Source organism: Leuresthes tenuis, unplaced genomic scaffold, assembly GCF_036924035.1.
Source record: "Leuresthes tenuis unplaced genomic scaffold, fLeuTen1.0.hap1 SCAF_22, whole genome shotgun sequence".
In the NCBI taxonomy this organism is placed as follows: domain Eukaryota; kingdom Metazoa; phylum Chordata; class Actinopteri; order Atheriniformes; family Atherinopsidae; genus Leuresthes; species Leuresthes tenuis.
The window spans coordinates 9,295,713-9,584,070 of NW_027325376.1; the positions used below are offsets into that span (position 1 = coordinate 9,295,713).

The 288,358-nt window shown below is 39.7% G+C and overlaps 5 protein-coding genes across 12 annotated transcripts; 2 read left to right on the top strand and 3 right to left on the bottom strand.

Moving 5' to 3' along the window:
* Window positions 1-225: 225 nt before the first annotated feature.
* On the bottom strand, window positions 226-19,676 carry synpo2a (synaptopodin 2a). Of its 2 annotated transcripts, XM_072376240.1 has the most exons (5): window positions 19,475-19,676; window positions 12,928-13,079; window positions 10,869-11,653; window positions 6,185-9,111; window positions 226-2,285 (listed from the first exon to the last, which is right to left on the bottom strand). In XM_072376240.1, exons 1-5 carry the CDS (start codon window positions 19,580-19,582, stop codon window positions 1,701-1,703), a joined length of 4,557 nt encoding a protein of 1,518 aa, XP_072232341.1. In that variant the 5' UTR covers window positions 19,583-19,676; the 3' UTR covers window positions 226-1,700. The 2 variants fall into 2 exon arrangements, with proteins under 2 accessions (XP_072232341.1, XP_072232340.1); XM_072376239.1 differs by lacking the exon at window positions 226-2,285 and having other exon boundaries at window positions 4,433-9,111.
* A 1,037-nt stretch (window positions 19,677-20,713) lies between these two features.
* On the top strand, window positions 20,714-38,677 carry sec24d (SEC24 homolog D, COPII coat complex component). Its single transcript, XM_072376354.1, has 23 exons — window positions 20,714-20,815; window positions 21,919-22,118; window positions 22,672-22,774; window positions 22,941-23,077; window positions 23,844-24,332; window positions 25,360-25,481; window positions 25,643-25,754; window positions 26,727-26,854; window positions 28,613-28,751; window positions 28,848-28,963; window positions 29,832-29,956; window positions 31,163-31,354; window positions 31,720-31,813; window positions 32,523-32,639; window positions 33,026-33,196; window positions 33,676-33,772; window positions 33,877-34,022; window positions 34,112-34,250; window positions 34,923-35,041; window positions 35,140-35,319; window positions 35,404-35,595; window positions 35,828-35,917; window positions 37,617-38,677. The coding sequence occupies exons 2-23, from the start codon at window positions 21,968-21,970 to the stop codon at window positions 37,755-37,757; spliced, it is 3,300 nt and encodes a 1,099-aa protein (XP_072232455.1). The 5' UTR covers window positions 20,714-20,815; window positions 21,919-21,967; the 3' UTR covers window positions 37,758-38,677.
* Window positions 38,678-39,119: 442 nt separating this feature from the next.
* Window positions 39,120-166,803, bottom strand: kcnip4a (potassium voltage-gated channel interacting protein 4a). Of its 7 annotated transcripts, none has more exons than XM_072376356.1 (9): window positions 150,886-151,224; window positions 150,104-150,255; window positions 46,561-46,685; window positions 43,623-43,692; window positions 43,066-43,136; window positions 42,352-42,459; window positions 41,467-41,571; window positions 41,312-41,374; window positions 39,120-41,226 (listed from the first exon to the last, which is right to left on the bottom strand). In XM_072376356.1, exons 2-9 carry the CDS (start codon window positions 150,240-150,242, stop codon window positions 41,179-41,181), a joined length of 729 nt encoding a protein of 242 aa, XP_072232457.1. In that variant the 5' UTR covers window positions 150,243-150,255; window positions 150,886-151,224; the 3' UTR covers window positions 39,120-41,178. The 7 variants fall into 7 exon arrangements, with proteins under 7 accessions (XP_072232457.1, XP_072232456.1, XP_072232462.1 ...); XM_072376355.1 differs by having other exon boundaries at window positions 150,104-150,258; XM_072376361.1 differs by lacking the exons at window positions 150,104-150,255; window positions 150,886-151,224 and adding exons at window positions 88,960-89,096; window positions 89,209-89,476.
* Window positions 166,804-173,797: 6,994 nt separating this feature from the next.
* On the bottom strand, window positions 173,798-202,328 carry adgra3 (adhesion G protein-coupled receptor A3). Its single transcript, XM_072376353.1, has 19 exons — window positions 201,366-202,328; window positions 194,280-194,351; window positions 189,070-189,141; window positions 183,000-183,071; window positions 182,850-182,921; window positions 182,493-182,653; window positions 181,743-181,956; window positions 181,473-181,637; window positions 180,851-181,052; window positions 180,559-180,708; window positions 180,078-180,236; window positions 179,248-179,415; window positions 178,836-179,043; window positions 178,514-178,722; window positions 178,126-178,250; window positions 177,430-177,553; window positions 176,697-176,842; window positions 176,123-176,218; window positions 173,798-175,552 (listed from the first exon to the last, which is right to left on the bottom strand). The coding sequence occupies exons 1-19, from the start codon at window positions 201,563-201,565 to the stop codon at window positions 174,106-174,108; spliced, it is 4,062 nt and encodes a 1,353-aa protein (XP_072232454.1). The 5' UTR covers window positions 201,566-202,328; the 3' UTR covers window positions 173,798-174,105.
* Window positions 202,329-207,880: 5,552 nt separating this feature from the next.
* Window positions 207,881-213,015, top strand: gba3 (glucosidase, beta, acid 3). Its single transcript, XM_072376307.1, has 5 exons — window positions 207,881-208,036; window positions 208,555-208,779; window positions 208,875-209,677; window positions 210,184-210,307; window positions 211,805-213,015. Exons 1-5 carry the CDS (start codon window positions 207,982-207,984, stop codon window positions 212,008-212,010), a joined length of 1,413 nt encoding a protein of 470 aa, XP_072232408.1. The 5' UTR covers window positions 207,881-207,981; the 3' UTR covers window positions 212,011-213,015.
* The last annotated feature ends 75,343 nt before the right edge of the window (window positions 213,016-288,358 follow it).

Below are 288,358 nucleotides of genomic sequence, written 5' to 3' on the forward strand. Positions count from 1 at the left end.
CCAAGCTTGCAGTAGAAAACACAAACACACAGTGTGGTTTGAGATACTGTAGTATTTAGTGGTGTTTATTTTGTGAAATGCTGAAGGTGAATCAATGTCTTAATGACTTTGAAGCAGAGATTAAATCCCAATATGTGTTGTTTGACTAGAAGCAGTACATGGAAATTGTCACAGATATGCTACAGCACATAAGGTCGTCAAATGAGCCAGTTCAACACAATGCAGTGTGATGAATCTTATTTATGTTTGTGAATTTCTTGGTGAGAATCAGATTAAGACATTATGCACACCCTGTGGACAAAAAAAACAAAACAACCAAGCTTCAGTTAGGATTACATTCTAGCAAAAGCCGAAACCATATATAACTCTCAAACCAGTGACATACTGTATGCAACTTTTTTACTCCCAGCAAACCTTCCATGTACCAAAACAACCATTTTTGTTGGATTTGTTAATGTTTACCTGTCAACTTTCACTGCCAAACTAAACTCCATTATCCGTCTGAATGCTATAATTTACAGTGTACTCTAAAGCAACAATTCACCTATCTTTTTCCTGGTAACCAAACAGAGGTGTTGGAAATTTCAACCATCTCTTCCTTTCATAAAATAGAGTGGCCACATGTTAATGCAATAATGAAAATGCAGGTAAGTAAGCTCACTTATGAGAGATTACAAAACATGTCCGCCCGCAACATGTTGAGATATAGTGCTGACCTTTCTCCAAGTTTAAAGCGTTTTATTCTTTTGCACCACTAAATGCTTTCCCATGTTATCCCAAATCCCATCTTCCATAGATGAACATAGAATAACCAAGCAAAAAAAAAATGCAATGATGCCAAGAAACAGCATGCCAGATGCAAACCAGGATAAACTGCAAAATCCACAATCTCCAAAGCAATAAAGAAACAATCTTAACTTGTACCTTATCACGTGATGGTCTTTTTCTTCCTCAGCATCCGCATTTCTTTCATAAAACAGGGTGATTTAAAAAAATATACATTATAAGAAAAACTCACCCTAAAAAGAGTTGCATGCATAGGTGACAGCTCAACAAAAGTTTCTTAAAACTTGTTGTGAGCAATATTTCACCGAATTATGGCGTCAGAGAAATAAACAGGTTCATACTGATTTTCTTCTCAGGTTCTCCAGAAAGCAGCTACAGTTACCACTAGGTAGACTGGTAATGCACAACTGATCACATCCTTTCCAAAATTCACAGCTCCAGTGACTTTTGATGGGATACAGAAGATGCATAGCTGATGGATGTCATTCACAGTCACATCCACTCTAAACACATATAAATTTCCTCACTGAACGTACTACCATAGACCCCTTCAGTGTGTTAACCAATCTAGAAAATTTTCACCTATGTCCCTAATATTTTTAAGTTCACATAAATTGTTGAGCTAGATAACCTTTTTCTCACGTGACCATTGCATGCAAAGTAAATTAATACATCTAAAACCTTGAACTAAATATGACAGCAAAACAGGGCAATGCTGTTTATAATATGGAAAAGAAAAAACAGAACTCCAACTATCTTTCCTAAGCTCCAAGCAGAAATAAGCTTGTTTTCCTTAAATTCTATTGTTTTATGCTACTGATCAGTTAAAAGAAATGTTCTAACTGCAGATTAATGTGTTGGGGGATCTAAGAGAAATAGGATTTTCCTCATTAACCCATGGACTGAGCTGTATCCTATCGCCTCCAACTATAGATGTTGCTGGTGTACACAGACTTGTAAGGTTGCTTGTTCCACTCAGACAAAGATGCCGAGGGCCTCAGGTGTGCCTCTGCCACATACTTCTGAGGCTGCCACTGTCTGGGCAGGGACCTGTAACCAGCCTGATTCCTGACAGGAGAGGAAACAGGGCTCCTTGTTGGGGGCATGAACGATGGAAGTGGAGCTCGACTCTGACTTTGGCTTCGGCTCCAAGTCTGGCTGCTTATTTTCTGCGGGGCTTGGTAAGAAACCCTGGCCCTCCACTCTGCTGGCACCTCGGGAAGCATTTTACGCTGGGCTGCCAAGTGAACATTTGAAACGAGAGATTGCTGGAGATTCTGAAAAGAAAATGCCTCGTCTACCAGGCCCAGGGGATGCCGGGAGGCAGCCTCCCAGGGGGTGAGGGGTTTGAAGCCTTTTTCCAGCCAGGGTGTCTGCTTTGCTGGGGGAGCTGTGAAGGCTCGGGTTGGAGCCTTGGGAGAAGAAGAAGCAGAAGCTGATTTCTGGCCTGTGGATAGTACCCTGGCTGGTGGAGAAAGGGAGTAGCTCCTGCCAAATGCCTGTAAAGAAGGATCCAGACATGTTTATTTTAGTAAGGGCTCATTTTTGTTTGGCTGACTTGCAAATCGGCTTAGGAAACACGGTCAACTGAGTAGTTCTTTGTAAACAAAATTTTTTTAAGTGCTGTTTTTCATTATTTAAAATATGCTGTTTTATTTTCTTTGAGTATGAATATACAAATGCATGATAAAATTTCAAATACCAAGCAAAATAAATTAACTTCAGAAGCACTAAAGTTTATGCAACTTGTAATTCTTGAATATTTTTCTAGAGTTAGTCATCTATTCCACAGTAAGCCTCTTTAACCCAGCGCTTTAGAATTCATCCAAACAGAGTGGTCTGAGCTCTTATTTCTTAGAATGTCTGACTCATGAGAGTTCATAAACAAGCCCCATTCGGCTTGTTTTCTCTGGATCTCGTTCTATAGACAACAACAATATACTCCTGACTTCCAAATGTTTGATACCCGAGTTTTCCCTTATTTATCCAGAAAACCAAGGCTTATATGGAGTTAAAAAAAACCAACTGTGTTATTGATGGTCTCTGACTGGACAATTACAATGTGTTCTTTTGAGTACAGCACACACAGAAAGGGCAGTGCTGCCATCCTCTGGTGAGAGAAGTGTACAATCGGCAGGTCAGAAAAAGTTAGCAAAAAATGACAGATGAAAAGATGATGGAAAGTGCAGTCGTATGAAAATCAAACAAGGAATTAAATACGAATTAAATATCATGAAAACTCAAAACGGTGTCTCTCGGGGATAAAATAATTGAACAGTCCTATCCATTTTTGAATTTTCTAATCTTAACATATTGCATCTAAGAAATGGAGTAGAGCAGGCCTAAAGAGCTGACGTACATAATTGTACATCACCCATTTAATCTGAGAGCGATGTTCAAAATACACAACGTAGATTTACTATAAAGCTAAGTTTTTTCTTTATTTCAATCAGTGTACAATAACATTAGAGTTATATGAGCTATCCTCTGGCCATCTGTCTGGTCTTATGCTGATTAAACGTTTGGTACAACTTAGAATACAATACGGCACTAGATGACTAGAATTAAATCGCATTATTGTCACATGAATTTAACAATGTAGCTGAAATATTAATAAGTGGGTTTCAAACATAGAATGAAGTTTTTGTTGTCTTCATATAAATATATATATATATATATATATATAAAGAAAAAGCATTAAAATGTAAGACAGTATTTCAGAGAGATGTAGGCCAGATAATTATGCTGCCTTTTTAGATTTTGAGTTAAGTAGACTTTGTTGGATTTCTTGCTCCTGCAACTCCTTGCTCCTTCTTATTTATCATTTTATTACCTTGTTTATGACTGTAAAGCACTTTGGCCGAATCCTGTTGTTTTTAAATGTGCTATGTAATTATACTTGACCTTGACCCATAGTTTTTGTCATTTTCAGAAAGTTTTTAAAGTGAATTTACAGCTGCCTGCCTGTGAGTCTGCATGTGGATCCTTAACTACATACAACTGTGGCAGCATGATGCAATGTGCAAATACATTTCAACAGCAGCCTGTTCATTTTACGTCCAGAATTACCCCATGAGATCACAGTGAAGTCCCCAGTCTAATAATATCCTTCAGATATGCATCATCACGTAGTTGAATGTAGTAGCAGGAATGTGCTTTCTAAGCATTCACCTAAACTCTTAAAAAAGCAGGTTATTTGGATAATGAGACAAATTTAGCTGATACTAACCAAGCTCTTTTTAGGGTTCACATTATAGTTTGATGAACTGCTTAAAACTGAGTCCCCTTTTGTTTTTGGTTGTTATAAACAACTGCATTTGTTGTACAGTCGGAAAAGTGAAGATTAACAGAAAAGACAGTAAACATTGAAGCAAACATAAAAGTATGATCCAAAGAAAAAGGAAAGGAAACCGAACAAGGATAAAATACAGTTTAATGGCACTGCAGTGATTGATACAGAAAGTGCACAAAGAAGAAAAACACAGCAAGAAAAAGGAAAAAGAAAAGAATATGAAGGAAAAAAGCAGCCCTATGCCAAAAATACATTTGTGGTCATTATTTTGCTGGTAACTCTATCAGTGTTTCTCATTTGTATATAATTTATGATGTGTTCTTATTCATTTATATATATATACATCTATATATATATATATATATATCAAACAATGTCTGAAGATGCATGAAAAAAAAAAACATGACAAAGGTCTGAAACAGCAACTTTCTTTGGCTTTAGTTGAAATCTAAGCCTACTCGGTGAGACTCAGAACTGATCCTCTCATGAGGCAGGTTGAAAATAGTATTGAATGTGATGCAACAGCTGATGAAAGGCCTAAAATAAAACTAACTCACTTGGGTAGGTTCTATGTAAAAGAAACTGGAGAAAAACACTAAAGGAAAAAAAAACTACATTTATAATCAAAAATGTTATGTTTAACCAAGCCTTTGTTCATTATAACAAAGGAAATAGCTGTATTCTATGACCTGAAAGTGGCCTTAAACTCCAGAGTTATTACATAATGTCTGAACGTAAAATCCCTGACACTGCAGATTTAGCCATATCATTACACCCCACAAACTCCACCCTTTGCTCACACATCCCCCTCCATTACTTTGATTGTATTTTTTACTTTTTTCATCTATTTATTTGTTTATCCTATAATTAGAACCATTTAGCATGACTTATTTTCAAAAATAATGTTCTTTCTTTCACCATCTGAAACTGTTCACTCTGATTTCTCCATTTCTCTCAGCTTTTCTTTAATTTTATGCTGACCTTACCGCTTCCCTACATTCTTATACTGTCATCCTTTAATCATTTACACAAATTGTTAATAAAAATCCCAACTTTTTGCCATTTATACAAAAAGAGATATTTTTACTTCTATGAATCTAACTTACAGCCTGTTCTTATTCTTACATTCCTAATGATGCCTTTCAAATTAGTTCTGAAAATGTGTAAACCATCAAGCTCAGCTCTATGAAAATATTAAGAGCAGGTGAGGTGAAGATAGTCGTTATAAAGGCAAGTGTACAATATGTGGTCAACATATTCCACTTGGCAGTGTATTACAAGAGCCCAAAGGCTCTGATCCAAGCACGCAATAAGCCTAAAATAATTCTATGAGAATCACTCTTTTTCAACTGTATTAGGTTTCCACACTTGAGCTGAGCTCTTGTTTGCTGTAAACTTAGGCTTAGGAGCAGCCATAGTGCTGCCACCGGATACAGATTCAGGCCGAGCAGCCATGGAGAAACTGGGAGCAATGTAGCTTCCAGTAGGTTGAGGCTCATAAGGCACAGAGGGAGTTGCCAGATAGGGAGGGCTATTGGCTGGCTGGTAAGCAGCCTGTAGTGGCTGTTGATAGGTAGGGTTTAAAGACTGGGGGGCTTGGGGATGAAAAACTGGTGGGACAGGTTGATGATACATTTGGTTATATTCTTGTTGGTATGGACCACCTGGAGGCTGCTGATAAGGATAAACATTAGCTTGAGTTTGCTGATAGTGGCCATCATGCATTACAGGCTGCATAGGCACCCCATAGGCTTGTTGGGGATATGGGGCACTAAAAGGTCCAGTTTGCTGGATAGGGGCTACCTGCTCATATCTAATTGGTTGGTTATCAGTGGGTGGATTAGGTGGTGAACAACTGGGCTTTTGTGGAGGGGGCTTTACAGCCTCTGCTCCTTGGCCAAAGATAAAGAGTGAGGAATCTAACTGATAAGGTTGATGCTTCATAACATCTATAACATTGAGAGGTTTAGGGGCAGGCTTCTGTTTCCCTTGGTCTTTTTTCTTTCCTTTGGTTGAAGGACTACTCGAAGGAGGCTGCTTTGATGCTGCGGGGGGATAAGATGGAGACTGAATAGGATTATATGCCAGTGGGGGTGGAGCACGTACATTGGAAGTATATTTCCATTCATTCGGTAAGGAAGCAGCTGGTGATGTTGACCGGCTTGCCTTGTTTGCTTCCACGGTCTCAGAGTCCACAACAAACTTCTCCATACGAGACTGCCTCTTGGCGAACATGTCAGCTCCTTTTCCTTTGACGACTGGCATCTCAAAAGCTGGACCGGGGGATGCTTTAGGATTTAAGACAGTGGCCATTGGGTTGATAGGCGATGAAGATCTTTGACCAACAGTGAAAGAGTGCATTCGCCGAGGCGGAGGAGGAGGAATCTGGTTTTGAGGTGGATTTTGTGGTGGATGCCAGGGTTTAGGAGATGGATGTGTGTTTACTATAGATGCAGAAACATTCACAGGTGTATGTTGTGACTGTGGTGTCCAGGTGGTGACAGGTGTCTGAGGCTGTGCCTGAGTTGAAGGCCATGTATTTACTTCTTGTTGTTGTGGTGGAGTGTTTGAAGTTGGCTGTTGCCAGTTTGACTGCTGTGTGGGCTGGGGTGGAGCTGACTGAGCCCAAGGTGGTTCATGTTGAGCCTGATTTTGCTCCTGGTTCCAAGAAATCATCTGGTTCTGACCATGTTCTGAAGGATGCTGAACCCAAGAGGGTTTGGACTGGGCCTGGACAGTCACTGGTGCCCATGGGTTGAGATTAGCTTGAGGCTGTGCTTGTGATTGTGGTTGTGCTACATGGCTCCAGGGTGGCTGAGCTTGGGCTTGACCTTGTGAGGGGTCCCATGCATTAGGTTGTTGTTGAGGCTGAGCTGAGACCCAGGGTGGTTGAGATTGACCTGGTGCTTGGGCCTGTGGCCATGTTGGTTGCAAAGCTTGATGTTGTGGTTGCTGAATCCATGGGGGTTGTGGCTGGGATTCTGGCTGAACCTGTTGAACCCAAGGAGGTTGTACTTGGGATGTTTTCGGAGGTTGATGCACCCATGGTGGCTGCTGCTGAGAGTCCATTTGTGACTGCAGTGGCCACTGGCTTTGGGGTTTTGGCTGCACTGGTTGTTGGGCTTGACCCCAGGTAGGCTGTATTTGCTGTAGGTGTGGCTGTTCATTTGAGTGAACCCAGGTTGGTTGAACCTGTGGTTGAGCCTGTGGTTGCTCTTGAGGCTGGGCCCAGGGTGGCTGAGCATGTGTCTGGCCTTGTGCTTGCTCTTGAGGCTGAGTCCAGGATGGCTGACTTTGAGGGGTCCAAGTATTTATGCTGGGTTGAGGTTGTGCTTGATTCTGAATAGGCTGACGTGTAACCCATGGTGGCTGTGGTGGGGACTGACTTGGAGGTGGGTCTTGGGGCTGCACCTGAGCTGGATGCCAAGAACTGGAGGATACCTGCTGTTGAGCTTGTGTTTGTGCTGCACCCCAGGTGGTCAGATGGGAGGACTCAGCCTGATGAGAAGAATTCATCTGAACATTTGCTTCCTGAGCTGTCGCTTGAAGAGGCTGCTGTTGAGATCGTGGCTCCTGGAGAGTCCATGTATGCGGTTCTGCTGTGTTGGGGTTCACAGGAGTCTCCTTGGGGACAGGAGGGGGAGAAGGCTCAGAGGCAGGTGCAGGCATTGGCTCTAGTTCTAGAGTAGGGGCAGTCTCTGCAGCGGGGGCAACAGCAGGTGTGGACAGGCTATTTTCAGCACACTGAGGCATGTCCTGGTTGGCTGCTTCTGTCTGTGGTGACCAAGGAAGAGAGCTGGGGTTGATCATAGGCTTTGGGGCAACTGGTGGAGGAATCTTGGGTTTAACTCGTTGAGACTGGAGGAAATTGCAAGCTTCAGCCCCAAGGCTAAGGTAGTCTTCCTCGGGTCCTGACTCAAAACCCAATTTTTTATCACTTCTGTTGAGGAGGTTTAGCAAAGCTGGGTTTGGGGATATTTTGGGGGCCTCTTTAAATGTGAACATAGGCTTGCCAGTATTTCTTCTCCTTGTATCCAACAGAATGCCTGTCTTAATTGCAGGAGTAGAAATCCGCTCATCACGGGAAGCTATCTGCTCCCCTTGACCCATAGCATCTTGATTGGTCCCACTCACTGCATGAGAATAAGGAGTTACTGTCATGTTCTCTGTTGTGAAAGGCTTTGCTGTACGATTGCTGAAAGAACTCTGGATTTCATTGGTTTGGTGCTGTTCCATGCCATTGATATTTGTAGTATAGTGCTGCATTTGCTGTTGTTGCTCTTGATGATATTCTTGCTGTTGCTGATACATTTGCTGTTGTTGGTACTGCCTTTGTTCATACTGCTGCTGCTGCTGATACTGTTGATATTGTTGTTGTTGCTCATAGTATTGTTGTTCTTGATATTGCTGATACTGTTGTTGGCTTTGTTGGTGCATATTTACATCCATGTAAGCATGGCCGTCCATTGTAGATTGCACATATGACTGCTCCATTACCTTTTTCTCTGTCTCCTGCACCCCTTCAACTGGTATCCCTTGGCGTCTCAGCTCCTCATGTTCAGCGGAAATCTCATCCATTCTGTGTCGCCGTTGAGCAAACATTAGGGCACCCTTGCCTTTAGTTTCAGGCAAACATTCCATCTCTCCTTGGTTGTTTAAGTTTCTCTCAATTTCACAGAGACTCTTGTCCAGCTTAAAAGTTAGTGCCCCTTTGCAACTTGTGGCATCAGTGAGAAAAGGCTTGTCTGCCTCAGAATCGATAGAAGCCAAAAAGGTAAATTCACCAGTTGCTATTTCTTGTTTGTCGTCACTGTTTGACTCGTCTTCTTCGTCGCTGTACTCTGGTTCGTCTTCTCCCGTGCCGTAGCTCACGAGTGTGTATTTCTTGGCCCTCTGACGATGTTTCTTGAACATCAATACCCCCTTGTTATTGGGGTTCGGTGGTGCAGCCGTAAGAAGTAGAGCAATACGCTTACATTTGGACTTGGCCTCCTTCACCTGTTTCTCAGTCAGACTCTCATTACGCCTGAGCCCTGTATAGAGAAGAAAAATAAAGTTCTGAGCTTAGAATGAGTTAAGAAAAGGGTAAAACATTGAATGAACTTTTTTTTAAAGTGTTTTTTTAAAGAATTTATCTTGAAATTTTGGCTACTATTACCTTACAGTAAAGTAATAAAACAATAAAACATTAAAATTGCTTGAATAATGAAAGAATAAAATATATTAAAAGAGCTTACTGCACACCAGGCCTAAATTAATAAAGGTTCTATTTGCACTTTTTATCTCTTTGATAAATAAATCTAGGAAAGGTTTAAGGTGGTACTTGAAAACTGCATCTGCATCAGTGATTGAAATTTAGTTATTGAAATGACTTCAAGTCATGAAAGCTTTTTTTGTCTCATGTATATTTTACCATTGAAATATTATCTTAGTGTTGCGCTCATTTGAAAAGTTTCTCAAGGTGAAAGGGAATACACTTCAGTTCTGAAACAAGGACAACCGAGAAAGCAATTAATTTCAGCTCGTAACATGACACTGATGATGACATTCTGTAAAACATGGTTTCAAACTATATCTAGTGCTTACAGAAGGAGCGCAAACGTAGATCACAATAAACTATTATTACCTCATGTACTGTCTTTGAACTTGCCCAAGCATGCAACAGATTGTTAAAAAAGCAAATGACTGATGTCAGAACATAACAAATAATTATGTATATTCTTAGAAGATGCATATATTCTTATTTATATGCATATAGCTATTTACTTAAACATTTGTGGTTCTATTAAACCAATGTGCTCATTCAGCTTCACATAAAACATCAACCAATAAAGCAGCAATTAAATCCTCTGACCCATGTCTGATATTCTCATTTGTTAACAGAGAATGCACAACATTAAATTAGTTGTTTATTACATTAATCAAGCCAAGACCATGAGCTGGAAAAATAGCCTACATGCAATCAGTTTTACCAGGATCAGAGGGTCTTAAAAAGCCCTTGTTTATAAGCTGACAAGTTCTCCACAAAAAGTCTATCACATTAGCCAACACCTAAGACAGCAACATACACCATGTGACAAAGACACTCTCTAACAATTCAATAATGCAAAGCTGGAGCAAAAAACCCAAACAGGCAAACTTTTCAATATGTCTGCAGGACTAACCTTAAGGTTGAGGAGACAACGGGAGTGAGCAACAGGCTCACTTTTTCAGCTCACTTAAAGCACCCAGTTTGAAAGGATCAGGTAACAGTTTAGGGGAGCACATGCTGGTGTCTGTCAAAAGGCCACTTCTGCAGGCATCATCAGCGTGCTGGTGTTATATTTATGTCTTCCACACAGCTCAGAGGAACGCCTCGGTATTCATATTCACCATCATGACAGTTTCACATGGATAGTTTTAAGATGTTTTATAAGGAGCAGCACTCTCTCATATACATATATATTTATATATCTCATAAGCATATATAAATGCTTAGTTCAATGTCTCTTTATCTAATTAGTTTCGGTTGTTATTTAGTTTCGTTGACTGTTCTATGTACATTTTGAATCTGACTATTTCTGCTTTCATTCAAAGGAATGGGAACCCTCCTCAAACTGCCGTAAGAGAAATACTATTTTGAGGGTTACTCACACAGTACATCAGGCTTCGGAATGCACACATGTTGACAAATGTTGTTTAGTGCCACAAATTACTCTTTAAAGATCTGTTGAGCTCACACACACAGAAAAACAATGCACATCATGATAATACTCACTGGGACAAATAAAAATGGTTTATAGTTACTTACTAGCGTGCTTTGCCCGATGCTTGTTGGGTTTGTCTTGATCCCCCTCAGAATCAGAACCCTGCTCCTCAGCTGGTGTCCCCTCTACTGATGGAATTTCAAATGAGACAGTAAAAGACTTAGAATCAGCCTCGAAGTGCCCTCCTCCCTCCTCTCCTTCACTTTGGGATCCAACGCTTTCACTGACCCTAGGGCCACCCACACTCAGGATGCCCCTCCCTGCGCCTGATGCTGCTGGCTGCTGAAAAATTACCTCCACCTGCCCCAGCATAGAAGGGGAGCTGACCACCACTCCATGCTGACTGAGAGGCTGCCTGACAGGGCATGGCATGCAGTGTGATGGTGTAGTGGTGAGAATTGTCCCCACTGCTTCTCTGTTTGAGAGTTCCCCTTCAATCCCATGAGCACTCCCAAGAGAGGCGCAGCCCACATCATGCAAGGTTTGCTCAGACAGGGACACCTGGAGCTCCACTATGTCCCTGGTGGAAAAGCACCGCTGCACTCCCCCATCATCTTCTTTTAAAACCAGTTCACCGCCTCCGCCATCATCATGAGTGGAAAGAGGCTGGGGTCTCTTTCCACTCAATTCCAATTCTTTGTCGCTGTCCAGCTCCTCATAGCAGGTCTTGCCTTGGCACTCAGACATGTACAGCTCTCTAGGGGTTTGCGACCTGTGCTTTGGTGAGAGGATGTGAAGGGTAGTGCTTTCTAAAGCCTCGCCTGAAGAGGCTGTCTCGCCACAGTATGTCCCTTCAGATTCACAATCCTCAGGAGTGATGAAGAGGTATCTTTTAGAGAAGAGCAGAAAAAAGCAATGAGTGATAGAGCAAAGATTACATAATATAATTGATCATATCGTAGGATACATTATATTCTGTTTGCAAGGCACAGGCGAATTTCTTTGGACATGTGCATTCAAAGATGAATAAAGTGTTTGAACACAATGGGAATCTTTTTTCCTTTCAAACCACCTAAATTTAAATCTGTAATTTATTCCTTTGCTTTTTTTTTTGTTTAAAAGACTCAAGAATGTTCACAAAAATCTATTTTGAACATTGATGAACAATGCAATTTTAACCACTGAGATAGTCCGCTAGATGACAGTGGACTGAAGCCAGCCTGTACTACATAAGCTGTCAAAGCAATCAGATTGATCTGATCTTCAAGCAGCAAGTTAATAAAAAGGTCAGGCCACCGAAGTGGAAAGTAATCACATTTAAATATCGCTTTGTCTAATTTCCACTTTCAAGGTTAGCCCGAAAGAGCATTGCAGGATGTCATAATCTCACAGGAGTTATGCAAGAAGAAGATATAAAGATGAGTCTTTATGCTCAAATGGGAAAAACTGTTGTATCTTTGTATGTTTTTAACAACCACAATTTGAGGAAATGGTTCTGTATGCTTCTGTATGGTTTGTACAGCCAAGTTTAGGAAAAGCAATATGCAAATTACACTTTACAAATATACAAAAACATTACAAAAAACATTTACAAAATATAAAAAACTTTTTTTTTCACAGCAGGCATTTTGTCTTGTCACAGAAAGAAGAACACCAGTGTAATTAGTAATCTTAGTGGTAGTGGTGTTTAATACACCTTTGCATTTCCTGCCTTGACATGTCAAAATATCTGCTATAAAACAAGGTCCATGCCAGCTGAGTTACAGCTCAGCAGCTTTATTGCAGTGAAATATACAAATCTGTAACACCACAGCTAAACCAGCTGGAAAGCCAGCATGGCTGACACATATTTCCTCATTAAAACACATACAGACATAGATGCACATGCATGGTGCAAAAGGGCACAGGTCATAAAAGAACATGCTATCTAAATGCTAATATAATGGGACAACTATCAGTTTGTATCACTCGTCTGAACACCAAGGACCTACAGTGCTGCATACTGTAATTATCTGTATATCCTCAAAGACATACACTATTTCATAGTTTAAAACAAAGTTTAAAACATGGCATTCCATGAGTATGACAATATGGCATATAAAAACATTTAGAGAACAACATTTTATTCTTACCACACAGCAGATGACTGACATGTAAAACTACCTTTTGAGAAGTAACTGCAGACACTCAAGAGATGTGTCAATGAGTGCAAACGCTTGTAAAAGGGTGAGATCAGCACATGGCTCCCCATTGATTGACACCACCTCATCACCATCCCGTACTCCAGCCAGGGAAGCTTGACCACCCTCCTCTACCTGTGGAGTATAAAATTGTAGAGAAAATAGAGAGAGAAAATGTGTAGAGATCACATGGATCTGTGCCACCATAGGTGAATTTATTTGTGAGAGGGGCAGCTTGGGTTCATAAGGTCAACGATAGCAGGTGACTCCAAGAAAAGGGAAAGATGCAAGCTCAGAAAAAGAACAGCGACACAGCGAAGATGCCCCAAGAGGGAGAAATGTTGTCAAAAGATCAAAGAAACAAAGCCAAAAATTTCATTTTGGCTGTCTGAAAAAAAATAAGAAACCAATACCCAGGTAAGTAAACACATTTAAACTAAGAAAGAGGACTGGAGTATTTTAGCAATATTTCAGTTTCAAAAAGGAAAAAAAGGAAGCATTTTTACTATGACATAAGTATTATTTTAAGATGCAACAAATCTAAGGACATGACTGCCCAACACAAGTCAGATCGCAAATAATAACAATGTGGGTTTAATATAGCTTAAACTTAAATAAGGTTAATACAAGGCTTAGTGTATTGTTGAGGGACTCCTTCCATAATTCTAAGGATTCGCCAGAGCCCTTTGATGTTCAAGGCAGGCCAGAATGACAATCCATGTAAAGGGATTCATTTATATTTTAGAAATATCAAATGAGCATAAATTTCCACAAATGATACAGTATGTAGTTACTATAGGGGTCAACAATTTTCATAATTCATGCTACAGTGTTAAAAAGCTTACACTGTAATGTAAGATATTAGTTTGGTGTTGCGTAACAGCATCCATTCCATCTTTAATTTCAACTGTGCTGCTGTGTATTATAGCTGTAGGCCAGCACAGCGCAGATCCATTTAAAGGTCACTTCTTTACTCGGTTAACCAGTGACTGATGATTTCATTTTCTTGTAATTGGTTCCTGCAGCCTAAAGGTTCATCAATAAGAGAATTTAACATATCCTATAAATTCTACACAAAAGGCCAATTATGCTAGGGGAATGAGTTGTCTTTTGTGTTATGAAAATATTGTAAATATCTGCTCTTGAAAATGTTTACTAAAAAATATGAACTAAATATATGTAGCCTACTTCTCTGATTCATTTTGAGATTTGAAACCACTTGACTGAAAATATGATTTCCAGTTCCATAATCTTCTCACTTTCTCCCCTCTAAAATATCAGATGAGAGAAAAATGCCTTAAAATAATCTAGAAAACTCAATTTTCTTCAATACAACGAAGTCACGTACCTTAAATTACAAAACGCCCCAGTTGATTCTCCTAAAGATTTATCAATGTGGCTACAGAGATTCGTCTTTGACATTAGAATCGATATAGTTTAATTACTGACACTAAATATGAGTGAGTGGCCATGGTAAGAGAAAATCAATGACTGTCTTTAGTCAAGAGGTAGCAATCTGAGTTATTCTGTCACCCGCCATTTTGCGGTTTCCTGTAATAACATTACTAAAAGCAACCATGGTATTTATGCATATATTTCCCAGTTTATTTAAACAATGCATCACACAAAAATGATAAGATTCCTAAATATGCTACTGTCACAAGGAAAGTATAAGACAAAATCTATGGAAAGGTGCCGATGATAGTAAACAGCAAATAGCTCCTTATAATCACAAGTGCACTCTCTGGTGGAAGTAAACAAAGTGAATAGCTGCAGAAAATCACAATTTTCCTAGTATTCCTGTGGGATCGCTGTACTAAAATCGATAAACTTTACAATGACTATTAACTTTATCACGATGCTGTACATGCTGAAAAACATTTTAGCGACTTGCAGTGAAAACAGTTTGTCACTAGATGGTGTTGCAAATTCATGTTTTATCTGTGAAGAAGAGAGCGAGGACCGAACATGTATAATGTCCCAAGCATTCAATGATAGAAATCCCAAAAGACAAAGCTGCTTTGTGCTCCAGCTGCAGAGCAGATTAAAAAAAGCCCTTCTAAAACCATAATGTATAAGATTTTCCATTGCTTTTGGTTTTGTCGCCAGTTTTCCTTCTTGATTTACACTACAGTTAAATAACAACTCTTCACAATCACAACTTTTGCAAACACTATGTGCAATAAATGTGACTCTCCATCTAATGTAAACAACATCCAGGACAATATAAGGAATCTACTTTGCTATATACACAAAGTTTTACAACCCCCCCTCCCCCCCCACACACACACACACTATCCTTGCTCCAGTTTTTAAGAGTTACGAGTGTGTAAACAAGCCCAATAAGGTAGTCAGTGTGCCTGTCTATCGGGACTCACACCTCATTGCAGGGAGCATGGATTTGTGTGGAATGTCTCAGCAACCAATCCATACTCCAAAAAAGGAGGGGAAACGTTCGTTGTCATCTTTCCTCGTAACTCAAACATACACAGTCAGGTAATGTGAAAAGGAGATACAGTTCACTGTCTCAATCCTGTCTGAAATGTGCTGAACTTTTAAAGAGGAGCTAATTGTCCTGAAGAGGATAACAGGTACACACTGTTAAATATGTCAGTAAATCATAAAAGGTGTTTTTCTCTCCAAAATATGATTCAAGCTATAAAATGTGTGTGTGTGTGTGTGGGTGGGGGATTAAACAACACTGTGTGGCAGCAGACAACTTTCAGATAATCCATTTAACGGGCTAAAACTTTTAGACTGCATGGTGTTGCTGCGTAGCTCAAGGCAGTTCCTGCCTTTCACAGCTTTGAGCAATCATGTTTTTTACACTTTTGGACAGTACTTTCTAGCTGCCTTGCAGGTAACACACATGTGGGAAGATTTAATGTCTACATTCACTCATTGTTCCTCTCTTGTTGTAGCACTTAAATAGTTTTTCCCCTGGCAGGCCAGAAACTGCTGATACAGACATGTAATGTTAAACATCAGTATCCTGTCGGCACTATAGAGCAACTTTCATGAATGGACTCCCCCTTTGTATGCCTGAGGTTTCACAAAATTTCCCTTTCACTGTGCACCGCTGGCCAGTAACCACAATGTGACAACAAATGCAGAAGAGCAGAAGATTTAAACTGTTAGAATATCTTTAAAAAATGTCTATGAAAACATGAGGGAAAGGGGCAGTTTGTTTGTTAGACCTCAAATGAACAAACTTCTTTTGTGAGAAACGTTGAATGTAACTTTAACATTGTAGATGTAATGTAAATAGTGATTAAAATGACTAAATGCTTCAATTAAATTCTACTCGCAGGTAGATTCTTTAAACTCTGATTTAAGGTGAACAAGCAATACTTTCTATACTCAGCAAAAAAAAAAGAAAAATACCAATATTTAAATTGATTTAGCACAAAAAAAGTCAAACATCCAAGAGAGGCTGCAATGACCCGCAACACATTTTTGGGAAACAACACTATTTACAGTCGATTGTAATCAAATAATTTGACAGATATCACTCACCACTTACTTTTATCATTGCAATAATGTGCTGTGAATACAGTATGTCCAGCTAAATGCCTGCAGCACTTTAAGAAAAAACCACACACCACTGCACTTCAGAACAATAACTTTTTCTACCATCATCAGATACGTCCTATCAAAGTTACATCTGGCTTCATTTAGGGTGGCACTAACCACCAGCAACTAGTACCACTGCAACTCCAACAGTATCATCCAGTTAAAACTGCTGGAGCTTTGGCCTGAATTTTTAGATGCTATGAAATAGAAAAGCAGAAAACAAGTACAGTTATAATCTGAGGTCTCTTGTACTTAAAACATGCATTGCCTTTACTCTCAGTTTAGAATTACTTGTAGAGCACTAGGAAACACTACTGAATGACTGAGGCAATGGCATTCGGTCGATTGCTTGACAGTTTAATAAGATTCCCATGGTGTGCTATTAGGGCTGAAACATCAGCAACAAGAGGCCTCTATGGCTCTGTAAATGTTATAATAATCCTGGAAAAGAGGATAATTCACCCAAGCTTTTAATTTGATTTCATGGAATGGGGATTATTTAACATTTTATATACTCAGGAAAGTTCTCTAAAGCTAGAAACTTTGCAGACTTGCATTAAAGGTAAAACTGCTTTGCTATTCAGTGTTCCATATCTGACCTGATATATGTTGACGTTCTAAATACCAAGATGGAATACCTCAGTAATTAGGCCAAAATCTGTCTCAGGTTGGTTGGTGTAGTAACTTTCTCTTTCAGAGTATCTATCAAGTACTAATATTCTCCATGTTTACTGTGATATCAACACCACAAAGTACATCTTAAGGAATGTTGTGGAAAAGTTCAAAATTGTATTCTGCTGTTTCTGTAGCTTTAAAACTAAAGTGACCTAATCAGTTTCATATCCAGGCCAGGCCTCCAAATAAGAAGAAAAACAAACCTCCCTTATATGGAGAGAACCTTTTAAGCGTGGATACCCCCGTGCCCTCTCACTGTACTGCCTGTCAGTGCACTGAACAATCACTTTCTCTCAAGAAATAAAAAACAGATTTCACAACATTCAACAGAAGCTTTGTTAAAAAAAAAAAGAAAAAAAAGGCATTCTATCAGAAGAGAGCCTCGAAACTGAAGAGTTTTTGTCATGATGTTGGTACGTTTATTTCTTTAACTTTTAACGAACAGACCTAGCCCTCTGTCCTTTCCACAAGAAGAGTTTGAAGGTATGTTAAAAGTTATGCCTTCCAGATGAGGTTGACAGAAACCCCCAGATGTCCTAGATGGAAGCAAATGCATCACATGTGACTACTTCACTTTAATAAGCCCACACTTAAAACCAATGTATTTGAAGGACTCTTATGCAACACATGAGAACATTTTAGAGGCTGTAATACGTTAAAATCCACATTTCGGTCTAAATTTAGACTGCGAAGTTTCACAAGAAAATTAAAATTTGAACAGGCATTAGAAGTAGGGAGCATTCCTCTGCATGGGGGCCTGGAAAATCTGGCTGAAGTTGTTGTTTTTGGCACAGCATTTTGCATGATAGTGTGCAGCATTGTGGCCTGTATTTGTTGATGAGCATGATTTGGCTTTGATTGGATTTTGAATTTAGCTCATCTCTGAGAGTTTGTCTTTAAGTTGTTGAGTTTATACATTTCAATAAATCCTTTTCAGAATGTAGTGTTTTCATTCTGATATCATCTAGCTCTGATATGAACTTATTGGTTCAGACGCCTACGTTAAAGAGAAAGGGATTGTTGCACGATGAGAAAGGTGCAAATATTATATATAATCCAACAGAAATCACCATAAAAGTCAATTATAAACTTCCTTATCGTTGGAAGCGCAGTTATTGGAAACAGGTTGGGCATATGTCACTGAATTGATCGATTGATGCTTTTAGAGCCGGTGAAGCTTTCTTCTAGTGGACCTTTGATGTCCCTGGAATGCAGTTTAAGAAAAACATTTACATGTTCACGATTTGGATGACAAATTGACAAGGGATCTGTGCAGTTTGTGAGCATGCATTACAACACCATATATAGAGTGTCAGCAGCTTTTAAAAGTAAAAGCACCTGGCTTCACTGTTTTCAGTGACTAAAAACATACACATCACCGCAGAGTAGTCTTGAATTAGCCCTTTCCTTATTTCCACTTGTTTGATTTTTCATTTGACTATTTTACACATACAAGACCAAAGCCATACCTTTCAGGAAAACAGGGTGCATGTGATTAATCCAGCAAAGATTGGTTCTTATATACTGAACAAATTCACACGTTTATCTAACAAGTGATGAAAGTAGCCTTATTTAAGGCACCTGGAAGGTCATATTGTGATAAACTTATAAAGACACAAAAAACTGATTAAAAATGCCTTAAGAACCACCTCAGTATGTAAAACAATGTCTGTTACACAGAAAAGTGGCTTTACCAGTGGGCACAAGCGCAGATAAAAACCTCAACCTATAAGTTTTATTGCCCCATTATCAAGCTTAATTTGCCTACCCTCCTCCATTTGAATGTTCTTTTTCAGAGATATCTGCAGGATCATGTTTTAGTTTCAGCTGGACCTGGATGACTTTTTGTTTGCTTTCATTAGCATTCAGGCATCATGCACGTACTTTTCCCCTTCTCAGATAAAAAATGATTCTAAATAATGTTTTGCTTTCAGGCTGAAGCCCCTGAAACCGATGACAGATCACATTGCCCTGAGCTTCAAAAACTCTCTTAGCCTTGACCATATAAGGGTGCTGAGGAATCTCTCACCAAAACACGGCCAACGCACACAAAAATGCAGACACATGCACCACTCTGAATAAATTCTCTCCAGCCATAGACTTCAGATTTTTTAAAATGTCATTTGATCTAATTTAAAATTCTCAACACAAATGATTATTAAAATAATTATTATTCAGAGTGGATGATTAGCAGGATCGACAAAAACATTTCACTTATAAAAACGTTCAGAAGTATTTGACTCATCGCTGAGGACTAACAAGATAGATAGATAGATAGATACCTGGGATACGAGAAAAGGTCTGTAAGTGTCCCCCTCTCCCTCTTCTAAAGTGAATCCCCAGGGTGCACCACCACGCAGGGTTATGCAGATGTAATCCCCGGTGCCCATGCTGCGCACAGCTCCTCAGCCAAACTTCCACAGTGCGCTCATCGAACTGTCAGCCAGAGCAGCAGCACTTCACAAAAACCACCTCCACCACACCACTGTGTAATCCCCATCATTTGAGCTTTCTCTGAGTCCAGCCCGCTTTTTAAAACGTCACGGCGCACGGACACGCCTGGAGGCGGCGAAAGCAAGTGGTGCTCTGGAAGTCTTGTGATTTATGAAACACTGCATCATTAGAGACTTGGGATGTGGCTTCAGATGTATGAAGATATCAAATAAACAATCATCTAATAAACAGCCTGGAGAATAATAATTTCATGACAAGTCGCATACTACCTCCGAGGAAGAAGAAACAAATCTATACATTCTCTAATTATGATACAATATTCCACACTCTTTTTCTTCATGTTTTAATTTGAGAACACATGCACAGACAATAAAAAGAAACGTTTTCCTAACTGTGTAGCCTTTAAATGCAAAAGTAAATCCCTCTTCAATTCTGTCAGATCTCAAAATTTCATTGACATAGCAATACCTAAGTGGTAAAAGTTTCATATTGTTTGCGCACTTAAACTCTTATTGTGTTGCTTTACTTTAACTTCTACCAAAATAAGAGCACATCTAATATTGTTTTCCTCTTTTTTGTCTAATGTTAAGCTCTTCATATCGATTCTGATATGACCTGAAGCTTCTTGTATCGTAGCTGGTAATGTTGTTATAGTCAGTGCTCAGGTGACGACAATACGCAGGGACCCTTCACGCTCACAACCCCTGTGCTGACGTGTATGGACGCCCTGGGTTTCACGCATGCGTACATCGCACGCAAGGAGTAAACCTGTCAAGGTAACTCTTAGCACGTTGCTAAAACCAGAAGCAAGACGTTCAACTCTTCGTCATAAAGCAGAATTTCAAGTTTTAAAGGAAAACATTGAATTAAAATACATGGTTGCTTTATTTATTTACAAAGGGAAAATTTAGTATATCTGGAGTCTTGATTTTGGTTAACTGTAATTTAATTTTGCGCCGTAAAAGTCCTGTAAGAACCGTTGTTTTCCGTTAATTGTTTTATTTTGAAATGGGTACCGGAAACTCTACATACGTATGAGGAGCCTTAAACAGAGGGGGAATTTTCGTCGCCACACCAACAGAGAGACCGGTGCTTTGGTTGAGTTTGACGTGGCACTCTGCTTTCACTGAGAGCAATAGACAGCGAAGAGGATTCTGCCCACTATTCAGGTAAATAATACGAACGAATTGCGGCCAGTACTGCTCACATTATTCTCTCAGATAGTTTTCTATCTGGGTTTTTATTTTTTTTACGTTTGACTTTAGTGTGCTTCAGTTGCAAATTAAAACTTTGTAATTTCCGTGTAGCTAGCAAGATGTATGTGGACATATGTGGTCATCAACGTGTTGTCATGTTTTTAATCAATACGCATTAGGCTTAATGTTATAACCAAAATGTTGCCCTAGCTATGAAGAGGCAAACTTGTGAGTCAAACTGGATCTGGATTAATGAGACGATGCTCCTTTTTTTTTAGCGTTCATAACGGTCTTTGACGTGGCATTTTTCGGAAGTTGCTGATGATCCTCACCACCAGCATTATATATCCCCCCCATGCTTTTTGGTTGCGTGAAAGGTGTCAAAATGCTTTTGTTGTGGTATTTAATGGTTTTTTTGTATATGTCAATACGCAGCTGTTGCATAGTTTTAAAAGTTTAGTGGTCTCAATCATTTTACGTCCCAAACGACAGTAGAAAATATCTCAAATTTTAAACATACAGCCAGAATAAATACAAATAGTTGGGGGAGCAATGCATCATGATTTAGGAAGTAATGTTTAAAATGCTGTTGTTGGAAATGGGCAAAGCATGTTGTTAGTCACTTGAACCAAAGATAGGCAGCTTTATCTCTCAATAAGCAATGTCAAAGGTCTGTTACACAGTGGTGTTGATTGCACAAGGTCGAATATCAGATATAGTTGGTGTGGCTTGTAAACATTTGAAACTGATTATAGAAATATAAACGCTTGGTGCTAACAATAAAATAATTGATCGGTACAGTGGAATACTAAAAGCAAATACTAAAAAAAAACTGATGAAGACAAAGATCCCAATATGTAAAAATATTCCATTTTAGAAAACCAAAGAGAAGATGCATCCAAATATCCTCTGGATTGGGTGCTGGAACTAATATTATTATTAGGCCCACCTCAGTAGGCAGAGGGACCCAGAGCTCGAAACGTCACAACAGCAAAATAAGATTCTTTATGGCAACTTTTTGGTGTGCAGATCCATTTGTTCTTTCTTCTTAAGCTTCAAGTGTTTCACCCCCACAGGTTGTCTGTCATCTTGGTATGAGAAGGCAGTGACTGCCATCCCATTAAGATGAGCCAACAGGGTTATGTAGCTGCACCCCCCTACTCCCAGGCCCAGCCAGGGATGGGGGGCTACCAAGGTGGATTTGGAGCTGGTTCTGCACCGCCCCTCTATGGACACTATGGAGGGCCCCCTCAGGCATTCAGTGCTCCACAGACAGGTACAGTGAAATTGTTCTCTCTGTCATTAGCTTGTTTGGCCCTCAGTTAACAACTTTAATATTTCAACCTAAATAATTAAATTCCAGCTCATGTCATTAGTATTAGCAAATAGCAATTTATCTCCTTTACATCAATCAACTACACAATTTCAATATGGCCTGATCTGATTATTTTCAAATAATAGGCACATAGTGTTTGTTTTTCGGAACATGAATGCTGACTCATTCTCTGCTAAATTTCTTTAATTTTAAATAATTACTGTGTTCTACCACTGAAACTGTCTGCATGTGCCAGATCAGCACAAATTTCTGGTTTCACTTTAAACGTGATGCTTGAGATAGCTACGCCTGATTGAAGTCCATGAACAAAAAACAAAAAGCTCCTCAGTAGATCTACTCATTTATTTTGGGTGTTCAGGCAAGAAGGCCAGGACAACATTGAAAATCACAATAATGCTTTCTTGACACCTACATGAAGATTCTTTATGACTAGCTGTTATTTTCAGTAGATCAACAAGTGTTGGCCTCCTGTAAAGTTTGTTTCTCACAACAGGTATGATGAAATCTCCAGTTTCCTCATCTGCTGGAATGCCACCGCCTCCGGCGTCCAGTCAGTACAGTCCAAATATCCAGCAAAATGGTGCTCATCCACAAAGGTAACAATCTACATAAAAAAAGGGGGGGGGGTGAAAGTTCACTGTGTCTGACTGCATAAAGTAAACAGTACAGATAATTGTAGCTTTCACACATCATGAAGAGTATTTACTGTTAAAGATGTACAGATTGTTGCAAAAATACTAACTGTGTTCTTATATTGCTTAGGTACCCTGCCCCACCAGCAGCGTCTGCTCCTTATGGTCAGCCCCCACACTCACCATTCAACAGCATGGCCTCGTCTGGACCTCCTCCAGCACAGCAGCTCACTAATCAGATGAGTGCTATGAACATGGGGAACTATGGTAAATTATCTATGTACTGATTTGTACTCTATGCAGATTATAAAATATGTTGATAGTTGGGGTGTGACGATCCACTCAGCTGACGAGACAAGACACGATATTGGGTTCACGGGAACAAGGCAAGATTTTAAGAAAACAAACTATATGACTGGACCAACAGACTTTTATTTAACCGAGTTGCACATGCATTTTGAAATGTTTTATTATAACTCTTTAAATGCATGATGTAAGCATTAGCTTTTAATCAACTTCTTCTTCCACAAATTGAAACTAAAACTAAAATTTAGAAAAGTTAAAACAAAATAAATAAAAAAAAATATTTCTTTCTTTTTTTTTTCAAGTGCAAACAATATTTGGTGGAAAACCAAATCAAAGTTCGACTCTGTGCAAATGGGAAAGTGCAAATAGAGCCTGACCAAGTATGTCACAACTATATTTAAGTATGACAACTGACAACTTATCAGTCACTCTACTGCCATTTATCATTTCCGCTGGGTACCCAAAAAGCTGTCAAACAAACGATTTGAAAGTGGTGGTGGCATCTTCATTGGTAATTGCTGCTTCCCATACTTCTCCTCCTCTTCTTATTTTCCTTCTCCTTCTTTAGGTTCTATCAGCCTAGACGTAGCAAAGGTGCATTACTGCCCCCACAGGTCACAAATAGAAATATGGAAAGCTCACAAATCTTGATCTCTGGAAAAAAAAAAGCCTTTTCTCACTACACTTCTTCCGTGGCATCTCCTAATTTCAGTTTTTGATTTTATAGCCCCAGGTCCCATGCAGAGCCCTCCTCCTCCAACTAGCCCTGTTGCCCAGCCGCATTTCCAAACACCACCTCCTCAAGCAATGGGTCAGCCTCCAGGGCCACAGTCACCTCCAGCAAGCATGTCGATGGCAGGTCCACCAATGGGAGTCCAGTCGATGGCAGGTCCTCCGATGGGGGGCCAGTCGATGGGGGGCCAGTCGATGGGAGGCCCTCCGATGGGGGGCCAGTCGATGGGGGGCCAGTCGATGGGAGGCCCTCCGATGGGGGGCCAGTCGATGGGGGGCCAGTCGATGGGAGGCCAGTCGATGGGAGGCCAGTCGATGGGAGGCCCTCCGATGGGAGGCCCTCCGATGGGAGGCCAGTCGATGGGAGGCCCTCCGATGACAGGCATGGGAAGACCTTTCTCTGGGCCATCACCTCCAGGCCCTGGAGGTTTTCAGCAGCCTGGTCCTGGACCTGCTGGTTCTCCAGGATATCCACAGCAAGCAGGTACAAAGTTTAAATGCTGTAGTCAAAGGTATCTGTTATGTGGAAACTCTATTTCTGAGATCATCTTCCATAACTCTCAAGTCAAATCGGTTTTATTTATTTAGACCAGTGTCATCAATGATTAAAGCAATCACCAAGGGAAAAAAAGAAGTCTCAAAATCACATGAGACACAAGTGCATGGCACCTGAGATGAGCATTTCCCTTCGATCTGAGAAGCTGGGGGTGTGTCTGCATGATGGCCTAATTGACAGATCTCAGATCAGCTCGAATTAAACACAATGCTCAAACACTGCAAACAGCTTAGATATGAAACTCCAAAATAACACTGCATATATTGGATATTTTGGTCACCTTCCAGCTTTGAAATAAGACACCAACATGTTTAAATTGTGCAACTTACTATTTTCATGGCGTGTAAATCCTGCTGAGCACTTAGCAGAGATATCAGGACAGTTTAAGCACACCAGCAGGGAAGGGAGAGCCTCAGTCCGCAGCAGCGTATTGGTGTATTTCTTCAAATTTGTTCAATTGCAGCTGATTTGTTAAACCCAAGATTTGTAAAACTACCAGTGGAAATATTAAACGGGTGTTGGTGGTGATTCTCACCTCTCTATCACTGTGGCTCTCCACAAAATCTGTCCACTGAGTGTCCACTCATCATAGTTACTACTGAAACTTCAGTTCTCTAAGTTGGACATCTACATCTACATCTCGGTACGGCCCAGTGGGAAGTTGTTTTGTTGGTGGACTTTATGTGAAAGTCTACATTCTTCACTTGTGGTGCCTGAAGGTTCGTATTACTGCCATCTGAAGTTATCACTAAGTTTTTATGGTCTACACGTCCTCCGGCCAAAGTTTGCAGCTCCCAAAGAAAAAAATAAAAATAAAAAAATCTAAAACCCCGCAGCAAAATTGGAAGATGAGACAGAATTACCAGTGTGTTTGTGGAGAAATACACCATCACTCATTTTTACTGGCTCAAGACATAATTGAGAGTGATAACTTTAGTATGCCTTTACTGTACAGGTCAGTTTGGGGGGCACATGGCTGGGCCCCAACCAGGCTTGCCAGGGTCCTTCCCTGGAATGCCAGGTGGACTGGCTGGCCCACCTCAGAAGAAACTGGATCCTGACTCTATCCCAAGCATAGTGAGTAGCCCATTAATCCTTCACCGACTGCCTACTTTCCCATATATTTCCCACATTTCCTGTCAGAGCCAACCCATTTATTCCTGGCAAAGTTATGAACACCTGTACATATATCTATTGTATTACCTGATTAGAATCTACACACAATGTTTCTGCTCTAGATCCAAGTTATCGAAGACGACAAAGCAAAGCAAGGGGGACAGGTCTTCAGCACAAACATCAGAGGACAGGTCCCGCCTCTCGTCACCACTGACTTCACAGTTCAGGATCAAGGTAAATGAAGAAAATGACGGAACTACTGTGAGAAGTTAAAATGTTTGTAGTTGATGAACATCTTTAACCATCAACAGGCTCATCTTCAGTTTTTTATGAAAGAAAATTTTGATACAGAGAAAAAGAAGCTCTGCTTTAACCTAATCAGCGCGGGGAAGTTATTTCAGAAATTTACGTTGCCTGTTGAGGCGTTCATTTGCAAAATTCTGACCTTGATTGTTGTGGTGAGGATGCAAAGGCTTTCTATTAATGAGTCATATTTGAGAAGGTGTGGCTTCCTCTCATTTCTCTACCTTGTTAGTCCCATATTCTGCTAAATCATCCTGAAGTATTTTTTTTTGTCTTTTTCTTTTGCAGCCAAACAGGGACTTTGATTAGCCTTTTTAGAGCTATGCCTTAAGGAGTTCTCTCAGAAGGTTTTTAGTCTTCCAGGTCAACTCGTCCTGCTTCACTCCTGTTAGCTGTCATGTCTCCTTCTTACATAATGAACTGGGAAAAAAGGCAACCTAAAAACGCACTGCGATCTTTTTTTACTGTCCTCTCTTGCTTTGTGGGCGTCCGTTATTTATGGTTTGAAAATATTTGGCAGCTGCATTGGAGAGCCTGTGGCTTCTGATGTTTGGTAGACAGTTTAAGGAGTCTGTCTATTAATGCCTATTGATTGATTATTATTGATTAACTGTTCATAAAAGAAGTTTGAAGTAAGGGTGCCTAAACTTCTTCAGGTCTTTTTGTGTCTGCAACCTGTGTGGTTATTGTCAAACGTATCATTGTTTTGTGCCAATCGTTGCACTATATGTCCTTAATATTTCCAGTGCATAGAGTTTCTTCACAGTTTTAAAGATCATCAATCTCTCGTAATTTAAAATGACTCTTTTACCTGTCTGTCTATCTGTCAAGGCTAATGGTTGATAGTAGAATTGTGCTCCGTCGTGATAAAAAGATTACCGATGCTTGTCTTTGTCACCGCAGGAAATGCCAGTCCCAGGTTCATGCGCTGCACCTCCTACTCACTACCGTGCACTGCTGAACTGGCCAAACAGTGCCAAGTGCCTCTGGCTTCCATCATTAAACCCTTTGCCAATTTGCCAAAAAATGAGGTAAGTCACGCTTTTGCTTTCAAGTTGCGTCATCGAAAGAACGAAAGTTTGGTTATATGAACGATGCAAAACGATGTGCCACGGCTCTGTAACCTGAAATAAAAGTCAAAGGCTGCTGTTATCTCTTCTGTCTCCCTCAGTGTTCGTGTTGGTCAACCATTCATCGCACGCTCAAGCATTTCTTTCCACAGATGACTCTGTGTTTTTCAGATATACATTGTCATCACAGCAGTGACTCATGAGACTGTTTTTATGTAGCAGGAGCACTAAGTTGCAGTATCTCCCATGAGGGGAGTTCTTTTTTTCCCTCATTTTATGAAGCCTCCGTTGGTTTTCTGTTCTAATGGCCTATGTGGCTATTGGATACACGTTGGAACTTGCTTTTATAAAACAAATATCAAAATGTAAAAATGCAGTGGTTTCATATACTTTGGAGTATATGGTTAGTCCCTCTGTGATAGAGGTCCCAGTGCGCCACAAAAGTTCATCTGTCTTGTGAATGACCTCCTTTTGGATCATGTGTGTTCCAAGACTCCTCCACTCGACGTTTCTCAGGCACCAGCTGGCCTTTTTAGGCAATGTTAGCTTTCTCTCATCTGGCTTTTAGACTAATTAGCTAATGTCAGATCTGCTGGGACCACTGAAGAAGATATGTGGTTTATACAAAAGGTATCAAACTTAAGAGCTCACATATCTGCACTAGAAATTTAAGAATCGGTGCTCTGAGTTTATACATGGCTCAGAAGAGCATACAGTAGTGAATAAATGTTATTTTATTGCTTTATAAAAATGCTTTTAATCTCCCTTCTGAAGTTTCCGGCCAAATAATAAACCTGCTTGCTCCCTCGCCTGGATGCAGTCGAGCTCATTTGAAGCGAATCTTTTCAGTTTATGTTGTTTCAAAGCCAGCAGAGAGCCTTAAACAGTGAAAAGAAAAGTCTCTGTCATCAGCAGGCCCTACATATGGTGCTCAGTTCCAGTAACCTGGCGTCCAAAACAGCTGCATGCGAATCATTTACATGCCACAGTAAATAATGTTCTGTATATATAAGTGCAGTGTGTATTGTTTGGGTGTCATGGAACCACAGAGGACTCAGACAGATGAAGGATATTGTAACAAGGGAGTGCATATGCGAGTGCAGCAGTTTTGGACTGTTGAAGATATGAGAGGCAGGATTTCTTGGACACTTAAAGTCTTCTAGAAAAGGAAATAAACCGTAACAGACTGTATATCATGTCAGAGCTGATGTTCAGACCTTATACAGTATCTACTGCAGTCACGCTACTCTACTGTCGGGATAGCAACTTGAATTATGTTGTTAAAAGCTTCACAGTATTCTTAAATATCTGGTTTTCTGAAGAATACAGTTAATCGGATACAATTAATCCAAAATTCTGCTGCACACAGGCTTACTAAGACCAATGGGAGCAGACGTTGCATCTTCAGTCTTTACACCAGTTACCTGCTGGATTTTGTATTAGTTTATCAGACTTTGATCAGACCACTCTGATCAGCCACCGCAACAGCGCCTTTTAGAGGATGTGAGAGTAGCTGAAATTACTGAGACTGTAAACACAAAATGATCATCTTATTTAAGAAATTGTTCTATTTTACCAAATCAAAAATGTGTCTGAAGGACACGTATGTCATCCTTACTATTTACATTGTATCAGTAAATATGATATTCCAATAATTACATTGTGTTCTATTAATCTTCATGCTGTTTGATTGGATTAACTTGATATGTCCTCGCGCAGACTCCTCTGTATGTCGTGAATCACGGTGAGACGGGTCCAGTCCGCTGCAATCGATGCAAGGCCTACATGTGTCCTTACATGCAGTTCATCGATGGCGGCCGTCGCTTCCAGTGCGCTTTCTGCAACTGCGTCAATGAAGGTATAGTATGAGGCGAAAAATGCTGAGATCCTGAAAGTAAGACAAATCCACTGTGTTCAGCCAGAGATGGAATTTCATTCAATTCTCCCACTGTAGTGCCCGTCTTCTACTTCCAACACCTTGACCACATGGGCCGGAGGGCGGACTTCTATGAGAAGCCTGAACTTTCCCTGGGGTCCTATGAGTTTGCTGCCACTCTGGACTACTGCAAGGTACATAATAACTTCTCATTCTTCCACCGGTATTAAAGGCACATTATACAGATAAGTTTAAGTTAACCAGAACAATAGAGACAAGAAGTTATATTCAGTGATTGTTTTTTCTGTGTATGGACGACCTGACTGATAGAGAAATTATAATTAATTTATCATAAATAGTGTGTTGCTTGAAGTGTGTTTGATACTGCATGAGATTTTTTTCTCCAGCACCGCAGGGCTTATTTTTCTCAGGGATCTCTGTTAAAAGGCACCCTGCATTATTCCGCCTGAGCTCATAACATCAAACCTTTTAGCTCCCTCAAAATTAGAGACATTGACAAGACAGAGATCCAAATCAGCTGTGTATCCATGTAAACAGCTGTGGAGTGTCATGTAAGTTGGCAAAGCTGTGTCACTCTACTGGCCTATTTCTGTTCTGTTTATGAGGGCTTATAAACAACCTCTGCAGGCAGGTTCATAAACCGAAATCCTGTGAGGTGAGTGTCTTGTCATGGATTGTAGCTGTGGAAACATAACAGTAACTGCCAAGCCCCCCACATGCTGTATTGCTATTGCTGTTTTTTTTTCTTTTTTTTTTTTTTTGAGGAATACATGCACTCTCTACAGCTGAAACGCATATGAACATGTATTTGGTGTTTCATATAAAATCATAGAAACTTGAAGTGAAAAACAGAAACTCTGACCCACAGTTGGTGCAAATCTCAATCTACGGTTAAGACCTTAAACTGAGAATGAATGAAGAAAAAAGTGTTGGCTCATCACTTCCACGAGGAGCTTTTTTTTTTTTTTTTCCTTGATTTATTTTTTTCTTTTTTGCCGTCACAGCAAGGAGAGATTAAAATGACCTTTTCCTCCCACACAGAACAACAAGATTCCGAATCCCCCTGCCTTCATCTTTATGATTGATGTGTCCTATCACAACATCAAAAGTGGCCTGGTCAAACTGATATGTAATGAGCTGAAGACTCTCCTGGAGAAGCTGCCCAGGTAAACATGATCAAAGAAAAGGGAAAAGTAATAGAAAGATGGTAAGTATCGGCCGTTATGACCTCCAGGGATCTGTGCAACTGGGCTCCTCCAGTATAATCACTTTCCCATACACATAACATTCTCAGCATATCCATCATGAGCTACAATCTGTTTAAAATGTAAAGCCATGAAACAAATCAGACGCAATATATTACTTCTAAAAATAGGGCGCTTCTAAAGTTCTAAAGATCAAAACCAACCATTTGGAGGGGGCCAAAAAAGTGAAAATGCTGGGAAACGGCACATCTAACAAAAACTTTGTTTGTGGTGAAAACACACTCTGGAGGCCAGGTTTTGATTTATCTCAGAGGAGAGGATGATGTACTTCACCTGGTTACTCCTAAAATAACTTTCCTCTCTCTATCTTGTTAGATCCATCAAAAATATATCCTTACTTGTGCGCTGCCATGACCTCATCCTTTAAAAACTTAGCGCGGTCCTACTCAAGATAAGTCCCCCTTCAGCTGTTTTTGACTCAACTTTTGTTTTGCGCAGGCATTAAATTAAACCTACTGGACACCTTGCATATTTTACATGGCCTGTGTAATTTGGTGGTTTTTGCCAAAATGTGTGTTTAATTCATCCAAGATTGAGCCTGAGCCCGGTTTAAGTAAATCCAGATGTCGACCAAGTCTTCACATGACATTATTTTCTTTTTAACCACTGCCTGGTTTGAGATGGAGCATGTAGAATATGCCCTTCTGAATCTGTTTCGTCCAACACCGCCTGTATCTCATGCTCACAGAGTTGAGTTTAACCAGCAGCAGAGTCTCTTTAAAAAGTTTTCGAAGTACGTGTTCTCAGTCACATCACATGCACTTTGGTCTGTCAGGAAGATTTAAGTAGAGAGACGTAGAAACGGCTGTTGGCACTGTCTGCGAGGTATGCTTTTAAATCACTAGCATGATGACAGGTTCAGTGTACCTATCAGTTCCTCACCTTAATCCTCAGTGTTCTAGTACATATCAGGAGATATTCTGACCTTCAACTCTCTATGTAGTACTTTTTGAGTATCTGCAGTGCCTGCAGATGAGCGACAGCGAGTCAACTGTAATAGTAAGAGAAAAGATGGAGAGAAGAATTGAACAAAGGAGGCAGGCGTGATGAGTCAACATGAAGTTTGTAAACCTGTAACACAAATTCATTCCTTTTTTTTCTCATCAGGGAGGAAGGTGTGGAAAGTTCAGCTATAAAAGTGGGATTTGTTACCTACAACAAGGTGCTCCACTTCTACAACGTGAAGAGCGCTTTGGCCCAGCCGCAGATGATGGTGGTGTCAGACACGGCTGAGATGTTCGTCCCACTGCTCGATGGCTTCCTTGTCAACTACCAGGAATCAAAGGCCGTCATCTACAAGTAAGAAGCATTTTAACGATGTGTGCAACGTGCCGTAACGGTTTGTGTGGTATGATGTGTGTTTTTTCCTTTGCCGTTTTAGTACTCCTTCATTTTCTTTTCTATGTAAGCCCTTTAGCACTGCTAGGATTTGATCCAGTTGTGCTGCACATGTGCAGTAACAATAGAGACGTATTCTGCAATCTTGCTTTCTTGCGGAGGGCAAATTATTTTATTTGGTTTAGAAGTTAACTTTGCTTCTGTGAAGACATTGAGGCATGTCTTTTTTCACCAGGACACGTGAAAAGAAAAACATTTTAGTTAGTTTAGGTGTAAGGACCTCAGACCAAACTAGAACTGTTTCCTTTTTTTTTTTCCCCCTCCAGCCTCCTGGATCAGATCCCCGACATGTTTGCAGACACCAACGAGAGTGAAACGGTCTTTGCCCCCGTCATCCAGGCCGGCATGGAGGCATTCAAGGTTAGCTGCAGGGGGACAGCTGTTAGCCTGTCATGAGAGACAGTGCAGCCTCCTGGAAACATATGTGGTTGCTTTGGGTTTGAAATGGACAAACGTGTGAAGAGTCGCATATCATTGCTCAGAAAGAGGCTTCTGTATTTGTCTCATGAGCAGTTTTTTATTTTATTTTAATCAATAAAAGTGTTCTATGAACTTAAGTGATTTGAATCTAAAACAAGGGGCTGCAGCAAACTCTGCAAGACAGTTTCCATTTTACAGTCTTCCAGATAAACAGCGTTGCTTTTGCCAACATTGGAAGTGAAGTCCATTTAGTTCAGAAAGTTGTTATCTTCCCAGTGTGTGTTTTGTTTACCCAAAGTCCAACAAGCCGTTCCTGTGATATGAGATCAGTGTTAAAGCTCACGACTCAGAGAAAGTTCACGCAACTTTTAATTGGAAGCAGTTGTAATATTACACAACAGCACATAGTCGGTGACTAATTTGTTTGTTCCTGCCTGTTTACGGTTAAATGTGCCACTTTTTGGGGTATTTTATGTAGTTGGAAAATAAGTAAGAAAGTAAAGCTTAGGTGAATAAAGTTCAGTATTAGAATATTTTTAGAGACTGAACTTTATTAAAAGATTGAAACGACACACCAGGAAGGAATGACGAATCACCTCAGTGAGATCCTCTTTGGAAATAGTTTTTGATTTTTTTTCTCTCCTTCTAGGCAGCGGAATGCAGCGGAAAGCTCTTCATCTTCCACTCGTCCATGCCAACCGCTGAGGCTCCGGGCAAACTGAAGAACAGAGATGACAAAAAGTTGGTCAACACTGACAAAGAGAAAGTGAGTGGCTCTTCGTGTTCATTTAGCTTGAGCTGTGCAGCTTTTTCTGAGCTGGCAGCTGTGGACTGAGGGAAAACATGCATGTCTGGGCTCAGCCTACTTACAGTAAGCACAGGGACTTGTTGCTTTTTTATGACATGATAAAATGCTAGTTACTTTTCTTTTTTGTGGGGAAGGTTGTATCAAAATGCTTCTTTATTTTTTTTTTTAAAATAAACGCCTATTAGCACAACAACCTGTAGTTCTCATCTGCAGTCTTGGATTATTCTGAAAGTGTGTCATAAAGTGCAGTAGGCGCTACCTTTAAGCTTCATCTAAAATCTGAGAATACTCCCAAAGGGGATTCCTGACTTATCTAAGACTGATTTCTCTTTATCTGTCCATAGACCCTGTTCCAGCCACAGAAGGGTGTGTTCGAGCAGCTTTCTAAAGAGTGTGTGGCACAGGGCTGTTGTGTGGATCTCTTCCTTTTCCCCAGCCAATATGTGGATTTGGCCACCATGGCTGATGTGCCTTCTCACACTGGAGGCTCTGTCTACAAGTACAACAACTTCCAGGTAGCTGCCATGCCAACTGGCATTTTGCATAGAGCTCTCTCACAAAGGTGATGTCATCAGCAAGCGCCACATGCTACATTTCATCTTTCATTGTCAAGTAATTTCCCAAAGAAGTCATAATTTAACACAGTTGCAGCCTAATAAAAGCGAGCCGGATCCGGAGTTTGAGAGAGCACATGCAGTCTAATATAGGACTGTCTCGAAGGAATAATGCAACAAGCATGGGAAGTTGCTCCAAACTGTACAGACCACAGACTAAAGCAACAGAGTTCCACACACAGTATAAGCCTACAGTAAATAACTTTATGAATATGTTTCTAAGACCCAGTCTTGTTTCTAGTATTTTATTTTTGCCTTATGTAGCATAATTCTAATAAATCGCCTCTCTTGGTGTTGCACAGAGTTAAGATGCACTCATTTACCACTTTTCCTTGACCTGAAACCAATCCGTGCCATTGCTGTTATTTGCTGGGTCACAGATGGAGGCAGATGGGGAGCATTTCCTGAGAGACCTGAGGAAAGACGTACAGAAGAGCATCGGATTTGATGCCATTATGCGTGTTCGTACCAGTACAGGTAAGAAACAAAACCCATATGTTCAGATGAAGCGGAAAGAGTTGGCTCCCAGGATTTTCCATTACAGTTTGTGTGTGTGTGTGTGTGTGTGTGCCATCCCTCAGGCTTCAGAGCCACAGACTTCTATGGTGCCATTCATATGAACAACACCACAGATATAGAGATGGCAGCTGTAGATTGTGACAAGGCCGTGACGGTAGAATTCAAGCATGATGACGCGCTCAGCGAGGAGACGGGGGCGCTCATTCAGGTACGTGTCGTTTCAACTTTGGGAAACAAAAACGTGTTTGCAATTGATTTATTTGATTAGCCCTCATGTTCTGACCCTTTTTTTCCCAGTGTGCCCTGCTGTACACCACCATCAGCGGGCAGCGACGACTCCGCATCCACAACCTCAGCCTGAACTGCAGTTCTCAGCTGTCTGAGTTGTACAAGAGCTGCGAGACTGACTCGCTCATCAACTTCTTTGCCAAATCAGGTAAGTTTCCACTTCCATTTTATTTTGGTAAACTTGAGAAGTATGGTGCAAAAGAACCCCAAAAAACAGACAAAATGAAAACTAATGAGGAGCCTGCGGAGGCTATTTCTTTGCCGAAGCGGGATGCTGTCTGGTCTGATCCGGAAACTGTGAGGTGGGAAATGAAGAGGGCCACGAACCGAGCAAACGACCACCTCAGCTGCTGTTTGAGCTGGGAGTTGGCAGGCTGAGGCTGTTTATGATCAGGCACTGTGGATTTTTTTTTAAATGGCGAAAATGGATCCTTTTTTGGATCTTCAACTGACGACATGACATTTAACATTAAGCAGTGCATGCAGGAACAAGCAACAAGGGAGTCATTCCATAGTTGATTATATAGCAGGGGAGCCGCATAGTTTGTTGACATACTCAACTATGAGCTGACCTTTGTTGAATTTACCACATGTATCTCCTAATATTCTATCAATGCTCAGGGAATTATAAGCAAAAATAACTTGTGGAAATAAGGACCACGTGTTTCACATGATACTGCTACTTCTCTCCTCCCTTTTAAGCCCTTTACTTTTGTCCTCACTGACCTTTTTTGTCTCCTTTTCATAAACCAGCTGCTTAGTCCTTCTGCTCACATTTCTTATTTTGTATTGTACTTACCTACTGTCCTCTCCACTTCAGCTTACCGTGCCATATTGAACCAGCCTGTGAAGAATGTCAGGGAAATCCTGGTCAACCAGACAGCCCACATGCTGGCCTGCTACAGGAAGAACTGTGCCAGCCCCTCAGCCGCCAGCCAGGTCTATATATATATAGATAGATATATATATAAATATGTATCCATATATGGGACTTTACATCGGTCAAAAATTAACAGTTCACTTTTGTCCATCCGTAGCTTATCCTTCCTGATGCCATGAAAGTGTTCCCAGTTTACATGAACAGCCTGATGAAAACGGCTCCTCTGGTGGGCAGCACAGAGCTCCCCACAGACGACAGGGCCCACCAAAGGCTGTCGGTCATGGGCATGGGGGTGGAGGACACGCAGCTGCAGCTATACCCGCGCCTAATTCCAATGGTAGGACGTGAATAGCACTAAATAAATAATAAGAACTCATCAGAACTGGCTAACTGAGCCCTGCACTGTACCTTCTTTCCCCAGCACAACTTGGACGTTAACAGCGAGGTGGCGCCTGTACCTGTGCGCTGCTCAGAGGAGCGTCTCGCAGACTCTGGCATGTTCCTGCTGGAGAACGGCCACGCCATGTTTCTGTGGCTGGGCCAAGCGTGCCCACCAGACCTCATCCAGAGCATCTTCAACCTGCCCTCCCTCGCACACTTGCAAGGACACATGGTCAGAATGAATTTGATCACACTGCAGATAAAATAGTTTCTGCTTGCAGAGATATCAGATGAGACGGTTAATCTCTTTGGTGCCTGGCAGAACTACATTATGCCAGGAGAATGTCTGTATGTCTATTTAGTTGTGTTTGATTTAGTGTTTAGTTTTTCTTACACTTCACACATGGTTTGAACCAATGTTACTGATTCTTTTGTTTAGATTTGACCCTTATTTTATTTTTCAGAGTACGTTGCCAGAGCTAGACAACCCCTTGTCGAAGAAGGTCAGATTGATCATCTGCGACCTTCTTGAGAAGCGGCCAAATTCTATGCAGGTAACATTTGTAACACAGCAACACCCTTTGAAAATCCTTTTGAAAAACCATTTTCCTTATTTGTTATAAGATGTTACTTGAAAAGAGAACACGCTGAAGCTTTTTTTGAGGTCTGCTGCCCTCTAGTGGAACTGATGAGGAAACGCACTGCCCCAAAACTGCCACAACATTACAGATACATAATTGCCGTGTATCTGCAGAGCGCGTTTAATCAACTCAAGAATGCAAACCCTATCACTGATTAATGGTCCTCTTACACTGCAGGACCACTGCTGCTGTGAAGTTAAAATCAAGCATACACAATTATTACAATAATAATATAATATATTCTGATTATTGAATGCTTTTTTTTAAGTTTGAGGACTTGAGTCCAAAAAAAAATTACTTTAAATAGTTAAGACAGTAAACTTAAACTGATATAACATTTACAGTTTAATTTTATTTATTTAATTCTGCATATTTGAGTTAAAATGAAGACAAAAAGACATTTTACTTTTATCTTGACATCTCAGACCTCGTTTTCAGGGCTTAAGGCTTGTCTGCTGTCATTACGACGAAAGGGATGGTGACGGATAGTTCATAGATTTGTAAAAGCTCTGATTCCATAACCATTTATCAACAATCTGCAGCCATTGGCTTGTATTGAGCTGGAGCCTGCCTCGTCCACTCTTGACAGGCCACCAGTCTGTTACAGAGCTAACGAGAAAGACTCAATCTTCTTCCTATGAGGTGACGGTGGTAATGACTGCAACACCATACCCTGCCTTACACGTATGAATAGAAGGCTGTAAGAAGATGGCACAAGCATTCTCAGTTAGCCGTGTCCTCACTTTGTAGAGAAGTCATTTAGAGCTAACTGGAACAGCAAGAGGTCAAGTTGAGAGAAGTGCTCAGAGGGTTATTGTTGGTTTTCCTGTGCAGTGACACACAAATGGCAACAGAGGAAAATGCTTTCATGTTTGCAAATGAATTTGCAACCAGCCTGAAGCATTTTTGAGGAAAAATGTGGATCGATGAGGTTAAAATAGAACTTTTTGGCTGCAGTGAGCAAAGATATGTTTAGAGAGGAGCAGGCGCTGAATTTGATTCTTAGACCACCTCAGCATGGGAGCGAATCGTGATTTTGGGGTTGTGTTGCAGCCGGATGAGGAAAGAATGGATTCAGTTAAATACAAAACCATTTCTGAAGCAGTCGCCAATAAAAGGCCGAGGATGAGACGCCTCAAAATCCATAACATCCAAGTTTAAGAGGCGATAGATCCAAACAGCTGTAAATCCAAGACCACCTGGGTTTCTCACAGAATTAAAAGCCTTTTTGGAGAAAGAAGGAGAATGTTATGTATTACCAAATAAGTGTTTACAAGCTGTGATCCCTGCCAAATGAGCTGTTAGCAAGCGTTGATCGTAGTGGGTGCGAACTTGTGCTCAGGGATGTTTCTTATATTGCAATTCCAAAGCTGTGAAAAACAGGAATATTTTGTTTTGCTAAAAATAATTAAGAAATGTTCCACATTTGATTTTATGCCCCACATTGTGTCCTGATGTTTGAATACCACTGTATTGTTCTAATTCCATGGATTAGCATGCAACTTAAAGCAAAGCAAAGTGAAGCTTAAAAAAACGGAAGAAGTTTGGAAGTCATTGTGCTGGAAGAAAATGTGAAACTTCACACTTTACCCTTTTATTCTGCCCTGCTCAGCTTCAGATTGTGAGGCAGAAAGACAAACCGGAGATGCTGTTCCGTCAGTTCTTGGTGGAGGATAAAGGCTTGCACGGCGGAGCTTCCTACATGGACTTCCTTTGCTACGTTCACAGAGAGATCAGGCAGCTGCTTTCTTAACCTGCCCTGCTTTGCCTCCGTTTCCTCCTCCCGACTGGCCTGGGAGGAAGACGGCATCTAATGGACCGTGCGTAGAGCTCACAGGGTCAGTCTCGGTAGGTTTGATTTAGATGTTAAAGATGATTCACACAGAGTTTCACAAAGACTTCTGAAAAGAAATCGAGTCGGTGAGAGCCTTTTCAGAATCCTTAGCCCAAAGCTGCCTTTGGCATCGTTTGATATAGACACGATATGATGCTCAAATGACCATTGTTCACTTAGGGAGCTTTCTAAGAAATCTGGGGCAATGAATTGGACAGCGTTTCCTGTTTATACACTTAGTGTGATGGACTGACTGGAAAGACTTCATTGCCTGAGGCTGAAAGAGATTTTGGCAATTGGCCTGTTGTCATGAGCAATACAAAATCCACTGTGTATTCGATTAGTTAAAATTTTCTCATTTTACTTACTCAGTACATTTATATGGTCTGGATTCCACAAAGGGTTATTTATGAGCTTACTGTAGGACTTCTTTGTTAACTTACAAGAAGACAAAGCATGTATGGAGTCTCCGTAAATAACTTTAAATGCTCAAAGAATACTAACCTATAAAAACACCGATATCACTCTTTTGGCTGGGGGTGCATTATCAAAAACGGTGAAGCAGACCACTGGCTGCAAGGACTGAAAATCGGTCCTGTTGTTACACCAAGAGTGTGCCAATGTGTCTGATTCACACATGCCCCCACCTAAAGTCAGATTCTTTGACCATTTATGGCCGAGTTTCTGTCTTCACGGTGATGCAGACAGCATTTTTGTTTTAATGTTCCGACTCCACAACAAAGTGAACACAGCTGCTGTTCAACTGTGGAACGACCAACTGTGTGTCCTGACGGAAGAAAAGGCAAACAAAGGACTGAATAAAACAAAAACAAAAGGCATCGGAAGAGAAAAGGTTTAGTTTTTTTCATTTGTTCAAGCATCAGTGATTCTCTCAACTGTCCGTCTGGAGCACTGCAACATTTTATTGGTAGGAATTAAAAGCAGTTCAACTTCATCAAAATGCCCAAAATCACACTTTGCCAAAGTGTAAATGAGATAATTACAATGATTAAACTGGATAATCTTTTAGTTAGCTCGTCTTCAGTGTGAAATAAGTTTACCGTTTGATCAGCACATTTCATCAAATCTTATGTAGGAGGATTATATTTAACATTTCTGTCACAAGTGTCAGTACTGTACAGTTATAGCATCATCCTGTAACACATTGCTTGTTTTTATACAGGTACCTTCTTCTGCTTAATTCATGTTATTCATCTGATAAATCTTGTGTCCGTGTAGCCGACAAAAAGTGTGTTTTTTTTTTTTTTTTTGTAAATGAAAAGTGCAACTTGTGTTTTCAAAATATTACCACCTGCCTTATTATTGGTATAATTATCTAAATGTTCGTGTCAGAGAGGTGCGGGACGAGCAGTTCTGTCCATTTGGTGTGTATGCAAACTTATCTCAGGTGATTCCATATCTTAACATTTCACTGTTGAAAGAAAGCGGCGACTTTGAATCAGACTGGGGAGACGGATGACCGCTTGTGGAGTAGTTTTGGTGCGAAATGTTCATTTCATCCTCAGCAAACTCTTCTCTAATCAAACATCTGACTGTTGGCATTATTATTTTCTCTTTGTTTCCATTACCATACTTCTATGTTCTGATCGACATTAAAATAAAGATTTGAGATTCATCATTTAGATGCAATTCTTTGTACATTGAATATGTATAATTGTACAAACAAAAGTAAAAAGGAAAGTTTAAATACTGCACAAATGCTGTCAGTGATTAATTTTAGTGATATAAAAGACCCCCTCCTATGTAATATCCTATTGTTACCACAGGGGGGCGTGAGTTTACTTATTTGGGATTATTCTTGTTCTACAGCATAATTTAACTTTGATGGCTCTTCTTCATTATGGTTCACTTAAATGGAGAAAGTTTATAATAAACAAAGTGGCATTAACTTTGTTTTTGCTCGACAGCTTATTTACAAAAGAAAGACGTTATAAATGCTTCGAGTTTCTGAATGAATGTTTTTTCCAAATGCTGAATCAAGACAAAATGGAAATGAAGAAAACGACTGCTTTGGTGCTTTTCTTAGTGGAAGTCAACAAGAACACACACACGCAGGAAAATGTCTGATCTACTTTACTAAATCAAACATGCCTCAATGAGATTTTGGATCTTTGTGAGCGGAACTCCCAGTGTTTTGACATTGCGTGTGAATACTTTTATAAACAACATGATAAAACTGTCAAATATTGTAAAATCTTCACCACAGACTGATTCTCAAGTAAAATGTTTTACTTCTGGTTAGTTTGACGAAACCTTCCTGTTTCTTAAAAAATAAAAAGTTACTGTGAGAAAGAAGAGTGACAAAGAAAAGGTCAGATGGAACCGTATTTAAAATATGATGTCCGGAGACTTCTTGAATCTGCCCGATAGTGAGTTTTCATTTAATACTGTACAGCTGACAGTCTTCTGTACAAGGACCATAATACCAAATAAATAACCTATAACAACTGCCCCGTGTGAAAACTCTTAAACATGCCAATAGATGGGTTCTTTACAGGAAATATACATACAGAAGGTTAAACAAAATACACTGAAAGCAGCGATTCTCTTCTGACAAAGATCTTGTCATCTAACGTGTTACTCTAGCTCCCGGTGTGCTTCAGTAGACAAATCATCAGGGTCCGATTTTGACATCAGTTTGACATACAATCCTTGTATTGTGTCTTCCTAGTTGGCAAGTAAACCGGAACAAAGTTGAAAAGTTTCTCATAGAATTCTTATCTAATGCTGTATCTATAATATATACAATTTAAAATGGTACAACGCGCTCTGAATGCTTCCTCCAAAGAGCAAAAACACAGACCACACTGGTTTGATACATGGGGTAAGAACACTCTGGAGCTCAAAGCCAGGCTGGGCTGTAAAAAGAACAAAGACGGATGTGAATCAAGCTCCGATCTTATTTTCAGGTTGCAGCGATGCTGTAAGAAGTCACAGTGATTTCACTTGGCCATGAATAACAAAAGCTGCAACAGAGACATTAATACAGAATTAAAATATTAAATTAACTATCCATTCCCTTAATTAGGGGTCTCTTTTTCAAATGTTTTATTCCAACCTCCAGTCAAATAGTGAAAACTTTAAAAACTCAATCTGTCCTTTCTGAAATTAATTTCAGTCATAAAGTGTTTAAAAGACAACTCGTTCCAGAGTGCTCCCACCATGCTGCCTACTCCTAATTGTGCCCCACAGTAATGAACGATATTTTATCTACGGTCAAAAGTCTGCATAGCACACTGTACACAGTATGAGTCCAAGTCAGTAATTGGGTCATACTAAAAGATTATGCTTTCTTCCAAAGCCTCGAGTCATCCAAAAGTTAGAGAACATTTTCAAAGAGGTGCATCGATCGCATGATGTTTTCATCCTGAGGATAAGAAGAGACAGTGTTACGAGTAACAGTTCATTCATGCCAGCAGTTCTAAGACAGATGTGTCAGGGATCCAGCTTACGTTTTGGCAGCAGTCAATGAACTCATCTATGGTTACCACTCCATCTTTGTTCTTATCCATCTTCTGTTGGTGACAGAGAAAAGAGATGAAAAACAAACTAAGAGGGATCTGTAATACCTCTGGCACTGTGCTATGAACACAAACCACACACATGCCTGAAAGAATACTTCTACGTGTTGACGCGGAGTCTCCTCTTTGAGGACAGGGTACGTGCATTTTCCCATCATGTCGTAAATGGCCTTCATGATGTCCAGCATCTCCTGAGACACACAGAAACGGGCCAAATCACAATGAATAACATGAAAAGTATGTTCACGAGTGAATTTGACATCATTTAGATTGAAACTACTTGCTCCTGGAAGGAATAGTGAGGTTTGTGGATTATCCAGAGCGGGGGGGGATGGGACACCCACCATTGCTCATCTTGTTATAATGCAAGGTTCTGCTGGGATAGACTGGATCCTGGCATTCACAAGATGCCCCTTTACACTTACCTAAAAATGTTTGCAGACCAGTTAAACCCTTCCACATGCTGACAGAAGCAGCCTCTCCTGGCAGGACAGCAATGGGCCCCGAAAAATGTTTGGAAGGGTTAAAAAAAAAAAACAGAAGAGTCTGAGGTGAACCGCTCCAGGACACGCTCAGATGTTTGTCGTCCCGCCTTGACTGGTCAGAGCTGTTTTCTGAAGACAGCCGACTCAACGCTGGGCAGATGCTCTTAATGTTGGGACAAATGTGACAGTGTTCCCTCTGTTTAACTCCTTCTGTTGAGTGCTATTCCTAACAGTATCCTTTAGTAAGCTGGAGATCAGGTGGGGTTTAATTGTTTTTTCATGTGTTGTGCTACATTCAATCTGCATAAAGAAGCGATACAAATGAAGTTCGAGTTTCAGTAATGGTTACAGACACTGATGTGAAGTGGTGGAAATGTTTTTAACTTTATTTGCAGTTGCATGAGTGACAACAAAAACGAAACTGAGGACATTTTGATGTTTCAGTCTTGTGGCCTTTTATTATTGACGGTGATCAACAACACATACCTCTTTTGTGATATAGCCATCTTTATTGATGTCATAAAGGTTGAAAGCCCAGATGAGTTTTTCCTGCACTGTGCCTCGCAGGAGGATAGAAAGGCCCATAACAAAATCCTGCAATGGAACCATGATTCACTTGCAATTCACTGTACATCTCGGTATAAACAAGAATGAAGATAACCGCCAGCTAAAAGTAACCAGTTTCATGCGTCAACATTTTTGCAAGCATACAGTACAGTACTAAGTCAGTTTAATTAATTAAAGATGAATGGTGAAACAGTAAAGAGCGCAGACGCTATAAATCCCAAATGCCTCATTATTCAAATGATTAGGAAGCTCATATTCTGTGTAGGCCCTCTGGGAATCCATGTGTTCTGAACAGAATGAACTGCACAGAAACCAGGGTTTAGTCTGGCATGATGACAGCTTTCCTGTCCTAATAAGCAAATATATGTCCCTCATAAATATTAATAAAATGAGTAACTTGGTTATGCTGAAAAAAATCTGGTTGTGGCCTCGTGTAACATGATGCTCAAGCAGAACGCCTCAGTAGTGTGCAGCCTCAGTCCTCCAATATTTAGTTTGGTGCATCTTTGTTGGTCAAAGATAGGTCTTTATTCATGAAGCACAGTTTCTTTACTTGTGTTGTCATACTTTAGCAGAACTTGAGGCAAATTAATTCCTTGTCTTTTGGACTAATTAAGCCAACACTCGACTTACCTCAAAACTCACAGAGCCGTTGTGATCTGTGTCGAATGCGTTGAACAGAAAATGTGCGTATGTTGAAGCATCTATGAAGAGAACAGACACAAAACCAGAAAAATGTGTGATCTGCAAACAAGAAAACTGTTCAAAGCAGAGTCTTTATGAAGCTTTTATGTGCAACTTCAAAGAAATTGGGCCCATGATAAGAGAGAAGAAAAAGAAATGCTTAGAGGTAAGTTTTATCTTCGTTTCCTTCATGGTGCGCCATTACGTTAACTGGGCTGCCTCTCTTTGGATAAATCAAAGCCTCCTAATGTTCTCTCTCTTTGTCATCAAGTAGAATTTTAGCATAATGATGAAAACTAACAGCGAGAAACTCAAGGCTGCATAAAAACAAACTTTTCTACCCGTGTTTCTTACTGCATTTCCTTTGATGGAAGGTCAATTTTAAGTAGTCCGGACTTGGTGCAGTTTTTGAGAGACAAAGACACTCCCTTTTAAGTCCAGCACAAAGAGTAGATGGGAAGGACTGGTGAGAGGGAACAGAGGCTGAAAAAGCATTGAGAACAGACCTCCTTGTGGGAAGAACTGTGAGTAGATGTCTTTAAAAGTGTCTTCATTGACAACTCCGCTGGGGCATTCCTGGAAGACAGAATGAGATAACACAGGTCATTTCTCACCTGTAACAGATTCCTTTTTTTGTTTCAGCTGTTGGCTTAAATTTAAGATGTGCCAGTCATCGTCAAGTGTTCGAGTGCTGGGACATCTATTCATCTGTTTAATCTCTATTTAGTCAAAAATTTAAAAATAATATCCAACACCAGGTAAAACTAACCTTAACCTACATTCAAAATATTCTTCCTGTGAGCAAAAGTGCTCTTCAGCTTCTTTGTGCATCACAGAGAGTGTTTTCTTTGTTGTTTACTGTTAATTAGCACTTTGTTCATGCTCAGCCACAGTCCAGTGCGTGGACTGTCAACATTTTGTTTGCAGCAGAGAAAGGAAAGTGCACACATAAGTTTGTGCATATTACACAACAGACATTTACAGCTGTCAACATTATTAACACTGCCATAATCAAACATCTGCTCAAATCAGCTGCTTCTCTACCTCCTTTGCTCATCCTCACAAACCAGAGGAAATCAGAAGGGAAACCGGGTCAATAATGATGACAGAACTCATCGGTGATTGTACTTCACCTTCTCTTTTCAGGGGAGACAGTTGTGTGTAATCTAGTTAGGATGCAGTGCCCTTGCGATTCAATTTGAAGTTCAAAGACATAAGTGCGCTGTGACTAACGACCACGTTAGGAAACATTTTGATTTCGCAAAGCAAATAGTCAGGACCTCATTCGCATGCAGAAGTTACTCTCTTCTTCTCCCTTCTTACCGTGTATGCATCAGTGAAACACTGATACATTAATACATTAATGACCTAACTGAGGATATGAAATACTTCATGAAATGCACATTCAGCGTAATTAAAATAATGGTTGAATAAATTTCCACCTAAATAAAGCTGCAAACAGCGGCATCGTGACTGATGGAATACGAAGTATAAGACCTTAATTTCATGCTTGAGTCACTGACCTCGGAGTGTGTACTGTGGAAGCCCAGAAGACCGAATCAAAACTAAAGGACAACGTTGTGCCTTTTATTGTTGCTCAGAGTAAAGGGTTTTATGAAACAATAAATTATCTCTTAACTGTGACCCACCAGAGATCTTGTTTTGGCTCCCATTCAGCATATTTCCAGATCTATGACAAAAATCTGCTTTAAACCACCTGCTATTCAGAGGACTGCCTCATAAAGTCTGTTGTCAGGACAAGTGTCCTCGTCCAACCACCTGCATTAGAGGCATTTGATGTGCTTCGAAACCCTGGACACCAAGGACAAAGGGCCAAACTTCTCATGATGGGAACTTTCAGTGTCCAGCTTTTATTAGTCTGGCTGGCCTTAAAAGCTTCCCTTCACTCTACCGATGCCACTGGCATGGAGCAAGATGAATAAGAGCTGTTTGACCCGAGTAGTAAGAAAACCAGCAACAACATGGACTCAAAGACAGACAAAACCTATTCAAATGCTGCTATTTAACTTCTACTTGATCCAATTTAGATTTCTCCCCAAAAACATCCAATTCCACAATAAAACTGAATACAGAATATTTTCTACTAAATATAATGAATAAAGGATGATGATGATGAAGAACTTGAGTATCTGTACAGTATGTGGGGCAGTCACATAGATTAAAATGTACTAAAGTATAAGCCTACTCATGAATTAATAATGCATGTAACCTTACACAGAATAACACTCATTTTTGGGAAATTAATACAGGAGCATATATTCCAAAAGACAATTTAACATGACAGGTATGCCATGCCACAGCAAAAGACGGGACTGCAATGAGATGATGCTATTAAAATAGCTTAAACTTGATAAAACAGCTGTTTTCAAACAGTTGACAAATGACAATCATAAAGACATGACCATGGTTATCTTTGATAATGTCATAATTGTCTATAATTGTGACAGGCCTATCTGCAATTCCAGCTCGTTCCAACTTTTGGGAAAGCTCAGTTATTAACTTATCCGGATTCATGAAGTCAGTTCAACTTGTGAGTCAGGTTTCGGGTGATTAAACCAACTGACCAATTAACAGGCAATTAACAGCCGTAGCTCTATAGATGACAGGCATTGCTACGCTGCCAACATATCTTAAAGGAAGTGTAAGATCTGTGTTAAAAAAGATTGGAAAGCGTCTGTAAACATCCAATACTGGAACCATAAATACTGGAAGACAGGCAGAGTGTGGAAAGCAAATCAAAAGCCTCATTAGTGCACTTCTTATCTCTTTCTTCTGTCCCCAGCAGAAGCAGACTAATGGGCAGACTTTTGCGAGGACTTGGCTGGAGCTCAGTGCAGGCTCAACAGAAAAGTAAAGCCCTATGGGAATTCCACTATCACAGGACTCTCACGATCCTCTTTCACTGGCATACGATCTGGGTTAAGTTAATTTTGGGTCATTTCATTGTGTGTCACACCAGAGGTGTCACTGAAGTGAAGTGGATTTACATGGACTGTTTTCCAGGACTTTGACCTGGAACGCTCATCAGTAATCCTCAATCATTTCTTTGAGGTATAGCCCAATTATCACTGAAAAATGTGGAGAAATTTCAACCTTCCGTGGTAAGCACCACTGACCATTTTAGCAGTTAGTGCAAATTGCAAATGATCCCATCAAGAATTCCCCTGATTCTACACAAGCAGAATGTGAGCTGAACAATGATTAGAACTGGAGGGAAATTAAGCCGTTAAAGGGGGGGTGGGGGGGTGGGGGGGACAACAACAACAGCTGCAGAGTAGGTTTTAATATAAAAAGTCAAAGGTAATCAAAGAAAAACAAGTTTATTTGATATCTAAGGAGGAGCAATGTTCATGAGCAAAGCGCAAAGTCCCCTGTTGTACATTATCTGAGGCTCTCTGGGTGCATGATGGGCGGGGCACTTACGTTCTTGAAGCCGCGGTAAAGGATCTGTAACTCCTTACGGGAGAAACGTGTCTGAGCTTCCAGCTGCTCCAGGCCCTCGGGGCGATGACGGACTGCAGACAGTTCAAGCTCATCTTCAACGCTGTCTGAAGAGGAAAAAGGAACAGAGTCAGACATGATCAGATGCGATCATATTTGTTTCATTGAGGCCAGAATTCATGATTTCACATTGTTATGGCCCTTGACTGCAGCATTTTCTGTTCTTTGTGCAGAAGTACTATGGACCAGTGCCTGTCTATAAGATGCCTAGTTCAGGTGCTAGTTCATCCTTTTTAAAACTCCTTTGCTGCTGCTCCCTACATGCCCTGCCGGCTTTCACTGATTGGACGGATACTCCAGCATATTTGGCCTATACTTGCTTCTTAGCTTGCACTGGTAGTTGCACAAAATTTCAATAACTTGCTCTTCTTTCTTGTATGTGATTTATTTTTTCCCCTACAGGCACACATTATTAGTAATTTACTATTCAGTTCTCATTAGTTTTAAGGATGCTACTCCCTTTGCAGTTATGTTTCATTAGTCTGACTCTATGCAGGTTTTTGTTAAGTTCCCATTAGCAAAGTTATGATTGGTTTGAATAACTTTCAGCTTCAGTCTCCATCTGTTTTATATCTGTTGCTTTGAGTAGCAGTTGTCGGGCCTCAGTTGCTTCCTTTTTCATGAGATTGTGCTCTGAAGGGCAGTTGTAGTGTTTCTCTTTATCTGTTTAAATTCTTATGCAGACTCTTTAGTCTTTTCAACATTGTCAGCAGGCTGCTATTTATGTTATCTCCCTTTATCCCTAGCTGAGATGGGTTGTAACACCGTTTAACTTTCAAAGTTGAGAGCTGACTAAGCATACAGATATAGACATTTGCAATACCTCTATCCTAAGAACCAATGTTGTGCCATAAATGGGCACATTCTGGTATGTAACATTGATTTAATCTATTCTGAAGTCTTGTTTTACCAAAAGTATATAATATATTATTTGGTCTTTCACAAAACCAAACAAAAATCTGTTTTCTTCTCTACAACAACTATGACATCAGAAGTAATTTGTAATGTTGTTAAGATCACAAAACAAGTCCTTGTGGCCTCTGCTTGAGAAAGAGAGTGCTGCTGAGACCTGTGGAATGTTTTAATGGGCCTGTAATAATGGCAGACACTGTCTGGGTACTGTCCTCGCAGCACAGCGTTTGACTCTCATTTACTTGTGTGACACACCGTCTAAGTGCCTCATTAGCACCAAGGGTTTTATTGCACATTTTCACAGCAAACCACATTTAACCTGACGTTATAGAGCTAATGCTGTGCATTCACAGGTGATGTTTTTGCTGCACATAAACAAAATTAACTTACAGCTGTGGAAGTGATTCATGTTTATCCAGCCTGTTAAACATCCAACAGTTCATTTGTGTGCTAAGCATAGAATCACGTTTTGCAAAACTGTTTTGAAATTGTAAAAGAATAAATTAAAACTACATATTAATCTATGTACTAAGCACATCATTTCACACATTCAACAACCATTTTTTACAACCGTTTAGCTCGTGGCTATCACCTTTTATCTTTTCAACCGAAAAAGCAAAATGTTTGGAAAGGACATTTGGAAAAGGTGAAAGACTTTTTCTGAGGGTTAAAATGCAGCTAAAGCAACCGTGTCTGAATAAAACGTATAGTGAGAAAGAGACACAAATTACTAGAAAAAAAGCCATGTAGAGAAAAAGCATCTCAGACAAAGGACAATATCTCCAGAGAGAAACAGAGAAGTAGCCACTTGCTTTGATTGCTTGAGGATGGCTTTTTGCTTGTGGAGCATGGAAAGAGCCTCATGAGTCGAGCTCTCAAACCGCGCTTGTGGACAATCTGAGGGTAACCTGGGAAATACAGCATCAGACCTTGTGGTTACCCAGGCAACAGCCTCTGTACATTCGAGGAAACTGGGCATGCAAGAGGTGAGGGTCTGTTTGACGTCATAAAGACAGGAGGCTATATCTTTGGTTCTTTAGGACAACAACACAGCATTTTGTGTATATTAATCATTAAAAGCTGCACTACTCATCCTGAAAAGGAGGAGAGAGATGACTTCTTGAGTTTGGCAAACGTAAAAAGACCAGGAATTTGTTCTATGGGAGCATGACAAGAGATTACAGCCACAGAAGCTCTTTTACATTGAAAACTAAAGCACAATGAACTCAATTACAAAATTAAAAAATTAAATCTCTTTGCAGTGATTAGCACCTTATTTCAGTCACTCGTGTGCTATACTTCTTTGTAATAAATCAACAGCTGCAAACACCAAACCAAAGATGCTGCTTGACACGATTGTTTCTCTCTGGTTAATAAAACAAAGCTTGGTACATGAATAACGCACCATAATATGGTGTATAGTTCGGTGTATAGTTCGGTGCATGAACAGTTAAGTAGAGTGGCACATTCAAAGTATGAATTGATGACCACAGTGTGGAAGTCATTAAGTAATAAGTACACTCCCTTGCCAAAAAGTGCACAAACTCATTTCCCTTCCCACTTGGGGCTATTCTGAAAGATTTAGTGAGAGTTTGATGGTAGCAGTGGGTGTGAGTATAAGTCCATTAGTACAGTAAACCATTCGTCAATCATGCAGCAACTAATCATAACTCTCTGCTCATGGGTAACAAGAGAGGCGACTATGTTTATAACTACTCAACCAAATGTCAGGACGGCTAATAGGGGTTGTGGGGGGCCTTTAGAAACTTGGGCTATAAAGGGACATAGCAGAGACAACTACATCATAGCACAGAAGTAGTGAAAATTGTGTCAAAAACTGTTGGAAAAGAGAAAATTTATGGTGGAAAAAGGCTGCTGGGCTTAAATAAAATTTCCTTTCCATTTTTCAAACCAGATATTTTATATTGATCGTGTGTCATGTGAGCAGGAAAGACCAGAATTCCTGCTGAAGGACAACCACTTTCACAATACCACGCTTCCCTCTAATGTGTTCCCCTCTTATAAGCTGCTTTTGATAAAGGTACCTGCTGCGAGGGCACATACTAAAGAGGGAGGACGAATGCAGCTTACCCAAACTTAGCCTAAGTCATGGTTTCTTATTGCAAATCTAGCTGAATGTCTGATAGATATGCCTAGATCTAATGTGAACATTGAACATTATATCAATGGGCTACAGGCAAATCAATCAGTGTTCATAACAACAAACATTATTGTGAAAAACAAAGTTCTCTGCCATGAAAGACTTGATCCTTTTTTCTGTTGAGGATCGGATAATATTGCCTTCATAACAACGCAATAAAACATAGATTTAGAGGATATAACTCTTATCCGTTTTTGTTACCTCCCTGCCATACACCTTCCTACCTTAGTGGAGACAAGCTGTCTGAGTGCTCTCAGCGAGACTGAACCAGACGTATCTTGGTTTTGTTATAAGATATATTGGTCTCGACAGCAGGTTGGCTTTTTTTGGAAGGATTACGGAACTACAGAGAGACATCCTTTCTACCTTGGAGCTCAAGGACAATGTGGTGGGACAATGCAACACTGGTAGAAACAGCTGAAAACATGGCTATTGGTGTGCCAATAAGGAGGCAATAAAACGGATTTATAAAGTGGGATAAGGCAGAACTTGAGTGACAAGGTTCTTAATTGTGCAGGAAAAGAGCATGCTTGCAGTCATGGCTGTCTGGTGAATGTTTGCCCTTTTATTTTATTGACAAAACTGATCCGACAGACTGTGTGTGAGAGCTGCTCATGTTGTGGCACATGCCCCTCCTCAAAATGTTTACCATTTGTTGCTTTTGCAACACTTTCATCTATTTATTAAATGCCCTTACGGGCCGTTGTTGTCCTGAAGAATCAAATGCATGAGCAAGTAGATTCTGTAAACTCTTAAACATGTTTCATTTCACTTTACGGTTATTACATGAACACACATATTGTCATGCAGAACTTTTGCCTTCTTTGAAAGAAAAAAAACTGACTATAGCAGCTTCTTGAGTGACAGCTGCTATAATTGGAGGCTTTCGCTGAGTGTACAGCTCATCAGAATTGTAATTCACAACCATCTCTTAAGTAACAAAGCTGGTGTTGCTGTTTTGCCTTGCAGCAATACAAGGAAATAAGACTGAGAGCCCTGTGAGGGTCTAAAACAAGGAAAAATCTCAATTCTCTATATCACAATCTAATTGCCATGGGACACAGCATAATTAGCTTTCTGTAGTATAGCAATAACATGGTCTACCATCTGGTATCTTCTTCATCAATAAGCCAACAAAGCTGCAAAGTCCTTTAACCCTTAACATGAATGTTGGAATATTAACGCTCACAATGAGTCTGTACTGATCAATCATGGCTCAGCTGCTTCACTCGCTGAAGGTACATAAATCAGTTTTAATTTATCTAAAAGGTAAGGTTAAGCTAGAGGGTAAAACCTCACAAGCCCTAAATCAATTGAATGAACAAAAAAAAAAAAGAGCTAATAAATAATTTATAAATCTACATCATGTACAAACTAAAATGTTTTCAGCTTCCCGCACATGCTGAGAATCAATAAATCTCAGGACAGTTCCTGTGCTGAAACATAGAGTTTGATGAACGGTGCTGCTGAGCTCGGGTTTCTTTGATGTGGCAAGAGGGTGCATATAAGTGCTGTATAAAGGATGGACTGTGACTGTGCAATAGCCCTTACTCAGTATGAGATCAAAATCCTAATTATCAAATGGATCTTGAATGGGGAGAACCTGTCTAATTTAGGTGAAACTAATCATGATAATCCCTGGACTTTGCTTTCACCCCAAAATAGTCAATCAAATTTTACTGAGCAAAATCTGTTTTTAAACAAGCTTCATAGATTTTTCCCAAAAGTTTCTGTTAGTTTGTTTCTGTATTTCTAAAGTTTAGGTCTAATACATTTAAAATCCAGTTCGTCACTGTGTCTTTATCACGGTGGTGATACAACGGCAGCACTCAGAAAACTAGGCCAGTAAGTATCATACTATATGTAGACACAGTACTGGCCAGTGGACCGTACATCAGTGGTGCTGCCATATTGACTGTGGCAACTTATCAGAACTTTCGGAGGACTAAATGGGGGACAGACGCCTGCAAGCTGGTCAAACCACGTCAGTATAAGACACCATCACACTATTCAAAGCAGATAGCTGAAGTCAAACAGAATTTGCAAATACAAAGCAAACAGTGCAATCAGACATCTTTCTCCTATCTGGGGAAAAAAGAAGCATAGAAAAGAAACCGCACATTTGACATGAATTTGACATGTTTTTTCTTAGAAAAAGAACACTCTTAAAGTATTTATCAGGGAAAAACAAATGCATTCTGACAAGCAGTAGTTTTAAATCTTCCACAACATGAATACTTTTTTGGCCACACTTTTGTTTGAATGCCATATTGTATTCTCATTTGCTCTCAGGCTGTCATTTGTATGAACAGACTGAATTCTATCTTGAAAATAGCGTTTCTACATTAAACCTGTAGGATCAGCCTCCAAACTCATCTCAGTTCATGTTTAGTCCTCATAACAAAATGCTAAACATATCTGTTACAACATTAAAACACATGTTTATTATCAATATATCCTAATGGCTCATAAAATCCATCGCATGACTCCATATAACAAAATTATAATAAAATGCATTTGTTCACTTTTATAAGTTAGCCATAAAAATATAACAAGGCAACAATGTTAATAAAAAGTGGTGATGGGAGAGCATTCCTCACAAGATGAGGCGCTAACATCCCAACACAGCATGATGTCTCTTCACATTATCTATACTTTGACTACTTTTTTGTACACAATAAACTCATCAGCTTTGAAATATAAAACCTGTAATATTTTCATTTTTACAGCTGTAAAAACATAACTCCTCATTCATTTGATATAGTTTAATAGCTGTCTTGCCACAGCCAATATGGTAGACACGATTGAGTCGCTGAATGGAGTCTACATGTTTATATGTCTATGAAGAGCACATCTTATCAATCGAAAGATAAGAGTTAGATAATGCTACAGGCAACAAGTGAGCTTGTGCAGCTTGCAATAGTTGTCTGACAATTTCAGACCATGAATGGGAAGCGGATTACAGTTGATGGCTGACTTTGTCTAAATGAATTAGTGCCAGTACCTCTCTTAATTTGAACTTGATGTCTAAAATAGAATGGATTGCTTAGCTCATCAGTGACATAGCTCATTCAAAACTGTTTCTCCACCCCAAAAGGTAAAACAAATATTAAATGTTCAGAAACCAAAACTTTCATTTACACCTAAACCTTCAAGCTAGCAGCAAGCTAGCTTCCCATGTCAGCATCTCTTTGTGGCTGCATTATACCAGCACTTTGGGTAAAATGCTAACATCTGCAATCTAACATGGTCACGATGATGCTGCTAACATGCTGATGTTTCGATATAATGTAGGTTTACTGTCATAACAGTCAGCATAAAAGAGCAAACTGCCAGCAAATATAAAAAGTAAAAATGTTTATCTGGTTGAGTTCCATGCCAATTAAAAAACATATTTTTGCTAAAACGCTTATTCTAAATCTGTGTTGAATTGCAACAGGTGAATAATACTAAAAGTTTTAACAGAGACAGACGCCTTGATAAGTGCCTGTCGTGTCCGATTGGGAGTTGTAGCCTAGGTGACCGATGAACATCACACACTATCAAAAGAAACTGCATAAATAATTCAGACCTCCTCACATGTATCAACTAAAAGACTATGAAGTTTGCCATAGATAAACACCGGATGACACCTCATTCCACTGTTGCTGACAGTTGCTCATTTTCCAAATACAGTCTGTTTAGTGTCCTGTTAATAAAACACTGCAAATAAAACGAACCAGCAATCTGAGGGTATCAAGTTCATAAAAAGACTGGTGTGTCTATGTCCATTTAGGGACAAAATATGGGAACACTGTGGTAAAACATATAGACGTAAATACAGTGGTTAAAAAGCTAGATATGATCTGAAAGTTAGCTTTGAGCTTTAAACTGTATCTGAATTCATCATTCAACAGAATCTCAATTGGAGATTTAAACCATTTTTTTTTAAATTGGCATAATAATTTCTTAAGGCACAATAAAGTTAGCAATTTTTTAAAAAATGTTCTATTCAGCTTGGTATTTTATGTATTAGTGGACACCATTGCTGCAGTCTCATCTCTCTGCATCTAAACAGCTGTTTTTAGATCAAGATTTCTAGAAGTAATTAATCACTCTGACATAGAGATTCAGTGATGCAAAATATCACCAAAGCATCCTTGTCTGCCCTACTTCTGAGGTGGATGATAGGACATTGCAATTTATGAGCATATTTATGAATCTGAATCCCACAGAGGTTAAATGGAAATTTATAGTCATGCAATTTGCTTTGGCAGATACTTTAAATTCTGTTTTAAGAAAACTTACCTAATATACTTAAAAGAGGTTGCTTTTCACATGGTAGTTAATGAGAACATTGGGACTGATTTTAACATAACTTGACTGAGCTAATGTGTTTTGTGCTGCCAATGGTATTTAGACTTTAACTGTCCTCACACCTGGTATCAAAGTCAGTATTTCCCAGGTGTTAATCTCTCAATCTCACCTGAATCTTTCTCCTGCAGACCTCAAGACAGATGGTATCAAAGACAAAATCAATGTGCAAGTGTCTATTCTGCCATCAAATAAAAAGAAATCATTGGAAATAAAACTCTCTCTGCAGGGTTATGGCTTCTTTTTTTATTTTTTCAAATACATCTTCATGCAATCAAATTAACAACATATTGTCAACAACATACAAAAGTAAATTTGCAGATTTAATTGATGGTCGTTAAGGAACAGATTATTTGATTTCATGATATTTAGGTTGAAGCTAATGAAAGGCTAGTGAATACCTTTTTTCGATTTTTGATTCTGACTCCCCCATCTCACTAAATGTCAGCTCAGAATTAGTAACTACACATGGAACATTTATAGAAGGTCATATTGTCATATAGTCAGCTGCACAAATGCTGAGGCAAAGCCGTTTGGCCCAATTATATCAACTAAAGCTACAGAGAGCCCATAAGAGACTTCTTTTAAGATCAGTATTCATTACAGGGTTTTACTCCCAAGGCTGTATGTTGTTTTTAAACAAAACAGGGACAAATGTGACACACGGCAGACAGTAATGAGCTGAAATTACACCCAGAGAGATAGAAGACGAGGACAGCAGATGAGCAGTGTCTGGCAGCCTGTGTTGGCATGACCGGAAGGCTTCCCGAAAAAAAAAAGGCAATTCAAGACGACCTGCTGGTCTGACGTTACACCAATGCTACAGGCGCAAGTCGTCTTCCAACAAAATTATAAAATGGATAAATTGTTGTATGTCTACTTTGGATTATTGCTTCCGTAAAGCCTCTGTCAACAGAAGTCTTAAACATGAAGCTGAAATTAAGCATAAGGCACTTCATATATGAATATATACTTTATACATTTACAAATTTCATCGGAAAATTATTAGTTTGCACTGACATGTTTCAAAAATACATACACTGCAACTTTGTCTAAAGTCGAGGACAATGAAGAATGTTGAGGTATAAAGCTTTACTTGCTCACATAAAGTTCGACTTTTAAGCTGTAATGAAGTCTGAATTGGATCACATTTAAATCTGGCTAAGCATGGAAATTTCATACAGATTCATGTCAGGAACAGCAGCTAACATCAAGTCACCTGGCTGTCCAAATACAGAAAAATAGGCTGTCATTTAAAATGAGGTGAGTGTGACAAGGTGAATGCAAGTGCGACAGTGCTGAAGATAAAACATCAGAATCCTTTGCAATGACTGATTTTCCATTTCCAAAACTGAAATGAATTCCCACTTGTAGCGGCTAATATTTTCTAATGCTCCAGAACAAATGATAGCAGACAAGAAGAGCACCAGTGCTGCCAAGAGAGGACATTACAATTCTGCTTTAGCAAGCGTTAGATCTGTAAGTTAATACGAGAAAAGTCATTTCAGCACAGTTCTCATTGTGTCATGAGAAAACTTCATTTTGCATCAGATAAATCAGATGAATGATGAGGGAGGTGGATACAGATCTGCTATATGTTCCCATTTGGTGGGCACAAATACAAATAACCTCTGCAGCTGCAGTCGGTAGAGCAATATGACATTGATGTTATTTAATAAAACAGCCTCGTATTCTTTGTGACAGGTAGAAAAAATGTAAATGGAACTGACTTACGGACATAAAAGATGGGAAGACAAGGTCAGTGTTTGGTTTGTTCTAAAACCAAAGACAAACCAAACACTGAAGTGCACAACAAAACAATACAAATATCAAGTGCCTGTGAAGCAGCCAAAAAAACTTTGAATTTGGGTGAGATATCTTATCTTGGGATACGACATCTAGTTTTTTGCCTTGCTCCCAATGAGACAAAAGGCAGAGAATGCAAAGAAAAGATCTGTGTTAACAGTGAAATGCTTTGAAGCTTTGAATATTCCCTTTAAGTTTTTGTTCAGACAGAACACAAAGAATCTTAAGAAAGTGCAACAAATTTAAATTAGTGAAACATATGTGTTTGTTTCCTCATATACCAACAGCAGTTCTGTTCAGTTTAAGAAAGCAAATGTGAACACTGACGACATTAAAGTCACATTTGTCCGGTTTATAATGGACATTAAACGCAAAGTTGTTCTCTGTTCCACATTAAATGTGACTGACTTTGCTGAACAATGGTTTGGGGACTAGATTCAGAAGTTCTTTATGAGGAAGAGTGGACTCTCACACTGGCCATAATGACACATCATCAGAGGGTTGAAGCATTTATTGGTATCTTGGGAAAATAACAGTTTATGGTTTTAATTGCAATCATTTGTCATTTGAAAGTGCTTCAATAATGGCCCATCTCTAAGAAAACCTTTCTGCAGCAATGGAAGAGAAAGTTCTTTGCCCTTTTTACAGCAATCATCTTTAAGATCTTAGGGAGGAAGAGGGAGTTTTATCACACTTCAGCTCCTCACTATAGACCTTTCATGCCAGTAGAAAATGAGACTTGAAGAGAAGTCTTCATGACTCACTTCCAAATGAGTCATCTCTGTCAGCTGTGGACAGGAAACTAACAGCAACTCCAGCAGTCACTCAGAAAAGCACATTCAAGGATTTTTTTTCTTTTTTTCTGACAGGATAAGGCAGTGGTTACACTTCACATCAACTATTTCCGATCCCAACCTTTAGAAGAACCTCCAAAGTGCCACAACACAGTGTTTGTGTGGAAAAACTTTCCCCATGAAAATCACAAGAAGCAAAACTAAATGGGCTGGACAGTTAATTACCCACTATTGTATGTAAACTGTCGCCTGTGAGGTGACATGATTTATGGCGTGCAACACCAGCCGATATCATTACAATGTTGTCTCTTTCTTTCTTTTGTATAGCCATTACTTGTGTATTCACCACGATCATCTTTGAGTTTTCGAAGACAGAAAATTACTAGAATAGGGGCAGGTGATTAATATATTTGGACAGACTCACTGTAAATGAGAATATTCACGATACAACACAACACTTTCTATCCCAGCTCTCTTCTCTTTACATTGAATTTGATCATAATTCCCACCATTTTCCTTTTGTAAGGAAAATGTTTTCTTAATGGAATGAGGAGCAAAAGCTCTAAAAAGCTAGTTAAAAATAAACAACAATAAACAACCAGAATTCATATTTAGCAAGACGGTTGGCAAAGAATCCGTGCGTTATGCATGAGGGACCTATGTCCTTGGTGTAATTATGGAGAATATCGTTGGTGGATTCATGTGGCAACATGATTATTCATTTTGTTAGCTAATTAAAGTCATGGACATGCTGAATAAGCATCATGGCTGTAGCCTTGGATGATAGAATATGCAGCTTCAAAGGTCTATAGATGCTTGAAGGTTTATCAAAGACGTCATTTGTCTTTTCCCTTAAAAAACACTTCAGAAGCAACTACCTACAGTTTTCCTTTAATAAGACCTTCACAATCTGTAGACACTGCTTTGGGAGATCTGAATTAACTAGAATCAAAGAAAAAAGGAAACATATTCATGTTTAATAACATCAGAGACTCTGCGCTTCAAAGATGGTGTTCATGAAACCGCATCCCTGAGCTACAAGTGTACAGTCCAGGTCCTTTAATTAAGTGTGTCTTTAAGAATATAATCTGGCTTCCAATCCCTCTGCCACCGGAAGGCTCCATGCACTGCAATTATCCACATCAGGTCCATGGCTCAGAAGCATTTGTCATGCCTTTTATATCAGTATTTATTATTTGTGATGTTTTAATCAAAACTGATTACTTGAGTGATACTTGGTTTCCTGACTTAAACTGACAGCCTGAGTCCTCTTCCTTTCAATTAGCTCTATTACCCCGCCTTATTCGCTAAAAACACCTGAGGGACCTGTAGCTAGGACAGTCAGGCAAAGGTCAAGTCAATCAAGTGACTCCCCAAATAGGCATCGTGGAAAACAGCCAAAGGGTTATTTAGCCTGTTGGTAGTTTTTTTATGTGGATTGGTAAGTGGATGAACAATTACAGGTTGCTGCTTGCAAAATATCTTTCACTTCCCCACCTGTACATTAGTCATTGGTGATTTCTCTTTTTTTTAATCTTTTAAAAGCTTGCATGAGCAAGATTTATCTCCACAATGGACATTGGCAATTAAATTTACTGAGCATATTGTAAAAGCCATTATCTGAAATATACTGAAAAAGATGGGAAACGCTTCTGCTGACTCAACTTTGATAACTGATTTGTGACTGAAAGAAAACAATCCCATAAAGATGCAGCACAGCACGCCATACCAATGAAACAGTTTGTGTGAACAAAACATACACACTCCACTTAACAAAATGAAGGACTTGCTTTCAATATTTCATGTTTGTCAGTGTTTTATAGCCGTCACTGGCTGCAAAGAAAGGCGACTAAGACCAATAGAGTTGTCGTCTTGATCCTGAAAATGAAGCTTTGACCATTTGTTTGGCCAACTTTATACGCAGATGATGCGATTGTCCATGGATGGTATGTCATGCCTGCTCGATTACAGTAAATACCACCAAACAGAGACAGAAAAGTTGTTCATGTTTCTTGAATAATCCGAAGACTTAAGGTTTTGTGATCAGCTTTACACCAAATATTTTAACATAGAAGTGCAGGATAACAGGGAAAATTGTGTCAAACACAGTGTATCTGAAACTTAACACAACTGAGCACATTTTAACCCTTAAAAACCTTCTGCATCAATTTTCTTTTAAAAATACAGTCTACAGGTAACTGCTGTGGGGATGTGTTTTGAGCTACTGTGATGCTAGTGAATTCACTAACATTTGAACATGAATATAACCTTAAACATGTCTAAATTAAAATTTTTTTTTAACAAAGATAAGATGCAGACATCCCAACTAAAGAACTCTGTACAAAGCTTCAACTCTCAGATGTTGCTGGGTTTCCTTCAATGAATTGCTCACTTCAAGTGTCTCCACAACATTTCTTACATTAACTTTGCAATGCAACATTAACTTTATTCTTTTTGAACCATGCTAATAGAACAACTTGTGTGCACGCCATATTTTCTCCTAAGATTAAGTTCACAGGCTGTGTCTGATTTTTTTCCCTTCTGAATTAGTAGTGGTGTGAGGAGGGGGACTCATGGTGTTTGTGGATATAAATCTACTCATTAGAAGGTTGTTAACATTTTTGTGCAAGTCTTTACTAATTAAGCAATGATTATGGATGTGTTTGAATATGGGGAAAACACTGAGTGAGTAACCAGTTGAGAAATACAACTTTAAAGTCTGTAAGTGCTTCAAACCAAAGGCTATATAGACAGATGTATCGAACCATTACAAGTAGTTCGTCCTTTGATCCAGTAGAGGACACACCGATGACAGCTTGACTTAATACATGCCCTGACAGTTCCTCAAAAAATAAACTAATGACATAATTGCTGTGTTGCAACAAAAATCATTTGTTATTCAGCAGTCAGCAAGCCCCTTCTCAGACGCTCCAATCACAGACGGATGAACATCGCTGGCCAAACATGTTATTATGGCACAAACAGCTCAGTGCTTTCACAATTTAATCAATGATAACAAGTCACCCCGGCCATGGTACATTAAAACAGTCTCAAACCACGGCACTCCCACGACCATGTTTTATAGATGAGTTATGGGATACAGTGTTTTCCTTTCTCCAAACAAAAAGCACAAAATTCAAGCCAGTATCTTCTCTTATAATTCCATCCAAATGTTTTTTTTTTTTTACAAAAAGCCCTCTCGATTGTCAAAATGATCTTGAGCCAGCTCCATACAGACAGTAGTTAGAGAGCAGCAACTATCTCCTCATAGATTGCCACATTTTCTTTGTTCAATGTTCTCCAGATGGTGGACTGATGTATACACAAGCACTTTGAATTGCCTTGTGTGCGTATTGTGCTCTACAAATAAACTTGCCTTGCCTTACATTGGCCAATAGAAAAAAGGCCTTCACTGATTTCGAAGTTACCTTCCTTTTTTGTCCTTGTTAATAATGCCACACCTTGCTCTTGTAGTAAAGTCACCAAAGTTATTGGAGAACATCAGAGTTGGACTAGATGTGAAAGCAATTCATGTAGCATCTGCTTGCATAAACTCCTGTGTTGACCGGATAATCACTTAAAACAGCAGTTTCGATCCTACTCATCACTACTCATCCTACTCATCACAACATTTGAATAATAATTCAAATAATGTTGACATGTTGCTGTATTTGAGAGCAAACCAAAACTGCAGACCATCGGCCAACTTAGTCTTTTGTGTCAGGAACGAATTTCTCAAGGATATGCAACTAATACAACTTAGACTTCAAGTAATAACGTTCTACTGACATTGTCCTTACATCACCACCAAATGTAATTTGTGCCTTGTCCCTGTCTCTATTGTACCAAGCTGACCCAACACAGTCATGAACAGTCCTTCACGGTAGATACCAAAACACTTTACAACAAGTGAAAAAAGACATTTGGCAGCAAAACAGTCGCAGGTCAGTGCTGACACTAACTCTCTCTGTTGCCAGGCCATAAATTCTTACCAAGGACACACACAGAGGATGAGAACCTTGTTAGATGAATATCAGTGTGAAGACACTCAGTGCCGCCAACCAATAATAGCAAACGACAAGCCTAAATTGACACAGTGCGCCATCCCTGTTTGGGTAATAACACACTTGTGAGTGTGTGTGTGACTGTGGGATTAAGGGGTTATGATTGCATCTGTTGCTGTCTACATCTGAACAAGAGAATAATCTATCATTGTGTGACATAATGATTAGCCTGCACCTTAGAGGCTTGGCTCAGCAATCTCTAATAATGTGCAGTGAATGTAAAAATGAATATATGTGGCAAAAGGAACTGGATATGTTTGAATGAGTGGAGAAAAGTTAAAATTGTTCCCTGTTATGCCTCAGTGCATCCAAGTGAATCACGCTTGGAGAAAGTCTAGACAAATTAAATACATTGGTGAAATAAAGGGGGGGGGTCATAAATCTAAATCTCTATAACAGTGAGCCAACCTCTGGGGGTTTCATTACATCATTTGAGCAAATGGCCAGTTGTAATGACATTTCATCATGAGTCTTTTGATTGGTAGAAAGAATACATGACATCATCCCCATTCTTCATTTTAATCAGAAGGGGCTGCTTTTATGCTGCTCACCAGACCTCATTCACGTTCACAGTAGAACGCTCTGGTGACTGCACAGTCTGATGCAATGATCCAGTTATATTTCTTTAAAAGGTGACAGCGTAACCCTGTTCGTGAACTATTTTTCCAGCCTATGGTTCTAACAATCTATGAAGTAGAAATGATCAGTGTGAAATCCCTGTAGGTTAGATGTAACCCTCTCCGCTTGCAATTTGTTTGTACTACCACTTGATTTTTACAACTGGTACAGCTTCTCTTAGTTGCCAGTGGAAACTGGAAATAGTGGAACAGTGTAAAACACATCCAGGGCATGTCCGCAGCTTACATTTTCTCCTGTAACTACAGTGTTGACAGTTCATATCTTCAGCCCAGCTGAGAAACTCCCTAAACATTTACCCCACAGAGATTTTAAAAGTAAGACCTTGATCCCCTCCTAATACCCCAGTGGAGCTGAACAGGAGGTTGAGAGTAAAAGGAGGTGATATTATTGGGCAGCTCCCAACTGTGAATATGTCTCACAGTTAAACAGAGCATGCACATTCAGTAAAATGGTGTCCTTGGAGGTCTGAAAAAAAAAAAGAAAAACAGCGAAACAATTTAGCTGTTGGGAGATAAAAGCTCCCACAAATTATTGTTGAGATTAAAAATGAAGTGCAGCAGCCAGAGTGACCAGATGTCCCGGTTTGTGCGGGACAGTCACCCATTTTCACTACTTTTCACACGTCCCGCAAATTGAGACATTGTCCCGCTTTTTTATCGACAGTCAGACTCCAGTTTTGAAATGCGTCTTTTATAATCTGGCATTTATCAAATGGCTATGTGGAGAAAGCAGGGAGGACGGAGCAGGCTGTTTGATCATGTCATTTAAACGGGAACACAGACTCAGGTTAAGGGCTCGCCCATCAACAAAAAAACAATGCAAATCAGGTCAGAACAGCACTGGCATGCAGCATGAGATATGCTTAGAAAGGGAGGACTGGGAAACCATCTATTTCTGGGTGCAACCAGTGCAAGGCGAGTCCGGTAAAGTTTGAGAAAACACAGGAAAACCATAACCGTATTAAAGCACTATAATTGACAGAACAAGGACAAGTCGTCCTGACTGTCTATTCTGTTTAATCGTACACAGTCAGGTGTGTTAACTTGAGAGGTACTGTGAAATACTATGAAAGCTCTGTGCTTACTATGTTTTCTTAAGTGAGAGAACTTAGGAAAGTTGTATTTTAATAAGATATATTTGTTATTTATTATTTATTTGTTGTTTTTATTTGCAGTTTGTGATGTGCTACTGAATCAACCAGGTGGCAAAGAACAGTAAACTAACAAGCTAAGGGGCAGAATAGAGATGTTTATTTTAGACTATCTCGATGCATTGGTATCCCACATTGTCCCACATTGACCTACACAAACAGAGTCTTTGTCCCACATCTGGTGAATTGGAATCTGGTCACCCGAGCAGCTGCAGTGTGCCGGACTGTCACTTTAAGTTGCATTATCAGCTGAATATTGATCTTCATAGTAGGTCTTGTACAGTGTAATTATTTTGCTCATCTTGGAAACATCAGGTTGATTTATTATTCAAATTTTCCTCTGAGTTTTGAAAAATGGAAAAACTAGCTGGGTTACATTTCCTCCACTTGAAAGATCACTACAGTTAATGTGAATAATTTGAATACGTCAACATGGCATTTCAGAAAACCTGCAATACAACTGAATTTAAATGAAGGGAATGTAATATCATTAATGCCTACAGGGAAATTGTATTGTTCCAGTATAATAAGACATAATAGCCATTCATCATTATGAAAAGTAATTGTGTATAGCTGTTGCTCTCGGCAGGAATGACCTCGTGCACCATTCTTTTCTGAAGCTAAAGCAGCCTTTGACTGAGCACATGAAAAAAAAAAAAAACAGTTTATTCACAATGTTGAAAACAGGTTTTGGAGTGTTGGCAATGAAAACAAGTATAATAAGTATGAGACAAGTATGAGAGAACAACACACGCCACAAAATTACACAGGAAAATACAATAAAGGTTTGTATCCATTCAAACAAGCGCATGTTTATTAATTGTAGGCTTGTGAGAATAGGGATGTTTTGAGTTTAGTCCTTAATGCTGACATAGTTGTAATGAACCACAGGTCAGAAGGGAGATTTTCATCATAATATTTGAAAACACCCTCTGCAGATGTGGATTTAATTCTGGGAACAACTAAAAGTACTGCATATAATGACCTCAGAAACCAGATCAGCTGACTCACAGTGAGCAACTCAATTACTGGGGGACCAAACTGATATTTGCTTTATGGAGTAGTAAGAGGATTTTAAAGGTGATTCTGTAATGAACACTCCAGTGAATTCTTGTGTTAGAATGACTCTAAAACTGTGTTCATGTTTCTGCGTTGTGAGAACTTTGGTTGGTGCAGTCTGAATTAACTGAAGTCGTCCTCCTGATCACAAGGATTATATGACAAATACAACTTTACAGTAAACCAACCTCCTGAATATGAATGCTGTCCATTATGTTTAGCATCTAGTGCAACTTTCACTTTTGCGCAGTCAGAGTGTGCAAAGTGACAAATTATTATTGTTTTGATGAAATGAAAGTGGAAATTTTCATGATGATCTATTACTTGAGAAATGTACCCACATCAATTGGATTACTATCCTTTTATTCTTAGCTGTCATTCAATGCATTAAACTCCCAGGGCATAACACCGTGTTCTGAACTTTAACTGCAACAATTCATATGTTGTTAAGTCACACACAAAAAAGCCTAAAGACAGAGAAATAACAAAATAAATGAGCCTAAAGTGATGTAGCGCTATTTAAATGTAAATTAAGACATATCAGCTTCGAGGTCAGGTTGAAGATTCATGGAGTATTACTGTCAAGGATAGTTAAAAATAGATGGAAGACAAGCTAATATATATGGTTTTGTGACATTAAAAGTCAAATATACCACCTTAGAGAAGCACTGCGTAGAAACTCCACTGCAAAGCACAGCCAGAATCGAACGTGAAAATTAATTAAGAGCCCTTCAAAAAGCTCTTTACTCTCGATATAAAGTCTATCATATAAAATATCAAATTTAAGTTCTATTTTTGAGGGAATATTCTAACCCAAAAAAGGTTATTCTGTGAAGGAAAGTCTAGAACTTTGCTTGTTTCAACAGAAACTCACAAGCGCAAACATGCATGTGCGTCTGGACTGGCTTTGAAAACAGACCTTTTCAGGAGAAAATTCAAAGCACAAATAGGGAGAGAGGTGGCACACAATAATAAACATCAGACACTGTTCTTCACGTAGCCAGTAGTTGTTTGCTGCTGCATGAATGTTTATATGATTGAATGGAATTTTGATTTATGCTTTAAACTTAACGCTTTAAAGTCACTGATTTGCCAACTTGTGTAAGAATTGCTCCGAGAAAGTAAACAGTAATTGATAATTGTTATCTAAAAATGAAAATTCTGCACAGCAGGTTTGGTTCTGACCATCATTTTGATTCTTAATGACCTTTTTTCTAATTGTTCAGTTTCCTCCCACCTTCACAAAAAAAAAATGCAGCATATGGGACTTTTAAGACTCAAAACTAACCCTAAGCTTTGAATGCAAGTGTAATAGTTTCAACAATATGAGAGATCATTCATTTTCAGAACAATTTGCCTTGTTGTGAAAAATCATTTCAACCTCATTTTCAAACCCTCTGTAATCTCTTTCTATTCCATGTCATTTTTCTTCACCTGATGACATGACTGCCAACACATTCAAACATCAATACCTGTATTGACTGCTTGTCAGGTTCCAAAAGTTCAGATAGCAGCCTGTAAGTAATTAGATTGTGAGACATGTTTGGGTAAAAGACATCACAACAGCAGGCAAACAGAACCAGAAAAGCAGGCTCTGTCGTCTGCATCATTTCACCATGTCAAATAATCAATATTATGGGGTGGCTACATTTGGAAACACAGAGAGAGGGAAAATCAGCTCGGAACTGTGTAGTGAAGCAAGTAAACGGTTGCGCTGAGCATGAGGTTCAATGTTCCCCCACATTAAAACACTGCTCCCATGTGCTTTTGAAAAAACACAGCCGCACTCTGCTCTCCATCAAGACACCTCTCCCAGGCCACAAAAGCGTTTTCCTGCTACGCACTATTGCATCCAACACTATCTCATCTCTGTTTACTTACTGTCTGAATAGTAATATGCATACAACTGCTAAAACTTTTGATTGATTATTCTAATTAGTAGATAAGGTATGTATATAAAGCAGTTGTCTGATGGATGGGGTGGTTTTGTATTCAGACTATTTACGATGCTGCTTGACTACATTTAATGAGATAACTGCAGTAGGTCTTAACTAAACAGTTTACATGTGGCTGACACATTCTGTGCATAGTTAACTTTATGGTGCCCCTACTTAGAGATGGGCTTCTTTGGAGTTTATATTGAAATGGATTTACAAAAAAAGAGATTGACAATTGCTACATTATTATAGATTTTCTGGCTTGAAAATAACAGAGGCAGTCTCTTTTTTCTGATTTGCATCTCAACTTCCACTCTCAAGTAACAACACAAGTACACAAAAACAGGATTTTTGTTCTATTTTCTACCTTATACATGAAATTAACAACATATAAAAGCATTTTTTTTCCATTTCAGCTTTTTGTCCACTGTCTCCTAAAGTTTCTCTCCTTCATTTCCTCAACCAGAGTCTTACCCTCCGAGAAGCTGATGAGCCCCAGAAGGTGCAGCAGTTTGATGGAAGCGAACACCAGCACCACAATGCCCACCGTCTGCAGCCCCTCTGTCTCCCAGATGGCACTCAGCATTTCTCCACCCTCTGCCCACTCCACACCACCATATCCCGATCCAAACCCGGACCCTGAGCCAGTCTCTTCAACCTCTGGACCACCGCCAGGACCAGGACCCACACTCCCACCTGGCCCCACACTCCAGTTCCCCTGCACCCACTCCAGCGCTATGCCAGCCCACAAGCACCGGCCGGGGGACTCCAAGCACCCGCCAACTGTTCGCTCGCTCCCTAAATCCAGTCTGAGTGTGGTTAAGAAGGGATGAGGTTAAAAGCAGGACAAGAGAGAGCTAGCTTCAGGTTTGTAACAAGCCCAAAGTCATTAATCTGTAGATCCCAAGAAGTCAGTGAGAGAAGATAACTGAAAGGGGAATAAAGTCCACAAATGCTCAACTCAACTCTTCCTTCTGCCTCTTTCTTTCTTCTACTCCAAAATGAAAAGGCATGTGGCAGATCTGTAAAAGCAGAGACCAAATTCTGCTCTTCTATGACAGTTTGTGGCTTTCCCCTGCTTTTTAATGTGCACAGGCTGCCTCTGCAAAGTAAAGGGAGGGAATATGAGAGGGAGTGGATATGAGTGAGGTAGTGAGAAGGGAGGGGGAGATGAGAGAGGCAGAGGGGAGGTGTGGTTGCTACAATTTGCACAACTGCTCTTGAGCTATATGTGAACATAATAACTTCAAACGCATTCTGAAATATGAAAAAAAAAAACTAAAATGGAGCTAAGATTTGCATGTACTGTAGTACTGATAAATCAAATGGTACGATTCTGTGGACATGAGAAGACTGAAGTAGCAGAGAGGTGTGGAAAAAAAAGAAAATTCTATTAATTTGAGGAATCCATCAGACAGCCAAAATCCCAAATGACTGATGTAATTTAATTTAAATGAACAGAACCTTTTACAATTGACAAGCTTACTCAGTAAAGTGGCATTTAAAAAGCCATTTCATTAAATAAGATACAAAAGTAAAGTCAGAGAACACCATTACATCTACATTTAAAACTAGAGGAAATACGGGATGTACTTTAATGGTAACAAAATTGAAAATTCCTAAAAATGGCCACCTGTTTGCCCTATGGCTGAATGTAAAGTTGCTAATAGAATTTAAATAAACAGAGATGTTGTGGACTTGTTAAGAAATGCAGTGTTTATGAAAGAGAGAGGGGTTGTGTTTAGTGTTTGTGGCAAATGAGTGAAGACACCACCATCTACTGGCACTGTGGAGGGTGTCCTAGTTATCATCATTCATAATGAGATTCATTCTTCCTCAAAAGATTCAGAAAAAAAAATAAAAATAAAACAATCATAAACTGAGTTTTATTTAGAAAAGAAAAAAGTAGTTATTTGCTGCTGCAAACGTAGTATTACTGAACTCCATTTGATTATTTGATCTGACTGCTGTGTTTCCCAGGCTGTGCCTCCATTTAAGATAAAATCAACCATACATCAATGATGCAAATGCACAAAGCCACCTTAATTGCAATCATCACTGCAGGATATCATTTTTGCACTGTGAAAGGAACCGTAACTCACCGCTTACTCAATTGCTCTGTGATAAATGGTCCAGTGATGGAAAAACTAACACACACACATTTACTTACACACTGTCATCTACTGTTACTCGTTGCTCATCGACAGAACGAGGAAAATAGGACACGTGATTCAGTTTTTTCTTTCAAATCTTTCTGAATAATTTAACATGGTGATACTGTCTGAAAAAAAAAGAAACCAGTGGACACATTCTGCATAATCTGATCATTCGCTAGTCCTGTGTCATGAGATTATGATAGGAATGTATCTAACATAATGACTTGCATTGAAAGACACAGCAAAAGCCAAATTTGTTAGCAGTCCGTGTTAGAGTGTGTTAATCATAAAATTAATCGACTTAAAAGGTTTAGTGAAAGCTTTGGTGGAAAGGACCTCAACTTCACTCAACAAATGCACAAATGCTTCACAAAGTTGGAAACTAGCATGGCAACATGATGGATCACTGAATACATATTTTCTCAACATTTGATGCAAATAAACAAATAACAATCGAGCTGATTTCATCATGTGGCCAGAGACTCAAATCAAACGAGTTTGGTTTTGCCTCTGCTGGATGTTTTAATAAGCAATCACAACTCGTCAAAGTCAATTCCTTTTGGAGAAATTGTAGGGTTGACTCCAAGCAGTCACATACAGTGCATGAAATACCAGCTGAACTAACAGTTGGACGCTTCAGTGTCTCCTGGGCAACAGCATCCAGCTCACAGCAGTGTTTACAAGAAGTCGGCACTGGCACCGCATCACAGAAGCCATAATCATATCTGAAGCCATTCAAATCACAAGCACAGGCTTAACTTCTTTCTTATGCTTCAAAGGGATGTATTAAACTCAGCCTTTTCCCAAACGGACCATGATAGATAAATAGTAAATACAACATGAATGTATGGTTGAAAAAAACCTTTGTCCAAAAAAGACAATACATAAAACGTTTAAATGTTGAAGCTGTGAGGTTTCTTGAGGATTGCATATATTTATACATACAGAAGAGGGATCATGCGGCAGAGAGCGTCCGTGCCTCATCTGATCCAAGATTCCATCAGCACAGCTGACAGATATAACACCCCATATCGTGCTCAATTAATGTCACAACAATTCCCTGCGATGTAATTGCCACCTAAGATTGTTTCAGCACTGGAGCTGACAGATGGAACAACTAAAAGTGAGACGTTTCATTCTTTTAGCACAGCACTTTTTTTTAAATTTCTATTTCCACCCTAAAAATATTGTGAGATTCAGCCAGTAACACTATTCTGAGGCCAAACTTAAAAACATTGGGCCCTAATAATAAAATAAACTTTTAATAGTAATTCTGAAATACTCTAAAGTCTCTTTAACAATTTACGTCTAAACTGTAACAGAAATGGAAAAATGTATAAAGTTCATGCTGTCAGGATTTGTGGAAAAGGACTTCTGTGGGGAGAAGCGTACAGGTGCCACTGAGAAATACATTTTACTCACATAAAGTTGGATTAAAATAACTGTCTTAAAGTCATAAAAGTGTTAGTGTTGATAAATATAAAAATATCTACTGTAGGAAGGTCATAACAGTGAGATGTATTGATTTAAATACAAGGGTGTACAGAACATTGTGGTCTCATGCTGACATAACTTCTCTAAATCCATTTATATCAGCAGGCATTTGAGCCTTTAAACTTGGAAAATTGTTCTCTTTGCATCTTCAACACAGCTCATTATCAGATGAATGTGCTAATAACAACAATTCATTCACTGAATAAGTTTCCTTTTGATAAAGTTTGATAGCTACACAAAAAGAATATATATTATGGCCCTCCATCATGATGGGACTAAAGAGTTTCACCAAGACCTCATCCAAGCTCCACAATCTTCAAATGATTCAAGCCTAAAATGTCAAGCTGCACGCAGGGCTAGCCTGCTGGCATTTCAGAGACCATGTCTGTTATCTTTGTAACAAGCAGGAGCAGTCTGAGTGACAAACCTGCAGCCTTTTTGTCTGTCTGCGCCTGTACTGACAGACACCGACCGATCTTGGAAGTGATTACCCATGTATTCTCATTCATTGTTCCCTCGTGTCCTGCCAGTATTCACAAGGGGTGTATCTTATCAAACTTTGGCTGCACACAGTGGACAAAGAGAACAAGGTCATCAGTGCAGATAAATTCATCAGCAACACAAACGGGAAGTAAGTTACATATAATAAATTCGAAGAACAACTGAGAATCCATCTTTCACACACCAACGAACTTCAAATGTTTTATCTACATCCAACAGTTAATACAGGGGATGCCTTTATTGTTTCCTTCAATTCCCTTTAAACTATTAAGTAGACTGTAGCGTAGTATTTCATGATTAAAAAAACAAATTGAACCCCCCATAACTTTTCTGCCATTGTAATAACCTGGAGCTTTATTAGTTTTTGCTTTGTTTCCACACACCGTCAGTGCATATCAAACAGCCCCTAAGAACAAAAATTCCATTAAGAGTTGGATAAGTGTTATCTTTCTTGAGGCCTCGGTGAACATATGAAACCAGCGCAACGGGACAGGGGGCTTTGCTGTAACCCTCATCAATCAAAGCGACACCGATCAGTGGATGGGGCAAAGAGGGCGAAGATGAGAATGCCCCACTGTTTACACATCAGCCTAAAGTACAAGTGGGCCATATAATTAGGTGACACCTGCAGGGATTTGCTCAGGCATGCAATGCAACATTGGAGTTTGGTTTGTGTTTTCCAAGGTACATTAAAATGAGCCTTGTCATGTTTACCAAGGTGGTGCCTGTGAGGGGGGAATGCAATTATGAGCCGTGAACCACGGCAGCCCTCAGTGACGCAGCATGTGCAATCAGCCATGGAGAGTCCCTGATTCTGACAACTTATTTATGGACTTTAGATCACCGACATTTGGCTGTGGACACATTTCTAAAAATTCAAAGCTTTTTGCCCTTCAACCTAGATACACTAATGATTGAAGAAAAGAGTTTTGTCATGCATGAACCATCTGTTTTATCAGATCATTCAGTCTAGTAAATGTTATCAAAGATACTAATGTGTATAATTGGTGAGTTACACACCCCGCATGGATTCCGTTTTCCATGTAAGCCAACCATGTTCATCCATTTATAAAGTTGCAAATGTGCAGTGGAAAAAGCCCCTGTTCATTCAGTAGCTACAATCAAAATATCAATCAGCAAGTCAAATGCATGAAATCCTAAAAAAAAGAAAACCCTAGAACCCTAATTTGTATCATTTTTCAGAAGAAGGGAATGTTTCTTTGGGCCAAAGGACATTGCAGAATATGGCCCAAAAGACAATTGTTAGATGAACGTACATCTAGAATGGTTAGTTTCATCCATGCAACTGTACCAAAAATTGTGGGTGGAAAGAAAATCCAGCACTGTTCAACTCAATAGTGAGATTGCTTAAAGTATCTCTTCGTTTGGCACCTGTTTGCTTAATAGCTGCTGAGCAACATATTTGACCCCTTTTTGGCAACAAGCATGTCATGGATGTCTGGGAACTACAGGAGATACAGTGGAAACAAAAACAGAATGTGGGACATCAGCTGCTCATTCAATTAAGGGTCATAAACCTCTGAAAAGGCCAAGAACTGAAGGCCATTCATCTTCACATGAAATGGCAGCCTACTTGCTGTAGCAAGTCCACCAGATTTCTATCATTCCAGATGATTAGTTCCAGTGTAAAAGGAAAACCCAGTGGCATTGTTAAATTGACAGTGACACAAAGCTAAGGGCAGTGTGCTGGGGCAGATAAGATTGACGTGCTTTTTCTCCCATCTCAGTCATAATAGAACGAGCACAGCTGTGTGGACAGCACATCGAAGCAAGGAGCGGGACATGGGCTTTCTTTGCACAGCCAGCCTGTCACCTGATTTATGGTGCTCTATTCTTCAGGAGCAAAGTGTCAGTCATGTTTTACCTTCAAGTGTAAAGGTCAATGAAAAACCTGCATTAACAGGGACAGTAAAAACAGAGAAGACAAGGATGAGATAAAATGGCAGACAGAAAACAGAATGGCTGGAGCCACTGTCCAGAGATGAAATATGGCAACCACAGTTCAGCAGCAGCAAAGGGATGCTGAGGGAAAAAAATAAAATAAAAATCAATGCAGGTGGTTATTTATTTGAAGAATCATAATTGAGGGTATAAAACAGTTTTAGAATTATATGGTACAGCAGTGGCTACATAACATAATTAATGTTACAACAATATCATTCTTGCAGTGATCTATCAAAGCACACAGAAAGTACTCAAAGCTTGGTTTTTGTTGAAGCTGCTTGTTTAAACACTCAAACATCTATTAAACTACTAAGTAAACCATGTTTGGATCTAAATCAAATGAAAACATGAGTAAAATCTGAATTAAATTTTGATTGCCATGTCCTCATTTTTCAGCTCTATTGTTTTCTTCAATATAATAGTCATATGAACTGGCTAAGATGAAAAGTGATACGTATTGCCGTGTTTGGTTCAGACTAACTCAGTTCAGTTGTGGCTGGTTTTAACACTGTGGCCCTCATTTTGTGCTAATCCAGTATTATTAAGACCAAAGGGCTCATCCATCCCTAAAAACTTCTCAAACTTCTCAAAACTCTACAAACATTTTGTAGAGTTTTTCTTTGTTTTTAGATTCTAATTGGATTTCTATTTCTTCCAATGTCTTTTTTCACATATTTTGGTCCTATTATTTATTTTTCTAATCAATTTCATAACTATTTCTTCGATTACAAGGATTGTTCGGGGGGCTCTTTCTCAGCCACGTCCTAGTTTCTATTGTTTTTCCTCCCTGCTCGTACACTTCGTCTTAGATGTGTGTCCTGATTTTTCAGCCGAGTTGGGACATTTTCTTTGAAAAAAGTCCCATGATGCATTAATACTGTATTGTTATGTCAAATAATTTTTCACTTGACAGTCCTATTGGTTTCCTTTATTTTTCCATATTTCCTCATAAAAAGACGTATTACATCATGTTTAGTCAATTAACATCTGTCATGTGCACGAGTCTTGATTAAAATGTTCACATTTAACAGAAATCCACACATTTTATCATCCCTCAGAAGGAGAAAATAAGTAGAAACTTCAAAAAACATGTCATCGACAGCAATTTGTATTCCAAATTTTTCAATTAGGAAAGAATAAAAATAATTACCCTTCAACCCTAGGATATGTGGTAAACAAACTGCATTGAATAAATTCTGCATCAAGTAATCTGCCTCAGCAAAGCGAACTCTGGGGCAATCTTTGGACAAGAAGTGATTAATCTCCCACTTATAAAATATTGCTTCATTTCTATTTAATTGTGTGGAGACATCCCTCGCCAAAACATTATTAAATCAGAGGAAATTATTTATTGTAGTAATTTGGTTAATCGATCTATGGAGTAGATCAGATAGCACTTAGACACAAAGCAGCCAGTAGAATAAAGTCAAGTTTGAATTTTTTTTTAAATTTTTTTTAAAGATGAGTAAATACCAGATGAGAGATTTAAAACCATTCCAATATACTCACTTTAAATGGAATAAACCTTGCAGCAGGGTAAGCTAAATTCATTGCCAAACAATTTCTTGAAATCTAAAGCCCATGTAAATTAAGCAGAGTCGAAGTAATGCACAGTCATTGTCAGTAGCTTGAGTTTCTACAAGAGAGGGAAATGTAACACCAAAGCTTGCTGTAATTAATAGCACCTTATTTTTGTGTGACACCTATTTTTGTCATGCAGGGAGGTGGCAAAAATTATGTGAGACTTTTACACAAATACAGAGACTGAGAGGACCTGAAAAAACAACAAACGCTCAGTAAGGCTGCACTTCCATGAGCTCATTCTTAGTTTGTCACATCAGTATCAAAAGGTCAAAACAAATCACCACAGCCATGATTCATTATATTTTTAGAGTAATCTCAGAGTGAACCCCATGATCTTATATCCAAAGCAATCATGGTGAATCATGGTGCTTCAGCATCACCTTGAGGGTAAATATGTAACCAATTTGTTGACATGCCAATATCATCTGTTGGAAAAGTAGACTCAACGTGTTTCTTAAACAAATGCATAACTGGGGTTCCCCAAAGATGCCATTTCCACACTCATGCTCACACGCAAAGAAAGTGTATTCCTCAAAACTATACTGGCAGCCTTTTTATGAACAGTCACTTTTTTCCTTCAATATATATTAAATATAATAGAAAACTAATAGTCTCCTCGAGCTTGTTCTGCCTCTGGCTGGAGATATATCAGGAGTAACAGGCTTGTTTTTATTGTGACAAGGTGCTGAATGCCGTCTCCTTTAGATTTTGTAGTGCTGAATGGGAAAAGTACCCCTGAAACTGTATGTCTGGCCAATCTGGGTGCAACAGCCTGTCCTTTGATTCTCGTGATAATGTTTTTTGGATAGTGGAAATTGGAGGAGTTGTCTCACAGGTAGGACATCTACATCCTCAAGGTTTAAAATATAAAGATTCTACAACTGTTATTTATTTGATGTCAACATAAAAATGGGATTTAATTTCCTCTTGAAGCATAGTCATAAACCAAGTAAATTGGTGCAAAGATGCATGCACAATACCCCTGGCCTGTGACACCTGTAGCGTAAATTGTTGTGTTGCTCTTTTTTAAACATTTTTCCAATTCTGTACTCAAAAGTATAAATAGGGCTTTTGCCCTGTATGTCATTTGATTCAGGACTCTGCACATGGTATTGGTCTCAAAGTAGTGAATTTGTCTGTGAGTGATGTCTTTTTAAACCACTTCTCCACACCAAACAACCTTGATCTGTGTTGACCTGCACTGTTTAAAAGGACTCCATTCTCAGGCAAATATTTGATAATCCACCAAATCTATATTGATTGCATTACACATGTGCAAATACAAGTTTGACAAACTACGTGCGGACAATGACTCATACCAACTTTCAGATTTTTGGAAACCATTGATCATATTTTTACATCAACTGGGTCATTCAAAATAAATAAGTATGTGATCCACTCTTTTCTCTGGTACTTTATGTATCAAAAAGTCCATTCTCATCAAAAATGACACCCAACCGAGTGCATTAAACAGAAGTAAACCTAGTCTTGGTAAAGGTTATTCATTTAAGGGATAAAGTAGTAGGTTCAGGCAGCACTTTCTGTATTAAACTCTCAGCTGGCAAGTTATCACAATAGCTGCTATTTTAACAAATGTGAGAACAGTTTAAGTAAGAGGTCTTCATAAAAACAACTGAGCATTAACAGAGCGTCCCTAGTCAGCTTCTTCTGAATGCGAAATAACCCTAACGATAACCCTAACTTTCAACATGTGAAGAGACTGAGGCTGTTCATACTAAAGAAGAAGAATTTTAAAGCTGAATTCAAAGAAGCACATTCATCAACTCATGTATCAAGTACACATGCTAAGTTGCTCAAATAACTCCAACTGCACAGGTTTCAAAATCAGCAAGTCTGCTTTCCGACACACGGTACATCTCAGCACCTCAGTTTCATTCTCTTTCACAAGAGTGCCCGCAGGAAGAACCTTGAACAAATTACAAAAATCACTCATTCAGTTTTCTTTTAGTCAGTCTCCAGTAGCTCCCTTACAGCTGTGATTAATGGCAGAGTAAAGATAATGCCGGTAGAATCAACACAAATCATGTTTAATTCAATGAAAAGCTATAAAACACCATAATACCTTTGTTATACCCGTCTGAAACTCATATTCTTTAATAAACCTTTGCTGAATAATGTTTAAAAGGTAGGAGCAAAGTAATAAAAAGCATATTACCTAAAGAGTTGAATTAGAAATTAGAATTATAATACAAATATTAAAAAGAGACAGATTGGTCTCATACTATTTCATTAAGGAGCATTACCATGACTCATTTTGTCAAGTTGATTAAGCTTGACAGCTTCCCTGTTATCTCCTCATTTCTATATTGAAACATTAAAGATCACTGAGGTGTAATTTCAAACTTTTTAAATTAGCTCTAACCTTTTGTGCACTATGAAGGTACGAGATCTCTAAACTGTGAAGAAATCTTTGTCGAAATTGTGAGGAAGCTCCAGTTCAGTTTAAACTATTCAGATCTGAGGAGACATATGCACACTTTAAGCTTTCGGGTCGCATCAACATTTTCAAGACATACAAGGAAAAAAAACAGCAACTAATTTTCCAATAAACTGTAAACTGTAACTGCAGAAGGATAGGAATGAGCTACATAATAAATGGCTAATGAATTGCACAGATTAAACTGAAAAACTGAATCTATTATGTGTAATAGTTTACAGATATTAAGTCTGATTTATATATTCAAAACAGCTAGCATTTATTTGGATTTCGTAAACTTTCACTTAAATACTGTAGTGGCAGCTGGTATTGCTGCTTGGAGCTGGCTGTAAGCTTTGCTGCCCTCTGCTGGCAAATCTGTTAACTGTGGTGTGCACCTGTGAAACAGAATGTTTGCAAAGCTTCAACCATACTGTAAGTCCATACTTGGATGAACAGGCAGCAGTAGTACTGAAAACCAACATTTTTATTTACTTTTCCTAATTTAATTCTAAACATTAAAATGAGCTCTTATCTTCAAGATGCAGTTCTAAACCTTTGATGGGTTGATACTTTGAGGTATTGTTGTGAATACATCAGAGTTTGATGTCATAAAGAAACAGTATCACTGGTAAGAGCTCTGGTATTTACCAAGAACGCTCTTTTAGGTGGTTGCTTTTTATTGTACTATGGGTTTTGATTGATCACCTTAAGACAGTTACTTGCATAAATTTGTCATTTATATCCACTGATCAACATACAAGTATCATGAAGAATGCATCGAATGAGGTATGTGGTCATCTTTTCTATTTCTAAGTGTCATGTAAATGTGTTTAATAACCTCAAGCAGAGGATCCACATGGATTGGGGAGGGCACTGTACTCTAACTGTACGTTGGATGCAAACATGGTACAGCAAAAAGTTCAGCTCCATTACTTGAAGTGATAACACAAATAGCAGTGTCCATTTGACCATTTATTAGGCACCATTTTGCCTTTAGCTGATAATAGCCATACCTTCAGCAGACTAGTTGGCTGCCCTGTCACATCCAAGGGAACAGGTGGCACATCACTGACAGTCACTGTCATACTACTAAAGAGCAGCACAGAGAGCACAGCACAGTTTCAAGTCTATTTTTATCCAAAAGCCATCAAGAGAGAGAGTACTACACAATAATAAGTAGATTCCACCTTATATTAATCAGCCTTATAAGTTACTGTTCAATCTTGACTTGTCTGTTTAGTTTTTGGAAATATCTCCTCTTTTAACTATAAAATAAAGTATCAGGCATTTTGAGTTGTCATCTTTACTTTTGTTGGGGCATTTGTACAGGAAATAATCCCTATCAAAATTAGACAAAATATTTTTGTTGTCCTGCTGCACTACTTGTTTTAGAAATGTAGTTTGAATACCAAAAAATAGCTTGGCAGTATCAAAGGTGTGTACTGTGCATTTATTTCCTAAAAAAAGAAAAAAATCAGTTCTGCACATCTGAAAAAAAGATTGGTTCAAAATGTTTCTTTTAAAATTGCCAGTTTTCACACAGAACATTTGTCTTCCCTCTCACAATCAGACTCACGACTGTCCTACACTTTCTAAATGACAGGAATATCACAAGCTGCCCCGTAGACAACAACATAAAAGGAGAGAATGGTTTTCAGCCAGAGGCACATTTTGTACAGAAAACACAAATGCCACACCAAAGTGTGTGGAAATGCCTGACAGTGTAACACCTGAGTCAGAAAAAGTTATATTTTCCCCTTAAAGAGCAGTGGTTTGAGACCAAATTTGACTGAATTTTCAATCTGAGCGAGCTAAAATGCTGCACTTAACATCACCATGGCAACCTCAACTGCCACATGGCTCCCGCAGCTGATTTAGATTTGATAAACAACAGCTTCTCTCATCACAGTTCTATTAACACACATTTTACTTTGACAGACTCAGTTTCACTTAATAACAGTGAGCAAGAAATTTTCTAAATGATCAAATCTAATCTAGTTTAGCATTTTATCTTGTCAGATGAAGGAGGGGGAGTCAAAGGTACATAAAGAACGTAGTTGCACAAGATTGTGGGTTTCTAAAAACATCAATTGCAATTTTGAAGAGGTGCACTTCTTCTTAATGCTGAACATGTAAATCCATCCAGACTGGGAGAATAACTTTTTTTCTTTTTTTATTTCCATCACCACATCTTGAACACAAGCAAAGCAAAATAGATGATTGAGGCTTTTGGGAGGACCAGAAATAGAGGTTGATGGAGAGGTGGAGGTGGTTGAGAAGTGCAGATGCCTGACAGTCTACCTGGACAGCAGACTAGACTGGAAATGCAAGACAACGGCTGTCTGCAAGGAAGGACACAACAGACTGTACTTTGATGAAATGCACCGAGATGTTGCATATCTTCAACAGATCTGTAGTGGAGGCAGTAAAATCAGAGCCTGAGACTCAAATAAACTTAATGTACTGATGGAGAAAGTTGGCTCTGTGCTGTGCTGCTTTGGAGCCTTGGAATTGTAAAAAGAGCCCACCTTATTATAAAAAGAGGAATGCTGTACAAGTTAATGAACATAAATAACAACACTGACCACCCTCTACAGAACATTGTGCTGAACAGACAGAGCAATCTGTATTAGGCTTCATCAACTAGGATGCAACACAGAGAGATACAGGAGGTTATTTCTGCCAGCAGCAAAAACAAAACATAATGATAGTTATATAAAATAAAAACACTGCAACAATATGATTTCCTTTTGGTATAAATAAAGATTTTTATTTATTTCATTTGTTTGTTTTTATTCCATTTCATTTCAACAATATATTGCAAAACCTCTGCATATAATACAACATCTAGCTAAATTGGCCTGCAGTCCAGACATCTCACCCACTTAAAAAAATTGGTACGAAGAATGCCCCTAACCACTGAATAGCTTAAATCCTGTACTATGAAAGAAAATGGGAAAACACTGAGCTTTCAAAACTTCAGCAACTGGCCTTCTCATAACACAACAGAAGAAGAGGTGATGCAACACAGTGGTAAACACGTCCGTCTCTTTTTATTTAAAAAAAGGTAGCTGGAATCCAATTTGAACTGAGCAAAGATGATTGCATGCCACTTGCACTTGCATTTTCCAAGCAATCCTGACTGTTGTGGAAAAAGGGTTGCAGAAATCATTCAGTAAACAAATATAGAGTCATCAAAGAAGCAACACTAAAAATGACTTCTTTCATTCAGGCTGGTTGGGGGATGTTTGTGAAGTCTAACCATAAGGCCAACAGCTTGGCAGCCTGTACAGAAAACACAGCTTATAAATAACAGGTGGTCTTCAGAGCCAGAGAGACCTAACTACTAAATATTAGATTCACACTTTGGTGAGAGAGGTGCAACATGGCACCTTGACAAATCTCCAGTGGGCACTGCTTCAATAATTGTTCCCTATTAAGCAACACAGAACAGCAACAGGATGCCAAAAAAATAAAAAATTCATCATGACGTAAAGGCATCTTTTAGCTAAAGCTCCTCTACAACTTTACAAATGATACAACTTTTCTCTTATCAACTTTTTCATCTTCAAAGTGAAAAACTGGGCAGCATACTACCCAATTTAATTTAAATGATAACCCTCTTCATTCTAAGTAATTTCCAAGGTCACAATATTCAAGTTGCTGTAAATGACATGTGACTCTAATTTGGATAAACAAGTAAGCCACAGCCTCATTTTAGTCTATATTCTAATAAGCTACATAAAGTTGAGCTCATCTGTTTTTACCCAAGTGTACAGAATGTAAAAGCGTGAAATAATGATCAACACCACAAAAAGTATGAAAAGCAGGATGTCAGATCATAACACAGTCATTTTAACTATTAAAGCAATTAGCAGCAAAATAAGGTGACTCAGAGAGATGCAATACTCTAAAGAGGTAAAAGTATAAAAAACTACTATGGTCAAATTTAGACCTTTTAATGCTCACATATAGCTTGTATCATGATGTAAATGATCAGAAAATTGACAAAAAGAGTGAGAAAGAAAGAAGAGTAAGAAAGGTGTCAGATGATCACCTCGACTGCCTCAGATAAAAACAGAAACAAAAGTCAGCTGTGTCAACACACCAAGCTCCTGCTTCTAGAAAACTGGTCTGTAACTATCACCAATTTTAAAAAAAAAAAAAAAAAAATACAACATTCATTTCAAACATAAAAATAGTTTGCCGTTTCCTTACCGTCATAACCAGACTCTAACAAACCAAACTGCTCCAGCACCTTAACGAACAAGACAATTACTGCCAGCACAGCAATCATTTCCAGTCCCTCCAAGTTCATAGTCAACATGTCGCACAGATCACAGACTGCCCATGGCCGACAACACAGAGCCCAGTGTGAAGCCCTGTCAGCAGGCCATTTAACTCCACTTAAGAGCCCCGCTTCTGTGGCTCTGATTAGAAATCGGCACAAGTCAGAGAGGGAGGGAGGGTAAGAAGAAGTGAGTGGAAGAGAAAGGAAGGAGGGGAAAAGATAAAAGACAAGGGGGGCGTGAGAAGAGAATGGATAAGTGTCAGGAGGGAGGAGAGGGGATAAACCTGATCACAGCGACAAAGACAGACAATGGAAAGAAAACTAAAAGAGAAGATGAATCCTGATGATGGATGGTGGCCTCCTGACTTTTCCTTTAGTGCCACCATGAGGTTCACCAATATCCTTTATATTTGATCTTTTTTAATTTATTTTTTTAAGTGGGTTAAAGGAACAACTTCGAGCCTATCCCTTAAAGCTGTTCATTTCAATGACCATGTAGCAAAAAGAGCAGGGGAGTCAGATTTCCAAGTCAGAGTTCTGCAGTTCTTTGGCACATAAAGTCATTCTATAAAAATCTTTTGAAAATTGATCAGGGTTTTGTTCATTTTAGTTATTTTTCATTTTAAATAAGTTAGCAATGATGTGTTTTGCACAATTTTACTCATATTACTGCTACAATTCATGATGTATAAATACATTACAAGAAAAATAATTTCTAAATAACATTTAGATAACATTTAACATAAAATTTTCATAACATTTCTGATATTTCCCACTATTTCAAATTAATCTGTGAGGGACCTACTCTAGCAAAGGCTATGATTGAAGTGACACTCCACAAAGAGGCTGAAGGATGATTGATCGGTGTAAAATGTCAGCCCGAAAAATAGCCCATATCTGGAACTTCACCATCACGGACTTTAAATGAAGCACAAAACCTTAAGGGAGGGATGAAGAAAGAGAGGTCAGGTAGAAAGACAACATGGTGGAGAGAAAAAGCCTTTGAGGTTCTGAGAGGAAATGGGGCAGCAGGTTGCTGTTAAAGATAAGGGAAGGATGTCATCTGGTGCCTCCTGACTCCTTGTTGAAGCAGCAGATTTTTTTTGTATTCTTCAATATACATTATGAATACATGTTAACATGATAAGATATTCCATTTTGAATTCAAACATTCCAAGACTAATCCCTTTACTATCCAACATCCTCATGACACCAAAAGAGTTGCTTCCAGAATGCGTAATGTGAACATACCTTCAACATGGGCTTCATCATTTCATAGTATCTTACTGCCAAAACCAGCTAAAGCTAAATATTATTTTTTTTTTGCTGAGAAGCAATGTCTTCTATTCTGGTACAGAAAGCACAGGCAGATGATCATTCCAGGAGATTTTTTGCATACTTTATTAGAAACCGTGACAATGTAGTTTCTAAGTAAGATAAAGATTAAGAACAGCCACTCAAAGGAAGGAGCTGATCATCTTCACAAACTGTTGGCCCAAAAGGAATTGTAAAGATGCTGTTTTACCAGGGAAACAATCTGTCTGCTGTGCATTCTATTGGGCATCTCATTGTTTTCATTATTATTCTATCCCTTCGTTTGTGAATTGCGAAAATGCGTGTGTGGATTCACAGGTTTGTGAGTACTGACAGTTGACATGACAGGACAGGAAGCTGTGTAGGAAGCTCATCTAGAACAGCGGTTGTAAAGGTGAAAAGAAGGTGTAATAGAAGTCTCGCATCCAGGAAATATAGAGGGGGAAAACTTCCATTATCACGGACATCTCCTCTCTTTGTATTGTTTTTTAATGTTCTAATTCAACATTAATATCAGACCTAATCTCAAAGAAACATCCCACTTTACAACATCTGCTCTCCAATCACCTCAGCACTTTGCACAGGGTATAATCAAGGCCCTTGGCTAATGCTGATGAAAATAATCAACGTTTGTGCATGTCATCAGCACACAGTGTGCTGTATCAATCAGTGTATGATTGGTGATGAAGGTAATTGCCACTGCATAGCATTGTGCTGTGTTGGATGGAGTAGTACTGCTGTACTGTACTGTAGGTGGCAGAAAATGTCTGCAGCACCTGCAAACAGAGAGTATCACATTAGCAGTGTTTCAGTTCAGATTCAAATATGGTAGTGAGTCATACTCACTGGGACTTTGAAAATGATTACAATAATACACAGACGGCATAAACTGAGATAGAGTTAATGATGTATTGATATTTTAAAGCTTAAATAAAAGCTATATTTCTCATTTTTCTGTTTGCAAGAAATTCTTATTAGAGGACTAAATTATTCATCTATCTTTCATTTAAAGTAAGGTGAAGTAAAAGAAAAAGAAAAGTAAACAATGAAAATGATCATCTACTGCACCGAGTGACATTTCCTTTTAATCTATGACCACAGGCATATTTTCGACTCATTTCCACTGACTCATCTCGCTGCTGTAAACACATTAGAAAACCAAATTTATCCATTCACATCCGTACACAACAAAAACACAGTTTAGTCCCTCTTAAGTAACATTCACTGAAAGACTAAACTGTCTAACTTTTGAATAACAGGGAAAACAGGGACTTTCAGTCTCAGACATGCTGGAGTAACTAAAGGTAGTAATAGAAGTTTAGCACATTACCACTACAGAAAATGACCGAGCATACCTTTAAATTTGTCACACGAAAACTGAACTGCATCCTACTATCATACCATCATAAGAACCCAGCCACATTTATCATTTTACACAAGAGTACTCAAAAGCTCATCGACAAGTTCAAAAGAGTTTTTTCTCTTGTACATAATGTGTTTCTCTGATTTTCAATCAAACCTTGCTATTCATTGGGGGCAAGTTAAGACGTGTCAACACTTCCCTGTAAAAAAAAAAATACACCAGCTATTTAACATATTCCATCTTCTACAGACATTTAGGTTTCTTTGAATCCAAGTTGCTGCCACTGACCTTCAGCCAGTTCAGTCCTTCTGCTAACATAAACACAGCTGAAGGAGGAAAGTGTTTCCTTACGCTAAATTGAGTTACAATTGAATTCTCTTCTGTAGACAAAGCAGGATGGCATTAAAACAAACTAATGTCTTCCATTTATTTTGAGAAATTACACAAGAAGGCCACAGCCTGTAACCTTCAAAGAAAATAGTTAATTCAGCTAACTAATGGGATTAAATTCAGAGAAACAGATCATGGTCTGGTGAGTTTGAAATCCAATTTCTAAGGTGCAAAACATTTTCTTAGAAAGAGAGCACAAGCTAATCTTTTTACTTAATAGAGAGCAATATTTAAGGTCTTCCCGTTTCAGACAAGTCTGATATACATACTGATATTTTAAATCAGATATAGCTAAAATGACTAAATAATAAGCCAAATCCACCTTTTAATCACTCCTTCAATTTTCCCAATTGACTAAATGGAGCTGCCCACCAGATAAACTGCCTGCAACTGCCAGCATTCTGACTACTTAAAAGGTTTTCATTGAGTGACACCACCCTAACCTCCACTCATTATTCTATATCATAATTAATGTGTTGCTATTCTTTCTGCTATCTTACTGCATGAAGCTGGTTTGTTTGAATATGCTGCCATCAAGTGGAAACAACAAGAATCTACTCAAATAAGTCTTGAACATACTGGAAGTACATGGAGATGCATTAACCAATATTGTGCATTGTACTGAATTACATAATGGCCAATGTTATTGGTCTTTATGAGACCATTATTAGTGAATTATTATTCAATAGGTAAGGACATTTGGTACTTAAAATTCAGTTTGATACATGCACAATATCTATGTTTTTAATCAAAATTAAACAAAGAACACAGCCTAAGCTCATTTGCTCTCAGTGAATAGAAACATGTTAATTCAGTGAAGCTTGTTGTGAGGAACATTTTAAGTATTAAGTGTCCAGCGGGTTGAAAAAGCTGAAAATGTTTTATTTTGCTGCCAGTATGATCTGCAACAATAGAAAAAAGGGAAAAATAAATGTTTGAACAGCTTTGCATGGAATATTTTTTTTTCCATTGCTTTTCTCTTAAATATCAGCCTATTTGAATATATATTAATAAAATTGAAATCAGTTATTGGTGCAATCCAGGCCTTGCCTGTTAACACCTGCACTGCCACATGCTGTATGAATGCAGTATAACCAAATGATTGAATGTTGACTTATTGAAATTTTGATTTGGTTATGGCAGGATGGTGGGGAAATGACCAAATGGGGGATGAAGACATTCATAACCAAAGCAGACATATCATTTAATGTAGGCTGTGCAAAAACTGTGACTAAAGAACTGATGACCAAACAGACCTGAACTTACCCACGTCTCGATAATTGTACTTATGCTCAACCTCAGTCTCAGAGTTATTCAAAGTTATTCAATTGTTTCAAGCCTGTCTGAAGGAACAAACTAACAGCGACATAACGCCACGCTGCCATCCTCGCTGACAAGATGTGCGTTTGAGCATGTAATTTATTAATGTAATCCTGTGTTGTTCAGATACTGTGAGAAGGGTGCTACATTATTTTGGACCCAGATTATATTATAAGAAGGTCAGGCTCATTTTAATTTCCTTAGCTATTATCAACCAGCTGTTCCTTAAAACACACTGAATCTGACTAATACTCCAGGTAAAAAGCCTTGTGTCAGGTAATTACAATGCTTACCATAGTCGTGTGGTGGGTGGAGCCTATCTCATGGACCCTGGATGGGTCGCCAGTCCATCACAAGCATGATGGATGGCATTTGCCTTTGGATAATTTCAATAATTACTGGTCTCATTTTATGGTGTTGGACCACTGCTGCACCATAAATGGTATTCCTCTGAAATCTGTATTACCATGACCCATTGTTAGCCACATCTCTCTCTGTATGCTATCTGCTGATCCCTCTTTTTCTGTACCTGTAGAGCTCCTCCAAGCTGGATGCTAGTCATTAATCCAGTTCTAAGTGAACTCTCTTAATACTGGTTACCATGTCCTGTTGGAATGGAGTGATTAATATACATGTACTGCTGCACTGCTCCCATGCCATGGCAGAAACCCAAAACAAGCCCAAAGCCAACTGTTATGGATTTGCTTTTCAATCTAAATGCTAATTTAGATGACAAAAAAAAACTGTAATGATATAGTCACTTTAAAGAGAGCTGAGATTACATGTTGCTGATAAGAAAAAAGAAAAAAAAAACAAAAGAAAAAAAGGACCTGGAAGCTGCATAGGGGACTTTTTCCTCATTTCCTTATGCATAGCCTGGGTCATTTACATAATCAGAGAATCTGGATGTTTGATGTCTTTTGCATTTCATGTGGCTTCGTCAAAATCAATGACCTTTTCCAACTACTGGTGAGGGGGGAAAAATTATTCATTTATTACATATTTATAAATGTATTCATATGCAATGTATTCATATATTTAAATGCAGAATAAGCCTTATATCTGAAAATAATGTGGAAAATTGGTCTCCTTAATTAAGTGCTGTACCATAGTCTACTGCAGCTTATCACGTAATGTATGTCATTAACAAAAGGGTTTGTTTTATTGGCTGGTACTTCATACTGTGATCTGGATCAATAGACCTCATGAGCCACCAGGAGCCATGTGCATAAATGTTCTCTAAATTCTCTGTCACACTGTGGCGTCATCCACCAAGCACTTCTGAAGAAGTGGAGTAGTTCTGTGAAAAGTGTTGCATGTGACAGATGGGTTGGAAGAAAATTAATGAGATAAACTCAAAGTGCCTTTGGCATACAGTCAATTTTACAGTAATCATTTGCCTTTGACTAACAGACTATCAATACAGTCACTTTTAAGTCCTTTTGAGACTGTGGATGAAAAGCAATATTCAAAGATAACTTTAATTAAAAACAATTCAAGAGTTTAGCTGGTGTAAACACACAAAGTTCAAATTGCTTTCCATGTGGTTATTTTGCTTGGTAGAAGCTCAGCAGTTGCTTATATAACAAGTGATGATAGTTTGCTCCAAAGGTTTGCATTTCAACAGGAACATTTTTACATGTGATCAGATGGGGCAATGAGCGAAAATGGTGATTAGTGGCGTGGCTACCCTTAAAATGACAGCTGCTCTCGCTGTGGTCGGCCAAAGTCTCCACTCAGCTCTGTAAACACCAGAAGGCCTGAAAGGAAAGGGGGCCAGCAACAAGAAGCACACTGGACATTCCCATCACCCCTTATGTTAATGTCACAAAATCAGCAAAAGAACGAAAAACTCAACTTGTTTTGGTATTCTTGGGATGATTATTCTAAAAGCAGACAACTGCTTCTGACAGACGCATAAATTTCAGTGTGGCAGCCTGACTCATACAGTAGTTAATGTTCTGCTGTTTCCATTTGAACAGCTGAGTGTACCTATCTCACTCCTACACTCTACTCATAACAGCTCCCAGCAACACAAATGGGCAAGACATTGAAATGACAGAAAGTGCAAGGACAAATCCATCATACTATTACAACAACACCAGTCTATCTCTTATCTTTAGGACATTTCATACACAGATGGAAAACCCAAAACTGTGCAAGGTGAGTTCTTTTTAAAGGCCACAGTTCTATGGGTACTTATTGGATCATCATCTCTTGTCATGTGGATAAATGCAGCGATGAAAATGAATTGAAAGCATTAGAGTGGGTGGTGGACTAGCACTAGGGTCTCTCAGACAGCGAGTTTTACTATTTTTCCACATTAAAAGCCTTTTATTGTATCAGTCACAATGTGCCATGATTAGAGAAAATCTGAACAATTTCAGTGTGAAACATAACTGTGACCTGGATTTGCAAAGTATGTGGAAGTTTACCTGCACTAGGATGTACGAGTCAGAGCTTTTATCCATCTGATTTCTACTATCTCTTCAACAAATTATTTATGTGTGAAACACAACAAAAACGCAACAAAAAAGCATAAAAAAATTGCTTTTCGATTAATCCTGGAATATAATAAGTAACTCTGCGTTTAACTGATCTTCCTCTTGAAAAGAAAACACGCTTCTGCATCCATAACATTAGGATGGGTTTGTCAAGTTTCCCCTTATATCTATGTTATATCCATGGAGCCGAATCCGACAGTTACCACAGTGCTAAACCATTACATCATTAAATATTTTGATAATGCAGCACCAGTAGCGCTGATGAAGAAAGAGGAGGACCCACACTTATATTTGCACAGTTTCAATGAAATGGCACAGTAGCGTGGACTAAAGGTCATTGCTATTAATACAATAAAAAAGAATGCAAATTACTTTTGGAGCTACTCCATATATATGATTACAAGATCCAAACTATAAAACAAACTTCATCCTTTTAATACCTTGATGTATATGTGTATGGTGCACTGTCATAGACCCACCGTGTTGACTTTAGAATAAATAATGTATTTCTGAACAACACTCAGTCCATTCTGTGTGAGTAAGGAAACACTGATTCTGTTCTTCTGTTTGAACACTTTAAATGTGTCGCAATGTGGAGAGTCAGATTTGTTCAGGAGTCTCAGCTGATCTAAAAGCCACGATTGTACACACCCAAACTGTAGGCTTCTTATGTAACAGCTGCTCTAACTGCACCATCAGATGGGGCTAAAAAGATAGTCCTGGATTCTGATCATGTAGTATCAACTATTGCTCTCTGGGTATGTAGGAAGAATAAGTATAAAAACTCTTGTCAGTTATTCTATCAAACTGCCCCATCAACAGAAGACAGCACCTAAAGACTGATGTGTTTTTTTATCATTCTCAGATAGCTGCATGATTTTGTAGATGCAGATGAATGTGTTTTAGTGGCTGTGTGTATACTGTTGAAGATGGTGATGCAACACAAGTTTTTTCCTTTGAGGTATGTGGCAACAAAAAAAAAAAGCCTTAGAATGCATTTTCAGTCTGCCATTTACGTAAACAGTCTTAAAACATGGCGGTCTGCATCTGATTAGCATAATTCTCTTAAGAATCATGAAACGGAGAAAAAAAAGACACTCCTGATTCAGTTAGCTATAGCCGATTTCAGCAGCTGAATTTAGAGAACACCAGCAAGGAGTGTAAAGCCTGTTTTAGTCTGAATTTTTTAATTGTACATCTTTCATTATATTAATCAAAAACAACTGCATCACATGTATCAACATTAAGGGAGTACGAACCACTATTTCTAGGTCAGCCATGGCAATGTCTGCTCCATATTCATAAGTAGTAATACTGTATTGATATATGCATGAAGTCTACAGCAAGACAGCATCTGTATCCCACGTTCTCCTTTCTAGGTCTCTATAAAATATGCTTACTGTGCACCCAACTGCCTTCTTCATGATCTATTGCTTACCAGAGTTACAAAGACTCTCTAATTCATTTTGGTCTCAAGCGCTCTTACAAAATCCGAGTGAAATATGACTTACTGTACTTTAAATGTCGTCTATTCTGTCTCCATCCCACTACACCACTAAATAGAACCTCTGTCAGTTATTGTCCACTGGCCGCCCACTAAATATTTCATTGTTCTTCATTATAGAGTGGTCCTCCTTGTCTTTTGTTACAGTGACAAGCTGTGATGATAGTGATGATGATCGGAAAATTATTGCAGGGAGACAGAGATGTAACCTAAGCATGTATGACTGTGTTGGCACAGAGTCAATCTGGCATGCTGTGTGTGGGGACTTTCACGGTGAAATCAATATTGAGAAAGGCAAATGGAAAAAGTCAGGCAAGTTTGTAGAGTTCAGTCTCAAATGTTTACCAAAATGTAGCCAATTTCAAGTCAATTTCATGGACTGCTGATGTGACAACATAAACACAGAAGGGATTACAGAGAAAAAACATTCATGGGATCTTTCTGAATGTCAAACTCTGTAATGCACATAGATGATCAAAAGATGATCAAATATGAAAAAATAACAAACCGGAGGAAATACAGCATACAGTAAATCACTTCTCTTTCAGTCATAGTTACGCTGATAAATTAAGAGAAATGTATCTTCATAAACTGCATCCTCCCCTTCCCATGGCGCCTACCTGTCGTTTTGCGTCTTTGTTTCGGCTGAAGAGAAAAGATGACCATCAAAGCTCCCATGATGTCCTCCAGACTTTCTCGCTTGGTGATCTGGAAGTCCTGCTAGATTTCACACGCTTTCACTCCCACACTTGAGTGGCTTGAGAGTGAAAATGTAGAGAAAAAAAAAAAAAAAAAAAAGCCACAAAGAGATGCTGGAAATCTTGCAAGAAAATTCAAGACTGCAGTCCAAACTTCTCCTTTATATTCACCTTGTTTGGGTGGGCTGTATGTTGAGCGATAGGAGTGGGAGTGAAACATCCGCGCCTCTGTTGACTTTTGAATTTTGACGCGCACACTCTGCAGCCCCCCTTCTTCCTGTTTTCCCGATTTAAAGTGGGAGCTTGCTGGCTGATCGCTGCTCTGCAAAAGCTACTTTGTACCAGTTGAGCATCTAGATTAATTGAGCGCTCGGAGAGAAAGGCAGTAACATGCTGCGGAGAGTGTTACTGCTGCTCTTTCACAGATCTATCCTCTCAAGGGGAGGGAGAAACTGGTGGAAGGCGAGAAAGCCTGTGCTGCAGATAAGCATTTTTCCTTACTAGTTGCCTTTGAAACTACATCTGCTGCTGTGAACGTGGGGAGAAACCGTGTTATGTCCAAAACACTGAGTGTGTAACAGCTGAGGAGCTGCTGGTGTTAATATTTAAATTATGTACAAGCAATCATCGATGAGCTTCTCTTCTGTCTGCTTATGCCGACAACCCATTTTATAAACTGATTAACGACAAAGCGGGAGAAGTCCTCTGGCAATATCAACATAAATCACCCACTGCAGTGGAAGTATGCCTTCAAATCACAAGCTGAAAATTTTAATTGAATTGTTAAAAAGAGTCCCAATTACATCTAAAGTTGATTTAAAAAAAATTCAGATTTTTTTTTTTTTGCAATGTAATTTTGTTCTATTAAAATATTCTAAACTACAGACATAACGTTCTGCTTCCAAATGAAAGTTATTTTCCATGCAGTCACAAGCCCAGCGAAATAAAGAGATTGCCTCTCAGAGCTGATCTTCAAGGTTACAGAGAAGGGCCACAGGTCAGAATTATGTTGAGGACCTCATCTTTTCCATTTTCATTCATTTTCCTGAGATCGGGTGAAAAATGCCACACAGATGCAAGCCTGATGTGTTACATCAAAAGAGGAAAATGGAAAGAAACACTTTCACTCCTGAAGCCACCCACGCGCAGTTCAATTCATGAACTGTGTGACGGCAGTCCAATTCAGAAACGGAACAACCAACCACTGCAATCAAGCACCAATTTGCACCCACTCCATTAACCTGCTTCCTGTCAGCAGCATGTACTTTGTCTGATAGCCGTACAGTGGGATAGCCGAAGAGACTGTTCTTATTTGTCATGTGTGTAAAGGAAATCATTTTTGTGTTTCCCTGTGGTCGGAAATGGTTAACATATTCCAAAAATGTGGTAAGATAAATTGGAAAAAGTAGAGATTGTTTGGTTCATAAGCTAGAACCTTTCATCCACCTGGCAAGTATGGAGGCTATTTCTTCATAGTGAAACCTGAACCAGTAAACTCCAGTTGAAGATGCTTCTTTTTTAAGATGTTAAAAAGTTAAAAACAGTTCAAAAGTTTCATGAAGCAACATGTCGTTTCATCTACTCATATTGTACTGATTCCTCATACTCATGACTGCCTCAATAAATATCGATGTCTTATTTTTGGACTGAGCTGCAAACAGAAAATTATGATGCTATTGTGTTAAGAGCAGATAATAAAACATCAACTCCAAAGCAATGCTGTAGAAGTCAATTACCATGTTTGGCATAAGGATTCATTTTGATGTGGGTGTAAGAATCAGCAGATTAGCTGCGAACACACACAAATGTGCATGTCCATCCATCAGTTCCCGATACACGTTTCATCTACTTCAGGGTCAAGTGGGCTAGAGCCTGTTCCAGCTGTCATTGGATAAGACTGAGCAAGCACACACTGAAAAAAATGATGCCAGGACTGACACAGAGACAGGTAACTGTGCACACTCATCTCTACAATTAATGTAGCACCACCAACTGACCTAATATGAATATGAAAAGGAAAATGAAACACCCTCAGAAAAAACACACAGAGACCTAGTAAACGCCACATACAAAGGCCCTTTTAAAGGAGGCAAATTATGCCTTGTTTTAACAAATTCACACAATTTCCTGAGGTTTTACTCAAATGTGCGAGACAGACTTTGGTCAAAAGTACAATAGCCCTGCTAAAACACTTCTTCTGAGACCAACCTGTTAGTGAGCAACTACTTACTCAGGTGGAAAGTTTGCTGTCAGGAACTGAGTAATTATACTGGTTTGAACTGGAGTCAGACCCTGAACAACAAGGAGCTCCCCAGAGAGGTTCAATTATCGATGCTTCAGCAGAAAATAGACGAAGGGTTAGTTTATGTATGTTTGTATGTTGTCTAAGGACATGTCTGAGTTTATCAGACTGTGTGTTTATGTATGTTTCTGATTATAAAAACCTGGGCAGCCATTCTGCAATTTAATACATTAAACGGAAACATAATGAAGCTGCTCGTCCGGTCTTACTAAGAACACTACAGCACTATATAGAAAGTAAAATCTATTGATCCCAGTGGGAAATCACTTAGCAACAGACAATACTAAATAATATTTTCTCATAAACAGTAAAGAACAAGCACAGCATAACTCAAAATAATGCATGTGTGCCATTAATTACTGCGTTTAAACATTAACATCATAAAAAAGCTCTACTTGGACACCTACTTTTTCATTAGAAACATGCAGGTAATGTAATGTTAACACACAGATAGTGGTTCAAATAAGTAATCAAGTAATAAACAAGAGTGAGGAGAGGGCTGGTGTTGCACCGAAAAACCTCATCTACACAGCTGAGGAGTGTTACAGAACATAACCATCCAACAAGAGAACATGCAAGCAACAAATGGCGCAACGGTGTTCATCTTTCAAAAAGTTTACAGCAAAAGCTCGTTAGAGCTCGGGGTGTGATATTTTTAAACTTAAGGGGCCCAGAGCAAAATGCCAGGGTTGAGCTTTTGAGTTGGTAGTGACTTCAGAAATCCAAATATATGCTCTCAAGCACAGTAAAAAGGGATTTTTCCAAAATATGTCCTCTTTAACATGCACTTGTACATCTCGATTTTAGCAAACCTACGTTCCACAGTCAGAAGCGTAGCCATTTATTATGGACCCTCTGTGGCCCCATCCTGAAGATCAGTCCAAATTAGCTGAGCATGACTTTTCAAATGGTGGCCTAATTATGTTGGAGAATTAATGACTTTTCATTAAATGAGACACTACAGAGAATAGGATGGCACAATCAAATATCTGTTGGCTAAATCACCTCCACTCAGACAGGCATATGCCATAACACTTCACACTCTAAAAACAATCTTCTTAACTATTTGGGGTTTGAGACAGGAACTGCAAAGGCTGCAAGAGTGTTTTATAAATTAAATCAAGCTAAGTTTTTTAAAACTTGTGACACAGAAATCATGAACAAAAGTTAGGCCAAATAATTTAGCAGAAAAATGTTCAGCACATCAAGTAAACATCTTTATACTTGAAAATATAAATACTAGGTGCTCTGCAGCCCACAGATCCCCCACAGGTTTTAGATGGCTGTCCATTATCATAAGTGGTGGTCTCCATGCTTTGTTTTTTGCTCAGAATAAACCTCTTTTATATTTTGTTGTCTGTCCTCCATCCATTTGGTGCTATATACAACACTTCATTAAAAGAAATCCTGTTTGTATGTAGCTACTCATGACTCATACACAGACTGGTAAGCCATAGGTGGGTAGTTGCCCCCACTGTCTTTTGAACTGTGTGCAAAGGAAAATGGAAATGTACTTGAGCCATAGCTGCAGGAAGCTTGTGAATAGCAGTTGAAGCATGATGAGAGCGATGAATCAGACAAGTTGAGCTGCACAGCGGTTGCTGTGGGTTGAGACCATAACAGAATGCATGGATGTGATATATGTGGTTCGTATGTTCCCTTTAGTAGATCAGACTAACATGAAATATACCAATACAGAACCTAAGTAAAGCGGTGCTGTATAGAAGGAGGGGCTGTATATAGATTAGGCAAATTCTATCATCTCCTGAAGAGATTAATTTCAGTTTATACATGTACTATATTCAGGGTATTTTTACTGCTTGACTTTGTCGAAGCACAACTCTCTTCCAAGTCATCAGACTCCCTTGATAAAAGACAGAACTGTAATTTTATCTGGTTACTGGTACACCACTGCCTCTGTCAGTTAGTTTGTGTTATAGCTTGACTTTGTTTTACCTGGCTTTTGTGTGCGTTCCTAATAGGGTTAAGACATTGTGTTTATTTTTGCTTCCAGTAACTACACATTCCCTCTGTTTATAAGCGAAGAAGTGAGTTGAAAGATCTCATACAACTTCTCCTTATTATCGACTAAGTATCTCCTTTGTCCTCATTCTCATATTTTCTTTCATAAACCGCATTAAAGATGTCACATTTTTGTCAACACTTGAAGAAAATCACCAGATTTTTTTGTTACATGGGCAAAGCAGTTGTCTGGCAACTGAGTCGGTGGCTTGATTTTAGGCTCCCATGTCCACATGTCAAAGCGTCCTTGAGTAAGACACTGAAACTTATATTGCCTCCAATGCATTCATTGGTGTGTGAGACTGTATGATAATCAGAAAGCACTGCATAAATAAAGAAGTGCTGAAGGAATGTATGTGTGAATGAGTAAATGTGGCTTATGGTGTAAAAGCTCTTTGAGTGGTCAACAAGACGAGGCAAGTGCTTTATAAATGCAGTCGATTTACCCTTCAATAGCCCTGAAAGTGGGAGAATTTGCTTTTCCACCTTCACGTCTACCTGCCATGCTGTGAGCTGTGTTAAGAAATATCTAAGCTGTGTTAAGAAAGCTTTTCAAAGTCATTTCACAATGTAAAGTGACACATGGCAAGATTTTTTCAAACAACTGAAACATCATGCTTCTAAAATCAGTGACTGCTGGTTAATACGTAGTCTTAATGGGTGGATTTGGCATTACTTACTGTATTTAGTTTGACAACAGAAACAGTTAGATAACTGTAATAACAATGAGTTTACTAGGAATTATGTTGATAGAAGCAAAACCACGTTAAGGGCTGATAATGGCCCTTAACATAGCCAGAATGTAAATAGGCCAACTAAGTATTCTATAATTCAATTTTCAGTACCATATTAAAAAATACTGCCCATACTGCCCATACTCTGATTCACACTTGCTCTTTTGATTACCAATGACCTTGCTCTGTGGGGTGAAATGACTGTTTTCATCAGTCCAGTGACTTTGAACATTGTCCTTTGTCATAAAATGCTGTCTTATCACAGTGTGAAGCTGTTCTCGTACTCCAGCTAAAGCATAGATTATAAACACACATTTTGCTGCTCATCCATCCACAACTGTAGTTTCCTTGGGCACCTATGGCTACTTCTCCTGGTTGGGATTGAGATGGTATGTCCATTACAAAGTAAGCCACTCGGTAGTGGGAGAATAAGAGTACAGATGTGTTTAACCCAAACTGGTCCGTGCAGAAAGAGGTTTCTGCTCCATATACCATTTTATCCAAGCAGCTACTAACATAATTTGATTTATATCCATGTACTGGAACTCCAAGTACAAAAATGACCAGATTATTAGTTCCATGCCCAACCAATCAAGCCAAGTATCAGATGCTGATAGAGTTTTACAGTTTGACACTGGGCAGTTTATTCAAACAATGGCAAAATGCATGTATCTGCACGAGTCAGCTGTAGCACTGGAGAGGGCGTAATCATCCTTCAAATACAAGGTTGATCATTTTATTACCAATATCCCAGTTTTCTTTTGACAAGATCCTGAACCCCACATTGCCCTTGAATTTGATCCCAGCTTGTAAGTTGCTCGGGAGAAAGGAGTCTACAAAATGAATGTAAAAAGAAAAAGTAAGAAAATCTTCATCCAATTAATTCATTTTGTTTTACTGCTGTGAGGTAAAATCAATATCCCGGAAGTTTCTGTTTAATCTTTGGTCTAAATCCTTAAACCCCTTGAGTTGTAAACACAAATTTTAAAAGGAACACAAATCACCTGATGAATGTTGATGCTTTAAACATTGATCAACAGTTAAAGCGGGTCTAAGTTAATCTTATAGCTGATTAATTAGTGCTATGTGAATATGCTTGAGTACTATCAGTAGTATTGAGACTTAGCGTAATACTTAATGCAGAGAATTTATGAAGAAAAATATACTTGCTGGTTTCAACATTTAAAATGTAATATGTCTGACAAGCTAATATTTGTTCAGGGCTTCACCTATACATGTAAAACAACAGTACAAAGTATACTGTATATGTATACCAGTCATGTACATATAACATTGGTATTTGTGATGATCCAAATATGTATTAATTTTGTACAGTATGGTGTTGTTGTTTTTTTGTTTTGTTTTTAATATGTTAATGTAACATTTCTTCAGTGGCTCAGGATCTCCCCTCAAGGATTATTGGCTCACCTCTAAAAGAACAATATCCGTATAGTCCACTAAGTGGCAGCAAAACTGTATCAGTATCAGCTTTTGCATTTATGTATGTTAATGTCACAAAAAGGACAAACAGAAAGGAGTTAAGCATCCATTATTCTATTTGCATGCAAGCATGGGAAGCTCATTTCCCTGTACTGAGTCACTGTCTATGCTGATGCCCGATGCATGCTGGAGACATATATAAGCAAGAGAACTGACATCCAATCTATGAAACTAATGTGAGGCGTGTTCTTCAGGACAAAAGCTGCCATAACCTCAATGCTGGCCTCAAGTCATTGAAACAAAAGGAAAGTGGAGTGACAAAACAGACAAAGGCTCTATTTAGATCTTCTTATTGTCATTTATTGTTGCTGATGATCAGTTCATAAACCCCAGCTGTAACTTATAATATGCTGGTACATTTGATTCTCTTAATTTCATCCTGCAAAGTACAACCATCACAAAGGAGCATTTATAAGCAAAAATACATTAATGAGATCAAACCTTTTCCTAGAATTAAATAAAATCACCTTACACACATCAAAACTTTTTAACAAAGAGCGGGGAGTTAAGAAATGGACCTACACAGACCAACATGGACCTACCCATTTTGGACAGTAGAGGGCGCAGATGTTCTAAAAACACAAAGACATCAGACAAAGAGCATACTTAACTCCAAATACATACTGTGCCTGAGGTATCATCTTCATGCCGTTTACTTTAAAGCAATGAGATGTTATCTTGCTAAAAGCATTCATGCTGTGATACAATTTCTCCTTTCCAAACAGTTTCTAGTTTCTAGATGAAAACCACTCTGCCTTAAAACAACCACTCACAGATTTTGCAAAAAGATTAGGTGCTCTTGATGAAAAGAACAATGTAAATAACAGAAAACAGACATCCTTTTTTTATTTTCCATGACGTAACACCCAGCCTCCCAAAAGCACACTGCAAAGGTGTCAGAGCTCCTTCTAAAACAAACTATAAATCTTTACCAATATACATCAGAATTCCCTGTCAGCTTTGGGTGAGAATCCAAATGTAAAAAACCTACATGGGGTCGTGATGATCTACCCTGTTCTATGGCTTCTGAGAGTTATGAGGGACAGCTCTCAGCAGCAGTCAGTGCTTTACAGCATTTTTTTTCTCTGAAACATAAGAACTGCAAGCAAAGCAGCAACATTTCAAAAGGGAAATTAAATTGAAAGCAGACAGAAAAATTGCAGACATTCAGCCGTTTCAGTGGCATCAACTTAGGACTAAATATGAAAAGTGTGAGTAGTGAATGGGAACTGCTTCAATGTATTGGCAAACAAGGAAAAAAAATGTCTGGCATTATGCTGTAAGCATTTCTGCATAGATAAAAAAAAACAGTAATTATTACTTGAATAAAATAGACCAACAACTGTCCGAGCAGCAGTTTGCACAGCATTAGAAAAAACCTGACAACTAATGATAATAATGGATCAAGAATGAATGTTAGATAGCATGAAAAAAGGGCCAACAAATAGCAGCTTATGCGAGTCCTGGTATATGCACAGTTAATGCAACAATAAAAGGCACACCTGCCACCTTAGATATAGTCTCTAGAGCAGCACAATCATCTTTTGTCTTCGGTCTCCAACCCCTCCATTTCCAGCTAATATTGTTGTTAGACTGCTCTAACCATAATATGGTGCTATAGGGATACTGGGCTTTGCTACCTGCCCAGATGGTCTGAATCAGTGGGTATCAGACCTCATAGTGAGCGCTACATTCACTTGCCACCAATCGCAAACAAATAGTGGAGCACAATTAAAAGCCAAACTTCCACTGCATTGCTCAAGCAGGACCATTCAGGCACTTTTACCGTATGTTTTATGAATCCCAGCGTCTGACACTGTCTTAGCAAACAAAACAACTGTTTATCAATGTAACAGCATAGATTCAAGCAAGCAAGTTGTATACAGGAAATGTCTGAACTTTCTTCTTCTTCCTTTTTCTACTACCGCTGATTGTAAACAGAAGCAGTGAACAATGACTCAGCAGCAACAGCTTTGACAATATATTCAGTAGATAACGTTTGTAAAGCCATGCTAAAAGCTGAAGAGCTGACCAGTCGCAATTCTAATCAAGCTGATCTATTGCATCATAAAGCCCAAGCAGCAAATTGAGTCTTACAGAAAAACAGTTGAAAAATAAATTGTCTTGACTGCAGTGTGACTGCAGATAAGACACGTCACACAGATACAGACGAATATCCTGCAGCAGCAGTTATACGCGGCTGTCCAACAGGGAAGCCAGCCAAGCAGTCCCTGTTAGGTGTGAGGCTCAATTGCACCCGCTCAAGTTGATCTGTCATTAACGCAGCCCCACCTGCTGCCATTGTGCACTGTATAAGCCGACCTGTGTCACATTCTTTCATTACACCCTGACATGTAGCTGCTGTCCGTGGTGACACCCTGCCCGCAGTTTCAGATCACTGTTCACTGAGCTGTATATGACATCAAAAGTGTTCAAAACAACATCCAAAAATTCACAAGAGTAGCACAAGAATTGTGCTTTTCAACTCAGTCAGTTGATGAATGCATGAAGTCATGCCCAAAAACATTACAACAATTTTCACTTAGCACTAACAAATGACAAAACACCCTTGACTGTCACAAGGGTGTCACAAAAATCCTGCTTCTGCTTTCCTCAACCGAACCCCCTTGTCACCTCTTAACTCAGAGGGTTATTACATTACAGCAGCATAATAAGCATAGTGTTCACTCTGAATCATAACTTCTCACAGCAGATTCATCTACAAATAAAAAGCTATGAAATCCATGCCGAGATGCGAGGATGAACCCAATAATACCTTCCATGGTACAAGCAGCAGTGCGACTGCTGCAGTGATTTGGGGAAAAAAAAAACATTGCTAAGTAAGCAATCTGGATGCCAAATGAAAGCTGGATTTAATGCTCCTTTGAACTGGTACGGTCCTGAACCCCAACAGCAATAAACATTGCTCCTCACTTCACTTCATTTTAGCAATATTGTGTACTGTACAATTCAACACATTATCGCACCCAATTGTGTTACGCTTGAAATAACAAGGGAGCAGTTTAGTCTGCAGCACAGAAGATTTATATTGAGTTCAAAAACACAAATTAAACAAGCACAGTTTAATCAGTCCCCACTATTTCAGTCACATATCCTGCTCAGCTGAGAGGTTGGGGAATTTATCAAGATATATAAAAACATAAAAGGGAATGAACAGTGCATACAGAATTTGTAATGAGTTTTTTTTTTAATGGCACCTGAGCAACAGATAAAGCATGAGAAACAAAGCACAAAGATGATATCATGTCATCATGCAAGTATGTCACAGATTTTTACATTTAAGACCGTTTTATAACAAGCTGTATCAGGTTTTTGATCGTGGATCTGTTCACTTTATGTCTCAATAAAGTTAAAGTCTGTAAAACTAAATTTATTCAAGTTACTTGGCATGATGAGTTCAATTCAACTCGCAGATATTAATGCTAAATTTTAAGATTTTAAGGGTTTTCCCCACAGCTGCAAGCCGTGCAGCCAGCAGAGCTCCTGCTAGGCTAAACAGATCTCTTCATTAGAGCTCAGAAGACTCAAATCATGGCTTGGTTAGCTAATACTCACGCTGCCTAAAAAGAGAACAAGCTCTACCTCAGGGAGATGGATAATCATTTGGGTTTGTTTTCACAAACTTCAGTGTAAATAAAAAAATCAAGAGGGATAAGACAGCTAAAATATGTGGAAAAACAAAAACAAAACATAGAAAAAACTGGTGGTTAACCTAAGTGCTTAAAGCCCCAAACACAGAGCTCAAGGTTATACCAAAACACAGATGAGAAGTTTCAATTTGTCTTTAACTTTGATGCAAACAAAAATTGTAGAAGGGCAGACTGCGCCACTTGATATGCCATCCATCACGGCTCGTTTGATTATGCTGTAATCAAACATACTTATCTTATGACTTGATTTTTGCTTCCACTAACAGTTCTGAAAAAAGCTCACATTAAGGTTGTTTGACAGAAAGAAAAAAGAAAAGACCACATCTTTTTTGTTAAGCAGTTACTGTGACCAATGACAAAAAGGTTTAAAATTATGCAACCTTATGTTCATGTGACCCCTTCACATGAACATGTGCAAAATAGTTTACTGATCTGAAATTTGTTACATATCCTGCCTCCTGTGGGGGTGCTATCTCAGAAAACGCTCCTGTGGATCATATTTAATGGTATAAACAGCTTTTGAGTTAGTATGATTGAGTAAGTTGTTGCATTTGAATTCCCAAATGAGCAATATAGCAACTTTCACCAAAAATGTGCTTATATTGGCCACCATAAGCAACTGTTCAGGTTGAAGAAAGCTGTAAGAGTCAAACCTGATTGTACCGAATTGAACAAAAGTGCATTTTGATGCACTGGTTTCAAATTCCATGAAAAAAAAAATTCATCTGTTGTTGACACAATTGCTTTTGGATAATCTTGTGTGTGAAGTTTTTTTAGTTTTTTTTTACCTCATCATTTGAAGACAATTTCACAAAAAGGAGTTCAACAAGTAAATTGTATATGCATGGGTGGCTAACCTTGAACAGTCCTGGGGTCAACAAAGTGCCATGAATGACACATTCATCAACTGCCTCAGGCCAGAGTCTCATCTAAAATCTATTAGACCGGCTCTGATGACAGCTTATCACCAGCTGTGACAGGTGAAACACAAACTGTGTAAATGATGCTAACACTGTGGCTGCACTGAAGCCCTGGACAACAAGCGCCAGCTCTCTATTAATAAACCAGAGAGCAGAGGGGAAACCCGCTTCCTTGTGTAAATGGTGAGACATGTTGGAAGCCTTCTTCTTCAACAGACCTACAGCCCGTAACCAAATGCTATCTGTGTCAGCAGCTACGGTGAAACTCGAGTATCATGTCTGTTTCTTAGGTTTCCTCACATCAAAGCAATATTACATGTCAGCACTGGGAAGTTGCAGCATGAGTTTCATCACACTAAGACTATCAGGGCCTGAGAAAAAGCAATGCTGAGTGGAAACATTCGATTTAGTTTCTTATTATTTGGTCTTATCTGATAGGAAGACAATGAATGTGAATAGCAGCGGTGCAAAATAGATTAGAGGAGCAAAATATGTGTTCACTATCTAATTTAAATGCTGAAATAAAGCAAACTGCCTCTATTCATTAATCCTTGCCGATTGAGAAGCGATATTAGAGCGAGTGTGTAGTTTCTTGCTTCTACAGATCAACGTTTGTTGGCATTAAAACACTTTAATTCTGTTTGTGAACTCTGCAGCTCCCTGCATCTTTGACATGGAGTTAGAAGCTGATCAATATGTACACTCTACAAAGTCTCAAGTATAACAAAATGCTCAGTTCATACAGGCATACAGCGTCAAGCAACAGCCTAAATCTACTATACTGTTTCGTCCATATGTATTCCTAAAACCTTTATAATCACAATAACAGAGACAAAACCTAACAAAACCACTTAACCAGCTGATCATAGACTGCCATCTACAGCTCAGCACATGTCCTGTCAGACTAATTCAGATGCACACACTTCCCACCCACAGCAAAGAACAAAGCTTTGATTCCTGCTGCTGGTGGCTCTTAACATGCTGAGTTGAAGGAAAGGTAATTGCTTCAGAACCAAATACACAACACAATAATAACCAGTGATGGATGGAATAATACCTGTTCCTTTAGTTTCCTGTTTAGGTGGCTCTTTGTTCATTTTTCATCTCCTAATTCTGTGAAATTCTTGGCCTGTCTTTCATTCACTGCTCTTTTGAGGTTTGTCCACAAGAGTTTAATGTCTTTAAGGTATTTGGGTTTTTATCCTTGTACAGAAGGAATCTGTTCATCTTCCTTTCTTTCTTTTTTCTACAAACAGTGTAATGTGAGCTTCCAGAATATGCAAACACTTAATTCATTCCATTTATCCTTCTACTGGAAAAATATCTCCATAATGTCTGGCTGCATCACAAGCCCGAATAATCATGACTGAACACGGTAGTATTGTTTTCATTCAATTATGCAGCCTTTTTTCTACAAACATACCTTTGCTCATTGCAGGAAGGAATATGTATTTTCACTTCATTAGTCCACAGGAAAAGGCGTGTTTATGAAGATGTTCATTTTCAAACTTAAGATGCTGGATTTTGTAGTCAGGGTGCAGAGAAGATGTGAAAGTCATATTTGTGGAGATGTTGCTGCACAAAAAACAGTGCAGGGTTCCTAGGGTTAGGGTTCTTTAAATATCTGTAAAAAGGGGGCATTTTGATTCGACTCATGAGCAATTCTCCACTGAATATCATCCAGACTTCAACTTGATCTCCACTATTCCTGTTAACTCTTATTTCTTAAATCACTACATGAGCCAAAAATAAAATGCTTTTCCTCCAACCTTTTCTTTCCAGCAATTATTTTGGTTTTCAGAGTACTTAGCATAAAGAAGCTAACCCATTGCTGTAGGAAAACATTTGAAAAGCATATTTTTTTTTATAAAACTTTTGTATCAGGTACCAGGGACTGCAAACTGTAGCCATAACAAGATAAATAAGTTCTAGAATCCCAAACTTATTTTTGGCTCAACAGGCTTCTTTCTATTTAGAAAATAGAATAGAAAAATACTTTATTCATCCCCCAGTGGGGGAAATTCAAAAAATAGATTTCCGTCACACCTACAAGTAGTGTCAGTTTAGATTCACCAACTGTAATAAAACACGTGGTTTTGGACAGTGGGTAGAAGCTAGGGAACTAAGTAAAACTCATGCAGACAGAGGGATAACACAGAAATAACACATAATATTGCTTAAAACATTTAAAAAGAACAATTCATTTGTAATTCTATGCCTGTTGGGAATCAGTTCTAGATTTAGAGAATTCATCTAACTACTGAGTGTGACAGACATTTTCACCCTAAGGCAACCAGATTTTTGCACACTATTGCATCATATGTGTTAGGCTTTGCTTTGGAGAAACATGAATGAAATGAAGCGCTATACACTGATATAAAAATATATATCTTTAATATCTCACTCTGTATCAACACTGTGTACTGTCGGATTAATAAGGCTTATGAAGAGGTTGATGAAGAATACTGTAGATTGGAAAAAGAAAACTTTTTCATCTCAAAGATAATTGCAGTAATAAATAATAAGGAGCTACTGGATGTTTAGCAGAAAAAACAAAGTGAATGAAAAAAGAGCCGATGCAATAATCCAAATACTTTTCTTTGTGCTTGAATAAGTGACAATTAAAATACTTGTGGTGTAAAAGATGACACAAAGCAAGCCATGCATAACAGAGCAGTCTTCAACAGTGTAACTGCTGTTGATGGCACAGTTGATCTCATCCTGCTACTGAACTCAAAATGTTTTTCTTCAAGTTCAGAAGAACAACCTTTAAATGCACACCCACAGAAGTGACCGACCTTTAACCCTGCTGAGATTATTTTCAGAAAAACAATGTCTGTGTATATCTAACACAACTAGGTTAAGTTCTTGCTCATAAATTCTACATGATGTAAACTAGACTTCATATATGACCGTCTGAATTATGCATTACATGGTAAACACTGACCTCTCAGCTCAGTGCTACGAGAGACGTTTCAGTTCAATATGAGGTGAAGGTACAACACTGAGCTCTTCCCTCAGGAAAGGTGGTAAAGGGTACTCAGCTCAAATGGATTAGGCAGACGGCGTTGTTGCTGTATTGATGCTGGCAGCTGTGGCTGTTAATGTGATGTTAAGTGTTCAGGCTGTCTTTAAGTGATCTGGTCATGGCTCATTGATAATCCATATGGATGTTAGGGAGCATGTGGTGAGTCCAATTAAAAAAGTGACAAGGATTGCCAGTTTGAAAGTCAACCAGGCCTTCTGAGCACAGGGCTGGACTCTCAAGAGTAACAGGGCCCCAAAGACAGAGAGTGCAAGTGTTTTTTTCTTATTATTCTTCCTCTTTAATATTAAACATTTGCCATAAAAGTCTGATTTGATATCAGAGGCTCCAGTAATATTTAGTTGAGATATGAGATTCGTTGACCTTCAAGATGTCACTTGACGAAAAACTAAAAGACAACGAATAAACAAAAGATTTGCAATAGAAAATGGAAAACAAAGATAAGCAAAGCAGTTCCAAAGAAATTTCAAGAGAATAAAGCAGAAACTGTTTTGCTTTTCTGTTCAATGGATCGTGTTGTCTTCTAAGTCATCCTTGGAGTCAACTATGTCATTCTTTCCTCCTGTCAAACTCCCCTTCACTGATTCTTGTCAGGCTAATGCAGTCTCTGAATCATGCGGTCTGCCCATTATTAGTAATGCAAGAAACACACACACACACACACACACACAAAAAAAAAATAAATCAGGGCAGTCCTCACTGTATTCTCCTTCACATTCACTGTACTCCTCCTCTACTTCCACCCACCGACTGACAAATACAGCAGGTGAATACATTCCAGCATGTCTACACTCATCTGAAAGAGGTATTCATTCTCCCAACCAGGCACCAGAAAATTGTGAACCATGACAACGCTGGCTTAGAGGCTTTTCACGGTTTCAGCTTGAAATCAGGGTGCAATGTTGGAAACCAGGTGGTTTCTCTGTAATTACGTTGCTAATTTCTGGTATGTTATTTGTGAGAGTCAGTTTTAGGAACCAACACTGCAGGTTTAATTGCCTCAGTGCAGTTTTAATGGGAGGTCACCTCAAATTGCAGCGAGTGCTGTTTAGCATTCATTCGTAACAGTGGTGCAAGCACACGGCGCTTAAGTGGTAATACATTCATTTCAAGGGAACTGGAATGAAAAGTCCTTAAAAGTTCACCTATACACAAGAACCCAAGGTGAGTTTTCTGCCCGGAGCTCAGATTTGTGTGTGCTCTGCAAAGGGGGACACTGGTGAAATTGAGCTCTTTAAATGCAGTTAGAGGCTGCTGCACCATGTCATTTATCCAGTGAAGGACACATTTCAGTCTGTAAGTCTCCAATACAACCTAAGCTCGTAGCCTATCATTGATGCTTTCAAGGAATAGTCAGAGGGACCAAGCAGGGTTTAAAGGCATGAATAAACCACAGAGTTTTGAGCAGTAGGACTATGGACAGGGTTGAAGGACAGTTGTGTGAGGGATCTTAATAATGATCAAATAAAAGTGCTTGTTTGGAGAATGAAAATCCACTTTAAGACAGCTATTGATTTCTTTATTGAGTCATCTGTTAAGCAGTTTTTCAGTTAATCTATTATACACCTAATCTGAAAAATGTCAGGCACTACAAAAGTGTGTCCTTCGCATAGCCAAAAACTAATGTAGGGTTGTTTCTAAGCAGCAAATCCTAACTATTCAAGAAGCTAAACCAATAAGTTCTGAGCATTCTTGGTTGACAAATCACTCATATTATCAAAACAGTAGCCTATTCTTGTGATGAACAACAGAAGCATTGCACACCGCACACAAGTCTAAGGAGTAAACTGGCTGATTTGATACCGGAAGTATATTCCTTTGATCACTGAGCTTTGCATACAGTAATCAGCTGAAGCGTAAAAATCGGCCGGTGAAACTGTCCTGTGTTCATTTTTACGATTCATTATTTTTGACATAGTCTTGCTGAGTTAATGAGGAGCCTGTGTGTTAACAGAAGCTGACAGGCTTCCAATCAAGACGTTGTCTCCTCATATTTCATACAATCTACAAGCTCCCCTATCTGGTGTGGGGAGTGAGGGGAAAAAAACATCTACACAACAGTTTTGTTGGCAATAGTGTTTAACAGCAGTTCAATAGCAATTAAAAATTTGACAAATTTGATAATGTACTTCAAGTAATTTGCAGCTGTAAGCATCAGCCCTTCAACTTGAAGTGTCCCAGTTGAGGCGGGTGTTTGAGTCCCTCCAGTGCCTGTCAGGAAACCACCAGCTCCACTGACATTATATCACAATATCCTGACATCCACAACATAGAACAATAACTACTGGCCTTTGCAGTGATCAACTTTTTATACGTCAATTGCCTACTTTGGCTTAAACAGTGCAGAAAGTGTGAAAGGTCTGAATCAAAGTGCAGCCTCTGGAAGAGTTATAAAACACCATTACATGGTCAGGCTGGCATTGCAGCGTTGCTCCAGATCTGGGCTTGAGGTCAAGAGACGATCAATGAATTTCATTTCCCATCTTCAAGGCTCAGCAGCAGAAATGGACCAAAGTTTTTAGAGAACATAAGCAGGTTTTTCTGCAAGTTTGAATGCTTTAAAGAGCATTTACAGACTTTGTTGCTATATTTTTTACTTTTTCTCAAATTACACAAACAGCTGAAACCACAGTTTTGGTTTAGCAGCTGAGATCAAACAACACAATAAGCAACAATAATATATTAACCCTTAAAGCTCAGCATAAATGTACTCTATATTAATGCCTTATTATCCACAGTGGGCAACTGAGTATAAACCCAACGAAAATACAAGCGTTGACACCAATCATCATCACTACTTCATATTCATAGCAGAAGTCACACAGTATGTGCAACAGACGGTGCAAAAAGCAGAAGGCAAGGTTTCACAACTGTATGTAAAATTTTTCTGTAAAAACAAACACAAAACATGGGCAAAAATAATGAGAACACAAATGTCTGGATAGTCACATGAAGCCTGAATGTTTTGTATGTGTAGGCTGATGTGCTGGGCCCAGTGTTGGACAAGTGAAATCATGCTGAAGCAATGAATAACAGATCAGCAGAGGCACTTACACTGATCCCATACATAAATCTAGCAAATACAGTATCAACTCAACCTCACCGTCAAATGAGGAAGGTAAAAAGCTATCTGGGGGATCTAAAAGATTGTTTGAATAGATTTCTTTCTAATTAAACTATTTTTCTGAAAACAGCCACAGACCAATGCAACCGATTTTAACTGTATATAAAAACTCATCTTTTTCAGTGTGGATGCTGACAGAACGATGCATCATGACAGCCCACACCAGCACAAGTAAAAGTATTTTTTGCTCTGTTCTGTCAAAGCTGAAGCTGCAGCAGCCGTGCCACTTTGACATGAATCCACTCACAACCCCAGGGGAAGCCACTCTAAAGGGACCACGTGATAGTTTTGGGTTAACGGCAGGAAAAATCCCCTGTGTGCTTTGTACAAATAAACAGATACAGAAATACAACAGTCAACAAACAGGTTTGTGCGGCAGGTTTACTCTATGGAATGAAAACAGTCAGTTCCCCTCTCATCACTCATTTTTCAACGACTATTATAAGTGTATGGCTGACTGATTAGACCAGCAAAGCTGGGGCAATTAATATTGCCAGAGGTTATAAAACAGTGGTTGGCAATCAGTACAGCAGTAGCAGCACGTAAGGTGACTACATATGGAGACTGCAGGAAAGTGATGTTCCTTCATTTGGGATCTAAAGTTGTGCTTTAATTGTCAAACAGTCCAAATTAAAGTAATCTGCCTGTGGTATTGTACTATATGTGATTAGTAATTCTTGCCATCAAGGCATGAAAAAAACTGCTGCATATTTAAATGAAGAGGTGGACCAAAACCTCACAATCAGCTGTCCTACACTTTGAGCAAGAGGACTGCATGTAAGCCTGGGGCACTGCCTGAGACACTGCCTGCCTTTCCACATCAAAGATTTACCTTTTGAACTCTTCTCTTCCTTATTATTCCAGAGCTTTATACAGTCAACTAGCACATCCCAGCTCAGGCTGGTCAAACTTGCTGAGCACAGTGATCACTTTGTTAAAGGACAAGTAATTGTGGGCCAGTGGAGAGCTCTGATTGCCTCTGGGCTTCGTCAAGACCGATATGTCTCCTCGTTACTTGAGGGCTGAAGAAAAGGAGATCAGTATGGAGCAGGGGAGGAGACTGATGGGAAACATGATCTCCTTCTGATGTGTTAAGTGCTTCCTCCTTGTGTCTGTTTTGAGTTTGCTTGCTGAGTGTATTTTGTGTGTTTCTGAATGCTTCCAAATGACAGTGAAACCCCTTTATATTTGAATAGATACATACAATTGTTGCTATAAAGCTTTGAGACTTTGAGTCGTGCTTATATAGCCATGTGAAGCTCACTTCATATAAGCAGTGGTGCTGCTTGTAGACAGCGCAGAATTTTTTCTATTTCTGCAATGTGACGTAAAACAATCAGATTTCCGGACAGCACAGTCTGTAAAGAGGATGAAGCTAGATGAATATAAAATATGTCTTTTCATTCATTCATTAAGAAAAAAATTCACATATCTGTGATTACCAACCCAATTAGAATTGGGTGAGACTCTCCTTTGCAGTACTAAATTAAACCTAAATATTTCAGGTAACTGCTGATCAGTCATACACACCAGCTTTGTTGAATTTCATCCCATTCCACTAGTTAACAGCTTATACTCCAGAATGTGTTTTTTCCTCACACCATCAGACAACTTCAGGGCCTCCGACAACGTTTCTTTTGACTACAGGTCAGGACTTGACCCTTAAAAAAGATTAACTTCATTCTTGCTGCTGAGATTTTTGGCAAAAACCAAGTGTACGTCCTTGCAAAGTGACTCCCTTATACATTATTCTATAATTATTACTACAACTACACACATTATAATTATCATGCCCATTTGGTTTCTGTGCAAACAATATCTTGATATATAAATTACACATATGGGGTGTCTGCACCCATTCATGGCTAAAAGTGGGACAGCACATGCGTATAATTTCACGATGATTCAGATACATGGGCCTTTATAAATCTTAACAGAATGCATATGTACATTTCGCAGCAAATCAGGCTCAAACCATGACATTACTACACATGGAAAAGCCTTCTGGTAGAGGTAACAACAGTCTTTCCTCCATTTTGGATAAAAAGCATACTCTTACTGTGGATCACTAGTCAAAACTTTTTCAAGATGGCTTTGCAACATTTTACAGACTAATATGACTCTGCAACTTTTTTTTAATCCGAATAAAACTCTTGTTTGTTTGATAATATATCTCTGATGATGTGTTGTGAAGATGAGACTGTGAGGATGCATTGTCAGACAAAACAATTGAACATTGTTTGCTTTTAAGAGCTTCTGTGTTGCCTTTTACAAAAATCTAATTTAAAAAATGTATTGATGTTATTACTCAAATGACTATTTACTTACGCTACACTACGTTAAAATGTGAGAATGTTTCGGAATGTAATCATGCCAAAACATAATGCATTCTAGAGATCACACACTTTCAAACTCCACTGTATGACAATATTGCCTTTTTGATAAATGATCACTTATATTCATTTGAACACTCAGAGAACAGAAGTCAATATATTCTCCTTCACTTTGTCTTTTTTATCCACATAGAATTAATACCTTGACTTGATCAAACACATAGCTCACATTAATTGACATAATCTTCAAGTATTATTCAATATGCCAATACTATCTTTGCATACATCCCATCAGAGTTATAAACAATCCATAACAACCCCATCTATCTCAGGATAAATAGATTTTCCCACATCCAGTCGGTATTTTTCTCCAATAAATACATTAAAAAAAAAAACAATCAGCGAATATATTCCTCAGTGCAGCAGTACTTGTAAACACATTCTCAGAAAATCTCATCACAAAATATCACGTAGCATCTTTAGTTGAGAAATCATCACCTAGCCACACAGCGACTTTCCTCTTCAGAGCATTTTCTTTGTGGCTGCTTCAGGGCCAGGATTTATCCAGCCATTACAGAACAAGGCCCATTTTTCATGTGTAATGGGGTCCTCCATTAAACATGAACCTTGAGGTACTATCATTTAGCTTGGCGCCATCACTTCAACAAACTATCAGCTGATACTTCAAAAGATACAGGCTCCACAAGGAACAATGATAAAAAAGGTGAAGTTTTAGAGAAAAAGAAAAAAATACACATATACTTGAATTATATAATAATTTTGTGTTTATGATTATTTGAACAGCTCAATGACACACTGGAACCACAGATCACTTCCGATACCCTGCCCCAAACCCTACACTACTTCATCACTAATCCCTGAAGCATCCTCGATATTCTCTCCATATGGCTTTAAAGCCAAACTGATCAATATCATTTTCATAACCACTAGGAAAAAAGATAATGTGCAGTGTTAAAGGGCTCACTCAAATAAACAAACCACCAGAGAACTGTTGCCCAAAGCAGCATATTCCCTCATACATTTTAATTGTGCTTCAGCTCGGTGTTTTAGTTATAATATAATATTATGATAGGTGATCATAAACATGATATAAAACACAGTTATGAATGCTGATGCGGCTACATGCTTTACGTGTAAATTGGGAACTGTTTGCTTACATTTGCCATATTACCTTGATTAGGTGATATACTAATTTTGCTTTTGCACTTCAGTGTGCTGCAGCAAGAGGCAATAAAAAGAAAAATGTTGGTGGTTTAATAATAGATCTGGAATATGCAGCCCTTTGCAAACGTTTTGAGCATCTCTCTTTTCTTAATATTTTGCTTCTTAAAAGCAAGGCTTTCTTCTAATCTGCTAAAGTAGACTTGAGCAGTAATTCTCCTGGCTTTCTGAAGATTTTAAAGGTTTTTTCTTCTTCATTGTCTGGTCTTTTACTAATATTTTTTTATTTTGGTCTTTGGTAGTGCCACTTAACACCAACATATGAATTATTCAAGTACGTAGAGGATGAACCAGTGGTGTACTCGCATATAACGGACAACTTCTCAAAGAACCAATCTTTAATTGTATCTTTAGGCACTTTCTTTACAGCAACCTGTGACACACACACTATTTGTTTCCATTTCTTTAAGTGCATCTAAAAAAATGCAGAAAGATAAAGTTTCAGGCATAAGATAGTATTTTTTCTACCAAGGTGATTCCCAAAGAGCCATTACCTGAAAACTTGATATATTTTGGCAGCATGTCCTTAAAAATTTTTGAGAAATTTGGACAAGCGGAAGACAAAGAGAAGTAGTCTAAAAAAAGCTATCTACAGTAGATGAACGGTATCAGAGTGATGTTCGTGAGAAATGGGTAAAAATCCAGCAAAGAACTGATGGGGGAGCTGAGATACGCATCTGAACCTTCAGTTTATCCATCCACTTTTCACTGACGCCTCATCAGAAAGGGTCTCCATGGAAGGGTCGCTGTCAAAAAGCCATTTTTAAGGAGGGGAAACAGAATGAAAAGGCTGAGCTATGCCAAATGACACAAGGACTGGCCTGACAATCAGTGACAACAGGTCTTATGGAGGGATGAATCCTCCTCAGAGCCTGGACTTCAACAACATTGAAGCAGTGTGGGATCATGCTGACAGAATAAAAAGAACAGCTAAGGACTGCCCTTCAAGAAGCCTGGAGACCTATTCCTGAAGAGTACTCAAAGAAATGATAAGAATGCTTGTCTAAGGGGGTTCAGGCAGTGATGAAGATGTCATACCAAATACTGACAAGCTTGTTAGAATTCTATCAATTCCAATTTGGCTTATATACTGTATTTTTATCTATAATGAATTAGTGCAATCTTCCTAGCAATTAATAAAGAAAGAAATTACTCGCTCAAGACTTTTGCGCAGCACTGTCAAAAAGCTTTCAACATCGAAAAATTACATTTCAACTAACAGTGAAGCCCAAGAAGCTTATTTCTCTTATGCCAGTAGATTATACTTAATACGCTGATGATTTTTATAAATCTATTCAAATCAGATATATGAGATGAGATATAAAATCAGGTAATAGAGATTTTAGAACAGCTGGTTGCTGGCGACAAACCTCCCTGCAGCACCTAATCAGAACCTATGAGCGTCTGATTACACAGACAATACCAGTGTGAAACATGGCAGAGAAATCCAGCCTCCTCCTGTACCACTCTGTAATCCCACACCACAAGCCCTCTGCATGACAGACAATATCAGCCTCCCTCAACAGGGCCTTGTCTTTAATGGCACTTTCCATCAGCACAATGTGAAGTACACTGCTTCAGTTGCAGCCACTGAGAGAACACTGGCACTTAATATGTGGCCTTTATGTATGAAGTCATAGCTCATCAGACAGCCTAAGTGAAACGACAGACACTAAATCAGAGAGCTAATGAAAAGTTAAAGGAGGACTAATAAAAATTCATAAAGACCAGTCTGCAGTGGGAGTTGAAAACGGGAGAGTATGCTCATTTCATTTTAGCATGATTCTACCATAAACAGTTAAGGAGTTAACAATAAAGCATGGCTGTAATTGATTATTCCACCTGGCACCATTGCTGTCATTCTATCACTTTGAACACATGAATAAATGCATGTGATACTCAACAATGTGGACATTTGCTGCCTCAGACAAAATTAACTGCATTCTGAAAAAGAGAAGTGAAATATATCACGATGCAAGTGACATGTAATCTCAAATAAGGAGGGATGGTGCGATGTGCTAGTAATAAGAAATGCACTTTAACAAAAGCCTTTAGTTGCCACTTTGTTGGATAGCAACTTCAAATCTCTCAAATATGATCTTTAATTTAGAAAACTGACCACCTTTTGGCACATCTTGTACTGAGATCAAATCACAAATTTTATTAATTCCATGACAAATCAGGACTCAAAGACACAGATTTTTTTTATTATTATTTTGGACCATGTTACTGATCTCCTGTGCTCATAACTTCTGCTGTGATCAAATATCTACTCCTCTGACAGAGAAAAAAAAATTATTACAAGCACAATTTTTAAACAGCTTTCTATCTGCTACTGGCTTCTCCAGTAAAACAGGCACCTCTGAGAGCACTTTTCTGGCTCATGCCCAGGCATTAAATGACACATTTCGCAAAGGACTAGAATGGAAATACGGGAAGCTAATATTGCTTTGTCTGCATCTCTATTTTCTCCTTCCACTTTTCCATCTCTGCTCCACTGACTCCACTCTATTTACTCTAACAAAGCTCAAATTGCACTTTTTTTCCCACAAATGGGAGATGTTTGTTATGTCTGTAAGAGATTAGAGCTGTACACAACAAAAGCAGGAATCTCCCATGCTGAACAAGACATTTTCAGCTGCACATCTGTTTCTGTGTAAATTCTCTTTGTCCGTTTTTAATCAATGTCTTGCTGATATTTGAACTTTTTAGAGTCACAAAGTCCATACTTATGGTATATAAATAAAAGTGTTTTGACATCCGACTTGCCTTTAAAGTCAACAATGAGCCTCTCATTGTGGCTCTGCTGGACTGCAATTCATCATCTCATCAGTATGTGAGGCAACATCCCTGAACATAAGCAGCATTTTGATCTGTGTGACCAACAACAAAATAGACAGCCATGTTGTCATTGGCAAAGACCTTGCCACAAAATATCTGTTTGCAATATCATTGAACTGCCTTACCTGGAACCGTCTGTCAGCTGCAATATTCTAAATGATAAGCAGAAAATGTGTAGCTTGCATTCAAATGCTCCGTTCGGGAAGTTATTTAAAGGCACTGATTTCTTTCGGGGACGCAGTGGTCCTCTCCCTTTAACATACAGATTACTGCAATGACAGCTTTGTAAGACGGCTAAATCAGTACCAATCTATCCAATCAATGCATCTATTACTGAACCTATGTAATTGTTTTCCCAGGTAATAAAAGAGCAAATGCAGAACTCATGCTGTAAGCCGAAAAACGGTTAAAGCAGAATATCAGACCAGAGAAAAATGGTACATATTTCCTTTGGGGTCAATGTTTAATCACAGCAGAAGAAAAATAGGCTGACAAATCCAAAGGAAGAACAAGAGCAAAAGGGTGATCCATCCTTATTAGGTACAAATCTAATGTATCAAGCAGCTGGTCAGAGGCAATAGACTGGTCAGTGGGAATCATAGAGCACTGCACATGTGGAGATGGGCCTTTTCTGTATTGGCCAAAGCTTGCTGATGCAGAAATACTGGAAATAGCAAACAAAAATACCTCTTCCTCTGTTGCTTTGCATTTAAATTGAATCTGCCATGGTTTCAATGGTGCACGGAAAATGCAGGAGACTGTAGATACCATTCTAAATGATACCTTGCTTCCACAGAGGACGCTCTATTGCTCGGGGAGTCATACATCATCATTCTCTTGTCACTGTATTCACAAATATAATCTGTTTTCAAGTTGTTGTTTTTTTGCAGAGTCATGCCTACAGGAAGGAGCTCGGCAATTTCGCTTACTGACAAGATTAGCGCATAAATAGTACTTTTTATGTCATCAAAGATTAAAGACGTACTGATCAGTTTGGCACTGTTATGACTTGGCAGCACATAAATGTTTCCAAATCTCTCACACACTAAAGTTGGAAGTTTATGCATCGAGATCTAAATCAGGATCCAAGATGCAGCATGTATGAGACTGTATTCCTGTTTTAGGGTCAGATAAATCGACTAGATGTCTGGCTAAGATGAAAACTGCTGTGTAATTATTCTGAGAGGAGTGCAGGGGAATGAGCTATATCCCCGATTTGGACAGTAAAAAGTGGTCAACATCTGATATCTTGGTTTATTACTTAATCAAAGGAAAATCGGCTGAATGGACTTTAGTATAAAATAAACACTTAGTCTAAGGTTTATTACATGGGAGATAAAAATCAAATCAATCCCTATTTATTCTGAAGTTCAGACTTTAGCGTCTATACGGACAACACTTGCTAAGTATTGTGCCAGCCTCACCTTCATGTTTTCTAAATAACATACTCAAGTCAGTGCAGACTTAAACATTTCTACCACCTTACAAAGACTAGTGTCACCAATAAAAGTGAGACAACAACACACTACTTGGCAGACTTCAGCTAATTAATCAATTAATTATTGTGCATCATTTAATGGAGGCATTCAAGCTCTCCTATTACACTTCAACAGTCGAATAGACAGCATGATCCCTTCTGTTTCCACCTGCCTCTTGTACACACAGAGTTAGCCAGGTAAATAATAGGGTCAAGGGTGAATGTGTCTGCAGAAAGATGGAGAAGGGGCTCCATTTTCTGCATAACCATCCATGACGAGCTCTACAAGCGAGTGGGAGTGATAACACTGGTTTACAACAGTGTGAGGAGGTGAAAGAGGAAATGTTTTCCTGCAGATGTAAGGCAAGGTTTAATTGTCCTCGACTCAGAGCTTATAATGTCTTGGATTTGGTGCAGAGGATGAGTGGAAACATTCTTGTCACATAACTAGACTGTATCCTCTGCACCCTGCAATGCCCATAAACCAGATGAGGCATCTCCATTTGCTTTCTCTGCTTGTAGCTGTGGGTTATTCATATGCAATTTCTATTGCATAAGTATATAAAATCAGATTACACATACACAACAAAATCTATGAAACAAAATTTGAATTTTGCTTAAAGGATCCTTTTCAACAATAAGCATTCCAAATTCAATACTGGAACCACATTACACTGAATTTCTACAGGTTAAAATCATCTACAGTATACATCTATTAATTGATCGATAGCATCAAGGACTGCAAGGTAGAGATGCAGTGAATCTGTGAGTGTGCGTGTGTGTGATGTCACTCTTATTAAGTTCTTTCATGACCAGCCTGGAAGACATGCTTCAACCAACGAGTGACGCAAACCTGTGCTGCAGTGACTAAATCTAAAGTTGTGTAAGTAAAGAGTAAAGCACGTCTAACGAAACCTGTCTTGATATGAGATGCTTGCACAGATACAAGCATACACTGTAACTTCGTCAAAGTGGCTGCAAAAATAAAACTGCAAAAGGAAAGAAAGGCGTTGCTCCTGTCCAAACTTTGGTGAAAGCACTTAAGCTTGTAATTCTAATAATTTGACGAGAACATTATTCCCTGACTAACTTTGACCATGAGTCAGAGGGAGAGCTGCATAGTGAAAATGTCAAAAAGTCAGATTTGAGGAAATAATGGGCTGTCATTTACATCCGCCTTTTGTCCAGCTTTTCATTCTCTCTGTTTATCCAACCGTTTGACATTTCGCCCAAACTTCTGCTTTCGGTGAGGAGGATTGATTCGTTTGAAATTTCAATCTGCAACCAATCACAGAGGACATGAAAACCCTTTGAGAGCAGTCATTTTCATCAGCGATCCACACACTGCCCGAAGAACATTAAATATGAAATGGAAAAAAAAAAAATACAAAAGCCCTGCTTCCTGAGGGACTGCAGCAAGAAAAGTTGCTCAATAAAACATGAATTGTTCAATATTAGAGCTTCTACTGTAAGCAGTTCTACAGCACTTTGTTGAACTTTTCATGCATGACAAAATTAACCCACATTAAACATAATTATTCAACCTTATTTTGTAGAAGTCTCTACTTTAACCCTCAGGTATATTGATTTTTTTTTCTTATTGGTAGAAGCAGTTCCAGTAATTGCGAGCTAGTAGTGCATGGAGAGAACATTGGCTCTTGTATATCAGAACCTCTGGGGCACGGGGGTTCACTTCTTGATTAAACACAGCCATAGAAACTGACAGCTGGGATCATTTACCAACAGGACTTGAAATGCAAGTGATTACCACTGTGAGAGCAGGAATAAAACTGAGCAGCAGAGGAGGAATGGGGATGCAATGCGGGATAATATAATCAGAGAAAGAGCATATTAAGGAACAGAGAAAACTTTAATTGAAGTTAGCACTGGTGATGATCATTTTAAGGAGAAGAAGGGCAGACAGAGGAAGAGCCTTTGGGTAAATGAGCAGTTCTCTGAGAAAATAATCCATATAAATTTAACTATAACTCCTCTAAACAGCCACTGATCTCAAATGCTGCAGTCTTGATTTAATAATTATTTAAAGCTACATAGCTTAGTTCTACTCGCACTGTGTTTTCCCTCCTCCCGATCGAAGGACTAATCATGAAAACATGTACAAATTTGATTTTGCATGTTTGCTGTGCAGGCAAGAACTGCACAATAATGGTTATCATGAGGGGCTGATCACTGCAACAGGATTGAGAATTAGGAACATTTTCTAACCTCATGTCTGTCACAGGACATTTTCTATGCATTTGTGTTTAGTCCTCATGTACACATCTTTGTTAAATATCATGGAAATATCCCAGTATGCACATTGTTGTGTGATTGAAACAGTGAATATTTGAGTGTATGTATAAGTAAAAGCATTATAACCACCAGCCTAATATTTTGCAGTCCACTTCATCAAAGAATACTGAGCAGTCAGAGTGCGGAAGCAGTATCACTTTACTTGGCAATGGTTTTAATGTTCTGGCTCATTGGTGAAAAATAACAAGTGATGTATTAGTGTGTGTGTATGATGGATTGATCAAAAAACATTGTAAATTGCTTTGTATAATCTAAAAAAGATTTAAAGAAGCAATAAAGATACAGAAGAAGGTAAGCTCTAATTACAAACTATAAACAGCTCAATAAGAAATTTCAAATAACCAGAGACTTTTTTTTTCCAATGAAAAATCGAAAGCCATGGAGCTGAATTTCATGCTCAATTCAGCCAACAGTGATGTCTTGAACACGAGAACTCAACCATACACACCAAACTAAAAATAACCCAGCCTTTCCTTCCACACAGAGGGACTCTCATTTACAAACATTAGAGCAAATGGGAAAACTGATTACTCGGCCTGGCATGGGAGAATTCAAATGGACAGTGCCATAGGATAACCACAGGCCAATGTTGAGTGCAAATACAGACAAATGAGGAGAAATGCCATCCAGGAAATCTGTGGTGGTGGATGATGTGGTGGTGACAGAGCCGATTGATACAAGCACAGAAACCACAACTCTTGTCGCAGAGTACCCGCACTGCACAGCCCCCTCATTCTTCTGAATTAGATCAGTTTGACAACCTCCAGTTGGAAGCCCAAACACTACACAAAAATGCTGGGTTACCCAGAAAAACAACTTAGTTTAATTTGGTAAATGGCCTTAACCAAATTAATCTGAGTCATGGTTTGAGATTGTACAATTCACACATATTCTGAGAGGCGTCCCTCAACAGGTTAAACTTTATATCACTCTTTTCAGCTGCCATGGTGACATTTTAGTGACAGGCTCATCATTGACTAATTAGGTCTGGTAATTAATAAGGTATGAAATTACAGGGCTGCTGAAGAAAAGAAACTTCTGTGAAACCAAAGCAAGAGAAATGTTCGACTACATCAGCACTGAGATGTGTGTGTTACAGACTTGTGTAGAGCAGAAATGAAGGTGAATGGGACAAAGGGATGATAAAAGCTGGCAATCAGACGTGTTACTACTTTCTAATCATAACATCTGCAATGGCAACGTCAAAGAATGTTTCACTTTTAAAAGACTTTTAGTCCAAACTAAATGGCCATGTTCATTTTTGACTACAATGAGCACACCCTCCCTCAGCTGGTTGACTTAATACTAAGCCAGATGGTCTTGCAGTTCTTTAGCAGCCCCCTGACAGCCAGTAGCTCATTTTCAGTCAGATAAAGTATAATCCTCATGAGTTTTTAGTTACTGCAGGACATCAGCAGTAAGTTCCAATAATACTTGCTATGTAGCCAAGCACGAAAGAGCCAAAGAATCTGTGCTGCTCTGGTGTTTGACAGCAATATAGAGGCAGAAACCAGAAACCAGAAGTAGGCAAGGACACTGAAACAGAGTAACAGCGAGCTGAGCCTGCAAAGAAGTCGATATGGTTGCATATTCTACTTGTCATTCTGCGGCCGACAAAGGCAGTCCACCCAAAAAAAAGGGGTCGTGGTGAAAGGTCAAAAGAAAGTTGTTAGCAGACAACACTGATACGTGTTCTCCTGTTTTTCCATTATGCAAGATACTTAGCAGAGATGCTTAATTGATGTTGTGGATAAGATACCCTGTCGCGTCAAGTCAACCTGTAAAATATCCAATTAAACTAATACAACTTTGAGTTTCCTGTGAAACTCCTTTGAAAATTCAGTTCTAAAAAGTTGTTCAGAGTGCTCGAAGACAATGTCACAAACCCATAAAGCCTAAACAAACCTAAGCATAAACCTTAATTAACCAAAAACTTTCATTAATTCATTCTTATCCACTTGCCTCGTAGCCAAACTTGCAACACAGATGTTTGAGGGTTGTATTTAAAATACAATATAATATTATAAGTTACCCATAAATACGCAATCGTGCACGGGATGAACACAAAAATGTAACTTCACACCACAATATGCTTGTCAGGCAAGTGAAGCTGATGCCATGTTAGTTTGCTGGATATGAAAGACAATGCTATGCATCATGGTCCATCTGTTACTGTTTCACCTATCCAAACAAGATGTTCATGTACAACAGATGTACACTGTAATACTGCACAGCATTAAAAGCAGGAGCCTTTCACTTCATGGTAATTTCAGAACAAATGCTCCAAATCAGCTGATGAGCAAAAATCAAATATAAGAAATATGCAAAATATACCCCTGGCAAGTTTTTTTACCCCTTAATTTTTCAATTAGGTTTGCTGAGTGATCAAAAGTTTATAATGTTAGGCTAATTATTCCAGAGGTGGTACAAGAGCTGGAAGTATTTTCTACAAACTAAAGTTATTAGTTTTCACCATTAGCAATGCAAATAGGGACTTCAAACATTAGCTTATCATAAATGTCTGCAAATACAATGTCTTACCACTGTTCCACTGATAAATCACCAGCATTGCGCAGACTTTCTGCACACTACAGCAAAAATGTACTCTACCTTTACAGCCCATAAAAACAAGCAGGGGAAAATAGTGTATTGTCTCATGCCACTTAAAATAAGGACACGGTTGCACAGACATGCATGATGCCAACTCAACCTGCCTGCAGGTATCAAATATTCATGTTTGGTCAGGGATTATGGGCTTTGAACATGTTGTCCTCATGGGACAGGTGGAACATGACCTGCTAATAGTCATCAGGAAACCAAAGAGAGGGAAACAAAGAAGGGCCCTCGCGTCATTGGGCAGGAGCCCGCACACATGCACATAAGTGAACTCAGTAAAGAGTCAGTGAAGGCTTTTCTTTCCCCAAAGCCACAGATTGAAGGTCACAAAGAGAACATGAACACAATTTTTTGCAAGAGACCTAAAAAGCATCTATTGCTTTAATAACATAAATATTTAGCCAAAGTTATTCTAAGTAGATGATTAAATAAATAATTTCTGAGTTGATTTCCAAGAGGAATATATACACTACTTTCTGACAACATTGCCTAAAAAGACTCCAATGACCATTTCAGGAATCCATCTCAGGGGGACCGACACTTTGAGGAGTAACCAAGCATCACTGTTTCAGAAGTAATTCCACAACTTCTCCAAACTATTGCTCATAATCATACACTCACAAGCTGAAAACAAAGACACTCTAAATTAAGCAGATGATGAATGCAAGTGGTAGAAAGGAATCAGGTGAAGGGACCAGAGAAGCTAAAAGGGCTGCAGCGTTCACTTCACTGTGTCCTGGGCCATCTTTGAACCCATGCTTCTAAAACTAAACATTCACTGTTTTTCTTCAAAATCTTTTCAGTGAACACATAATCAGTGCTGTCAGAAGAGTTTGTTACACAAACTTCCAGTGCTCTGTCCTTTCACGTTGGCCAAATGAGCATCATATGTGGCTTTTCAGCAACACTGCAGCATGTTCTACAACCGACTAGAAACCAGTGTGTGCAGTTTCAGTTGCTCTGGTCATATCGTGCTTTTCTTCGTTCTTTTTGAGATTTTCAATTCAGCTTGCATTCTTTAAAACAGTGATTGTTGTGCAAAATTTATGTTTGCTGTGCTATCTGAGTGAGAGCCTGCTTCAAGTGCTCAAAAAAAAAAAGTAACATTTTATTACTAATAAGTCGCTGATTAACTGCAACTGTTTATATCTGGCTTGGCAGGTATATTTTCTTATTAATAATAATACTAAAGGTGCCTACTTAAGGCACAAGCAGAGTAAAACAGCATTAGTTTTACTGAATGTCACATTGTGGATATATAAAAACTATAACCATCAGGCAGACAAGCTGCAGAACCAAGCTGTCAGTTAACTATGGGAGGGATTTTCACATCGCATTACTAAACTTTTAAAATCTGAGGGGGAAACAAACGCAGCGCCGTATCTGGAGACAAAGTTAACCCATTTTAGCTGACTTAGCAATAAAACTTTAAACATCTTAAGAAGGAGGAGAAGAAAAAAAGCTTGTTTGGCATTTACTGCAGGCCACTGAACCCGATATGTAATCATTTAAAAGCTCATAAACACTGTAATTGTCCTGGGTCGTTTCATTATAAAGAACACGGCAAACAAAATATTCAGCGCCGCATTAAACTCAAAACAACTTCACTGACAAGCTTAATGAACCCTCTCTAAAATCAATGTGAGCTGCTTACAGGATCGCCAAAGATTATGCAGGGAGGTGAAAACAAACTTCTACCTCTCTTTGCTCCAATGAGTGGCGAGGAGATATTGAGTGGGGTATGTCGTGCGATGTCAAACAATATACTCAGAATTAATGATAAGTAGGTTAGACTGTCCTGACCACAGGAAAGGGGTGATGCATTGCAGAGGCTGGGACATCTGACAGCCAGACATTCGGGGAGGAAATGAACTGTGAAGGTGTGGTGAAAACTTACAAAAAGTACTAGTGAGACCCAAAGCCAAAGTGTTCTGCAAAGCAAGAGGTAGAAAAGACACATTTAAACAATCACATTGCACAATACAAAGAGTATTGATTACAAAATAAACAAACATTGAAAAAGTATCACTTAAAAGTGTGTGACATGAATAAACCAGCTTTCGGACATCTACTTGATCCTGATGGATACTCTGGTGTACTCGCAGCTCTCTCTGCTCGTCTGTCACAGAGGCTGTGTTGGAAATGTTGGAAGAGATGAAGATTTTTCCCCAGTGTGTGCAACCAATAACTTTCTGCTTTTCAAAGGGCTGAATATGTGCTGACACTGCCGTTTGGATTTATAACCTGGCAACGTATGCATCTGTAATTTGCTTCCCTTTTTTCTTGTACAGTCAGAAAACCCGAGGCCTGCTGTTCAGCAGTGACGCTCTGAATACCAATGATGGCCTTCTGTCTCTATTACCAGTTGCAGAATTATTGGTCTGTTTTAAATCAATAAATGATTTCCTGTGCTCACTGAAGACATCAAATGGATTTCTCTTTATGGTTTCATATCACAGTCAGGATGAATGCAAAGTACACAAGAATAATGATGTCAAAACCGGACCTTTAACATGCGTCTCGTTTCGAGAATTGCAAAGACAATATGAATTTGTGGCAGTACAATTGTGATGTACAACAAAATCTGCCCATGCTTGTGTGTTTGGTGGCTTTGGAAACTAAGTGATCTATGAAGTAATGAAGCTTTTCTAGGACAGCGAACATCACAAATAAAATACCACGGTCTGCTAACTGACTTCATCAATCATTTGGCTCCCCTGGTCATCCAAATATGGCTTTGCTCTGGTCAAACTCCATCTATATTAATCTGCTCCACAGGCTGTGCAAGAAAACATTTCAATGATCTGTTTATAGATAAATGGCTCCATCCAAATAGAAAGTGTCCACTAAATCAGTAACAATAAGCTTTACGATGCTATAGATGTCTCTTCCAAGACAGTTGTTGAACAACTACAAGTGGCAAAGACAAATTTTGTGCAGTAATGAGTTTATTTGCTGGCATTAACGTTGTGTGTTTACTCTTATAAAGATGAAAGATACAAAACAGTCGACAGAGTTGCTGGCTTCAAACTGAGATTATTTAATGCAAAACTGAATCAATCAACATCTGATTACACAAATCCACCTGAAAATGCTACATTAGCGCATATAGTCTACATAGAACAAGATATAATTAAATGGCCAGATTCTTTTTTCAATCGCCACTTGACGGTGGAAACCTGTTTGAAAGGTAATTACAGCATCTCCTTTCAATGAACATCAATTTATCAGTACAGTTCTGTGCATAGTGAAAATGTCTTTTTTCGCACAAACCCAGTCTCACAGCAAAAAGTGAAACGCGTCACAACAAACACTGTTGATTTATGTCCACAGAGAAAACGTGTACTTTTTTTGTACATAGAGGAACACAGCATCACCACATTTCACAAACGAAGGAAAAAAATTGAATTAAATAAATAGACATTACCTTGTATTAAATATCTTTTTCCGGGTTGTCAAGTCACATTTATAGAAATGGCTCATCTTCATTTTGAATGAAAAGTTAATAAAACTAATTAAATTAAACATAAAACAAATTTTAGGGAAAATCTTAGACAGCCTTAAACTGCACCAAATGATTCTGTATAAAATACATTGTTCTTCAATAGTATCATTCCCATTAATCTAGGATTGTATTGGATCATCTTCTAAGAGAGACATACACACTTCCAGTTAAAGTATATTTCTAGCACAAGCAATTAATTCAGTAAATCCAAAGAGAAATATTGCCCAGCCTTGTATTTTACATGATCAATTAATAATGATAATAAATAAGTACCGACACTGAAAGAGAAGAGAAGGCTCAACCAAAATCTAGGGTCATTAGTGCAATACAAATCAATGCCACATTTTATCAACTGAAGCTTTGAGGAAATTAAAAGAAATTACTCCAGAATACACACTAATCCCATCATCAAATAATGGGGGTGTCTGTCAAAGCCAAACGGCTTGCTGGTAGCCATGGCAACCAATAGTGTAGTAGTAAACTCCTCTGAGCAAATACTGTATAGATGGGTTTTGGTATGATTGGAAAGCTGAAACCATCTACTCCTTTTATAGGGCAGTTCACTAGTGGGGCTGCCATCTCTCCTCCCCGCTGGTTCTGACTGTCGGTAAGGTCAAGGAGAAAATAGGCCACAGCTGTGTGAACCGCTTCATTTTCCATAGCTTATTTATTTAACTGACGTTTCTTAACAGGCATAACAAGAAAACGTATTGTAAATCTCACATTCACAGAAGCACGCTGTTGTTCATTAGCAGCTTCATAGAGCACATCTGTGCGGCTTAGCACCATACAGTGTGATCAGCGACAACCAACGTGACAGCATCTCAGTTAATACAAGAACGAAACAGGAACCACAGAAACAAAGGTGACAATATATGCTGCCAGTGTAGTCACATCATCTATGCAGCTCACCAGAACAAAAAAAAAAAAACATCATGCGGTGCACCGTAGAGTGCAGAATAAGCGTTGAAAACAGATTCTAAATTACAAGACCCGAGTACTGCACTAAGCTTGAAGCATTAATTCAAGGATCAGTGTATGCTACTGCCTCTAACCTTTATCCTTTATAGAAAACTTCATGAAGTAATCTGCTGGCGATCCGCAATAATCCAATGTTTAATCCTGTTAAACTCACTGATTCAGTATCCTCTTATGAGAAAAGCTGATATAAAAAAAAAAAAGCTAAAAAGACCTTGTGGCTTGATACCAGCACAGGTATCGTTATGAGGAATGCCGACAGTGTACACTGAGTGCAAAAACTTTTATCTTCGGGGTGATTTCAAAAGATTCAGCTCAAATGTACAAACTAAACATTTGATAAAATGTATGTAAAACTTTTGATAATCAGTTCTATATGCAGCTTTAGTTAAAATACTTTGAAGTTCTGGAATCACCATGACAGAGAAAATGAGCTTAAACACAGTCAAATGCTTTAACATATTAAAACTGCTTTCCATGCATAAGTTGAGATGCTTGGATTTGTCATTTTTCCACTTTTTCTTCAACGATTACTCGTAGCCAAATGGCTTGCCGGTAGCCATGGAAACCAATAGTATACTCCTCTGAGCAAATACTGTATAGATGGGTTTTGGTATGATTAGAAAGCTGAAACCATCAACTCTTTTCATAGGGCAATTCACCAGTGGGGCTGCCGTCTCTCCTTGCTGCTGATTCTGACTGTCACTAAAAAAATTTTAAGTTCTAAAATCACGATGACAGAGAAAATGAGCTTAAACACAGCCAAATGCTTTACCATGCGCAGGTTGAGATGTTTCCAATGATTACTCGCAGTCAACCCAAATGCACGCACAGTAAGATGAATGATGCAGAGTAGGTTATACATTCAAACCCACTCTGGAAATTTTAACAGTTGTCAAGAAGGCTTTGCAGGCGCAGATGTGTACACAACTTAACACTGAAAGTATGCAAGCCAGATGTGTTAAATACTAACTTTGTAAGAGTGGAGAAGTTTAACCATACTGTGGAGAAGACGAAGCAAAAACCTCAGCAGATTTAGGAGAATCTCAGCAAATGTGAACACAGAAGGGTTAAATTCACCTCTTAAAGTCTTACCTGTGTTGAGCGTGCCTGTTACAAGTCTAAACAGGTACTGCGCAAACTTGAAGATCTCACGCTTGCATCTTTTCCTGCAGCTCATCTTTGCTCCTCAGGGAGGGGATTCTTGGAGGGGTCAGCACAAAATGAAGACGGACTTCAGGGTTCAACAAATGCAATAAGAAATCTGGGGAAGACAGTGACTTTGACAGAGTGCCACAATAGGGCAAGTGTCCTCTTCTCTCCTCCACTCGTCTGGCTGTGTCAGCGTGGCCCTTGTGTAGCGGAAGGGATGCTCATCAGTGACTGAACAGCAGCGAGAGGGGCTCGTCTTGTGTGTGTATATGTATCCCAGCTCCTCTGCTGCCCGGCTCCAGGGTATGTCTGTCTGATCAACACAGGGATGTCATGTGGTCTTTTGTCAGGTCATTAATATTTGCTTTCCGGCAGTTTACCTCCTGTTCTCTGGGGAAGGTGAAGGAGTTTCTTTCTTTCTTTTCCCCCAACACTCACTCCTCCTCCTCTTGACACTTTTTTCTGCACTCTCCTACTCTTCCTCCGTGTTACTACTCTGCTGGCTTCCCACCACAGTGGGTTTCTCCCTCTCTGTCTCTCGCAGACACACAAACAAACACACACTCCCACACTTGATCTCGTAGTGCGCCTGCTGCTCGCTCTACTCAACACCATCTGTGGATGTTTTACCCTCGCTGACGGTTGCCATGGAGGTGTGGCCTGATTGGCCCAAGCAGAAGAGGAGGAGGAGGAGGAGAAGAAGAGAGTTAGAAGGCACACAAGGAGGAGGAGGGAAATAAAGAAGAACAAGGGGAAAGTGTCCACCTCAATGAATCAGCAGCGACAGTACATTATGGCCCTGTTTCGTGACGTCTAACGGTACGTTTACTCATAGTGTGACAGTAATGGAAAAATGTAATGGTATAGCATAAGACAGACATGAGGTTAGGTGATTAAGAATTCGACAAATACACTCAAAGAAAAAGTCAAGACACTGGTAGAGGACAAAGCTGTGGAGCCCAGGTGGAAATTTCCTGCATCAAAATATCAAGGTCAGTGATGATAATGACTGACAGGCTTCATCCAGCATTTGTGATGACACTGGGACCAGCCAAGTGCATCATCATCTCGCCTAATTAGCCTGCACTGTACCTCAATTGCGGTCATCTATCAATGCCAAGTATGTCATCAAGTCAAACCCTGAATGGTTTCTGCAGTAGCTTTACTTAAGAAAACAGACGAATGACAATTTTCTTATTATCTCCTGTCTAGCAGGTTGGCAGACTTAGGTATTGCTCTGAAATTGGCCTAAGGTTCTACAGGTCACTAGGCAGAGTGGCATTTCTTTTTTGGTGAATCCTGCTCTGGTTGGAAACATTGCACACTCTGACTTTGGAGTTCTTGTTAATGTGCTAAGCTACACACGCTTTTCAGAAAGGAACGAGCAGCGAGGGGTTACTTCCAGAGGCAGGAATAAAAAAATGTGTGCTTGGAGGAAAATAAAGATTTCAAAGACTTGATATAAGGTGTGAAACTTCTTACTGGGTCAGAGCACAACAGTGAAGAAGAGCAAAGTCTCAAAAAGGTGAATAATTTAGAAGGTACCTATTGGCCAAAGAAGAGCCTTTGTAGCAGGACTTTGGCAGAGGACATTAAATGTGGTTTACAAATCAAACTTCTCAGATGGCATATAAGCAGTTTACTATTACACAACAACAGCAGGTTCTAACCAGTAACTTGGCCGTCTTTCCCAAACCAGTACAGAGTCGTTAACATTACACTGACCTTTATAATAGCATCCAGAATACTGCACAGCGGATAAAGTAGAATCGATTGAGCTTTTTCTAATATAAACAGAGAAAGGCTGCTTGATTTTGCATCGGAATTACTTCTGTGACTTGTTGGTTGAACATACAACTACGGCTTACAGTAGAGACAATATTCACATTCCATTCTGTACACTCCAGCCCATTTATTTTTGGTTTCAGTGAGGATAGGAAAGGTGCCTGCCTGATTGTGGATTAGGTTCACACTTTGCAAGCCCAACTCATCGGCTATATCAACCCCAGGGAGAAATCTTAATTTCAGTATCACCTGTCAGGCAAAACTGGTTTCCATTTCTATCTATGTTTCCAATAAACAAACACGCCCCTTCAGGCTCTGTAATTTCCATGGGGACGTTCTTGAGCAGCAGCGCTCAAGCATTTTCAGGTCACACCATGAACACACACCAATGTCCATGACAAAATGTGCTCTGTGAGGTTTGTCACCTCACTATTTCTGAGATAAACAGATGGCCTGTGGCACTTCAGCGGCAAACACACACTGAACAAACCACACTGCTGAAGTACACTGCTAGCAAACACTGCACTTAAAACTAAAGGTCTGCTACTTTCTGAGCCTTCAAGTGACTCACATGACTTTTAAGGCCTCCCCAACCCCCTTATTGAGTGTGAAGTGTGATGTGCGGAATAAATCACTACATTCCAAGTCCATATACAGTCAGGAAAAAAATCCCGTTCGCCTTAATGAGCATGATCAAGGTAAAAAGAGAAATGGAAGCTATAGAACATATGCTGAAATCTAAAAGAGGCATAAATCAAAGTGATGTCTTGAGAACAAGTAAAGAGTTTATATTCTACAAAGATTTGAGTAATGGCACAAGAACATTTAAATCAGATATTTATGCTGTCATCACTGGTCAGTGCATGTCCTTTAAGTTATGATTTTCAAGTCCACTACACTCTATATACATTGAAAGAGGCTAGTCAACTCATTTTAATCAAACTTTTTCAACATATCTAATATTGGTGAGATTGATTATGTGGTATACTTCTCTTTGAAGTTCAGACGAGGGTCTAACTACAAAATTAGAAGACTGGTCAGCTGGTTTGTGTCTAAAAGTAAACCAAATTATACAATATAGTTAGTTTGAGCAACAAAACTCAAGATGAGGGTGAACTTCACTCAAAATTCCTAGTAAATTTTCCTCCAATTATCTAAAATCTAAAGTCCCAAAGAAACTTCCTGTATCTTTAAGACTGTAGGATTGTGGACTTTTTCATGTTGTGTCCTGCAGAAATGACTGGAGTAACATGAAATAGGCTCCACTCAGGGTGAAGTTGACATATATATTGATCCATCTGGAGAACACTAACTGCAGGTGCCAAGCAGTAAGAGCCACCATTACCACAGGAGCTTTTTCCATCTACTCTGTGACAGCAGTTTGGCTGCCTTAAAAACACTGCAGAAAGCAGGCAGTCAAAAAAACAAGGGAGCAAAACTTTCTAATGTGAATCGTTTGCATCCTAAAAAGCAGTAAAGTTGCCCATTAAACACACTAATTGGCAGACAGCTGATAATGGACAACCTGCCAGAGCTTTGTTTAAAGGGACCACTAAACTGGAAGTAGCACTCTGTCATTGAATGTACTTCATTTTGCTTAGGTAAGTGCAACACCCTGAAAAAAGTTCTGAAAGTTACTAGATTGAGGCAGGACACTGTATTCAGCTGTCCATCGACAACCTTAATCACAGATAAACTATTCTAAATGTATACACCAGTACTTACAAATGATTCAAGCAGGGTTTTCTTGTCCTTAGCATTGATGTAACATATGCAACATTAGAGATGTGGCTCACGTTTAATATTAAAGTCAAAGTAAATAATTAAAAGCTGAATACTTGATCTCTTAAATGGTTTTTATACCATAGTTCTAGTCTCTTCAGAGGCTTAGAAATAAAATGATGGAGTGAAGGGTTAAGTTTTACACAAAACCTTTCACCACCTTGGAAAAATGTCTGATTTAAACCATACTGCCAATTATCAGATAGGCTGAATATTGACAATTTAAAACACAAATGCTGATGTTTTTTTCTCACCGCAAATTCTAACAATCACCGTTATCCACAATTTTCCATCTATCCGACAATACACACAAATACATTCCCTATTTTCCTGTTGCTGCAGCTTGAATCAAGCCATTGCAAGTGCGCTTGTTTGTCCACTTGGGCCAAGAGTCACGCATGCTCTTGCTATCTTTTTAAGCCATGTCTATTTTTGCTTGGCCCAATGATCCCTCAGGCTGAAGCCTGACAACTGCTTATGTGTACAAATTCATTGGCACCCGACTTGCAAAAGCTTTTTGCCTATACTAATATTTCAGAGAGCCAATCTGTTTCTCCAGATAAACTTATCAAATGTCCAATAAATATGAATCAAAGATCAACTCAATGACAGCAGCTGTGATGTAAGGTCATCTACACCGATATACAGGTATGCTTGAGAGTAAGTGAACCAGTCAGTTTTCTTTGTTAGTGACAAAAGATGACTTTTCTTTTAAACATGGTGTTAGCAGTATCATAGCTTGTATTCGTTTTGCTACAGCTGGACCAAGATGGCTTGTCATAGCTGGTTAAATAAAATCTTAATTGCAACAGAAAATATCAGAAAATCTGTCTTTGAACCGAATCTTAGACCTGTAGAGCAAGATCATGTCCCTAAACCTAAAAAACAAGTCATTTTACCCAGGAATAGTTCATGAAGGAATTAAATAAACAGTCTAGAATATTATTTGTAGAAACCCAACAGACATGAAATTGTTCTGTACCAAGTGATGTTTTTCTATTTTTGTTGAGTCTGTTATTGAGAGAGCTCACTCTCATTGGCTGTTCAGAGTTGCAAATTGGTACTTAAGCAAGTACGCGGAAGTGACCACAAAACAATAGCAGCCAACTTAAAATGTCCCACATAACCTTCTCTCATTTGTGGTTTTCATTTCTCCGAAACAAGCAACACTTTTCGCAACATCATCATGTGGAGCGAAGAAACTGAAGATAATCTGATAATCATGTCCAGATCTGTATGCCATCACCAAAAACTGCAAAAGAAACACAGCTATGTGAACATTTTCTCCATCTACAGGGTATTCTGGTTGCCTTTCATTTTAATGTACATACCGCTGCCCCCTTCTTCACTTGCAAGCTCTGTCTTGTTGTGCAGGCATAGATTATACATCCTGGGCGAGAGTTGGAAGTGGTCTTTGAAGTGATTTCAAGTGCTTGTTTGTTCGCCTAGAGACTGGCAACGTGAGGATACGCAGCAGGCGGCTTCTTGTTGCCACTGGTTCCTCAAGCCATTTTGATGTATAAGAGCCTTCACACATACACACAGCTGTGTGTATGTGTGAGTAAGTAAGTAATAATATATATATATTTTTTTAAAACAGCTTAAACTATGGCTTTAACCAGTTCATCGTTCACTTACAGAAATAAACAAAATACCACGAAAATGTCATTGGAAAAAAAAAGACACCCCAGATTTTAAGATTATAAACAACTGAGGAAAAGCAACACAGCTTTGATATTTGCATCCATGAAATCACATCACACATCCAGTGAGACTATTACACTTATCACCACCAACAATACACAATGAAATAAACTTTATACATACTTTATCTGAAATACTTTTACACAAAGAAAAAGCTAAATAAAAACCTGTGTCAGACTGCTGCAGGTACAGTACCTGCAAGCTGTCATTGAACAGGCATCAAGTCTAATGTCTGCCAGGCAGCACCTGAACCTATCACGCAACACCAGCTTTCAGTTAGATGAGCCACAGTATATGTGTAGCCTTTAGTCCTGCAGCTCAGCAAAGCAAAGTTTTGCTAAACATGGCCAAGGTCAGTGCGAACAAAGGGAACAGAAGTCAAAGTTAGTTACAAATGCATCCCTACATATCATTCGCAGCATCTACCAAAGTCCAACACCAGAATATATCCAATCCATCACAAAGGCAACACTATCATGATCGAATAATCACATTCTTTGTTTTTACTTTAAAAAAGGGCAATAAGTTAACAGCTTCTCAACATAAATCTGCACAAAACAAGACAAGGCATTTTGAGTACTTGGAGAGCTGGAAGTAGACTGAATCTGCAGCATCACCTCGATTTACTGTCTTATGTGGAAATATACTCTGGGTGGCTGTTTGCATAAACACTTCTACTGCAGTCAGTTTAAATCGTGAGAGGAAAAATATAACTGGAAATAGTAGATCTACTGTAGATCCAGGTAATGTATTCAGTCCTTAGCAGAACAGTTAAGTCTGGGCTTTCTGCCCAGATGTGCTTACTGACTACACATGAGCCTAAAAAAAAAACAGGGTGGCAATATGATACATCATTGCTAGACACACACAATGTGAGTAAAATGGGACATCTGCATGGCAAGAAGCTAGACAGCCATGACAAAATAAAAAAATAAATCTTGGAAAAGGTGCAGCATGTGCTCTATCGACAACATCTGAACCAATAACAGCATCCAACAGAAACAATTGCTATATCTCTATATCTGTGAGGAAAACTTTTTTAAAAGGACCTACTTGTCAGACAGAGGGTGAGTTAACTGGAGGGTTTTTCCATTTATGTATGGCTCATAAGGACCAAATCATTTCCAATACTTTTTTTTAATTGTGCAAACACATGGGGAAAAAAGAATAATAAAACTTTCCAGCCAAATGGTTGCTATAGTCACATTTACAGGGATATTCAGCATGCAGATGCTGTCAACAGTAAAATGGCTGATTGATTTTGCTCATCTGTCATGGAGAAAATTGTTCATCAATCGATTTGTACCCAGTGAAAGCAAACTACTCAAGAAAACACAGGATTGTTGCTGTAACAGCAAACACTGAGAATCAAGATGAGGACTGAACTCTTGTCAAAGTAAAATGGTCTTCAAACAATATAGGAGGAATATATCAATATTCACAATCATCATAACAGAAAAATTGTTTCTCCTTCCCAAGACAGAGAGACAGTCACTTTTCTTCTCAGAGTACAGGTTTCATCACAGAAATGTACGCTGAAATACTTTGTTTTACTAAACTTCTTTAGAAACATAACAATGAAAAATATGGATGCACCAAATCATCATTATTATTTGAGAATTGTCATCTCTGTATTAACTGTACAACTTTTTGAATTAATAGAATTCAAAATAAGCAAAAGAATTGTGATGAAGCTATAATTTAGTTTGAAACTGCGTATTTTGCAACTCAAAAATCTGTAATTCCTTAAATCTAAGGAGCCACAACTTACAAATGTTTTGTTCTTCTGGCTAAAAGAAAATCATGGCAATTGTCAACCGATTTCCTTTGAACTGATGAATCGGTTAAATTTCCAATATCAATATATTACAGAAATAATGAAACAGCTGGCATGGCTTCTGACTTCTGATAAGCAGTCAGTGGTGTACAGAGAGGAGCAAAGTGGTGAGAATTTTCTGCACTTCAACTGCTATTTTCAAGCTAGTGCTAATGATACTGTTGAGTCAATCAAAAGGCAAAAGGAGCAATTAACTTTAAATCACTTAGGAACTAAAACAAAAGTGCTTGGAGAAAAAAAGATAAAAGCCTGAGTTATTAATGCTAAGTACACAAATTCTGTGAAACAGAAAAAAGGTTAACAGTAGCAGTGACAATGCAGGGTGTCACACCAGATAACCGCTGGATCGATAGCTGAAGACAGTAATGAATTGCTTATGACATCAGTGTGCTACTGTTAGAACAACTGCTCCCTTAGGGCACTCCTGAAAAGCATACAGGATGCCTTTTCACATTAAAATCCATTTTGCTGCTTTGTATGCACTCTACAGCCCACTTCAATGCGATGTGTGTATTTCGCTTTTCAGAATGATGGATCATCATTAAGAGCATATGGCAGGTTTAAAGTGGTGCCTCTCCCAAAATCTTATTAAGATTCCCACTGTGGTCTGCCTGCATTAGCACCCATTACCATTCTTTAGAACAACGTTTGTTTTAAAAAAGGTCATTATGGGGAACCAACATAATCGCCTTCATTATAAATCTGCTGATGGATTTCTTATTCTACCTGAGACCTGAAATACTATCTCCCTTTCCTTCTGGTGAGAACACAGAACTGTATATCTCTGTCATTACTCCTTGGACTCACAGACAACGTTTTATCTACACTCAGGGATCTTGCCAGGCTATTTGGGGAGACGAAGACTCTTGAACAAGTCACTGATACTGGTGACTCTCTTTGTATTGCATGTCAATTCAGACAGTACAAGCTGGAAAAGGAGGCTGAGTGGAAAACTTGTATATTCTGAGAATCTTCTGGCCCTAAACAAGAGGACACACTTGAAAGATGGGCAATTTATTTCAGCATGCTCGCATTTTGATTGGCTTTGAAATGGTAAATTCGACTTCCAGCTCTTTTGCAAGGGGTATTAGGTCTTATATTAATGCCTGCTGACAAAAGCTACTTTCACACTGCGAGGCTTAATGCTCAACTCTGATTCACTGTTGAGATTAGATTCTTTTTGTTACACACTTTATGAACTCTGCATCTTAGCCAACAGCAGTCTGAAAGGGTTGGATACACAAAGTGAACTGTAAATTCCTCTTTTGTTGAGTCTTTAGAAGTTAGAACCAATCTCCAGGCTCTTAAGTTTGCAGTGACATTGGAGACACATTCACCTGTGATACTGTATAGCCATTTCTTTTGATATGTTTCAAAACACAGGGAAGTTACAATAGGTGCTTTGAATTTTGCTTGAAGCATTTCTCTCAATCCTTTCAAGGTTCAACATATTACCCTTCCACTCAACGTCCTTTCAGCTTTTTTTTTTTCTTAGTACTATCGTCTATTTGTGTGTCATCACAAAGAGGGCCTTAGAGGGAGATAAAAACTCATTGAATTCAAATATGATTTCTCAAAGTATAAAATAGATTAGCAGTGTATCAGATCTGGGACCAGAAAATGGAAATCTGAAATGTCATGTTGTGACATTTTATTTCAAAATATAACACAGCCTGACAAAGACACCCTTGTTTGCACCACTTTTACCTGCATTTACTATTTCAGGCACCACTGAAAAGGAAGCTCCTCGGCTCTGGCCTTGAATCAGATTCTATTCTGCCTACATCCGTTAGCAGAGCAGATGGCTCTCTGTTCAGCTCGTTTAATCAAAAGCAAACTGTGTTTTATATATATATATCTTATAATGCAAGGGCAAAGAAGTTAATGCATGGGACTCCTGAGGTGATAATGCATGCAGGCGACATGACTGCAGCTATTCCTGACTCGTTATGCTAATTCTTGAAAATTTGACACAGTCAAGGACAGCATCTAGAATAGGAAACCACTGTTAAACAGATAGGTTAACTGTTAACCATGTTGACAGTGTTGCAGCTCTATTCTAAGCACTTCTTTTTCGTATGATCAACATACAAAGGGCAACTGTAGCTAGTTTTATTTATTTATTTATTTATTTTGTTAGACAATTTGTGTCTAAAACATCTTCAATAACCATATACTTTGATAGCCCAGATCGAATTATGGTATACTCACGTGAATTTACTTTTGTGTAATAATATGTACACAAACCTGGAAAAACTATATGCTGCAGGGGACTCCATCAAATACTAGGAAAGGCATGCAGCAGCAGATGTGTTTGAACTGTGCATGACAGCTGAAAGGAACTTGACCACAGCAGCACAGATAACTGTAACTGGACCACAGAACCATTAGGCTTCCATCTGCGAGATGGAAAGCAAGAAGAGAATCATAAGAGCAAAAGAAAACCCCAGATAACTGCAACTTCTACATTATGTAGAAACAAACACCAGCTGATGCAATCCACGGTGCCACAAAGACTAATTCCAGCTCCCAGCATCACAATTCCTGTTCATTTCTACCAACCGAATTGCACTTGTTTTTACAAACACTGTGGGATTTTGTTTTTCAACTGCATCAGTATATTTGTGAGACTGAAGAGTGGAACAAGAAGGAGAGAGAATAAAGAAAAAGGACAGAGGACAGAGGAAATAGCAATATATTTGAGTAATGAACACATCAAACCCAGGGACAGTAATGAACTTGATCCTCTTTTCCACAGCCTTATCACTCAGTTTGATTGAGTGAGGGGGTCGGCATTCATTTTCACTGAGAGCAAAAACAGTAATGATCTGGAAAATGTCAGTTTCCCATTTATCCTGTTCCTCAGGCCAGCCAGGTTTATAAGACAATGGCACATCAAAGACACAGACATCATGAATCTCCAAATACATCTGGAAGGTGACCAGATAAGGAACACGGGGCAGGGGATATGTCACCAGGACATATAAATGGCATTTAAATCGTGGGGTTTATACTGCTGCTGCTTCAGTTTGAAATTAAATTGTTCCAGTGCTAAATGGAAAGAGGATGTTCCATCCTGACCATTTCTGTCAAAAGTATATAATCGCTGTAACTACACAATATATTTTTAAGACACCAACAGGTTCTCATTAAGGCTCTCTCAAAATTCATTTTAAAGTGTACTTTTTCAAAGTATGCTTTTTACCTTTTAAACCTTGCAATGAAATAATTACAAGAAGAAACTTCTGAACTGCATACTACTTATAATATTAATGGTATATGTGGTTAAATCATAAACCTGTCTTGAACCTTTTTCTGAATGCTGAACAATGCATAATCTCCCCATTTTCATTTTGAGATGAAAACAAGCTAAAAATGTTGTGAATAGTGTGGAATTAGATGAAAATCCTTGGTTTAAATAAATACAAAGGTTTTCAAGAGCCAAGAAATCTCCTTTTGGAGTCTTTTGAAGGGAGTTGGGGATTCCATCTCTCAAGCATTGAATGCACTTGTTTTAAATATTGTTACTTTGATACTTTCTAAAATAAATGTAAAATTCCTTTTTTTTATGGTAATCATATTGGAGTTTGTTATGTAAATGTGCCTGATGAGAAGCCAATTGGTCTTCCTTCAAACTCTCCAAAGCTCTGAATATGGGGCTAAAGCAGAGCCAATAACCATCAGAGTCTTTGTTACATGCCGCTGAAAGCCAGAAAAAAAAAAAGAACACTGTGCATGCACAGAATTTATATCATCCATTAAACATCCATTAAAATGCTCTCTCTTCATTCGCACACCCCCACAGAGTGAGGAGATGTGTTTGCAGTGATGTTTGTTTATTATAACGCAAGTCATATTTCATAGGTTGGTGGAAAGGTGCAGCACAAAGGAAGAAGCCACTAAAAACTGGTATAAATTCAGATTGCAATCTTTGAAACTGCAAAACTGTACACTAGCCTTGGCAGAGGAATGCACTCTAAGTGAATTTTACTTATTCAGATTTTTTTCACATTGTAAAGATGAAATTCAAACTTTCAGAGCCTGAACTTTAGATGAAGGAAATATAAGTATCTAAGAAATCATTTATCATGATTTATGGATGTATTTATTTTGCAGTAGCTAACACAAAGGACTTAGGGTAGGAAGATGACGTACACCAACTTCTCAGAAGTTATTGCTGCTACTTTTGAAAGCTTATTATTTTTACAACATTACTTTGTTAACTGAATGCTTTCTTGTTGAATCCAGACAACCAGCAGCTGTGTGGATAAGGTATCTATTTAGCAAAACACTAACATTATAGGCATGTTTCTTAAAAAGATCCCGGTCTCCAAGGACAATTGTTTAATTTTATCAATACATACAAAATGTTTAATAGCAGTAATTAACGGTACACATGCATTACTACGAGTTACCCTGTGTATACGTAACAAGTAGTGGCTGACCTCACCAAAGGGTGGAGCGTGTTGAAAATACAAGAGCCAGTGTGAATAAATGAGCAGGTATTTTAACCAAAGCCTGTCTTATACACCTCAATTAGACCTCAGAAAATTGTGTCAAATTGTTTTAAAAAAGGGCATTATGTCACCTTTAAAATCAGATTTTCAACAATGCTTGAAATCCCTGAACCATTGGATGGACTGGGTGGATGGAGTGTGAACATTAATCCTGAAACACTAAATCATTGATAGGAGCTACAGTGAGCTGGAGCAAATTCACAAAGGCCACCTTTGGTTGGTTCACTAATAACGTGGTAGAAGTAGCCGTGAGCACTGATGGAGAGGAGAAAAAAATACAAGGCAGCAGGTTGGGTTTACTGCTGCGTGGCTGCCTTTTTATCTCAGGATTCAAAGCTCAGCCACAAAGGCTCACAAACTACAATTGCTATGGATCATGCAGAGACAGCAGCAACAGAGGGAGTAATTTAAGAGTGAAGGCAGATCACTCAGCAGAACACACACAACCCAACCACTCCAAATTAATGGCCTTTACATTTGTTCAAATGCTGATTACAAGTAACATTCAAGTGTATCTTGAACATTAACCTTAATATTACATCTTAACCGGTTAACATTTGCCAATCAGCAAAGCAAACTGCAGTGAAAGATTCATCTAAAACTAAAAAATATCTGATAAAGCTTTCAAAATTGTATTCATTCATTCAACCTTAATCTCTCTACAGCACACTTTTTTTCAATTCTCTTTCATGATTATAGTGTTCAGGTGTCATCAATGTAAATACAAAACATTTATTTGGCACAAAATCTGTTTAAAATGCATTTGTAAGAGAAATGTGTTCCCAGGAAGTACAGTAAAAGCACTCTGAAATAACCTTGCTCAATAATCACGTCACAGTTGCTATAATACCACTCGTAAAGTAATTCCGAGTCCCCAGGGAACAATAAGGGCTGGGCTTCTGGTCGCTCACATTATTAAACAGTGAAGACTAACAAATGATTCTCCCACTACTGTCAGTGAATTACCTTGTGTTGCAAGAGAAGACCCCCACCAAAAGAAAAAAAAACAAGGTCCTTTCCTTTGTAGCTTTAGATTAAATAAATCTCACTTTAGTTTCATTTTTAGGTAGAAACTGAGACCTGGAATTAATAATTATGGGCAAAAGCGACACTTAACAGACTTCCAAATGTTGTATTGTAAAGAACAATTATAGAATAGGGATACTGAATTATTAATCCTTTCCATTAATTTCCATTAATAATTGAATTGACTAAAATATATTAAACAGGCAACTACATTACCCTTTTTTTATTTTATTTTTCTAACATTGACATCCTTTACTGAGGTTTCGAAAAAAATGTCTACGACATGCTTTAGTCAAACTACCACAGATACATTAAATAAAAATGTTACATAAACATCAATACAATTGTAAAGTAAGACATCAATTTAAACTGGGCAGTTAGGTTGGAAAATTAATCATTTATTTCTTGTACAAGTTCTTTTAGTGTGATTTCTCAGTAGTGGGATCTAATGTTTGGAATACAGACTGCAGTGGTTCCAACGTGCCTCAAGCACCAGTAAAAGGTTTTGGCAGTGCGCTGAAATTACGATTTGCTTGTGCAATGACCAATGCTGAGCATACCCACCTCATTAAAAGGGTAAAGTTGGGCTGTCAACACTTTTATGGCTGATTTTTTGTGGGTTATCTTCGACTTGGAGGACCTTGATCATAGTACAGCTTTGAGTGACCATGCAAATATATATTTGGACACAAACTACACTCAATGTTTGAAGCATGTCATATCATATGAGAGAGCTTACATTACCTAACCAGGGAGCTCACAGTAGCACACACAGCAAATGCACTCACATTTTCACAAGTCAAACTACGTGTCACAATGACATCGCAAGTCATGCGTTGAACTGGCCCAGGTTGTTCAAACACCACATCACAGATGTGTCACTTAACAACCAGAGGGTAATAAAGGTGTCAAAAAAAAAAAAAAAATTATCACACTGTAGTTTCTCCATCAAAAGCTACTGCATTGCAGAAATGTTTACAAGTTTGCTATTGTATTAGCAGCTGTCACTGTTTCAAGGCAGCATCCAATAAAAAAATGTGGGTGGAGATAAAGATGCGGAGGCTGGGTATTCCTTTTCCGAGTTGGTACTGTGACTTAACAACTGTACCTGGCAAATACTGTAGGAATGCTTCACTAAATTACATATTTTCAGACCTGGAAACATGTCATTCACTGACCAGATGGCTCCAAACAAAGTGACAAGGTTGTGTTATTTGTGACAGTTATTGAGTTAGTAGTAATTTCAGAAATATATACTCTCAACAGATTGTTTTTCTTCATGATGTGCCTTTTAAGTAGGGATGCCGACATAAAGATGCATGCACTGCATTTGTATTTGTGTGAGCTTTAAGGGTTGAGTTTTATGGGTAATGGACAAGCAAGGAAAATGACATTTATTCCCTGAATTTGTCCTTAAGCCAGCACTTATCCTCAGACTTGCTTCCCTTTTACCTGAATACTCATGTTGCCTGGGAGAAAGAAGAAAAATCTGTGCACAGTAAACACCAAAGATTACATGAGAAGGCTGTAACATGATGTCCTCTAGCCTTACTCTGACAGATGTGCACTGATACCCATCTGTGGCTATTTTTAGGTAAGTATGAGCCCAGAGGTGGGTGTAAAACACCATGAATATGCACCACTGCCAGGCAGGACTCCTAATTCCAACTAAATCAATTAAAACATGCCCTGGAATGATAAAGCTGGCAGATTATGTGTGTATCATTGGGACATCTGTTTCAGCTGAGCAACAGATTCAAGCAGCTGTATTAAAGTGAAGAAAGTGAACTCTCAAACCATGGAAATAATAATCTGCATGTTACCGGACACAAAAATAAGAAGGCTGAGTTTGTTGTGGTTATGTTGCGTTAACATGTTTTATGATAACTGGATAACATCACAGTTTATGTGTTTGTGATGAGGGAAAAAATGTGTCAGACACGTTCTTACTCGTTCGATGATTTCATTTATATCTGCAGGCTACGCAGCTGTTTGCCGTTTTTATTACTGTGGATACTGTCGGGCAAAAAAATTGCAACCCTAATTTAGGATGTGTCTTTTAGTGGCAGTATAAAAATATGTTGCACTTAGACTCTCATACCATCAACAAACTTTTAATTCACTTATTCTGTAGCCAGGCATGAGGACTTCCTTTGAACCTTTTAACACTTGGGACACAACACTATAATCTGCAAAAAGCTATTTACTGAATGACTACTTTCGAGATGAGAAAAATAAAACAACTTAGTCACTACCATGGGAATGGTCAAATTACACCCACCACCAATACAGAACAAATTATCATTAACACTGTAATTACTGGGAGGCCATCATCTTTGAAATTCATCAGTGAAAATGGATTGCCAGTTAGAACTACAAGGAAATGTTTCAATGTATGGTGGGCTAATGTTCTCCAGCGACAAGCGCTGCCTGTTGATGGAAAAGAAACCATATGTTTGTGATCCACAATATCCAACTATTCAGCACTGTTTTAATGAATTTTCATCGATGGATGATGCTCTAAATCTTATCAATCCAAATCATCTAATTTATTATTCAACAAACATTTTAATCTTTTAAAGATTCTGACCACCTTGCATCCATCGCAGACCTGTTACTCTATAATCCGAGTTTAATGAGGAAATATTATTACTCCATAATAGGCGCTGTAAAATAAAGTAGGTTCCACAATGTCAACCACACAGCAAGAACTCATAAAAGGCCATTTATTCTGGTGAGCAGCGCTGTTAGTGTTAAGCTCGAGCCAACTGTCAAAACAAAGTGTATATTGTGCCATGCTAAAAAGCTCTGCAGGCCAGCTGAGAGCCATCTCTTTTCCATGACCTCATTTTGTTTGGTTTCTTGCAGGGGACCTGGTGTGGTTTGTTGACCTAATTTCTATTGGGTGAGAATTTCCCAACATACTGACATGCAGAAACTACAACAGTTACTTAACAAGGATGTGCTGTGTCGAATGGGAGCACCAGATGGGGCTGGTGCCAATAACCATGCAGCAAATATAGAGATTGCCCTTAATGTGTTGCTGATATTCTCAACCCTGTTCCATGTGAAAGGGAGAAAAACCAAGAGACGTTACATTAGAATCATTTTCTGCATTGGGAAAATAGCACCATAGGACTCATAAGACATCAATTCCCCATAATTCAAGCAACAAAGGGACCTTCAGAATAGCGCAACAAAGGAGCAGTGGTTTCAAAAGAAAATCTTTTCTTTGTCAAATCAAATTATATCTTTTGTCTAACGTGCTCAGTATTATCTGAAAAGTTTAACAATGTGCTTCAATGTTCATAATGCTGCCAAAACAAAATTAGCCAATTATTTGGCTAATTTTGATCCTACAAATGTGCTTCTCATTTCAAATTGTTAAATTTGTTAAATTTTTATTTTATTCAAAAATAGCCCAAAGAAGCATAACATTTTCATTCATTTGTTAATTTTCCATACAGTTTCATTCTGTACAGGGTCAAAGGGGTCGCTGGAGCCCATCACAGCTGCCATGGAGCGACAGGCAGGGTACAACCTGGACAGGTCACCAGTCCATCACAGGGCCACACAGCGACAAACAACACACAATTGTGCATATTCATTGTAAGGTCAGTTTAGAATCACCATTTAACCTTTAGTCATATGTTTCGGTTGGTGGAAGGAAGTTTGCAAACAATGTAAAATTGTAAAAAAAAAGTATGTTTTACTTTTACTGATATTTCCAATTATATGATTATGTCAACTGCTCAGGTTTTTAAGTGTTTTCATGATATGTACCAAATCAGTGAATGATTAACATTGAGTTCAGATGATGAAATCCCAAATTTGATTACAATTTCATACTAGGAAAAAAAAAACTAAATATGATCTGAGGCAATTCCTTCTGTGCATCCTGCACATCCCTCACTCACTTTTCATGTTAAAGATAAAAACAGACTCCTAAGAGCTAATAGATAGATTGATAATATATATATATATATATATAAATAAATGAACTAAAAAGCTACAAAACCACACTTTCCAAAATCTGATTGATGAATAAATAAAGTATGAATGCCAGCTTTTAGTGTGACCATTCCTCTATCCAACCCCATTCTTACATTTAGTCCCATTGTGTGAAACAGACTGTATGTTCCTAAAAAATTATTACTTCTGTCTTTTTTCTTACAGCTTTAGCTGCGTACTTTCCATCACGCTTGTTCAGGTTTAACAGAACATCTTTAGCAGACTCACTGTCACTGACTTCTGTTTGTGTCCCAGAGGACCAGGTTTTCATTCTTGTGCAGCCTGCCAGCTTTGCACAGTAAAATCTTTACTTTCTTTTGATGTGTAGGACAGAACTTCCCCCTTGAGCAATCTGTCTCTGTCTTTTTTGTCTCCTACTAATTACCCCTTTCTAATCTGCTTCACTGTCTCATACATCTTTCGTTAAGACTTCTATTCTCCATCCTGTACGATGCATCTGCTCTCACATGCTCTAGGATGCAGTGGTCAACAAAGACTGAGGTTTCTTCTACTTCCACCCATCAAACTCTGCTTACTGGTCTCACAGGTTCAGCTGGAAGGTACTGACACTTAAATTAAGCTCTAAATGGGTCAACTTTAGGAGTATTTAAACAACAAAAGCATTATAATACCACAGATAGCAAGAATCCCTCTCTAAAAGCAACCCTGAATGGGAGGAGTATTTTATCCTGGCAGTAGCAACCTTCCATTTTGCATTTTATGCTTGCTATGTCTCTCAGCAAAGACCTTTCCATTAGGTGCACTGTTTTCTGTTTTGTTTTTTTTAGTGTAACGCCCAGATTACAGGACAGTGTAGAGGCGCAATTTTTAAAAAGGCTGAATGCCCCATCCTCAATTCTAAGTCAGGGTCGCATTATCTGACCACAGTATAATTAGCTTTCACTCTGTTTTATTGAGAATAAAATAAATAAAATCAAATTGAGAACCAAATTTTTTTTTGGCATTACATTGCTTTTAGATGCTTTCATAATACTCATCCACCCAACTATTCTGTTTGATGTTACAACATTGTTTCCAGAAACAATATATTTTTTTAAGTTACAGCTAAGAAACCGCAAAATCTAGAAGTTGTGCAATCTGAAATGATGAACAATTTGCACGGTGCATGTCCAAATTGCACTTTGATGCTTCCACAAGTAGCTCAGTTTGTTTCAGTTTCTTCCTAAGATTACAGCTTTTTGCGTCTTGCACCTATAGTGCAGGCATTGTCACTAATATGGAACATGTGATGCATATCATGGTAAAGATACAGCTTGAGACTTAAACTACTGTTTCAAAACACATTGCGATGGAATGTCCTGAGCTATAATGAAGCGATGGAATCCTTCTATGCCAGACAATAAAAGCATCGGAAATTGGCAGGCGTTTTCCAAAAGTACTCGCAGGCCATTGGATGGAGTAATAAGCAAACTTTTACCAATCAAATAAACAAAGCATGACAAAGCCAGTCAGTAAATGGTAGCCACGAGTGTCATCACCAACATCTGCATGTGTCATGGTGAGTTCAAAACTGGATGCAGCTGCACACACAAACGAGGCAAACTGATCTTTGGGAAAGATCATCCACTCATATGCAGAAATATTATTATAAATGTTTTTACATGCTCTCTTAAGCCTGGTACTGAACCAGAACCTGCTGCTTGGCTGGTACTTGACAAAAGCACGGGAGATAAATTAGACCATGAGAGGGACAGGTGTGTGCCAACTGATACAGACACGCAAGTCATTTCTGCCCTGTAGCGCCAAAGGCTTACGAAGTTTCACTGCACTGGAGGACCTATTTATAGAGGGCCCAGGCTACCGCGAGAATACAACCAGTTGACTGAAGTAGGTTACCGGCAAATGACTGCATCACCGGTGCAGACATAGAGAGAAAGGAGGACGGGTGGCCAGGTTAAGGGTAAGTTATGCAGAAGCAGCTGTTGATTAATGACATCAACTTTATACCAACTTTCAAGGAGTAATATTGCCATTTATAGCTACATTTGAAACCTCCTTGTCTCAAAAGGTTTCTCTCTGCTCTATTTTGTAAAGAACAATGTTTTTGAAAGATCATTAGTTATTGGGTCAGTTTTAGTGTTTCTTTGTGTTTTTAAAGGTATATTGCACTTGTATATTTGGCTGCAACGCAATTGTGATTTGAAGAAGGTGGGGATATAGAATGATGGATGGATAAGTGGTTGAATTTGAGGCAGGTGTGCTGACACAGGGAAACGTCTAAAACATGCCTGGCAGTGGCCAATATAAACCTCTGTATCAATGTTATCCTTAGACATAATTAATAAGCAATATGTAATATATTTATATGGCTCTGGCTTACATTTCTGGATTTGGCAGTGGATTGTGTTGAGGAAAAAAAGTGTTTTAAAAATACTATCCGTCTGGATGCAGTCGTTCCCTTCCTTAGCCTTTAAACACTTCCTAAACTTCTTCAATTTTACCACAATATTATACACTTATTGATTTGCTTATTCATCTATTCAAGTCCAGAATTAGGTGTTTTTCTGGATTCAAAGAATGTTGACAATGTTATTAGCCGATCCTCGTCTCCGTCCTTATTTTTGAGTCCAGGCCACTTTCATAATTTTACCATTACAATTTTTAATATATTTTTGTTGATGGACTATTTCATGTTTTATCTATATTGTACTATATGTGTTATTATGAATGTCATCACAAGTCTAGCAGCAAAACAAAGTGAAAACTAAACTTGAACCTGCAGATGTTGAAGGACCCAATATCAATTTTGCATTAAGAAATTACTTTACTTGTACTGGTCGTAGACTCGCTGATGTAGTTTGGCACATAGTGGTGAGCCATGACTCATTATTGGTTGGACAGACTAACTCTTTTGTGGATACTCATTTTATCCCATATCCCGACACCCCTTACTTGCCACCAATTAATCTGCATTTTGTGCAATTTTCAGTAAATCGTTTATTTTACTAGTTCTCTGTCACTCTCCTTGCTTCTTTCTTAACTTTCTTAGGTTGATGCTTGACGCATTTTTCAAACACAATGAAGTTGGTCAATTACCACAATAAAACTTCCCAACTTTTCTGGAAACAAAGTATATACCTACGTGAATCTCAAGCCATTTTCACACAAGAACACCAGAGACTTTCTGGAGAGAGTGCAGCCGAGTTGCTCTGAGCTTTTCCCCCAGCTGCTCTTCAACCATGTGCTTTGAGGCAGAGAGAGATGCACTTTCACAGCTGGAAATTGGAAGGAGCGAGCGCATCTGTCAAGAGCGCACAGGATGCAGGATTTGATGCAGATATCACAGTATGGGAATCACTGTGTTTTCATTTCAACGGGTTGAAAAATAGAAGATGAGGTGTTGTTTTGAAGTAAATAATAATCTGAAGTAAAAAGTAAAAAGCAACCCAAAGGTCAGCAGAAAAGAGGTTAGAGCAGCAACTCTTACCAGTAAGCCATTGGCTCACTCACACACATCGAGTAAATGCTGCAGAAGATTTGCTACCAAGGACAATGTCCCATTTGCTGAACTTCAGGAGATTTTACTCATAAGCCAGGTGGAAAACATCTGTAAGAAATAAGGAGCAAATGCAGTGGATATTTGAGTTCTCACATGTCATACCTCTAGGACATCTCTAGACCATTTAAGGGCTCCAGAGTACATACAAAAATTGCTGCATTTAGTAAAAATATGTAAAGGGAGTTGAATAATTAGGCTGCAAGAAAGTCAGAGGAATCTGAATGTTTTATCAGCATCAGGGAGTTCTTACTGGGCAGCATTATGGGAAATGTAGCATGCAGTGTTTTTCATAGGGAGAAGATCGAAATATGTTATGATTTGCAACAGAAATGAAGGTATTTGTAATGAAATACCTGATAAGATTTGCACAACTGGTGGAATACTCCTTTATTGGATAAATTGATTAGGAAACCAAAACAGCGATAACAATACTCATAGTAATCAGTATCCTTCTGAGTAATAACTGACCATTATGCAGTTCCAATCTATAAACAACTTAACTCCTGTTGTAAATGATGACAAAGGTGTTACCAAGTTTCTTTAAATTGACTAACACACACTCACAAGGGTTCACTCTAGGAGATGACACAACCAAGTTTGTGGAAATTCACCTGCATGTGGCAAGAAATGCATCTTTAATGATGTGTACAGGTAGCTCCTCGTATAGCTTTGACAAAAAGACCCGGATTGGTTACAGCTGGGACCAGTGAGCAGTCATCTGTTGAAACTACTGACAGTTTGTTCGATCCAACTGACAGGACAGAGTGAGAGAGTTATTGTCTGTCAGCAGGCCACTTTAAGGTGTTATACAAACAACATGGTTTGCTGAGGTTGCCTATTCTCTGACTAATCCCTGGCTGCTGGCTGCTAATCCCCATTTATCAACAAAGGGGTGCAGGTCAGGGCCAAGACTGAAAGAATGGCAGGCGCACTGTTGTGTGACATAGTGGAAATCACATGGGCTTTAGCTGGGTGATATTTAAGCCATATAAAGAATTATTGAGAAAAGTATCAACAGTATCATGCCCACAGAAGCAAATACCTTCTGTGATATTAAAGGCCACATAAGATTGTAAACATATTCTATGCACTAACAAATATTAACAATTCAGATAAAAATACAGCTACACTGTTGCAAAAGGATAATATAAACCACTATCCAAATAAATACATGTTCACCTGCTACAGTACAAGCAGCTTTGCAAGGATATGTAAAACTATAAGTATGCAGAGACTGCATTGCATCTTCAAGCCCATTTGTTGTAACAGCATGTAGCATTTTCTGTGGGGCTGTGAAGTACATACTACTAGGACTAAGACTAATGTCAGGAAAAGGTATTCCTTTTGGATCCTTTTCATTCTTTTCCCAGCTACCATTTTCACAACATATGAATCAAACGAATGACAACGGGACAGGTCTGCATCTCTGCCAGCTAGCAGTCCCGAGGCAATTGCTCTTTTTCTCCTTCAATCCGAATTGAGAGGCTGCACGCTGCCTCAGCTTTCCCTCTAATCCATCATTGCCTTTTCCTATTTCCACCTTGGTTCTACAGACTCCTGCACTTGTGAACAAGTGGGAAAAACAGATAAAACAGGAGAGTGAGTTGCTTCACTGTGGGTAGATAGTTGGTTCAAGACAAGACTTTTAGGGATTTCTCAATCAAGAAAATCTGCCACCTGTCTGTGAACATAAGACTCATCAAGGACATACACTCCTCAAGTCTCCAACAAGTTCTCAATAATAAAGCATTTCATCTGTCATATATTTCCATATCTAATCATATCAAATATATTTTAAGCAATGCATCTTATCACAGTGTTTAACTGCTAGCAGTGGCATCATAATGGGAGCAAATTCTCAGATGAGTTTCAAATTAGTGAGAAGAAGCTATGGGATTTGGATGTGACAATAACAGGAAAGGTGGCAATTTATCTTAAAAGTACTGGGGGAGTACGGACTTTCTCATGAGGAATCATTACCTTTGAAGTGTCAAAAGCAAATAGTAAATCAATTTGGCCATTTCTGTGTTCTCTTAAGGACTTGACCCTGAGATGCGGTTTCAAGGTGAATGGATTCTGCTGCTCATAGCTACAGAAAGTACTACAGCATATATGGGATGCACTAAATAAAAGAAGAAGCTGGGGAACAGCATATGTCCACGTTTCATGTCTAAGGTTATATTGATCTGTACCCCACTGGCCAAAGTGTGTAAAAGGTATACCAGCTAAAATAAAAAATAAACAAGATGGAAATAATGTTAAAGCGAAACAGAGATTTGTTTAAGCTGACAAAGACCAAACAAGAAACTGATCAAATGGCATTTTACTATGTGGTCACTTCAACATAGAAGCATTTGATACTTGTGCTATAGATCAAAGCTGATATGCTAGTCCAGCATCATTATTCAAATTCTCCAATTATTGTATTTAAATTTTGTGTTGGGCCACTATAAGAAAGGAGCTGCATCTTTGCTACAGTGCATTCAGAGCAACTGAATTACTGGTGCAGTGCAGAGATTCAGAGAATTTATGACAGTATCACTACCCGACTGTTGGAAGGAGTGTGATGTTTTTGAGGCGAGTTCTATCCAGCAGATTTGGTGAATTGAATGATTTTGTACAGTGTTGGTATTTATATTGTGTCCTTGCTCATATATAACAGTAAAATAGATACACACAGACAAACACATATTTGATTAAAAAAAAACCTGCTAAACAACTTCAGCATAATGCAATGAGAATCCATATTTGTTACCCTTAAAACAGTACATACTCTGCCTTGTTTTTGTTTTTTTTTATGCCAGTGTTGCTGCAGCAAATTGCAGACATGCGCAACAATTAATCGGTGTTATGCCAACTAAATTATGTGACTTACTTTATATGCCACACATTAAAACTGTGCATCCAGTAAACCTGTTCATCATATTAGTCTTCAATTTAGTCTGTGGCTTGCTGCCCTCTCCTGGTAGATAAGTTAAGGTGCAATGATGGGTTTCTACCAAATTTTCTCTTTCATACAAATTCACAGCAAAAACCAAGTAAGCAATGAAATGTCCTGCTGCTACCCAACTTAAAGTCACACATGATATAAAGACAGATAAGGACAGTTTTTGTGAAATGACAAGGTCCACTATGTTGAGTAAAACATTTGATTGCAATACATTACAAAAACAGGTAACTTTAGAATAAAGACAAAAAGCAAGCTGGAAACCTTTTTCAGATATAAACTACTAGCATCATTTCCCACTGTGTTAAAAAAAACCTCGTCATAAAGACAGCAGAGTTTGGAGAAATAATCTCTCCCGGCAGGCATCTGTCACAGGGGCACAACATGGGGCTTGTATATTTCCAGACCCACCCGTTTTATTGAGCGTACTCATTTTCTGGAGACTGCTCCCACATCCAGAGGGTACTACTGCCACCTGGCAGGTTCATAGTGTCATCATCCGCATGCTGTGAAGTTATTTTGGACAACTCATTATTGTAAGACACCACTTAATGAGATGACACAATTGAAATACATTAACGAGAGGAGGTGGGAAATTGTTGCGCTTACAAGAATCAAACGAATAAAAAATTTTCTTTTACAGTCGATAATGAATATAGAAAGGAATTAAAATCAAATTAATTCCATTTGATGATTTATTATAAAAAAATAAATAATAAAAAATGGCATCAGTCTTTGTGCACTATAACCGTCACTTTATCTGTCAACTACCTGCAACGAAAACCTAAGATCGCCCAGAAATGCAGCCTGTTTTCGATAAGAAAGGGCAGTGGAAAGTATGAAAGTCTAATCCTGATGTGGCCGACAGAAACACCTGGGCCCTGTCGCAGCTCCAGCTGCGGTTACTAGCCTCAATGTTAATCTAGGGCTAGATTCAGATCACAACTGCGCAGGTGCATACACACAAATGGAGACACACAGAGGGATATACACAGCAAACGCAAGACACACAACAAGAAAGAAAAAATCTACAATTTTTCTAGTTATGTGATATAGAAATTACACCTGCCCTGTTGACATTAACCAAATCAGTACTATAAATAGAGGTGAACATTTATGTTTCTTTTCTTATTCATGATAAAAACAGTAGTTATGAATGCTCTCTGCTGCAAAATGCTGCAGATGCTTTTTAGGAATCCCTACAATGATATTCACGACGAGGTAAAAGCATGCTAAATCATATTCAAGCACAACATATTTATCTTGACAGTTGACCACCAATACCAGAATGGGAGAGTATCCTTTAACTATTTAGAGGTCCATATTATATGGGAATGTGCAACATGCCACTGACATATCACAGAACTCTAAAGAAGAGTAATGAATCAACAATAACAAGAGAGATGAGGACAGACAATAGAACTCCCTACATTTCAATCTTGCCAAATTATTCAGCTTCATGGTTGAAGAAATGGCCTTATTTCTCTGTAAAAAAAAAAAAAAAATGCTCTGTAAGATCTTTGCCAAAGGCAGACTTGTATTTCTCAGCGTTTTACTGGCTGTTGTGAATATATAACATGAGATGGAATCAATACTGATCAAGTTTCAAATGGACTTAATTCACATGAGGTGTCAACTGCGACTTATGGTGCAGTCAGGTCTCATATTTCATTCAAGTATAATCTAATTCTAGTGTTCTTTTAAGGTTGAAGACAGATTGATCAATACCACACAGATATAATTCATAATTCAAATGGTGTTGACAGCTAAGCAGTTTTTGGACACTCAGTTTTAGGATCCTTTTGCCATTTCTTTTTTTTTTTTTTAAAGCTAAAATTAAGGTTAGTGGTCCACTCACAGTGTACTTCTAATTTTCCTTTTGATGTATCTGAAAGAGATATTCTTATATCCTAGTTTTCTTAACTTTTTAAAATTTTGAGTGATGTAACTCCATGTTTTTGGATGACATAAAATCAGCCTTTTATGAGTTGGCATTTTGTAAATACTATAGATGGATAAGTCTATTTTAGGACAGTCAAGCCGAATCACCCCTGGCATGTTGATGTCAAAGACAGGTTTTTGAAATAGGCCTTTTCATATGTAAATATGTTGATATTTTACCAGTTGTTTGTCTACATGGATAAAAATGCGGCTTTTGTACCTTTGGGGTTCGGGGAGGCCCAGGTGACGATGCGCCGCACCAGGCAGCAGTTGAGGAGGACTTTCTTGGAAAAGCCATGGTCTTTACGGATGTGCTGCAGGTCCTCCTTCCACTGGCCACGCTTTGTTGGTGTACACATGGTTGGAAGCTCACTGCTGTTTGTACCAAAAATACCAAAAATTTAGTCAATTCTCAGGGAGAATTCCAAAAGTATACCCAAACAAGACGAGTAACCACAACTGATTGCATATTGAAGACAAGAGCCTAAAAAGTCAGAGCTTCAACTACTGTAGTGTGCAAAACAAAGCTTCACAAGTCAAGTTATTATACGCTGGAACAAATGTTCATTTGCATTATTTTTTTGCCCCCAGTAATGCCCAGACATAATGATCCGCAAGATGTGCCCCTTTTTTAACCAGAAGATTCTCATCATGCATCCTGAGCTTTTCTTTTTTGTAAGAAGGAAAGATATCAGATTTGTCAATAAACCAGAACAAACTGCTAATTTTCTTCAGACAGTAACAAGCATAAGTTTCAAACATTACTGAATAAAACATGACCAAATGATACCCTGCCCACGACAGGACTATGACTACAATCATCCTGCAGGTCTTATTTCAACACCAGAAGTTTCACACATCAACACATCATAGATCAATCAACTGCTCTGACTGCAGAGCTTTTGATCTCTTTTCCAGGATCAGAAATGTGAAACATTCAAAGCACAGAAATCCATTGCACCATCTAACTGCCATCAACTGTTCCTTTGGGCATCAGCTTACCTTGAGACTAAAACACGATGTGCGTGCTCTCGCTGCTTCCTCAGTCTGCAAGTGATCCTCAGGTTTCACACAAGCACTTTCCTTTTACTGAGCTGATCAACAGAGTGTAACGGGGATAGGAGGAGGAGGAGAAGGAGGAGGAGGAAGAGAGCAAGAGCTGCTCTGTGAAGCGGAGCCAGAGATTCAAGAGAGAGAGACTTAATAGAAGACACTGTGGCTTCTGTTTTAAGTTAGAAGACCATGCATGTTTGCTCTATTCATGCATCAGAGACAAGAGTCAGAGTTGGCTGCGATGACAGGAGTCCCTTGATGATCCTCTTTGAGCTTCTTGAAAGACATAAAAGTCATAAAAGCACACAAACTTTACACCAAAACTCCCTCCAACAGATCATCGTCACAAAAACCCTCAAACTTTTACTAATGATTATTAAATTATGTTAAAAACCTTCAAGCTAAAACCTGTTACTGAATATCTTGTCAAATTAAAAGTGTAGCTTGCTTCATTTTTTAATTGACAGTTTCTTATTTTAGCTGAAAAAATATCTATTTAAATATTAAATAAATCAAAAGGTCTATTTTATTAATTGTTTGTATATGACTTGAAATTATAAAAACAGCATGAATTGAAGAGACTTCATAGAACACATTTTGTCAAAGTAGGTTGTTGGTACCTGAATTAGAGAATTATATCTGCTTTACAGTGTATAAAACAATCATTTTCAATTCCTTTTACTGTCCAACAAAAACAGTGTCCAGCACACCTTGAGTTTTTTTGCCAACATGTTTCTACCTCTCAAAAAATGCACAGAAAGATACAATTTGTTTTCCAGTCGGAGAGAAACAATCAGATTAAGAGCACACATGGTTTGATTGAAGTGTTGAGATGAGGCATTTCTATTCTGATTGGACCGGTCATCTAATTAAAATGGGTCATGTAAACACAGCAAGTGATGCTCGCATTTGTGAGGCTGTGCTCCGGCACATAAGCTCTTTGAGCCAAATGCTCATGTTTGTGTGCCAATATACCCTGTTGGGGTAAACACGGTTGAGATGAAGCAAAATCAGGACATCATAACACCAGAAAGTCTGTTTCCAAACTTCCAAAACACATCACATGAATGAATGGATTTATACGGAAATGTTTTGTTATATTACATTTGGTTTGATGTTTTGAAAGATCACTTTGTGGTCAAAAGCTTATTCAAAAAACTAACTCATCACTTTTCACCTGAGTTAGTTCACACCCACTAATGGTTCTGTGATTGTTCAGCCACTAACTATTACCAGTATTAATTTATGAGGTAGTTTGATTAGTGTTCTGTTAAAAGATATCAGATTGGGTTTTCTTCCTACATGGTAGAGGATATTGCTCTGCTTTACCCCTTTGTTAATTGTATTGATAACTGTATTGTATCATTTTCTCAGTTGACATTTTACATTCAGGTCAATTCATAAGCATGTCTAAAGCCAAAAAACTATTGCAGCATATGATAAAGTCAACATATTTGGTGGATGACCACAAGGAGAGAAGTAATGCTGATCACGGATTTACAGTTATCATTGGCCAGAGACAGAAAAAGAATCCTGTATCAGCTTCTCTGCAGAGAGGAGCGAAGGTGAAGAGACAGCTGAAGCGTGGTTAATGCGACTGGATTTTACAACAGTTCATTGCAGTAGATGTAAAAGCACTGGTGTGCAGTAAAACCTTCCCAGTAAAACCAAAGATAGATGGACAATATGTGAAAGTCCGTCCAAAATCCCAGAGCTTAGTGAACAAACCCAACCTGAACTGTGACACAGCCGTGAAGAAGCTAAAAGCTCCACTGCAGACGGACACAACAGGTAAATTAGCCCAAAGCCATTTCATTTCAAAGAGCTAAAAAAAAAAAAGCTATTTTCATCATAATACTGTTGGTACTTTGTTATTTTAAAACAGTGTTGAATTCACACTGTACACAACAACAAAATTAAACAAAATGGACAAAGAAAATCAGAAGCAAAGAAAAATAAACGTATACCTAAACAAAAGGCTTAGAATTAAGCTTGTGATCTGTATTGGCTGATAATTTCACCATCAATAATAAGCTTCTAAAGTGATTGATCATAGAGGCCTCAGTGCTTATGGTATAATAGAACAAAAATAACACATTTTAGGTCTTGTAGCATTGACATAGTGCTAAAGTATCAATTCTCATAAACATCCTTACAATGAAATGCTTCATTAAAAACATATGTGATTGGATGAGGATGGTGCACACGACAACACAGTCAGTATCTCACAGGCTTTATTTAGATCCCTGTTTTTACTACAAAACCGTTAATGTGTTCTAGAAAATGTCAGCAGCTGAATTATTGTCAAAACTACTTTTATTCATGTGTAATCATGCAGTAAATACAAGTTCCTGTGGTCCACCTCTGGTCATTGACTAAATGTTCTTAAGCTTAGATTTAAATAGAAATAAGATTACATTCGGCACTATGGAAATAGATATGGTGAAGGGGACACAGCACTGCTAATTCTAATTGCATCCCCTGAGATGATAAAGACATATTCTGTACCCGAGAAGATGGGGGGGGGAATAAAAAGAACTGGGAATAAAGCCACGCTTTCTCAGCAGGCTGAAACGCCCTGATGACTGAAGCAGGCGAACAGATTGCTTGCTCCATTATGACATATACGCTAATGAATGTATGCATGTATATATAGCGTATTGTGTTGTAACACGTTACATGAGCACATCCTGAGGCTCATCGGAATTCTGACAGAGAGGACTTGACAGCTTAGTCACTAAGACTGAATAATTTATATTAAAGAGTCTATTGATATTCAAGGCTACTGCACAGTGGTATTTCAACGTTGTTCAGTTCAAGTCAACTCCAAGACCAGGTATTATTGTCCCTAAAACCAATGTGAAACTTTTCTTTTACTAAATCCAGGGATGGAAAGCGATGTAATGTCCAAAAGCAAAAAGCAAAATCAGTTTAAAAAGTTGGCAACATTATAAGGTTTGAATGCATTTGAAAAGAGAAAACAAAGCTCTAAGTCAAACATGTAAATGAAAGCACATATACCAGCTTTGTGCCATGAAGTGGCCACTTGGCTCTTTCACTGGATGCCCATGTAGAGTAAACTAAACTCGAGTTTGTTTTATTTACCTCCAACATGCTTAGAGTGAGAAATGATCTGACCCAATATCATCTCTGCCATAATCTACAGCAGCCTGTTTCGGGTTATTGGGAACAGCTTCAAGCTTAAGAAAAAGTGTTTTCTTATGGTTAAGACTAACCCACATTTTCCCAAATACAAATAATAAAACTCTAAATCAGCAAAAGACACCAAGTTAACAACAAATCTTACTGAGGCAATAAGATTAAAGCATTTGCCTGTGGACCACTCATGTTTCCCTATTTTGTTTTGTTTTATTTTGTTGTTGTGTAGGTAAAACTTAAAGTTCCTGCATAACATCAAACGGTTTTTGCTCTGCAATGACACAAATGCAGCATCGTTCGGAGTAGTGTCAGCACTTTCACAGCAGCGTGCTTATTGTGGTGAGCTGTGGTTAGTTTATTCATGCATGAAAATAAGAGCAGTGTGAGTATTATCAGTTACACATAAATATAGCTACAGGAGCTGAGAAATAGCTGTTCATTTTATCTGTATCTATGTGATCATTAGCTTTGTGCTAATTCTTCAGGTTAGGTGTGTTGGAAAAAAAAAAAGGTTAAAAAATAACCTGACTGATGTTGGCTCTGGGTAGGGAACTTTGAAAGATGAATAAACAATAAATTGAATAACAATAATAATAACAGTGGTCTTCCTTTTCAGGCTTTCCAATGATCAGCAATGAAATCATTCAAGATGAATATTCAGAAAAGATCAATGACCGATGGAGCACATTTGAAAATGCAAAAAATCTCCTAGTTTTCCAAGAGAACTGCAGTGAAGTGCAGTGGAGAGCAGGTCTGCAGCTCACCTTGTCAGAATGCAGATAAAATGAAGAGGGGGGGGCCACAAGATCAGAGGAGAGACACAAACACAGGAAACAAGTTATCTGAAAGCTGTATCAATATGAACAGAATTGCCTCATTTCACATCTTGCTAGACAGAAATAGTCAATATACTTTTGTTTCATTTATTCAGAAGGAGCGGAAAATCTGAAAGACAGTGGCAACTCGTCTTATTAATAACTGGGACGGCATTTGCATAGCAACAAAAAACAATTTATGACTGCAGAACAAGTCAAGAGTGCTCTGCCCGACGCACACATACACAGCTCTTTGATTCTTCTTTTCCTTCCCCGATTTCAGACCTGAACTGCTATGCTGTGATGAATTTAAAAAGAGATTTATGTTCCTTGGGTAACAAATGGTTTTACCGCTTTGTATCAAGAGGATGCTGTGCATGAAGGAAAAAAAAAAAAGAAAATATAACATAAACATCATGTCAACAAAGCTACACTGCTGCTGCAGGAGGCCACATATAAAAACACTTACTTAAAACTTTAAAGAACTGCATAGTTGGGAGAATTTGTGGCTGCCTCAGCTTGTGCCTTTGCATTGAAATTAATGACCCAATCAAAATGGGCAACACAATGAAATGTTCACATTCCAAACTATACTGAATACTAAAGTGCATACTACTAAATTTAACTGGATTAAACTGATTGTTCTGTTTTTTCCTCGATTTCCGTGAAATACTTAATAAAAAAATGAATCTGTTTTTACTTAAGCTGTTCTAAATATTGTTGAGTACATCATAACCAACTGAAATAAAGGAGAATACTGAAAATATGCATAATAGAGTCGTATTCAGCGCAGTCAGATTTAGAACCAGTCAAACAGCAATGTGACTCCCAGAGCTTCAAACACCCTCATATCTACTGTCCCCTTAAGAGGATCTGGGACTCTCAAGCCCCTCAGTTTTGCTTAACGAAGCTAAATGAATATTAACAACCTTGCTCTAACTGACGGCACCCACACATTCAAGTCAACAGGGTCCATTTGAACCAAGCCCTGCATTTCCATAAAACCTTGTAAGGATAATGCAAAGCCTATTACAGAAGCCATTACCCACAGCAAAGGAAGCTGCTTCCCAGCAGCATCAGCAATATAACATTGAGCCAAAATGAAAGAGCTCAGCTTCGTTATCTTCTTGCATTTTGCCCACCAAATTACACTGGAGTTCATTACTTGCATTAACTATTCATAGTTATATGAATGATCAGGGTAATTAGCTGAGTGAAGTGTGCGATTTGTCCTTTGTAAAATAAAACATTTATATTTACCCGACATGTAAATCTGAAGCTACATGGAAACTTACCCATTTTAATCATGTTGAGATGATATAAACTGTCATGAGATGAAAAGTGGGTTGAATACAGATAAAAGCAGTTGTGTTTTGTTGCTACATTCTTCCTATTAATAGAAGAAAACCTTTGTAGGTAAGAGCCTTGTATTTGCATTTGTAGTGTCTTAGTGTACATATAATATAACTGACATATTTGCTTGACTTACTGAAGTTAGTGATTTACTAGCATGGATAGCATGATTGTAGGAATAGACCTTAAGCTGCAGTTGTTCAACACGGTCTGTTCTCACAATTTGTTTTCTTAAATTGTACACAATCTGTTCCGTTAGTCTTCCATTTCTATTTCTGTCAAGCACAAAGAAGTAGAAATTTATAAAAATGTCTCCAGAACAGATGGGGAAACATTACATTTAGGATCTGTCAACTTTTTAAAGTGTTGTCTCATCTTTTCTCATACAAACTCCAAAAGCACACGCATACAAACAGCTACAGTCACTGCGGAATGCTGTGACCCCACACAGGTTCATTTTTCTCTGTTCCAATAGCTTGAAATGAGCCGCTTCTTTCTGTACCATCACTCCTTCCCAGGAATGTCAGAGTGGGCAGAGCCTCGTAGTTCAGAGTTACCGGGTCAGCTGGCAGACACAGCAAGGCCAGACAGAAGACACACTGAGTGGTGTGCATCAAGACCGGCTGTCTCTCTGCCACACACACCATTTTCCTCCCATTTCTCACACACCAACCATGACCTTGTCCACCGGGGCAGTAGCTAAAATTAGCAGAATGCATGAGGCATGAGGGAACCAGCCTCGAGGATTAAACTAACTCCAATATGGTATTTAAAGATAGAAGATTGGCTTATTAAAGTAAACGGAGTGATCGTGACATTTATTTGATTATTTACTGTCATACTGATATACCAATTTACCAATTTACAATTCAATTGGCTTTTTCTGGTCATTTTATACCAGCGTTGGTTCTAGTTTAAGAGGAAATTAGCCCCTATGGCCATCAGTTTTCTTTTCTTGTTAAGAATTCAACAATTTGTCTTCTCCAAATTATTCTGTTTTCATTTGGCTTAAACTCTCCCACAGTCGTGCAGTACTATTCGGCTTTGCAGATAAATGTATGATGGTTATGTCAATATATGCTGATCAAAACTTAGTCAGTCAAATCACCTCAACATGCACCAGGAATCCATAGCAGATGAAGGGGCAGAAACTGTGGAAAACTAAGTGGAAGTAGTGATGGAAAGGTGAATTTTCTGTCAGTTTTAGACAGGTGAATGGAAACTATTCTACGAATTATGCAAAAATATGTCAGCTTAAGTGCAAGGATGCTTTTAAAGTTTGCACACCCTTTGGAGTTTTCTAACCTCATGCATAAATATTGCCTAATATATATCTCTACACCAGTCCTAAAAGAAGCCAATGAAACAAACAACAGCAGATTTCTGCTAAACTAAAGGATATTGAGAAATGAGACAGACAGAAGAAGGAAATTCAAGAGCAAAGTTAAACCCTTCATGACCAGGTCATTTGCTACAATGTTTCAATAAAACATTACTGCTTTTCTGCAGATTGTAGAAGATTCCCTGGACAACCCAGAACACTGTTGTTGAGACCCCAAACAACATGTCCTTGTAGGAAAAAAAGAAAGACGTGTCACGTCTGAGGAAAGGAAACAGCATAAGAACCTTATCATATCAGTGGAACATGGTGGTGGTAGAAACATGGTTTTGGCCAGTAATCCTGCATCTGAGGCAGGACAGCTTGCCAAGATTGATGGACCAATTAAATATAAATTACATAAGTGTATTCTCTAAAAATATTTGTGAGCCGAATTTCATCAGAAAGTGGGTCGCCCATCAGGCAATTCTAAATAAAGTTTTTCTCCCAGGAAAATATTAAGGATCAAATGAATATTTTGCATTTGCCAATTTCAAAGTCCTAATTTTAATCCAACCGAAATATGGAAGGATATGAGGCAGGATATGAAGAAGTTCATTAGAGGAAACCAAACACTGTACCAGATTTACAACTGTGCATTTACGAATGGCCCAAAAGCCTATATGCTGCTTTGAAGAATTGATCAGTCACCAGAAAAATGCAGCTGCAACTTATTGCAGCACAAAGTAGTCACACCAGATGTTTAAATTAATTGGTTAAATAAATGTCTTCTTTGTATCTACTTTAGGAGTTTTATTTCCTTTTATCTGGTTATGTTTTAGGCCATGAGTATGCACAAATATTAAAAATTCTAAATGATTCTCAAACTTTGAATGATCAATTTCTTGCAATTAGGTGCTTATGCTAATTGCTAATTAGGCTTACAGACCTATCGTTGCAGACTGTAATTGCAGTTTGCGTTAGTATAATACAGATTATTTCCATTTTTGTTCCGACACATGAGAACTCCTTAATGGGTACCTTTGCAGAAACGGATATGGTTCACTTATTTACTCAAGCAGACCTGAAATCGATACAAGGGCCTCCTGAATCATGGCCACATAATCTGATAAGAAGCAGAGGTCAGTCATCCGTGTATAACTTTGCACTTCGAGAAGCACTTTTCTTTTCTGGTTGAGGTGTCCTGTTGTCCCAAAGCTGTGAGATTACTCGAATTGCAACTTTTAATTAATGTGGATTCAAAAGCTAATGAAAAGAGATGAAAAAAATAATACAGAAAGGTTGTTTTTGTAATAACGGCATATATTTATTATCCTGCATTAATAATTGATTATGTCCTTCTGGTGCTAGTTTTAGATTTAAATAAAAAAAAAAAACTAAGATCAGGAAAATTCTGTGAAATAAAGCAAACAGCTCATACTTCATAGAGAAAGCTGTATAGACTCATGCACACTTTCAAACAGTGAAACAAAGCCACCCTCTGCTCCACACACACACACACACACACACACACACACACACACACAGCCTCCAGACACACATGCAACCCTTTAACGACTGCCCTGCCCGTAGTTTTCTCAGTCAAAGTGTTGGAATGTCTCCATAAATTATTCAGTCGCAGGGCCTGCTATCTGAAGATAACAGTGGGTCTTTATCAGGCAGCGCGTACACATTCTGCCGGTAACGATACAAGCACCTGGAGGGATTTGGGCCACTTTCTGTGTAAGGATGCGTGTCAACGTGGCAGTCAAGCATACAAAGGAATACAGCTTATCTGCAGGTTTATGTTGTAAGGTCACATTGACTGTCTCTGGAGACATTGTTAATTTTCAGGTCATGAAACAAAGGGAATTTTGTTTCTCACTGCATAACCATAATCCAGGGTTATCAGGTTAGTTACCTCTCATCTATAATTCTTTAAAGTACAGTGGCACTTTCTGATTAAAAAAAAAACTGTGGCAAACAACTCTACAGGTAACACGATTTACAGAACATAATTTCAACAGTTTGTTATTTTATTCAACATCACATATCAGTTTCAAGAAGCAACATCAAATGTTAAAGTCAAACACTTTACATTTAAAATAGCAATCAAAGAACGCAATAAGAAAGCAATCAATAATAAATAGTCAGTGAAACTGCTTAAACGAATGCTTGGACAACGAAACTACAGCCTCTCTGGAAAGAGATGATCAGGAAAATAAATAGCAGCCTCATCATTTTGTTTTGCAGTATTAAAAGCAGCTTTACACCCAAATATCAAATATGCCGACCTAAACTTAGTTCCAGGCACAGTGTGTTTTTCTATAACATTCAACGAGGCTATCCACATTAGACTGTATTGTAAAATACAGACTATATTTTGCACTAAGAAAGGTAAAGTGGTCTATGTGGCACTCCTTAGGCTACTTAACAGAAAAGAAACAACGTAAACAGCAGAGGTATTTGTCTGCCAGATTCAGAATCATGGTTAAAACCTCAAAAACTGAGATGAATGGCTCTTAACTGCAGATACAACTTTCAACCACTTGGTGTCAGCCTTGTACACTGCATGGATGCACAACCACCAGAGAGCAGATCAATTATTTTAGTGATTTTTTTACAGATGTGTGTTCGTTTACAGATAACTTGAAAGGATGCTTACTAATAATTTATAATAATGACAAGACTTGTAACATTTTTTTTCCAAACACATTGATACTCTTCTTCCAGTCTATTTTTGGGTCTACCCTAATTATTAAAATGGACCTCAGCTGGCAGCATGTTTCTATGCTTTACATCTCATATTCTCCTGATGGAATGCTAAATATATTTAGTATTGTGTTGTTGTGGAGTCTATATTTAGTGTTGGCAGTACCCTGTAGGACATGGACTTTTAGAGGAACCAACTCCTAGAATAGATTGATGATCCTCCCCCCTACTGGGACATGAAGAAACACAGACGGATCCTCCAGTTGGCCACTTGTGCCAGGCCGGCCTCCACATATGGCCTGTATGATGTTCAGCAATGACACCATTTAATCAAGGAGAAAAGTGACCAAGTTCACAGCTTCAAAACACTGAATCACAAAGCAGTGCACCATTTGTGTCTATTTGCAGACTGATATAGGGATGGGCAGTGATAAATACAAGTTACAAAATAAAAGACAAGTCAAACTCATTAAAAGCTTTTTTTTTTTCCTCCACAAGCCTGTCACAGATGCTGGGGACAGACAAGTGAGGAAAAGCTAGCAATACTCAAGTCAGAAATAACTGGTTACAAAGATTCACAATAGGTGTTCTCATTCATCTAATCAGTCATCCTGGAAATCTCTGTCATCTGTATCTGTACATAATTTGGCTAAAATGCTGAGATGTGATGTTTCTGTTATCATATCCACTGCTGAAAGCCATGAGAGAAGGACCAGAATCAGAAAATCGATGTTGAGCTTTGGTCTGATGTCTCTTTTTCGTTCGCCTGTCATAATCCACGGTTATGCCTTGTGTGATGACAATGTAACCTATAGACTAATGTTTCCTGTTGGGCAGAGTCCATGAGATATAAATGGTAACCTCAACCCATAAATACTTAAGTACGTAACCTCCGACAAATGTACTAAATGGTATTTCTAGCCCTAACCAATCACAAGTGAAAGAAAAGCATAAAAGTGAAGAATATCGAGTGAGAAGGAAGTTGGAAAAATTAAATGACTGGAAAACAAGTGGGATGAATACTGAACTCATGGTGTCTTGAATGGAAAAAGATTAATGATTCCCACCACCTCCTTTCTCCGATTTAAGACTGAGGCTAAATCAACAGTGTCAAAGTCTCATCAAGTGTCAAAATCATCCCATAGCGAGACGTGTAGGATCAATGTCTTCTCATAGTAGGATGTAGCACGAATGTGTCGTTATGTGAAACATTACATCGTCAGACACAAGTTGCGTCTCTGTAGGGAACCAAGTAAGAATGTACAATGACTGACAAAGTCGCTTGACATTTTTTGATTCTTTGTTGTGAAACTGTAATGTTTTGTACTGCGGCCACCATAGCCATTACACATGTCATGACGTCAGGTTGACAAGAGAGACTCAAGCGAGGCGCCACGCAGAAACCGTGGTTCCAAGGATTACTGTGGATATTACTTTGAAACAAACCGTGATTGTAAAAATTGTTAAAAACCTTGTACATCCTTTTGCAGCAATAGTTTTACCTGATGTGAGTCGCCTCTTTTAGCTCTTATGCACGCTGGTACACTACAAAAATATTCAGCAATGTTTGCGAAACAAGATGAAGGCGCTGGCTTGGCCACCATATTCCCCAGATCTCATCAGATCAACAATCTACTGAATGTGTCTTATGGGGTCCACCCATCGTTAGAGGGGCTCCGACCAACACCATATTAAGCAAATGGTTTGAATATTGAGGCTGATAGGTGTGTGTTCTAGGTCTGATAGGTGTGTGTTCTAGGTCTGATAGGTGTGTGTTCTAAGTCACTACTCTACTGTATAAAAACTGTTTGTCAGAGGTTTTTTGAGTACTGCTAAGTGCTTCATAAAAGCTGGTCTAAATTTGGAACGAAAAGGTGACAAAGGTTTCTTTTCTCCTCAGGAAATGTAGTCGATGCTGACCTTGGCACAAACTAAAAAAAGCACATTCACAAGCTGAGACCAAGTGCTGCCACCCAGTTGGCACCGTCTGTTTGGCACTCTTTACAAAGACGTCAAATAGAGTGGCTCTGTGGCATAAACAAAGCTGTGGCTGGAAACAGAAGCACGAAAGCCATCCACATCTTTCCTTTTGCCTTCAGCAATCATAAACAACCACTTTATGTCCAACCATCCATACACTTACAGCCGCAGGAACTTCTCCGTGACCCTCTTCCAAGACTCTCCCTGCTGCATCCCAGTCAGCCGCTGTACATCCATCACTGTCTTAACCCATCTCCCTCCCTGGTCCCCGTTTCCTCATCCCACCCTGATTTTTTTCCAACTTTTCCTTCCCCCATTCTTCTCTGGCTTGTGTCCATAGGCAGATGGTCCATGCAAGCAGATGCTCCCCGCCCAGTCCATGTGAAGGAAAAACAAAGCCTGTTTGCAAAGCAAACAAAATGTGCTTCAGGGTGCCCAGGAGATGAGAGGAGAAGTTCATGGCACCATTTATCCATTTCCAGAATGAATAGAAAACTCCACAAACAGCCAAGATCCTACCTGCCAAATGTTGACAGATTTATCACAGTGAGCAAAGTCAGAATTATCTCTGCATTTTTCATGCTGCAGAAAGCAAACACTCGACCGTGCTGCCAGAGGATGATCTTTAAAAGCTGTCACCTCATAAAAATGCCAGCTCTTAAAGACAATATGTGGTCCAACTCATTCATTTGCCTTGAAATAGGTTTATTTGTATAATATTCCACTCTCCCCTTGAATACATCAGGCAAAATATAATAGTCTATAATAGTCTACATGATCTGATAGAAAATAGGAAAAAAAAACATGCATGACGCATTATGCAGAGACAAAGAAAATAGAACTTTCATATGTGATCATGAGCTGCCGTGTCAAAACGTTCCTCTAAAAATCTTAAATCACACTGGTCTCCTGTCTGACAGATTTGGAGCAGTTTCGTCAACCTGTACCTTTGCTTCTTTATGATCTGACAACACGTGATTGACAGTTGCAGAGAAAACACACACAAACACACACATGGTATGAGGTCAGTTCTTCACCTAACACTGATGTCAATCCTAAGGCTCTTTTTTTCTTTGCAAAAATGAACATGTTGCTGGAACACAAGCTCTAAATATTGTTAGAAAACATACAAATCCCTGATCAGGTTCAGATGGCCTATAAAATCAGGATTCATGATAGTCTCGGCTCATTTTCAGATAGTAGGCCTAACTTTGGCAGCGACTGTTCATGTTTCATAATTTTATGTCGACTTTACTGTAAAACTGCAGCAACTACCAAATAACAGCTAATGAGATGTTGATTTTATGAGAATATCAACTCATGCTGCAAACTGGGGTTCTTTCATTTGTATGCATCTAAACACGAGCTCGGACGTTTGAATGTAAACAAAAGTGAATGAAAGACTGATTCAGCTGCTGTGAGATCTTTGAAATGGTCACCTGTTTATCTTTTACTATTCGATTTAAAAAGGCCAAAAGCGAGGCAGAGCTAGTTATGAGATTTCCAGACAATTCTTACCCTCTCTCCTGAACGTCTGTCGCAGAACTTTTACACAAAATGATGAATGATAAACTTTCTGTGCTCCTGAGAAAGAGGAAGCAATCAAACCTTACGGGGCTGTGTTTCATGCCCTGTCTTTTTGAAACACAGGGATTCTGTACTAACGGAGGGAAATGTCTCAGGAAACTGTTGGCAGACATGTGATCTGAGAGCGCTCTAAGGCACTGATGCAAAGAACTAACGCAAAATGGATGCAGCTCTTGAGAGGATCAACTTATGGCTCGTTGGATCTGGCATTTTTGAAAGGGTGATTGTTACATTTTAAAATTTCAGTGGGGAGAGACCATGATGGAGTTGGCCTCTGGGGAAAAAGTTAGCTTTAGAAAGCAGGGAAAAGGGAAAATAGTGGAAGCTACAGTGCGTCTTCTCTACTGAGCAAAGTAGAAACAAATGCCTGCATGTCTGAAGCTGTAAAGCTCAAACTCTCTGTGGTTCTGGTGAAATTCAGTTACCTGATTTATGAAAAACATCGCCAGAAGTGGCAATTAGAGCAAATAAGGAGGGCTGCGAGTCACATTCTGCTGGAGACATATGGGTGAAATTCCTAATTTTTTTTAACTACACATCCAAGTCAATACCTCTCCATGATGTAAAAGTGAGGTTAATAAGAGAGCAGCAATATCCCTCAATAACACAACACATACAAGTTTGAACATTCATAGACTGCAATATCCTACAAAACTTTATATAACAGCAAAACTCAAGACAGATGAGATTTTTAATGACAGTACAGTTATATTGCCACATTCACAGTCTGGATTATTCAACCCCTTTGTAGGCATTTGTCAAAGTTTACATCATCATTAGTTTGCAAAAGTTGTGCCACTCAATAGCATCTATTTCAGCTGCTGCATTGAACATAGTTCCTAATATTTCATGGCCTTCGTGGTAATTGATAATAACGGGGAAACAAACTTCCACAAGAACAACAAAACATTTGCTGGAGGAAAGCGCTCCAAAACAAAATCTGTCTGTGATATTGAAAGTGTGACTCAAGTCTTCAACAGAGGACAGATAGAAGTCAATTAGGTGCGCAATCAAACATTATCCTGCATCGGTCATGATGAGCACTTAACTACTTACAAGTGAGAAGCCTGAGGGGAACCCTACAAACTATAACTGTGCCATCTGCATTCTGAATGCTCGCCAAGCACTGCGGAGAGGGGAACCCATGAGAGCATTTACCCAGCTTAATTCTTATGAAAGTGCATATTGAGAAGGGAGGTGCAAAAGTTTTGTTTATGTGAAGTGTATTGTAGGCTACAGAGGCAGCTAAACATGAATAAAACTCATCTTCGTGGGCCTCCAATAGCTACATCACACTTGTGGGAGGTGGAAGTTCTGCTATTGGGAAAGTTGAATTGCAGTCTTTATCTCCTGGTGGAGTTATTGGATTGTTTTGCGGGGGAGGGGGTATCATTACATTTTTACACTCTCCAGGCCTGCTAACAAAAAGAATCTCTGGCCCCAAACATCACCGAATATATCAGTCGCCTTTGCGACATCTGTTGATGAGTCTGTAATGGTGCTTAGTGTCTTTTTTTTTCCATCTATCCCAAACTTGCATTGCTTTATTCATCTATAATTATCTTCAAAATGTATATTCTACTCTAAATACAAGATGCTGTGCTACATTTAAAAAAATCTTACTTGGTTTCCACAATGCTCATTGGGTTGCCTTCATGGAATTCCAAAGTGTTAACATGGAACATTACAAACCTGGTTATTTATAGGTCTGTAAACATGGCTAATTAAGAATTAAGGTTTCTGATTGAATGAATACAGTTACGCATGATCTTATCTCAGCTATGACAACCTTTCCCAACAGAGATTGTGCAGAAAGCTGGAAAAGATGTTTACAAGTCTATCATAGTATTCCAATTAGCATATCTAGAACTGACAAAAAAAAAAGGTGGGGGAATAAGACAGAATAAGAAATATAAGACATTTATGTCCAAGACACAACAAGAATACTCCAAAATTACAGTCCCACCCAGATACTTGTGCACATGTAAAGAGCCTGTGCTGGGAGGTGATATGGGAGCTGTCAGGTGTTCCCTGGACCCTCCTCTCTGTTAAAATAACAAGTCCCCTGCTGAGAAACGTTATTAATTTCACCTGTGCGTTTCCTGCTATTGAAAGGGGCACAACAGGGGTTTCTGTTCGGGATCAAAATGCATATTTAAACCATGATGAAACAGCTAGAACTGCTGCCAGCCGAATATTAACCATCGATCAGCACGTTTTTGTTTTTTTTCAAGAGAAGGCAAAAGTCCAGACATAAAGTTATCTCAGGAGAAAAGGCGATAGAAAATCTAGTTTCACAAGCATGCACATTAAACAAACATTATCCTCCAAAAAGGCACCATAAAAGACTACTTTTACAACCTTAATTTAATATTGCCTTTTGAAATTAGAATAAACTAAATCAACTTTAAGCCGGTCTGACATCTCTGCTGCTTGACATTATGAACCGTGTATTTTGGTAAGTAATTGACAAAAGCCAATTTTGGCGCAAAAGTTATGATTTATGCAATATCAAGAGATTGCTTCTGTATTAATTACAAGCCGAATTAAAGGAAAGATCATCACTCAAAGCTGATGTGACGCTATTTAACGCATACTGACGTTTACACGAGGCAATATTAAATTGTCACTACAATGCTATGAGTTTCAGCCTCAAGACCGCTCCACACGAGAGCGAGCAGCGCAGATCAATAAATCACCATATTACCGGTGAACATTCCAAAACATCCCACCATTGTCCTACCGGTTGACGAAACAACAGCATCCACTCGAGCAGAAACGGTCACCACTCTCTTTGCATCCATTTTTGTTTGTGTTTTGTTTGTTTGTTTGTTTGTTTTCCAGTCGTAAAAAAGCCTCGTTTTCAGTCACAGGCGGTCGGCAGCGTTGACAAGTGAGCGGCTGGTACTACTTGCTGCTCATCAAGTCCCAAGTTTCTCAGCCGCGTGTGAGAGGAAGGCAGCGCTGGAGGTCTGCTCGTGCACCCGGCGCTCCGACGGGAGCGAGCATGGTTCTCAAGCGTTGTTATCGTTGATAATGATGATCGTCTTCTTTTTATTTAGTTTTTAGTTCTGGAAATAGATTGTGTTTTAATAATTATCGAAATAGATAGTCCATCAGTTCAAACCCAGCCACTTTATGGTTTGGTTTATCCCACGTTTGTTGTGCCCCTTGTATTATTGACACCTAATACCTAAAAAGTACATGATGTGAGTAGATTTGATGAACAGAGCTTCATTTTGATTCTGGGGAAGTGCTTTTTCTTCCGCAGCGATTTGAAGATGGTCGTTTCCTGTTTGAACTCGTGCTCCCTTTCAAACTCCAAGGCTCATCCACATATGGCTCTCCTGTTTGAAGTAGAAGAGCTTGTATGACCTCGGCCACGGTCAGCGCTTTTGAGATTAGTTGGCATGATTTCTGCGAGCCAGGCCTCATCCCCAAAGCGTCACTCTCTGACCTTTTGCAGCTTAAAAAGAGCAAATCCCTGCTGCCAAATTCTAAGAACATATATAAATCCAATGCCAGAGCAGAAGAGGAGACATTAATGCCTGTTAGTCTAATAAATTACACTTTCCACAATTACCTACAGGCAAAATGCTCTGAATCCCCATACTTTTCATTTTAGATGGTTCTCTGTTGGTGTAATTGTCACTTCCATTAAAAGTCATATAGTGAATTTGTCCATGTTATAGTTTGGTAGCCCTGGGCCATATTAAATTCTCAAAGTGTGGTTCAGGGACCACCAGGAGTCTTTAAACAGTGATTTCATCATAAATCTTCTAAAACGTACCCAACCCACCACGCACAGTTTAGACAGTTATATAATCCCGCACCAAGCCTAAACACCTCTGGATGGAGCCTGATAAAAAGAGGTTTGTACCAACTCTCACACCATCACTTACCTTGCAGATTCAATGTTCCGTGTTCTCTCTCCCTGCCATTTGTTCTCTATTGTACACACAAGCCGCATTATAAACAATATGTCAGTTCAGCTGTTGGACGGGAGACTGTGTAAACCTGCAAGTAAGAAATCAAGCAGAGACTTTCCACACATACTGTAGCTACTCAGTGAAATAAGCTCAACACACCAGGCATTAAAGCCCTATGATAAAAAGATAAGCCAAGCATGCATCTTTGCTAGTCAAGTCAGCCGTCAGCACCTGCTGAGATTAGAACATTTCTAAGAACACCTCACATATGCTTTGTGGAAACAAAAACACAGCAATTGCAAATGATTGTCTAAATGTCTCCGTACAACACCGCAAAGGCTGGAGTTTCTGTCACACTGTAAAACGTGCTCAGTTCGGTTAAAGACAAGAGACAGCTTTTGACGAATTATTAAACAGGAGGCTGTTTATTCAGCAGGTATGATGGGGAATTGCTGACACTCCTTAAAAAACAGACGCCGCGTCCTTAAACAACTTTGATGTGTGTACGGTGTGCGAGTCTCTCGCTGTAATGAATACTTTCAGACGAATTTATTTCTGGAACGTGCATGACTCATATGCAGATGAAACAAAAGGAGGAAGGCTCGCTTGTTCTACATTTCAGCAAACGTATGAAGAAAAGACATCCAGGAGCTTTCTAAACGTACAGGTTGCAGAGTGATTCAATGAGACAAGTATTCACCACGTTGAAAGGTGCACAGTGAACTGCAGCTTGCTTTAATTTGATGTACTGTCTTCATGCCCTGTAAGCATCTTTCCATCTGAAACTTTTCATCATAAAGCTGAAAACGCCTTTGACATATAACCCGGCAGAGAAATGAAACATGGTTGTTATACTTGAAGAAATGCTCTTTTTAAATGCTGAAACACTGTGTAATAGTACCACGAGTTGTAGAGTATCAGAGTAAATTAACTGACATCCCAGCAAAGCAATACATTCAAACTGAGAAAAGTTTGCCAATGCCAGCCTTCAAAATAATTTTTTTTAGATATATTTTACATAAAAATATGACACATCAAATATTATGCCAGCTACATGTTTAAGATAATATGACGGGACAGAAAAGACTAAGTCTGTGTACGAAGTTCAGAAATTCAAAGCAAATCTTTCTCAGTGTGAAATTATGAGGACTTTGGGTATTTCGCAGTCTACAGTACAAAGGATATATCTGAATGAAGTAATCCATGAGCGCTGCCGCTGTCTCTGGGTTCAAGCTGCTTTAAGACATGCTGTTAGAAATCTTTTTTACAAAAAAAAATCCACCTAACTGTGTGCAGATTCTTTGGTTGAAAAGTCATCATCTCTGATGCATTGGTACACATGTCATGGATCATTTACACAACTGTAAATTCACCATTAGTGTCAATCAAAATATACCGGTTTTGGAGCAATATGCTGACCCACAGCAGTATTTTTCAGGGAAAGCCTTGATTATCTCAGCAGCACAATGCTAAATCAAATTCTGTACTTGGCCTAGAATGATGGCTCCGACTTGTGACTGTGATTTGCCACATTTTCATCAGACATGTCCAAATTTGATTTTCTTTAACCCATATCTGACCTATTCCATAACTCACGCAAGGCCCAGATCAGGACCTTTGGGCCACATCTGGCCACACGTCTCTGGCTTGGAGAAGAACCACCGACAGAAAAAGACCAGAGGAGGAATGCTTAAAATAACCCACATAACCCTCGCCTGTGACATAACTGAGCCATAAGTGCCAAATGTAGACCACTTAAGGTCCTGAATGTGCTTTTCCAAGATTTCTGATCTTTCATTTAATCATGGATCTCTAAAAATCCCACCTTGGCAAGAAAAGTTAGCGCAAAATAATCTTTATTTTAAACACAGATAAGTCAGATAAAGTCCCATCTCCTCATAATTCCAAGAGACAACCTTAAGTTTCTGAGATGTGTATCGGTACGTGAGAGAGACAGGAATACTGTCTGACCTGTCACCATGAATAGAGACTGATGCCTCTGTTGAGGTGACTATAAATAACAGAGCACCTGGACGAAAAGACAAAGCCAAATCTGTGCAGACAGATTGGCACAGGTAGATGGATGGCAATATAAGAGCATTAATGAGACCACAAACTGCCAACACATGGAGATGAGAGATCTGCAGATGGCTTGATGTCATCATTATTGGAAAGTATGCAACTGTGTTACACTTTGAAAAACCCTAACTCTCATAAACATTTCTTACATGCATAAAACACACAATTATATGAAGAGTTGCAAGAGAAGTGATCTATGAAAATGTCAGTCTCACTTATGTAGACAAAGCATCTTTTAGCCTGTCTGAAATCAAAGAAATAGCATCTAAAACATGTTGGAGTCTACATACGCGTGAGCATAATTCTGATCTAATGACCAAATTTGCAGCAGAGCATCCCCACTCCTCTGAGATCACAGAGTGAGCATTTATTTCTGTCCTGATCTGTGATGGTGACCGAAGTTTAATCATAATATATTTGGGTTTGCACAAGGTCTCTGCACTGTGATAGCGATACTAGAATTCCATCACTTCGATTCACCTAATGATACGGCTGGGATAGGAACAAAGTGTGTATTAAACACTTCTGCCTGAGATAAAAAGGGGTTGGGCAGAATTTCCCAGCACTCCGCTCTGTAGGAGAGGAGGACACCGCCATGAGGTGAGCGCTGCCACTGATTTCAAAGTCAGGTTGGATTTTACAAAGGAGATTTTACAACCCAAGCGAGGCAGATTTCATCATTCAAGATGACAAATAGAGCCAGCGTTCCTGCTAACAAGCCCTTTGGACACCTTCATCAGAGTGACTGTTATCAGAGAGACGAAGCATTAATCTGAAACTCCATGTCACAAAGGCAAACTCGTTCACACTGTCAACCAGAGGTGGCAAAAGGCTGCAGCTGTAGGAAAAGGAGCTTTTTGCACACCGGTGAATTACTGCATGCCAAGATGCCTCAGAGGGTAAAGTGGCCTTAAGCTTTGATCATTGGAGTGGAAAGTTAAGATCAAAGTTAACTTTAATCATGGCACTCAATCAAGTGTTTGTCTGTGAAGTGAAACATACTGAACATAAGGATGGACCCTCTTTAAAAATGTGCATGTTCAGTCTATTTTAGTCTATTCAAATCAGAAACAGAATGTGGGCTAAAAAGTTTCACAATTCCCGATTTGTTTTCCCTAAAACTCCTTCTTAGCACGATCAGCAGAATAATCAGCCTTTCGAAATCGCAAACTTGCCGACACAAGAGAAAATGTAGGCCATTTTCTGAGAAATTTGCATGAAAATGCACACAACAGACAGGAAAATAACAATCGGTGTTGTTAGAATATCTGAAATATTAAATAAAAAGTTCTTTAATGTTGAAATACGTGCAAAAGGCCTGGCTGAAGCACAAACTGAGGTGACTTTGCCTTATTTGGAAATAAACTTACCCGACTCTTAAAACTCCCCAATTACCCCAGCAGACAGCTGCTTAAAGGTGACAGTGATCATCACAAACCCCGGACGCTAATTAACGCTTTGATCCATATGTCAGGCCTAAGAGGTTTTTCGGTGATTAGCACGCTGCAGGTAAAAATACTTTGGATCCCCTGGACAGCCAAAGACACCTAATTACAATCAACGCAGTCAGATGGCTTCATGTTCTGGGAAGCATCAATCGTCATTGCAGTGGTTTGTTTCCCCAATAGAGCCAGATGTTTCCTCCAGACGCCACAACGATGCTTAAACGGCCTAATATTAGTCATCCCTGGGCCTGTTGGTACGAACTCAAACACAAATACACTCTGCACTGCAGGATGACTACGTTTTTGAGAAAGTATAGGTGACATCAGGGGAGATCGTGACTGTGTTTTGCATCATCTGTTGTCTGAGTTTGGGTATGATTCTTTCATCTCTTATGACTGAAGGGTGCGATTTACCCCTTAGACTGTCGAATGAGCCTCGAAAGAGTCCAAAATTACTTTATGTTTTATCTTAATTTACGATCGCTTTCTGCCCATGGTGTCCCTGTGATCTTAAAGCCAAGATACTATCAGCTTATTTGCCTTGATGATCCCCCCCCACCCCCCCACCACCAAGCACAAACATCCTCAGACTGTCCTTCCTTCTTCGCCGACAGCCTCCGTTGAACTTTACAACAGATGACAGAGCTTCAGAAACTTGGCAATTATTTGAAGATCACTCTTTGGTGCCTCAGGGGAATCACAGAGACTGCCACTAATCAAGGCAGAACTGCTCTTTCCATAATTCAAAAGTCTTATTATAATTTGTCACTTCCAAGGTGACGAGGCAATACATCCCTGCCCGAGTGATGCATGTGTTTTGTTAATATGTCATTAAAGAAAAATTGAAGCTATTGGAGCTGCTCTGCCTCTCTTCTGTGACTGGAATAATCAGTAGATGCTGATTATGGATCAATTCTTACACAACGGATAATTTTCTGCCTGACCTTCAAGATTTTATGATGGCTGGTTAATGACATGAAAACGATGGTACATTTTGCACATAGTTACACAGCTCTGTGCAATTGTATTGAGACACCCCTCATTTATTTATATGTTGCTCAAGAGGAGCCAGACTTTTTTTTAAAAACCTTTTCTAGTGATTTTGAGCTATGGTTCAGGCTTTCTGAAGGACTTTCAAAGTCTTCCATTGTCACTCACTTTCAGTCCCGTTGTGGTACCCGACCATTTCTAGATGGTGCCCCAAAGACGATATCAGGATGATGTGCCGGGTCTTTGGGAAAATTTGAGGAAACGGGGCAAATGGAGAACTGGAATGTCCCTAAGCAATAGGGGGAGAAAAAATCCAGCAAAGACCAGACACGGCACCTGAGAGACTCATCTGGACCTTCAGCTGTTCCATCTACTGTTCACTGAGGTCTCATCTGAAATGGTCTATATGGAAGGGTGGCCGTCAAGAAGCCGTTCTTTAGGAAGGGAAACGGGGAGGAAAAGGCAGAGGTATGCCAAATGACACAAGAACTGGACTGAAAATCAGGATGAATCCTCCCCCAGAGCCTCAACATTATCGAAGCAGTGAGGCATCATCGTGACATTATCTGCCAATGAAAGGCAGCAAATGTCCAAAGAAGAGCTTTAAGATGTCCTTCAAGAAGCCTGGAGAACTATTCCTGAAGCTTGAAGAAATAACAATAAGTCTCATCTAAGAGGGCTCAGGCAGTGTTGAAGAATGAAAGGTGCCCAGAGCAAATATTGACCTTTAAACCTGTTAGAATTGTACAAATTTGTACAGATTTGTGCCTTGTGTACTGGAATTCTAGTCATATTTACATTTTTCAGAGTACTTTATAGAAACCTAAACAGAACCTGTACCCCACTCACACTTTCAAGTATGTAGAGGATTTGACTGCTTCAGAAATATAAAGAACAGATGCAGCCTCAGACTTGACCCCCCTGCCACCGGGCTACACTGTAAGCTACATGACATTCACACAACAAAAAATGTGATGCTAATCCTTCTCAAGTGCTCAGCAGTCCAATTGCACTTTATTTCTTTTCCTTGCTCTCTCTCTTGCAGCAATGTCAAGCTGTGAGTGGGACCCACAGCTGTGGAGGAGACGAGAGGATAGAAGGAGCTGGAAGGAGAAGGAGACTCGCCTCTCATTATCCTTTCTTCTCCTGGCAGCTTCCCTTGCCCTGAGAGTCAGCTGTCAATCACAACCTGGGGCCTGAAGTCAACGGGAGCCCAGAATGTACGGTGCACTCATCAAATCTGCCAGCAGGCAAGAAGATAGCACCTATGGAGCCCAAAGTCACTGCCAGCCGCAATTAAAGTGCTCCACCACTTGGGAGAAAGGAACCTGAGGCCACCGGAAGGTCAGCGAAACACCCAATTACCAGCTTGTCATATATTGACGGGAAGAGCAACACTTTAGAAGCGAAACAGCTCTGACTCACTATTTCAGAGTCTCCAAAAGGTCCAAAAGATTAGCATGTGGGTGCAATGGGAGGAATAAAAACTTTCAGTAGGGTAACTTTTGTTTTATTATTGCTGAGATCACCTAGAAAATGGACAAAAAGCATCAGGCATGCACAGAGCCACAGCTCAGAACATGTGCAGAACTCCAACAACGGCGTTGGATTAAAACTTATAAAAAAATAAAACATTTACAAAAACATATCTACATGGACAATCCGTGGCAGTACTGTGGCTACTTTTCCAACAACTATTTTAAAAGGACTTTTTGCAGAAACAAAAGAACAAAAAAAAGATACTTCACAGTTTAAAGGTGTGAGGGTTTCATGATGCAGTCTCATAGAGATGGAAACTGTTGCTACACAGTAGTTTCATGTTTCCACAAGCCTGTTTTTATACAGGCTGCACTGTCGCTGCTAATTAAAGGCACCGTTTGTCCATGTTCTTTCTGTGTGCCGCCATTCTGAATGACAAGGTTGAGCCCGTATGACTTGTTCTGGCTCTCCAGTTCTGTGCTGCCAGGCTGCCTGACAGGACCACAGTCTTTACTTGAGCCTGACACTCCAGCGTTAGCCACCTGCTCTGTTTCTACAGTCACTGCTGTCCCATTCCCCAACAAATTTCCACTTTCTTTGTCAGAGTAGCGGGAGCGCCGTGGCAGGCTGGCGCTGTCACTGCTGTCCTGCTGCAGCTGGCTCTGATGGCGCTCCCTGTAGGCCATGTAAGCTGCCCGTCGGCTGTTGCGTGCAGCCAAGTCGTAATGATGGTGTCGCCTGTGGGGGGCGCTCTGCACACTGCCCTCCACGCTGGTGGGCACATCGTAGGCGTACTCTCGCAGCACCGTTAGCCGGCTTGCCCTGTGTGCTCGTGCTCGGTTTTTCTGATGCCTGCTTGTGTGTCCATTAGTGACTGCTGCTGGATTGCTGATGTTGTTCATCGGGTGGAACTGCACCTCAACTGGTGCCGCGTGCATTTTAATTTCATTGTCTAGTGAATGTTCAGTCAGGCTGTTGTCCAGAACAGCCGTACCGCTGGCTGTCACCAGCGCTGAGGCCGACTTGCACTGTGCTGCCTCTGCGTGCAGATTGGTCAGCTTGCTGCCATGGGCAGAATTGCGCACGCTTGGGGCACTCTTATTCGTGTATGACGAGTCTGCGCTGCTGTGGCCAAACTTTATCGATTCCCCATCTGCCTTGTTATCAGATCCCGCTGTGGATGTTACTGCCACACCTGGCTGAGGCAAAAGGACATCCTCCTGCGCAGAGTACGCTCGCCTTCCAGAGCAACAATCCCGTGACCAAAACTGCCTCATATCTTGTCTGTTGACACAGTGATGTGCCACCATGAATGCCCCGAGTGCCAGTGCAGCCACACCAAACAGGCAAGTAAAAACCAAGTCAAAGGGGTGGTCCTGTGATACAGCCATGGCACCGAACACCCAGAGGGCCGCATACAGCCCTAAAGTCCCTGCTGCGCCCATCAGCTGGGCGGTGAAGGTGTGCTCGTTCTCCAGGGCTGACAGGGGCACAATGTGGGGGGCAGACACTATGGAGGAAGAGGCTTCATGTGGCTGAAGCTGCAGAGTAAAGGGTTGGCAGTGGCTGCCAGGACCATCTGGGCCTGGCTCGCTGCTGGCTGAGGCCAGATGTTGCTGCTCTTCAGATGGCTCCTTTAGCTCATAGCGGCGTTCAGGGTGTCGGCGTAACTGGAGCAGGATGCTGAGGAAGTACATGCAGTCCACAAAGACGATAAATCCCGCTGGGCCGTAAAAGGCTCCGATACTTGGTTCCCATGCCATCCAGCAGCTAAAAGATAAAAGATTTTTTTTCATACAGATCATCTTTCACCATCAAATTTACACTGTTCACAAATATCAAGCATCTCTGTCATTGATTTACATCACAAACTTGAAACTACTCTGAAAAACTTTTGCATCCAATTTTTGCAGTTACTGTCCCATTACATCTAATAACACAGGCTGAATTTCTCTTGCTAGCAAGAATTTAATTAAACTCCAAAGACTCAGAGACAGATATGGGTCCAGATTTCTCAATTAGTCAGCCGTGCTACACAATCCAAACAGCTGCTGCGGCAGGGAGAGGGGTGGCGGAGCTCTCTGTAAACTGGCAGCAGTTGCTTGATGCCTGGATGCACATATCATTAATAAACTTCCATAATCAGAACTTTTGGGAATAAACTTTTCCTGCCTTCATAAAAATGCCCATTATTTACTAAAGGAAAATGCACTCTGGCTGGATGAACATAACCTATCTAGTGGGTTTGGATGTTTCCACATTAAAGGCTGTGGTCCGGATAAAACGCCATGAGCACAAACTGAGGAACTCTAATTGCAGTGCATATGAGCTCAAACTCACTATGGTGCATTTGTCTGGCTGCCATAGTTTTTGATGTTGGCTGCTGCAGTGATCCCACAGACAATGATGGGAATACCTCCACCGATCAAGTAGAACCTGTGAAAGAAAGCAAATGGAGGTGGTTCAGCTTTAGTGTCTCATTTTTCTTACACGGGAAGTAAAACAATGACTGGACAGAGGAATCTAAGTATGCTTTTGGCCTCTACAATGACACCACATGGCAGCTTTGCAAAACAAATATAAATGACTGGGAGCAAGAAATCTCAATTATATGTACATGTCAAGAAAAGATATAGAAGATCTATAGGTTAAGATTTAATTGTATGACATTGGCTCTTCGTCTTGTATCAGGACTGTAATTTAGTAAAAATAAACATAATTCAAACTTGGCTCACATGCTAGGTGTAGTAGGACCAAGAGTTGTGAAATTCACAATGTTTTACAAAACAGCAAAGACTAAAAAAGACATCTGGGAGTACTAACATGTTGTGGAATTATTGAGCACAGAAAATGCACCCCGGTTGCGTTACTGTTGCCATACATAAGCTGAAATGCAAGAGTGTTGGAACCAGACCTGAGCATCGGCCTTGGTGGTGGCGGTGGCTCATCGAGCTCTTCGTAGCGTTTGGCCTTGCGTGTCACCTGTTTGTAAATGTTGCGTGCAGTCACGCCCACCCACAGAGCAGTCGCAAGAGTAGAATAGTGCAGCAAAATGCCCACCTAGAGAAATGGCACGATTAGAAGATGTTTGTATGACTTCATTAAGGTAAAAAAATATATAATTTAAAAGCAATATATCTCACAAGTTATGATACAATGCATCTATGCCGTTATACTCTTTCCAATAAAACTGAATAAAAAGAAGAAATTTGGTGTATTTAGAAGATTTCACTCAAAGAATCTTGAGCACTTGTTTAATGGGGGGCATCATCATCAGCCTGCATTGAAAAATTTCCTTATGAGAAACAGCTTCACACCGTAAGGGATTAAATAAATAAACAGGAAGTTCACTGCTCAATTTTTACTTTGCATTCTTGACAGATAAGATGCCGTGAAAGATGAATAAGTAATGCTCCCCTATACAGCCCACCACAAGAAGAGATCAAGGCTCGCCTCAAGGCATTGAAACAATCTCCACTAACTCTCAAACTATCTTTTACTGCATTTCCCCAGTTTTACAAGATCAGTGATCATAGCCAAGGGCAACCACTAAAGCACTGATTCATTTATGATTGCCGACTATAAAATCTGGAGGCGCAACAAACACTGGAGGGGGTGTTTGAAGTGTTCGGGGGGAGTGTACTCACTGCCTGGCAGACGCTTGCGTATCGCGTCTGATTGATACCACCCACAAACACCCCACAGGTGAGGGAGATGTGGAAACAGAGGTTGACCAACATGTGCCAAAACTTGCAGCTAACCCGGACAGACCTGCAACCACAAAAGCAATACATCCGAGTTAAAATGGAAAGTAGGCAAGATGAAAATACCGCACTGAGATAGATGGGTCCATGATGAGAGGTTGACACCAGAGCTGGGAAACAGTGAGATAAATCTTTGGAGTTGCAGACTAACTGTCATGATTCAGTGAATATGATGGTGAAGAAAGAGTAAGAATAAAAAAAAAAACTGATTAAAAAAGACTTTATCACATAAGCCCAAAAGGAGATTTGGAACGCACATTATAAGGTTACAACATCAAACGTTTTCTACACAATTAGATATTGCAATAGGAGTCATCATCATTCTTTTTACTTTCGATTGCTTTTCTTTATGCATCCTGTTCATTTACAAACTGCTTGATTGCTTTCAAAGGAAAAATAAATAAATGAACAAAAGAAACGAGCACCAAGTCGCTAAACCATTATAAGAGATTGTAGTCTATTGTGTACATATGAATGGGTATTTGGAGCAAAGGAAGCCAAAGTAAAGCCTGCACGGTACGTTTGAGAAACAAGGACACATTCATAAAATAAAAACGCACCATTATATCACTGCCTTACCTGTGATGGTAGATGTAGCTAATAATAATGGTGAGCAGGCAGAGAAGCAGAATCACAGTTGTTGCGTAGATGACTGGATGCAGGGGCTGGATGCTTGGAGATAAATACTCCACACTGCTGAGGTCCTGCAACAGCAGAGATCAGGAGATAAATCCTCAGATATAAACTACACTGCTCTGCCATAGCCCATAAAGTCCATTTTCCAGGTGCAATGTTTTGATGTTGGCAATGTTTTCTAATGGCCACTAGATGGCCATACAGTTAAAACAAAGGATGCCCTGTGTTCAAACACTAAAACTAAATCAAATGAAATAAGCCCCCCTTCAGCACAACGGACAGAGATCACATCTAAACTTTCTGAGCAAACATCAGGAGAAACTCCACCTACCATTAGCAGACCATAGTTGCCCAGAGAGTTGCAAGATATGGTGGTGAAGTTGTCATGATGTTCCAAGATGCGGCAGCCCTCGCCCTTCCATCCTCCCTGCCCTCCTGCCAGGCTGAAGTTCCAACAGGCGGACACGGCGTCTGAGCCCCGGGCAAACCGTCTCAAGGTCACGTTAATGGGAGTCCTCAGGACACGCAGAGACATGCCATCTGCACAAAAGCAGATTAGGGCAAAGTTTTAATGTCTGAATGAAGCAGATATCGGATTTTCCTGAACTTAAGTTCTGATCTTTCCTCACACAAGCACAAACTACACGACTCACCTATCTTAGCCATGATAACCGGGGTGGCTACATTCCTCCTCTTTCCCCCGTCAGCCAGCAGAGAGGTGTTGCCGGTGGAGGGGAAAAACTTGCCATTGCGGAAGCCCAGCAGGTGGAGTTTGTAGACTGTGTCCTCAGCCTTTCCAGGGACAACAGCTTGGGTAATAAGAGACTGAGGAAGCTGCAGAGAAGCCTCCACAACGGTGCTCTGTACAGACAAGAAACAGAAATAAAAAGACTTCCAACCTTTCAAGACATTTTACACAACATGTCTTGTTCAGAACCATATGAGGTTATTGATATGGTTAAAGAACGATTAACTGGCCAACACTGTACTCATAAGCTGCAATCAGAAGTCAAGTCGACAAGAAAAGCTCAGGCAAACTTCTCGGTATTACTGGTAGCAGCTGACCTTGTGAAGGATGCTGGAGAAAGAGCCGGTGGTGTTGCATTTAAACGTGAGCTGGCGGTCCTGGACGGGTGTTCGCTCGGGGCTTGGCTTCTGGAATAACATGCAGGTCATGCCGTTCCAGTCATTGGCCCTGACAGCGTGAGCTTCCAGTGCAATGTTGGGGGATGTCTGGGAGGACAACAAGGGGAATGAGTAAATCTCTATTCAACGAGATCCGCAGCCCAACATGACATAAGTGGGTTTTAACTCCAAAGCAATTCCAGCGCTCGTTTGGGAAGCATTTTACCAGCAGGTGAACAAGTGTTCCTCTCATTTATCTGCTGCTCACTGTTTTTTATCACCAGTCATTTAAAACAATGTTTGCAGCTACTTTCATTAACACTCTCCTGTGTTTTAGTAAAGTCAGCGAGCAGTTTTGGATCCAACTCAAAACAATCATGTGTTTTGCCGTTCATAAATACCGGTGAGTGTTTAGAAACACTGGTTGGTGTAGCAAGGAGCGTTTAGAACAAAGTATTGTTGTTTAAAAGCTTGACTGATGATATTAAGATGTCCATTTGCTGGGAAAATGAGACAAACTCTGTGATATGTTCATGTTTCGTAAAAAGAAAGTGTCTCCCTGCACTTTGGTTCACTGCAGTGGAGAGAGGGTCAAACATGTACTGAGGAGATGTTCAAAGTGGCATGACCACGTGGCTCTCCATCTATGGGAAACCAAACCAGTTCTTAGCTAGAACCAGCTTAGAACCTACTCTGACACCAGCCCCAAACCAGCGCTGGAACTGCTTTGGTCCCAAGGGTTACGTAATGGTGACGTTAACAGGGCTTACCAGGGAGAAAGCCTGCGCTGTAGCTAAGCGGTAAACAGCGATCTTCTGCAGGCAGGCGATGATGCGGGTGCAGGCCATGGCTTCACGCTGGGCCATCCACAGCACTCTCTCGTCAGCCAGCATCAGGTTACTCGCCATGCTAACCATCACCTCGCCCAGCTGGGAAACAAGAGAGGGATCAACATGAGAAAGTACATAGTACATTTAAACACTTCTCATTTATTTAGCAGCAACTCTACAGTGTGACGTTCAAAATACTTGAAATGGAAATATAAGAACTGTTAGGCAGTATCCAAGTGACTTTTGGAAACACATTTCAATCTTGTGCAACTTGCCTGCAGCACATAACAGATCATCTTTACTTTCTTAATGAACGGTAAAGACATTCTTTGTCATTACATTAGCAGCTACTTAGAATGGATCTAGTTGACCTTACTGTTGGATTGGAAATGAACAAAAGCGCAAACACTGCAGTACTTACATCTTTAAACTTCTCAACAAACTTCCCAAACTTCTCAATCATCTCAGCCACAAATATAATGTCCATCTTGTCTGAGAAGTTGGCGGCATCAATTGTGTAGAGCAACAGGCGTCGTGCCCTGGTGACCACATTGCTCTCGTTTAGCGGCATCTATTACAAAGATGCACAGACAGTTAGTCAGACACACGGCTACAGACTCCCCACATCGCAGTGTGTTGGGGTGCACGAGTAAATGAGCTCAGCAATTTCAGAGGACGAAACTTTAGATCGAAACATTTCTAGCAATGCAGACCTGGTTGATGACATAGAGAAATCTAGTGACATCTTTCTGAAACTGGCAGCGGGAATAGTCCTCCTCTGCCCACAGCCCGTCTCCACTGCAATAGCGCCACGCCTGCTGTTCTTCACCGGAGCTGCCCGAGTAAGTGCCTGCACTGGATGGTAGTCTGTTGCAGGAGAGGTAGGCTTTGATTCCCGCCAGGGTGCGTGGCCATCTGGAAGAATTAGATGCTTTTTCAGGAAATTATTAGAATTTCCCCCCTTCTTTGTGTAACGTGAGCCATGTGTGAATTTGACAGCTGTGTAACTTTGCATTTAACCACAAGGTGGTGCTGCTCACACAGCAATAACGCTGCACCAGCACAGTAACAAAATAGCAAGCAAAGAATGCTTCAAACTGATTCATCATTTGAACTCTATGCCAAAGGTTATCCAGCCTAAAACAATCATTTTGCAAATAAAATCTTGTGATGAAAACGTCCACTATCTGCTGTGAAGCTAATTATCCAACGTATGAAAGCTTTTCTTTAGGCCCAAGTGCAACCGACTTATGATATTATTCAATTCAGGTTTATATATCGTTTGACGTTTGACTCTGAAGACTTCTGGTATTTGGTGACTACAAACATACATACCTGAACTCTCCCTTGTTATTAGAAACCCGTTCAGAAGCGCAGTACTTGGCAGAACTTTTCAACACCACGATGTGGACTGTCCTGGTGGTGTTGCCCCTGCTTGTTCGGACCTGACACTCCCAGTTTCCCGTAAAATCAGGCTGGATATTTGAGATGGTCAGTGCACTGATGGAAAACACGAGGAGGAGAAAATTCTTAATTAGGTTTACTACCAAAATCAATCATATCAGATCCCAGGAACTGCGGTAAACCGAATGTACGTCATTATACCTAGCAATCAGGGAGCAGTTCTGCACAATGCGCTTTTCAATAAAGATGCCTTGAGTGGCGTCATGCTTGACCATGCGTCCGTTCTGGTACCAAAGCACCTGCATATCCTCAGCCACGAGGGAAGCCTGACATTGGAACGGCAAGCTGTCCCCCTGAAAGACAACTTGACGCTGCGATGGAGTCAGCTGGAAGGAGGGCAGCTCCAGAGGAGCATCTGAGAAAAAGAAACAGGAGGCAAATTAGTAGACAGCAAATTATTTTCAGTGACGTTTTAACTCACACATTCTGGACAACAAAGAAAGCTAAAACTGTTTTCTGGATTTCTGTGTGCTTTGGTGTTATTTGAGATTCATGTCAGGCAACCAGCTCCGGCTAAACCTACGCCATGTGTTTTATAATCCCTCATAGAGCGCCAAACTGATAAGACATGAGCAAGTACAAACAAAGGCAGTTCTGGCCCGGGCAGCCCTTGTCTTATCTACTGTGTCATTGCACAAGCCCCTGTTCCCCAAACACAAGCCCCACTGATAACGAAACAGAAACATTAAAGAGACAGTGCGCCAATTTTTGGCAATGAAATCTCAACTCAAAGACATTTCAAAATGTGTCCGAAACAGGACAGAGTCATGAAAATTAAGAAAATATGTATTTCTAAGTCTTCAAACAGCTACAGTTTCACAATTACATATTTGCGCTGCTTTTCAGAAGAATATTTCCATCCCTGTAACTGCGGTGTGTTTGTGTCCCTACCGCAGGTGAGAAGCTCTGGTCTGATTGAGGTTATGAGCTGACCCTGGAGAGATTGTGGGTAGGAGCACTTTGTGTTTTTTACAGCGATGTTCCTGTCTTTGATCCAACGCAGCAGCCACAGAAGGTTGCAATCGCACAGCAAGTAAGGGGTCTGAAACTCCCTGGAGAGGAGGAGAAGCACAGACAAGACAGTTAAAGTGATAGAACTGCTTTTAATGATGGAAAACCTTTTTTTTTTTTTGCGATAATCACAGATAGAATCTTTCATTTTATTGATGGTATATGGCAGATGTACAGAAACAGTTAAAACTTGAGATTTCAGCCCACATCAGCAAGTCATCTCCTTTTCATACTTACAGTGCCTTCAGGGACACCAAGCTGTCAAAGGTCCCCTGAGCCAATGAAGAGAACATGTTTCCTGTCAGGTTTCTGTAGAAAAAAAAAACAACAACTTTATTCTGTCTATTAAAAAAGAGACGATGACACTACAATCACAGAAATACTTACAGTCGAATCAGACTGGAAAGCCCCTTAAAGATGTCTACATTAAGGCAGCCAATGCTGTTGTTGGACAGGTCTCTGTAACACACAAAGAAAAAATTAACAAGAAAAACTCTGAAAGCCACATTCTATCACTGGGATAAAAGGAACGAATGGAGAAATGCTGGTGATAAAAAATTTAAAAAAACAAAACAAACAAAAAAAAAAACACAGCAGGATTAAAAGGAAAAAGGGCAAGTTTAAAAGGCATGTTGGGGCAGACTTCCCAGAAATTCATCGGACAGGTTTACAACCTTTAAGGTGGTATGAGATGATGTGCGTGTGGGCCTGCAGGGTATCCCACACATCAAAGGCACAGCAACACTTCAGGAGTGGATTAATCACCTGCGATCAGTGTCTACTGCATTAAAAACGTTTCATTCTATTCAGATGTGACCTGACATGATGTCTCTGACTAACAGACTCAAATGTCTCAATTACCTTACGCTTTTCAGGAGTATTTGCTGGGCAAAAGGCAGATGTCTCCACTGTCAATTACCTAACGTAATTACCTAATACCCAAATAGAATTTTATGCAAAGATTATACATATACAAACTTGTGGCACAGCCATCAGCAGAGGGATGAAATATGGGTGAAATATAACATTCTTTTATATTTAAAGGGAAAACGGAACAATTTTTGGTTACTGTTCAGAAGCACAGCATCGAATCAGACTGCAGTCAGTTATTCACCAGCAGAGACATAAAACCTTGTTTACAGTAAGTTCTTAAAACTTGTATATCCATCCCCTACCACACCTCTGAAGGAAGAGCTTGATTTAAGAGCATCAATGTGCATAGAGGAATGAGTCAATGGGTGGAACTGATCGCAGTGATATGACTGCCCTCACACCTGTGTGCTGCCATTCAACCTCTGCTAAAAGGTTGCAGCATGAAGAAAACAAAAGTCCTCAGCACAGCAAGATAGGAAGGAATGTAAAGAAGAGTAAATACAAGCAGACGTGTGAGGGAGGAAAAAAAACCACCATCACACACTTCTTGTGGGTCACACAACATGATCGAGCTACTCTACAACAATCAATATGTTTTTCAGTAGTATACCACCAAGTGTGTCCGTTAGGAGTTGGGAAAGTTTTGATTTCTGATTTTGATTAAAATTACAATGACAAGAAATAAGGGGAGACATTAAGGATTGAGAAAATCTTTTCCCCTTTTTAGTGCTGAGTTTCACAAAAGCTTAATTTCTTAAGATTTATGAAAACTGCTCCAATTGTTATATGGAGATAGAGGACTGGGTATGATTTGAATGCTTTTAAGTTATAAATACATGCAACTTTGCTCAAGGCGCATAACTGAGCAAAGCTGTCGTTCAGTTGGATTTACGTTTCTGGACATCTGGGAATTTTAAGTCTTAAACTCAACTGTTCTGGTCTGCAGAGAGTCATGCAGGGACTGTCTGCTTCTGAGGCATCTACTTTCACTGGCAAGTGGCTGCCACTGTCTGTCTGCTAAGAGGCTGTTTGCTAAAAACAGCAGCACGGTTGATGAGAAGTGAGACTGAACTTTGCAGTTGTTAACATTACAACATCTTGAAAATACTAACCAGACTCAAAAGAACAGTCAAGTCTCAAAATAACTACCTGTTTTGTTATCTGTATTAATCTAACTCCCTGCTAACATTTAAATGTAAGTTAGGTCCATTTTTGAAAGCTAAAGAAAAACAAACTGAACACACACAATCACACTGAATAAGAGATAGTTAGAAGATAGTTTAAAGGATCTGAATTCCCAGAGAGATTACATTTAATCCTTGTGCACCTTTATAATAGCTGTATCACACATTACTCTGTGAATGATCCAATATCTTACAAGTACCAAGAAAAGAAACAAGAGCCTGAGTGAAGAGACACATTGTCTCAACCCACCAACCACGCCACATCCTGATGCTCGAGGAATGTGATACTAACTCAAAGTGAATCCTAGAAAATGACTGGCAGGCATGTGCCAACTTCCGGGCATTTATGTAATTATTGGCGTTTGTCATTAAAGTGGCAGCTGGGGAATTCACTGTGTGAGGTTATCAGTTCCACTTCAAGGAGAAGAAATAGCCTTTTGCAGGCTTGCCAATTTCAGCAAGCATTGTGTGTCATGGGAAGGATATTGCAGTAGAAACGGTGTGAGGAGGGGGCTCCTCTTAGCTGAAGGCCGCTGTGGTCTAATTTCATCGCACGGATTTAAACGCGAAGGCCACAGTATGTCAAAGAACTGTACACACAAGCTGAAGAATATTAGCAGTAGTGTCAGACACGCCATTAGAAATGGTTATGTACCAAAGTGTTCTCCTAAAAAAAAGTCTCAACCATGACTTTTAGCTGCAGGCGTACAGCAAATTAACAGCATGGAGGAGCATTTCAGAGCAGCCCATCAGTTGCTGTGTATGATACAACAAGCAGAGGCAAAAATAGCCCGATGAGATTAAGTTAGAGCAGGGACCGTTCAGCTGTTGGAGTGCCGCCTAAAGGGGGCGGTGGCCAAAGGAATCCATAAGGTTGTGCAAGAATTGGTGTTTAAGGCTGGGGCCCAATCCAAGCTCCTCCCCAAAGCTCTACCACTTGGTTCTCTGTTTTCAGTTACGGTGCCCATTTTCAGACTTCAAGTTTGCTCATCCTGTCGAGTGATAAGTCTGTTTTGTGTGGCTTTAACAGCTACTCTGATGATGGTGGAGGCGTGCCTTTATAAATAATCTCAGTTTGAGTTCAAAGTCCATCCCCAGCTTCACACAAGCTGGGTGGCATGTGCAAAGCATGTGCATTTCTGAGCTCCTGCATCACGACTGCCCACGTGTTTTTACTTTGCTGACCTTTCCACTGTGCCAATGCTGCAGCTCAGTTACTGCCTGCCTATTGTCTTTACTTAGTGATGCCTTTGGTAATGGGGCTAAATACACAGAGTCTTGTGCATTCCCAGGTTGAAATGTTTCAAAATGAGAAGACCAAAAAGTCTACCACTTGTAACTTGAGAGCAGTCAGCATGAGTGCTTTCATCTGTTAGCATGGGAGCTGAAATGAAAGTCATTGGACAGGGATGGTTTATTGTAAGCCACCTTCAAGCTATTTCAATCAGGACTCAGTGTTTCTGTAGCTCGTAGGGTTATTTCAGTCTGTAGCTTCTGACTCTTTAATATAATGTGGAGTTTTGGAAATCTTGATTGAAAAGTGTTCACAGCTTCGCTCAAACACAAAAAAGCTAAGAATCTTTATTTTGTATGCATGCAGCATTTCACAGAGACATTAATCTGAATCACCAACGTCTTTATAGCGATTTGGACAATTTCTATGAGGATGGGTTCATTCAAGAGACGATTATAATCCAATAAGACTAACATCTGAAATGCAGAATCCCTCCAGTCCAAATTTCTGCAGGCTTCGGTTTAAACTACCCTTTCACTGTTCTGGAGACAGCACAAACAAGATAAGTCGGTACTCCAAATGGCAAGCCTTGACATGAAGAAAAACTCTAATTAGGAAATATCTTGTGGCAGTCAAAACACAGATTAGGGGTGTACAAACTGGTTAGAATAAATAAAAGATGAGAGTTTGGGCATTATGTGCAAAGATTCAACAGCTATTTCAGAATTTTCAGGGCTGTACAAACCCTGTTGAATGTCGTGAGTGCCACATTAAAGCTGGTTTAATCTGTTTCTATGCATTCCTTACTGCTAATAACTCCACTTTAATGAAAAAATAAACTGGAAAAAGAGAAGCATTTGTGCCAACCCCTTTGCGTTGCTTCTTCTCTCTGAACTCCCTTCTCTTTGAGTGCTCAGGGAGTGAAAACTGCCCTTTCAAGGCAGCAGGGACAATTAAATGCTGCTATTCTTATACAAAAAAACCCAAAACTGTACCCTAAGGTTTCCAATCTCTGCGGCGATAAGGGGGTAGATTTTAATGTACAAACAATATAGACTGACTTCAATCTACTGGTGTGTGAGATGAATAGATATCAAAAAGGAGAAGGAGGAAGAGGGTAAAATGAGACCGGGTCTAAGCCAAGGAGCTGACTGGCTTCCTGTCGGGATCTTATTGCTCCACAAGAGCAGCCAAGCTCAAGTTTGTATTGGCAGCGACTAGTTACTGCTGGAGGATTCCAGTTCACGCCGTGTTCCTGCTCACTCTGCAGCACATGTACTCGACCACAAACTGCTCAGTTAACTGCTCAGTTACAACTGACCTGGAACACAAACACACACCATGTAACTACGATAAATACAAGCTATATGTACTCAAAATTATCTTCATACTTATTCTAATACTTAGAGACATCACACGTTCATTTTTAGACCCCCTCCTTTTTATCTGGAGTGTGTGAAAGTATATAAGGCCTCATGCTGTTGGCAGTGGTGTTTGGCACAAAGCCAGACAAAACAAGGGAGAAGAAATAGACCCCAGCTTGACATTGCTCTCTTATGGACACTGGATCCACTTTAAGGCCCAATCTAAATTCCTCCTTTTAGCCCTACCCCGCTGTTTTTCACTACTCTGGGTGTGGTAGGGGCCTCTTCTTCTGTTGGAGCTAAAGAAGCAGTGCTCATCTGACCACCGAAACGGCCCCCAACACCCCAGCTGACGAGTTACATGACCATTACTCCTTCATACTCAAAGGGAGGGACCATAGCTCTGAAATATAGAGGGGTGGGGCCAAGTAGGACAAAATCATATGCAGCATATTGCTAAGATGGACTAAAAACCAAGCTTGAAATTCAGGAAAGGATTGTGGGTATTGCATATAATTTCACAGAGTAATGTTCAGCCAACACAGGAAGAATGCACGACAATGCAACAAGTTGGCTTGATTTTCATCCCGCAGAGCGCAGTTCGGGGTTCCTGCGAACACCTCGCTGTGAAAGGCTGTGAGCTCCCACTGCTGTTGCTGCAATTCTGTGCAACAGAAATACAAACAAGTTTGACTGAAATAGACCCAAGAGTCGATAGCCTTTCGCATCCAAAGCTGGCACGTGTCTACTTTACACTGCAACCAAGAGAGAGAACTAGCACTGAGTGGTAAATGGTTAAGCTACCTCCATGTAAAAACTCAACATCTAAAAAGGGACAGGTTGTAAATCTACTTTCACTTTGAAAAGCTCCAACTGTAATCTATTTTTTTCCAATCAAGAGAAAAGGTAAACGCGTTGAATACTGACATCTAAATGGCTTTGTATGTCAAAGTCATGAAGCAAGGCTTCATGTAACATTCAAATGCAACAGGTAAAATGAGAAATCTATTATAATAATTTATCTTTGCTAAAATAAATACATTCTTTCTTGCTCCTCCATTGATACGATTTCCAACACCATTATCTACACGTGTTAGTCCAACATTGAGAAGGTCAATTCCGCACGATTTCGGTCAGACAAACTTTTCTATTTGCATTTTAAACGTGTGGCTTTGGTCAGACGAACATAGTTTTTTTGCCCCCGAAGCGTCATATAAACACGCTCACTGATGCAGCTCAATCAGATGACTAAAAAGAGAGAAGAGATAAAACAACAGCAAATGACATGACTGAGCTAATATTTTTAAGTCCTCAGAAAAGGTTTGACATTGACTCGTTTCTTCACTCCACACCAGAAAGAAAGCGTGTCTATTTCATAAATTCTTTTTTGCAAAGACTCAAAAGTTCCCTTAAAATTACCTACAAAATATAGTGAAACCCTGCAGCTGTCTCTATCTGTAATCTACTTATTTGACAAGCTTTAGAAAATAAACAAATTTTTCAAAGCTCAACAGACCTCTTTCAACGGCTTGTGACACAAGACATAAAAACTCTAACAGAGGCACACAGGACAAAAGGTGCCTTTTCACATATTCTCACATGGAAAATAATTAAAGCAGGTACTTGAAACCTATAAAACACTGGAATTCATATCAAATAGTTGCAAAAAAAAACAAAAAAAACAAGAGCACCTCAGTGAAATCCCAGAGGGAACATGTGCATGAATGTAGAGCACGCACACACACTTTCATATAAAACAATATAAAAAGCAGCCACGGAACAGAAGTTCCATCAATACTCACAGTCTTTTGAGTGCTGGCAAGCCCAGAAAAGCGCCTGGTTCAATGCGACTGATGGTGTTGCTCCGCAGGTCCCTGTGGGGAGAAAAAAAGATATGAGGATTCATACAGCAGCTCTGCTCCCAGGTATTCAAATGTGATTTGTCAGTCTTTTAAAACTGACATCAAGCCAAAGACTGCTTATTGGACAAAACGAGGATGGGGGGGCTGGAATCTAAGTCTATAAAAGGCTGAATTTTTCTGCGTTTGCAGACTAAAAAGCAATTACAGGATAACAGTTCATTAAGTCTTTACACAAACACACATTACTGCTTCAGCTATTTAGAGAACCTAATTTTGCCATTTTTCTTCTAACTCACTCAACCATAGTTGGTGACTTTATTGGTATTAACTTGCAATTAGAAATTTTAAATATACATGAGCTGAGCATAACGCAGACCTGTCTGAACATTCAAGTTACAGCATGCTTAAGTTAAATCCATAATAACACAGCTTGTGCGCTTCTAAAACCAACAACAGCACCCAGACATCCTCCAACCTCCACCACCCATCATCACTACATAACTACTGTCACAACTTGACCCTCAAAGGCGTTCCCGAGCTCTCACACCCCCATCACACAGATGCACACACAGCCCACCCCACCCTGAGGTTCAAAGGCTTGTGGTCACAGAATTCCTGCGGTGCTCACCTGCACTGGCACAGCCCAGTCACTCATTACACTGGAGGTTCAGGAGGCTTTCTACTCACCACCTGAACCCACACAAAGGGCCTCTGGGTAACTCTGCCTGTTTGATGTCAAGGAACTGTCATCTCAAGGTGCGTTCATGGCCATAGAAAAGTCACAGACATAAAAAGAAGGGAAAAAAAAAGCGTTGCTTGTTCAAACTTTTGATGTGAGCTAGCGGAGCAGGCTTCTGTGAGCTAGTGTTGAGAGAGAAATGAGAAGAAAAATATCCTGAAGTGGCCAGGGAAAGCTGGGTTAGAGAGTAGTGGGAGCACAGAGAGACATGCTGAGTCTAGTAATTAGCCTGTTGCAGATGCACATTTATTTTCATGGAAACTTTGCTTGAAGTTTCAGTGTTTATAGTTTTAGGACAAACACAATTAGCTGAACTCTCCTAAAGCCAAGTGCACAAAGTACCAGCAGGAAAAGGGCTCAACAGTCGAAAGGAGATAAATGACTAAATGACCAATTAGTAAATTATATCTGCAGGAGGTTTGCAACACGATCACACAGGAGAACCTGCAGCAGTGATCTGAAGTTACCACTTCTGCTCCAGACAGAATAAGAAATCTCCAGCTCTCAGATATTCCAATACTTGTGGAGAAAATAGAGAGAATCAGAAAGAAGCCGACTATGTTTAACCACCCATGACTGCCCGTCAGATTCCAAAGACCGCAGACCACACAAAACCTGGCGCCTTTTAAATCTATTTGCACAGAGAAAACTCCACGTTTTCTTGACATACTGGCATTGAAATAGCTGGCAGAGCTTTTCTAGGTGTGTTCCAGAAATGTTATTGAAGTGGCTCCAAACAGTAGAGTAGTTTCGCAAACGCTGCAGTTTTTAAGGGCAAATGTACTGTCTTTCAAAGGTCTCATTTGTGCTCAAGTCAAAATACACTGAATAGAGTTGAATTTAAAGTTTCCTTTCAGGCATTGCAGTGGAAGTACCTGAAAAGAATTGTTTTTGCTGTGAGAAAGGACTATAGTCCGTCTCTTATAGAAGTTTTCTCACACATGCAGTCACTGTCAACTCTAGAAAAACATACATCCCCTTCACCTTTGCTCACCATTTCCACTGTCGCCTTTTTGCCGTCTGTCAGAACAGATAAATGGCCAAGTTAACCTCTGGCCTTAGCTCCACTCACCTGTGCATGTAAATGGACCAGCATCCTCGTTCCAATATACGAGGGGAAATCGGGTGAAATAAACTGGACGCTGTGAACTGTGTAAGTGAACGTTGAAGACCTTCTGCTGCTTCTAACTTTCTCTGTGGGAGGTCATCGTACATGTGAGTGGAGCTGAATTCACAGAACACGCGTCTTTAAGTCACTTGAATGGCGGTTTTGTCAGATGACACTACAATAATAAAAATCTAAAGTTTTATACGAGCATTGTGTTAGCCTGAAAACGCTTTGCGCTACAGTGAGTTGACACAGACCCCGCTCGGCCTCGTAGGATTTCAGTGGAACCCTCATGTACAATGATCTCTAACAGGGACATTCAGAAAAAGTACAATATCTCAATCCTTCTACTCGCACAGCCAACAGCATCAAACATACTTAACTTAATTCCCTTCCCATGCTTGTATACTGGGACGAGGACAGTGGTCCAGTTAAATAGCCTTGCAGGGCTGTAACGGCAGCTCGACTCAACTGTGCCTGCGCCCAAGCTGAGTGTCCCCTTTTCAAAAGACAGAGTAAAGACCGTATGTGCAATCTAATATCATAAAAATACAGCACTTGCTTGTATTCTATAAAAGCATTTGTGAATGGACATTTACTTCCTCAGGATGAAACGCATGCCACTGCCGTTATCCGTACACCCTTTTCCACAATAAGCATTCCTCCACAGCAGCGGATTTAGAAAGGAATTAGCATGTGACAGCCGCCTCGCTGGCCTTCTATTTCTTTATGGGGAGTGATAATGTGGATTCTGAGTGGCTTGTATACAAGCGAGGACACCTTTGGCCCCAAACATAACATAGCGGTCTCCACAGTTACTTTGCAATTTCACGCAGAGTGCAGGACAGTCGTAATCAATTCTCTACCCCTCTCTGGCACTCACAGCCAGCTGCTGTCTCAGTCGTCACCACTGAATTTAGGCAGTCCAAATGAGAGAGAGGTCTTTTGTGGACACAAGAGAAAAAAGAAAAAAAAAACAGAAAGAAAAAAGAAAAGCTATGAAGGCAGGAGGAAGGGGGGGCAAGATGGAGAGCCTCAGCACTCTGAAATAGACTCATAGAGCATTCTTTTCCCCTCACTGAGTTTGCAAAGGGGGAGAAATGTGACTGGGAGGTGGGAGGACCATTTCAGAGAGGAAGAGGGTTGTAGCATTCAGTGTGTGTGTGTGTGTGTGTGTGTGTGTGTGTGTGTGTGAAAGAGAGAGAGACAGAGAGAGAGAGAATAGTACTGCTGACACCTTTGGCTTTGGCTTGGCCACATTACAATCACAAAAGCAAGCGAGCAATCAAGTAATCTCTATAGTGACTATAGTGGGGTGGAGTCTGTGAGGCACCAATGGGAGCTGCTTATTGGAGGTACACTTGTCTGGGGATTCACGCAACGACAGGCAGAGCGGAGTTTACAACCAAAGTGGCTGGCCATTCACAAAGAAAAAAAACCCACGAGAGCCCTAAAGGATTTCTTGGTGGAGAAGATCAAAGATGTTCTCCTTATGCATTCGGCCGGTATTGTGCAAGTTCACACTTCACAAAGCGAGTTTAAAGTTCAGTTCACAGAATATAAATTAATTAGCTCCAGTTCATAGTTCACCATTTGTAATTCTGAACTGAAATTTACGGGACTAAAATAAAGTGGTTCGTGTTCATAGCTCAGTGTTTTCCTCTGAATTCTCCTGCTAAAAAGTTCTGGAACATGGGCACCACAGCCATAAGAGCAAATGCATGCGTATCTCAGCAGCATAGTTCCACATGTCTGTAACTACATGTCTGCATTCTCCTGAAGCAGTTCATTAGTCCAGTGTCTGTGGAGCAAACAATGGTGGGTATACATGCAGGCACTATTCATCAAGAGACGTTCACTGTTGACCAGAATGTGGTTAAAGGCCGCGAGATAGAGCGCAGCACTCACTTCACATTGGTTAATAACTGCCACGTTCATCTCAAAATTCATGCGAAATAGGAACGCCACAACATTCAGTGCACATCATCCTTTTGATTCTCAAGGCCTGAGCTCATAAAACTAACACGTGAGATAATTACAAAAGCCCTGAGAGAATTATCCTGCTCCTCTTTAAACAATCTGGGCGGACGAATGTCTCATTAATATGGGGATTAACAAGAAGAAACAAATACACACGTACTTTATACTGAAATCGGTTTTCTATGAAAACATATCAAGAGGCATAGTCAACAAATTATATGACAACTGAGGATAAAATTTAATCTAAATCATATTTCTAAACAAACACCACGGGACTACTGGCTCATATGTCTGCGGTATCTCTGCTCTTTTTCAACAGGTTGAGGGGAAAAAAAGCCAAGAGAAACATGTCTTAGAATTCCAAATCAATGCAGTCATGTGTTATCGTAGCCTTGGGTAAAAGCAGGGCCATTAACGGTCTGGTTATTTTGACTGCATGAAGCCATTCTTGAGTGATAAATCAACAGTGGCCGTATTTGCAGGCCCAGAGCCATTTTCTTGAATTCTCTGCTGGTAGGAAACACGGGTGATAACATTCCTAGCATCAGAGTCATATGGCTGGTCTTTTCTTTCCCCGCTGATAAGCTGCCATATATATATGTGGAAAAGGCTCTTGAGAACATGGACAGATGAATGCCCAAAATAAGTTTCCTTAACCTTCTTTAGAGTCGCAGAAAAATGCAGAAGCTTCACAGACATTAACAGCAAAATCTGCCAAATCTTAAAGAAGCAGCAAAGTTGCTTTGATGCCATTCCTTGAGAAGAAAGACCGTCCCATCCTGGGACTATCTGTAAAGCTGTATGTCAAGAGCATGTCACCAGGCAGACAACTACCAAACCCTTGGGGCTATTCCTATAATTAGCCCTTTCTCATATTGTCTCCAGCCTTCCACCATAGACTGAGAGTCTTAACTGATGCTAAGTGGTGTGTGGATGCCTCCTCGTTTTCTGTGAGCTGGATGTTCCGCTGGCTTGACGCCAATGTGTGTTTTGCAAACCTCCGGCTCCAAAAGTCAAAGCTTCACTTGTGGAGTGATGGATGGTTCCTGCTAATGCACTCGTAGATAAAATGTAAAACACCGAAGGGGGTTTTGACGACAAGCTCAAGCCTCAGATGTGAAGAGTATTGGTGATGTTTTTCAAAATCCATGCAACTGACTGCTTTGCAAATATGAATAAAAAAAAAAAGAAAAAGATGGATTTCTTTATTTTGCAGAGAATCTTATTCCGGACACATATTTTCCTTCTGCTGACTGCAAAAACACACATAGATCAATGCAACTGAAATGTGCTGGTTGAATAAGCTGAAATGGCTTTACTTACAATTTTTCCAAAACAGACAGTCCAAAGAACGATCCATTTTTGAGTTCTTGAATCTTGTTGTTGTTCAAATTCCTGCAGAAATAAAAACAGGTATGAATACAAAGCAACAGAAAATGCTAAAGACAGCACATGTCCAATACATCGCGTTGCATGTGTTCAGTGTTGAAGTGTTTCTGTCAACTTATCCCAGATCAAGTCCAATTCAACATCTGGAAGAAAACAGCTACCCACGAGCACACCAGTCACAGCACCCAAAACATCAAGGAATGTGTGCTAATTAGATGTGAACATGAAATCAAAAGGATCAACTGTCTATCTTTCAATAAGCGGATGGATGACACACTACTACTTTCTGACATAATATGTTCAGTCTCACAGCTATTTGTGCCGTTGCCTCTCTCAGCTTCCAGTTACAGAGATGTGAAATGGTAAACAAATCCCAATGTGATAATCAGCAGCAGTGAGTAAGTGATGGCACCCAAGCCACAGAGCTGGCACAACATTGACACTGTGTGCATATTAAATGTGAAACACAGAAAAAGTGTTGTTCACAGATACAACAGTCTATCCATCATATTTACCACTAACACTGATTCAAAGGCACGTAAACTAAAAATGTTGCAGGTTGCTCAAAGAACCCTATACAATACAAACTATGTACAAAACAAGAAACAAGTTCTGTTCTACTAAAGTTTTAGTCAAGTCCTTCAAGTCAACCTTCAAGTCCATGTGTGAATTCCTGGATCGCTTCCTCTCAGGGTAATAAAGTGGATTTTATAAGCTGATGCACAACACGCCAAGCTGCAAAGTTCCGCCCCACTTTCTGTCTCCATGTTCCTGAGAGTCTGTGTCTTTCAAATTTCCTCCCAAAGGGTGTCAGAAACCAATGGCACTGTCAACTCCCAGCAGCAAACCACAGCAGGGACTTGAGGTTAGCATGTTTCTGGCCAGTGGGGACGGGATGTGGTGGGTGACATATATGTTAGTGGCACCCACAACTTGGGGCCAGATTGGAGTCATTACAGGGTGTTGAGGGGTTGTTTTATTACAGGGTCAGATGGAAGAGACTAGGAGGAGATTTTCCGTTTGGCTTCCTGCGTGCCTGCACACAGATACTGTTTTCCTGGGTTCTGAATGCTGAAAAGCAGATGTTAAGACATGAAGATGCACATCTCTGCCTGTGTGCACATGATATCATGATATAAAGAGGGATGCTGAGCTTCCCATAACTCTAGCCACAACACTTTAATGTAGTTGGAAGAATAACTGGCATACATACACATTATTTACCAGGGTATGAAACATAGTTATGGGAAAGCTCACTAGTTCTTGATGGAATTAACCAGACTGGAACAAAGTAATAGCAGAGACAGAATTTTAAAAGAAACCACTCAACATCGTAATGTTGTTTGGATTTATGAAAAGGGCTTTCCTCTTCACAGAAAGTTGTAGAATTAGGTTTAGAAAGTAGATTATGAATCTGAAGTACATCTTTGAGCCTGGCTGCATAAGTTAGCATTTCAAGCCTTGTGACTCTACGGGTCGTCAAAATAAATCCGTGAAAGAGTTCTCCTGAGAGTCATGAGCCCTTTCCTTGGCTTTTTTTTCCCACCCCCACCCTACTGTGCATGCCTACCCGCTTTCTCTAACCTTGTCCCTCCCTCTTCCTCATGACAGGACTGCAACCTCATCATGGTAGAAACTCTTTTGGCCTCAGAGTTGAGTCATCCTTGCACTCCTGCAGTGCTGTGAAGGCAATAGCACTGCAGTCTATACAAGTAAAATGGATGTAGCAAACAATCGAACCCGATTAAAGGTCATGCTCTTTTAACTACTCATGTCTACATCTCACACCGTCTGCTTCCTGAATGCCCCGTCTCCAGAAGTCTTCCCTACACTCCCAGACTGTAGGAAAGTGTACGGAATTCCTTCTGGAAAAGCCTCAAACATTACAGGAGAGGAGTCTCACTTATTTTGATGCATATGGAAGATAAAATCTGCTTCAGTTCAAGCCAGGAAAAGCTGTGTGGGGGATCCGACCGAATCTCACATCCCGTGTACTGATACAGATCACATAAATCTTACTGACATTTATGGAGGAGTCATCTCCAAAACTGGAATATTCCCTCTCGGTTTAATTGGAATAGAAAATGCATTGACCTAGATTTATTCTTGGTTTAAAGTTGACTAAATATGACAGGACTGAAAGTCAGTTCTTTTTAGTTTAAGGGGAAAAAAAAAAACTAAACAAAAAAAACCCTTTGGTAGCAAAAGTCTCTGCCTGCAGGCACATTATCCTAAGAGAGACACAAAAATGGCACACCATTACTCACTTCCTTCATAAGATCGTAAACTTTAAAGCACAAGGCCAAATGGTGCTCTCTCAACACTTTCTTTATGTTTGTGGGGCTTTTTTTTATAACAAAGAAAAAAAACGGAGTTTCTGTAACTAGAGTGCAGGTTTTCAAATAGATTTCTGGCTGCACTTGAGCTAAAAAAAAAAACCCACGACAGTTACCATCAGTATGGTAGATGGAAAAATAGGCCTAAGCTCAGGTGGAAAAAGGAACTGGTCCAATGGCTGAGGTCCTGTGACTTGTAATACTTGCACATATGCAGCACTTTCTCACTTGAGATGATTTAAGTCTGAAGATCAAAACGAACGGGCACAAAAACAGCATTATTGACTTTAGATGGAACACTCCAAAAGGGCAGTTGTTCCACAACCTCATCAATTAGCCAATTCATTTCTGCAAAGTGTTGGTCATCCATTTTATCCAATCAGAGCAACATGTACACCTTCCAGCTCGGCCGCTAAGAGGACGAGCGGAAACACGAAAACAGACGTAGGGGCACTCCAAATATCTCCCGTCCACACAGCAGACAGAATTGCTTGTCTGGAATTAAAAGATACTTCAGCCAACCATGTAAAGTCAAAGCTCAACTGATCTACAAAATGAAAGACTGCAAACTGACTGAATGTGCAGCTGTCAAAGCTGCGCCTTTGGGATTTCGGCTTTCATCTGCAAACACTGCAGAACTACTTGAAATCACAACACACACACACACATAGGCGCATCCACACAGTAGACCAAAGGCCAGTCTGGAAAGTACCAAAAACAAACCCCCCTCAGGTGACGCATGACAGCAAGCACCTGTTTATTTTTTTTGGTCACACATGCCTCTTCAAAGGTTCCGGGCATGGCTTAATCACGGCAGTCTAGAGCACAATCTGACCTAATATCAGCCACTGAGTCTACATCAACTTTAGTGTCGTGGGATGTGAAATCCAAAAAGGAAAACAAGTCCATAGGTGTGGTTTTAAGGAAGTGAATCTCCAAGAAACCAGATGAGAATGTAACTCTTCGGCCCAGTTCGCACTGTTGTGAAACCAGACGGTTTACTGCACTCCAATGTGTCGTCAAACTGAACGCACTTTTTCTGCAAAGAGGGAGGAAATCCCTGCTTTCTTCCTGACATTAATCCTACTCTCCTCCGCAGAGAGCAAAACCAGGTGCTCGTACTTGCACAGTCCAACCCAGGTGCACTTATGAATGGATCTTGATTACACTAAGCCAGCCTTGTAAAGAAATATGAGCTGGGTGAGCACAGAAAGCTTAAATATAGTCAGTTCCTGTCTGCATGGCTATGTAGGTTGAAATTTAAACAGGTACAGAAATAAGCACTCGTGTACACACCCATGCAAATTACTCTCAAACTTTATCTGTCCCCGAGAGGTAAAAGCTAAATTCAACTGTAATTTAGCAGAGGCCCACTCTGACATGGGTGGACAGGCCAGCTGTAAACACATTTGTGTCATTTCCTCTCAGATTACTTAGGCATGTGGTATCATTTGGAGAGCACAAATGCAGGGAATGCATTACTCACTTTTTTTCTCTACAGAGAGGCATTCAGAGCAGAACTGCAATGAATAACTTAATGCACTCAATGTCGGGGGAAACTAATACCGCCGATAATTTAGGTCAGGTAACCGTGCAGCTGCTCTTGTGCAAACATGCACGGTTAAAGTCAAGAGTTATAGTTGTTTTGTATGCACGCACTCAAGATGTGGGGTAATTTTTATGGCATGAAGTCAAACCAATCATCCCAGTGGTTCAACAAGTTCATCACAGCTAAGACTGGTGGAGAAAAGCCGGGACTGTGGTTTGAATATTTCTAAAGTGGAACCCCGAATGAGAAAAACAAGACTTTTGATAAGCTACATATATGCCATTTAGGGTGAACTCGTACTTGACAGGTTTGGTTTGATTTCATTTAAACTGACTCTTGCTCCAATTGTGTGGTTCATTTAAATGTGCGTAAACCCTGTCAAACAAGCACGAACAGGTGGATGTCAATTCGCTTCCAAATTTACTGCTGCCTTCAGGAAGAGGTTTTCATGTTCATCACGTCACAAAAGGTGAAGAATGTATATGTTCACTTACTTCCTGCAACAACTCGAGGGGGGACAGGATGTAAGGTCCTGTCCACACTAATATTTTGCCAAACAAACGTTCTTCCACCTTTGGACCTCTCATCCACATGCAAGCCACATTTTCGGTCAGAAAAGAAAAGAAAAAAAGTTTTTACCAAGGTAGAATCAGCTCACACAGCATTTGTGGGGATTTTTGCGTTTTCATCAGAAGATGCGTATTCAGAACGGAGAGAAAACTATCCAGAGTGCTGCAGGCGAGGCCTTCGATGCCTCCGATGCAGAGCTGGAAGATTCTGAATTGATCAACAAATGTCAAAAATCGGTTTTCTACATGTTCACTGATAAAACAGTGTTGCTGATAACAATGCAAAAAAAATGGGAGCAGCTAGCTGGGTGGACTTTGCCATCTCTGAACAAGGAGAGTAATGGGCTGAAACTTTTGGATCAGTTCTCTGCTGTCCCAACCAGCTGCGTCCGGGACACGCTCGACCCCATCTCAAACGGTGGGAGTGCTGTAAAACACCATAACTGCATCCCCAGTGTTTGCACATTTTACACGTCATAAATGATCACCAACAGACTGTGCTGTCAAGATAAATTGTTGTTTCACTGCCAATCATGTCTATAGGGAACTATGAAGAAGGTTCAACCGGTGGAGGGCAGATCTGCTGTTTTCCTGCAATACATGACAACAACTGCCCAGAGATACAAAAGCAGAGAATGGAAGAAATTCCTGAGGGCAGCACTGCTTTCTGTCTGTGCTCTCTAATTAAATTCTTGTTCTTTTGAGGCCACCCTTCATATAACAGTGTCTACGCTTAATGCTTAGTCATGAGGAACCCATCTCACACCACAATCTGTCTCTGTCAGAACAAGACAATAGACCTCAAATTCACTGACGCCTTGCAGACTCATACTGGGAGCAGGCCATAGCTCAACAAGATCAACAAATTCAAAATTAGTGAAACATTTTCACAACACAAAAATAAGAACAAATGTCAAGCTATGTTAAATTCAAGCGTCAGATAAAAGAAAGTTACACCGTCTCAGATTTCAAGGACAGTTCCTGAAAGCCAGCAGCATCACAAAGATAATGCTTAAGCAGTCAGTGTGGCACTCTTAATGGCTACTTAACATTGTTAAACACCTGACAAAGAGTCGCAGTGAGAAACAAAATCTCATTTAAAAGGAGAATTTAGTCTCAAATGGAAGCATTTAGTCTATTTTCCTGACAGGCCTTTAGGGTCATAACACCTGCGGCCTTTTCACATACGTTTCTCAAGCCGTGCCTTTTGTCTTCATAAACCCAGACAACAAACTTGACTGATGTCATGCTTTTCTGAAGTTCTCAAAAATCAAAACTCGCCAACCCTGCCAGCGTTAGTCGCACACCATGTACTCCTTAAACTCACAAAACTGCAACTACTGCTTATAAATGAATAATCCCGACAAATTTGGTTTATTTTCTGTGCAGAGGCGACTCACTGCAACGGCCTTATAACTCATCACTTGCCAGCCAATCCCCTCCTTGTCCTTCCCTTTCTGGAGTCTATTACTTGCTTTCCACTCCTGCACCCTGCCATGGGATTCTCATATTTCACCGTTCACTACCACAAAACACAAGTGCTCTGGATGCAGTTTCTGTCCATTTGCTGATGTATTTCACTGCCACTTGCTCTACTGTCAAAAGCTTTGCGGCAAACCAAACCAATCTCAAGCCATATACCCGTCTTAAAGTGGGTATGACTTAAAAGTCTTCAAGCATGACAACGCCAAAGCCGTCATAATCCTTGACTTGTGTCTGCATTGTGTGCATTTCGTGCCTAAAGGTTGTGAAAGGAACTTGGCAAACAAGGAGTAACTGGATCCGTGACACTGCCGGTTTGATGTAACAGTAAAAGGCTGTTGCAATGATGCTTTTTGAGTAAGGACTTTAATATCATTACTTTAGCAAATGGGAAACATCTGAAAACTTCACTTAAATATAATTGATGAATACAGGGGAGTAGTTTGCAAAGAGGATAAACACGAGGCTTTGTCAGGTGTGCCGTCAGTAGCTGTAACTGAATTTAATCCCCAGAATTTAATACTGAGTGTATGTTACAGCCTGGTGGAACAATGGCTCAATCATAGCCCGTGTGATCTGCTTTGCAGACATGGTGTTGTGTATGACCACATGGTTTAGTAGTGTCATGAATCAGTACACTAAAGGGAGACAGTTGGATACTTTTGAACATGGTTTACATTTACACCATTTGTGACATGGTGATAAATGGTTGGCTTATCAAGCCATATTTACCTTGTAATCAAAACAAAACACACACACACACAGTGACTGAAAAGAATACACACAGATCTCTAATCTACTGTGACTTTGTGCAACAATTAGTTTCCACTCCTCCTCTTATGTTATACCTCATGTTAAAGGTTCCTTACATTTCATGTAACTTTAACTACTGAATTTAGGTTGATACGTGGTGTGTCTGACTGGCTGATGATGACAAGCCTCCCCTTATTGTTTCAGTCGTATTAAGCATGACAAAAGCACGATTCGGAGACATGTCATGAGAAGTACTCCCAGTTTCTGGTGATAGAATGAATGTGCTTTCTCTGGTTAAAATGGCTGTGGCATGCATCTCCTGTATACTCACAGTGCGACTGTTCTGTTTGGGAAGGAGTCCGGGGACACCTGATGGAGCTCCATGTTGCTGCACACCACTTTCTTGTCGGAAGGCAGGCTTTTCCCACCGCTTTTCGAGCGTTCATCAGATTTGCAGCGGAACGGCACCGCGGAGCCGCGGCAGCCACTCAGCAGCAAAACCACCAACAACTGCCGCCAACCCAGCCTCATTTTCACACACGACAGGAAAACCACTGCAGCATTGGCAAAGGAAGGAATGCAACGACACTAAACGGGGCGGACGGGTTGCTGATACCGAATAGCCCTGTTACAAGGTTTTAAAGCCAAACACAGTTGAGACCTTTGCCGAGATGTAGTTTGGCTCAAGCGAGCCTTCCTCCTCCATTTCTCGCAGGGCTTTTCCTTTGCTCGGCGGTTTTCAGTCCGACGAAGGTGTCCTTTGTTTGGCAAACCACTCATTTATAATTCCCATTCCATCCTGGTGTGGCGTTCACTTCCAGCAACTCTACTAATCCAGTACATTTAAAAAACAGAGTATTCCCGCTGCTAACTCGATAACCCTCCCGGTTACTGAAAGCTTCCCTTTGTGTCCAGGTCAGAGTGTTGTCTTTTCCACAGGAGGCGGCCGCAGTCATCCCAGGTTATCCGCTCCAACTTCAGGAAATGCCGTCGGGCTTTTTTTTTTAAATGCTTACTTTAACTCCCCGGTACTTTGGACTCCGTACTTGACCAAATAAGTGCGAGTACATTATCTCTGAACACTCAACAGGAAATAACTTTCCCCCAAAAAATACGAAAGCGGAAAAAAAAAACTTTTAAAAGTTTAAGCGAAAGCTACTAATGCTCGTAAGCAACGTAACCGCTCAGTGGCTCACATGGAGAGCTTATCCTATGTCATTAGTGTGTATTTCAATGCTACCGAGTGTCTTTCAAAAGAACTCCGAACTAGTCCTCTATCCATTGGGAAGTCCCGTCCGTGATCTGGTGTGGTCAAGGCCAGTCGAATAAAAGGCATTTCCGGTTTGCATTTCAAAATAAAACGTCCAGGTGCTTATGGGCTCTGGTGCCGTTGGGAGTGTTTCTGTACTTCTTTGGTTAAACATAACTGAATGCAAGAATACTCAGTTTTAAGTAAAAGCCCACAGTGAAAAATCAGTAGGAATCAAAAGTCCTGGTTTGGTGCATCTTTCTTTTTTACTATTATAAGATATGATTAGATTAGTGATTCTGAAGACAGTGTGTGCTGTTGGAGGTGGATGTTGTTTGAAACTATGTCAAATACATTTTTTTTAATACAGGGACATGGGATGAAACTAGGGGAATCTGACATGGATTATGGGAGAGGAAAAAAGAAAAATCAAAGCTCATTTGGTTTCTGCTCTTAGACTGTTTCCAGTCTCCGATTTCACTGAGATATTGAGCTATCAAAGTATGTATTGAAAATAATCTATGTGGAAACTTTTAAGGGGAAAAATCTCTGTTTAGGGAAACATTACAACTCATATGAGTGTGCATGGTTGTTTGTCTCCATGTTAGCCCCATGCAGGACTGGCGTCTTGTCCAGCATGTCCCCCTTTGGCCCAATGGCAGCTGGGATAAGCCCCCCTCTGAGACCCTGAATTGAATTAAGCGGGTATAGAAAATGGATGGATGAGAATAGAAAATGGATGGCTGGATAACAACTCGGTTGAAATGTCATCTCGACAACACACAGGTTTTTTCTAAGATGTCAGATATCAAAAAGGCAACCACTGCTGGAATCTTTAGCTTTGTGTTGTTCATAGAATTCTGTATAGACTTTTCATTATAAAAGCAACTGTTATATAAAGCTGTCAGTTAAATGTAAACAATAATAACACAATTTTACAAATATGTCGAGGAGTCGGCGTGTAAAGTTGTATAAAATGGAGAAACTCAGGTAAATGTAACCCAAAACTGCACCTAAGTGCAGTACATGACTAAACCTGTCGTCTCTTTGAAATGGCCCACAATGGAATCAATTTTTCAAACAGCTCCATTTATTGCTGTCTTGGATTTCTGTTTAGTTAGATTGAGTTTTAATGCCTTCATATTACTACCTCTACAAAAACAAATGATTATTTTTCTATCCCCCAAGTCTTTTCTTCTGTCTGAGTGCCTGAACAAGTTCAGTCAAGTTAGCTATAGCCATGAAAGGCAAAGTCACATGAGGAGTTGAAATCCTTGAATCTAAGAGGAAGGGGGGATGGGGGGGTGGGGGGTGGGAGGGGGGGGGGGGTGGATGTTTGACCAAGAAGGATTTGTTTTCTTTTTTGGCAGACGGCCCCTTAACTTTTGTTATAATGGGTCGAGTGACTCACCTCATCCTGTAGAAAGGTTGATGAAAAGACTGCAGTGAGGTGACAAAAGAGCATAGATTTTTGGTCCTCAGGCTAGTCTTTCACCTCCATGGGTCTAGTTTTTTTTTTGTTTTTTGCAGTCTGTGAGGCTTAACATTCACGAATAAGTAGACCATCTGCCAGACATCAGTAATGCTCCACCACCAGATAGAATCGTAACTGATAAAGTGTAAAAATTGTTTGTTGGAAAAATTGTTTATCATTTAATCAACCATTGATTCATCTATTGATTTGTTTGTTCATTCTTACCACAGCAAGAGATACAGCATTAGCTGTGCATTTTTGTTTTGCGTGCATGCAGTGGATGCATACAGCAGTGAAACATAAAGACACTCTTGTTTGGAGAATGGAATTGCTCTGCCTAAACACAAAATATGTACATCTAGAATCTTTTGATGAATTGCCAGAAGATTTTTCATTGCAAAACATTTTACAGTAATGTTTTTCCAGAAATGTCCTCTCACTCTAATGCTGCAGAGATCTCAGTAAATAGATAGATAAATAGCTAGAGGACAAAACCAACCACTTATCTGACTAACAAAAGGCAATTAAAAAACTCCAATCTGAAACAAGTTTCAATTCATTCAAAAGCAAACTAACAAACAGCTCCTATTTGTAAAATTACATGATGTACAAATCAATATACTAGTACAAAAAAAAAGGGAAGAAGGAGACAAAACTGATGTCGGTTTTTGATCTTCAGACTTAAAACTGAGATGATTATACAGAACATTCGAGTGAAGTAGTTCAAAATGACAATGACAAATAGAGATACGCAAGGCACACAAACCTCTGCTTTACATGAAATATTTCAATCAACAAGGACAAATCTCTTTGAAGCCACATATAGACTCTATGGCTGTTCTGTATTTTAAGACAATAGTTGAATTGTTCTTTGATATCTTCAGTGAAAAAGATTTTATGATATGTTATCCTTCATGTAACCGGAATGCTTCAGACTGCAATTTAATGAAATGTCTTCTACATTGTTGTTTCCTGATCTTGATGTCTGCTGCTAAATAAATAACATCACAGCAAGGTGAGACAGAGTAACCTCCTGCTTGTGCCTCCATGTGGGCTGAGGGTGCAGCTGCAACCAGCGTTGGGTCACCACATCTGTACCTAAATGTTTCCCGTTCAAGTTAAATCTATTTTACATAAATCTGTGAGGTGAAACAGAGACCGCAGCATGCCACAATCTGACAGAAATGACTTTACAAACTGTAACAAAAAGGGCAGTCTGTCTCTCTGGTCACTGACCCAGTTTCTTATCAAAACACAGAGGAAACAGTAAGAGCTCAGTCATGTTCATATCTTTCCAAAACTTGTGGCAAACTTTCTTGTTGCATCTTACTGTAAAAGTATCAGCAGGACACGTTTCTTCATATGGTCCCAGTTGAGCTGACATGAGGAAGCCTGAGTGGCAGAATATCTCAGTCTACAAGCCAAATGTAAGAGGAGGCCCAACTAATTTTAAGGGGCATTGGAGAAAAGACGTTTTCACCATTCAGTCTTTTTACTTGCAATCACAGAGGCACCATCTGAATAGAATCCCAATGGAAATTCTTTGAGGAAAATATCACGAAGGCCATGTTTCAGCGAACAGTGCAAAAGTTCACCAGCGAATATATAAGCACTTGTATCCTCAAGCTCAAGCGGATACAGTCTTCTTAATGATCAAATCGCTTTCAGTAAGCCAACAGTAAGCTTAGCCAAATCATTTCCCGTATAACTTGTACAAATGTTTAAACTATGTATCATCTGTAGATCTATTAGTCATGGCTAACCAGCGTAAGATCGGCTACGTTTTTGCAACATGTGTATTGTTTTTCAGGCACTTTGGGTCAGAGTGAAATTTTCAGCTTGTATGTTTAGAAACTACAATTCAAGAGCTTTCTCGTCTTGTTTTTTTTTTTTTTTCCGAAAGTCCACCATTACTTTGTGAATTTGTGAGACATGTTCCTTTATTTTCTTTCTGAAAGATTTTATTCGCTTCTTTATTCGTTATTGTTGCTAAAAGAACCTTTTCTGCAGTTCTTCCATTCACATGACATTTGACTATTGAACAACAGGTTAAAATAACGGCAAGAATATATATATATAAATATAAATGCTCAATGAAATACAACATTTAGATAACTAGACATCTTTATATATACATGAAATCAAATTAATATTCATGGCATGAAGTCATATCATGTATATTTTATTGATAAGACTAATGCAAGATGCTACCTCAGGCTCTGCCAGCCCAGCCACATGCAAAGGAACTTTGCTAAAGATTAAGAAACAAATTAAGCAACTGGATAGATAGAAGCCCGGGTGCAAGACCACATCATCCTAGCCACACACACATGCACACACAAAAAAGCCATTCCACTGACAAATAATAAAGAATCACCTGATGTATCTGTTTCCAGATGGATGGTCAGCCCTGCAGCCTTCAGGGTTCACACCTCTAATCCAAGTTACTGTCAGTGTCCTATCTTAACCTTTTTCATGATGAAGTAGCTCCAAAAACTCCTCTTTGAGAAAAAGCTGAGGTTAGAGATCAAAGGAGATGGTTCTTCAGAGGACTTTTCTTTCCTGTCTTCTCACAGTCTGTAAGTGCAAAGGCCAGAAGCTGAAGGAGCAGAGTCCGATCCAGCACTGCTTCCCTCTGTAACCGTCACATTCCGAAAAATCACCCGCCACTCATCCTTGCATTACAGATGCTATTACACATACTTCAAAACAAGCACAGAGGCCAAAAGTGGTAAATTCTTTACCTGTTTGAAGGAGCATGTTTTGATCATGGGATCCAAGGTGTAAAATGTTGTGAAACTGCCCAGGGAGGAAAGAAAATGCTGCGTTGTAGTTGCTGTGAAGGTGATACTTGAGATCGACTCCTCTTTTCAAAGATGTTTTTTCCAGTTTAACGTATACGCCTTCCTTGACTCGTCGCTCAAACCATCTGTCTACTCTGTCCAGAAAGTGTCCATTACTGTCCTCAAATAAATGTCCCTTCTCCTTAAGATGTAAATGAACTGCTGAGGTCTTGAGCTGAAGATCCTGGTTCTCCTGTGTTGTACCATGCACTCGTGAGCTGTCGTTGGGTGTTAGTACACTCTTCGTTGCATTGCATTTACGAAGCCACTCAGTTTTGGTTCAGGTATTTTACCCTCTGGGTGAACCAGTCTCTGTCTGTCTGTTCTTGGATTTGATATGCATCGGAATGTCACGTTTGGAGAAGATCCATCTAAGTTTCTCAGACACCTTTGCCACATATGGAATTACATTAAGTGTGCGGCTGTTCTTATTCTTCTTAGCTTCTTCTTCTCTGATTTGACAAAGGCCCAGTTTGGATATCTGCTATACAAGTTTGAAGGTTTTTTTTTAGGTTGGTGTTCCCTTAGTGGGAACACTCTCGGTCCAATGATGTAGTGTTCTAATGACGGCCTGTTTGTGTTCTAGTGAGATGATGTGTGTAGGTTTCCAGTAAACCTCAATGTTGAGACTTCCGTCCTCAGAACAGAACAGTCTAAAAAAAAGCATTGTGTTGTCTTTTGCATCCTGCCTCACGAACTTGATGTTGCTGTCCACTGAAGATCCCATGGCACTGCAATGTTTCTGTCTGTTGAAACAGTGATTGTACTTGAAATAGGTGGTGGACAGGCAGAGGTCCAGCAGGGCTCACATCCGGTTGGGAGTGAAGTTGGTTATGTTGTTTAAAGAGTTATTTTGCTGCAAACTAACTTGACAGTCACCAAAACTAGTTTTCAATTATAAAGTGAGGTCACATCACAGGACACAATGGTTTCACATGGAGATACTTTCAGTTGATGGATCTTCTTCACAAAGTCTGTCAAGTTCTGTGTACGATGCAGAGTGTTTTCCTATCAGAGGTGCTAAGATGGAGCGATTTAGAGAGCACAGATCCTGTTTCATGAAGATAACATGAAATTAATTATTTTTCTAATGCTGGGAAAAAATATCTCATACCTTATTGTCAGGTTTTTTTAAAATGTAAAGAAATTGTTAAGCAAGGGAAAGGGACGTGTCTTTTCTGACAGTGTGTCTCGTTACTTTATGGTCACGCCCACTGTTCGAAGTACTTCCTGGTTGCGTGACGTCACCGGCCGCAATGCTTTGTGAGCTTTCGCGGGAGATAAACTTTGGTGTAACAATTTAACGAAACATCAGCAAGACGCTAGATAAGTAAGACTTTGGGACTACCTTGTGTCAATGTCATAACAGCTGAAAAATAACATGTTCCCGCCCGACTTTGCTTGGGGAGCGGCAACTGCTGCGTATCAGATAGAGGGTAAGTATACAAAGCCACGAGACTTGCGAACTGGTGCCAGTGACGTATTGACGGCACGTTTTGAGTTGGAGACAACTCTGGACCGCATTTGCGCCTCACTGAGAATGAAGAAAGATTCAAGTCAGATGCAACACTTAAATCTCGCTCCGTTTTGTTTCAATACGGCTGTAGTCATTGTATTTATGCTCACAGACATTGTTTATGGTTATGTATGTATTTGCATGAGACGACACTTGATTGCAAGAGTTGTTTTGTTTTATCACAAGTTTCACGCACAAGTGTCACGATGACTAAAAGCTACTGATAATGTTTTTAAGTGAAAACAAAAAAGAGAGGGGGGGAAAAAAGGAAACAATAAATCTCAGTGAAGGCGAGCCAAATATATGACAGTCAGTTTGTGACATCATGCACCCACTTGAGGTCTCAGCAGAAGCCTGTGTGATTTTTTTTCCCTTTATGTCAACACCTTACATGTCTTGTTTGTGTAAAAAATGCAACAACATTATGTGCTGGTTTAGGAGGATGGCAGGCAGATGGCAAGGGACCGAGTATCTGGGACACATTTTGTCGTGAGAAAGGCAGAGTGTTTGAGGACCAAAATGGGGATTTGGCCTGTAACAGCTACGAGCTGTGGGAAAAAGACCTGGCGTGTATCCAGCAGCTTGGACTGACACACTATCGCCTGTCTCTCTCCTGGGCCCGCCTCCTACCTGATGGGACATCACAGAACGTCAATCAGAGAGGTACGTCCATGTCCCTGAAACACCCACGCCAGAATTGAACCAAGTCCAGATGATGACTTTTGTGTTGTTTAACCTTATTACCATCTGTTCAATAGGTGTACAGTACTACAACAAAGTGATTGATGATTTGCTGGCCAGTGACGTGTCCCCAATGGTCACTCTGTATCACTTTGACCTGCCTCAAGCGCTCCAAGATCAGGGAGGCTGGAAATCACCAGATATTGCAGCCCTCTTTGACAATTATGCCAAGTTTTGTTTCCAGACATTTGGGGATCGTGTTAAACTTTGGATCACGATCAATGAGCCGTATGTATGTGCTAAACTGGGTCATGAGGATGGTATTCATGCCCCAGGGCTGAAAGATAAAGGGATCGCTCCCTACGTGGTGGGGCATAACATGCTGCGTGCTCACGCCATGGCTTGGCACAGCTACAGCTCTACATACAGAGCAAAGCAGAAGGGCGCAGTGTCTCTGGCCATCAACAGCGACTGGTTTGAGCCATTAGATCCAGGCTGCAATGAGGACATCGCCGCCGCTCAACGTGCGATTGCATTCACACTGGGCTGGTTTGCGTGGCCTGTGTTTGTCACTGGAGATTATCCAGAAGTGATGAAATCTGCTATAGATGCCCAAAGTGATAAACTGGGATACAACGGTACCTCAAGACTGCCCAGGTTCTCAAGCGATGACCCTACTATTTTAGGAACAGCTGACTTCTTTGCACTCAACTATTATACGTCTCGGAAAGTCACACCCAGAGGAAGCTGTGAGCATACGTTAAGTATGAAGAGCGACCAAGATACAGAAGAAGTGTTAGATCCGTCCTGGCCAATTTGTGGGGTGTCCTGGCTTGCTGTGGTGCCGTATGGCTTAAGGAAGCTTCTTAAATATATAAAGGTAAGATTGGAAAAAAGACAACCCCCCCCCCCCCCCCCTTAAAAAAAAACCAACAAACAAACCAACTGTTCTTGGTGCTTTTCCTGTAAATTCGCCACCTCACAAAAATGATCCAAAATACATTTAGGTGAAACTGGAAGTCGTTATTCTTGTTTTCTCTTTTGACCACCGACGTAATAGATGGCTTTCAGCCGCACAAGGAAAACACTGGCGTTTGTTTAGTGTCTTGTCATTGATTTTGTGTGTAGTAATCTCTCTTGCGACACCTCCAGAAACACATTGATGCTTCATTAGTGCTGTCACATTGAATGAAACAGTTACTTTGCTGAAAGTGTTTGCAAACGAGCAATTTCCTGCTGTTGTGACTTGTCACAGACCATTAGTTTGAGGGTGGCACCGTTGAAATGCAGCTAAACGGCACACTGTAGTCCAATCTGTCTCTCCTCTGACTGCTTGACAAGCGTGATGCCTTGTTTGACGAAAACATTTGCCCTATGACTTTCCAGGACACCCTCGGCAACCCAGCAGTCTACATAACGGAGAATGGCTTCTCTCAGGTGGGGCCGCTGCAAATGAAGGATGTTCAGCGGTGTGAGTTTTACAAGAGCACCATCTCAGAAGTAGCTAAAGGTAATAGCTGGTGAATTTGTACTGCAAAGTGTTTTAATTTAGCATTTTGGGGAAGTTCCACTCTTTCAGTGTGTGCTGTCTAACACAGAAACTTACTTTTCAGGGAACTCTTGGTGTCAGGATGTAACACACTGCACACAAAGCTTTGCAGTTTGCAGCATTAATGAAGGGAAAGATTTTGATTCAGGCTACACAGTGGACTCTTTCTAACCCTCATTAAGTCGTGTGGTTGCCTCAATGTCATCAAACGGTTTTATTGCGAACAAAATTAAAGTCAGAAAAAACAAAAGAGTGGTAAATGAATGGTTTGCTGTGGGACTTGAACCCAACTGTGTCTGGACTGAAACTACCAGCTTTCCCCCACTGTATAGCACAGCTTAAAGAGGTTTAACTCTGCTATATTTTCTGGGTAGAAAATGAATAAAGAGTAGATGGTGCTGTCTTTTTGTACCATCTTGGTCAAGATTCCTCATAAGTTGAGCCTATACTGAAAAAAAACCCCTTTACACAGTCAATAAAACCCCCATTAGAATCCTTTTAACATGTGCTTTCTGAGAGTAATTGAAAAATGTTTAATCGACATTCAGCCCTGTGTTAAATGACTGTCGTAGTTGCACGTATTTATGGACTCCAGCTCAGCATGGCATTGATGTGAGCACATCAGCGTGTACAATTGAATGTTTGATAACGGTAAAGTCTCAGAGGCTCTAAAACTGACAGCTGAAACTTATGGACTAAGAGAGCTGAGATTGATTGATTTTTATCTTTCGTCAAGAGAGCTTCTGGTCGCTCTCTGTCCTGCTGTGTGGGGCTGATGTCTGCGCACCAATCAAAACTAATGAAACTCAGAAACAATGGTCCAACACACCCTGGAGAATGCCATGTAAAGCCTGTGTCCTGGGAGGTGGATGGACGGCAGGATGTTTCCCTCAGAAACTGGCCAACATGCGACTGAACCCACGTTTAGAAATGTCTTTAAACATGACGCTTTTAGTGTAAAAATGAGGGATTAGCACTCATCGCCATCTTGGCACCAGTTGTGCACTTTGGATAGAGTGAAAAGGTCACGTTCAAGCTTTTTTTTTAGGTTTTTTATTTTTTTACACAGACCTATTTGGTTGATCATCACTTTGCTTTATTCAGTGATAAGAAAAAGATTAAGATTTTTTAAAAGGTAGCATTTTAATTGCCTGATAAATGCTTGTACGTTGGTGATTACACTTACAGAATGTGCAGTTAATGGATAGCTTTCCGCACTGACAGCTGATAAGCATATAACTAGGCGTAACTAATTTTCTCTTGTTACAAGTAAATCACGCTGTTGTTGTGATTTAAACACTTTATCACGATGTTAATCTTTTCACATGTCATGTTAACAGTCATGGATTAATTAGATTGCAGCGGCTGTCAAAAGAGAGAAGGGTAAAGTAAGAGGGAAAGTTTTCATTCTTGTCTGTGCAAAATCACAACTCTCTTCTATGTTTGGACTGTGTTAAGCTGTACAAGAGGATGGGGTCAACGTCCGGGGATACTTTGCCTGGTCTCTGATGGACAACTTTGAGTGGGCCGATGGATTCAGCGTTCGTTTTGGGCTGTTCCACGTGGATTTCTCTGATGCGGCGCTGGATCGAACCATATACCAGTCTGGACAGGAATATGCAAAGATGATCTCAAAAAACAAATCTGGTCAAAGCAAAATGTGAGCAGTTGGAGAGGAAATAATGACTGCTGATACTGCTACATATTGAGGATTCAGAATTTCAGCCACTATTTTTGTCCGTGAATTTCTTTTCAGTACAGAAGTATTCAGGAAATAAACCAATTAGGTTGCAGTTGCACGCTTATTAGCAATCATATGATGGCATCAACATGCGTTATGTATAAATCTAGACAGCAGAATAAGTCAAGATTTTTCTGTTATTCTAAATTCAACATTTATTTAACAGCTCTCTGTTTTGGAAGTCTCTGTTTCAGATATCTTATTTTTTTCCCCTTAATTACACTAATCAGTGTGGCATGCAGGTATGATGCATTATATTCTGTGAGTTTGCAGTTGACTGGAATGTTTAAGTCTAGCTGGAGTGATGCAGGCACCGATACAAGGTGGTTAATACCAAAGCTTGATCTGTGCTAACTGAGCAACAATTTAAAAACGTGCCCCAAGGGGAAACAAAATCTTTAAGATTAAGAAATATTTAGATTGAGGCCAGATCAGAGCGAAGGGGCTTGGAAACATAAGCACTTAGAACATTTGGAGTTTTGTTTTAGGCTGCATACCTGTGGTGTAATAAGAAGCAGCATCGGGTAGACATTTTGTAATGATGGAGGTTGGAGTCCACATCAGAAAAAAAGACGAGGACCAAAGGTGAGGACTTTGTTCGATTCAGTTTGTGAGTCTACACTGCCACCTTGTGGATTGCACAGGAAACACAGCTTTCAATCGAACAGCTCCAGCGAGCGCTTTACCACACCTCACACTATGGTGCCAGATGAAGTGCTTTGATATATAAAGTTGTCCTGTTGGTTTAGAAATAAAGGAGTGACACAACTCTCTAACTGCAATACATCATACATTTAACTCAATTAATATGTATGCTGTGATGGGAAGGGAAATAGAATTTATATTCTGCTTTGGGAAACTTTGCATAAGTAAGCATGGTGCATCGTGACATCCATTAGCTGAGCTTACTGTTTTCAACAGATGTGAATAATACCCTTATGTCCCCCCTCCATCTATGTCAAGTCAAGTGAGAATCTCCTTTGTCTTATGATGAATAACAAATCTATTGTGGAAGCATGAATAATGCCACTATTGTGTGCATCACAACTTCTTTACAGGCTGCTTTGAGCACAAGTTAACCCACACCTCATAGTCATTCAACTCTACTCAAGTTAACTTAATATCTGTAGCTCTTTCAGGGATTTGCAGGTGATCTTATTGGGTTCAAACGCTCATGCACACAGAAATAAAGCAAGCTGTGGGAAAAAAAAAAGCTGGATTCTAATCAGGCAACGACCAAAAGTTTCTCTTAGCTGATGATTCAGAGTCTGACGTAGGTTTGAATTATGATGCTCGTGATTCATCGGTTCAGCCCCGGGCCACTGAAATCTCAGCTAAGAGATTAGTAATTCCAGCAACTGTCCTTCAGTATTGATGGATTCCATCTTCTTTTATCACTGGGTAGAATATATAGAAGTAGCTGCTTGGGTGGAGGAGCCTCCACTGAATTGACTGAATGAAATATGAAATCTAAGCAAAGGGTAACACTTAGTGAATGTTGAAGTTAGTCATTTGTAACGAGCTGAGGAATAATATGTGCCTATTGCTACTTGGAAAGCTTAAGCTTAAATCATTAATTAGCATTTAAATAATTCACGCTTGCAGTGTCTTTAATAGCCCAAATATGAATGTTCAGCTTCATTACAGTCGGTAGAATTTATTCTGATTAAGCTGTGATGGAGAAAGTCACAGAATGAACCTTTTCCAAATGTGCTTTCCAATTAAGTGTCAAATATATCATGTGTACAGATATGTTGCTTTTGACAATGAATTAGCATGTTTAATTGTAGCATTCAATCACATTCACAGACAGAGATTTACCCCGAGGGACGTTGTGATAAATTACTAAGAGAGGCCCATTTGTATTTGACCAAACTTATAAGTCATTATGTTTTGGCAGACACTATGAAATATTCAATAAGTGGGAAATTCATTTAGTTAGCAACTAAATTATTAAGTCCATTTATAATAATAAGCTATCTTCATTGTGAATGATAGGAAATTACAGCCTTGCATTTCAGTGCAGTGCTTACAGGTGCAAAGGGTATGACTTCTGGCGAATAATTACCCTTTTCTATTTACTGATTATTCTCATATGCATATTCCCTGGAGAAATGCTATAATTAGATTGTTGATTCAATAAAAAGATGATAAGATGTGAGCCACTCCCCTTCTCTGGAGTGCAGATACAAATCTCTTCTTTCTGTTTCTTGCTTTTGGTCTCTCAGTCAGCTGGTAAGGGACCTGTGAGAGCCCCAATCCACCACTCAACCTGCCTTTTCCCCCTCCTTTCTCTTGCTGTTTTTCTCTCACTCTCCAGCTCATCATCTTCTCCCCTCCTAATCGCATTGCTCATTCTTTCATTGACAAGTGATGATGAGAGAGAGAGAGAGAGTGGGGGGGGGAGACAGTACAAACTTTCTAAATCCCATTGACCTACTTCACCAGACATTTCACTGGGAATTCACATTAGTGCAAAAGAGTTTGAAGAAGAGATGTTTTCTCATTTTTTCCCTCGTCGTCTTCCTCAAAACTCCCCTCTTTTTTTCCGTTCAGCTGTAGGCCATTTTCCTCGCATCCCGCATTTGATCCTGTATGAGCACTAACAGTACATTATACAAGTGGATAAACGCCTTAGAGGGGCATAACTGGCACTTTGGAGCTCTGTCACCACTTTTGACAGTGGTGTAAGAAGCGTGACATTGGACTTATAAAAAGTGCTTTGGAAGACCTCGTTTGTGATTTATGAATTTGGTGACGGAAATAAGACGGGGTGTGTGTGTGTGTGTCATACAGACAACTAAAGCAAGAAGACAAAGAAAGAATAAAAGAAGAGAAAGGCTATTTAAATCTTTTCTTTTAAGCCCGTCCCTGAGGGACTACAGATGACCCTTGCTAATGACTGTAAAAACTCCCAACTCCCTCGAGTGTGATGGTGCTGTTTTATGGGAGGAGGTTCGCAGACCTGCCTGAAAAATTGAAAGCTTCTAGAATATTCAGCTATCCCTGGGTGCTCCGTTGGGGGTAGTGATAGGGTGCTCATGCAGAGATTGGTATTCTGGGTATGAATATGTGTGTGATGGGTAAGCCCAGCAGTGGCAGTGACAGAGAACCCCCCCCCCCCTCTGTGGTGGCCAGTGAGCCGAGTGCTGTGTGTCATGGAAACAGTAGTGGGAGTTGAGTTAAAGCAAGTGCGAAAGGGAAAGAGACCACTTTGGGAACCTTTACAACTGAGATGACTATAACTGTGACGACAGGATAGTTATTAGGCTGGATCCAAGCAGAGAGACTAATGGCGTGGATATAGCCTCATGCTCCCAATATGCAAACTTAGTGTCATAAAGACTCAAAAATGACCCTCCTATCATCATGGCTATTGTTAATATTTTAATAGGACTCTGTCTAAAATGTAGATGCAATTAAATGGATTGACCTGCAAACAAAAAAAGACCCGATAACCCCCATCCATCCATATATCCATCCATTTTCTGGCGCTCGTCCAGGGCCAGGTCACAGGGGCAACAGTCTCAGCAGAGATCCACAGACCTCCCTCGACCCAATCACCTCCTCCAAATCTTCCAAGGAGACACAGAGTTGTTCCCAAGGCAGCTGAGAGATAAAATCTCTCCAGGGTCCTGGGTCTGCCCCAAGGCCTCCTCCTGGTGTGATATGTCAGAAACACTTCCACTGGAAGATGCCTGGAAGGCATCCTGACCAGATGCTCAAATCACAACAACTGGGTCCTCTGAATGCAGAGGGGTAGCTGAGCCAATCACAGATGACCGAGCTCCTCACCCTATCACTAAAGGTGAACTCAGCCACTCCTCAGAGGAAGCTCATTTCTACCCTCTTGTATTTGTGATCTCTTACTATCAGTCACCAGACACAGTTCATGACCTTAGGGAAGGTAAATCAACAGCTTTGCCTTCAGACTCAGCTCTCTTTACCCCATGACAGACTGGTACAACATCTGCATCTCTGCAGGTAATCCCCCATTCTGCCTGCCAATCTCTCACTCCTCTCTAGTTATCAACAAAACCATTAGATACTCACATCCAACCTGGAGTGAGCAAATCACCCTTTTCCATGCCCTCAGATTTGGAGGTGCTAACTCTCATGGCTGGCTGGCTGTCTCACATGAGACTGCAAACTGCCCCAGTGCCTGCTGAAGGTTTGTGCTTGATGAAGCAACAGGACTGCATCATCTGCAAAAAGCAAAGATGAAATCCTTAGCCAACCAAACTGGAGGGTTTCCAGTTTCAGTGTGTTTAAAGATATTTGCTGTGCCAAGAGCTGGAGGGTTTCCAGTGGCCTTAAGGAAATCAGGACAGATCTCATCCACTCCCGGGGCCTTGCCACCTCCTGCCTCATTCAAGAAAAAGCTAAGAGAGTATAGAATACCTTCTTTCAGTAAGAACTCAAGATAATTTATGTTTAGTCCTGTCAACTTCATTTCATTTGCTACCATGCATTGAATAAAAAGAAGGAACCACCAAAGGCTGAGTCTTCATTGATGGGCAATGAAGGGCAGAGGATCTTTGTCAACAAATAGGAAAAAATAAAGAAATCTATAAAACTCCAGAGGAAAAAAGCAAAGAGTTTGTTGTTTTGTAAGAACTTTAACAAAGGATGGTTCAAAGAAAAACGCATCCCTTGTGATGTTTACACTTAAAACAGCAAAGAATTGTTGGGTTTTGTTTCTGGAAAATGAAATCTTTGATAAGTTTAGTCTGGGAGTTTATCTCAAACTGATTTTGTGAGCCAAAACTCTAACAGTTGTCACAGAAAATCTCCCAGAGTTTTTGCATTGCAGTCAATGGGAGAGTTGAAGGCACTTCTCTCTATCGGAGGCATGTAGATGCTTTGGTAGTCACATTGTGTGAAAGTGCAAAGTTTTTTTCATGTATAAATTGTACATATAGTGTAACATGGTGGGTACCTTGCTCATCTGTGAAGTCCCCATTAATGATTAATGATATACAGATTGTGCTGCAGCATATTCTGTCAAAGGATGACTTATTTTTCAGGAAAGGTCTTGCCTATTTCAAGAATACAATGCCAAACCACATTCCGCATGTCTTGCAACAGTGTGGCTCTGTGGTAAAAAGTCATGGTACTGAACTGACCTGACTACTGTTAAGATCTGCCTCCCATTAAAAGGTAAGATCATTATAAAGCAGTGAATGAGACCCCAAACTGCTGAGTAGTTAAAATCCTTTATCAAACAAGAATGGAAAAAAATATCACTTTCAAACCAACAGAATTGTGTCTCCTTAGCAGAATGTTGTCATGGCATCACATGCTCCTGGATCCAAAGATGTCTTGCTGGCATCAAATTCAAAACTTGAGGTTTAGTTTTTTGTTTCCCAATCTCTCGGACACAGACCAGCACCTGGCCTCATTAAGCACTTGGCAGGGAATTATATGATCTTGTTAAACTGCCCATATTAGTTGTGTATGTGCCCTTGGCCCTCAGCAAAGTTAACTTAACACCTCTTTGATGGCAGAAAAGTACTTTAATTTTTAAAGCAACATATACCGCCTTCAAGATGACATTTTCCCAGTAATGTCCTCAAAGTTTTTTGTTCTTTTTTCTTTTTAAAACAAGACAAGTGCAAAACCACATTACAAAGGCATGTAAGTTTGTGGTCATCCGTGTAACAGTTTATTTCATCACTTCCTTTCATCACAAAATCAAGGGGATAAGATTTTGAGCCTAAGTGTCAAACTAAGATTATCTGCTTCGGTAGTCAGTGTGCTGCATTTGTTGCAACACGCACGATTCACAGACAAAGCATTTAGAACTTTTAAGAAATTAAGAGACGTTTAACTTCTCTGTAGGAGGTAAGGGAAATTCAAACTTTGGTTTTAGATAATCTCCTGCTGACTTCTGGTTAACTGTCAGTTTTTTTTCTCCACGTTGACTGTTCTCAGATTTCAGTGTTAACAATTAAAGTCATGGGGAATTATCTATGTCTAAAGTGTAACAGATAGACTAGAATTTCCTGTGACTGAGTGGAAAAAGGCAGTTTAGAGACTGTACATCCATACAGTTTGGTGGGAAAATAAGGTATTTCTGCTCATAACTGTTAAAAAAAAAAAAAAACTCTTTAGGTTAAGGCCATATAAAGAGGATGAGTAGAGAGCAGACGCTGGGGGTGCAGAGCAACAGTGTGTTTCAACTAATTAACTCTAAGCGTTGTACGACATGCTCCCTTCTCACCCGTGTTGTCACTCAGGGTTTGAGTGGCACTAATGAGAGAATTATCTAGACTTGAACCCTGTTAATGCATTCAAATGAACGCCAGCTGACCTGACCTATGAGATGGCTTTTTAATCTCACCACTTAATACCAATCAGACCTGATTTCTCATGTGTCCACACTGGGAGGGCCCTTTGCTCCAAATGCTGCCATCCACTTCTTTTTTTCCCCACTGTTGATCTAAGGTAGTGTTAATTGTCTTGGATGACTTGAGGGCCTCTGTTGATATTATGCGGAGAACCTCAGGTGCGCAGGATAAAACAGGTGGATGGAGCTTCTACAGTGTTGGCTGGGCAGCATAATGAAAAGTGTATGTGCATGCTTGTGTGTATGTGTAAGTCGCTTATCATGAGAACCCAGTTGAGGATTAAGAAGGTTAATAAGGTCATGGGTTTGCAACAAAAGTCTGTGTCATACAATAGAGCATTGAAATTGTAGAATTACCATAATCATCTTCCATAGTCATCAGTGCCCAAACCTGAGACTCGCTTGCTCTGTTCAGTACACAAAACACAAATGTTCTGTGGGGTGGGTTGGGGGAATTTGATAATTACCTGCTGGTGTTACCAATTTAAGTATTCATACTCTAGCAAATAAGCCTGTCTTTCTAATTGGATCAAGGTATTTTCAGTTTGTTGCCTTGTGAGTTCAGAGTACCTGTGATGGTTTGTTGCAGCTAAATGGCGCTACTCTTGTGGGCAACATGAACAATGGGCCCTTTCAAATGTTTAGGCTGTAGCTCATTTTTGTTTAGCCAAGTGCTCGAGGAAACAAATAGCAGATCAGCTGAAGTTCAAGGCAAAGTGGTTGGTACATTTCACTGCCTTTTGGGGAGACTTTTATTGTTAGAAATCTTGTTGTGTGCTGGGAGCGTGCATATTTGGGTTAAAGTGTTTGTGTGCACCAGGGAGTCAAAAGCTCCCAAGCTTAGGTACAACATCTGCTTGTGCAAACTTGCAAATTACGGTTCTGAGGGAAAGTTCACACTGTCTTGGTGCATGCAGAAATGTGTTGAGTTGGGTGGGAAAAAAATACTTATGAGACTCATATAAGATCAGGATTTGCCTGACTGAGCCACAAGCAAATGGGATTTTATAGGATTTGCTTATTGCTGATTGATGAAGATGTCTGCGTTACCTTTTGTTGCAGTTCCAGTCTGCAGTGTATATTTTGAAGTTCTGCTGTTAACTGCGGAATCGGGTCTTCTGAGAGCAAGAGAGAGCCATCTTGAAAGAAACGGTGTGGTTATGGCAGGGTACAATGCATACTATTAAATGTTACCCTCCTGTAGTCCCCTCTTACTGTTTATGAATGATTACACTGATTTTGATTCATAATAGGGTCATTGGCTGTTTTTTTTTTTTACTCCTCTGTGTGTGTGATCAAACATTGTGTCATGCCTGTCATGGCTGAAAAGTTTTGTATCTCTGACTTGCGTAGAACCACATACACAGTATTCGATTACATGTTACCAGCCTAGATGCATTGTGTTGCACATCTTTACATCACCAGTTGACAGCTAATTGTACAGCAGACAATAAAGACCTGCCAGTATGTTGTGTCATGCACGTGTGTGGCAGAGTTGCAGCTTTTGTCTCTCTTTCTCAGCCCACAGGCCTATTGTCATGCAGGCACTCAGGTAACGGGCCCAGTCGTCACTCATCTGCCTGACGGCTGCTGCTATCTAGCTTGATGGTGACTGATGATCGGAGTGTGGGATGGGAGTGTGTATGTGTTAGATACAGACGAGTGTGTTACACCAAAGGGGATAGGAGGTGGGGGTCTGTGGCAGACAGACAGTGAAAGAGGCAAGAAAGATACCACCCTGACTGAAAGCTTGGTTAGACGCCAGTAGGCAGAGCTGCACTGACCATGCCAGTGAGTAATACTGGAGTCGCTGGTGAGATGGATCAGTCGTCTCATGAATAGCATGAAAATGAAAAGAAAGCAGAAAAATGGCAAACTGCCATAGTGTAGCCAAGTGGCATAGAGAGCTCACTAAAAGATGTGATAGGTGTTGCAAGAGGTTGAATATGGTTTATCGGTTTCGTGTGTGAACAACAAGCCAGAAAGATTGCCCAGCAAAAAAAGTTGTGGGGAAAGTAGTATTAGAAAAAAAAGTTGTTCTAAACAGTGAAATAGAAAAAACAATATATTTATTGTCCAATAACTTGTCTGATGCTGAACTTGGATGCCAGTTTATTTCAGTGAAACAAGGTTATTTCTGGTCTTAAATGTTATGTATGTACATGTCTCCCACTTGCCTAAAAACAACAACTTGCTTGAAAAGTTAAGAACCAGAGCTCTAAAATAAGGACTCTTTTTCAAATAGTACACAACTGGTTAAGTGATGAAAGTCAGCTAACTGAAGGCTACTGCTCTCTCTTGCATATGCACAGGCACACAGATCACCCTCATCAGACTGTACAAAGTATTAAAATTAAGTAATTAATCATAGGAGGGATGGGAGTTTTTAATCAGGTAATAATTTCAAAAGGACTCCCGAATGCGATGTATTCTTATTAATAGTCTTGCGTGCTCCACATATTCATGAATGTATATAATGTAAATGCACAGGTGGAATATGTGTACATTTATGTGTAAGTGTTGTCATGTGTCTGGAGTCTAGGAAGATCAATGCGTCCCCATCGACGTTGTCTTGCCCTCCACACGTGAAGTGAATGGAGGGGGAGGAGGGGGAGGAGAGTGGGACGAGTGGCGTGCGCGAAATGGATGCGATGCAAATGGCACCAGAGGACATAAGAATCAATTTACCTTATTGAAACAAATGAGAACAGCTCAGCCCTGGCATGGCGTGAGTTCTTTTTTTTTTTTCTTCCTTTGGCCGCCCCCATTGTTATTGTAATTAACCCACCCAACCCAAATGCCTGACCCTCCCTCTCACAAACACAGCCAACCTCTTCAACAACCCTGTCCGTGTCTGCCTGGGTTCCCTTTTACCCTAATGAAAAAGCCTCAGAGGTGCACAGGTAAAAATGTAGGTGCTGTAATGGTGATTCATGGCCCCGGGTGACATGCTAAAAGGCATGAGAGATCTGCCTAGTAAAGCATTTAGGAAAGGGTATTCCTTGAATGAACACCAACACCCCCTTTTCCACTCACTCACACACATCCACAGAACCTGTAATGACTTACGGTCATTTCCTGCTCCCAGCGTGCTCTCATGTTTATAAACTCCTCTCTGTCCTCATTCATCGAATCCCAATAACCAAAATGGACTTTGGTTGAAATGACCTCAGAGATAAGTGGACACGCAATGCCTATTTCATACAGTGACGTGTGACATCCTATTGAAAATTTGCCATTCTTTCATTTAAGGGAAGGCCACACTAATGCCTGCACTCTAATTCCCCAGTGTGGAGTGGACATCGTGCAGGGGTCTCAGGGGATGGATCAATAGTTAGAGAGAGCGATGGGGTCACGGTGGAATCAATGTGCTGGACAAACGACCTCCAGCTGCCGCCTGCACCTTCCAAGCCGCTTGACACCTGAGGCGATCTTTACTGAAATGTCCTCTGCTGAAATGCCACAGGGCCACGGGCTGCTGAGCAGTCACTCATGCAGAGCTACCGAATCAAGTGGTGTATGCAAACTGGGTCTGCTTGTCATCCATGGTGAAAGGCCTTGGCTTCGTGTTGCTACATAAACAAAACTCACGCACCTGAGAATGTCAATTACTTGCCGCCTGCACCTTTGGACGGCCTCTTGCTTGACAGCCAAATTGGGATTAATTTGGGGAAGATGGGGGCCAGTGTAGAGGTGACACAGTGTCATTACATCTCAAAGAGAGAAAGGCAGCTGTGGCATGGAGAACAAGAGCAGAGGGCCGGCTTGATTGTCCCCCTATTGCCCTGCATGCCGGTTTGCATAAGCGGCAAGAGGCACTGATGAAAACAAGTGGCGGTTTCAGGTCGGGAGCAGACACCCAGAAAATGAGCCCCCCTCCTCCTCCCCTCTCTCTTCTTACCCTTCCGCTGGGCCGCATAATTCAGAAGAGCCATCTTGTGGAAATGTCATCGTGTGGTGGTGATGGAGCAAGCAGTGTGACAGAATGCTGTAACGCCTCCCGGGCTGGGACCCTCGCCACGCTTGCTACGCCCGAGTCAGCCTGACCTTGCAGGTGCTGATATATGCAGCCACACTGGCTTCAGCAAATGGACAATTGGAGCATCGTCTTTCCAGAAGGTTTTAGCTACTGCCATCACAATTTCTTCCTTCGTTTGGGGGTCATGGAGAGGTAGTGCATATTTCTGAGTGGCCCTATATGTTTATTTGCTCCATGATATAGATTTCCTCCCTTTCTCCCCCTCCTTTTCTTTTTTGAATAGAGGTCAGTTCCCCACTGTGCATTCTCCTTTATGCACTCACACCTTATTCTTCATTCATCTTACCTGCTGACACATCTGACAACACGCTGCTGTATTATCATCTACCAACCCCCAGCTCTATACCTTTCGCAACAACACAGGGCAAGCTCGACTCCTCCGCCCCTTCTCTTTCTCCTTTAGAAAACTGATTATAAATGGTCAATTTGAAAATAGACTGGAAAGTCCCCAAGGCTGCTTGCCTTGTCAAATTGAAACGGGACAAGGACAAGTCAGTCGACTTTCTCCCTGTCCGCTTTCGTGATATTTCCGAGGCAGGTGGACGAGAGGGAACATAACAAATTCCCCCCATGCGGCGAGCAAGGCGATGGCTTAGAATGACGAGGGAGGGTGGGGCAGCAGCGAGCTGAGGATCTTTAACATCTAGCCCTCAGCATTTATATCACAAGTCTCCACAAAGAGTCTATGGATCACTCTACTGGGCTGGTGTTGGCAGTATCAGGAAAAGCCATAGGCTGTCAGGGAGTATGTGCTTTTCATATTTCACTGCAGACAGCTTTCCCTTCTGCCGGCCTCACTCACAGCAGCCTTTGAGGATAATATCTTCAAATCTCTCCTTGCCATGCTGTGAGGCTATTTTTAAATAGATATTTATTTCTTTCCGTCAAATTTTCTTCTCACTCTGCCTCCCCTCCGTCCTACAGGTATATCTTCGCTGCTTGTAACCAGCTGGGAGATCGAAACAAAACGGAGTCCTTGGCATGTTTTTTCTTTCTTTCTCTCAGCACTAATTTATGAACAATTCTCCATTTTCTTTCCTTTTTTTTCCAAAAAAATAATCCATTTTGTTTCTACCTTTTTCTGCCACTACAAGCCAATCTACAGTTTTGACAGACACAGAGCACTAGAGCTGTATAATAATTGGCTTTGGCACATCACCCCATTATTCCGAGGTCTCATCTCATCAACAGAGTGAATAAATAGCTGATTTTATGAGTCTTCCAGTGATCTGCAGTGACTTTTTATGTTAACAATAAAGTCTCTTTCTGATTAATCACACCGGTGAGATGGAAAGCACCCTTTGATACAGCAGAGATGTCCATGATTCATCAGACGAGACCTCGCAATCAGATGGGACGTGTGCCTTTTTCTCTTCCCAACACGTATCGCTTTTCTCCTCAGAATGCATTAGAGGAGTGTGAGCGACGGAATCATCAGATAGCGGGAGGTGAATTGAAGTGGTCATGAACCTAATGTCAAACTCAAATAGCTGAATGGCAATAGATAAAAACAAACAAGGGACGTGAATTGTTTGCAGAGGGAGGCGAGGAGCCGTGCGGCGCTCTGGTGAGAACTTTTACAGATAAGGTCCGCTATAGACCCGCATCGCAGTTGGGTTGTTATCGAGCATGACCCATGAAGGAATTGCAACTTTTGACCTGGAATTTATGTATTGCATGAACCTTCTCACGACAAAGCCTGACATGGGTTATGTTTCATGTCCAGTTATGAGCTGATCTGTTTTCCCCAGGGTGCAGTCTTTTTGACCAAATGAGGGAAAAAAGGTGGATGGGAATTTGTGTGCTGGGACTTTCCCTTTAAACTGAACGCTGCCATTAGTGCTATCACCATGCTTCTAGTTAAATACTGCAGAGGCAGTAGTCACAGCAACAGAATACACAAAACAGCTTGCTCAGTCAAGACTTTTTTACATCCTTCAAGATGAACCTTGCAGATCGCCTGCTTTTGTGTCTAAGACTATATTATTGTCATGTTTACCATGGCAGACAAGAACATTTGATAAAAACAAGATGCTACAGCCTAATGCTCGAGTTTACCCATTCCTCATATTCCCTGTCGATTGTCTCTTGCACAGTAAGCACATTCAAAGTTGTTGTTATTCTTTATCTTATTTCACCCTCCTAACCATGGCTAATAGCAGTTTTTCCTATCTACTTCCATTTCGGGGCTAAGCTGGGTCTTAGAGCTGGCCCTCCGTTTTACAGAGAGACAGAAAGTGCTTGAGTAAGCAGAGGAAGGATTCCTCGGATGCTACTTCAGGTAGTCCCCTCCCTCCTTTTAGCTGAGATATCTATCCCAGGCCCTTATTATCACCAAACAAGCACTTTTTGATGATGATAAGTAATAGCCACATCCCTATGTGTAGGACTCACTTCTCAGGGGAATAAGGAGAGCATGCTGGTCATTTTTCTTGCCTGTTTGGCGTCCAGCAATCCCAGGGAAAATAGAGGTTCCACAGAAGGGGGTGATTCTGTGTTTGTGCAGCACTATTAACACCAGGAGACAAAGAAAAGCTTTTTTTCCCCAGTATATTATATAATTGATTTTGGAACAGCAGTAGGACTTCAATCCTGATTACTGGAGACAACAAAACCCAAAACAAACTAGACAAGATGAAGTGAGACATTAATAAGAGGGTAATTTGACACGTCAATGTTTTTCAAATAGGGTTTATAATAAAATAATTCTCAGCTCGATTACGTTTTTTTTTGCAACAACGATGGAGAAAGAACATCAAAAGAGGGGGTAACTCAAGGGTCAGCCCTTACTGACAGGAGTTCAAGCCACTGATAGCGTGGCTGCACAACAGCTGTGGTAGGGGAAGCAGATGATAAGCTGTGGACAAAAGTGAAGATATCCTGCAACTGAACAGACACAAACAAACAGCATCTTGGAAACGTCTAGTCCCGCAGACGTGCTCGACAGTGGCCTGTCAAAATGCACGGACCAATTTGAATACACAGCAGGGGAACGCCTTTCAATTTGGTGGGCATCTTGTTTATTTCATGTTGTAGCTGCATCTCACTGCCAGCCGCACAAGCATAATTCAGCTGGATTTATGAAGGAGGTTTATATCGTCTGCTAAGTAGGGAAAGAAAGGAAAAGATGGCAAACATGAGAGAAAAGGGAAATCAAAGAAACAGAAGATAAAAACAAAACTTAAGAAAGGAAGTCAGAGCTGAAGAGGACCAACATATAATCGAACAATTTCTATGAAATAAAGGATTAAGACTAAGTGTGCCAAACACATTAGGTGTTTGTTTGGGTTCTGTGGACAGGATGTGCCTTTCTGTCTCTTTGGTCATTATAAATGCTGTGGCCTTGGGTATGGTCTGCCAAGTGTGTCACTCAGCAGTGGTTTTCAAAACAGGAATGCAGATCACTGTATTGACATCTTTGTCCTCGAGCCGGCACAAACCTTTGTGTTGAGACGAGTCAAGAGAAGAGGAGGCAGTATTGTAGTTTTCATGCATCCTATTCATGAGAAACTGATCATACTCTCATGATCTGATTGAAATTCATAGGGACTAAGAGGCCATTATTCCCTGATATACATGCAGCTTTATAAAATGTTAAATACATATGTAGCATGGTTGTATGGAAAAAATTATCTTCAAATTCAAATAATCTTTCCATTTTCAAATCCATGTTTGACTCTTTTTTTATAAAACAAAGAATAACAGAGACGTCCAAAGGGATGCCTGTTATCTAATCATATACCTAGCGGTGTGCATGCTCGCATAAAAGCGGAGGCTCTCCCCCACCCTGGTGGCTGTCACAGTGATTCCCTGGGCTACCTCTGAGCAGCGTGACCTTTGACTCAGCCTTTTAGTGCATTGATCCGTTGGTCACTTCAAACCAAGATGGGTTCTCTTGTGTGCTCGTGCCCTCTCAGTTCACCTGAGTGAACTTGGTGACCACCTGGGCCTTAGCCCTGTGGCCTATGACATGTGGTTGTCCTCATTTACACAACCCAGCTCAAAAGCTTGCCAGCTCTTTGAATGTCTTAAATAATGTTACATCCTGAAAATAAGGGAGGAAAAGAGGAAGGTGTTCCTTCCAAACTAGATGCACAGGGTCATGAGTTCTAATTTTAGGCAGTGTTAATTGCGGTCCTGTTAAGTGCCCACTGCCACCTTTGACAAAAGGACCATTCATAGACAAGGCGGGCTGGCAGGGTGCCCTCTTTGCCAGTTGCTGCTGACACTTCCCAGGCAGCACCATGCTGGCTCTGCCTCAGGTTTCTCCTAGTGCTCTCTTCCCACCAAGCAAACATAAAAGAGCTTATCTAACAGATAGAAATTTTGAAATATTCTCATGTTAGATTTATAACTTAAGATGCAAGCTATAATTTGTTGATAAGGTGATATGATCAAGTTACAGCATGTGGAAAACAAAAATGGAGCAGATTCTGTGTCGATAAAACACTACAGCTGTCTTGATCTAAGTGAGGCCATTTTGTCACTTTAAGGCCTGGGAGTTCACCTCTGAGTCGGGCCTCGTAAACATGCTCCCTGCAAAGGCAATAGAGGCACGGCACATGCAGCACAAAGCAATTCAGCATTCTAACGTGCTGTCGCTGGGCTCACATTTCAACCATTCTTTATTCTCTGCCACTGTTCCAGCAGGGTGTAAATTGTGCAGAGCTGTAATTAATCCATGTCAGGTCAGGGAAGAAGAAGGAAAAACGAAGGGAAACGAGCTGAAGTATGAGGTCCCTTTGATGATAGCAGCCCTCACCCTATATCACTCCACTTATATTGTTTTGCATTCAGAAAGAAAATCTGGTGGCCCCCAAGGAGCTGGAACCCTCCTACAGTACTTTCATGTTTCTAAATCCTGCCAAAGCTCTATTTGTCCCATTATTCTCTTTCCTCAATATAAGTCAGAAACAGCCCTCTAGAGTAGGCAGAAGAAAATATATATATATCTTCAAAAGACAATTCATCCTAGGCTCATATAGTATGTGACCACAGTATAACCCCAATTCCAACTCGCACCATCAAATCAGGAGTGTAGAAATCACTGAAATTAAAATGTGCGATCCAAATAAAAGATATAAAACGATTTAAGATTCTCTCTCCTGCTACAAAAAGCTCTAACAAAATTAAGTTTTGAGAATAAAAGTCTCTACAACCAATTTTCAGGTTTAATGGAGGTGAAAAGGTTCATTATACTCCCACCTGAGGTGATGTAATGATAGTTTTCCTTATTCACTGGAGAGCCTTTTTTTTCCTGGCCTCCTGATCAGAAGTGCTGTCATCAGTCATGTTGACAAACACTTTGATAGAGAGGGAACACTTATCGTGAATCGTAGTGGTTGTGTTTTCTGACATGACTGACATTTTTAAGTAGGATGCTGTAGTTTAGACGCTCATTAAACTGCAGCGCAGATAAACAAAATATACATGCAGGGTGTGTAAGGGTTTGAAAGAAGATACTAAGTCGGTACATTTTTCCACAGGCCATTGTAGGCATCTGGTCATTTCTCAGTATATTTTATAATGACCATATAATCCGTTCTACCATTGTGATCAGTTTTAGTCACATTCCCAGACTAAGCTAGCTGTCTATTGTGTCTTATGTTTACAGTAGGTGTAATTTCTGTTAAATTATACCCATTGTAAAGTAGCCTTGTTGTGAAGGTTTTAATATTGAGCTCAGTGAAATGAACTTATTCATATTCATATTATTCATATTCAGCTGATATAGTCAAAAACCAAGCAAGACCACTCAGAAATATTGTCAGAAAAACTCGATAAACTAGAGTGTCACGGCTGAGTTAATTGATTAATTGGATAAATGAAAATTTCTAAAGTAGTGTTAGGAGCAGTAATAAGAATCTAGATTTATTAACAATGTTTTTTAGATTCTCATGAAAGTCGACTGTGGTTTTGGTCCCTGGCAGAACTTGCATCCAGTCATGTCTGTATACAAGAAGCCCTTCAGTACTCTATGTCTTAACTGTTTGATGGATTGCCACTGAGTTTGTCACAGGTGTCCATTATCATCGAATGATGCATTGTCCACTAGTCTGTAGCAAATGAAAAATGGATTTGATAACTCAACATTTTTCTCTCTCGAAGTCCACCATGAAATAGACATAGAGCTTAATATCTGCACAACACTCACTTTACTTTCAGTGTGTCTGTTTATTGCTAATAAGCAAAGGCCAACATGCTAACAGTAGGGCGGCTGCTCTTATTGCAAATTTGTCAAACTTTTTTATTGATAGTCAACTGCAGATGATGCCAAGCTACCACAACGATGCTCACTTCTTTCTTTTTTCATAAATCAGTGTGCATGTACTGAATGTAAAATCAATTTTTAATAAAAACAGTAGTTTTAGATCTTGTCAAGCCATCAAACTACCGGTAGCTTGCTGGATCTTGATACACCAAGCCTAGGATCACTCTCAGCCGCTCCGTTCCCAGTGATATGCAGCGAAGACGAGCGAATATTGACCTCCCGGCTCCTATCCGATCCTTCAGGGTGCGTTGGTGTTTGCCAGGTTCTGGATGTTTGGCTGTCGTTTGTTTTTCTACCAAAGCAAGCATTTGCTAGTGGCCAGGCTGTGTGTGATAGATGCACCATTCAGTTAGGGATTGCTATACACCGGACTCCCGGTGGGTTGCTCTGAGGGATCGATGGACATGTTTAGGTGCATGTGAAGTCTGGGTGCAGGGCCCAACCAAGACTTCTGGTCCCAGTCTGCCCCTCGGAACTTTAATCTCAATATGGTGCCGCAGTCTCGCCCTGGTTGTCCAATGTGCGTGGAAGTACCCAGTTGTCCCCCTATTGCCTCTTACATTTGGTAGAAGCGCAGGGGGTTGGAAGTTCCATTTAATGTTTTAAAGATAATTTGACTCCAAAGTGAGGAGAGCGGTGCCATTATGGTCCGTCATTATTGCAATAATATTACATACCGTACAATTAAATACCAGAACTCATCACTGGGTAATTATCTTCACTTCAACAACTTTTAAAAAAGTTGTTAACAAAGTATACCATTCAAATTCTTGTATTTTAGCTAGATTACATATTGCCATGCTAGCGTTCGCCATTAACTTGAAATACTACATAATGTACAGCTTCACAGGGCTTACACAGGAGCTGAGTGTCTCTATATGTACTGCACTTGTTTTTATCTATCTTGTATGATAGGGCATAGAATTCTGGAGTATCTGAGGGCTTTGTTTCAGCCTCCTTGCTGGCTGAATAAGTTTGTGCATTCAGCATAGATGCCCTATACATTTTGATCAATAAAAGGTTCAGGTATTGAAATATTCTATATTGTACTTCAGTGACTCAAACCAAAGAATATCTGACTTGAAACTTATGCAGCCAAAGATTGAATACAGTTAAGTAATCTTAAAGGATCTCTTCTTATCTCTATCTTTTTTCCCTGCGGAGCTTCACGAGTTTTGCTTCATTATTACTTCTGCCGAACATCTCTTTCTTAGTCTGGTGAACAGAGAGATGAGCAAGGGTGAGTTTAAGTCTGTCGAGGGGAGAAACGAGCGAAGGAAGAGCAGCGTGAAAACTTTTTTCAGGCTCCATTTAAATTTTTAACAGATACTGTAATGTGTTCCACTCCAGACTCTCAAAGGATGAGGGATTTTGGGTTTTAGTTCTTGGCCTGGTGCTCATTTAGGCCTTATTAATCTAATTACTTGCCCAATTGTACATATTTAACATCGCCCCGGTCCTCTCCCAACTCGACTCGAAGAAACCCAGCTGGATATACCTTCATAAGGAAAATTGCTGAAGCTTGCAGATAGTAAAAGAAAAGCTAAATGACTGCAATTCATCACACAATTTTACCAATTATATTGCTGGAATTTGGACGGGCACAGATCACAGACCTCACCGTCTGGGATTCTTGGCAGCCAATCCCATGTGCACGTGAGTCTGAGATGCTGAGGCCCATTTATCTACCTCTGGGAGAGTGTGTGCCAATATTAATGCTCTGACCATGATTCCCCATCTTCTGCTTCACCCGGTCGGTGACACTAGCGGTTTACACATAGGTTATTAATGGTCTATAAATATTCACTTGATGTTTAGTGGAACTTTGTGGCAGCCATTAGCAAAAGACATTTGTGTCAGGTGGGGAGCCAGACAGGAGTTTCTTCTTTCTTGATGTGACAGGGTAGTAGTGTGGCTAACCTTGGGGATGTGGCCTGATGGGGAGTTGGACCTTGGTTTGTGGCACCACTTTTATTCTGTGGTGTTTCATAGTGAGGCAGTGAAAGATGAGCTGCATGCTTCAGACTTCTTACTCTTATCATCCCAAAGTACAAGGTTAGGGAGGGAGGGAGGGAAGCCACCCACCTCCTCCCTCATGCCCACAAGTGCACCGATTCTTTCAGCAAAACAAATCTATCAAAACTTGAACAAACATCCCTCTCTGAAAACTATGCATAAATATAAAAAAGATAAATTAAAGTACATTGTGAAAAATGAGTCAGGTAGCTCTATGTGTGTAATTTTCCTCTCTCTATATCCCAGCAGCCACTAGATCTGCACAAATCCAAATACAATCAGACAGCTTCCTGGAACGTGCACAGCATTACATACGCCTCGCTCACCATGGATTAAATTGCCATTGACAAAGTCTTGTTGTTGCTCACTCTTTTCTGGATATGATTTGAATTGGATTTATGTAGACATTTCTGACACAATGAAATGGAATGAGGATGAGGGAGAGGAAGAACAGGTGCTGAGGAGAGGAAAGGTGAGAACAGAAAGACATAGGGACAACGATCAGAGTCTGGGTGAATGAGGAGGAGGAAGAGAGATAAAAAGAAATCCGAAAAGCGGGTTGAGCCTCCAAGAGACAGAGACGGAGGACGAGAAATGGGTAAGAAAAAAAAGGGAGAACATGTCTGACTGTTTCACAGGTTCATTTTGATGCATGGAGACAGACAGGAGAATAGATTGGTAGCCTTGGGTGGATAAGGACAGAACCATTCCCCAGAGAGATGGATTAGACGAAGGAGTGGAAATAAATGATCGCAGATTTTAATGGCCTTTTGGGCTTGCCTCCCCTCTTCGCCCATTTTCATGTGGGGGCAGTGATGGCATTTTCACATGCCAGCCATCTACATTTGGCAGTTTAACTCTCTAAAACAATCATCTTCTTCCAGTTGCAGATACACGGTGAGGTGGAGAAAATAGGCACCCGAGCTAAGGTTGCATGTACTTTGGGTTGCCTGAACAAATCAGAGGTCATTTCCTTTATTATGTTTCTGAAGATGCACACAATCAAGTATTTCTGAATTAAAAACATAAAACTCTGACATTTCTGGGCGATATTTTCACAAGGAAGCACTTCATTTACAAAAATGGCTCCAACTGTTGGTAAGTTTCATCAACAGCTGATCTGCTAATTTGGCATTTGCTTAAGGGAGTGTCAAATAGGACAGCAGAAACATTTCAATCACATTTTCTCAGAATCAAAGGGGATGTTTTCTTAACTGTATATTGGGCTAACCTCGGTAATGACTGCGTCATTGCACACCTTTATTTTCTCCTCAGAATAAGTCAGTGTTTTGTGTGATGTCACTATGTTCTCACATCTCAGCAAGTAAAGCTGCAGTAATCAAATCAATATATATTACCGTATCGTAAAATGTGGGGAAAATAACTTGTTTTGACCGTCCGGGTTAAGTTGACACAGTTAAATCCACTTGCCACAACCTTCACCATTCACAGTCTCTTTAATCACATTTATAGCCTCAGTGGCCCTATTGATAAGCCCACTGTATGTGTCTTGTCTAACACAGAGCGGTTATCATTAACAAGTTTGCTGGCATAACTAGTGGAGCATTAGGGCCTGGATTGGGCAAGTTGGCAATCTTAGCTTTTTGAAACCCAACCGATGTCATCACTGTTCCCACATAAACTGTCTGACTGTGAATCCAAGTAAATTGTGCATGTTCATAGGATATAACTTTTTAAACACAAAGTAAACCAAACCTAACGTATAGCCTACTTAATTGTAGGTGTTACTATAGTACACAATATGAACATAACGCTTACTTGAAGAAAGCTTTAAACTCGCAGCTGACACCGTTCACTCATTACTGAGTCTCTGGCTTAACTTTTCAGACCCAGAGGCTACATCCATCTTTAATAGCTGGAGCCCAAAATAAAGGACTAAAGGGAAAGTGAATATTGAACTTTGTATATTGGGCAACACAGTTGAAGTAATAATGAGCAGCCTCTACAGGGCCTGCAAGGAAGCTATTTCTTTTTATTTACATTTACTCTAAATTATAACAACTTCTTAATTGAGAGTATTTCAGTGTTTAAAGTTGTGTGTTCACATCGTCAAGTATTCCTTCAAACTACTTTAGCTTTTCCTGTGCTTAGAGGAGCAGAGAACAGTGCACATTCCTTTTTTCTTATTGCTTTTCATTTCACTCTGCGGCACCTCATATCTAAATGCAGCGCCATATTAATCTTTGTAATTCTAACATTCTACATATTTATATATGTGAATGTTTAAAATACAAGGGAGCCTGCACATAACTCAGTATAGCTCAATAATATACTTGGCCATTAAGTTTTTATGGAAATATAGCCTTGGGTTGTGGAATAAAAAATGGGTCTCACTCCTAATTTCTGTTATGATAAGTCCCATACCTGATTGCCTCCATAAGAGGCAGATCTGTCTTCATAAGGCCTTTTGAGGCTCCTGACAACTATTTAGCTCTGCTAATCCATTTGTTTGATTTATTTCTTACAGTATGTGGCTAATGTCTTTTAAAGATCTAGCGGCTACAGAGAGATGAAGAAAAACCAATTGCTGACAGATAGTATCAAAAATTTTGAGCATCTAATCATTCTGGCATATCTTCCTCTTCTCAGTTTTCCTTTTTGTTAATAAATGAGATGCCTTGATGAGCACAACAGATATGTACGTTATCTTGCACCAGCCTTGACAAGAGAAGTGAATTTGATGGTGAGATAAACATAATCTGATTCATACAATGCACTATTTTAAAAAAAAGGGGGGGGGAAGATGGTGTGAAACAAATCACACTACTGCAGCAGCTTAAACAGAAAACAAAGCCAGTTAAAAACACAAGGAGAAGGATCTCCTCAATTTCCTTTTTCTCTTCCCAACGGTCTTTCCTTCTCTTCCTCTTCTGCCTCTCAAACTTAGAGTAATGTTTGCTGCCATTGCTCTCTGACCTCTAACCTACTGAGGCCTTACCACAGGATCCAGCCAGCAGGTTGAAGCATGGGCTGAGATAACTTTTGGGGGAGGGCGGGTCTCCAGCCCTGTCCGACCAGGAACATCTGTCACCATCAGAGTGACTACAACCAGAGCTCAGTGCAGCATACTTGAGGTGATGCTGGTGGTGGCTGTGAAAGCGGGGGGAGGGCAAAAGGGAAAGATAAAGACTGATGGGCAAAGACCTCCTGCTCCTCTATCATCATTTCACAGGTCTGGGACTATGAGACAGCAGCCTCTCACAATGGGAATCATCGCTGGTTCCGGGATGGATGGGAGATAGTAAAAGAAGAAAAGTGGGATGCTCCAGGAAAGTGAAATGTAATCAGTTTGGTGAACTTTAAAATCCTCTGACGAAAGCCAGTGGGTGAGTTGACAGACTGATTGAAATAGTACACAACAGCATTTGAAAAGCACTTGAAGTGAAATGTGTTTGGAATGCTGCAGAGTGTGGCGCTGGACTGCCTTCCTCAATTTCTGTGCGAACTCATGCAAATGCAACTCAGTAAGGCCATGCATATAACATCGTACACAATGTGAGGGCTTGTCCTCATTGAAACACTACTGAGAGCAGAACAGATCCACAGACACATTCACACAAAGAACTGAGTGCACCACAAACCACGCACAAATAAGTTTTTACTTAAATACAAAACACCTAAATTTAGAGTGCATACAGAAGCGTACGCAAACCCACAGGTGCTCTTACAGTCATGTGCACATGCGTTCACACACTTACACACAGATTAGGCTGCTGCTGGGACTGAGGCAAATGGCTTTAGGGGACCCATGGCAGCAGCTGTGGTTCCCGGTCTCTGGCTTAGACACAGCCACGTCGATAACTAATCCTGACCTTTCCCCAGCCACCAAATTGAAAAATAAGAATAAGAAAAAATACAATAGATGGCGGATGCTATCAAGCCAGCCTCTGCTGCTTCCTTGGGGTGTAAGAAGCCCTCTGTCTATTGGCTTGAGAGGAGAGGGGGAGGGAGAAGGTGTGGGGTTGACCATTACAGGTGTTTTCATAAGACCCCTTTACATGGCCTGAGAGATTAATGTTCTCTGCTTTCCTCAGTGCTCCAATTTGAACCAGGAGAACCAGTCACGAGGTGAATTTAAGTATTTTTGTGTCACTCTCAGATGCAGAACAAGATAGTAGAGCCTGGACCCGCTTTAATTATGTGTAATATGTAACCTGTACAAATCCAGAAGTTGGCCCATGGTTCATTAAATGAGAACAGTCTAACCTTTCCTTCCAACACATACACACATCCACAACTCACTCTGTCATACCTGTTAGAGCTCTAAATTACCTTTGCCACAGCCATGGCTGTGTTGCCAGGCATCTTGCTACAGCGAATATATTTGGTTATATTACCCAAGCACCTACACTGGGACACCAAGGAGGCAATATTCTCCCAATAGACCCCCTTGAGGATTGACCTAGTCATGCGAGACCACCATCAGAATAATTGAAATATGAATTTCAATTCTGATGAAGTCCCTCATTATCAAGTGTGAGCTGCATTTGGAAAGTCCAGATCCTAAACTCATTCATCAGAGGTAGTAGATGAATCTATCACTAGCACATCAGTGACTGTGCAAAAAGTAAAGCTGATTGAATAGAAAAGTTAGTTTCCTATTTAATTTAACAATAAGAAAACAGTAACAATGCAAAATTAAGCAGATCATTTCTGAATGTCTTGCCAAGCCTTAATGGGACAATTTTTTTATCACGAGCACACAAAAAGACAAACCGTTATTTGTTACTAATTCCTTTGATGAACTGGCAGTGGACACATCTGCATAGGCAGTGAAAAAGCAGATCTACTGCATGTAAAGTGTAGAGATGTGTTTGCACCAAGACTTACTCCTCCTTATTGTTTCTGTCACACAATCTATTGTCATCAGAAAACTCTCCACTGGGTTGCAAAGCATAAACACACAACGCCCTTAACTGCTGTACATTCAAGACTGGTACACAGGCTGATGTTTCTGCAAGAGCCACTAGGGGGCATCTGGCTGTCAGTGCAAAAGAATCTGCTTCCAGTCCTCTGACAACGAGTTGTCTTCTTTTGCAGCTGTCGGCCCCCAAGTTCAGATCAGTGCAAGTCAGTAGAAAATATAAGATGTAGATAGTGATGTGTTAAGATCCAAAAAGCAATATCAACAATCAATCTCTATATGCAGGAGGTATGCAACAAAGCGAGCAGAAAATCAGAGTACATCACATTCATGCACACATTCGTGTGGGCAGAGAAAGTTCTGATACAAATGTTGTGCATTACACAGAAAAAATGTCACTATTCTTTCATTCCCCTTTCCCTTCATTCTGTCTGAAGGCAAATCCCCAGGCCCGATCTGCAGCTGCCTGTCACGCTAAAGTACTGATGCATCGTGCCAGTCAAATCTGTCCTCTTCTTTTGATGCAAATAATACACATTTATAAGACCCATTAGTTGATCACTGGGTAATGAAGCCAGACAGCAAGAACAAATTCACAAGGGCAGGTAAAATGAATGGGAAAAACATGATCTTAGCATTTTACGCACAGCGCAAGTAGACACAGAGTGAAGCACAGCTGTGCATGTGACACTTACACAATACATACTGTAGGGATTTTTACACAGTAGCAAAATACAAAAAGCTTGCAAATCAGCAGACATATAATAGAAAGGTAGAAGCTGCATAAGTATTAGCTTATAAGCTGCACATTTAACAGAAAATGACAAGATACTTTGGACAAGATAATTGTGTCTGAATTCATTGCGAGCCATCAACTTCATACACGGAACAGCTACCAAGAAGTATGTGGACAGCACTATATATTCTCATTCATGATAATCAGCAGCCTTGCATGAAGCTTTTTGACAAGAAATGAATAAACACATTTAGTTAAGTCTCACATTCCAAAGCTTTGAGAAGATGTTTAACTATTTTTGTCTCACCTGCTGTAGTTAGGACCTGCATTAATTCAACATTTAGCCACTCAAGGCCATTCAACAAGCCACACAGTCCCTCTATAAAATGTAGATTAGAGGATTGGGAAAATAGTCTCTTATTTGTACCTCTGGCAAATACAGCAACACAGCTTTTATGTGCATAGAGTTCAGTATTTACCTTTCAGTGTGCTTTGTTGTTGATCTCCACCAACTTCTCAGGAGGCACACAGCACTACTAATAGCACTTTATACTTGACAAGTGCGACTGGACAATGAGAATATAGATATATATTTTACATTAAAACTAGTAATATGCTGCAGAAAACTCCAATAAGGACAGTAAAAAAGAAGCAGAATCCATTGTTAACAGGAAATATATTGATCAAAGCATCATTAAAATCAGAGCATCGTTGAAATAATGATTTGATGTGTAAAATAAATCCAAATGATATTCAGCTGCTTTTTTACAAACTGTTTTCAACTGGAAATGCCCCAGAAACTAACTGAAATATTATGAGAGTGAAGTTAGATGGATACATAATCATGGAAATGGAGAAATAGCAAGAATAAAAACTGTCAGTATAATTAAAATAGATGTACTCATTTTAATTTCTATCATGGTTCGCTGGCAACTCAAAGGACATTTCAGACAAGGGAAAAGATCTATAAAATTCCCCCTGGTATGGATAGCACATTGACAAGCTCTGTTCAGAGGTACACAAGCAACAACAACTGTGTCCAAACAAAACTCATCCTATATATCATCGACATTCCCAGGCTTTGTCAGAGAAGGGCACTGAGTGCACCCTCCAGTGGTGATGCTACAGCTATTTTCTGCTGTGTTTTAGCTCCTTTTAATGGAATGTTTGCCTCCAGCTATCCACAGCATGGCTAATTAATCGGAGTAATTATTTGCTTAGGCAGACAAAGTGAGCGTTTTGTCTGTGTCCTGCAGTTTTCGACAGGAGAACATTGTGTCCGGATAAGGACACAGGGACTGGTACACGATAACTGGGGAACTAAAATAGGCATGATGACTCATTAATGCAAGAGCTTTATTTCAAATATTCTTTTAGTGTTTGTGCTTGAGTATGTGCTGGAGCAGTGTGTCACAGTCTTAGGGATCTAGGAATTTGGAGTCAGATGAATTTTGTGGTATTTGTGGGCAGACACTAATTGACCATCTGTGTCTTGAGATGATGTCAGTCATACCAGTTCAACAGTTTTATCATGTTGGACCCATGAAGACATTTGATATAAAAACAACAACAAAAAAACCAGCGAGTTTTCACAATTTTGGAAGAGCCGAGGCCGTCAGTCATTGCCATATCATCATTACACAATTTACTTCTGCTTGACAATGACAAAAGGAGATTATTAGGCTCAGGTTTCTTCCAGTGATTTGGTCATATGAGCAGTCTTTTTCAAGGAGAATGAAGGATATTTGGCACTACAACATTGCCAGAAACTAAGATAATGCATAATCAAACACATGATCACCTTGAGCATTCAATCATGTGTAAAAGATGTTTGAAACAGGATCTATATGGGATTATACAGTGAAACGCATTTAGATATATTTGCCAACCCAGTCCTCAAATCTGAACCGAAAGGTTTTCAATTTCATCTGTTTCTAATGAAAGATGTTAGACTGTATAGATTAATTTCATGAAGGTTGTAAGTCGACAGTTTTGATTCAAAACCAACTTTTTACAACAAAAACATAACCCAGTTAGTAACTATTGGGAGACTTTGATGTTGATATAAATGTTGGCAAATAGTCATGCGCTGGTTTAACGTATGAATATCACTGACAAGTTCCTATGCCATATTTTTTGGTAGTAAAAAAAACTGTAGCTCATGAACAAAAACTCCACTGACAATATCTTAACCTGCTTCATGAGGTCAAACCTGGAGTGGTTTTGATAAATGGCTGAGGTGAGTGAAAAGCTAATTGGTGGAAGTCCTTGGCCTCTTCATGCTTTTAAAACCATCACATGTGGTGCAAATACTGCGTGCAGCTTGTAGTTGTTCATATTATGGCAAGAACCACTCATCCGAGTAAAGAGAAATGACAATTATAAGTCAGGGAAATTCTAAGACCTTTGAAAGTTTCTTGAACTGTCAAACACTGTAATGAAACTCTTGTGAGGACCACCTCAAGGAAAGGATGACCAAGAGCTTCCTGTGATGGTACATTAAAGTCACTAGTTTAAAAAATCAATTACAAACACTTCAAATCAGAGTTGATGTCAGTTCTCTCTGGAGTTCAAGTCGCAGACAATCCCAACATCAACTAAGACTACATGAATGGTCTTCATGGATGAACTGCTGCAAAGAAACCAGAACAATAACAAGAAGATCATTTATTGGTCCAGTAAACTGGAAATGAACGAAGACAACAGGGAAACTGGATTTTTGGGTATAGCTGCTGTGTTCTCAAATGTGAATATGAAACATAAGTGCATGTGCAGTTGTTGCTGGAAAACATTTCATGGATCGTGTTGATGTGAGAGTAAGGATAGTTGTGGTGAGGTCTGATGAAAATGATGGACAATGTCTCTAAATTTGAATGAAAAACCTAACCAACTAGATCTAAATGCTTCTTAAGTGTCTTATTGTCAAGCACCAGCGTGCAGAATGTAGTTACATCAAGTGGTGATGTGGCACTGTGCGACAAACTTGATAGCTCCCAAAAAAAAAAAGGCAACATGGCTGACTACAAATATAAAAGGCTCATCTTAAAGTAAAAAGAGCACAACAATTTTCTTACTTTCGCATAAATTATAAGTAAGTATACTTATTCAGATTTGATTGAACTTTTGTTTACAATTAATATTAAAATATTTGTGGTGTTATGCAATGAAAACATACTTAAAAATGATAACACATACCTAATGAGCAGATAGTTCTTGACTGGCTTTGTGCATTGCTGTAAATAGTAAGAAAAAGGCCAACTTTAACTGATCTGTAAAGATATACTAATGCACCAATAACCTCAAGTCGTTACTTTTTATTTTGCCATAACTTCCTAAACTGACACTGGACATTGGTTGCAATTCATCAAGAACTGTCTTAAATAAAACTGCAGTGGAAAAAGGCCAGTAAAAAAATCAAGACCATGAACCAAATGATGCCAGGAATACATTATATGAGGAGAATGGCAATAATGATTGTGGATTTGGGCATTGTGGATGTAATAGTGAGAGGTTGTTGCCTACAGACACTCCATCAGCTCGCGATGCATTTTCTATGGCTTAATCACGTGAGCAGACAGGCTGAGACACCACTATATGCCTACTCATTATACTTTATGTATCAATGAGCTGAAATAACAGTATCATGAACTGTACATTTAGCAAATTTTTTGCACCGCATCCACACATAAACAAATACAAACACACACGTACACAAACACACTAGCATACTCACACTATTGCTTCTGCCTATATTGAACAGGCTGGGTCCTTCGAGCACTCTAAATCTGTTCATCTGTCAAACTGTCAGAGTCTATGCATCATCTCAGAGTCTTAGGCGCACACACAAACACACACACACATACGCAAGACAGGGAGCATCTCTCAGAAGCAAACAGCAGGCTTTACTATATTTTAAATGAAGCAGGCTTAGAGATATCAGATTGCTTTCCATCATAAGGGAGACTGTCGCTGCTCTTGTGTGCGTGGGAGTAACAAAACATTGACTATTTTCAGGGAACCTTACTGCTCTGCCTTTTAACACCAAACAGGAAAAATAAGAAAAAAAAAAAACAGATTTATATTTCTATGATAGTCCAAGTCATGCTGATGACGCTGTGCAGAAATGATTAGACTTCTTAATATACTCACAAACAGTGCATTCAGGTCATGATATGCTTTTAAAGTTAATTATCAAAAGCTAGTAGATGTATCAAATTAACCTTAGAAGTACACATGAAAAGAAACGAGAAGTTCTCTTTTTAAACAACCCCGTCACCGGAATAAAATGTTGTCGTTGTATGTTTCTACACACCACTGATCCACCATCTTCATTTTTCTAAGCCAACAGAGCCCAGTTTCACTTCCAACTTCTCACATAACACCATTTTGTCAGGACCCCTTAACCTCACATGACACACTGGGGACTCTTTGTGTGATTCTTTTTTATTCATAAAAACTCAATGAATAGTTTTTTTTTTTTTTTGTCATCTTAACCTGGTAAGTTTTGGATCTTAAACCCGCTGTCAGACTGAGAATGAAACTAGTAAATTGTGGCCTCACACAGAATTGCAGGACGAAGGCTCTGTGAATGAATCCACCAGCACCTCCCCAACATCTTCATATTGACATTGTTGCTCATTCATTTGGGACCTGTCTCACATGTTGCCAAGTGTTTGATCTTGAGTCAAATATCCCTTAGGACTGACACCACAGGAAACCATGAGCATAACTCAGAGGTTCAGTAATGCTGAGTTTATACAAAATCATGGTTTGCTGAGACATGAAACGGTAACTTTCTTTAATAGACTGGATTGCTTCTCATGGTCATTCATTTTAGAGGTGATAACATTGCTTTTTAACTTAATTTGGGACTCTCGTTGTATTGGAAGCAAGAGAATAGATCAAACTGCTTTGTATGGTCCCATAAAGATTTTTTTCATTCAGCAGGAAACTGAAAATGACCAGCAACAGAAATGAATGATGTACTATGATACTCAGGAGACTTCATCTGGTTGAGGGGGATATAACCAAAAACTTCAAAACAGGGACTATATAGAGTATACAAAGACTATATTAACAGACTTTTTTTCAAAAACGCAATTTTTTGGTTTTTCGGGTCCAAACTGACTCAGTAATACAGAGAAAGAATTCTGTGCCAACACCTATACAAATTAAGACTGGTAGGCTTTAGTCTGACTCCGATACTTTATTTGCCATGTTCTCTTTCCACAATCTTAGCAATTAACTGGCTCAGTAATATATTATTACTACTGATAACAATAGTCAAAAAAGATTCACCTTGTTTAAAACTGTCAGGGCTCTTTAAAAGAACACAGTTGGAGACTTTCTCTATACTCAGTGTAATAATGTCCCTATGTCATTGTTCTTAAAGTAACCCCTCTTGTAAAGTACCTGGATGTTACAGAGAGATGCTCAACCACCACAGTTGTACAGTCCCCAGAGGCCTGGATATAAATGGGATCAGTACACGGTGTATGAGCATGATTGTGGTTCAGAAAAGGGCACTAAGCCTCTATAGAGGTAAGGGCACTGGTGCTGTGGAAATGGCTATAAACAAAAACTGATTCTCATGCTAGTTATAGGAAAAAGTCATTAGCAATTTTACACTGTCAGTGGATTCGTAAAAACACAACCTTGTTTTCCTCCTCTTCCATCTCCTCCCCTTTGTCTCTGTCTCTCTTTCTCCCACACGCACACATTCACAGTTTCTGATGGCCATAATGCAAAGGTCACGGGCGCCCTGGAGCGTGTAGTATCTTAGCACACCCCAGTGGTCCGACACAGCTCCCAGGTGAGAAGGGATGCTGTGGGCTCAGCATGCTGATGCAGGCATGTCTTCGAAAAGAACAGAGCACAGCAAGGTAATTTGTTTGTGTGTCACTGTCTTTGATAGTTGGCATCTGCATGTAGATTTATGCACGTGTTTTAAAACGACAGACCTGCCTACTTTTCAAACTTCATTCAACTGGGCTGGCAGTATGGGGGACAAAATGTGCTGTAGTCTTAACTCATCAGGCTGCATTTTATTTTCAAATGATCTTTGTCAAAATGATTTGGTATTTTAAACAGGCGGTAAAAAAAGGCGTGTAGGTTGGTGGACATTTAAGAAAATTCAAAGTCGTCCCATTGGGCTTTTGACTTTGAAGTTATTTTTTCAAATATCGCAGTGTTCTGAAATAATGATCAAATGACTTCTGTGGTGCACCAGTTGTGTACTGACCTTCCTTGGCTCCGATCCCAGACCAAATGATTTTGATCCAACCCAATGTCTCCTCGCCTGTGTCCGTTTTTTTCTTTCCTTTGACTAAGAGAAAAATAAGGTTTTTGGTAAGTGGATGCCCTTCAATCCATTCTTAGAGGAACAAATAAAATTGTAGCCAGCAAATATAGAGAGGGCCATTAGGTAATTGATCACTGGCTACACTCTTGCCATGCACAATAATTGTGTAGTTGTAGCTTAATAGCACAGCATATCTATCAAACTTTGGATTTTGCCCCACATTGAAGCATATCTGCATGGAGCCATATCAAGAAAATTAATAACTTCTAAATCATTAATACAAAGGTGTCAGACGTTGCTTAAACAATGTGTTTTTGTGCTCTGATATAGGTAGTGAATGTTAGCTTGTGTGGCTCACTGCCTTATCTAAAATTATGCATTATAAAAAGATTTTTATAAAAGTGTTTTAACCTTTTAGGTACTACTTGGTTAGATTTATCCATCACAGCTACACAGTGAGGTTTAGACAACAAAACTACAGTGGGAAAAAGTCACGGTGTGGCGAGCTCGTCTTCAACACAAAGCAACTATAACTAGATGAAACAGAGCAGTCAAGCTGCGGATTTTTGCTACATACAGATGTACTTTTATCGAAAACCATTTTTAAAAAGCTAAAGTGTAATTTTAAGAGTTTTCGGACAGTTTATGACCGATTCACTAGAGTTTTCCCAGATACAGTCCTCATTAGAAACTATTTGTAAAAGAACAGGCACTTTCAAAGAATATCTAGCCTACGGTTGAAGCATTTTTTTTATCACCATCTATTGCGACTGAGCTTCAAATCAGATTATCAAAATTTAAAAAAGTTAAGCCAATGGTTATTGACGGAACTGATATTGTTTACTGTTTTCACATTTAAAACTTGTTTGTAGTTGCCAGTATCAGAGGCGCGTTACTCCAAACTTGTTGTGTTGTCACCACACAGAATAGCTTGAGTCTGGAAAGATGGATAATGTTGAATTCGCTTACAGATGGCAACATTTATGTTACATGCGCTGTGACTGTTACTCACAGGGAGCAAGAATATTGCCAAGTGCATATTACAAAGTTTTTGTTTATATTTAGCTGCACACATAAGGAAGCCAGATATTATTATTATTTACCAACTCGTGGTGCTAGTGTTACTTAAACGAGCAATAAAATTGTCCACTGTCAGTTGCCGTTTTAGCGAGAAAAAAAGCTGTCATTGTTTGCAAATGATATGGTGGCTTTTCCCCACCAATGTTTGAAATCAGACTCCTTATTCTGAGAGTCACAGCATTTTTTTAGTGGTGAATTCACCTCAGTTAACTCTACAGTGAACTACTGTGAAAGCTTTGCAGCAAGGTAACAAGTGCATACAAGGCTCAGCAAATGGTCAATTTGGATGCAGAAACATGACATCCAAAGATATCCAAAAAGTTTTTCTTACCTCAGCTTCCCTGCCTCAATTCCTCAACCTGCATTTTCTTGTTTGCATTGTTCTTTTTTCCCCTGTATCTTCATCTGACTCTCTTAGCTCATCTTTTCTCTTTTCTCAGTCTTTGGAGCCCTTTCACACACCTTGCAAAGACATGTTCATTATCACTCTTCCTACTCCAGCCACTTTCCCTTATTCCTTCCCTCTCTCCTTCACCACCCCCTCCTCTTCGCTTTTGACTATAGTAAGATGAGAATGTGTATTTGAGGAGGTAAGGGAAAGGGGTTTAATGTCAGCCCAGGCCATGATCTGCTCTGAGGAGTTGATTTGCCGTGGCTCAGCGCCCCAGAGGCTGATTAGCATTCCAACACTAACTCCCCAACTCCCCCACTCTGTACAGCAGCACGACTGTTCGCCATCCTTTCTCACTTTCATATTCTTTTATACAGTCAGTCTTGCCACCCCATGCCAATAATGAGCCTGGCAAATCTCACTGTTACACTCACTTGCAGCTATCCTGGAGCAACCTTATTGGATTGAGCAAAGTGCCTTTTCGGTATGGAATAATTGTCAGTGAGTTGAAATGGTCTTTTTCCCCTTCCACCTCTGAGTGTGAGGTTTTCTTATTGTGACTGTGTGGTGACTGTTGGCTCACCCCCAAGACAATAAGCTCAGACAAGAGCTGAACTTGTGACCGTCTTAAAGCACTTGCCAAGCTCATTGGCAGTGAAGCCCTGTGTGCTGCTCCTGAGGTTCGCTGCTTTTCCTCTCACTCAACGAGACAGCCTTAATGATAGGTGTGCCAAGGCAGCGCAGCAACATCGATCGGGAAGAAATAACCAGATTAGTCCCTCATTGGGTCTGAGAGTACGGATAAGCTACAGAACTGGGTGTCAAGATGAATTGGAGCAGATATTGAAAGATAAATGACAGCTCAGAGTCTCAGATGGAGTTTTGACCGCTAATGCCAACAAAATGCAGAGAAATGACAGCAAATCTGCAAAAGTAAGCTTTGAGAAGACGCTGTACTTTTGAAAGTCATCATTTGCTGACGATATGTGGATTGTAATCCAATTTTTACTACCCAAGAGCACCACTCAAATGGTTGCTAAAAAGATGTTATTTTGATGCCTGCAAAACATCTAGTGTGATGTGGGTGCTGCTTTTTTGTTTAAGTGTATTTATCTTTGAAGACACCATTCTACGTTATACGTGTTGTATATCATGGACAAATGGATACGGAGAGCTCCTTTATTGAACTCAAACAGGAACAAACTTTAGGTTTATTGAATACACCCCAGGTGCTCAATAACCGTCAGACCCCATCAGATGATGGAAGCTCTCTATTGAGCAACAGAGATTAAGTTTCTTCACTTGAATCTTTCCAGCTGAGAACAAAGATGTATACCTGAATAACATCGGGTACAGAGGCTTAATGGAAAATGAGATAAAAAAAAGAATGCAGAGAGAGCATATATTGGTATCTTATTGGCACAGCACTTGATCATTAATGCATGCTTTGACCATGATACACTGGTTCAGAGAAATAACCCTTATGAATGTGAGTAAAAATGCAAAAATGCCAGATTCAAACAAAAGTGCTCAATCATCTACATCCCTGCCCCTTCAGTTTTCATGCATAGGTGCAGTATGCAAGTCTCATTGTATTGGCATTGGAGGCAGGGATTAATTCACCTAAGCACTGTTGCTTTACTCTTTCATACATCAAGATAAGAATACAGTGTTGTATTTTTTTTTTGGTCTGCAAGTGTATATTTACAAATGAGCTCTTTTAATTTAAAAGAATGACCCAATTCGTAGGTGGTGTCAAAGACATGATGACTAATGCTTTGCCTGGAGAGTGCTACAAGTGATTGGTTTTCTATTGCATCAAAATCAGAGATTCATAGATCATGATAAAGTGCTCTGACTGGGACAATGCTTCATTAATGACCAGAAAGGGACGCAGGCTCAAGAGTATTTTTAAGGTAACAGTTTTTCTTATCTGCAGCTCAATAAAGCTTTGGAATAAAGCTACGTTTCATTGGCAGAAATTAAAGTAAAACACAAGGTCAGTGGCAAATCTTGATCAAAAATGACTCTCATAGAAACAAATTATATGCAGAGGCACCGTTAAGCTTGGAAAAGATCTAAACAAACTTACTTGTGGGTAATTATTGCAGTACACAATGCTGCTGAGACTTTGGCATCTTGTGTCTTTCTTATCTTTTCATCAACAGCAGCAAGACTTGAAATTCCTAAGAGAAGCCCTCTTTGGCTTTATCTGTGTTCCTACGGTCTCGATACATCTTTAACAGAGACACTGTTCTTTCTACTTGTCTACTCCCTTTTGATCCACAGCTCTATTTACAGTTCCTGCATGATGCTTCCAAATCAGATTCCCTCAAATTGAGTAGTTAAAGAAGCTGCAGATGCACAAGTGCATTTTATCACCAGGTATGCCCAGAAATCAAAGCACCCTCTCAAATGGCTGTCTCTTTATGGACCGTCAGGGAAATATGAGTAGAAATGGTGAAGCGAGAGGGCAGTGATGTGAAGGCCTTCATTCCTGTGTCTTACCTCCCCAGTTCAAAACAGTCATTAACATCAAGGGTCCCTTTGGTTAAAACTCCCCTTTTGAGTCCACTGTGTGCAGTCATGCAAGGTTGTACCAGATTACTGGACATAAAATCACTGGAGAGAAAGCTCACAAAGATGAACAAAGCCACAGTACAAATGTTTTCCGGAACATTTGCAGGAAAAAGTTAGAATGTGATAAGATAAAGATGATTCCAGAATACAACAGCCGCTAAAAGCACATCTGCATTACCAAGGCCATAGAGCCACCTCCTCTTCTTTTGATTAATTGTTAACTGAAAACATTGCCTTTACACACTTTTGTTGCAGTGCTGATCCATTTTACCAAGATGGCAATACTTAACAAAACAAGCCACATGCAAGTCAAATTACAAAGCCAAGTTTGAGCTCAAAATTTGCCAAAGTGAGCGATAAAATCAATAAATGATCACTTTAGGCCAAGTGGATTGTGACGTCAGTGCAGCATCGTGGCAGAAATCATCCCCATGCCAACTGAAGCATTGTTTTAGGTTGAGGAAACACTGGTTGGGGTTAAAATAATGATTTAATTATGGATATTGGACCTTTGGTGTGTTTATTGTTGCAATGAGCCTTTGTTTTTAGGTTGGGAATTGTTCACATCATCGCTATTTCCATTCAGCGTTTTTTTTTTTGTTTGTTTTATTGTCCAGAATCATAAGCAAAACAAGAAGGTAACATCATTGCTGAGGATGTCTGCCTTAGAAGCGTACATGAAGTCACACTGCAGACACAGGTGCACTTGGCTGATTTGTATTCTGCAGAAACTGTATTCCGTTATTATTTATATTTTGCTTTCTTCAAATGCACAATTATGCAAAAAAGTTATTTGTGACAAAAGCAGCTGTGTTGCATATGATCATAATGCCAAAAACTTCTCTCTCCTTTCCTATCTAATCAACACAAGACAAGTTTTAATTGAATGCGCAACCTAGGGACCTGGTGTTCCAGCAATGATGAGCAACCACAGCAGTTTACTCAGTTTTTTAAATCAAAGCAGTTAAACTCACATCAATCATGTGTGCCACCCATCCACATGAACAATGTGTTCATACACTGCCTAAAAGCTGCTGCTTTAGGCATGCGGGACACTGACTCAATGGCAACCAGCTCTTTATTTAGAGGCCAGTCCCCCTAGCTCAAACCCAAGGTCACTGCATCCTGCTATGGACCCCGGCTGCCAACAAAGTAGCCTATCAGTCATCAGCCTTAATGAATAGGGTGCAGCGTAAAAATAGACACAAAGACAGAGTCAGAATGCAAGCTTTCACAGGCAACAGTGATATTGGCACTTGGTGACTTGCATCTCTTATCAGCCAACATAGCTGCGTCTTTTCACATCCAGAACAGTTATCTTTAGCTTGTGGAAGGTTATTTTAGTAACCACATTTTGCTGCATGCAGAATGACAAACACCAGCCTATAAAGATACATGATAAACATTGGGTCTATACTTAGTTGAGGACCGCTGAGGCAAGTAAACAGCAGAAGTGTGAACAACCTTGTCCACGTTACAGTAACAATAACTTTGACATGGACAGTAACTGTATACCAAATGAAACATTTAGATTTTTTTCAAATATCCCATAGCTCTTTTGTGGCATTCATCACTGTTTAGACAGGCCATCGTTTTCACCTCTTTCTTCAAAAGAAAATACTTCAGAGTTGTAATGTTGGCAATGGACTTTGGATCTTTATCGTGCTGGAATATTTTCCCTTTTAAGAGCTCCTTCCTGTAGTCTGGGAGTCTGCACCCTTTTTCTCTGGGATCATAGGTCAGACCACGACTATGTTCAAACTTGACCTTAAGTCTATATTGAAAATATCTTGCTGCTGACAAGCTATGAGCACCTGTCAATACTCTTGCACACACACACACGGTAAAAAAAACCCATCAGCTTCCCTATTGCCTGGTAATTGGCAACTCACAAGCTACAAGCTATTATGTGACGCCACTTGACCTTCCAGAGTGGAACACAGATGACGATTTTTAGCAGAAATACAATATGAAATTCATGACTGTTTTCAATAATGTAGAAAAACTATGAAAATTCAGTCTCTTATGCATGTGCTCAATGCAATAAAGTGTGTTTTGTCATATAACCACGTAACCAGGATCAACCATGTAATTAAACTGTTGTCTTTGACAGTGTTGTCGCTTTCTTCACTAAAACCAAACTAGTCTTTCAGCTTTCAGGTACAGGACGGCAGATGGCCGGCCCCCTTGCAGAGTGAATCCGCCAGCTTGGACTAGCACACATGTTCCCTCTGTGCAATTAAGTCTAGCTGACCCCTCAGAGCCCTCAGCATCAGCGGGTGTTTCCGACGTGTTCCTCCATGCAGATGCTAGCACCAGTAAGTTCTGTGTGCGAAACCTTGCCACGTGTGTCACACTGTGCACATATGGCTGCTCCGTGTTCAGCATGTTTAATAATACCAACATGTTTTAGGAGATAACGTTGAGACAGCAGGAGACGTAGACTAAAGTGACCGACTATGTGACAAATAAAGCTGTTAGGTTTTGGTGTTAGGGCTGTGCAGCGAGTATAAACATGCGTGCAGTGAAGCAGGTATAATAAAAAGCAGAGAACAAGATGGAGAAACATGTTCATTCTTATATTGTTATTTGTTATATTATGTTTTGTTCTCATTCATCTCTTAAATCAAATTTTTTGCTTTAGATTGGAAAAACAAATCATCATTTGCAGTCTGACTCCTGGAACAGGATTACACTCTCCCACCCTTATTCCCCTTGTCCATATGTACAGTAAATACATCTCTTTATTTGCATGCGTAAACTCCACTGAGGCATGACTATAAAAGAAGCAACTCCATATATCACAAAATCTGTCTTATTTATTGGCATCTGAAGTGTTAGCTTGCAACAAAAATCATTCCCATGCCAAATAGTCTTTGTCAGGCTTGACTGCTATTTACTGTCATGCGTCTCATTTTAGTGTTATAGGTGATTATGATTGGGAGGCCTGCGCAGCCATATATTAACGTGCACTGAATGAGCTGTGGGACACAATGCCCTGCGACTGTGAGGGAAATGAAAGCTGCTTGCTTATGCAGATATGTTCACAGTCTGACATTTGCAGAACTATAGAGCAATGACAATATCCATACATTTGGTGTGTTTATGCATCAATCCATTGCTCCATCTATTTTGAGTAATTGCATGTCAGCCCATTAGCAGCAATTTTCCTCAAGTCTTTTTCTGTCACAGTCAGTCAATATTTCACCCCCACATCCATCTAAACCACTGTTCTCCTGACTCCAGCAGAGGTACCTAAACGCATCACTGTGGCTGTCACTCTGTGGGTAAATTACTGTGGTTCCCACTGTCCTGCAGCAAGGCTCAGGTCAGACCGGGCCGTATCTGCCCCTTTCATCCAATTAGGAAATGAGTTAAAACCCTTCACTTGTGCTGACAGACACAGAAACACACACACACACACACACACAGGTGCTGGCCACAGCATCTGCCCCATCACCCACGCTTTTTCTTAATTTAGATCTCAAGTAGGATAACCGGTCAAAACACACATACAAACACAGTGAAGGATAAATAGACCGTCTGTCTCCCCACTTCCCTCTCTGTCTGCCACATGGTGTAGACACACATCAATTGATTTGGCATCTCTCTTCCCGTCTTCTTTCTCTAGCTCTCTTTCATACACACAATCACATACACAAGCAAGGAGTCCTTCCCTTGGGGATGAAATCACTTACATACACACACACAAGTACACACAAATATCGGGTGGCTCGTTGGTGGAGTGGACAGGCCTTTGTGAGATAACGGGCAAACGCAGCCTGACAGGCTCGGCTGGGCCATTATTGAATTGCAGTGAAGACTATATTACTTTAGAGTGAGATAAAAGACTACATACAAGACGGATGGGTGGGGGACATCAAACAAGACTGTGTCCGGATTGTGCCAGAAGTAATCCGGCTGAAGGCAGTGGTGATTTCCCCCAGGCCAGGTGCCATTTCTCCTTGAATAATACTTATGAGGAGCCCAACAGCAGCTCCGCCTTTGTGCCATAATTTGTATCATCTCTTCGATTCCCTTCTCTCATATCCTGTTTTTTTTTTTTTTTTTTTTACCCATTGCTGGCCTTTCCCATTCTTCTATCTTGTTTCTTGGTGTGCTCTTGCACAAAACTCAGATGTTATGATTGGGATTCTTCAAAATCGTTTAACTTCATGTGGTGTGCCCTCAACCTGGGATGTTTCTCAACTATGAATGGAGAGGGAGGATCCTCAGGGGAAATACTTGTGATGGTGTTTGGGAGATTTGGCAATGAGAATGCAATATGGATTGCAGGAGAAGCCATCTGATGCTGAGGAAACATTTGGCACCTTTTGTCATCTGCTGAACTTGTTTGCAGTCAGAGGCATCTTTGATCTCCAGACAAAAACAATGTAAACAGATGCTTTGTCTGAACATCTTAGACTGCAAAAAGGCTGACAGGTGTGATGATCTTGTGAAGTAAGGTGATCAGTACTCAGTTCAAAGGGGAAATTAACAACTACAAAACAATAAAGAAATCACTAGATGAAGCACAATAAACAGTGCCCTTGATTTTCCTGTGTTCTATTATCTGCTGCAAGGTGACAGCACTCTTTTTTTAGCCAGCAGTGCTGAATCGCATTGGACTAGACTGTACAGACGTATGATTAATCAAATATGTATGCATGAAAATCATCTTCCACGACAGGCTCAGTTAGCAAGGGATACGATAACTGGAGTGAAACTAGACCTCCCTTCCACTAAGATCTAATACAGTACACCCACAGACATAGATCCAGAATGTACATTAATAATATATCAGTGCTCAGTGATTTGGGAAAATCGATTAATTTGAGCTGGTTCTTAGATTTACAATGTGAAATCATTGCAATTTTAAAGTCAAGTTGTGACCATGACATGACAGTGGATTATCTTCTGAAAGATGTTGTTTTGACCATGGTTTTGCAGTTGGTGCTTAAGATGCACGCTAAAGACATTTGTATCAAATGGGCTCATTAGGTAAAGGTATAGGTAAATGTTCAAGACAGACCAGAAACATCAAGATAGTCTTATTTATTTACACTTCCCAAGTGTAGAACACCCATGTAGTAAAACTTTCTGGGGTGTGTTACAAAACAGTCCGGGTTGCAACGCCGTGTAGCAAGATGGACCGTGTTCTACAAACCTACTGACTATCTGACACAGAAGTGGCACGATGTAAATATCCACAATTTAGGGAATAATTAGCTTTTCTGGTGACTTCATTTTAAGTAGCTTTTAGCTTTAGCTTACCCATCGAGAAAATTGATTCTCCAAACAGCATGTTTCATTTGTACACTCCTTGTGCCAGCTGTTTACATTGCTGTTTGCATTTCCTACTCCTATACTGCATATCAATTTGGCCCAATTCCAAATATTATTCACAGATTTTAGTTTCTGTTATTAGATGGCAAAATGAGTTTTTGATTGAACTAAAAAATATCCCATTGTGACAACATGTCGTGGTCACCAAAGTATTTAAAGATTGTTGATAAAATCCTGATTTCAAAATGGCAGAATCATTTGACAAAATCACCATTTTGACGGTATTTGCAAGTACAATGATAACCTACAGTTAAGCGATGGCATGTCTTAAATATCTTGTTCATCTGGGGCAGTATTGGGGATATTTCTCCTAAAAGTCGCGAGATTTGTTGATTGTCGTTTTTAGAAAAAAAGGGACTGAGAGCATCTGAAAAGTAGCTAAATCTTGTAACAAAACTGCCAACACTGTATTAGATTCTGGAAATTATACATTATTCCAACCTAGACTTGCATAATAGTTTTCTCCAGAGCTCATGTAGCCTACTGTATGTTCACTTTTCAATCTAACCTCTCCTACACATTGTAATCTACCAAAAGCTTCTTAAGTGGGGTTCATGGTGGTATGATATAAATTGCATAGATTATTATTGATGCTCATGATAACTTTATCGGGTCATCTTGTTTTGAATTCGATTTAGAGAAGCTTCAGTCCTCCTTATGCAACCGGTAGGAGGTTCGTTTGCGAACACAGAGTGTACGCAGACGTGTTCTGGAGGCTTTAATCATCCTCTCAGAGACAGCTTAAGCCAAACTAAAAACAGCTGAGGTCACCATGCCTCAGGCTTGCATGTATTTGATCAAATTTAAATGATATTTTTCACAGCAGGAAAACACTTAATATTGCCCAGATAAAATTTACATTGCATTGTTGAATCACTGTAAGGTCGTTCCTATCTGTGCAACATACACAAGAGTTGGACTGCATAGCTTGCAATATCACCTCCTGTTGAATTATTTTTTTTGTTTTGTGGCACTAAGAGAAACAGAGAAAGCTGGTAACATTTCAACAGAAACAGATAAGTTTCTGTTATTACCTACATTACACACATTGTGTTACTTGTTACTGTAAGTCATGAGATAATAAGTAATTCGTTTCACCCAGCACTGAGAAGAAATAAGTATTAAGCTGCAAAAGCGTGAGAAACAGGTAGTTCTCATATTGGTGGTATTTCTCATGTTCCATTCATTGCTCCTCTATTGTGCTTCACATCTTAAACCATAAATGAGGTGTCTTGTGCTCTCTACTCACGGCATAAAGCAGCTATGATCCCAGCATAGTCTAATTAGCTTTACTAAAAGTGCCAAAACAGCTACATAATCCTGGAAAACAAAAAGCCTAAGTTTCAGACTGATGGCTGCATACATTCGCAGATCTCTTTAAGATAAAACCAGCCAGCAAGCTGTGGTGCAAGTAATTGTTTCTATTTTGAGCTATTTTAACCAAGAAATGTTCAGCTTCCATTCATAATTACAAGGTACATAAACATAAATACGTATGTTTACATTTTGTTTTCCTTTTTGCATATTTATGAGCCAGATTTTGACTCATTTCCAGATTTATCCAATCATATAAAATCTGAACACACCTATATAAAGTGTGGTAGTCTCAAATTTGTGAAAAAAAAAAAAAAGGTTGATTAAGGAAATTGTATCTTTTGACCAAATACTCACAACAGTGTGAGCCTCAAAGTGCACCATGGATTAAGACAGATTAAAGTCTACTTTCTAACAAAATGTTTAAGACTGACATCTAAATTCATCCTGTAATTTGTGTCATTGATTATGAAGCATGAAGAACACTGTGGAAAGTAAACATTATCTGATTCAAACCAAGACTGTGTGTTACCCCTCCCACTCAATGCTCTTGTTCTTAAGGGCTTTTAAGGCAAGACATCTCCATTGTCTTATTTATTTGGTGATGTGATTCACAACACAATGATATTAATTAACTGAGGATATTAATTTTTAATGAGAGAGACCTAAATGGTGTGCCCCAAGGGCCTATAACCTCTGGTTTTTAATTAATATGTGGTGGGTGAACGTTAGGCTTTCAATTAGAGTGGGTGGAATGGCCAGGCAATCACTGAGAGCTTTTAATCCATATGCTCATCAAGGGTCCAAGTCATGGCTTTAATCAAGCACTCCAGCCCTTGAAAAAGCAAAAACACCTGTTCCCTCAGTCTTTAAGTGAGAACAGCGAGAACGATTGTGGACTTCAAGAAAATTGCTGCCTTTTAATGAACTTGACTGAAGACAGTAATGTGGCACATAACAGAGAAAAAACTCACAAAGGAGGTAGAAAAAGAAAGTAGACCTTTTCAAGAAGAGCCCGGAGAGGAGGTGGGATTAATGACATGCAAATTAGTCCCTTTTTTCAGACGGTGACAGCTGAAGCGTTGCTTTGACAGGGGACACTGTCAGTCCAACAAGCCCAAATAAACAGCTCTCTGTTTTACCACCCAAACAAACGGCTTCCCTTGCGCCAAGATGCGATACATTCTGCTGCCTTGCTGCAGGTCACTTGATGCCTTCCGTGAAAATGAGAATCCTCTGCCATCAGGAGGCACTTCATTTGCATGCACGTTGGACAAGTGTTTGTACACCTTGTAAAACAATACCCCCACTTCCATCTCATCCGAATAACACGCAAATACACACCTTGACTGAATCATTTGATAACCCTGGTGTTTTGGGTTAAGAATGTGAAGAAATGAAGAAAATCAGTTTTTACAAATACATACATAGAAGAAAAAATAAAGGGTTTGATCACAGAGCCAATTCAAATAAAAAGAGAATAAAAATTCTAAATATCATTTTTGTGCTATTGCAATAACAGACTTTAGCAGACGGCAAAGAACAACTTTCAAACAGCGTCAGAGGAGAATGTTCAACCCCGCCGAAAAAGCATATCAAAGTGTCTTACAAGTAGAATCGTTGTGTCTGGATTAGTGAAGGAAAGAAAGGAAACTGAGGCAGAGCTGTGACAAAAATGGAAAAAAAAAAAAAGAGAAAATACTTTTAGACAGAGACAAAGTCAATAGATACATAGACAGGTAGACTGAGGGATTGGGGGGATGTTATGCAGCAGCTAATGCACACCAGCAATTACGGGCCATCATAATCACAGCATTCAGTGACAACATAATCATAGCACAATCAGGTGGCGAATCAGAAGCAATTTGCAGACTATCTCTGCAACTTGGAGGGGCTGCTGAAATTCCCCATTTGTGTGCAGCAGGATGAGAAAGCTTAATTATCCCGATGATGGGGTGGCAGAAAAGGGACAAGCGACCCCGGCATGCTTCTTGCCACCTACGAAACAAATGCTGGCTGCCGCTGAGGCCACCACACACCTGGAAACAGGGTCTGTGTATAAGACTTTATTGCTTTGTGGTAACACAAGCAACAAGTTTTCAAATTGATCCTGATTGAGACGACTCAAAAAACCAGATGTCTTAGCTGTAGCTTTTAATTTGGCCTGGGACTTCCATTTTTGCTGTATGTTATGTATATTTATGTGAGTGCACGTACTCTGGTCTACAAATATTTTTAAGGTAGTTGTCAAAATAAAATCATGTCCCAGAATGCAGGTTTTCCAACATTTGTCAGAGGTTTGCACAAAGTTTTGCTCACTTTACCTGTCACTGGTTTTAATGTTATGGCTGATCCGTGGATGCATATGTTTGTGTGTATGTGTCTACATGTCCGCGAGCACACTCAAACTGATGAGAGACACGAGAAAAATCCCTTTTCTTACTACAAAGGCTGATTGTCTTGTGAAGTTCTGGCACCCAGCTGTGATATGAAAAGTGTGATAATCAGAGAATTGGTAATATATTCATGCATAGGGAACATGCAGAATTTGAAATCGACAAGCAGACAAAAATAACTGGAGAGAAGACTCACAAAATTTCCTCTGTTCACTAAAAAAAGAAATACCTTTGGGTTATGTTATTAAACTTAGAAATGAACAACAAGGAGGCTGAATTAATCTCCACCATGAAGGGGAGCCAGATAATTCAAGTTGAGCAAATTGAATTGGAATGTAAATGTTAAAATTGATCCACATACTCTCCCTGGGTCCCAAATTCAGCCCCGTGCCTCTCAATACTTTGCTCAAATATGTGGATAACAACAAAATTAATTATACATATTAATGCTTGCTTGCCAATTTTTCACGCACATTTCTCGGAAAACGGCTTTCTTCAAAAAGCACCCGTCTAGAATTTGAACGACTAATCCCCAGTTGCCTGGGGAGAAAAAACAAGTGCTTTGAGGGAATAAGTTACATTCCGTTGGGGCGTTTACACGTGTGGCTGAGCACAGAACTTCAGAGCTGGCATTTCAATCAGGAGCCATCAGAGGCATCCATAGCAGATAAGAGGTGCTGCACAAGCTCCTTTGCAAAGTAAAAAAAAAAAAAAAAAAAAAAAAAAAGAAAGTAATTTTGCCATAACAAATAAGCCACATCCTTTCCCGTTTCAGACTCATTTGCTACCAAGTTCTCTGAAGTTTTTAGACATGCAAAATGTTCTCTGTTTAGCTTCTCTGTTCTTTGCAAATCAAGTCTCTGGGGTTTTGATTGCTGCATTGGGAAAACAGCCAACACTTGAGATATGGTTTCTATACTTTTTCCAACGTGTATGTTTAAAATATCTAAGAGCATGATTGACAGTTCATTGGAAATGAGTGGATGTGACATCACTGTGGAGATTTACTTAAAGGTGTTGCTCTGTCGTAGCTTATTGGCTTGAGTTAGAGATAAAATTACCTTTTGCAATTCTTAACTCCTCTCCAATCATGAGTACTTTGGAGGATATATCGCCTTAAGGAGGCTTTTCTTACAGTGATGCAGTAGTTTTTTCAGGAATCCCCATGACTCCCGAATTGCCTTGAGGTAAACACAAGCCGGTTAAGGTGGTTCTTCCCTGGAGATGGAGTCTTCTGCTGAATTGGGTTCTGTCTTGGTTCATGTCTGCATCAGACATTTAGACTGCAAAGCTGGATTTTAGGGTGTAATTGTCCTCTCTGCTCCTTCCCTCAGCTGTGGCTTGATGATGAATCTGACATGGCACGGTTCCTCTCAGGATAGTTAATCAACCTTGAGCTGTGGGCACTTGACACAAAAATAAACTTTCTCTAGAAAGGTGGGGAGCACCTTTTAAAATAAGTGAGTGCTTATTAAACCTGACTGAGGGTGCACGGGAAAGGTTGATGAACAGAAAAATAAGAAGTAGTTACTAATACCAAAATACTAAAGACTGTGATGATGGAGATGACAAAAGGTAAACAAGAAAACAAGGACGAATGACCTAAATGCTGTGTAGTGTGAGTCTAGCCTGAAGATAATACATGAGTTTGGACGTCGAGAACTCAAGACAAGAGAAAGAGTAATCTTGTGCCCACTGCTTTTATCTGACTGGAAGCCAAGATGCTCCATGAAGGGCTGAGCCTGGATCATTTCAGGTAACAGGCCCCCTCTCTTCTTCAGTGAGAACAGTTGAGATAAAACTGTAATATCTAAATTAAGTGATTATTATTGAACTTTCGTGTGTAAAAAAACCCCAAAACATCCCTTTGTTTTATCCAAATATATCTTCATCTTTATTCTGAAGACACAATTCAAGCACCAGACTGGGGCATATTGATAAACCTTAAAACATGTATATTGTATATGTATGTATATGATACATTTCTTACAAAATGATAACTACTTGGACATCATGCATACATGCACATAAAATGAAACAAATGTATAACTAATTAGATCAATAAACCCATAAAACTTGTAGGAGGAAGTCTAAGCCCCTTCAGTGGGTTTTATGAGGTCTTTTTATCCACACTTTGCATGGCAGTTTTTATTGCCTCCATTTGACACCTCTTACCTGTCTTTTGTCTCTGGTTTCCCTCAGTATTAACTTTCCTGCGGGAGATAAAAGATGCAGTTTTCCCGGAATGCCTAAGGCTCTCTGTATAGTTAGTAAACCCTAACAGGAAAATGTCATTCTGCAGAGCTTGTTTTTATGCAAATGATCTTGTCACGTCTTTAGGTTTTGATTAATGTCTTGTCTCGTCATTTCCTGTTTTATTTTGAAACACTGCTCCTCTCGTTTCAGGTACATTGCCCTTCCTCCATTGCCATTGCATTCCCAAAGTGTTTCCACCTGTTCCCCTTGGCGCCTCATGTGCTCAAATAGTCTGCGTCTCCCTTGTCTTGTGCCAGTGTGTTGCCTCCTGTCATGAGCCTCACTCTTACGTCTTGTCCACAGAAATCCACAGCCACAGATTCCTTGAGCCTGCAGTGCAGCGATCCTCCTGCAGAGCATATCGTTTGTTTGATAATTTGTTCTTTAGCTCTAGTTCATCACGATAGGTTTCATAGTCGGTTTTGTTTCTCTGTTTTTGGAGTGATTTTGATTTGTAATTTTTTCATCGTCACCTCCATTGGAGGAGCGTTGGGTTTCTGATTAATGTTTTATAGTTCCTCCTCTCGTGAAGTGATTTTTTGTGTTTGAGTTTTAGAGGATCTTGTCAGGCCTCCGTTAAAGGAGTGCTTATAGTTTATGGTTAAAGTTTCATAGTGCCTCTGTTTAAGAGTGAGCTTCTTTTGTTTAAGTCTGCCTCAATAGGAGAGCGTGAGAGTTCATTTGCAATCTTTCATAGCCTTTCTGTTTTCCTCCTAGAGTGGAGAGAGTTTTGTTTGATCATTTTCATAGCTGCCCTCTCCTCAAGCGTAGTTATTGAGGAGAATGCTTTAGGAGTTTCACAGCCATTGTTTTGCTCCGTCTGGAGATCCTCCACCTTGTTTCTCAATAAACACTTTTGCCTTGAAAAAACCCTGCATTTGTGTCCTGTGGCCCTGACAGATCTGGACCATGTAAGAAGTTTGGAGGGATGCAGGGGGGGAGGTCACTTCATGTTCATGTTTAAGACTAATCTCGATACAGCCGTTTCTCACCTCTTTGTTTTTGACAGACTTTGCTCTACTAATAAACCTGTTCAGGTGTTACACAATACCCAACAAGTTAATTTCATTGCAGAAACTTCCATCAGCATGTCCAGCAATTGTTATGTCACCAGTTCATAAAACCCTGCATGAAGAAAAGTGGCGCTCAGGGGGGCATCCTGCATTGTACCAATCAGCACAGGCTACTGACCAAGCTTTGGTTAGTGATAATGTGGAGGTGAGAGCATCTTGTCCTGTTCCTTGATAGAATAACAAACAGTTGTAACATCCATTTAATGGACTGACATTTAAATTAAGTGGGCTATTGCTTTTAATAGAATTTAGATTGAATTTGTTCCATAAATGTGGGCAAGAATTGTTATTCTTTTTCTTTGTTCAGCCAAACTGAATCTGTCATAGACTTCATCTCCATCTAAGTGTTACTGTTTGTGCAATTTGTTTTCATCTTCACCCAGTGTGCCAGGTATGTGTGTGTGTATTCCCTCAAATCTATAAGAAATTCATGTGGATTTGTTCAAATTGTAGCAAAGAAAATGACTAAAAATGAACAATGAATAAAGCAGTTATTATGATTCAATGAAAATACTAAAGTAAAGGTCAATCCTTACTTTCATCACTGATCATGGCTCTATTCAAAGGCCATAAAAAAGCATTTACTGGCTATAGACTGACTGAGTGTATATTTTGCTTTTAATTTGTACAAAAAAAAGACATGGTGATAAAACCTCAAAAACAACTGCACTTCTTAAGTAAATCTAAGTAGGTTAAATTACTGTGCCAGTTTCTTTACTGTTTCAAACCTTGGGATGTGCATGGCCCAGAACAGGAAGGCTTTGCTTCAGGTTATTACATCTCAATTCATGCAAGTTATGCAATCCTGTGTTGTGATAATTAAACTGAATCAGAAATGTGGCTGTACAATGACATCCTAAAATGTTGTCATCAGGGATTTTCCCAAAGAAACGCAGGTCTCAGTGAGGCACAAAATGATAAAATGTTTTTCTGATCACGTGGGTCTCTAGGTGCAAAAAGCTGGAGCAGCACCTGCACTCACTTTGGAGGCAAAATATTGGATCCTTAAAGAAAAGGGAGCATAATATTTCAATTTCATTAGAGTGTAAGTCCTCAAAAAATCTGCAAGAAAAAAATATATGTTTTGGAAGCATCTTTTCCACAGTCCTGCAGTGGCAGCAACTACAGTTTATCCATGTAAGTCAACAACCAAAGCAAATATGCACTTGAAATAGTTCCATCTCCAGTGCTGTCAAGACTTTTTTGCTTTTGCTCTTCAAAACTCCTTTGTTACATCAGATAGATCCTGGATGGCTCCCAAAATCCTGAAGGCTTATTGGAGTGCTGCATCCGCACAACCTCACTAAGGACACTCAAAGATAACGGAGAAAGTTGGACCTCTTCCCTAAAATAAGGTATTACCACAGCTGGCTGTGTCTAGCACTGGAGATTTGTGTCTACAGCATAACAAATGTATATCACCTGATGTAAAGATTAATTTGCGGAATCATTTGAGCGGACTTTTAAAGTGTTACTTGCTTATAAAAATTAGGCAAATTATTCAGTGATGGGAAAGTATCACCTTTGTGAAAATACCTCGTCTGTTGATGCCTTAATACTAATGACACATGTGACCTTCATGAGTCACACCCTTGAGCAAGACAAATACTGAAGAGATGTTTTGGCTCATAACTGTGAGCTCAGCGACATTTAGTCCTGTTGCAAGATTGTTCCATGCTTTCTACTTTGGAAAACGTCTGCTTTGTGTCCTTGTTGTCATTTTCTAAAATCTGCTGCAGTCTGCCTTTGGTTCAATTTGAGAAATGCATCAAAAAATGTTCCTCACTTGTCTACTTGAATTACCATTGGCAGATTACTGTGATATGTGGTGATGTTGATAGTAATTACATAAGAAGAGCTTTAAAGGTACTTCGACAGTGATAAGTGTCCTGTGTGGCATCATTTAGGTTGCTATCACATGATGTTTGCATCTTTATTAACATGGGTTTTATGCCATGTTTAGCCGTCACCTGAAACCCTCTATTTGTTAGGGTTTGTGAATTTTCTGACTTTGAATTAGTTTTCCTTGTCTTAGTTTTACTGTGTTCATTCTGTTGTCTTGTTTGTGTTCTTGGTATTTTGAGTTATTGGTTTGAATAAGGATTTATTCTCGGTTTGTATTAGTCTATTCTTGATTTAACGTTTTGTTTATAGTCACTCTTATGGTTTGCTTTGTCTGTACTCTTAGTTTTGTCTTGCCTCAGTTGTGTGCTTGAGTTGTGGTCTCAGTTTATCGTCTTGTTTACTCCATTTCACATCCTCACCAGTAGTTCTCCTCAGTTCCCCTGTTTGGTCCTCAGGTCCACGCTAACTTGATTTCAATCTGTCACAGCTGCACTCACTTGTCTTAGTCATCGTCAGATCCTCATTGCTGCTATTTTTTTAGTTATTCTCTATAGTTCTTTTCATTGTTTGTCCGGTTTTAGATATCTCGTTTGTCTGTAATTTAGTTTTTGTTTTCCCAGTTCATTTTATGGATGTCTGGCTCTGCTGCGTTATTGGTTTAAGTTTTTAGTAAACCACCAGTTAGGTTTCTATGAGCCTCTAGTTTGCTGTCTGCATTTGCATTCTCTTCAACACTTCCAAACTGTCGCAAGGTGGCTTTCATTGCCCCAGGGACACAAAGTTGTTTGAATTGAATTTAGTATTAGAAAATAATTCTTCCAGTTATATTATACTAAAGCTGTAAGCACAAGACACTACATTTGAACTCCATATCCATAGTGTGCACTCTTCAATGTGGACACAGCTTAACTTGTTCTACTATATCCATAACATTGCAGGACAATATTCTGACCTGCAGGCTTCTGGTACAGAGTCTATCAACCAAGTTTGCAACAAACAACTCTGCAGTCTTTTTATAGTATGAAACAAATGTTTATACACATGTCATTTTAGCTACTTCCAGTCATTTCAGAGATTTCTTGATGTTACACCTTGAAGAGTTTCCCTTGAAATTCTTTTTTTTTGCACAACACAATTAGCTGAGTAATATTTGCCCAGGTCCAGACCATTGAATGAAACTACTCCATGGAGTTGACCAATTTGTCGAGATTGTCATATGAAACAGCCCTTTCCTTAAGGGGAAAGAGGGCAAAAAAAGATTTAATTGGCACCACAGGAGAACTAATGATTAAACCATCAGCTTGATGGGCTAATCATTTGTATTGTCAAGCTGTGCACCACAGCTGGGGCAGCATTTGTTTTTTCTCCAAACTCCTAGCCATGGTAACTAAACGATAAATAGATGAACATTCTTTTTTCTTTTTTTAATACTTTGCATTACTCAAACCCTAAAAGCATCCTTGTCGGCGACTTAAATGCGCAATATATCTAAACATGTTTAATGATTGATTTGGGATATTCAAATGTTTTCCACCATGTGGGCAAACAGCACTGAGAGATAGTAAATGGTAACATGGTAAATTAAATGTATATAGCACTTTTCTAGTTTAATTTACCACACACATTTACCAACATTCACCTATTTACACAGACAATGATACCGCAGTTCTCGGTCTATATATCATTGCAGGCTACATAAAAGGCATAAGAGTAATACACTGCTATCTTCACATAGCAAACAGTTTGTTTTGTTTCATTTTGCTGTATTGATTTTTTTAAAACATCTTGAATTGAAACTTTAAGGCTGTAAACTTTGAACGAACCATAAAGTCGATTTGGCAAGTAACAAAGAAAGGAATCTACGTTCGGGGAGGCAATCAACTAATTCAATATAGGTGAGGAGCAACAAAGACAGGATATCTCTCAATAGAACAGTAAGTAACAAACAAAAACCCCAAACAATAAAAAAGTCGAGGTAATGTCAGCGTTTTGACTTCACAATGCACAATATAGGTGTAACAAGTTGGCAACTCTGTCTGATATCAAGCAAAAATAATGTGGCGTCAAATATAGAATTAGACTGTGAGAACGTGGTTCCTTGAAATGAAGCCATTCTAATCACTTTCTGTTGTAGGTTTCTTATGCTTTCAGCTTATCTCGCATACTGCCAAATAGAATAGCGCTTTAGTGCTTGCCGGAGACTGTACAGATATATGCACTAGATTTTTTTTAGTTCATAGCAAATGCTGCAAGAATTCCTACAAGACCCAACAGATTCACAGAATAGGAAAAAAAAAGCACAAAACTGAGGTGAAGTCTTGGACTGCTCAACATGCGTTTCAAGATGAGTGAAAACGTGCAGTTATCCTGGGTTGGTATGCCTCCTCTTTGAGGATGCACAGAAAAGAAGAAGAAGTAAAACCAAAAGAAAATAAGAGAAAACGACACATCGTTTCCAAGTTTAGAGATCAGTTTGTCTGAGAAGCCACACATTCAGAACACTCAGTGTATTTATGCAAAGCCTGTGTGTGTTGGTACCGCAGTGTCTCTACCATCAGCTTGGGAACTTGATTGATGACTGTTTTCAGCTAAGAAAAAAAAAAAGCAATATGTTTGAGAGAAAGAGAAGCCAGTGCTCCAACTTAACCACAGTTAGGCCCACATATGCAAGTTAAATCTGTTGCAGATACATTCTCTTAAAGGACCGATCATGTTGGAAATACTGTTTTCCAGCAGCAAAACCTGTAGTAGGTTAGTTCTCAAGCACATTAAGATTATACCAACCACATTAGTGATAATCAGAAAAATATAGCTTACCTTAATGTAATCTCATACACACCAACATAAACCATTACAACAACTCAGCACCCTAATAAATATACAAGCCTTCAGTCAGTGGCCACCATCATTTGAATGACACTTCCGTGTTCAGGCAGAAATCACATCTACCGCAACTAAATTGACGTGGACCAGTTTTCCATATCAGAGGTGCTCTCCAGCAGTCAAGTATGTGTGTATCTGTTTATGTGTTTATCTATGTGTCTTGGTGTGCATGTGTGAGAGATCTCATTTCTGTATCGTTTTGGTGGTCTGATGCGTGCGTGGGACTCAAGCCCACAGCGGCGAGTCAATCTGAGACATCTATTATGCACTTCATCAATCTTTTTGGACTCTTGACATTTCACTAGCTGAACAAATTGTCAGTTATCAAAACTCAATTTCAGAAATGACATGTCGAAATTCACTCCTCTCCCCTCCCCCGAGCCCCTCCTCCACTCTAACTTGCTCTTCCTCTCCCCACTATGTATCAGCATATATCTCCCTTCATTTACCTGCACACCTTCTGAGTATTTTCCCAGTCAAATTTGCACACATACACACATATGCACGTGAGTATGCATAAACAGGAGGACAAATGAAGTTCATTTGTCTCCGCCTCAACTTCATCCCACCTTTTACTGTTGCTTGAATAGCTTAGACATTGCAGTTATGCATGCAAAGAGTTAACAGCCGTTGGAGTTAATCGCTCCCGGGCTACCAGCGTTCCTGTGAGCAGATAAGGCTGTTTATAAATTGATTTGGTTATGCTTCATTGATAATAAAAGAAGCCAGGCTTTGTTTACCTAACAAAACAAACAGCATGGCTTATTTGGATCCTGCTAAAGGTGTATGTGTGGTTTATGTGTGTCTGACTATACCTGTGTAGGTTAAATAAAATTGTGTGTAAGTGAGAAAGTGAATGAGAAAGAAACAAAGGACAGAAAAGAAAGGAAGAAAGGCTGCTGGAGTGACAGGGTCAACCTTGAGGAAGGATGTAGGGGGAAAATCATTAGCGTAAAGTAAAGGTGGAAGCAAGCAACACTGAAGGGGGCCTAATCCTTGTTCACTTCCATTAATGAAAGTCATCAGTCACATTCCTATGCATACTAATGACATTTGCAGGTGCAATGAAACATGCCCAAAATATCACACACATGTGCACCTCTGCATGGCCCCAGTGTCGAACCGCATGAGGACTTTTCTATCTAATTCAAACAAACTTGTCAAGCGATTCCCTCAGCACATGACCGACTGTGGCACTGTTGTTTGTTTTTCCACAGATTAACATTTGAAAAATGCTCAATCGCAAAGACAAATCTGTAACCTGTGTCACCTGCTTAGTTTGTTAACGCATCTAGTGTGGGATGAGCTGAAACTTTTTTTCCACTTTGTGAACAAAGCAAATATAGTATTACTGGCACATGACAAGCCTGAGGGATGGTTGGAATTAAGTTACAGACTTAATGTGTCTCTTTAATTTAAAATGGGTAAAGAAACATCTAAAAAAAAATAAAAAACTTACAGAAATGTGTTAAGTTTGTAGATTAATAGTTCAAATGGCACGTGATTTTGCTTGTTGGTACCAATTACGTGTTTTATAATCTCATCTCCTCTCTTCTAGCTGAGCCACCAAGTAAAAACATTCTTTCAAAGCCCTAAAGGCTTCACTCTGACAACACAGACAGACAGTCAGCATTTTGATTAAAAAAGACTTGCTTCTTCATTTGTGAGACAATGCAGAAAACATTATCACTGGTTTCAAAGTGGTCATAATTTGTTTTTGTGTACTTAGAAACAACTAAAATTTGTTTTCCATTTTTTCATTGCAGCACAACCGCTAGTGTTAAAACCATTCAACAGTGCAGCAACAGATATATGACTACTAATACCTATCAGAAAATGATCAACAATCAGTCCCTGACAGAAAGTGATTATAAAGAGACTGTCGTCCTCTCTGAAATGTTAAGTTTGTCAGGAGAATATTCGATCTCTTGTGGTCATGAGGGAAACTGCATGTAAATATACCATGACGTTATGGTTGCATTTTATTGATGATGCATTTAAGCCCTGATAATTACCTTTTTTCTAATCCTAACCAAGTAATGAGATTGCCTAAACCCAACCAAGTGTTTTTGGAAAGTGTTGTCATTTTATTGATGGAATACGTGTTGGTCTTGATCTCATGTCACACAAAGGTCTGTGATTAAAAGTGTCAGATGCAGCGTTTATCTGCTTCCTTCACCACCTCTCCTACCTCCTTATGAGGAATTTATAGCTTGTTAAAGGAACAAAAAAGAGTAAAGAAAGGCTCATATGAGTCATATTTCCCTGCTGTCGCTTGTACAGGCAGTACTTTACAGGACGCCGTCATGACCCGTACTGAGCGGTATGAACAAACAACTTATGAGGACTTATTTAACTGGAGGACTTATATGTTAGCAGTCCATGTCAATGAACCTGACATCTCATGTGCAATGTTTAATGTGGCTACTGACAGAGCGGCCACCTTTTTTATACCTAGCACGAGACTCACAAATGTGTCCATTAAAATTGCTTCCCCAATTTAAACATGCTATTGCAAATAAGTACATTTAAGGTGACATCACCACCAGTAGTGAAATACTAATGGATGTCCAGCTGAAGTGAGGAAAGCTACAAGCAGCTGTTAATGCTTCATGTATTCTAAAGATTTACTGTTTGGTTAATGGAAATTACACAAGCAGTTTTATTTACATTTATGTATTTATCTATATATGTTAATTGAATGTAACAAACTATGATGAATTCCAAGAATCAAGAATAAAAAAACGAAAAAAAACACCTTATCTGCATAACTTAGACTTCTCTTTGTCCTCTTCAGGGAGTGGATAAAGAGTTACACTTTACAGTTGTTGGTGTGGCAGCACAAGGTTCTGAGTAATTTCACATTTGGTGATTGGGGAAAAAAAATTATTTTAATCCACAAATAAGTTAAATCATCAAATCCTATGAAGTCTTTACTGAATTAATGCCGTCCTGCACCTGTACTGAAACACTTAGCTGGCTTTGGGAATGCATTGATTTGTGTCAGGACACATGTACTTTTATTCACTTTTATTTGATCATGGACAATATGCTCATCTAATCATTTGAGAGACCATTCAACATAATACAAATTAAGGTGGAACATTTTCCATTCAAACATGGACAATATTACAGAAAATGTGTAAGAGGGTTGCAACACACTCAGGGATGAGCCGAGATGACTGACGCAGCTGCATTTGAGGTGAACTCTGGTGCTTTTCAATCTTCCTTCAAGCTGTGACAGTATGAAATTTAATTTAGCTTTGCATCTGTCCCTGTAACCTTGACAAGTTTTTGGGTTCATTTGATTAGTCCCTTACACTCAATATTGGTCTACTGATTCAGTGGCATCACTATACCTCCAGTGCTCTCTGTGCAACCAAGCTTACAGTGCATACTGTATATGTAGGAGGAAAGCTGCTTAAGGGCTGTTGTGAATCTATCAAACAAATCCCACCAAGATGAGGACGAATTTCAAACCTTTTTCTTGTACAGCAAACCAATAACTATAACAAACTGTTACTTAGCTCCATTATTTTTTGCAGGAGAAATGTATTCAATTCCTATTTTCTGCTTTTGTAGAATATTTATGCTTCCCCTGAACAATAAACTGACCTTTTTCTGAAACTCTTCAAAGAAACTTTTCCTCTTTTACAATATGAACAAGTTGCATGGGAGGTCGAGTAGATTAAAAGAACAGTAGCTCTGCATGGGGAAACTACTGGCTAAAGATTTATGATGATCAGAAAGCTCATCAGAGGAAGAGGGGAGATGGAAAGAGAGAACAGAGCAGAAGAAAACATTGACTGAGAGAAGAAGTTCCAATAATCATAAACATCCGGCTCATATTCCCTGTACACTAAGCCTTGTGCGAAGCTCATTAGCATTCAGTGGACCCACCAGATTACTTGGGGCACTCTGTAATTTGCAATAAAAAATAAAGATGACAGCAAAACAAAAACAAATCTGAGCTGATACAAATTAGGAGGAGTTTGCTTGGTTAGTCTGTCAAAGCAGTAAATTTCCTCGCGCCGCGTGAAAAACTCAGGTCGCGAGGCTCGAGCACAGGCAGAAGAAATTAATGAGCTGTCTGTTTGTGTGACTCTATTCCCCTTGTATTTCCTCCATTTGGCTTGGACGGCGTATCAATCTGCCTTTACAGTAATAATGCTTTGATGTTAAAAAGTATTGCATTAAAGTGATTTGGTTCATTTCGAGTGCAAAAAGGGAGCGTTCTTAAACACACTACACCTCGTGCACACTTCATCTGGACTGTTTGCCTGATGAGGACTAAAGTTTGCATTTCATTCTTTTGAGTTAGGAGTCAGCTTTTAATCAGGAGTTGTTTTAAGGGACATTTATCGCATCTCCCCAGTTGGCTGCAGCTAGTTCCGCAGTTTTAATGAAGCCAATCCTTTTCCCTGCTGCCAGTGAGGATCTCTCAGCATGTAGTCCCAGCTGCTGGCTGACACCCTGATAAGCCAGACCTCTCACTCCAACATCTCACAAAACTCATGCTGACTCATCACTCGGCCTTTCAGATTAAGAGAAAGGTCTGGTGGATGTCGTCACATGAGGGCTAAACACCACCTGCCCGATCTCAAAAAACCTACATAACCTCTGTTTACGCAGATTGAAACATGCTGATGTGGGAGATACCCAGTGGGGGGAGAGGAGGGGGGGTGTTGGAATGCAGACCAAAATAGGTTAGTAAATGAAACGGTTGCTGATGCTGCACTAACATGGCAGATGGGAAATGAAATTGTCGACGCTTTCCGCTGTGCCCGTCTATCTTTCACCCATCCATCCATCTAGTGATCCATCCTCCAGGAGCAGAAAAAGCCAAGGTGCCACGTAAAGCTTTTAGGTCAGCTCTTAGGGGACATCTCTCTGCATCCCTGAACAGTTTTACTTGGTTACAGACATCTAACCTGTCAGCACAGCTGACCTCCCTTGGTCACCCGCTGCACACATTGCAATGCAGAGGGACTGTCATATGCTGGACTCCTTTGTCCAGCCTCTCTGCTTGTGTATGCATTAAGCAATTTTCTGATACTTGTCAGTGTAGGGAAACATGCGTGCCTGTCTCTGAGAGCCGCATTCGAACCTGCTAAGCTGTTGTTCTCATTTCTCTCCTCATGTTTTACTGGAGGTCGATAAAGCTGATATTAAGGGTCACCAGGGAAGTCACAAAAGTCTACAAAAAATTAAAATGTTCAACAACACAGTCAGTTACTGCCTAACATTGACATAAGATGATGAATGAAAATTACTTGAAAATTATTAGTCACTTGCTTTTCACAGAACTTATCAAAACAGCAAGATGGAGTGTGCCATGTGTGAAAATATGTTACCAAGTCAGAAGCCCTTGGAAGTTAAATTTCAGTGGGAGGTTATCCCTTCTATGTCCTTTTTTTTAAGGAAGCTTGGTTTGACTCTTTATCTACAACGAGCAGGTTGTGGACATCCAAGGACCAAAAAAGTCTGTAATTTCCAGGTAGGAGACCAGAGTTCAACTTCCCAGACTGGGGTATATATGTTTGTTATTAGCCGGCTTTCCATTCACTCGCCAAGCAAACATCAATCTTGCAATAGTTATGTTTTGATGAGCTGCAAAAAAAAGAGGTGAATCAGATACTTTTCCATAGACTTGTTTAAAGTTGATAAAAAGATGAACAATTACCAACTTTTTAAGGAATTATAAGGAATATATATATATATATATATATATATATATATATATATATATATATATATATATATTGCACATTAGGGGAAGTTTTTTTCTTCTTTTTGAGTTCTTTTTGAGTCAGTAACACCCTTTACCAGTGTTGATGGCATACCTCTCTAACAAATTTCTGGCTTACTGTGATTACGTGTCTTGCAGCTATGACATCACCTGCAGAGACCATTTGAATATTGAGTTTTGTGGGGTCGCTTACAGACACTGTGGGACTGGAAAACTGGGCAATAGAATGTAATCAAGTGTTTGTATGTGATGAGTTGGAAGTGTGAACAGGGTGAGCGATTAGGCTGGAGAAAGTTAAGCTTGTGGCTAGACTTTTCCATATAATGATGCAACTTTTTCAGACATTTTAAAAAGGTCTAGTGGAATTTCCCTCCAATCCATCATAAAAAATTGACCATTTCAAGTATATTTCAAGTATGTCCCAAAAGGCACAGCCTACTCCGATTGGTCAGCTAAAAATGGTTCGGTCGAAGCAAACAGTACATACATTGTTTGAGATGTGCCACATTAGCCTCTTGGCAAGCAATGCAGACATTTATTTTAAGGTGAATACGTAACAAATGAAAAGGATGAAACATAAGTGAAGTCATTCAGTCAGCTCAGCAGCTATTTTTCGTATGAGACAGAATAACTTTGGGTTTTGTAACTTTTTACATACATACACAGACACATACACACACACCGCCACCCCTTTAAAACACATTGAATGAGAAGTCAAAATATGACCTAATCAGTCTGATATGATTTGACCCTGTCTTAAAAATACTGTTGAGTGTAACGTTGGGCTTTAATTGGTTGGATCTTAATAATATAATTGGAATGTTTTGGAATACTACTATTTTAAATTATACTTCATATGATTATACTAATCATGTAGCATTCATAAAAATACTGCTCTGTGCTATTCGGACATGTGCTATTGGTTTTATTCATTTCCACACAGCTCTGATATGGAACTGACTGAAACAGTTGGATAGCTAGTTCTGATATCGTCACCTTCACATAAGTCCCTGACATGGCTGTCTGGAGATATTTAGAGATATAGAAAAACCTCCATTCACCCCCACCCAGTATTCATATCTGAACCCACAAATATCAACATATACATTCCTATTTGAATCATCAGAATGGCGGCTGAGACGCGTGGTTGGCAGCAGCAGAAGGAGACGCATCAAATAATCCATCATGACCAGAAACTAATACAGCAACCTGAAACCTCTGTGGACATTCCAAATTGTGTCTTCTGGCTGGAAAAACAGGACTGCAAGGATGCTTTCTATAGGGCCCTTGAGCAGATTATAGGTTGAGAAAAAACATACAAGAAAGGAAAAAAATCCTCCTTGGCTATTCCCCAAGCTCGGCTGAGATTCTTATTGCCAACTATGTATCCATTACTGCCTTCCTCTGGTGCCCTCGCATCAATACAACCCAGAGAAAATCTGGTATGGCGGCACCTTCCATTGACAAAGCATGTCTGGGTGGGTCGATAGTGTATTAATTTGGGACAATGGTGCTAGCCACAAGTCGCTCGCACCACTAGGCCATATCGAAGTCTGTAGCATGCCCAGGGACTGTATGAATGGCCTTGAGCTCCACTGGGGCAGTGGATTCTTCTTGTGTGTATGTGTGTGAATATTAGTGAGTGTGTTTGTGTGTGCCGGGACTGTTTCAAACCCAGAAGTCCCAATAACTGACTACCAGACCAAAGACAGAAAGGGACAGAACAAGAGAGAGAAAAATTGTCTTCTGCTAACTGTGTTACTGTCTGCCTGGGAACACAACAGCAACAGAATGTAACAGGGAAAATGTCCTGCCTGTTCACGGTCGGTAGATTTGGCAACATTGTCACGTGAAAACAAGTTTGCTGCATACATGCACACGGCATTGTTCTGTTTTCTCTCTAAATAGTATGCTCTAAGGTTGAAAAACTGGCTCTCCTAAATGAAAACTGCAACAAGCAAGAAATAAAATCAAATATATACATAACGCATATATAACATATTGTCTATTTTTCGTGTGTTCAAATGATTTCCTTTTCCTCACTGACAGCTGAAAAAAAAAAGACCGCCAATTAAAGTCATCCTCAAAATTACAGCCAATTTCAAAGAAGCATCCTTCAAACTAAACAAATTAAAAAAGCTCGATTCATAAATGTCCACGTTTGTTTTAATATTGCTTGAGTTTATTTATGGGCTTGTCGCATCCATCTGTGAGAGACCAAGGAGCCGTGGACAGTCTTCAGCAAGAGCTTGCTTTGGCCTAAATAGGTTTTGTCAGTTCAATCCATTTTGTTTATCTACATCACTGTGTTGGTATTAGATCAACACATGGTGTTGTGTCACGTTTGCCCTTGCTTAATTTGGTTAAAAGGAAAGGGAGTAAATCATTCTTATCACAAGGTCTGTGCAAAGTTTAAGAAAAATATGTGTCTTATCATGCGTATGGACATAAGATAGCATATAGAATTATATATCTGTTTTCCAAGTGTTTCTCTTTTCCCCTCAAACAGTATTAGAACAATGCAGACAAAAATTGCATTATGTAAACAAGTAGACAGACTGCTGACTCTCTAAACCACAACTGACACCCTAAACCATAATTACACATGCTCAGTCCCACAGTTAAATGTTCTGTCTTGTGCACGCTTACAGACACATGTACACCCACATGCACGCACAAACACACGCGTGTAGTTTGGTGATTTACTGGTACAGATGAGGCCCTGGGAGTACCTCTGCCACCATAGCACTCAAATCAAAGCTGTCAACAGGGACCCTGGAGGAAGGGAGGCATCAGAAAATATCTCCCTGCCTATCCTCCTCACCATGACCTGTATGTGTGTGGAGACGAGATGGTATGAGTGCATATATCTTTTTGTGCAAGTGTGTGTGTGCATGCATGAGAAATGTTTGAAAAGATGCGTAAAACCTATCAGCTGGCTATATGAAAGATCGGCAGGATGCCAGCGAAGCCCAATTCAACCTCTCCCCCTCTGCTTGGCCATTATACCTTGGGAAATATATGCCTTTGAATGCGCGGTGGCCAGAGACTTGTTTACTTGCTAACAAACCTTGGTGGCTGAGTGGCATTTTCCGTGATGCAGCGAGGAAGATTGACTGTTGGAGCTGGCTGGGTGTCCACAGTCCAGGTGCTTTCTTTACAATCTCTGCCAGCTTGCTCGCCTCCCTTTACACACCAGCTCACCTCACAGGCAGAGACACACAGCCACCATTTGTGTATTCACCTGTGAGCTTACATACACATATGCAAATACACATGCATGAACACACAACTCACACTCCAGCCCGTTTTTGTCAAAATGAATTGGCTGCTGCTCATGTGCATGATATCTATCCCATCACTGGATCCAATTTCCATGTTGATGAAACTGAATTTACAGTATAAATACATCAAAACATACTGGTGATCGAGGTGTCTGTGATAATACAGCTGATGAGTGATTGCACGGGTTTTACTGTGCCATTATCATTGTAATCACTATCATCATATGACCCTCCTTTTTTGGGGGGGAGGCTATTTCAGAAGACGTGCACTTTCATACCTGGCACTATCTCTGTGTGAAACGATGCAAGAATGACTCAGGGAACGGTACAAATTGATTTAGGGAGGCAGGGGAGAAATGCCTGCCAGTTCGCTATCAAAGTTCATGCATTGTATTTACCCGAGCCCGATTACCTTAACAAGGCACATATATCACATAATTAATCCAGAAGATTACCATCAAAAATCCATAAACCAGTAACATGCTTTCTCGCGCTCTGCCATTAATTATATTTGTGGCACTGAAAATAAGAGATTGGAAAATAAGAGGGAAAGGGGGGTACAGGAGATAGACTGGCAAGAAAAATCATGTGTTTTTTGATAAACAGTGATTATAAAGTAATTCATGACATAAGAAAATATGTATCTGGATTTAGGACACCAGAGTATGAGAATACGAGCAGGATGGAAGGCAGGATTTAAGTTGTATGAAAATATATCATTCTACAAAAACTGTAAAATGTTGGTTACACAGAAAATACAACACAAGTATGTGATGTTATGTATACATACAGCATACACTTTGCTGAGATTTAGAAAAAAAAAAAAGGGAAAAAAAGCTGACTCCTCTGTTACTGATCAGTTTTGTCAGACTGTATGAAATCCATTTCAGCTGATTGAGGTTTCAAGGCGCAAGGGTCAATTTTGAAAGCCCATTATTTTCTGACTGACATGTATAGACGTTGTCAGCTAGACATTTAGGCCTCCAGGCATAGCTGGAGGATGCTACCAGGACTGTCTGCCTGACTTTGATTCCCCTTCAACCAACTTGCTCGGCCTATTTTTTAAATCTTTCTTTTTTGGCGAGGGGGCGTCATTGCAATTCTACCTCTCAAGAACAAGTACTATAGAAAAAGCATTCACTTTTCAGAATGTGTCAGCTGGCCTGTAAAACATCTTTATCCCTGTTGATGTCATGCTGGTTTTCTAGCCTTTCCAGGGTTTGACAAAAGCGAGAGTCTTGTCAAAAGGTCACACACTCGAGCACAAATAAGGAGACAAAGGAAGACAGAGCACAGTCAACATATTCCATGTGAAATAGCTCCCCCCCCCATTTTTTTTAACATAAACAATTTTTTGCTGTTTTATCTTTGAACCTGATGCAACAGACTGAGATGACAAGTTTAATAGATCAGATTGTTAAGAGTATTCCTCTGTTCTCAAGAGGCAAAAGTGCATCTTTTTAACCTAGTTTCCCATACTTTCTTTGTAATCTGCTCCTATATTTTCTCTGCCTCTGTCTCCATTTATTCCCTTGCTCTTTGCGTCTTCCTGTCTGATACTAATATCTGACTTTTTGCCTTTGTGCATGTTGTGCGTCTCTGTTCCCTCGTCTGTGTCTCTTGTCACACCCACCAACTGTCTCTCTTATTTCTGCATGATGGTGATGGATGGGACTTATGGGTGAGTGGGCTTTAAGAAGGGTTGTGATGAAGACTGGCCTTGAAGGGAAAAAAGTGAAAGTAAGATGTGGGCGGGGCAACGTGAAAAATAGAGAAAGTGGAGTTTGCAGAAAGAAGGATGGACAGAATGAGAAACAGTGGGCAGTGGAGAAAAAGTTAGATGTTGAAAATGATAACAGTTTGCTGAGAAAGTTGGAGAATGTAGTGCCCCTGCCCTGTGCTTGGATCTTGTGCAGGCAATCGATCTGGGTTAATCCAACACTATCTGATGAGATGTAAATGGGACGGCTGAATATCCATAACCAGCCAAGCTCCCAAAACTTTAATAGTTGTGCTTTCACGACTCGGAACATGTCATTGGGGATGGCTAATGATCCTTCACAACTGATCTCAGAACCAGTTTGCTAATTGCAAGAGCAAACCAATTGACGAGATGTGAGGTGAAGACAATCGGGATATGTAATAAAAACATGCTAAAAATCTGATTTAGCCTCTTTCAAACATGCAATTCATTTCATGAATCTACTGGTCCTGGCAACATAAACAGATCAGTGTCAACAGAGCACAAGTCTGAACTGCATGTTCATGGTTGAGACCAATGAGGAGCAATGCAGAGTGGCAAGGGAATGTTAGAGGGAGGAAAATGCAGATGGCAATGTGGATGGACTTGCTGGAAGCTCAGAGCAACTTCTTTAGAGAAAACCTGGGCTTCATGTCTCTACAGAATCTCATCCATGACATGGACAGTGTGTGCATCAGAGACAGAAAATAAATCTAGAATAAAAATGAGTTTGAGCATAAAACCAATTCCATGAAAAAAAATTAGAGTACCAGATGGGACTTAAACCCTGGGTCTTGAATCAAAATCCTTTATTGGACAAATGCCACCACCACACCCTCCAACCTCCAAAGGTTGACTTTACTGTTTCTTTTCTCTCTGCTCAGAAATACGCATATTAAAAAAGGAACATGAAGAAATGAAAAAATAAATAAAGCAATGTTATCTCTCAGGTCATATTGTTATACATGTACATTGTGCAAGGTGAACCACCATAGTTATTCATATATATATGTATTATCGGGCTGGAAATGATTGTACATGTACTGTGGTGTGTGTGTGTGTGTGTATATTCTTTTTCCCTTCCTGTTCCTGGTGGACTGTATTTCACTTATTGCATTTGGGTAAGTCAAATAATCACCTCCAGCTACCAGGGGAGGCACAAAAGACTGCTAGAAAAATCAGCAAGTTACGACACTGTCATTGAGCTTATTACTAAAACAAATTCACACAGTTGTCGACAAAATATAAAACAAAACTATTTCCACATGAAATTTCTAAAGTCAAACGTGCCTCAACCCTGTTTATCGCTAATCTAAAATTTGTCCCAAAGACGTAAGCCACTATTCAAGTGCTGGCTAAAAATCAGTCATGACACTTCAATGTTGCAGCCTCTGTTACAATTCAGAGTGAGGACTGATGGGTATACAATATGTATTCCCTGCTAATTATTGAAATCTTATTAATATACAGTCTTGGGGATATGGAAATTGTAAAAAAAAACTAATGTAAGCTGCACTAGCCTTAGTGACACGTAAGGATTTAGAAAAGAAATACACAAAGAGGGATCTGAAAAAGACACCCACAAGCTAAACGTTTACATGGTCTTTCACAGTGCTTAGTCTAAGAAAGGACTTGATATATTCCACCTTAATGGAAATCGTCTGATTTGTGAAAGGCACAATGATGGAGAAAAATGCTCTAATACTGAATGAGCAAAGCTGTGACTCAGGCATATATCTTTGCATCTCATTGCATCCCACGCAAATGCAGGGATCTTGAGGAAATAGTCTAATTGTAAAGGCCTAAGATTTTCTACTAGCATGATAAATATGCCAAATCTCATCCTGTCAGTGAGGAACCCCATCCATTCAACTCCATACTTGCATTCCATTTCCAAGCAGGCAGATGAAAAAACCCTGTTTGATATCCCAAAGGAGATTCATTTAGATTGGAGGGTAGTGGCGCAGTGGGATATTTTTGACCCCTTTCACCTTAAAGCCTATGGGAACTGCTCGGGGTCACTCTGCTCCATCATTGACTGAGCCCGGGGGTCCTGATACCTGCATAGATCAGCAATGTGACAACAAGACGGAGAGGAGGCCAAGACAGAGTTCCCGATGACAGACCTCCTCAAATCTCATTGTGGCAAGGCAGGTGAAAAGGTAAAAAAATTTGTTTGACAGAAGTTAGAAGTTGTTAGTATCAACTACTGGCTGTAGGTGGATAATTTCTGCCATACAATTGGACTGATTTTACAAACATTTTAGACTTTAGGTTTAACAATTCTTTTTTTAAGGTGATGGGCCAAACTTGTGACTTTGGAAGAAGGAGGTTTGTGCCTTATTTCACATATATCAATACATTCATGTCACAAATGAAATCTGAGAAATATGGCTTACATTAGCTGACTTCAATTAGGATCATTTTGAGCAATACTGCAGTAAGCTAATTTAGCTCAAATCTCCAAAAGTGTGTATGTGCCTCTGCATTTAAACATTTCCGTCTGCTGCTACTGAAGTCCATACAGCTGGGACTTTGTATGGAGTGACAGACGGAACATCTACTGTATTTGTGACAACAAGCATCTTCCCTTGGGCTTTCACCTCAGCTTCCAACTGGAGCTTACTTGTCCAGTCTTATATGGATCTAATGGTATACTTCTCACCTTGTTTGAAGATTTTCCCCAATGTTTTCTTCCAACACCTTCATTGATGACCTGACAACATTAATCTATGGATAATGACAACATAGTCCACATCGTAAAGGTTGGGTCTCTGTTTTGTTTTTCTGTAAGGAAGCATTCTAACTGCCGGTCACTTCTACAGAATTATATTGGAGAAATTATGACAACCAACCAACTGAAACTCATCCAATAAGCCATTTTCCCAAGGATTCTTTGCTGATGTGCATTAACACTGAATAATGAATACTATTTTAATGTTTGGTGTGATCGAAACTGATCTAACTTAGTTTCATAAACTGCTTTGAGAGATCAGGGGCCCGGTTCATCAATTATTCTCGCATCCCAAATATAAATTCTGCGTGAGCTTGTATTTCCAAGAGGGCTGTAATGTTGTAGGATTACCATATCAATTATGAGTGTGTGTGTCAACAATTCAGACTGCTACTTCTATGTGTTGCATAGGTTTTGGAAGAGAAAAAGGGTTAAAAAGGAGTTCATTGGTATTCCAAAGTCTTTCCAGAAAGTTGTTGGCACGTAACCTTGTAAGGCATTGCATGTCTGTTTGTATGCTACACAAACAAGTCAACTAATTGAATATGCAAAGATCAGGGGTATAACAATAGCAAACACAGCAAGAACCAAAGTAGAATGTAATGGGATAAACATACATAATGGGAGCCTGATGGTTCTACACAGCATCCTAACTGTTCCTAAGATATGTGTTATATGTATAAAGATCATAAAGAATAGTGTAAAGATGAATAATAGATAAAACTTTTATTGGCAAAAACATTTTTATTGTAATACTATTCGATCATTATCACAATGCTATTATTGAATTTAAAATGCGAAAGCTTCCTAGAGCAAAGAGACACTTTTGAATATATGTCATAAGTGTCTTATTGAAATATTTGTTGCGTTTGAAAAACTCAGAACTGAAATGAACTGAAACCTTTCCTGACAAGGTGATCATTTCCAACTAAGGCAATAAACGACTCAATGTCTTTCTTGGCAAGCACACCAAAAGTGAAATTTAGGAGGTCATTGTGGCTTTGCTGCTTCCTGGCTTGCTATAATGTACTCCTAAATGAGATGAAAAGGTGGGTCGCTCTGTGACTTAGTGTCAGACCCATGTTTGTGCTCCCCTGCATATTTTTCTGTCTGATCACTCGATAGTTCTGGTAAAATGTGGATGCCTCCTTTAATTGGAAAAAGCTGAAATAGCAATGCCCCCCCCCATCCCTTCTCATGCCCCAACATGAACCAGCACAGGTAAGCCCATTAACATGGGGAAAAGGTCACTTTGAGAAGTGGAAATCAAATACAGGGATTTGGGCAGGGCCATTAAGCCACTGGGGCTATTAGTATTCATGCTCTGCACTTTAATGGAAAATATGAGCCCTACAGAGGGACCATAGTATTAAATTGTATAAAAGCTGATTTGCCCAACCCCTGACATCCCTGTTTTCCCACACCCTTTATACTTTTTTGAATTAATATTAATGATCATATTTTTTTTTTCATTTGAAGATATTTTCTCTGATCGCAAGGTTTTGTTACTCATCCACCTGACACTGCTGTGACTGGCAAAGTTGTGACTGATAGTGAAGCAGCAGTGCTACCATTGCTTGGCATGCAGAGCACTGTCAGATAAGCAAATGGTAATTGAATGACTCAATATTCTTAAATGTAAAAAAACTATGCTGATAAACTAATAAAAGTAAAGCTTCTCCTGCAAATCTATTTCCAGTCTGGTTGCTGGTATCCTATATTAAAGCCAGTATTTAGCTAATCAGGCTGCCATTAAAAGAAAATTGCTTTCACTCACAATTGGACACATGGATGCCTGGCGAGTACCAAATTATTCATTAACGTACAGAGAAGTTAAAATGGATGCTGTAAGGCTGTAGTCAAATGTATTAAAACTGTCCTGCTTTCTTTTTTGGTTGAACCTAATTGTAATATAAATTATTTCTACCATAGCCAACATTCAAGACATTTGTTATATTCAGTATTATTTTCTACAGCTGTACTTAATTCATAGTGATCATAATAGTGTATTTATCTTTGTTTCCAATCTGACAGCCTGAGCATGTTTTACTGGGTGTTAGAAAGCTCAGGTTGTTCAAACTCTGTGAAAAGCTTAGATGTGCCAGTTGCCACTTCTGACAGAACTCCACCCAACAGTGTCATTACCCGCCCGACATCCTCCAACTCCCACCCCCTCCAACCTCCAGTTACTCCTGTCCCCCCAGCGCACCCCGCCTTCCGCTCCATCTGTCGGCCAATAACCTGCTGGAGCCCGCCATGCCGTTAGCGCACCTGTGCCTGCCACCTCAAATAGAGCTGTTTGACGCATGCAGGCGGCAACCACACACAAAAACATGCGCATGTTCTCAGAGTGTGTTTGTTTGTGTATGACAAGCATGCACGCTGAAAGGTGAACCAAAGTTGACAAAGGAGGACCATTTCTTGTGGGTACAACATTGAAAAAGTATTTCATTGTTGCAGATGAAACTTTCTTCCTTTTCATGTTTCTATTAGATGTACTTGATTCAACGGCCGTGACTACGAGAGCACAATTGTACTGCCTAAGGCCACAGTCACATTATCTTGGATGGGCCATGCTTTCATTCACATGGAGCACACATGCCACTGGGAGTTGGCCACCTTTTTCCCCCATTCATTATAAAGTAATGGCTGTGGTCCACAGAGGTTTGCTTTCCATCCCCGTGCTCAACACCTGTTCCCTCTGACCAAACTCCTCCCCACCTCCCTTCCGGTCATATTAAAGCATCTCTTTGCATCTTTTGCTATCATTTGTTCAACAGCAAATACTTTCATCTTTCATGGATCACAAATGAAAAACTGCAACTCAAAGTAACATTCAATCACAATTTTCTTTTCTCAGTATAAATATATGGGTTTGGTTTCAAATCTCTCCTGACTGATGATTTGATGAGAAGAAGAAAAAAAGAGCAATTTTGCAGCAGTATTTGAACTCACTGTTACCTCCAGTTAATGCATCCCAACTGCTCCTAAATGGCATTCCTCCAAAAACACCTGCTCCTTCAGTTAGGGCAGGAGCATGCCGTTCAAACATCTGTCATGCAGTTCTAATTTGACATTAAGTTTTTAAAATACACTGTTTGAAATTAATGCACTCTAAAGCTTTGAAAATATGAGCCATGGGAACATTGAGAAACTTAAGTTAAGATCTTATATCAGCTATTTCACTGAACTGAGATGAATCAACGAGTTAGAAATGAATGTTTTAATGCATAATGAAAAAAGTAATTCTTCCTCTTCTTTTTAATACATGCAGGATCTGGATTAAAGCACATTCGTATTAAAGACAGGATACCCCCAAAAAACAGATCACGTTTAGTGATATTCAACTCAGTTGGAATCTGATGCCTTAAAAGCAAACAGTTGAAAGATGCCTTAAAAAACATGTGTTCCACATTTCAAATGCCAAGGCTTTAACTAATGAGTATAAGGTATGTTATGAAGCCCTGTCAAGAACAAAGCATAAAAAAATCAAATCAAATCACAACATTTATGAAAGTGGGGCAAATCTTTCAGTGATGCAAGTTGATCAAAGATATACAATCCAAAGAATCATTTAAAGAAAGAAATGGAACCACAGTGCTTGCAGAATGCAATGTACTTTCCCCAGCCTGTCACACTTCTTTAGTATTAACGAGGGGGGGAAAAGACACAATTAGTCAGCATTAGTCAAAAATGAATAATTGATTTTCATTCAAAATTCAGATCAGCAAGCGTACTCCCACTTGGAGGCCTTGGCTCAACAAAAAGCTTGTCAGAGCAAAGATACATGTTTAAGTAATGCTATAATAAGGCCTAACACAACCCCTGCTCAACAACCAAACCTCCTATACCTCTTGGCAGGCTGCAGTCATTTCCAATAATCAAAAAGGAGTGCTTTTTAAAGCACTGAGATCTTGTATTTTGCCCAGACGTCACTCTAACAAAGCTATATGTAGTACAGGCATTTATCTTCATACTTGCCAATTCAGCCAGGATTAGTCTTTGTAAACCAATGGGAGTTGCCAGAAGGTGCTGTGAAAAAAAATTCTCTTTGTCGTACACTTTATCTCTGTGAATAAAAGATACCCAAGCGCCACACTGTCACGAGACAGCAAATCTCCAATTATAAAAGATATTTTCTGCATTCCCTATATTTTTAGATGCATATACTATAATTGCTTGTATGGTATTTATATGGTACATTCTTATCTGCTATATCCTTAAAGTATGATATGCAAATTCAATTTACATAGGACATGCAGGAATGTATATGCATTCCAGCAAACAATATCTTAAACATTTATTCCCATGAGGGGCATGTTATGTAAATCCCCATACAGATACATAATTATCATATACATATATAGTATATAAATACTGATACATGTCCATATATTAAGTAACTCTCTTTCTTCTCTTGACTCTTGAAGGAATGGTATATAAAACAAAGTGGTGCTGAAATGTAAAATTGTTTGCAGTGTTGACGTCACTAATTTCATACATCACAGTAACTTTACAATCCAGTCATGTCAGACAAATGCATTTAGTTACTATTATTTCACTTTCCAGAATCTTAAAGATGCATATTTATGACCCATCTTTACCCTACCATTTCTCTCCAGGATTCTGGAAAAAGCAGTGGCTTCACAGGTACACGCACATCTTCAAAACAATAACCTTTATGAAAAGTTCTAGTCTGGATTCCGCCCACATCACAGCGCAGGAACAGCCCTCCTCAAAATCACTAACGACCTCCTGATGGCAGCTGACTCCGGACTATTATCTATCCTCATCCTCCTCGACCTGAATGCGTCCTACGACACCATCTCCCACAACACCCTTCTTGACAGATTAGCATTTATTGGCATTTCCGACATACCCCTGGACTGGTTTAAATCTCGTTTCTCTGGCCGCACTCAGTTCATCCAGTTGGAAATCTTCACATCCCAACCATCTCCTCTCTCCTCTGGTGTTCCCCAAGGCTCTGTACTCAGCCCTATCCTGTTCATCATCTATCTCCTTCCCCTTGGTCAGATTTTTCGCAGATTCAACATCCACTTCCATTGTTATGCAGACGACACCCAGCTATACCTTTTACTAAACCCACCTTCATTTTTCCGCCCTCCTCTCTCTGTGACTGCTTACAAGAAATCAAAACCTGGTTCTCTTCTAATTTTCTGAAACTCAACAGTGATAAAACAGAGGTTCTCCTCATTGTTTCTAAATCCACTCTTACTAACACTCCAAGTTTCACCCTCCCCATCGATAACTCCTCCGTTTCCCCCTCCCTACAGGTTAAGAGTCTAGGTGTCGTCCTTGACCGTTCTCTCTCATTTCATACCCACATCAATAACATTACCTGGTCAGCCTATTACCATCTACGCAACATCAACCGTTTCCATCCATCACTTTCTCCCAACTCCACTGCTATCCTGGTACACACCCTGGTCACATCCCGCCTGGATTATTGCAACTCCCAGTCTCCCCCACAAGTCCATCCATAAGCTCCAATTGGTCCAGAACTCTGCGGCCCACATCATCACCCAGATTCCATCCATCAATCACATTACATATTCTCCAACAGCTTCACTGGCTTCCAATCAAATTTTAAATTGTCTTTAAAATTCTGCTCGATACCTTTAAGGCCATCCATAACCTTTCTCCCCCATACCTCTCTGACCTCCTCCGTATCAACACCCCTTCAACCTTTTCTATCAGCCTTATTGTCCTTCCTGCCCGTTTGTCCACCATGGGGGCAAGATCCTTCATCTGCTTTGCCCCCCCCGTCTTTGGAACCCTCCCAACCAGCATCAGGAACTGACTCATTCTTCACTTTCAAATCCCATCTGAAAACCCACCTTTTTAAACAGGCCTACTCCCTCTAACTCTCTTTGCTCTTAGTGATTTTAATTATTTTGATTTTGTTGTTGTCGTTGTTTTGTAAAGTGACCTTCAGTGCCATGAAAGTTGTCTGTAAATAAAATGTATTATTATTATTATCATTATTTATCAAGTTCCAGTCTCTTTGGGATTATAGTTGTTTCCTAGAATCTAATGTGTTGGGAAAGTCCAAGTCTGATTTCGAGGCAGAAAGTCTTCTTACAAAAGTACTTTCTGAAATGAAAAAAATAAATATATTGACACAGAAAAAGTGCGAGTTGTAAAGAAACATTCGCACTAATATCTTTCCAACAGCATTTTGCTGGTTTAAAAAAAAGCTTCAGAGAATTGCTTTGTAAAGATGGTAATTTTCGCTTTTCAAATTGTTGTGCAACAGTTTTGCCTGCAAAAGACATTCTTTTCAAGGCTCCCTGTGCTGAAAGATGACCTCTTGGCAGATGATAAATCAGCCTTCGTAAGCCGGGCGCTCAGCTGCGCTTGCACACAGAACCAACAAGTTTTCACTCAATTTGATAAGACAGTATTACTGAGGAAATAACCTTGCCAGGTTATGCCTGTACACCAGTCCTCAACAATAGCACATAAAGAAAATGGAGACAACAGGATACAAACAGGACTTTTTCCATCTCTGGTCTCTTCTTAATGGAGAAATGGTAGTTTTACTCTTTGCCATCGCAAAGATTTGCTCCTGCTTTTACAATATTCCTTATTGCAGAGGAATTTTTTTTAAGGGATTGCTTGTCAGATGAAGGCCAGGGTTGTCACCAAGCTTCCCTTGCTGCTGCGAGACAAAGTCTGTTTACTTTTTCACTCATCTTTTTCCTGTGTCAGAAAAAGGGAATTCAAACGCTCTCCACAGAAACCTCCTGGGTATTTTCTTTGCTCGTCTGTGTCCCATTTACTCTCTTGTTCCCCTTTCATCCACTTTGGGTAGTTAAGTGCTCATTGATATTCCATTGGTCACATGAACATGAAGACCAATAGACCTTTTTCCCCATCAGCATTAGTAAGTGGCCACTTGCAGATTGCTCCTGACACTGGCTGATGATAATTTAACAAAGCATGGCACTGATGAAAATGTTTATGAGATGGGATGAGTTTCCCCCTCCCCCTTACAAGGAATCCAATGCTGATTGCTTTTGACATCGTGGTTAATAATACTTAGTTGTGTCTCAGCAACTTGGTATTATTTCAAACTCCCTTTAGTACTGGATTATTGTAGATATTTGTGGTGAGAGCGACATCAGTCAAAATATAGTGCAGTTTAAACAGGCATGTTGACGTGCTGGAGATTTAAAACGCCTCTTCAATTTCGATACAGTACTGTGCAAAAGTCTTGAGCCACCATTCATTTCTTTATAGATTGCCAGGAAAACAGTGAATAAGTGCAACAGTTTATTAAAGCATGTGCATGGATAAAAGAAAATTGAATACAAAAAGAAATGCTAAAGCATTTGTACCATTCTAAAAGTCTGAACCTTCTTAGAACAAGCTTTCTGGTAATTAATTTAAGTCTTTAGGAATAGTTCTCCAGGCTTCTTGAAGGACACTCCAAAGCTCTTCTTTAGATGTTGGCTGCATTTTGTTCTGTTCTCTGTCAAGATGATTCCACACTGCTTCAATAATATTGAGGTCTGGGCTCTGGGGAGGATTCATCACTCCATTTTGCCATTGATTTTCAGTCCAGGTCTTGTATAATTTGGCACATCTCAGCCTGTTTCCCAGTTTTCATTCCTTAAGAATGGTTTCTTGGCAGCTATCCTTCAAAGGAGACCATTTCTGATGCAGTTTTGATAAGCAGTAGATGGATCAACTGATGGTCCAGATCTCTCAGTTCCTGTGTCAGGTTTTTGCTGAATTCTTAAAGGCATCCCTTTCATATACTGTTAATCTGTTGTAGATTGTTTCATGGTCACTTCTTTCATCCTCTACTTGTCCAGTTTCCTAATTTTTTTTGTCTTTTAACACACTCCTAAGATGATACACCAAGTTTTTTGGCATATTGCTCTTTCAAAAAAATCTTGTTGGTGCAAAAATACTATTTCATGCACTTGACAAATCATGACCCACCACCCACGGAAACAAGGTTGTGAATCTACTTTTGCATCTGTAAAGAGTGATTTTTAAGAGATGCAAAGCGCCTTGCCTGAGATGTTACTGACCTGAATCTCAGTAGCAAATCTACTTTTGAAATAGCAGCGACTGTGTAAGTTATAGAGAACACTTTGTCCTAGTTTGCAGAATGCTGCTGAGGAGCTACAGTATTTTAAAATCCAGAAAAAGCGTACTGGTAATGTCTGGGCAATCCCCAAACTCCTCACCTCCTCTGTCAATCAATACTCTCTTTCATCGGCAGGGGTTGAGCTATCATTAATAATAGCTGACACGCTCCTATAGTGGTAATAAACTGGGGGAATCTGGTATGTAATGGTACAGTAATGGCACCTGGGCAGGGTGTTACACACTCGACAGCTGCTGATGGATAAACCCTAGGTAAATGGATTTGGGCTCATCCAGGGGAGGAGGGCTCCTGCTCTTCCACTCACTCTGTTTTTTGTGAGCCACAGTGGGTGAAAAGGGCCAGAACAACTGCTGAGGAAGGGAAGCGAGCATGTGGATGTGAGTTTTTCAGCTCAAACCATGGGGTGTTGATGGGTGCTAAAGATGGACATGTATATTTCACTTGAGCCCCTAAGCAATGAGAGTTGGTAAAAGTTGGAGGATGAATGAGAATGTGCTTGCTGGTGCTAACTGGGGCATGTTAAAGCAATTGTCACTCTCCCATCCCCGTCGTCACAAGGAAGATTGATTTGCTGGTTGGCGTGCCATTTTATCTTCTCAAAACATAGACAAATGTGGACCCAAGGAATTGTTAAAAAGAACCAAACTTCTTCCATCACTTCAGAAACCAGACAAACACAGAATTATGTGATTGATTTTTGGAGATGATGGGTTGTCACTTTAGACAGTGGGAATAGGAGAAGAGAAAAAGTTGAGCAAAAGATGAGAGGTATTTTTACTCCTCTAACTGACAAGCTTGAAATATGGTCTATTCTGGTTAACCAAAAGGAACACATACATTTCTACATTAGAAAGAATTCCCATTATTTCTCTCTGAGCCATGAAAATCAATTCTAAAATGATTGCTTTCAGTGACGATGGGGAGAGGAGGAGAGAAAATAGTTGATGTGCCTTTGGCTGGTCCAATAGATAGAAATAGAGGTTGTTTTTTTCCCTATTATATTTTCTCATGAGACATTGTTGAAATGGAGAATGTATAACTATTTCAGTTATTTTTTCCATTTCTTGTCTTCTTTCAATGCAGCTCTTTGTTTATTTCTCAATACAAGGGTACTGATCTTAGAGCATTACATGATTTCTCTGCACTACCAAATCCAGTGGTTTGCTTGACAGATTTTTTCACATTATAGTGCTTTTGTCTCACTTCACTGGTTATACTCAAGAGCTTGTTTTGCTTATGCTGTATTTCCATTGGAATGAAGCATGTAGTAGCTGATAAGAGCTCAACAAGTGCCAGTTTAGCAGCTTGATTTCTTAACAAACATGCAAAGTAAGTATGTATGTATAATAGCGGTCTATTTAAAGTTTTTACATAACTTTCTCTCTACCCCAAATGTGAAGGTCTAACCATGACGTAACCCAGAAAGTACTTTGATATTGTTCTTCAATTTAGAGCTCAGTCCAGGCATCTATTTGGCGGACATCTTCCCTCCCAGCATAGCTAAAAAAAAATAAAGGCTGCATTATGACCCTCGTTAGGAACTCCTCTCAACAATTGACCATTTTAGTGGCAGAATTATTAACCTTTTATAAGACCACTTTCTGGCAAGAGACTGTCACTTCACAGGACTGCATTCTTATTTCAGTGCAGGCTAGAGTTTCACGGTTTAGTCCTCCATGTAAAGTGACCCTGCCTTGTGCCGTGGAGGCAAGCTGTGTCTAAAATAAGCAATGGCGGAATTGCCTTCAGAAAGCCACAGGAGATGTGACTCCCCCTGGTGATCTCTTCATATTGATACTCTTTCTAACACAAGAGGCAAAGGTACTGCATGACTGAGGGAAATATGCTGAGGATAATAACGTGGGTGCCTGTAGTCTGGTTTTATATGCTGAGTTTCCTGGAAATTTTGCCCACCAGAGATGATTCTGCAACTCCCAATTTACATCCAGTGTTAACTTTGAATGTAGGAAGTACTTTTCTATGGCACAAGGAACTACGAGGGTGAAGGGGTCAGAAATAGGGATGGAAGTGCAGTGAGTTCAATTTTCATGCAGGAAATGTGAATTTGCATCCCATCATGGACACCAAATTGTGTTTTCAGTATTCATGAACCTTCCATCAATATACTCCAGTCTTTTTCAAAACCCCAAATCAAAATGAGAAACAAGTTGTTTCAAGTTGCATAGACATTTTCAAGTTGTATCAAAAATGTGAAAAAAAACCACAATTCTTATATTTACTTTGTCTTACTGAATTCCAGTATAAACTCAAATGCCTTGAATATGGTTTTGCATAGTCATGTGGAAAAAAATAAAATAAATAATAAAAAAAATAATCAAAAAGCTCTGAAAAGTCAGTGTAAAAGAATAATTGAGCATTGCCAAGGGAACTGGTCCAACCCCATACCATCACAAAGCATGGCTCTTGGACTTGCTGATAATAGTCTGGATGGTCCTTCAGTGTTTACTTCAGAGCACACTGCATCCACAAATATCTGCAATACTAATTAGAGGAGATCTTTAAGTCTTACTAAACGGTGTCCACTTTTGGCTTATGCCTTTGCCCTTTAATTACCAAGTCCTCCAGATTCTTTGAATTGTTCAATGATATTATACTCTGCAGAGGGAGAAATCTGCAAAAGCTCACCTGTTGAGACCCGTTTGAAATATCACTACACAATTATTTTTCTAGGTAATAAATGTCAAACTATCCCATTTTACATATACTTTTTTGGAATATGTGGCAGCTTGAAAAGCAAAAACTGATTTATATATATATTTATATATATTGATAAATCTAATGAAGCTGACAAGGCAAATCATGAAATATCTTTATCTTGGGATTGCAATTAAAGTAAAA

Excerpts from the sequence above, each read along its gene's own strand:
- synpo2a (XM_072376239.1), bottom strand. The coding sequence starts at position 19,582 with ATGGGCACCGGGGATTACATCTGCATAACCCTGCGTGGTGGTGCACCC. Across the intron at positions 13,080-19,474 it reads GACCTTTTCTCGTATCCCAG|GTAGAGGAGGGTGGTCAAGC; the intron begins GTATCTATCTAT and ends TATACTCCACAG. Across the intron at positions 9,112-10,868 it reads GCATCGGGCAAAGCACGCTA|GGCTCAGGCGTAATGAGAGT; the intron begins GTAAGTAACTAT and ends TTCTCTATACAG.
- sec24d (XM_072376354.1), top strand. The coding sequence starts at position 21,968 with ATGAGCCAACAGGGTTATGTAGCTGCACCCCCCTACTCCCAGGCCCAG. Across the intron at positions 28,964-29,831 it reads CCACTCTGGACTACTGCAAG|AACAACAAGATTCCGAATCC; the intron begins GTACATAATAAC and ends CCTCCCACACAG. Across the intron at positions 31,814-32,522 it reads CCGGCATGGAGGCATTCAAG|GCAGCGGAATGCAGCGGAAA; the intron begins GTTAGCTGCAGG and ends CTCTCCTTCTAG.
- kcnip4a (XM_072376356.1), bottom strand. The coding sequence starts at position 150,242 with ATGTGTACACCAACAAAGCGTGGCCAGTGGAAGGAGGACCTGCAGCAC. Across the intron at positions 43,137-43,622 it reads ACAGTTCTTCCCACAAGGAG|ATGCTTCAACATACGCACAT; the intron begins GTCTGTTCTCAA and ends TTCTCTTCATAG. Across the intron at positions 41,375-41,466 it reads ACGTAGAAGTATTCTTTCAG|AAGATGGATAAGAACAAAGA; the intron begins GCATGTGTGTGG and ends TGTCACCAACAG.
- adgra3 (XM_072376353.1), bottom strand. The coding sequence starts at position 201,565 with ATGAGGCTGGGTTGGCGGCAGTTGTTGGTGGTTTTGCTGCTGAGTGGC. Across the intron at positions 182,654-182,849 it reads TTGGTGTCCCTGAAGGCACT|GGAGTTTCAGACCCCTTACT; the intron begins GTAAGTATGAAA and ends CCTCCTCTCCAG. Across the intron at positions 175,553-176,122 it reads AGCCAGACAAATGCACCATA|CTGCTGGATGGCATGGGAAC; the intron begins GTGAGTTTGAGC and ends TTTATCTTTTAG.
- gba3 (XM_072376307.1), top strand. The coding sequence starts at position 207,982 with ATGTTCCCGCCCGACTTTGCTTGGGGAGCGGCAACTGCTGCGTATCAG. Across the intron at positions 208,037-208,554 it reads TGCTGCGTATCAGATAGAGG|GAGGATGGCAGGCAGATGGC; the intron begins GTAAGTATACAA and ends GTGCTGGTTTAG. Across the intron at positions 209,678-210,183 it reads AGCTTCTTAAATATATAAAG|GACACCCTCGGCAACCCAGC; the intron begins GTAAGATTGGAA and ends ATGACTTTCCAG.